This window comes from Rhamphochromis sp. 'chilingali', assembly GCF_963969265.1.
Source record: "Rhamphochromis sp. 'chilingali' genome assembly, chromosome: 14".
NCBI lineage: Eukaryota > Metazoa > Chordata > Actinopteri > Cichliformes > Cichlidae > Rhamphochromis > Rhamphochromis sp. 'chilingali'.
The window spans coordinates 10,035,665-10,324,022 of record NC_137941.1 but is presented as its reverse complement, the minus strand read 5'-3'; the positions used below and the strand labels follow the sequence as shown (position 1 = coordinate 10,324,022).

General features: G+C 38.8%; 4 protein-coding genes and 1 long non-coding RNA gene across 7 annotated transcripts; 3 read left to right on the top strand and 2 right to left on the bottom strand.

Annotated features, from left to right (window-relative positions):
- The first annotated feature begins 47,012 nt into the window (after nt 1-47,012).
- thsd7ba (thrombospondin, type I, domain containing 7Ba) lies at nt 47,013-231,613 on the top strand. Its single transcript, XM_080903581.1, has 28 exons — nt 47,013-49,605; nt 54,498-54,674; nt 106,853-107,711; nt 110,637-110,885; nt 111,859-112,028; nt 129,857-130,015; nt 138,816-139,016; nt 150,665-150,856; nt 152,549-152,780; nt 156,755-156,870; nt 158,693-158,825; nt 160,413-160,516; nt 166,729-166,920; nt 178,075-178,341; nt 178,861-179,039; nt 199,307-199,440; nt 200,573-200,732; nt 204,928-205,072; nt 206,197-206,312; nt 208,604-208,721; nt 210,206-210,351; nt 210,661-210,829; nt 214,562-214,735; nt 226,363-226,458; nt 227,597-227,679; nt 228,320-228,515; nt 228,813-228,900; nt 229,193-231,613. Exons 2-28 carry the CDS (start codon nt 54,515-54,517, stop codon nt 229,272-229,274), a joined length of 4,920 nt encoding a protein of 1,639 aa, XP_080759707.1. The 5' UTR covers nt 47,013-49,605; nt 54,498-54,514; the 3' UTR covers nt 229,275-231,613.
- LOC308410328 lies at nt 49,971-51,472 on the bottom strand. The gene is made up of 3 exons (XR_013974162.1): nt 51,044-51,472; nt 50,884-50,947; nt 49,971-50,583 (listed from the first exon to the last, which is right to left on the bottom strand). It is a non-coding gene; the product is annotated as an uncharacterized lncRNA (long non-coding RNA).
- LOC308410326 (uncharacterized protein) lies at nt 69,279-74,664 on the bottom strand. Its single transcript, XM_080903583.1, has 7 exons — nt 74,221-74,664; nt 73,691-73,912; nt 72,845-73,008; nt 71,681-71,858; nt 71,356-71,564; nt 70,596-70,806; nt 69,279-69,673 (listed from the first exon to the last, which is right to left on the bottom strand). The coding sequence occupies exons 1-7, from the start codon at nt 74,255-74,257 to the stop codon at nt 69,555-69,557; spliced, it is 1,140 nt and encodes a 379-aa protein (XP_080759709.1). The 5' UTR covers nt 74,258-74,664; the 3' UTR covers nt 69,279-69,554.
- A 5,104-nt stretch (nt 231,614-236,717) lies between the features above and the next one.
- LOC308409714 (histamine N-methyltransferase-like) lies at nt 236,718-246,467 on the top strand. Of its 3 annotated transcripts, none has more exons than XM_080902654.1 (8): nt 236,726-236,790; nt 238,711-238,814; nt 240,031-240,177; nt 242,139-242,191; nt 243,050-243,157; nt 244,603-244,733; nt 244,899-244,992; nt 245,956-246,467. In XM_080902654.1, the coding sequence occupies exons 3-8, from the start codon at nt 240,041-240,043 to the stop codon at nt 246,315-246,317; spliced, it is 885 nt and encodes a 294-aa protein (XP_080758780.1). In that variant the 5' UTR covers nt 236,726-236,790; nt 238,711-238,814; nt 240,031-240,040; the 3' UTR covers nt 246,318-246,467. The 3 variants fall into 3 exon arrangements, with proteins under 3 accessions (XP_080758782.1, XP_080758780.1, XP_080758781.1); XM_080902655.1 differs by lacking the exon at nt 236,726-236,790 and adding an exon at nt 236,854-238,448; XM_080902656.1 differs by lacking the exon at nt 238,711-238,814 and having other exon boundaries at nt 236,718-236,790.
- A 142-nt stretch (nt 246,468-246,609) lies between these two features.
- Nucleotides 246,610-260,890, top strand: LOC308409715 (histamine N-methyltransferase-like). The gene is made up of 7 exons (XM_080902657.1): nt 246,610-247,771; nt 247,866-248,008; nt 249,360-249,412; nt 250,715-250,822; nt 259,352-259,482; nt 259,885-259,978; nt 260,484-260,890. Exons 2-7 carry the CDS (start codon nt 247,875-247,877, stop codon nt 260,834-260,836), a joined length of 873 nt encoding a protein of 290 aa, XP_080758783.1. The 5' UTR covers nt 246,610-247,771; nt 247,866-247,874; the 3' UTR covers nt 260,837-260,890.
- The last annotated feature ends 27,468 nt before the right edge of the window (nt 260,891-288,358 follow it).

The following is a 288,358-nucleotide window of genomic DNA, read 5'->3' as shown; positions in this document are numbered from 1 at the left end:
GAGCAGGGTTGGCATCAGAGAAAGGCTTGTCTAAATGTAAATAGGAACTGCATTTCTGGGTGAGCTTACTCTCCTCCTGGTACTCTCAGCTATAATGGATAACACTGCCAAGCCTGCAATTACTCACTGTCTCTTGCCAGCACTGTTTCATTACACCTTTTAGAATGAGTCCCATAAAAATAAATTAACTAAGCTTAAATAAAATAAAGCTATCTACATTGATGTTCTGATGACATCTCTGAAACTCTGTAGCCGCTGCCTTGGCTCTCACATTGCCTGAGATTGCTATTTGTGCATGCACAATCTTTAATTTATAGATTAAAAACAGACATTTAAAAGAAAAAAACAATGCTAAAAAAGCTAATACTAATTCTAAGGCACATCAAAAAATACAAAAGACAGCATATATAAAATCACACAAATCCAGGCAAAAAGTAACCTTTTCATCTTTTAAGATTAAATATTTAAGCATAATTCTCACTTGTCACATTTAATGGTAACTTTATTATTATTTCATTAAGCCTCAGTAAGTCTCAGTGCCGGCATGAACAATTCTTTTTCTCCACAGCAGACATTGGAGCTTGTAAAGGAAAAGCACACCGATGGAGGTGAAAATGCTATATACCTTGTCATTCTGGGGTGATAGTAGTGGGCATATTGATTCACTGTCATGGCTTATTGGGACACTTAATGGAAGTGAGCCGTTGCTAATAAAATTTGTACATGTGCGTTTCCTGGTCTGCCATGAAAGAGGTTGATATCAGGACACTGAAATGAAACAGCTAAATTGAATTCTCTTATTTACATGTGTGCTTTCTCCTGTGATATATCTTCCATGAAAAACAGCTGCTGGTCTCAGGTATGTGTGTGTGTAACACACAAACTGCTGGATTGTCCTGGTGTGTAGTCATTATTTTTATGTTTAACCATAGATTTTCTCAAAATCACTAGCAGTTAAACACAGTTCTCCTAGCTTGCGGTGTCTAATTTTCCTCTGCTGATTTAAATTATTGGTACACTGCTCATTGCTTCACTGTATTCTTCACTGACTGTATCACCACTGAGTGATAAGAAGACCCTCTGTATTAAAGCCTGATTAACTGAACATCAAATTTAATGATGTAAACTGCAGCTGGGTTAGCTGTAAGCTAACATTAACCTCAGTTTCACCAGATCATTCCTAAATTGGGTGGTACTCCTAGTCTAAGATAGAACTTTATTAATCCCTCAGGTGGGTTCCTCTGGGAAATTCGGTAAAAAAGTCTATGTATGCTTACAAGCGGTACTCACAAAATACATAAAGCAATATGCAGGGAATACTAGCTGACATTAAAAAAAGTAGGGGAAGTTGGCTTTTGGTTACAGAAATGATTCAGAAATGGCCTATAAACTGAAGACAGTATTTATTACTGCTATCATTGATCTCATGTTTCCTCAGACACAGGAGATCCAGTCAAACTTAATGGTACAAACACTTTAATTTGAAATAATTTGAAATAATTTAAACAGCAAAAAATTCAGCCATTTTAAAATATAATAAACAAATATTCAGATACAATAGATTTCTATATACAAACTTAAAGCTTAAAAACCAAAGTCTAAGAGCATCATCTGCAGTATGTTCCCCTACTCCATACAGTGCTTTGAAAACTGTTCATTTACTGAGATCAAGTGCAAAAGTCAGTAAATATGTGAAACCGACACGACTCTGTAATGTGTTTTATAGTTATGTACTGCTGGTTGTAATCTGTGAATGATGTCATGAATGATTTTCAGGTTAGGATTTATCTTTTCACACAGAAGTGGCTGCCCTGTCAGTTGCAAAGCCAACAAACTGTGCACATAACATTTCTTCATGAATCCTTCATAGCAAGAGTTCATAACTGCAGTTTGTCAGAAACAGCAGTTTTGGTGCAGAACTGCTGTTGAACACGTTAAAATGAGAAACTCAGATGTTGGGAATTCTGATGTGAATAATCAGGTGTGTTTTCGATGCTGTGTAGGAATGTTTCTAGGACTATTTTGTGAGGTCCTGTAAAATCTGTTGCTTTGAATCCATTTCATTTCTCTTTTGTTTAGTTAACGGTAATTTTCATTCAGAAGTGGTCTGATCTGAGCTGAAACAGTTGGTGATTAGTAGCATAATGAAAAATTGGAATGGATGGACTGGATCATCTCACTGTCACACGATTGAGTGCTGAAAGTGAAAGTCAGTTTCTGATTTGATTGCTTTTTGTGCTGTAAAATGTTCAGAGATGAATGCTAAAAATCAGAGGGGTGAGGGATTTTTTAAATATGTTTATATCCCAACAGCTGTAAAACTAATTTAACACAGGCATGGACGTATAGACCATCCTCCAATCCTCCTTTTTATTCACAAGGTTTCAGTTGTAGTTCAATACTATTTTCTAAGTGTTACAGCATCAGAAGTCCCTTTACAGGATTTGCCTTTTTGATTTCTCACATCAAGCGAGCACAGAATTTCTAACAGCAGCTGCTTCACATCTCTCACAATAGACCACCATAACCAGCTGCTTCATATACCCACATATAAGTTTCTGTTTTGATTTCACTTTGTCTCTTATAGTTAATATTTGAAAATGGGTGCCATCAAGAGAGTGAGTAGAATCTGCATATATTAGCCAAAAATGCAAAAAAAATGTATCCGTTGCTTTAAGCAAATATAAAGATTTTATTTCTTACACATATTTATGGTGTACTACATTTAAAATAAATACATTTTCAAATTTGGTGTAATTATTTTTGCCATTAAGCTCCATGCACTCCTGTTCACTGAGGAATATCTCATGTGTGCTCTCTAGGTGAATTGCACCCAATTTCCACACAATGGCATTAATAGTAAGGGAACAGACTCTGCACAGTGTTTCAGATTTAACCTTTTAGTTGCACCTTTTTTTTCTTGTGTGTGTGTGTGTGTGTGTAGCTCAAAAAGGGCTATGCATTTAGCTCATGCTAAATAATAGCTTGATCTGAACCCCTTAACAATTTGACCACTATCATGACAACGAGAGAGATGTCTATTATGTTTATTTTGAGAAATGTTTAAGAGTTCTGTCAAAAGAAACGTCCAGGGTAAAAAAGGGGAAAACTATGAAAAAAGTACAGGATATTCTTCTGTTAAATACAAAAAAAATGTGTTTTAATGTTTAATAAACCAATTTCAACACAAGTTTGACTTTTGCTGTTTCTTGCTGTAAATACATTTTTCTATGTAATTTCTAGTATTTCGTAAACAGCATTTACATTTAATGTTCTTTTAAAATCTTCCATTTGAGTAAACTGATCACAGCTTTGAATATCTTTTCACTTCCTATCACTTAATAACATAATGGAAACTTAATAATCACTGAAGAAGCATAAAGAGAAATCATAAATCTGAAATAGTTTAATATATCTCAGTTTTCTACTTTGTTTAATGACTTAATGTCTTCTTGAACAGTGCACCTTCTAAAATACTTTAAAGTGTGTGAATTACAATCTCTGTTATGAATGCTGTTGATTAGATATGGATTTCTCATTATCTTTTTCTTTTAGCAAACTTTGTTTCCTATTTACAAAATGCTTGGTTTGATCACTCCAGTAATTATGTGATATATTATATTTTAAAAACTGATGATAAGATGGTTTATAATTAAGAAGGTATTTTATTCCTGGAGGACTCTGATAGCATTGAGTTCCAGTAGTACCTAATATGATAAGCAAATTTAACCACAGCCATTTTATGATAGAGATCTAGGAGCTTGCTAGTGGCTGACACTGACATTTGAGGTTAATTCTTCAAAGGCAAACAGACAGGCAACCCGATGGGAAGCCAGATTGGTACTTGGAAAGAACAGCTTAAATAAAATGCATAATCAGAATCAGAATCAGAATCAGAATACTTTATTGATCCCTGGGGGAAATTATTTAATCAGATAGCAAATCAGATAGCAAACCGCAGGCAGCCAGCCATAGTACTTCATGTGATTCTATGGATAGGAAAGAGCATCCAGAGGCTGAGATGCAGTGAGTCAGCTATCAGCCCCAGCAGCACCGGGTGATTTGAATTTACTGTCAGGATTAATGCCATCCCTAGATTTCGATTTGGTATGTGGCTCTTTCGTTTGTTAGCGACTAGACTGAAAGTGTCTGTGTAGCTAGGCAGAATACTGCTGGAGTTTTCTCCATGTATCTTTTTGTGATGGAAGAACCTCAAAAAAGGAATATGTTCAACTTGCACAAAAGCTTCTTACAGCCTTGTCACATGTGAAGCTCAAAGTGAAATTCTTAATGATAACAAATAAAGAGAGGATGACACTGGAAGACATCTCAGATTTTTTTAAGTCACTGCTTGAGGACGAATGCTTTCTCAGATGTTTCTTTCCACTTCATAAATTAGCAAACGTTTCCCCTTTTGGTCCTCTGAAGCAAAAAGGAATGACTGTCTCTCTTTGCTGTCAAATTAATTAGAACTGTCCTGTTTTTAATAATTCTGTTAGATTCTGTTGTGGGTCAGCTGTTAGCTGGCTCTTGTCACATGGAAGTTTCTTGTTTCTGAAGAGCGGGGTTAGTTGTTAGGGAGGGAAGGGGGAAAAAAAAATCCCAATTACCTTAGGTTATATTTCTCTTTGGTTACAGGATATGATGGTATAAATGATGTCAGGGCAGAATGACAGGAACTCAAAAGAGGTTATCTGTAGCACAGCCAATTACTCCACAGTGGGCCAGAGAGAAAAGCATGGGTCAAACAAAAGGAGTCCATCAAAAATGCAATTATAGAACGAAACTGCCAACAGATAAGGTTGTGTCCCAACAGGGAGGTAGTCCAACAGTTCCACTAAATACACTAGTGATATTTTAACAGATGTGCTCATTAATTAGAAATGATGAATGAAAACCCAATAAACAGAAAAAGCTTTGGGAATAAAAATACACTAAAGACAATTGCAGCATACAAAGTAGTGATATATATGCCAGCCATAATTTGACAGCTCCATTGTTAATATTTAATTACAGGGACCTTTTACATTCAGCGGCTGTAAAAAGTTGTACAGTATGTGGAAAAATAGGCTAACTGCTTATGGTGTCACTAATGTCATTAGAGTTTCTGAGCTTGGGTCTAAACATCATAGTAGACAAGGATGATCTTGGTTTGCAAAAAACAAACCAAAAAACAAAAAAATATTCAACATTATTATTTTCACTAACTAGTACAGAACACCAGATCTGCTAGAGACAATGGCAGTGACAAAAAGACAGGAGCCATAGCTGGAGATGTTATGGTTTTCATTGGGACTGGCCAGGTTGGACACGATTAGAAATGAGTGTATCATAGAGACAGCTCAGGTTGAGTGGTTTGGAAATAAAGCTAGAGAGGCAAGGCCGAAATGGGCACGTGCAGAGGATGGTTACTGGATTTATTGGGCAAAGGATGTTGAAGATGGAGCTGCCAGGCAGGAGAAAAAGAGGAAAATCACACAGAAGGTTCATGGATGTGGTGAAGGATCACATGCAGAGGTCAGCATGAAAGGAGAAGATGCAAATGACGGGGTGAGATGGAGGCATATGATATGCTATGGTGACCCATAAAGGGAGTAGCAGAAGAAGAAAAAAGGCGGCTAGCTAACTCCATATTTGGCAAGGTGTTACAGCATTAAAGTCAGTCCTACGCATGCCAGTGAGCGCTAACGAGATAAGCTGATGATTTCACTTTGAGTTTATTTTAGATTAAGCTGTAGAACTGATGGAAAATGAAAAATGGGTGATAATTGTTTGTAAATTTGACACTATTAGCAGAGATCACCCCATTACTGCCCTGGCTGATTATCAGACCAGATATTTGTTGTTTTCAGAATCCATACTTAATCCAATTGCTGCTTAAATAACAAATAACTCTGTTTTGCTGTAATGGCTCTTTTTGAACAGTTACTGCTTGCAGGCTCATAGACGAATGGAAAGAGTAAATTATTACTGAGATTATTTTGTTTTAAAGATCATCTGCGACATGTCTCAAGATTTGCAGTTGAATGGCTGCGATGTGCACCAGATCTCCTTCACAGTGTTAAAATTGTGATTTTATTTTGGGGAAGAGGGAACACTTGCAATGACAATCAGGGTGAGAAGGGCAGTGAATGAAGATGCTGGATGGGAAACACAATGGTGGAGGCTGCTTTCGTGTAATTCTCTCGATCAAATTCATGGTGCGCACTTCTATGTTAATGATGTGACTGAAGAAACAACCACCATTCCAAGTTTCAGTGTGGATCACTGGCCAGATTAAAATCTTTCAAAGTTTTGTTTTTTGTAGACTTTTTTTAATTGCAGTACATTTAATGTTGCACCGTGGATGTTAGAAAGTAAAAATGGCAATAAAAGCACAATCCCAGCATATATTGAGTGTGCAAAATATTGTAATAAACAGTACACTGCTGTTTTCACGTGTTATTTTACTTATCCAGCTGTTAAATAATTGCATATCTGGAAAGTTTTTCTTATGAAAATGCATTAAGTCATATTTTTTTATGCCAGCAAACCTTCCAAAAATTGCTTTGTGAATGTATGATGGTACTCATGATGGTACTCACAATTACTCATTTTATTCAGTAACACCACTTGAAAACTCTAATAATGTAATGTATTCATATTAAGAATTTCATATTTTTTTATAACTCCCACACATTTGAGAAAGTGGGATTGCTGTAACAAATTTAAAAAGTTAGAATAAATCAATAAACTTGAAGTAATGTTTATAACTCTGTGGTTTTCTGCTCAAGACCTGACCACCTTAATCATGCCACAATCTGGATAAATCGATTAAAACAATGAAAAAGCAAAACAAATTTGCATACCAGCATTTGAAACTTCCAAAAGTTAGTAACGCTTATTAAAAGTAAAAGCAGTGAATGAGTTATTTTTTTCTTACAAGCTAAAAGAGCTAAAGAGCCATTCTCTCCATAATGGCCAAAAAGCCAACATAGGTAAAAAGGGTAAGTCTTTACAATATATAGATCACAAAGCGCCACTTATAGTGTCTAAGTTTTTGAAAGCTATTGGAAAAGGCAAAGAGTATCCTGCAAAAAAAAAAAAGACACAGTTGAAAGGGGAAGCAATTTTGAATTGAAAGACAAAAACACTTTCTGCAACAATTGTGATAAATGACAATGCGTGTGTAGCGGGGGACCTCAGAGAATAAAGAAATGGGAAAGTGCCTAGGAGGAGGAAAAATAGGGCAAATGAAGTGGCAAAGACAATCTTTGCAAACTGCACGGAAAAAAGAATATCAGTCTGTGTCTTTGTGCATGTGTAGGTGTGTATGCGTGTCTATGTGTGTGTTGGAGTGGGTGGGTGTGCATACATCTGCGTATGCATATGCAGTGGGAAAGAAGGAGGGGGTGTGTTCACTTGGAGACAGCAGGGATGGCTTATTAGGAAATCATTCCTTTTAGCCAATGGTTTTTAAGAGGGAGGCAGATGTCATTTGGCTGAGAAGTACCACCTCCGAGAGCCAGCACATCCCCTTCAGTGTAACGCCGCGCTGTGTGAGAGCACCACTATCCCTGCTGTCTCCTCTCTGGCTATTTCTCCCGTTTGGTCCACAGACACTTTCTCGCCTTCTCCCTGATTCCTCCTGCTCCCTCTCTTTCTCTGCGCTCTGCTTGCCCCTCCTCTCTCCTTGCCTTTCCCCCCTTCTCTCTTCTCCTTCTTTCTCTGTGATTCTGAACCATAGACACAGATAGGATCTGTTACAGCATCAGCATCAGCAAGAGCTCAGGTAAGACCCTTTTTTCTTTTTGGTTTGTTTTTTCTTCGCTTTGCAATGAGGGTTCATAAAATTTAAAGCATAAAGCCTGGTTGCTTGCTTCCCGTAGTGGACAAATTGATTTCTCCACATTTCTAGTTTCTCCTTGCTCTGTTTGCCGTGATGAATTTGAAGTGGAGGTCTGATTATTTTAAGAGAGACAGTCTGAGCAAAGTTGAGGAACTCAAATGTCATTTTGTAAGCGCTTTTATTGCAAATAAGTTGTGACAATAACAACTTCAGGAATTTTACTTCAGGCAGAGGAGTGTACCTGATAGGTAGGACTGAATATACCCTTAGATAGAAAGGAAAACACGGATATTATGTATTAAACAAAGATGTGCAATGAGGCTGAAAGAATGAGAAATAAAGCCTGCAGCATGGGACAAAACAGAGAAGCAAAAGGGCTTTCGCTGGTCGAAGCTGGTGGCACAAAGTGAGTTAAGAGTTAGGGAAGCTCAAGTGTTCACAGATCGGCAGGTGCCCAGCGGACACAGTTTATCAGGACCTGTCATCCTTCCTGAACAAAGATATTTTTCTCTTTGGTATATTTATAGAGTGATCACATGTGACTTTGTGTACAGCAAAGAAAAACACGATAGTAAAGCTATTAGTGTTCTATGCAAGAACAGTTTTTCTCTTCTTCAGAGTGTGTCAGAACATCTGAGGCTATACAGTATGACTGACTAGATTTTTTTTTTATGTATTCTTTTAATCTTGGCTTAAGATGGTTACATTGAAAATCTATGTCTACTGAAATGAGCAAGTGAGAGAATCAGTAGGTTTTTCTACAACTGCGTGTTATAAGAGAAGGTTAGGTCATAGTGTTAACTATATAGTAATTGCTGGTCATGGATATAGCATTTGTGAAAACAGTTCCCTTTCAAAGTGTAATCTTTATAAATGCAAATGACTATATAAATTTGCATAAATTACAGAAGCAGACCGTGCTTTTTGCCTCCCTCATTTCGGAGATGTTAAAATGAGTTTAAGACTGCCCCATGAGCAACGCTTAGCCTTTGAAGTTTAAATAAACAATAGGACCATGCAATTGTACTTGTGCAATGCAACAGTGAAGCACATTAGTGTCACTTAAATCATGTCTCATGGTGGGTTTGTCTGCTTTGGAGCACCTTTGCAAGAGAGCCTTTGCTGTAATGATGAATGTTGAAAGGTGGTCTTTGCTGATAAGTAATCTTTCAAGTTCATCTTTAGCTAATATTTTCTCGAGGACCGATGCCCTGTTGGTCGTTTCTGTGGCGTAAGAATATTCATCATACTGATGAATTTAAATGAAATCTGAAAATAGCTCTGAGCAAAGTTGCGTCGGGTCTCATAAGTAATACAGCGGTGTGCTTATATTTCATTCATGACATAGTTTGCAGCGCTCTCTTGGACTGTGGAGAGAAATGAGAGAAATAGCTTTGTGATGTGAAAAGACACTGGTTGTTGAGGTGAGAGAACAACCAGATACACTGCAGTGGAAACACTAACAGCTGGAGCTGAAACTGCATTTTAATTTATGGACACACACACAGAAAACTTGCTCATTTTCACCAGACTTGCCATATTCCACAACAGTTCTGAGGCATTTATGCTGTTTGCTTGGCAATGCAACCCACACTGCACACAGCAACGAGGAAAGGCATGGTATAGGCTTTTTTGACATCTGTTAATGATACAAAATCAGTGACAGAACTACAAACCAAGAGATGTAAACGTCTTTTGTGCAGTATGTGCTGTATGTTGGCCATATAGGTTACCAAATGTGTTAATGTTTTCTAGAGCAAAAAGAAGCTGCCTCAGCTTGCCTGACACAGCCTCTTTCATTAACCCAGCATTCAGCTGGAGACCCAGAAAAATATCCGCGTTTTGAGGAAATGAGAGACAGAGAAATGGGGAAGCTGGTGCCTTTTCAGTCCGCTGAGGGTTCTGTGCTGACAGCTACACTCCGTCTTTTTTTCTGGTTGGTTGTGAGCTGCCCCAGGTGTGACAGGCAGCCGGAGTAATGGGGGACATTTGACAGATGCATATTTCCAGCCTTGAAAGCTTCATATAAAGAAGATAGACGGCATGGATTCAGGCTGAGCGTGGGACAAACTGTTGGGCTGTGAATCACCTCAATGAGTGCGCCGCCTCTCTGCTCGATTGATCCGTCACGTGACTCTCACAAGCCTTCCAAGTTACTAATTGTATCCCCACCTGATTATTGATTGAAATATGAGGGTGGTATATTGGACTCAAGGAGGCAGGCAGCGTGTTGTGCCCACTTATACTGGTGGAGGTGGCTGGATTACAGACAGAGGGACCCCACAGATTTGACTGGTTTGATTTCAAAAAAGAAATATTTGGAATGAAAAGTGTGACTTCTGTGTAGGTTGAGTGCGCATGTGTCTGCATGCACATGTGCATGGGGTTGAGGTATCACTTGTGTGCTGGATCCATTTTTGCAGCATCGCGGGATGCTACTAATAATGGTGGCTTTATGCAATAATTAATCTTTTACAAGGCTATAAGGGCACATAACTAGGAGTCAAGGTAGGAGGATTAGATTACAGTTTGTAAAGTAGATGGAAGCGTTTCTTGGCAATCAGACTTCATCTGGCAGTCAGTCAGCCCAGGGAAACGCTAACTGAGCAATGAATTCTCCAATTTAAGGTATATTTGTCTCCAGTGTGCCCCTATGTCATTTAAAGTCCCTGTATAATTTAAATTTACAGATTGGCCCATTTTTACTTGTTAAAGAACACATGTTAGGTGCTTTGAGCTAATATGCTCACAGGGATACTGACATGTTTGGCTATTAAAGTAGATGTCATGTTTGCCATGTTCACCATCTGGGTTTAACATTATAGCATACTAGCGTTTGTGCAACTCAAGCACAATAAACCTTCTTCTTATTACTATTCTGAATGTCTGTACATGGCAATCCATACAATAGTTGCTGTCTGACTGATCACCAGATTGAGATGAGCTGAAGGTACATTTCCACACATGCGTGGGTCTAGAAGATAGATGCACCCAACATAAAGTCACCCATTGGTTTTAGACTGCACATTTTCACCACTCAGCACCTTGTTAAGTTTTCAAAGACAGATATTGCTATATTGGGATAAGATGTAGTGATAAGCTATCAGCTTGATTTTGAAGCTGCATGGGTGGACATGAAGGTACAGACATCTAATAAGCACAACGTAAGAGGTTAAAATAGTAGAACTTCACTTAGCAAAACTTTGTGGATGGTCTGTACCACAGCAGGCAGTGATTTTGTCAGATAGGTCCATTAAAAAGCTCCAAAGGCCACCAAAGCGGAAAACGTGGTGGAAAGGTCTACCAGTGTCTCCCATTAGTGGACGTTGAGTGCATCAGATACCTGTAGCTACAGCAAACTGATTGGCAGGTTTCCCAAAACAAAGTGGCCATGCCCATAGCCCACAAAAGTACAGTGCAGTTATATTACAGTTATTATGAAGGAAGCTATCCAGAGAGATGCCCAGTTTTGTGGACCATGTAAGTCATATATGAAGCATGTAAAGTTTCTTAACCTTGTAAAGATGTCATTTTAACAAAGGAGTCTATGGCAATGGACTGTATTTAGGAGTCAGACTGAACTAGATTTCGATGGATACTGCACTTATTGGTATTTTACATTGGCTTCCTTTTTCAGTCTTGGGAGTTGACCTACAAAATCATGCACAGACCAGCCACAACATTATAACTACTGACCAGTGAAACAAATGATCTCATTATAATGCAATGTTCTCCATGTGTGCTGGTATTCATGTGGCTGACCACCCACTTAAGGATTGTTCCAGATCAATCACACTCCCACAGGATTGACATTGACCCAGCCTTCAAACTCCCTCGATCCCAATCTGATCAATTATCTGCAAGATGTAAGCCAGATCCACAGAGGCCCCATACTGCAACCAGGAACCAAAGGATATACAGCCAAAAGCCTGGTGCCACACACACCACAGGATATTGCAGACCCACTGTGTCCATGCTCTGATGGGTCAGAGCTGGCATAAGAAAGATGTGAAAAAGATAGCAGGTGGTTTTACCGTGGTCGATGATTGACGATTACACACAAACTAGAAAGATCACGTGTAATAAAATACAGCTAAAAATATAATTTAAGAAACGTTCTCCAAAGTTTTTGTGTCTCAGCCCCACATTCTGATCTGACAGGCTGTTGTTAAGTAACTGTATAGAGAAAAACAGCAGTCAGTGATTGCAACTTAACTGAGTACAACTTCTCCACTGTGTAGGTGTATGCTGTATTTGAAAATGCCTATGGTGTTTCAAATAATATAGCTAATCAAAGTGATATTTATGAACAAATTTGCATTAAAATATTTCTTTTGACTAAATCACAGTGATCACAGTTTCTCCGTCTGTATAGCAAGCACATGTGGCCACTTCCATTTGTATTAAATAATAAACATAAGTTCTCTTTTGAAGTCATGAACTGTGAGCAAGTGTTCTGGGCTGCAAGTAAAATGTTACACAACTGTTTTCTTTATGTGAAAGCATTGGCATTATAAAATGATAAAGGACAGATGGCTTAGTGCATACTTCTTTATCGCTAAGGGCTCTTCATATTACAGTTTATTCTGCCGTAATATGATGCAATGAGAGTGCTGAGCAAGTACAAAGTTATTTGTCAATTACACCTCCCTGTTAATAGGATTAGATGCATCTGAAAAGCTCTCAAAAGGGTTGTTTGCAGTGAATATGGTGTTCACAACTGTGACAGAGAGGCACGGCTCATGCTGAGGCTATGAGCAATAAATTGTGACAATGTTTTGGAGGAAAGTTGATTATTGGTTGTAAAGAGTACATCAGTCTGTATATGTGGGTTTTTTTGTACTATTTTAATTTAAATACTCAGACAAAAATGATGACGTAATTTCACGGTTGGTAAATTAGGAATACTTTCCCAGGATGGATACACTGTTGTGTGCTCAAATGATATATATGCATAATCACTTTAATCAGTCAGTTGATAGTCAAGGCATGCATTTAACTGGATAACCTCTCCGTTATTTTTCATTTTGGTTTATTAAAATTTGTGAACAACAAGACAAACATGTGCACATATGTTCCCAACATAATACTGGATGGTTGTATTGACCATTGTTAGGTTTTGTATTGTTGATTGTCATTTATGCTTAGAAATATCTACTTATATATGCTTAGAGTTTTATAAATGGGAAGAGGTCGTACCTTGTCTTATTGTTTTATGGTAGGATAAACGTATCTATATCTATATCTACACACACACACACACACACACACACACACACACAGGCAAGGTACTCTTTGTATGTAGACGTCGTATGTTAATGAACCTATGCATATTCATGTAACCTCAATAAAAGAGCAGTGTTATGGGGGAGCGGACGAGAGCAACTGGGGTCAAGCGAAGGAACAGCATTTGTCCGGTTCTCTCCCGTGCACGAGAAACATGAAGAACTTTGCCTACTTCGTGTCTTGCTTTGCTGTGTAATTATATTGTCTTCAACGTTCCAGCGAATAGGTTCAAGCTACAAACCTATCAACCATCTCAACAGATTGTTAGAGATTCTATAAAATAGTAGAAATTCCCTCAAAGAAATCTTTTTCTTAGAGAAGGCTGTCATCGGTGAAACCAAATTGGCCTTTTGAAAGTATGTCCATCAGTTTGTTTGTTTGAAGTGAAGAAAGTCCTGTTTTTTTCCTGATTGAAATGCAACTGTGATAAATATTTAAAAAAAAAATAGCAGACATGTTTTTGATTTTATTTTCCCCTCTTAATGCATTCACAAACCAAAGCAAAAAAGGCATCCCCTTGAATTTTTTAAAAGCTATTTACTATATATGACAGATTTGCATTAAGAAAATATAACGTATCTCCTTTGATGGTTTAATTTGAATACTTTGTGGAGAGGACTGCCAGGATGTGTTTTGACAATGTCTTCATCTCGAGAAATATCAAATCACGGAAGTTCAAAAGCAGTTTGTAACCAACAGGAACACTTCAGGGGTTTGGTATGCCTGCAAAATGTTTCTGGGCTGTAATATATTTCCCCCTTCACTCACTTTACTGCTTTACACCCTTTTCACATGAAAAGCGACACCCGCTACTATTCAATTAATTTTTAATGAGAAGCATGCGGGCAGTGAGGGACTTGTGTGCACGCACCGTGGAAGCATGGGATTTATCACAATTGTCAGAGATCACATTTTATGTTGCGGTCACGAGAAGGAGGAGAATTTAATTTTGGCCGGGTTGGACTGCCCCGGAGCTGTAATGTACATATTTAAATTTACAGGGATATAAACTAAAAGGCACATGTCAGTAAAGGGAGGCTCAGCGAGCTGTCTGTTCTGAGACGAGAAGAATGTACTCTTGTGACCGTGTCCTCTGGTAATGTTTTGTGTAAAGGCAGAGTACTATCAAAGCAGCTCTTATTGTGTCAACAGCTAGCAATATTGTAAATGTGTGTGTCAGTGAAAAATGGTGCAGCAATAAAGTAGAACTGTGATATCCTGATTGTACAAACTAAATATTGCGAACGGTTAGCTTGAGTGTTGATGCTAGCCAAAGTTAGCTATCTTTATCAAATTAGCTGGTGGCAGAATTGAGCATGATGTCTTTTATATATTGTTATGGACTGCTCTAGTAAAGTGAGTGGGGAATACATTGTTGTTGATTGAAAACATCCCTTCATGATGGTTTGATTACTCTGCTGTTCCCATGGTTACTTCATTGCGCACATGTACTGTATCGATACCCCAGATGGTGTGTTTGTTTCTCACATGCGGCAGGGTGTGGACCTCAGATTGGAGACTGCTTCCATCTGAAAGCAAAGAGTTACATAACTTTAAAAAACTCTTTCCTCCTAGGTATGTACTTACACCCTGCTGTCTTCAGGTGGTTTTAAAGGAATGCTTGTTTGCTGTGTGAGTTTAAATTCTTCTTTTTCTACATTATCACATGGGATTGTATATAAATATCATGCTATTTTAGGCGCATCTGGTGCTTCTTTAAACCTTTTCCTGCCATTTTACTTGGCATTCGAAATATTTTGGGTTAGGTCAGGTTGGGGTCGAGAATTTAATGCCATAACATGGCACATTAAAAGCAAAAACATTGTGATAACACAAGAAATGTCTTGCTGTTACAGTTATGTACCATTTTAAGGTACAAGTTTGGGGGAAAAAATCTTGCATGTCTCTCCTTTATGTTAGAGAGCTGCAATTTTCAGCTTTTTCAAAGCAATTGCTATTTTAGCATTTTTTTAAATGTCTATGGAGAGAATGGAAACCTATACTTAACAACTGAACCAAGTGGTGGTTCCATATTTCAGCTCCACAAAAAGAATATTCTCACATCTAGTGAAAACATGCTGTATGCACAGAGTATAAATTACAGTTACAGCTACTACATTCATCTGGGGTAACCTGCATTACGGCATAAACTGTTCGGGAAGAGTAATAGAGAAAGAAATGTGTTCATTTACTGCAGTTTATATAAGCAACTATTTGTCTGATTGCTATATTCATGAGCTCTTGTGATATTAAAATGTAGTTTTTTTACACTTCTGGCACAGTGGTTAGTACTGTCTCCTCAGAGGAAGACGATTTGAATTTGCTGCCGAGGACTTTCTGTGTGGAGTTTGTGTGTTCTTCCTGTGCCACCAAAGACATTTATGATGGATCAATTGGCAGTGAGTGTGAGTGATTGCCTGCTTCTCTGTGTGATGAACTAGTGACGCCTTTTGGGAAATGTCAGTTTAGATGGGGCATCGGCATAGGCTTCACAACCCTGCGACCTTAGTTAGATAAACTCCTAAGAAAATCCACAGATGGATTTTCATAAATAAGGAGCTTAACAAACTGCTTTGATAGTTATCCCTGGAAAATGGAGATATGAGTTTGGTTTCTGTCATGGTCCTGGGTCGTTGACCCAGCGTTTTGTTTTGTGATTATTTCCCTCTGTCTAGTTATTCTGTGTCCTTCCCCCTTGTGTCCGGTTCGGGTTCTAGATTTCCTGTTTTGTTCTGAAAGTCTGTGTCTGTTGTCATTGTGTTCAGCTTGTGTCCTCCAGTCATCATGTGTATTCAGATCAGCTGTTCTTCCCTCCTGTGTGCGATTACCTGATTACCTTGTGTGTGTATATTTAGTGGGTGTCGGTCTGTGTTTGTTGTCGGCTCGTCTGCGTTCATCCATGTATCACTGCGTTAATCTACATTCATCTGCGTTCTATGGTGTTCCTGTCTCTGCGTCTCTCTGCCCCGCACCCCTTTGTATGGTCCCAGGTTTGTCACTTAGTTTCTCCCAGTTTAGGTTTCCGTTTGTAATTACTCGTGCTTCATTGCCTGTTTTGCCACTACCACCCTGTAAATAAAACGTCACTCGTATCATCAGTTTGCTGCATTTTGGGTCCTACTTTTCCTCCACACCACACGGCTCCCTCCGCCAGCCGTGACAGTTTCATTTTAGGGTGAATTCTAGATTACTTAAAAACCTTGCAAGCATTTGGCTATGTATATGCAGGTTATCCTCAAAGATTACTTTTAAAATATGCACTCAGATACCTCAGTTTCAAAACTGTGGCTGCCAGAAACATGGTTTTTCTAGAGCCAGACGTGAGCACATTCTAGCGAAGGCAGAATGCTAAGTTACAACTAATGCTAGAGAGCCTAAAAGGTACATCTATAGTCTGTATATTAGACAGAAAACCAAATTGAACCAGGTTGTAAATATGCTTATTCCTGCTGCAAAGTTAGCCATTTTTACATGGAATTCTGTGGGGACAGACCTGCTTTTAGAGCCAGCGTGAGATGGCCACTCGTGACAACTAAAGTTTTTGGCACTTCCACATTGTCTTCATTTCTAACCCCTGAGAGGTTGCTGCTGTGTTTGCTTGTTGAGTAACTGGAGCTTCCAGTGAGTCATTTATCTTGCTACATTAGCTGACATACTGTAGATATGTATATAGACTTGCATCATGGTGTAACTTTTATGAGGTACAATACTATAAAAGGTGACTTTAAAAATTTTATTTTTCCCCCAAATGGTTTATTTTGTTGTTGCTCCTTTAATTTTCTATAAAAATTATGTGGTTGAATTAGGATCCCATTCACAAATAAACTACCAAAGTGTGGCTCTTGGAAACAATTGTTACCTCTTTTGACCTCAACTTAAAAAATGTACCCTTTTTCACCTAAGCTTAAAAACACCTGACTCCATTAAAATAAAGAAATCCTTCTTAGAGGAAACCATTTAGAAAATGCTACCCTTGACATGGTTAGTGGTGATGATTTCATGCTCCTATTCCTCTTCACATCAAACTGATAGAGGGTAGGATGGAAGCTATTATTTGGACAGAAGAATCATAATTCTCTGCAGGGCTGTTGTTAGTTCACATTGCTACCCAAAACACAAACACTTTTTTTTTTCCCAGAGTCTATTGAATTTGCTGACCCCCAACACCCCAACAGTTTTCAATTACATTAGCCCCCACACTGCAATCCACTTGGAATACAAATGCAGAAGCTTGAACAAGCCTTCTCTTAAGAGTCTTTGTCAAGTAGCCGGCTTATTTGTCTATAGTTCTTTCCATCTGGCCACACAGGTTATTCGTTGGCTGTTTTGTAGTTGTCAGGCAGCTGAAGGAGTCTGTCACAAAACCCAGTCAGCTCACTGGCCTTTAGCTTAGATCTCCTGCTTTTGTCACCCCAATTAACTTTGGATCACTTGCTATATTCACTAAATCTTCCTAGCGCGTAATAGAATTAGTGCAGCAATACAATTCGTTCTTAATGGTCAAATGTGTCTTTTTCTTGGCCTTCTGTACAGACATTCTGTCTCAATTGGCGTTTTTTTTCTTGGTTATTCTGCTGCCGTCTTTGAGGTGTCAGCGGTAATTACATTTAATGAGAAAGGAATGGAGTTGTTCACCTGAACAGAACGCACGACCTCTGATGAAAGAATGCCGTTTCTGCTTATGAAAATGTGCAGTCAGTCAGTTGCGATGCTACTCTGATATTCGGGGTTCGAATAGGTTTTGAACAGTCTTTTGTGCGATATGGATTCAGAAAGAGGCGATGGCACAACTAATGACTGGCAACTAAAGGGAGCGTGTACTTTAAGACTTAGTAATGTAGACTGAAGAGATGAGAGTGAGCTGCTTAAGATCAACGTTCTTTTGATTTGCTGAGGCTCTTTTAAATGCTGCTGTTGCATCTTGTCTAATTTACCATGATAAGAAGCTGTCTTCAAGCTGAAATTACTAATGAGATGGGAATATTTTTTAAAAAGTGTATTAAGAAAAATCCGGTGTTGCTCACTTGGTGTTACCACAGCCAAATATGATTTCCCTTGCAATGCATTTACTCTCTATCTCATCCAGTGACTTAGTATTTGCAGTGATCTGTGGTGTGAGTGGAAACATCATCTGACGTGAAACTGAAAGATAAAGAAGTCATCATATTTCTGAGTTTTTACATTTTAATTATTTAATGCTTATTATAAATGCTAATTATACTGATGTTACATTGACTACTGTGTACTTTATGTTTCACTCGAAAAAAAGTCAGAATTTCTTGTAATTTTTAAAGTGGTCTTGAGCAATATTTCTTTGGACTTTTTGAAAAGTTTTCAGTTTTTCTTTGGACACTGGCTACTTTTTCACTCACATTCAGTCGAGTGTTTGTACCTGATAATTTTCACAGAAATGTTTTTCTACTTTGTTAAGCCTACACATAATAGACAATCTAGCAAACAACCAATTTTAGATTTAGATTTAGGAGCTCAGCTTGGTGTGCAGTGTGTCTTTAAAAAAAATGAGGAAACTAGAGGAGAGGAGGAGAAAAAAATCTATCAAAGACCTGACACAGAAACATCTGGCCTTTCAGTCAATCCATCCACTTCATTAAATTGTCAAGAAGTCATGCTGAAGGGTAACAGTGAGGCCAAGATATGCCAAATCATAAATAGAAGAAAAGAAAATAAGCAGCAACAGGTCTCATGGAGTGATGAATCCAAATGTGAAAATATTTGTTCAAATGAATTTTTAGTTCAAATCACTGTCAGTATGTATGGAAGAGGTTATAAAAGTACAACAGTTATTATCTACAGCCATCCATTAGTATGGTCTGTTTTTGATTGTTTTTTTGTTTTTTTTAGTGGGGAGTTATTTTGTGTTACTGCTTCCTGTTTTATTTTGATAGTAGTTTGTCTAGTGTGCGTTGTATTTAGTTTTACTTTCCCGCCTTGTTCTAATTAGTTTCAGCTGTGTCTCGTCATCCTCCCGTGTCCACTTTCCTTGACAACCTCATGTGGGAGTATTTAAGGCAAACCTTTCCCTTTCCTTGTTTCAGAGAGTCTGTTAATCCTCCTTGTGTGTTACTGGCTTGTGTTTTGAATTCGTTTTTTTATCACTTTTTCCCAGTTCTTATTCTAAACTATGTATAAGGTCCTCAATATGTGTATTTACATGAGCAAGAGGAAGTAGTTCATTTGCTGTAGTTTAGAGGCAAACTGTGCATCTATGTATTTGTCATTATTGATAAATAAAGTAGGACAAGCTCTAAATTAACAGTAGAAAGGGAGCGTTTCCTCAGCATACAATAGAGTGGCTCATGGATGTGCGTGCTTTTTCTTAACACTATCATTGTAGCTTTGGCTACACAGGTAGTATTTATTTAGTACTGGAGCTGCAAATTGCCATTCCAAAAAAATATATTTTGCTTAATGTATAGCTGTACGTTAGTGCTTTATGCAAGCACAGATGTATATGGTTATATTGGTCAAATCCACATAGTCCATATAATCCTATTTCTTCATTTACTTAATTGCCATCCACATTGCTAGCACGGTGTCATTATGCATAAACAGACAAAAACACCCACACACAGATGTACATTCCATTAAACAACCCTCATTTTTGTCTGTCTTTGAATATTGCATTTTATATAACTTGAGTATAATGACAATGAGAACTCAACTTTTTAAAAAGTTTTGAAAAATCCATCGGTGATATTAAAAGATTTGTGCATTTTTCTTGGTCGCTTGAGTTTCTGGTCTTTCCATCTGGTTGTCTTCTGATGTAGTGTTGTCCTTATCTTCCTGGACTCCTTCTCTGTGTAGATACACTCTGTCTTCATTCATACTACATGTAATTAACGGTAGATAAGCTAACATTTTTAAAACATCTACTGATTCACTTATTGCTGTTTGGGTCTTGTGTTGACATGTGGACGAGATGCTGCGAGGATGCGTTTTTAGCGATCGTATTTCACCCTTTTGCCCTGACACCTGAGGTGCAAGAATCAGTGTTGCATTGTCACGATGCTGCATTGGCCCTTTGCTCTCCACGGCAGCTGCCTGCTTCAAAAGGCCGTCTGTTGATGTGCTCTGCTCTCTACAGGAGAAGCTCCTGTGATAGTTCATTATTTTATTACACTTCAACCTGCAGCAACAGGCTGTGAGACATGTTTCTCTCTCCTCATTTGTAGTGCTAGATACAGTTTCTCTGCTCTTTTGCATCTAATTAGGACAAGCTGTGTGCCTCCAAACAATGGGATAATGGCTGGCACTCACTGGCTGTGCTGGTGCTGAGTGCCTTCTGGCCAAGCACCAGAACCTTGGAGTGGAAATCTCTCCTTACACAAATGTGGCACAGTTACGAGTGCCAGGGTATGCTGGTGCTTATTGGTATCCACATCACATCCACGTCATGGACTCTGGAGGGGCTTTAGACTGCCTGGTGTTTTAATTGTTAAATATTTTACTCAGTTTATAGCTCATGAAGATTTGAGAAGAAAAATATTTGTTGTGGCACATTTGTCTCACAGAAACAAGGTCCTGGGTCCTGGTTTGCAGCTTTTGGTTGGCTGCAACCTTTTTGTGTGCACTTAGCACGTTTTCCCTGTACCTGGATGAGTTGTTTTCAGATTCCTTCCACAGTCCAAACATAGCTTGTTAGGCTAATTGGTGATTCTAAATTGGCTGTAGGTATAGATCTGAGAATGTATCCCTATCTGCCTGAGTTCACCCTGTGATGACCTTACTTCCTCTCCAGGGTGTACCCCGCCTTTCACCTAAGGGTCAACAACAGGTGACCCCCCTCCACCCCCTCCTTGACCCTGAACTAAAGAAAGAAAGTAAAGAAAATCAAAACATGATTAGTTTGTTGATATATATTTTCATATGAAACCGATTTTTTTTAAAAATCCTGTTGTTTCTAAAAGCCTGATTGACATTTGCCTTTTAGTATCACAAAATAATAAAAAATGTCGTCAATTCATATCATGCTGCTGTATAATTGCCTACAGTAATTTTGTTTAATCAAAGGCAATTTAGATTTTTAAGAGCTAGACTATTCATCAATGGGACCCTTTGTTGTGTTGATGAATGTTTAGCAATGAATTGCCTTCATGAAAGAGATTTTAAATTTAAAAAAAAAAGAGCTATGCCATTCTGTCATCTATCTACAATATGTCATCCTCAGCCTCAGTAAATAATACAACGGCGCAAGGATTAGACCACTTAAAGTTTCAAATTTGCCACCCTGTGGATTTTCTTCTCAAATAGCTTTTACTTTCCTGGAGCAAACCCTTTCTCGTGCTCATACATTGTTATTTTTTCATAGTTTTTCATTTTCCTATTGATGTTATTCTGAAATGGATTGAAAAAGACATTTAAAAATGAGAGATTAAATATGTCTGGATAATATGTCTGGATCATTCTTATTTATTATCTTAAATAAGGTATATGAGGCCATATATTATAAATTGTATAATTTGCAACCCAGCGTTTTCGAGTGCATTCTTTTCTTGTTCATAAATTATATCTTTTGTTATTTATAAACAAGCTATACGCCTCGCACCCCTTAAATGAAAAAGCAGGTTGTAATAGCATGTTAGGGTGCAGAAGCTGTAATGTTTGATGGTGTGGCAACATGTGAATTGCTTAGTGCCACTGAAAAGAGTTTTAGCTGAGAAAGGTGTTCTACAGAGGACTGGAGGCTTCTACACTGGTCTTTTGTTCTCCCCTGCTTAACATTGTTTTCCCAATGGCAGGTCTCCATACATTGCCTTGTCATGCACAAGTGTCTTCATTAGAGCAGCGTCAGTGCAGTTGTCTCTGTTGTGACAGCTCTAGTATCACAACAAACTGAAGAAAATACTGTCTTGGACTCTTAACCCTGTAAGACCCAACCCATCAAAAAATTCTGATTTATTTGGAACTGAGATGTTTTTTAACCCTTATAACATTTTTTTTTTTGCTATATCTTGTTGTGTACGATATATTTTTATTATACATTTATTATATTTTTTGTAACGCATTTGATACATGTTTTTGGCAACTTTTTTGTTAACAACAGTGTTAATTTCAGACAAAAAAAAGAGTTTTTTCCATAACATTTTGAAATTATAGCAAGTATTGATCATGCCGATGAGATAGAGGTCTCAGAAACTCATGTTTCAAATATCAACTCATGTAAACTCATGTATCATCTATCAAGGGCATTATAGGCTTAAATTCTCAGGGAAGAAGACCATTAGTTTAGCAACATAACGTAGTAACAACCATGTAAAGAGTCAGAGCGAAAAAGAAATCAGTAGTGATGCACTTGGCCAGTTGCTGACAACTCATCCTAGTCTTTACCTGCATTTGGAGAGATAATTGGAGGCATTTTGACCCCTGAGCATTGGTATTCTAATGTTAATACTCTCATAAATGCTCTGATCCATGAATGGCTAAACAACTAACTTCTCCTGTACTATAACTTAATCTTAATCTCGAATCTGTTTTTCTTAAAATGCTTTAATGCCAAGTAAAATCCTGCTTCGAGCAAAACTTGTGACTCAGCTGTAGGACTGTCTACCCATAAGGCACCACTCGCATCATGAGGTCAATCTGGAAAGCAAAACCTAATTTTAATCTTTCAATTATTACATTTCTCTGCATTATTTAGATAGAAATATTACTAAAAACTGGTATTTTTTTTTTTGTCATTGTTGAATTAATTAATCAATTGGGCTTTTAACGATCTAATTTATGCATATAAAGGTTACAATGTTAAATTGCTTGTTTTTAAAGGGAGGCTGTACATTAACTTTATACTTCGCAGAGAAAAGCTGCAATTAGGTTTGCAAATCCTAGCTTAATGGACAGATACAGAAAGAGCTATAGATGAAAGCGTACACTGCTGAACACATTGGAATGTATTTTGCAACAGAAAAATTAGTTTTACAAATGCTAAGAACATGCACTCTGTATTCTTATCAAACCCAGGAGGGCTCTTCAACATAAGGCTGGTAACCTTGATGAGTAATGCCTCCTCCAAGTCATGGTCACACTGCATGTTCTATAAGATATAACTGCTCTTTGCTCTCGTTAACAATAACCACATCTGCCATTTTTAGCAATGACACTGGAAAAGATCAAAAATATATACGTGATATATGTTGTGTGTGTTAACAAACCCAGTAATTCACAATCAAATATGAAGTAGATATCCTTGTAGGTACATATGCATGAAAATTCTGGTTTCTTGGATACAAACACTGAGCGTGAACTTATTAAGAAACCACATGTTTGTTCTTTCTTGGTAACATCATGTGCATCAACTTTAGTCATGGCAATTAAAACGTGTCATTGTAATAGCTCTCACAAAGATATACATAGTTTACTAACATTATGTAAAATATAATACAAGTTTGTCTATTCTGTCGTGTCAAGAAAAATATGTAAACGGTTATCAGCACATTGCTGGTGCTACAGTTGAATAATTATTTAGAGTAAATAATAACAGCTGAATAAGATTCCAGTGGGCACAACCTAAATAGAAGGAAAAATGCTTTATTGCTGCTGTTGACAACACTTGCAGCTTTTTGGTCAATGGCTCACACTGGACTTCAAGGTGTTGTTTCTAAAGCAAACCATATATTGGCAGATGATGTCATCACAGTCATGGCCTATTGGGAAATCTAAAAAAAAAAAAGTAAAATCTAAAAAACCCGTAACAGTCCCTTTGGAGACTGTCCAAAGTGCCAAATGATGCTGATGGAAAACCAAAGGTGCACTGATTGGCATACAAGTGCCACATGGCAGTTCTAGTTGATTTATTCATGATTCTATAAAAATAAGATATGTTCACATTAGCATACTACTTGACAGAGTCACGGCTTAATCCACAGTGCCAGTTCCAAGTTGTCAACTCCAAAAACAAGATGCAGCAACCCCTGCAGCCAGCTTACAGTCTGCCTTTACTTACCATCTATTTGACATTTTACATATAAAACTGTGCATTATTAAGTCGAAAATAAAAAAAATTAAAATGTGAATTTATAATCCATCAGCTTTCTTATCTTATCAGCTTATCCAACTTCACAAGAACCTGGAGCTCTACATAAGGCAAGAGACAGGGTGCACCTAGGGTTAACATAAAGAGACGATCACACAAAGTCTATTTAGAATCATCAGGTAACCTAGCAAGCATTTCTTTCAACTATGGTAAGAAGCTGGAGTACTCAGAGGAAACCTACGCAGGCACAGGGAGAACTTGCAAACTCAACACAGAAAGGCCCATGAGGTTTGAATCAGGATCAGTCTTGCTGTGAAGTGAGAGTACTAATGATTGTGTCACACCTCTTATCACATGTTATTTGACATGGAATTCATTTCATTTGTTTGTATTTCAAAGACCTTCACTCTGTGTGGAAATGAAAGCTTGCCTCACCATTGATAAAACAAGTTACATAAGATAAGTCAGTTCCTTGCATTTTATTACACAGAGAGAATTATTGTGTTTAAGCTCTTTCAAGTCCTCTTTTTGAAATTACAGCATTAGAAAGGAAGGGGCATAGCAAGAAATCATTAGAGTTCTTTGTGACACTGTCTGAGAGTATAAGCTGATTTAATCACTGTGCTGGGAATGCTGGGGAAAATTCAGGTGGTCATGTTGAAGCCACAGATGGTATGTGAATCTATATTAGTGTTCTCATTGACTTTACGTCGTGTTTTCTTTAACTGGCAGATGGAGCATCAGCATTTTAATCTCACGGATAAACTCTGCCATCACGGTCATTTATTACTTGTAATTAGTTGTATCATTTACAACCTCGGCATAAAAGCGGAATGTATCCGCTCTTCTACGTTGCTACATCTTAGAAATTACTAGAAAAGCAAGAAGGTTGTAATAATTACTGGCTTTAAATTCCAATCACTCACCACAAACTGACAGTCAGAAAGCATGGTGTGATAAACTGATTAAATAATGAGATTATATTGTTATGATTACGCATTAACTCCCCTGTTAAAAATAATCATTAGGGTATTAATTGTTAAGAGATTAACTTCACTGCACACTGATTAAAATAAGTCACCTACAGTGTTATATTTTTTTTCTCTTTTTTTTTTTTTTTTTTTTTTTTTACAAATGAAGACTTTTGGTCAATTACTTGACCTCTTATTGTAGTTTTTAAAAGAGTGCAGTTACACATGCATGCACATGCACAACTGTACTTTATTCAGTCCATTTCCTTTCACAATACCGTGAAATATGAACTGCAAAAAATCATGCAGCATATGAAAAAGATAATCTTCTTACCATAATGGTTGCAAAACAGCTTCTGAATATAACTTTTTTTCCCGTTTGGTGGACTAATGGAATTGTTCAAATTCTTACAACTAATTAATAAAGAGAATAATATTGGAAAAGTTCGAGAAATATTTAGTTTTATCTCCTGCCTTGCCTTGTAATTTTTCACCAGCATTGTTTGGCTTCTGCATCTGTGAATATCTTCCACCTGGAGCTTATCTCCAAAACTGAAGGTGGGCAAAAACCAGCCACTGACAGATTGGGCCTGTCAGCCCTCGAAACATTTGATTGGATTTGGTGGCCACTGTGAGGTCTCTGCTTTCACAAAGTGAACCTGTGCAGGGTTTTCCACAGAGACAGAATGTTCAATAAAGTCCTACTTTCAGCCTTCCCTTGCTCCCTCCTCCCTTATCTGGGAAGCACAACCAGATAAGTGCCTCACCCAACAAAGGCGATAGAGCACTCACACTGTGAATCCATATGTCATGCTGTGTCTTCCACCCCAGAGTTGATAGAGCATCAATTAGACCTCTAGTGTGGGGGGGTTAAATTTTCCTGTAATTGTTATCAATGTGTAATATAGTCCTGAGGGGTTCCTATCAAAGTACCATATTTAATTATGCTGCAATTACAGTGTCGCTGTATTGTCTTTGTTTCATCCCAACTACAATATTATAAACTATAGGTACCATTTTTTGCACAGCATGTCATCGATAAACTTTTCTAAACATTAACTACACATAGCTGCAAATGTATTCTATATATGCATGTATAAGAGGTGTAGTATTTAATAAACTCAATGTAAACTGAAAGGTTAACTTACTATTTAGATTGGGTCAGTGAATGGGACAGCAGGCATCTGCTTAGATCAGTCAAGGAAAACTTCAAACAGTTTAGGCCTTATTAAATAAATAATTTTGTTCCCTTTTAGTATTTCCTTCCCAAAAAAGCATCTCAAAGACGTCACTCACAAAGTGGTAAACAACTAATCCAGGCTAATCCAGGCGTATATCACAGAGTTATTCTCAGAGAGGCTCATGCTTAATGAATGTCAGCTGCTCTCGGTTTAATTGCATGTTTATTCAGCACTGTCATTTCCATAACATCACGCACCGATTTTTTTAAAATCTTTTATTTTTTGTTGCTTTGCTTGGTGCACAAAAGCTGCACACTTTTTTTTAGTCAGTACTATATTCCCGTGCAATGCAGAATATAAAATGTTAATGAAATGAAACTCTAACTAAGAGCATCAAGAAAAATCTTCTAATTTGTTTTGTAAAAAAATATGGAGGAAAACAAAAGTGTTTACATGGTACCAGGCAATGGAATCTGGGCCACAATAATGAACCAATATATTAATTCAGACAGGCCACTTTTTTAAAGTCTGCTCTAAAACGATTAATTTTGATGGAACAGTGGGGGAAAATTCAACTTTTGCACCTCTGAATTTATTGTTTGCCACTTTGACAAAACTTGTTTGTAGCCATTTCAGATTAAATGCAGCCACGGTTAAGAATGCATTGTTTTGTCTTGGTTTCTGGTTGCAGCATGATGTCTGCTGATCTTGTATTGTCATCGGTGCTATGCTGGAGACAGAAGGTAAGTTTTTATATAGCATCCTGCTGGAGATAAGGAAAACTGTAAATTGTATTGTTCTTATCATAGACTTGGTGAATAAAATTAATAGCTATTTTGCTTTCATTTTGTTTTATTTTATACTTCTATTTTATACATCTTTATCTACTCTGATAGTCTAATGTCTAGTGATTAGCTGCATTTAAATGCATGAATGTAACAGTTAATATTCTAAACTAGTACATGGCATTATGACTTTGTGCCTCTGACAGGCGTGGCCAGAGACATTGTGTTTTGGGGCTGTCAGTCCATACAACAGGTTTCCTTACATAAAACATTTATTGAAAAAACCCAACGCAACATTAATATCAAAAGGTTCGATGCCAGAATGGAAGAAAGAGCCTAAATAGTTCATCTGGGTCCGTTTTTGTAGCCTTGAAGACCAAGGAGAGCTGCATCAGCTGACCCTCCCTTGTAAGGCAATTATTGAAAACTTCCTTGGAGACAGTGGGAGGGGCCTGAGAGACTGCAAGATGAACTCATTAGATGATTTTGATGATTAAAATGCAAAAACACAACTAAAGAAATGTGGTGCACGCCAATTAAATCGTAATCTTCACTATGGTTATATATCCTGTGAGTCTGGAGAGCCCGTGCAGTCTATAACTTCACTGGTTGTCAGAGGCATACAACTGCAAGGCACTAATTATGGTTGTTGTTTGTAAACAATTTACAGTGTGTGTATTTCAGAAATGTTCCTGGGATATTGAGAGGAATGTTACTTGTCAAAATTTCAATTACCATCTAACTCACAGCAGGCACTGCCCTCCTCTACTCTGTCTCATATGTCTCTATGGCACATTGTTGTTATGAGGAATGCATTATTCAGTGCAGCAGTTGGTTACTGAGTGTTGATCCAAGACTCCATTTCCTGTTCTAGATTTGTTTATTCAAATGTGACAGTTGTGAAAAAGCTGTCTTAACACTCTGCATCTGAAGGTCTGAGTACATTACAAGATTAGACGATATAGAGATGTTCCTGTCTCTGTACTGTCAGCTCCTATAAGACAGATTAGTCACATACTGTTATGTTGTGAAAGCTTCATAGACCACAGTGACCTTTCCTTATTTCTTTAGCAATTACACAAACCACAGATATGTAATAACTACTTTTTATTTTAAATGAATATAGGCCTCGGTCTTTATTACCATATGTGTACATATATAAGTGAATGAGGCCAAAGAAATGAGCAGAAAATGAGAATACATTCAAATTTACAATCAGACAATTTGTCTAGCCTTGCTGGAATATATTGCATGTGTTAAATACATGTTTTTTAAAATGTAACATTTTAAAACATGTTCAAGGCCTAATTTTGTTCTTAGCATATGTTAGTGATTCATAATAATTACAATTCAATACAGAATCCTTCTTTGGAAGAAAAAAAAACAGCGGGCTGTTTGCAGACAGCAGGAATAGGCTATGTGCACATTTCTCTAAATAGAAAAATATGGTTGTCTTGAGGTGTATGGAGTAAGCAGTAAAGTTGGAGAAAACCATGACTGAGGTGGATGCTGCAAGGCACACTTCTCTAAAGTGCTGCAATAATTGATGCGCTGAATGTAAATCATCAGTCATCATTATTTGTCTTCTGAGACTGAACTGGGGCTTAGGTAAAAAAAAGAATTTGAATTGAAATAAAACAAACAACAACAACAAAAAACCAAAACAGAAACAGGATAATGGACCAGAAGATAAAACAGGCCACTCTCCTACATTTATATGTAGGAGAGTGGCCTGACATGTGGTGGAAAGGAATCAGTTCCAGCAAGGACTTTCAACAACATCTAATTTCTTAAACACAGTCCAATCGGTGTAACGTTTATATTTTGTTGAAGAAAAAAAAAAAAGGCGATGCAAACAAACTTTTTCCCAGCTATTTTAAACTGTAGGCCAGTGTGATGCTGGGATGGAGTGGCCACTAGCCATATATTCCACTGTCCAAGACATGCAAGAATGCGATCGAGATGCCCACTTATTGACTTGCCTACAACCAGCTGAAGTGAAGCATTTATATATATGTTTGTATATAATGGATTTTATCAAAAATGTCATTTTAACATTAGGCATTCAGCTGACTATCAGTTCAGTTCAAAGACACTGAACTAAGTCTCGATGAGCCTGAATTGCTGCCCCACCAGTTCCATCATTGGTTGTGTGTCATGTAGATCAGCGGTCCCCAACCTTTTTTGCGCCACGGACCGGTTTATGCCCGACAATATTTTCACGGACCGGCCTTTAAGGTGTTGCGGATAAATACAACAAAATAAAACTAGTACCGGTACCGAAAAAAAGAAGATTTATTCATATCACACGTGAAAAGACCCAGGATGACCGAGTTAAAGATAAAAACGATAACAAAATAACGCTGAAAACCGATAAAACCCCCAAAAACCATACATTTCACACCTGAGCCTCTACTCTCGCGGCCCGGTACCAAACGACTCACGGACCGGTACCGGTCCGAGGTCCGGGGGTTGGGGACCGCTGATGTAGATGGCAGACAAGTTGCTGCTCTGTTCCAGATGGTAAAGGAATGTCATGTGCTATTGCAATGTTGTGAAGGACACAGCATGCCAGAATGATCATGCACACCTTTTCAGGGCTGTAAAGTAACCCCAGCTGCGTCCAAACACCTCCAATGACCCTTGAGCTGCCTAAAGTGTGCTGCGTTATGGTGCAAGGAAGTGTTTGTAGCAGAATCTCTTGAGTAGTTATGGTTTTAGCAAATCAGGTCAGGCCAGGTTTATCAGATAAAAATATGGCAAAGAGAATCCAGTGTTTAGAATTAGTAAATTACATACTGCAAAAGGCCTTCTGTGTTTGGTTTCCACCTTCTCAAAGCCATTGTAGGTTCTCTCTGTGTGCTGTGGCCTGTCCATCAGTCCAAAGACACGATTGTTGGATTCATCTGTGATTCTAAATTGGCCGTAGGTAAAGATGTGAGCGTTTGCTTGTCAGTCTGTTTGTGTTAGCCCCGTGATAGACGGGGTTGACCTGTGCAGGCTGTACACTGTTTTATGACAGCTTGGCTCCAGGCCAGATTGCCCATGAACCTAAGGTGAATAAGTGCTTTAGAAAAAGTATTCATATATTTTATCAAGTAGGCAGATGGAGCACAAACACATGGGTGCAGTACATTTCTCCAATAATTTCTGGCACTCGAGCAATGTCATGGAATTCCCTCTTAATGTTGCTCATCACAAGGAAATTAAAAATGCTTGGACAATGTCCTGATGATGATTTTAAAACCTTTGGAATTGAACAGTTCAGGGAATACTACAAGATCTGTGCTTTCCCTCTGGAAAAAAGCTATTGGGTTAGCGTGGTCTGTCTGAAGACTTGAATGTTGTTTCAAGGAGTTGTGTAGCTGCTGCAAAACTTCTCTTGGCAGTCAGGGATTTCTGACAAGCCATTTGTTACACTTCAAAATTTGTTATGTTGGCCTCTGAAGATGGCCTCTCTCCTGAAGGCGTGGGCTGCAATATATTCCAGCAAGGCTAGATCTGCCTTCATAACACCTGCTTAGAGAGTTGGAATCATTTATACACCCTCTCTGCCTAGGCTATAAGTAACCAGTTGGTTACCAACTGCATATATTTAATTTTATGACACTACAAATTAGCAAGAGTTCCTAAGAGTAGACTCCTATATTAACATTAAATATTTTGATGGGAAGAAAACTGCAAATATATATTGGATATTTAATAGGATGCACTTGGGCAATTAATCCAAATAATTTAGTAAATTACGAGCTATTCTATGTATTCATTATTTGCTTTTCTTTTGTTACAGCTAGTATGTGACTAATTTATATGCATTAAAACTATAATAGATTACTTAGATATGGTTGGGTAAAATTGGATCCCGTGGCAGACGTCAGTCTAGGAAAATGAAAGGAATTTAACTTAATAAAGGAATTTAGAGATTTTCGCAGTTGCCATTTTGTGTTTAAAATGTATATTCAGAAACAAAAATGTTTTTCTTAGTTGACCAGACAGCTGTGAGCAACACAGACAAGATTTGCAAACCTAAAGTTTGATATCTGCATCTGTCTGTCCACTGAACAAGTTCTGCTGACTCTGCATCCAAAAGAAGTTGCTCATTAAGAGTCCCACCCCTCGTGAAAGATACTGGCTCTATGCTACACTACATCCTCAGCAATAGTAAAACTGCCAGCACAGAGTGGAGAGTTATTTCCAGAGCTAATGGGATCCAGACACTTTTATCTAGAGCTTTTATCAGTTGATTAACTAATGCATTGTTCTTCGTCAAGATGTAGCGAGTTGGTTCAGTCACCCTGGGATGAAGAGGTCAAGCCAAGGTGAGATCCAATCAGGCCAACAGCACTGTCCCAGGCTGGAGGGTCCTGGTGTAATTACACTCTCCAAGACGCCTGGTGAAGTTACAGATAAGGTGTGGGCATTGTTAGGGGACGTTGGGAAGCCTTGTCTACACAAACACATTGTTTCACATTTTTCATGTTAATTGCATTGTCAGGATTTGGTGTTGCTTTGCATCATAAGCTTAAAGTTTCAAGGTGACTTTTTGTGCTTTCAGATTGTGGTGTGGAAAGCCTAGGGTGATAAATCCAAGCCTCTTGTGATCATTGTTAAGGCACTTGTACGTGTATTTTAACTTTCTGAGGTCTAAGACATCACCATTGATGTCCAACAACCCAAGCCACTTTTTTTTGTTTGAAAAAGGGTAAATAGTTAATTTTTGTAAATGCTCTCTATTGGCATTCAGGATACAAAGAAAGAAAATAAACTTAGAGTTAAGCAATATTTATCTTTAACAGGAACATTTTTTCTTTTTTTCTTTTTCTTTTCAATTTCTTTGGTTGTCAAGTTGTTTTTATAGCTGTTATTGTTTTGGAAAACTTTTTTTTTCCATTTTGTCCTATGTTTGTTTTCACTGCTAAGTGTTCATCTTACGCTTTGATTTTGGTTTTATACAAAAAGAAGTTACGAAACAAAGTTCCTCTCTGAAAAATCGGTGTGTCAGTGTGCATATATATTTAACACAAGATAGAAATATGAAGTATGATATAGCTTGGGATGCTTCCAAGAACGCTTTCCACCATGTATGTTTTCAATGCACACCTGCAGATTGCTTCATTGTCTTGTACTAGTTCTAGAGCCTTGTATGGAAAAGACAACAGCAAGGTTTCTGTTTGTCCTGTGTCTCGTTGCAAATAAAACATCCATTAAAAAGAAGACAGTAATTGCACAAAAATAATTTCTGTTGGTCCGTTATGAAACAAGAGTGGTTTTTGATCAATTATTTAAAAAAGTAAACACGTTTTATTGAATGGTACCTCCTATTATTCTATCAACATGCTGTCTCTGCCTTTTATTTCCATTAAGTTGTATTGTGTGCGTCTGAGCCACTGGATGTTGAATTAGAACATTTTTGAATTTTGGTAACCCTTTTTTTGTGTGACTAAAAGTAGAGACTGGAGCAGTCAGCCCATTAAAAAGACAAAACCATAACCGGCCATTAAAACTATTATGAAAAATATAATTGAAAAGAATCTCTGAGGTCAACATGAACTTTGAATATCCATTAACCGAAAGCATATCACTAATCAAATTTCTGATGCGTGTGAAATTGAATTACACATATGCCGAAGATCAGCATTATTTCCGACGAGTGAGAGGCTCATAGTGTCCAGGTCATCCTTCTCACTCCCCCTGTCTCAAGGCCCAATACAGCAGGGTAAATTTGTATCCTCTTGTGCATTGGCGTGTCTGATTGGTAGATCAAGTTTTATGTCCCCCTGTCTGTGACTCTCATTGAATTACCGCCATGTGGGCTGAGCAGCTGTTCCTGCTGGTCGCAGCAGGCTGCTGTCGTTAATTGAAGCGTAATGGGCTCAACAGCAGGGAAGGTCAGACAGAGCGCTCTGCTGATGCACAGCCCCTGTCTGATCATATATACAGTATACCAAGAAACTTTTTAACTCCCCTCCTGTGTTACACCTCCGTCAACCAGACATGTGAGTCAACTGTTATCTTGATGCATAAGTAATATTAAAATTGCATTTTTTTTCTTTGCAAAAGCAGGTTTACCTTAAGCATGTTAACTTAATAATACTCAATGAAAAGAATATAGTGGACAGGATTTTCTTTTTGCTGTGATAACTTTTTGTTCAGCAAGCAGATCTGATTTAATTGCGGAACAATTTGGTCTGCAATTTAACATTTCTTTGTTTTCTCTCCTCATAGTCTGGTTTTCTTGCAGTTCGTGTAGAACTCTTTAACACAATACTACCTCAAGATACGTTCACACTGCAGGTCTTAATGCTCAATCCTGATTTTTTGATCAAGTCCGATTTTTTTGTCTGCTTGTTCACACTACAAATAAAATGCGACAGCAAACGCGCTCTAGTGTGAACGCTCAAAGCGGCCCGCATGCGCAAAAGAAGACGTCACACACACAACACGCTCTGTTTAGACCCAGAGCAAACAATATTGTTTGACTGATGGCCCTTAATATAAAGACTTCGGACTTTACGTTTCCCAATTTTTGCTTTAAGTTATTTGTAAATAACCTAAAAATTATCCTTATTGCTGTTTTAGAGGAGCGGTGCTTCAAAGGATAGCTGCAGATTTCTGTCAGAATCTGCAGATTATATAGTACAAATAAAATGTTCACGTTGTCTTCCCAACAGTTTCACTGATATCTACACTGGAAGGAAGCGTTCGCGACCCCGATAATTGGCATCTGTCTTGTGTCAGTGACGTAAAAGACGGATTTAATGCGACATGACCGTTCAAACAGCAGTCGATTTTTCTAAAACATCGGATATGTATTGGATTCAGTACCACATACGAAAGTGACCCAGCTCGGATTTGAAAATATCGGATTTGTGCTGTTCACACTGTCATAGCATGATCGGATATGGGTCGCATGGGGTCAAAAAATCGGATTTGATGCGCTTTTGCTTGCAGTGTGAACGTAGCCCAAGTTACATTAGTCACATTATATTTTTAGTCACCTGTTAATAACTGTTATATATTTATATAAATCTTTGCGTATACTAATCTTGATTTGCTTGATCTTTATGTTGGGTGTCCAATCTGAGAAGACAGTTTGTTCCAGCAATAGCATAGCCATTCATCTCAGTGCTCACACCTCAGAGCACCATGAATTATCCTCCGAGCTCTATTTATGTTTGAGGATTCAAAAAAGATTTCATGGATCACTGGCAGGAGATCAGAGAGGCAGTTTTATGAATCACAGAACCACAATCCTATTGAACACAGTGCAGTTATTGCAGGCATTGTTTGGCTACTTGAAACTGATTCTGTATTGTGCCGCTGACATTCTGAGCTTCTCCTTACAACAATAGTTGCTTTGATGAAAGATCCTACGAAATCTTGATTGTATTGCAAACCAGGATTTGTGACGTTGTGGGGCATCCTGGTTTAAGTTGAACTGGAGATGTAGATTTGGTGTGTTTATGGGTATGGATGAGTCCCATATCCCACTGTGCTGCTGGAAGTTGAGGTTGTCATTTTCAAGTCTGACGTGGGAATATTTTAATCCTTTTTTTTTCCTTTAGCCTGCTTCCTTAGTGAGATTCTTAGATGCTTGATCATGACCTAGTTTAAAAATGTATGTCAACTGAAGAAAACTATAAGCTGTGTTTCTGATTGACCTTATGTCTCTAGCTCAAGTTGAATCTTCTTGACTGAGACCAAGAAATGTTACATTTCGTCAGGTAAAAATCTTTCTGATTTGAGGTTATTTTGAAAACATTTCTCTGTTGCCAAAAGTTATAAGGCTATAGGGTAGAAAGAGCTAATTTTCCCTAAAGTAATCAGATAGTGGATGTGGTCAAGAGATATGTAACTGCACATTGCTTAATGCTTAAAATAATAATGACACATCTGAAAGGTTTTGACTAAACCTGATTAACTTTTTAAATGATTTTTGGCACATTCTATCATATTATACAAATCCACAAGGCTGTAATAACAAGTAGGGGGGAAAAGCTCAGCTAAATGATCTTCCCATTGTGTTTTAAACTCTCCGTTCCTGTTCAATTTGTACATCTGCTTTTACATTTTGTCAACAATATCTATCCATTTCATAGCTGGATAGTGTAGGGATATTCACAGTAATTACATGTACATGCAATTTCATGGCAGAAGCCAACTACAAATCAGTTTGAACTCCTCTGGGTTGTTCAGTAAAGTGGTGCAACATGCTTGGCCCTTTGTAGAGGAATGTATTTCCATTATTTGGCAAGAGATTCGGTGAATTTAAAGATGATGCAACTTAGCAATTCATAATATCTTTTACAAAGGTTACGCTCTTATTAACGCATTTTGACTTATTAAATTATTTAATCAGATAATGAATGCAAGCACAAACAGATACAAGCTTCCATCCTTCTTCCATCTTAACATCTTGTTAAACCATTGCAGACGTATTCATTAAATGAAATGAAAAAGTAAAGGTCATTTTGAAGTTGCCTTGCCAATCATAATACAATGATCTTTATAAAACAACTTGGGTATTTTCATTCTTCTGGTATAGTATCAAAGCAATGCTGTACTGATGTGTCATTTTTGCTTGTTGTTACACTGAAAATGCTTTATTTTGCTTAGTATTCTGTTTCTGTCCTTTCTCTCAAAATGGAGGGAAAAAACAACTGGCCTTTCTTAGAGTAGAATTGGTGTACCACTTCCTAAATCCTAATCCCGATCAGGTTGAGTGGAGTTTCTTTTGATTTCTTTTGATTGTGTGTGTGTGTGTATATATATATATAGCTGCTTCCACATAACCAAAACATAAAACCATGCATTGAAGGTAGTAATAAAGTATCGTACAGCTTTCAGCTATGTGGTTATGTTGTATACTTTCAACATTTGACATTTTTTCTAGTTAAAAAATAATCTAATTTATTATGCATCTTTAAAATAATGTTTTATACCAACACTTTCAAGACTGTGATTGCACAAATCTTACTTTGCAATACCACAATACCCTGAGTTCAGCATGGCACCATTTATGAAGATGTCACTTGTTCTTTTCTGCCCTTAAAATGCACACTAGTGCTGATGTAAGGCCTCCTTATTGTATGCTTGGCTCAACAAGCTGCTAGGTTTAGCAGTTTTATTCACTGTCATTTTCCCTAAGCTAGACCTAAGCCATCATTTCTCTGTGTCAAAGCACTTTTGAATTGAATTACAGAAATTCCTTATCCCTTACCCAGTTTTACACACAGAATAAAAGGCTGACAGCTGCCTGTCAAACCAAGTGCTTTGCACATTGTGACTAGTACAAGATTGAAGAGGTCTGGAATACAGAAAGCCACTTTTGAACTCTATCCATGTTTTTTTATTAGGTTTTTTTTTGTCATGAATCTTTCTGAAAAGATAAGACGCAACACTGCACTTCTAGCTCTGGTCTGTACATTGACTTATTTCAATATATTTTTCTAAGATGGAGAGAGGCAAAACTGTTCATATTAAAATAGCTGGATGTTGCATTATATAGGCCGCTACCTCTGCAAAATCATGGCAGTCCATTTCTTCTCACTCTGCGCTCAAACCTTTGCCCTCTCTACCTCTGCAAGAAAGCTTGGTCATATTTGCTCACAAGTTCTTCTCATCATTGCCAAGTCTGAAACTTTAGTACTAGGTTTAGTAACTTTACAGACCCCCAGTGGCTTCCTGGATCAACCTTAACCATGCATTCTGTAAAACATTGCACAACCCCACAAAACTCCAGCTGCTGGCACTCTTCTCTGCTCCTACTCTGCTTTTTGACCGGTAGCAGCACATTCAGCTGAACTGTGAATGACCTTTCTCTTTAGGCATCATTGTATATTCAAATATACTCAAAATCACAACACAACATCTTTAATTATTTGCGAACTGATTTTGTCAAATAATATCAGGTTAGGAAAAAAACAGTGACCACCTGGTAGGAAATTGACTGGATCTGATGGGCGAGAAATATATTAGACTGGAAACATCATATAAGGAAAAATGAGAACAGCTTTACGGGACTTCTTGGAAAATATATGTACATGAGCACAGAGAGTAAAAGAGGCGAACACAAGGCTGACACCAGCTGACACTAGGCAAAATGCAAGTATGATGCAATAGCGTCATGGACATGCTAGTGCCTGATGCCATTCAAGCATGCTTTTGCAGTTTTTTATTTAACTTCTAAAACATGGAGTGAGGGTCAAGGTTATTATCGTTAACGAAAACTAACAAAATAACGAAAACTAGAAGTGAAAAAACATTTTCGTTAATGGAAATAAAAATAAAAACAAAAAAAGGAAAACTAACTAAAACTGTAATGAGTGTTCACAAAACTAACTAAAATTAACTGAATTTATAGCAAAAATGTGTTTAGTTTTCATTGATGTGTGCGTGTCATACAATAGTCAAGGGTGAAAATGAAGTTTAGTTTCCAGATTTTTTTCTTGCCGTCTCATTATGCCAGCAGGTGGCAGTACGTTAGTCGAGTCGTCTGTGTCGCTGCTCCGTCCACGCGCAGAATCATGTCAGGAAAGTTTGGGAGAAAGCGCCAGAGTCCAATTTGGGATTACTTTGAATATGACTGTGTTTTGGATAAAGCAAGTGTCTTGTAGTGGAAAGAGACAAATTATGAGGGACATTTCTAAAGGGAAAAAAATCCCACAAACCTTAAAGTGCACTTGAAAAGCTCACACAAGAAGGCTAACCTACGTTGAGAAGGTAAGGGAGCACACTCAACCCTCATCCCCAGAAAACAGAAGCTAACCCCAGGCAAGGCAACGTGATGTATCCCGATGGCAGCTGGAATCGCAACATACGCAGAAGAGAATGACTGATATGATGAAAGTGGGATTTTGTTACACTTAATTATTGCAAACACAACTAAAACTATAACTGAAACTAATCAAAACTAAACTGAAACTAAGGATTTTCAAAAAAATAAAAACTAAACTAACAAACAATTGGTAAAAACTAATTAAAACTGATATAAAATTAAAAATCTGAAGTCAAAACTAAATAAAAATAAAAACTAATGAAAATTGCAAAACTATTAAAACCCTGGTGAGGGTGTGCATTTTTAAATAGGGAGGGAACTAGATGATAATGTCCCGCTTGGTTGTGATTTGAGTAATTTGGAACACATGCGCCTCACATGCCAAATAAGCCCAAGCTGAACTCAATTTAAGAAAGAAACAAACAAAACCCCTTTATAACTGTTAATTTGTGAAAATGTAAAGAGCCTCAGCTGTGGGAAAGTACAAATGATAACTGCACGAGGCCATTTGGAGATTACATCTTCTGTCACTTTTTGCAGCGCTTCTTCATCAGATCATGGAGTAAACATAACAGAAAAATCAGTCAGACTTTATCATGGTAGCTGTGTGTCAGACCTAATTAGATCACTGCGTTTTTAGCCTTAAAGCTATTTTGCTAATGACAATATCAAAAAACAGTGTCATGGTAACAGTCGATGAGGTCAGTTACAGAGCAGATGTAGTTTGTGGGTACACCGTGTTCGGTCAGGACAAGCTAAAATTTATTAATATACATAAATTTAAATCATATTACAGAAAGAGTGTTGTCTTTTGTGCGATATTATTTTGAGTGTTTCTAGAAATGTCATTATTCCTGAAAGACTATATTTTTCTACATTACAGCTCACATTTGGCATATTGTAAAAATAAAGTCTGGGAAAACTGTTAGACTGGAACAAAAGGCTGGAGTCGCTCTGCAGCTGCAGCGGCAAAGAAACTGCAGGAGGCCACAGCTCTATGTTGGTCATAAACTGAATACTGTCTTCAAAGTTGCGCAACTCCTTCATACACCAAAAAAAGCATGTGCACATTTGCCTTTGGGCACTTTCTTTAGCTCAGCATGCATATCTAAGACTTTTGCTAACCAAGCCAAATGACTTCCTGTAGCCTCTGCGCACACTTGAGAATGATAAGACTGAAGAAACATATGGTTCCTTTAGAAAGCTTGTGTATCCATAGTTTAAACTGTTTTTCTCTACGAGTAGTTAACTGTGGGATGTTTTTTGGAAACGTGTGACAAAAAAGGAAATTGTATTAGTTTGTACTAGAATTAATAGCAGTATAAATGCTTTATTAAAGCTTTTTTGTATGCACCATTGACTTAAAAAAATGAATAATTGTGTTCAGTTTGATAAGTGTGTTTGTGGCTGCAGACATGAAAGTTTATATTGTTTATGCGACTTCAATTCATCTGGCTTTAATTACTATTTATTTCCTTGGTTTAAGTGAGGGTATGATAAGTGTGGTCATCTTATTTGTTGTCTAGTTAATCAGCTACAATCGTGAAGAAGAACGTTTTCATGGATGATGCATGGACTGTATTTTCTACTGCTGCAAAATACTTAACTATATAAAGCATGATTTATAGCTGGGTTAGACTTAAAAGCTTGATGCAGTTCATCCAGGATGATGTAATGATGTTGCATTAAAAGAAACACTGATATTTCAACACAGTAGTAGAAGTGATATTATGTTATTATTTACTTTTATCTTTTATATAATTAAATTTTTACAAAGGTAATTTACTTTTGCTTGAATGCAATTTTCCAGCACATTTTGTGGACCAATTAGTCAATTGCATTTCGTGGTTGTTTGTATCAGTTGTATTAGAATTCCACAAGTCCTAATACCAGTTCTAATTCTAAAATTGATTTAATCACTTTTGAAAGTAGTGTTTTTTTCAATTACATTGATTTATTTAATCACGATCTTTTGCCCAGTGTTAACAAAGACACAAAATCTTATGTTTTCACAGACTGAATGATAAAAAACTGTTAAAAGTATGAGCAGTATCTAACTACCTTATAGGAAATCGCCTAAAAAAAAGTTGAAACAGCAAATGCGAATGTTATTTTTTCAACAGGTCATAGAGTGTGCATACATTCACAGTCACAGATATGCACAATCTGTGTTGTATGCATTGTTTTGTGCTTTCAAGTGCTGGAACAAAGTTTGGCCTGGTTTTCTGTTTCACTTTCACGTTGACGTTATCTTTGAAACTGTACACGGCGCTGTTCAAAATAGTCATAATAAAATTATTTATAAACATAATCCAGAACGAGATAGAATAGATGCATGAGATAACTGACACTAATCACAAACATAAACAATTTAAACATTTGTGTGCGAAAGTATATTTTAAAATGTGTAAATTGTAACGTCTATTGATTTTGAAGAATGCTTAAAGTCTTGAAGCAACAACTGCAAAAACATGATCACAATCACACTCCACTTACTCTTGCAAATGAGATTCGGCTATAGCGAACGCTAAAGTGTGCTTAGGGAGCACAGTAGCCAATCATGTACGAGGGAGAGTTATTCAATGTACACTTTGCAGCCATTACAATCATCTCTGATTATTGTGCATTCTTGTGCAAGTCTACAGCGGGTGAATACAACTCTATCGAACAGCCTCCCACTCGGCAAAGAGCTTCATTGTTATTGCCAAAACAAAGTAGGCACTTATTTCGTTTCATGCTATACCCAACATAAACACCCAAGGAGTGAGTGACAAATTGCCTCTCAAGTCTATGCTTATCAGCCTTGTGTGGCACTAACACTTGCGAGCGACATCAGTTATCCTAATGGTGAGCTGATAGCACTGGCTTTTTTCCAGTGGACATGGCTGCCTGTCAGATCTGAGTCAAACATTTGAAAATAATAGCTTTCTTTTGTTCAGCTACCTGACATTGTGCATGTGGCACCACATTTTACACATCTATTCCTTTCTAGGATTTCTCTGTATTACTTTGAATCTTTTCTTTGTTGGCCTGTAGATAAAAATCAGATGTGTAGGTGCTTAAGCTGAATTTTATGTAGCAATTAAAATTAAGAAATCAGCGAGGGGAAATGCAGCAGCTGTCTCATGGCCAGAGTTCTTCCCTTATATCCAGACTCACAAAGAAAACTGGATCAATATAAGGTTAAGGTTTAATCCCTGGAACACCCGCCAATCAATACAGGAAGTCAGCCATTTGAGTGCCTTTCTTCTGTGTGGAACCATAATTCCCAGTAAGAGACACTGGGCCAGCCTCCCCATCTTCTGCCCTCCTCTTTTCCATCCATGGCTGCGCTTTGATAATCCATACAGCTACAGGCTCAGCATGCTGTCTCTCAAGCAGTCTTTATCTATTGTCCTGAGCCCTTATCTCTTGGCACAGTACTCGTGCCACCTTAAAGCACAAAATGTCAACTTGTTCCCCCTCACATCCCTAAATGTGAACTTTGAGTTCTGACGCAGTTGAGCTTATAGACGACACTTCAAAAACTGTGAGTGTTTGAGTGGTTGTGTCTGCGTGCGTGGAACTGCGCTCATCTAACGACTTTATGTTGTTGAAGATTTACTTTACTTGTGTTTGATGGCAGAGAAATTTGAATATGTTGTGCTCTTGGGCAGGTGCTTTAATGTTTTTTAAAAAACATGAGAAATTAGCTCTGAACGTTTCTAAATGGCAAAACCCATATAATGTGTGTTTTTATTAAGTGTGAAATCATCGTCTTTGTTTCAGTCCCACCCGCAGTTTTGGAGTGATGCACATGACGGCATTAATAAACACAATAATTCATTGCATAAAAATGATCTCATTGTTTCAAATATGTAAATGGCACAGTGTGAGGAAAAAAACATAGTGGCGTGTGACTGGATTATTAGCGCTGTCGTCAGTGTTGATGGGTTTGGAAAGGTCAGTGAACAAAGTGAACATAATGTTCTGACATTTAGATCTGAGAGGGGGAAAGATAATAATAATGTTTTTGATGACTCAAAATACAAAAATTATCCCTTTATACAGGAGCTAAATCCTTGTCTTAGGCTCTGTTTAGGTACTGATACTAATTCCTATTTTTTGTAGTCTTACAGATCTTATTTTGAGCATTTGTAATCTATTTGTCCTTTGACTTGTTCCCAATGACTTATTATGACAGTCTTAAAAATCTTGACTCTGAAAATATCAAATTCAAAGATGAATTTAAAAGCTAAGTTCACCTGCAGTGGAGCAGCTTTCTTCTTTAGCTGATATTGGCCAATTGCAGGATGTACTGAGCATATGACAGAGTATTGTTTGATATATTCATAGACACTAAAACCAGCAAAGCTTGTTTTTTTTTTGTTTTTTTGTTAACTGTTACCACTGATTTAATTTTTGCAAAGAAAATCAAGTCCTGTGTCAAACTACAGGGCAGGGATAGCTCAGTAGGTAAAGTGGTCGCCCCATGATCGGAAGGTCGGCGGTTCGAATCCACTTAACGGCTACCCTGAGGTACCGTCCCTACACACTGCTCCCCGGGCGCCTGCTTAGTGGGCTGCCCACTGCTTCACTGAGTGAATGGGTCAAATGCAGAGAAAAACAAGTAATTTCCCCATGGGGATCAATAAAGTATCCATTATTATTAAACTAGAATGCTACATTTTCGGTTTCCTCTTTCACACAGCGTGCAACCTCTTCTTTCCTCAACACGCTGGAACATTTTGACATTTTTTTACACCACCCCAGATTACCACTTACAAAAAAGAACAGACTTCCCATCATCACCACTTATCACAAGAAGCAGGCTTTTAATTTCACCCATGGTTCCCCTCTTCTCCACATTTTTCCCCTCTGTATAATTGACTTTTTACAGGTTTCAACCATCTCTGGACATCTTCTGCAGGCTAGGCAGGTATCAGCTCCTCCTCTACCTTTACTACATATATACACTTGGACACACACAAACACACACTTGGACACACGCAGATAAATGCACACAGCTCTCAGTACATTAACAGTTATTTTCCAGGGTAACATTCGTGGCTTCAGGGTCCAGGTGTCGCTGCAGCTGCTGACCCATGTTATCAGCCAACCTCAGCAACCAGGCCTCCTCGAAATTAATCCTGACGCCGTCACGCTACTTCTCTTGCTCACACTGATGGCTCCCTTTCTGTGCGACAATCCCCTCCGGATCCTAAGCAGTCGGGACTCAGACACACTCACCTGCATACCCTAGTCCCACGAGATGTGCCTATCAATTGAAAAGGGGAGATGGAGTGACCAGGATTACAGCCACGGCTGAGATAATTATAAGCTTTTTTAATGAAGGGGCGGTGGAGGCTGGGAGGCCAGGTGGAACAGCTGCACAAAACAAATCCGATTATCCAGGAACCGTTTTTTCCTCTTTCAGCTTCAGCATCTATCGCTGCCTTTTGTAGAATATTTCCCTGATCTGCTTCAAACATTTCACACATTGGCTTTTAGAGTTTCTGTTTCTGCACCAAATCCTTATTTATTTGTGCATTTTTTTTGCCCTGTTTTGCACATACTGTCAGCACCTTTAACTTGATTGAGAATGACCTACCTGTAACATGAACCAAATCATAGTTGCCATGCATGAGCGATACCCTCTCAGTAAAGTGTAAATTAACCTTGACAAAAAAATCTCATGCAGCCTTATTCACTTAAAAAAAAAGAAGCAAGTGTTACTTGTGTTATTCAAGTGCGTCAGAAATCCACAGAGGAAGAATAACAAAAACGAGCCTTCCTCCAAAAATAAACGCATAAAGACAGACACGTATTTTATTTTTCTCCTTCCTAAAACAAGTGACACTGCTCATCTGAAAATGTAATTTACACAAGTGGAGGTATCAGTAGTCAGTATGAAAGTTATGTGTGACACTTTTTATGGCAATATCAGTTGTAGGAGAGGTGCGAAATGCAGAAAACGGGTTTAATTTATTTAGACATAAAAGTGCACAAAACCTGATGTAGTTTCACATGTAATGGTTTAAAACCACTTCAGGAGGCCATGTGGACTCCTGAAGTGGGAAAGTACAGTGACCAAGCTTGTAATTTAAAACATGTGTTGGTAGGAGTCTCTTCCAAGCGTCATTTGAATGAATAAGTCTTTAGGTTAGTCCAAGCAAAAAGCACTAAAATCCCAAACAAGAGGCAAACTACTTGAGGCAGCTTCTTGAAAACATCCATTAATATATCTCTTATAGAAAGACCCTTGATCAAGGCGAAAATGATTTGGAGAGATGAGCACAGATTCACCAGTGACAGGCTGCACCTGCAACAGACCCCAGGCGTCCTCACTCTTAGAAGCCTGCTTCATAAATGCAATTATTAGACAACTGTTCATAGTAACATGTGAAGAAACGACAGCTTGAGAAATCAGGTTTTTCACATGTTTATTTGTTACCCAATTAAATTAAATTAATATAGCACCAATTCACTGCAACAGTCACCTCAGTCCATCCACCAGGGTGGTATCACCGTTGTATATGAATGAAGTCAGCTGTAATTTGGTGCTTCCTCTTTTTTCTTCTCCCATGCGGTGTCCCCCTTCTGTCATCCTCACGGAAACCCTGAAGTAAAACCCTGACATGCTTCAAAAAGATACTAAAATAAAAAACAAACCTTCATACTGTACATACATACTTCACACCTGTACAATTAGTATTAACTTCTAGCTCTTGGTAAAACTTGCAAATTCCAAACAAACTTCACTGCAACTCTGTTCGCTCTTTTAAAATGCAACTATAAAAACTTATCAGTGTTGTAGATGTTATGAAGATCATCACGACGTAGAACAGGGAGGTCTTGCAGTACAATGGCGCACTTGTCTGTGAAATCTGGCTTGCAGAACTAAGCAATGAACAAATGGATTACAACATCATGAAACATTCAATAGCACAAAAAACTTCCAAAAACAGTAAAAGAGCCATCTTGTTTGAGCTAACAACTACTGCCTGGAGAAAGGAAAACTCATAGGTTTATTGTAATCAGCAGTAACGAACAAAACTGCTCATAAAATAATGTAAATTTTCAACAATTTAAAATAGCAATTTAAGTTTTACATGAGTTTATACTCACAATCTGCAGGATTTAGGCTCTTAACTTAAATGTTGTTATTGGGCCATTTCATCCACATCCTAATTTACTTACAATATTACAGAAATAGTTTCAGCCATGCAAGTTCAATATAATAATGGGAGAACAATCTGTGGAGTGAAGTCAGGCTCTTATAGAAACAGTCATGTTCTATACAAATTATACTTAAAATAATTGTCAGATATGATCCTAATCTCTTGACTCGTCTGTGGAGAATTTACATTACAATGCACCATGAATGCGCTTTAGGTGGCGAACTTCAAACAGGCCATTGGGTTTCTAGCTCTCCACATCTGTCCACAATACACAATTATATTTGAAGTTAACGAAGCAATCCCAGATTTGCTGCTCTTCTTCTCCTCCATCTGTTTGGCAGATTCAGCACAGTTTAATGCAGTTTCCTTTCTCCCCATGAAACAATGTCATTGTTTCCTTTGTTGTCACTCAATTTGTTTAACATTGCTCCACAACTCAATACAAGCTAGTATATTCTTCATTTCCAAACAAAGGTAAGTAATGTATGTAAGCCACGAAAGCTACTGGAATTAACAGTGTACAGTGAGGCAACTTAAGCTCTTTACAGTGTTTTTGAGGGAGACTTATCTTATTCTTATCAAAAATGTTCGCATCAGTAAAAGGGAAAAAGCTCATTATTTTGCAGCTTTGTTCTGGTTGTGCTAATTTGACATTGTCGAGGTCCTTTTTCATGTCTGCGATGAAATATTTATGGTGTGAAGAAAATATTCTGTAAGAATTATCTGGCTATCAACACAATGCTCTGTGGCTTTGTGTTAGGCATTACATCAATTGGAATAATTTTTTTTTCTAAAGGCCATTGATTCACTTTGAACAAGGAAATCTGTGAACAATTAAAAGGTGTATGAATATCTACCGGTGAAATTTAACAGGTTTTACATGCCTAAAACCACTTTGATGCCCAAAGGTGTCCTTTTACCTTCAGCAGTAGAATACATCAGACAGTTTTCCAAATGAATTTCTGTCAATTTTTTTTTGGATGAACATTAGAGGCACAGTAATTATTATTTTCTGTCAGAGGTTTGATTTTGATCAGTATAGCAGAGGAGTTTGTATGTTCAGACAGCTGTGGGCTACAGCTTTGCCTAGTTTAATTGTTCCTTTCATCAGATACAGAAATATAGAAACATTGATGAACTAAAATCTTCACATTAAGGCTCAATTTAAAAATAGATTTCACCAAACACCAAAACTCCCCCTAAAATACTTCCCCAAACAAAACAAGACTGGCAAAAAGATATCCTCTCTGTATGAGAGTATGTCTGATGTCCTATTACATGTGACATAACTCATTTGATTAAGAGATTCTCTGCAGCTTGTGCATATTTAAATATCACATGGAGCATTTTTTGTCTGATCACATTTACTTTGTCATTTATCTTCCAGGCATTCACTGAATTTCCAGCCCAGCTCAAAGTAATTTTTTTTAAATAACCATACAGAAACTGAGAAAAACAATCAACACATTGTGATAAAAAAAGACCCGAAAAATCAACGAATAGATCAGAATTAAGATGGGTGGTATTGTATAGCTCATCTTTATTTGGTGACACTTATGGGCGTGGCTTATTTATATATGTATTTTTTCTCCTGTTATCAGTACTGTGACCCCCGTTGGCTGGCTTAACTGGCCATACCACTGCATCTATAGCTCATGGAGGCAGGGAAAAAGAGCCATAGTAAGTTTGGTGCCACAGTGATAAACATGCAGCTGATTGAGTTCACAACCCTGGCTTCAGGAGCAGCTGCTTGGGCAATTCTGCCAGCACCTCAAACAGTCTGTTTGAGGTGCTGGCAGAATTGAGATACCTCTCTCTTTCAGATACTGCCACATACAACATCTTAACAGTCTGGGACTGAATTCATGTACGCATTGCATAATATACTGTCTGTTTTAGTGAAGTGATTAGTGACTCTGCAGTGCAGCTGTCTCTGATGTTTGTCTGCCAAGGTACCGAGCTGGGAACTGGTTTATGATATGGTGAAAAGCTTGGGTCTGTGGATGCTGCCAAGCCTGTTCATTAAATGCGGAGCTTCTTTTGAGATGCAGAATTTAATTTATTCAATGTTTGGATTAAAGTCTTATCTCTAAAATGTAACAGCAACTAGAAATCATTTAGCAGATGGCAATACACAAGGAATGGCCAAGTTCAGTGTATCAGCTGATGTTTTTGGAGCACACATTAGACATTTATTTTGTTTTATATATATCTGTCCTAAGTTTATATTGGCAAAATATCAAGGTCTTGACTTCCACCAGTGAGGCAGGTAGCTGAGGAGGGATTCCAGTTTTACAGTTTTTATAGTAATAGTACATTTACAGTATTAATAGTACTTATTAGCAGTTTTTGGAAAAGCTATGAAAGACGATAGAAATCATTACTTTTTCTTTCTATTCTCTTTTTTATTGAGTTTTTGTGAACCTCTGCAAACAACAAAACCACCAGAATACTGTACAAGGGATGGACATTTTAGACAACCTTAATGTCATTTACAGACCTCAATTTCAAGAAACACACTTGCACACATTGCAGAGCAAACATTCTGCCTTGTCAAGAGAGCTTTTAGCTGTGGGACTGGAGTATAGTGCCAAGCCAGGCGAGGTAAGCTCCTGAAGGGGGGTGAAAAGCATAAGGCAGGTTTAAGGTTGGAGGCAATTGTTGTCAGGAGAGAGGATGGCAAACACTTCTGCCTTTGAGCTTAACTTAAAGGTAGAAGATGTTAAGCAGAGAAAGCTGAAGAGACTGCACTGACCCAGTGTCAAATAGATGTGGTGGCTTAGGGTAATACATAATCTAGAGTTTGAACTACTACACTTATTTAAGCTAAAGCAGATACTAATTTATTTTAATCACCCAGTTTAATTACTCTTTGTAATTGCTAAATGTGAAATGAGGTAATCAGAATTCATTCATGTGTGATGTAAATGTGTATATTAAATTAGATGCCATTCTGTCAAAATGTTGATGAGATATTTCAATGAAACACTAAATTTTCACCCCACTGTGGTGCTAGATAAGGAGTCACCAAGATTAATCACCTGAGGACTCTGCATCAAGTTTGTGGGAGGTGTTTGAGCAGACTAATTGTTATTTTTCAGTCTGGACTAAAGTGGTGGAATCACTGGTTAACAGACTGGCAGTGACATCCCTTAAGCTGCATTGGCAAAAACAAAAGTGGTCGATTTAAAGCTCCCAGGATTGTACGAAGTGCCGTATTGTCCATCTTAAGGTTACTGCTGTGATTTAAAGCACACAAAAATACTTATTTCATTATCAACTAAAGGCAGAAATTCACAAGCGGTAAGAAAATGTCGCACATGCACCTTGACTCTAATAAACAACAGACTGAATAAAAAATGAATGAACTGTGTGTACATACTTGAAATTGAAATGTTTGCAATTGATTTTTCTCTGTCTACCAGGAGTACCTTTCTTCCACCCTATTTGTTGGCTTTTATTAAGTTAGTTGCCCGCTGGAGGAGGAGTGCAGCTGCAGAGACAAGCTCATTTGAGCCACAATGGAATGGCAGGGCAAAGCACTTAAAGGCCTTGGGAAATCAGGTCATTATGAGCCGTGGTTTTCAGGAGTATGACCAGAAAGGTCAATAAGAGAGCATGGAAGCACTGAGACAAAGTCAGAAGGCGTTAATAGGACTCAATTTCCATCTGGGTGAGCTCTCAGGAAGATCTTGGCTAGAGGGTTGACAGGTTGTCATTGAATATTATGGGAAGCAACTTCAACTCCTCAATTGTCATTGTCTTACATGCCCCCTGGAGACTGAGGGATAGACAAATAATCACTGCAAACCTTGCAGATTTATGCAAAATTTGTCGACAGCAAACTCACCTGCTGCTATAATGCACAACTTGCCCTTCGCCTTTTTAACAGCAGTACGTCTGAAAACTGGAAACATAATAATCCTTTTTTCTTATGCACAGAAACTTTCTCGGGGATCTTTGCACTGAGATGAAGAGTAGAGCGAATAAGAAAGAACAGATGAGTGGATTATAAATCACAGCAAAGTCCTACCTCTGGACCAGTATTTGCTGATCGTGTGTAAAAAAAGACATTGCATTCATGTCATGCATCTCTGTAGAGCTTCCCTGCATTTTCACACTGTTATTCATTACTTCTTGCCTTTTGCAGCTCACTAGCTATCAACTGTGTATCATGTGAAACATAAATAATAAAATGTCATTGCATGAGGCGTCAGATTTTTGCACTGTAGTTGAAAGATGTGAACATCATTGCCTCTTTTTTTCCTTGTCTGTTTTTGTCTTCCTCAGATTCCTTACAGTAGCTCGGGCTGCCTTGTGCCAACCAGAGTAGGAACATCAGTGGGTGAGTGCTTGACAGAGCCAGCACCGGGGAGTTAATACCAGTCACTGCTGGAGGTGTGACACAGTCCCAGCCCACAACACATTGATTCACACAGGATTAAGCCACTGCATGATGCTTCAGGTTGAAGGCCTGGTGCAGGTGATTTACTCTCCCCGTCAAACTTAACATCTTTGGACCATCCTCTGCCCTGTTCCTGCTTTCGGTGGGACTACTAAAAAAAAAGCATCTGCTACTGTAACAACCAGATCACCGAAAGGGATGACTGGCAGTCATCTTGCTCAGGTACATTTTACATCATGTGCATGGTGTCCAATTAAGAGTGCAGCTGTTTATGAATTTAGTTATCCAAATGTGCGTTTTCTTTATTTTAAGGGTGGAAAAAATATTTTTTTCAGAATTTATGATCAGATTGAGACTAATGCTCAACTGTCAAGATGCTGACTCCCAAGATTCCATCAAAATTGAACTGAATTCCACTCATTTTGAGCTATATATCTGTGCTCTTTTGTTTTACAGCTGCAATGAAAATACAAAAGAAGCTAAATGTAACACAGTAAGGGGAATTGTTGAAAAGAATATATCAATGGGCCAATAGGCTCGACTATAGGAGCACAGGGGTGTGTTCAAATGAGACACAGAGACAAGAATGTAACTCAAAAGAACCAGCCAACTTTAGTGACATAAACCATAAGGTTGACAAGCACAGGTTAAAGACACTTTACAATGGTAGAAAGGAAACTTACAAAAATTAAAAGAAAAGTAAAACACAAACTACTAAAGCAATGACTTGGCCAAGTGTTATTTTTGGTTTTCAATGTTCAGGTTTCAATGCTCGGGTGCACCCTAGTAACCTGACTCCTTAACTCTTATAGAACAGATTACACAAATCCAATGTACATTCAAATGAAAATCTCACACTCTTTTCACATGTGGAGAATGCTCTACACAACAGCTCATTATTTAAAGTCCCAAATAAACAATGTCCAAGGGGTAAAGTCCAAAAAATTCCCAGGGTGTGAAAGAGAATAGGGATGAGAGAATGTCAGTCAGTGGTCTTATGTATAACCAGCTGTGCGTGAAAGTGTGAGTGATACAGTCCTACCACACCGCAAGGTGCAGCAGATCATCAAGTGGAAAAGAAGCGAATCTCAGTCTCTCTAAGTCCAGGTGGGAAGGCTCGCCATCTATTTCACTGGAGGAATCCTATTTCACTGGAGGAATCCACCTCAGGAACAATTCAGCATACAAAAAAAACCTGACCTGTCAACAGACAGGGTCAGAAGAGCAATTCAAATATTAATTATGCTGTTCTAGCTATAATTCACAACTTAGGATTTTGTTTAAATCACATTCAACATAAATTTGCAATAAAAATACTCAAATTTGCAAAAATAAAACATTTCTCTTACACAAACTGCATTAAACCAAGTAAAGTCAGTGCATATGCATATATGTCACATAGTCGACAATTATTAATCAAACAATTGAGATTAATTCAGTTTCTCAACAATAAAATGTGAAACAGACGTGAACTAACTGAGACATACAACATGTGCTCACCGATCTCAGCGCATCACGGCCGAAGACAATGGCATAGTGTCTCTCGGTCGGAAAATGCAGGGCTCTAAATAACGTAATGTACAGGACATGTTGTTTTCTCTTTAATAACCGTAATACGACATGAAGGAAAAATAAACATAAGTTGCGCTTCAAGTGTTACCTTGCTTCTGGAAGCAGATTGAGATGAACTTCCAGGCAGTTGATAGCAACCAGAGCTAACAAAGGCTAACAGTTTACCTCCACGTGGTACTTTCTAAAGTCACCAGAAAAATGCAGCATTTGCCTGTTTACTCACTGCGGCTACTTCTAACATGAAAGTTAGCTGATAACCAGTGAACTTATGTGCAACACAGTTGGTTGCAACTTATATCTAATACTTTTTTCCAGCTCAAAAGCTTCAGTCTCTCTTTTCTCCTGCCAGCACGCGACTACCTCCACACATAGCAGCAAACACAGAGCACGTAGGTGGGACATACAGCGGCAGACTGCTCTCCCATTGGTCAAAACATACTGGGACCTGTGCATTTCGATTGGTTGGGCAGGCTGTCCATCTCTCCTCATATCAGTCCTTAAAGTGGTACCCTCATTGTATGTGGGTTACATAAACATTCTGGAAATGACAAACACGTTTTATATAATGAGCTGTCACCATCCATTCAGGCAGCATAATAGTGGCACTGTCTTTGTTACTGTTCTGAATAGACTAAAACTCCTGGTGTCAAAGGAATTAAAGAATCAAATGTAGTGCAATACTCTTTAAATACCAATCTATACAGAAACAGAAGAAACCGACTGCTAAAATAAGCCTCGGATCAAAGGAATACAAAAAAATGTGTTGTGCATTTGTGATTCTTTCAATGCTGTCATGGTCATTCCTGCCAAGGAAAACATCTGCAAAAATCAGCTCCTTTGGATGTAGATGGATTTCTGTTTTCATATTGCCAACCCCAATCAAAAACAATTACATGCGCTACAATGTGGAAAAAATACTCGCAGCTGTGTTAACCTGAATCCACTTGATGCAACACACAAAGAATGGCGCAGCGATATAGATGGGAGTTTAAGCTTAGAATCTGAAGCGGGAATGAGCTGGTTGGCTACATAATTATGTGGAAATCCAGAGAAGAGGGTGGCATCTCTGGTAAACAGACTGGGATCAAATGCCTTTGTTTTCACTCCAGACAGAACAGGGTGTTTGGCTTATTTAAAGAGAGGCTGGAGGATCGCATGGTGATTGTTCAGAGCCTTGGCATACCAAATTAGCTTTTGCCATTCATTTGGAAACATCTAATTGAACATTAATTATTGTGACCACCTGTGAAAGGGAGGGGTGTAGAGTGTTGCTCATCTGCTCCCTTATGCTAGCTGCAGGGTTTTTCTCGCTGAATTCAATGAGTGAGCCCCAAACAAGGACCACAGGAGACAGAGGAGCAGATTGCATTCCATCAGATCGTGGAGTATCTAATAAGACTCACACCAGCATCTGAGCCATGCTGCTGTTTGCCAGGTTTTCTACGGCCACTGAGAGCCTAGCATGATTCCTTTGACCCAGATATTTAGCAGCTTAAGAGCTTTTCTTTTTTTAAGATTTTCAGGATAGCCTGTATTACTCACCCATTCTGAGATGCGCTGGCTGGATGAGCACAATTGCTGCTGAATCTCGCAAAGATATCTTACAATAGAGTAATCTCGATTGTCTACCTTTTTGTACTTTGAAAAACAAAACTGGCATGCCTTGGGGTCATGCTTGTTTCCATTGCTTGTTTGTGTTCAAGACCATGTTTTCCAATCAGTTGTGACATGGTCTGTCAGCCCAAGAAGAGTGCTGCTTGTCCTGTGCATAGTCAAATAAGAGTGGCTGGAGGGTGCGTGTAATATAGGTGCAGTCAGGTATGGCTTCCAGAGCAGTGCAGCCCAAGAGAATGGCTAGTAATCAGCAACCAGAGGTATCTAATTGGCATATGGCTATGTGAGTGCCAGACTGGTCTGCTCACTCATCCAAGTAGAATACATCTTCTAGCCATCAAAAAATGTGAGACAAAGGCAGTTCTAATAAAAATTGTGAATACATTATCTTCAGAGTGGATGAGTTATTTAAAGGAGAAAGTGGAAGAGATGGAGAGGGAGACAGAGCGGGAGTGAAAAAGAGCACTCGCTGTTCTTTGCCTGACAGAACCCCATGAGGCAAATTGGTATTGAGAATAGATACAAACAATAGTTATGTGTTGAATTGCCAAACCCTTGGGCCTGAAGCCCTCCAACACACACAAAAAAGAGCAAACCATTTTGACTATAGAATAACACATCAAAGCCAGAGGAGAATTGGACAGTCCATCAAAAACTGTGCATCTGGCAGCCCACTTCTGGGCACCAAGCCATCTCCATCCAAGCATTTCTTTCTCATTAAACAAATTTTACCCCCACCAAAACATAGCTAAAGCAGCAAAGTCAAAATCTAATTTCCCTGAATGAAATCAAGCAAAAATAATTCAGCTGCCAGCGCTTTCACAGGCACGCCATGTGTAAATAATCTTAAATCTCAAATGGCTGCTGCCTCTCAGAAGTTAATCTACCATTAAATACTCTCTGTGATACTTACTATCGTATACTATCGGGACAAAATGTAGAAAAGCCTCTCTGTTGTATTGATGTGGAATGTCAAAAGAAAAATTAAAAACTTGTCCTGTACAGAATCAGTAGATTAGAAAATGCTTACCACAGTCGCACAGATTACATCTAATTCATGACAGATGTGACTTTGAAATAAAATAAACTCTCAGTGATGTTAGTATTGGATGTGTGGATCACCAGCTTAATACCTCGGCTTGCATAAACATAAAATGTTTTGCTATTCTTTATGTGCTGCAAATTCCCACGGTGCCTAAATCAGCTGTATTTGATATTAAGACCAATTTTTTGCTAAACCTATGCAGCAGAAATTGCTTTTGTCTCATGTTTTATGATTACAGAATGTCAAAAAACTGCAGGGGAGCTCAGTGGGACGATAAGTCAATAATAACAAATCTCTCAATACCCAAGTGCCACAGTGTAGCAAAAATTGCTTTTGGAAAATGAATCACTGCAGTCATGAACACCAGTCTTTCAAAGCATAAGGTGTTACAGATTTAATTTCATATTCATTAATTTTGCTGTTGGTGCAACACAATTAGAGGCCTAGTGAATCCAGGACTAATCCTTAACACTCCTAGGACACGAATCACAGTAGCAGGAGATAGGAATAAATGAGCTGCAATAAAAAGGTACTAATACCCTGTATTACTCCAAGCTTAGAGCCTCGCCTTCCATCAGTGCTTGTTTCCACACCTCCTTTGGGACGCTGAGATACTCTTGCCACTCTGTCTAATTATTTTTGATCTATGTAGGTGGAGAAGAAGCCATAGTATCCCACAACTATCAACTACAACAGCAAAGCTGTTTTACAAGTCAAATCTTATCCATCCGGCACTATGATCCATGTGTGAAAAAGTCTGATGGACTTGGAAAGTGACACCTAATATTACATTTCTGGGCTGGAGGATTCAGTGGGAAGGTGGCCAAGGTTTCTGATCATATTTATGAATGAGCTGATGATGAATTTCATTTTCCTCCCACAGGAGTAAGAGAGGAAGCAATGGGCTGGACTATGACTCTAAAAGATGACTTTGGGGTCATTGCCTGGACACGGCAAGCTGGGAGCTACCTAAGCCTCTTCCTCCTCTTGTCTCTCTTTTCCATATCTGTCCGTTTAGACAACGTGTATCCTAGAGACCACCATTTTTCATGGAAAGCAGGTAAAATATTTATTCTATCTTATTACAAGTGCATTAATAAAGGTCCTGTTTTGACTTATATTTAAATTAAGATATGCAATCCACCTGCTTGCATGTAAAACAACATAATTTTGTTCTTAATGGTAATTTAAAAAGTCAAATCTCTTTGAACCTGTTGAGGATCATGGCGATAAGATACGCAGCACGTGGAAGCACACATTTGCACACATGCATTTTCAGTGAAACCAGTTTTGTGGGGAAAATATTCCTTCTTTTTTTGACACACATTGGACTGCAGTTGGACATCATCAAGCCTTCAGGCTCAAGTGCCTGGGGTGAAGAGAATAATAATGCTTTTTTTTTTTTTTCTTGTAGAGTATTCACTCACAGCCCCAAAATGACAAGGACAGCTACAGTTGTTACAGCAGAGTGGCATGGTTATTAAGATATTGAGGCATATGAAATAGTCTTCCTGGCATGCTTAGTGAATTTATGGCCCCAGTTATATATAGTACACATTGTTGTAATGGAAAACATGCTGCGTATTGAGCTGTACAAATCCCTTATTCAAACACATTCACATGCACTCACACCTAAAATGTGTTTTACATCTCCTGTGTGTTATTTATGCATCCATTTGGTAATTTCCATGCAAATTATTAACATTTTTGTAAATTAATCACCTTTTGGAAACCTGTACTGTAAGCTGATGTCATTCTTTTTTAACAAGAATTTTGAGGCAAACTCAGAATTCATCCTTTGTTCGCTTCACCAATTCAATTGAAAATGCATTTGCAAAGCAGCTTGAGGAGGAAAATTTGGCCTTCCCACACAAAAGCCCCACTTGCTGTGCGATTAGCACTTTCATTTCTCACTCTGTGGTTGGGTAATGACACTGCCCAAGTGATAAAGAGATTGATTAATTTCACTTGAAAGAGCTTATGTTCAAAACGGATGTAACCGGAACACCAAGTGTGAGGATTTGACATCCTTTCAGAGCTAAGATGGCTTATAAGTTGTTTCTTAAATGGAAATGAAAATCAATTTACAAAGAAGAAAGGGAATCTCAAACTTAACATACCTCACCTCTGAATAAATCCTCCTAATGTCTGTTTGACTGCAGGAAAACTGTTTGTCTCAAACTGCTGTTATCACAATGCTTTGATTTGAACTGCGGAACGACACAAACTCGAGTCGCACAAACACAGATTGAACACTTAATGTATTCGCATTGTATTGTGCTGATGAATGTCATTGATGTGAGCCACATATTTGTCTTAATGTCGGCAGCGGCTCCAAGCTTAATGTCTTAACTCAGACTATTAGGTTCATGTTGGCAAATATTGACAGGAACCATTTGAATACTTAATTTAGCTGACAGGCAAATCTTTTTCTTTAGGAATTGTCATTGTAGCAAAGATCTGTTCTCAATTAGCACAGCCACCCTTTTGTATGTCTGGCGTGTCTATCTAGGCCAGCAGCATTGTGGGGTAAGTCTTTTGTGTGAGCCAGTTCCCAGAGCTGTGGCTAAGCTGCGAGTCTCAGGCTGAAACAGGGAGCTGGAGCTATTTAAGCTTGACCTTCATCAGTGTCTTGAAGAACAAAATAGAACAGTGAGACACTGCTGCTAATGGCATTATTATTTCACCCTTAAAATAAATTGCTAAAAGAAATTCCCTTTAACATCTATAGATAACTTTCCTGGCAGTCAGTGCCACATTTCCAGGGTCATAGTCCTGTTTGCATCAGAATGCAGATATCGTGAGTGGAGCATTTTAAGTAGGATTTATTTAAGCATCTGCTTTTAAACATGCCACTGTGCTCATCCGGTGTCAGCTTTAGTCTACTGCAGTAAGTAAGGGCTTCTTTTCCAAGTTTTCAGTTGTCATCACTGAGATTAACGTAACTGTTCCAAAGAGGGTCTAAGGTGTTGGGATTTAGCTCTCAAAATGTATTTGTCTTTTTTTTTTATAGTAAAGAAACAAGAAAACAGTCTTCCTGGGTACGTGTTAGCGTTCATCCCAAATGATTTCTATTATACATCAAAGCTTGTTTATTTTCTTTCTAAAAAACAAAAATAAAACGACACCCTCATTTAAGTTTTCATTTTCCTTCTTTGACTTGAGGACCAAGCTAGTTCAGGAAATTGATATGTCTTTAAATCCCAGAAGAAGAAGACAACATTGGTATTCTGGGGCGATCGTGGCTCAAGAGTTGGGAGTTCGCCTTGTAATTGGAAGGTTGCCGGTTCGAACCCCGGCTTGGACAGTCTCGGTCGTTGTGTCCTTGGGCGAGACACTTCACCCGTTGCCTACTGGTGGTGGTCAGAGGGCCCGGTGGCGCCAGTGTCCGGCAGCCTCGCCTCTGCCAGTGCGCCCCAGGGTGGCTGTGGCTACAATGTAGCTTGCCATCACCAGTGTGTGAATGTGTGTGTGAATGGGTGGATGACTGGTTGTGTAAAGCGCTTTGGGATCCTTAGGGACTAGAAAAGCGCTATACAAATACAGGCCATTTACCATTCTGATGTATTTTAACAGTACACTGGAGACTGCATTTTCTATTTTTTAACTAATATTATTTCCCTATTTACACCTCTTAGTTCTTCCTCCTTTTTTTATTACACAAAATATTATTTTATTATATTGTTGGCTGGAGTCTGCTGAAAAACTCCAGGATGTAATCTACTCTTCATCTAAATTATGTGGGAACCTTCAGCAGGAAGATTCAGCTGAAGGGCAATGATTTTCAAAAGATTGAGAAATCAATAAAGGTTTTCCTTAATGAGAGATATCTCAGCCGCTCCTGGATTATTTAAAGGACTTACGGGGCTGAAGCCCCAGGATCCAGTCTGTAAATCATCTTAAATTGGTTCAGCTTAAAAGCGTAAGAGTCCCTGCTGCTTTAAAAATGTGACTTAATTGAACTTGGGTAGAATAATTTTTTAAAAAACAATGTGAGCTAACGGAACTTGGAGAATCACGTTAAAGAAACCTAAGAGATTCAGTTGGCATTGTTTTCAAATGTCTGTTTTCTTCAAGCTCCCAAAAAACAAAGGATGATGGGTCAAAAGACTTTAAAAGAAGAAAAGTTCTAAAGTTGTGTAAGAATAACAAATCCAAACTCCTCCAAAAACAGCACAGATGTATTTAAAATTCAACTTGAAATCAACAGTACATAATCACCTTAGTTGATCCCACTTAATTCCCGTATAAATATAGGGACCCGATGGATTTGCTGACGAGCTATGGTTAAAACAATCATTACAGCGCTGCATATGTGAGATGTTTGACTGTAAGAAAAAATAAACTCTATATGTGCTTTGATACAGTCAGGCAACATTTACATTTCATTTCAGGGTCTGAGTGTATTTATTTGCAATTTCACCACACTGTTGCACCATCAAAGCTGAAATCAAACATCACTGCTGCACAGAGCTTCTGTTGTTTCTCAAAAATAAGCTCAAAGGAGGCAGTGTGCAAGGATCAAATCTTTGGGGATTCACTTTTAACCAAATGGCACTGAATAATTTACAGAGGTCTTTTTTTGATTTACCGTGGCAAAGAAAAACACACACACACACACACACACACACACACACACACACACACACACACACATTAGGCAAATGTATTTTGAAGCAGTTAACATCAGTTGATAAGATGTTGCAATTCAACAGTATCAGGTTACACTCAGTTGCAGTAGTTTTCTTTTGCAGACACAAACAAATCAACCTGTTAGTTATTACTTCTATAGTCAGTCCTATGGCGTGTAGGTGTCACGGCTGCCGAGGCGAGCCGTGTGGAGTTAGAAGAAGGACCCAAGATGCAGGCAGTGGATGAGATGTTGGTGAGTTTATTTACACAGTGGTGAGAAGGCAAAACAGGCAAGAGGGAAGACAAAACTAAAGACCTGAACTGGGAAAGCTAAATGACAAACCTGAGATGAAACAAAAAGGGAAGAGAGGCAGAGAGCCGAGCAGGACACCAAGGAACACAGACTGACGCGGAGTTACACAGACGAACCGGCAACAGGCAGGAGAACACACAGGGCTTAAATACACACACCAGTAATCAGGGGATGAGAGACAGGAGGGCAACACAGCTGGGAGGAATCTGGGCTGACGGGACAGGGGAAACGTAAACTGATCACACTCACATACGACACGGACCTTCACAATAAAACAGGGAATTCAGACACATGGAACCAGACAAGACATTGAACTAAACAGACAGATTCACAAACAGATGGGGAGACACCATAGACAGACAGATACAGACGCAGACTCAGAGGCAGATCGAAAATAACACAGAACTTAAACAATCATCATCTAGAAAATGATAACAAACTAAAAGCGCTGGGTCACCGACCCAGGACCATGACAGTAGGTAGTTAAATTGTTTTCCTTTTTTTTACTGGGCATCAAAAGTTGGCCTGATAAGGGGGACATTCAAGAGTGCATCATAAATATGCACAGTAATTATTATGCGCAGTACTAGCTAGAGATGTGCTCATTTGAAGTTTTGTAAGTAGCAACAGGGAATAACACAAACAGTAGATACTCTGGTGTGACCAGTAGCACTGATTCAAAAGGACCTTGACAAAGAAGATAAGTTGAAAATGACAAATTACGTGCTCAAAAGGAAAAAAGAAAAGCTTTTTGGAAATCAGAGAATCTATTCACAAGCACCCACTGTAACCTGATTACTCACAGAAGATGAATCCAAATAGTCCACAACCCATTTGGAGTGCATGATTTCAGCCATTCCACCTTGAACACACAGTTATTTATACTTCAAAATATCTAGATACATCTATGAAAGCCGTTATTGTATTTCATCTAGGTATGCTGCTAGGCTCCAGTATTCTGTGACGGTTTTGGGGTTTTAGCCTCGCTAAGTAGCTCAAAAAAGATGTTTTTCAAAAATGGGATCAAAACTGGAAATGTCACTCTCACATTAAACATTAATAAACACACAATAGCACAGACCAACCATCCTAAGAAAAGGCAGGATGCTGCTTTTAGCATAAGGCAATTTAACCCCCTTCAAATGAATATTAGAGAGACTGATAACAACATGAAAAAAACCTCACTTCTAAGCAATATTGATCTTTTTCTACCACACTAATTTGTTTTAGGGTGGAAAAAGCATTATAGGAGGCTGCTGAACTGAAAGCTCCAACAGGAGGTCGAGTGTAGTAGCCAACACCAGGCAATCTTATATGTTTGCAAACAACAAAGCAAAACCACTCACCCATTAGTGCATTATCCATGCTACATAAATATCATGTTGCGCTTATTACTCACAAATGATCAGCTTCACTACCAAAGCTGACAGGGATGTAATTAGATTTTATGTATTTCTAATCAGCATTAGAAATAATAATGGTCATTTGTTCCCTAAAACCTAAAATCGTGGCTCATCTGGAGGAGGTCAAGTCTCTTTTGCAAACACAGCTTCCTAATTCAATAAAACAGATCATTTCCCCGCGAGTCAAGTGATAACATGAGTTAGTAATGCTGTTAAATTACACTTGTTTTTTTCAGCTAAACAATAAGAGTTGAAGGACTGCTCTCAAACAAAATTACATGAAGTTGAAAATATATAATGCATACTTTTACCAACACCATGTTATACAAACTTTTATTTTACGTTGGCTCCTTTGTTGTTTAATACTGTTGTTAATTATGTCACAAATGACTCTGCACCTGACGAGCAGCCAATCCACAGTACACTGAACGCCTGTGGGTGGATGGCAGACCCATTAGCACTTTTAGGTTATGCCTGACTGGGTCCAATGTGTTAAAGCTACCAGACCTGGATCTAGAGTGACAACCTGGTAACCCTGTCCCAGGCCCATGCCACTTGATCGCTTGATCTCCATGTCGGCATAGAGGTCAATGAATCTTATTCTGTTTCTTCACCCAAGACCACTTAACCCCACCAGTGACAAACATAAACATACAACCCACTCCATCATGACAAGTTGTCAATTTCTGGAGAAGAGTTAAGTGGTTTGGGCATCTGAAGAGTATGCCTCCGTGATGCCCCCTAGGCAAGGTGTTTCAGGCGTGTGGTACTGGGAGAAGGCCCTGGGGCCGACCCAGGACACACTCTGGAGATTATATTTCTTGGCTGGCTTGGAAATGCCTCATTGACCTCCCAGATGAACAGGGAGGGCAGAGGGGTGATTTTCTGCTAAGAGAATTCTCTGCTGCCCCGATGAACCAAACCTGGATAAGTGTCAGAACATGGATGGATGGATGGATGGATGAGGTCACCCAGCACTCCCAGTACTGGCACCAAGCCTGGATAAATGGCCTGTGGCAAACCCTTGGAAAATAAGGGAGCAGTCTCACTTGCAGAAAACTGCTCGTCAATTAACTGACTTGAACAAAACAATCAAAAATGAACAAGTGGCAGAATTTACAATAAAAAAAAATATTGTCAACAACACTGTAAGTGACAGCTCAATTATTTATGAATCATGAATTCAAACCATGAAGAAGGAGATTTTTGTAGTGTAGTAACAAGTGCTGTAGAGCTCAAAAACAGCTCCCTGTAGAGACAGACCCTTATCAATACACAATTAGAAACAGATTGGTGTTTGAAGAGTGTTAACTCCTAAATTCATGTGCCGATCACGTTTCTTAATAAATAGACTAAATGACTGAAGTAAACTCTGAGCATAATTTTAAATCAAGAGATTTCATGTCGGAAGTCGTGTTTATGCACTTCCAAACTGAAAACCCAAAATGACAGTTATTGCAAGTTATATATTTTTATTATGTTGATGACAAACAGTTAAATTTGCTCCACTATATTTCAATACAAAGTCTCAAAGTGTACACGCAGATCTTTCTCCTTAATCCAGCCGACATCATTCCCATAAAAGCCAAATCAGTAAAATGGGCAAGAGGTAACTTTTAATTCAGTGAGTGAATTCAGAGACAATCCTGGTAGTCTAGTCTCTTTGTGATAAACTGAATGGATTCACTTCATTATATTTATTTATTATTTTATTAACCTTTATTTAACCAGGAAGATCCCACTGAGATTAAAAATCTCTTTTTCACGGGAGACCTGGCAAGATAGGCAGCAGCAAGTGTCTCACAGTTACAGAAATGGCTCAATTAAACAAAGGCAGCAACAACACACATGCAAAAAAATAAAAAATAAAATAAAACATAAAATAAAATTCAGTAAAATTCAATAAAGTTCAAATAAAAATAAAAAAATCACTTTGGCAGCATCAAACTGAGGAAAAACCATTTTCATCATCTTTCACCATGAATTTTAACAGGATTTAACAAAGCTACTTGTCCACACTCTGTTATTTAATGGCTTCCTCCTCGCTCGATGTATAATGCATTAGTTTGTGTCATAGCAGTAAATATGTGTGAATCAATGGTTTCTTTTGACTCATCAAGTTGTTTAAAAATAATTATTACGTGTTTTCATTTTAAGTAATATGGTATCTGTAGAGTGTTGTGATATAGAGACTAAGCACAGTCTGTTTACAAATCCACAGTTATTTCTCAGATCCAGCAGGGATAGGATTTTGTGCTTTTGTTTATGGATTACATACAGATATTCATTATTTACTCTCATTTTGTTTGTTCTAAACAATCTAAAGGGAAGATACAAATGTGTCAGAGATGGCAGGTTTCCTAAAAGTTTAATATGTTTTTAGAAAATACGCTCACAGAACTCATTTATTTTAATGCAATCATAACAAACACCACTGCCAGGTGATTTGTCCTGCGGGCTCTGGCGTTGTCAGCAGTTTGACAACAGCTGTGGATCCTTGTCACAGTGGGATTTCTTCTGCCGCAAATGAAGAGCTTTAAAAGTAAATAAGCTGTGATTCACACAGGGAAGAAAGCGGCTGGTGCTGCACAGCTCTGTGACAATGCAGTGATTTAACAAACTATTTTATTTTAAGTTTTAGATTACTCTTCTTTAGCGGCAAGCCACAGCGGTTATTTTTTGTTTTGTTTTGCTGCACAACAAGATCACACTGTTATTAAATGGGTCCCTCTCGAACTTAAAATTCCATCCATACAATTTTGCAGAAGAATAAAAATAGGGCGTTTGTGTTTAAATATTGTGTTGTCAGAAGTGTCTGTTATGCGCAAAATGTCCTTTGGTGGTGGTGCGTGATGTGCCTAGTTATGGCATTAGTTAGATGCAGCTGTCACTACCAATTTGTCATGTTCCCCCAAAAAGTAACATTGGTATGAAAAGATCTTTTTCTTTATCTTAACCAAACAGCAATTAAATTGCCTAATTTAGTAAACGCCTTTACCTTTCAAAGCCTAGCCAACAACCTTTTAGAGCCTAAACCTAACAAAGCAGATTTTAGGAGAACTTCAAAGAAAACTAGACAGAGATGTGGGGTGGGGGGCAAAAACAAATGCAACACAGAAACAGGCCTGAACTATGGGTTGTGGTAAATCAATTTCCTCTTATAAAACTATTTCAGTGAGAAAATGCAGGAAATAAGCTAAATCTTCTCAACCCTGATGAGAGGCAAAGTCATGCAGCACAGTCCTAGATAAAGACAATGTTAGCACCCCCAGAGATACTGACAGAGGTGGAGCAGAGTGAGCAAAACCAGGAGAAGTGAAAGAGGAATGCTCATTAGACGTACTAAAAGGTAGTGTGGCAGACAATAATGAATACAAAAAACATGGACTGTGGTCTGATGGCCTTGGAGAACAGAGACAAACCCATCATTAGCCAGACACTGAAACTGACAATGAGGAGATATTTACAGCATGGGGGAAATGGAAGTGACAACAAAATAGACCAGCACGAATAGCTCTTATGACATTGAGGAATGGAGGGAAAATATAATTTATGCATGAACTTAATTTCCTGTGGAAGGTACATAATCTGAGTGTTTTTCTCTGTTTGCCTTTGATAAAAACTCTTAAACTTTCAAAGTATTTCTCGTATTTTATTTGTGTGCTATTAATTATGCAGGTTGCCGGAACAATTCAGCAAATTGCTACAAGTATGTGCAGTGTGTTATTCCATTAAAAATTGAATTTCTTTTTTTCTGCTTTCACACATGTCCCTTGGGTTGTGTAAGCCTAGTACACAAAGTCAGCCTGATTAGGACAAAGGGGAATAAAATGTAGCATTGACTATTGATCTGAATACACCCATTTTTTTCTTCTTCTTCTTATTTTTTTTTTTGTTAAACCACTCATTGTATTTTAAACATTGCCTTGGGTGTGTCTTTGACAGAAAACGCCAAGAACAAAGTTGATAGGAAACAAATTATTTCCTTGAAGTATTTCAATTAGATCACCATAAAAAACTGATATTTATTAATGGCAAGCTGTATTATTTAAGCTATCAAACAACCTTGACAAAATCAGTTTTGTATGTTGATTGTTGATGTGAGATCTCATTTGAACTTGCGTCCTTCCTTTTGACTGGAATGGAACAGACTGAGGTTATCATAAAAGCCGGTGGCTAGTCTCATGAGAGCTACAAGGCAGTACAATCCAAGCAGTCAGATCCTTAATCCTATGAGAATATTCTCACAGAACAGTTAGCTTTCAGAGCAGCTCTCCTCTCTGAAGTCTCTTTCAAACGAAGCGAAGGCCTTTCAGATCACTCTTATACAAAATGTTCCAATTCTGAACAAATCTTCCCCAGTTTAAATTTTCCATAAGAGGATTGAAGGAGGAATTGGCAGTGACACACAGCCATAACTAGTTTGTAACAGGAGACAGAAGAAATTATAAAGAGCTCCTGTGGCTACTGGATATATCCAGCCTGGAGTGTCACTGTAGAAAAGATGGGAATCAAATTTGGAAGGTCATTACTGAATAGCTCTTGCGGCTTCAATTAATACTGATATTGAAATACATAAAAGGCATGTCTTGGTCTTCTGATTTTTGTCAGATGAAGCCCCATGTGTGCAAACTTCCTTAAGACACGACTCCCATATAAATGAAGGCAGTGTGAGGGCTGTTGAAACTTTGCTTCATTTTTGTCTCTATATAACTCTATATAATCATTGAATCATTCATAGAATATAATCATATATTCAAATTTGACTGATTGTAATCAGTTAGCCAGATTCCATTTAAACCATTATAACAGGCATGCACAAAATACAGTTCAATTTCCAGAGAGCTGAAATGAGTGTCTGTGAGATCATATGCCATGCAAATGAATGCTTTAGAAATAGTATGATGACCAATAAAATGAACTAAGAAGTAATAGATTACATAAGATACATCTCTACTACAGTAATGCAACAATGCAGAGCACCGCTTTCAGGATTTTCAGCTGTGCTCTTGCATCTCTGGAACATCACATATGGATTACACAACATATTTTCCAGCTCAGTCATTCATTGGTTCTTTTTTAGCAGGGTGTTATACAAATTTCACATAAATCACACATCATACAAACACAACTAGAAAAAGCTGGGATGCTGTGTAGAATGCAGATACAATTGGAATGCAATTATCTTCTTAGAAACACAGTAATCAGTATATTTGATGGGACCAACAAGTCTCAAAATAGTTGGGTCCTCATGCACTAGCTCACGCTCCTTCCCAACCAGAGAAGTGACATTCCAAGCCCCAGCTGCTAGTTTAAAGAGCCAGGAATCGGTCCACTAGGATCTCCGACCCTGGCCACCGCCCAGCGGCCGCTATGGTAACTCCTGCAGATGGTTGGCCTACAGTAGGGTGGGCCCATGTCCCTTCTTTGGGCTGTGCCCGGACGGGCCCCATGGACTAGGGCCTAGCCTTAGTCCATGGGGCCCTTTCCCCGGCAGTGTTCCCTAGATCTTTTACTCATGGCTTAATAGTCCAAGTGCTGAACTGACCTGCCTGCAGTCCATTAATTGTGTAATGCCACTTGATAGCTTGATGAAATGTACTTTCTGAAATGCATTTTAAGACATTTTTAGTACAGCATCCACTTTCCAAAGCATGTATACAGCCTTTCATCGTATACACTTTAAGGACTTTTTTTCCTTTTGAATTACCAGTTAATCTAACACAAATGTCTTTAAACAGTAGGGGAAAGCCATTGTACCCAGAAAAAAACATGCAGAAACTGGGAGAACATGCACACAGAAAGACCAGACGAGTCAACCTCACTAAACTTTCTTGCTGTTAGGTGAAATTACTAACTACTGCACTTCTGTGCCGCCCAAGGAGTTATTTTTGCTGATACTTGTGACTGAAATAAAAGCAGAGCTTAATTAGTCATTTAGAATGAAATTTGAGAATGCAGCTATACCCCAGAAGCATTAAGTCACAATAGTGAAATTTGGTTAGTCAACATCTTCAGATTCTTGAATGCAAATGAAGTAAACCTGCTGACAGGATGTTCTCCTGTTCTGCTGCTGCAAACTGGCTCAAGTGCAAAGATTTCAGTAAATCAGCAGTGAGGGGAGTCAGGCAGGAGCAAGCCCTTCTCTTTGATGTCTTACTGGAAGTTGGAAGTATTGAGTTTTGCGGCTGATGTTAGTGACCTTGTACTTTGTGTTTTATGCATGTCTGTGTAAAGGTTAGGCACAAAAAGAGACCATAAAAGTAATTTGTCACTGCATGGAATGATGGGACAAAGCATCTGATATCCTTGGTTGCACACTGCAAAATGAATTAAGCCTCAGTGTCACAGAGTATTATTACTCTATCATTCTGTTCCTCATTTTTTTTGTTGGGTTTCTTAATATGCTCTATAAATGCTCTCTAGTGAGGAAGCTTCATTGTAATTCCAGATTTTAAAAAAATAGAAGGCCATTTGCTTTAACAAAACATGACACGCCTGTTGTAATTACACTAGCTTTAATGAGATGAACTCTTTGCTCTGCAAAAAAATAGCTTGAAAGTCTCAACCAGACTGAGGCAGGATGAATACAGAGAGAAGCAGAATATAGCAGGGGAGCAAAAACCTAAATGCTTAAAAAAAAAACCTTTTGTGTTCGTCTTCCTCATAGTGCATTTTCCTTGACAAGCTGCTCTCCATACTAGAGTGCTGTATCTTTGTCAGCACAATTGTTTATACCCCCTACTGCAGACAGAGCTAGAAGTAAATAGGTTACCAACTGATAAGATTTCCCATTTCCCTGGCAAGTTACACTTATTTCTATCACTGTATCCCCAACTGTTTGATAATTAATGATGCGGTATTTGTTTCCTGAGCTGGAGGTTTCACTCCACAAAAATGATCCTTTCTGTATTATAAAGGAGGGGAACTCCTTTGTAATGCATTACGCATAGCAAGACGGAAAAAAAAGAAACTGCTAAAAATGTTCTTTGTGTTTAAAAAGCAGCCTCTACTGAGACCTGTTAAAATAGCCCCGTCTGTTTACTGTGTATTTGACCCGGTGGGGAACGCACTAGAGAGACAGCGAGGTAAAACCAAATGGATTTCATTCTTACCTGAGAAACACTCCCATATGAGTCATTTTCTGATTGCAGAGTGCTGTCTATCAGGGCCGCTTGTTTTATTTTACCCTTTGATCAACTGCTGTGCTGAAAAAGACAAGTAAAAACAGAAGGTAAACAAGAGGAGAGTGGAAAAGTGTGAAGGCAGGCTGAGAGCCAGGGGTTTGTAGACTGGCTATACTGCCAGCAATAGTAGCCAATGAAAATGACACAGTTTTAATTGTGGAACATGTCACGTTAAACAGAAAATGGAAAATCATGCTTACAGCTATAAGATGTGGATTCAGCTTCTAAAAACTTTACTCGCAGTATCTATATAGAGCACATCATGTAGATTGTACACACAAGCATGTATATCATAAAATAATGTAATTATATTATTATTAATAATAATACAAAAACAGAAAATAGTAAAAAGAAGAAGTAGTAAAAAGAAGAAAGTCTGAGACACTACAAACCATTGTTATACTCTTAAATGCAAGGCTTATTTTTTCTTTTATCTGTATCTTGTTTTTAATAATTGTGCTTTATGCAGTTGTTTAAATTTTTTTATTCTTTTCATACTTTCTACACTGAGGTGAGTTACTCTTGAGTGATTGAGAGTCCCACCTGTGACTTTCTACACCCACTGTTTCTGTTTCTACTTCTGTTTACATTTCCGTTTCTCTTTTTCACATCAATAATGTAAAATAATTTCCCTGAAGATTCCTACAATTAAACGCATCCAAAATCTTCTGAAGAACGATTCACGAGATAAATAAAACTACTGTGATGTAATGCGTGTTTGGGAAGGAATACAACTTCCAATCTTCCTGTAAAATGTAAAACGAAATGGTAGAAGTGAATGAACTAGGACCAAAATCCTTCCTCAATTCAGTTCAGTTCATTTCAGTCATAATGTCTCTGCTAATTTCTTTAAAAATCAATGATCTCACAAGTTTCAGACTCTTAAGTGTCAACAGTCAAGAAACTAATATTAGGGTTTTCTAGAAATATATGGAACATTATAAAAGCCACAACTTTTAAATGATTTTCCACTTACTTTTCTGCTGCATGTAATTTGTTTTCATTCAGCGTTATCATTTTGTTCATTCTCAATTGTCCTGTCCTGGGAAGAGCAGCTGAATAATTCTTTGTTGTTGAGAGCAGTGGGAGAGCTGGATCAACCTATTGGACTCAATGGTCACAACAACCCAATTTAATTAATTCTGTTAATTCTTGGCTTTCATTCTCTGCCGGATTTTTCTTTTTTGTACGAGTGACTTCTTAATCACATTGTAGACAGTTTTCAATTTTGTGTTGTACTTATGAGGTGAAAGAGGGCTTTTTCATAAATGAGAAAAAATTAAATCCAGGCGACATCACTGGTCTCACATTCTAAACATATATTAATTTTCAGGAAATTCAGGGCAGCGGTATGACCCATACGGAAAAGAAATATAAAAAAAGTATAAAACCCATATGTTAAAGAAATATAAAAAACTTAGAAAAGATTTGCATCAGCTTTAGTTTGCTCCATATATAGTGAATCATATAAGGCTTGTATGATTTACTCCTGAAAGTGGCCACTTTCGGGTTACTTTCATACATGATAATAAAGTGGATCACATAAGGATCATGTTAAAACTAAGTATGAGTTATATAAGGAAAGTACATGTCAAAGTATGTATTCCATAGATGTTCCATATAATATTTGCATAGTTTTTAGTACATAATTGTCATAAAGACATATGCTTTACATATATGAACAAAATCTGTTAGATAAATTTTTTTTATATGTAAAGTAAATGTAGTTTGCAGGGCAATAATCTCTTTTTTTTAAATGCTTTTTATACATATATTCTAAGAATATGTTAGATTACATATGTTTTCACTTTATGTTCCGGCAATACATTTTTATGGTAAACTATTCTTTTTTTTACATTTTTCTTCTAAGAATTCTTAAATCTCATCTCATAAAAAACCTATAAACTTAATTATTAATTTTATACAAATTAACATTACTAGAAAAAAAAAAATCTATCACATATGAAAAAGACAACAGTATCATTTGCCCCTGCTTGACCAACATCAGTTAAAAACTAGCAATGCAAAGACAAACTCGTAAGCCAACATAACTTTCTTTGACAGGTCGGCAGTCAATGTATTGTAATACTGAAGAAAACAAAAACAAAAAACATGAATACTGGGCAATCTTTAAATTCAATTAACTTTTATTATTCTGATATAACAGTCACATACTAATATTTCACAGAAATATTTAACCTAATCTAAGCTCTATTGTTTAAAGAGCATGCTAAGCTGCATACCTTTTGCTGCAAATTTGTGGAACTTTTACCTGCTAACATGAGTAAAACTTTGGAGGGCAAAAAACCTGCCCACTTAAAAAACAAAACAAACAATCTATCTTTAATAGATAAAACATGAATTGGCATTATAATAACATGCCAAATGAGACATCGAAAGTCAAGTTATGGGGATGCTGTGACAGAGACATTTTTATTTCTGGCCCGGAGTTCTGTGATCTTGGCATTGATTGTAGTACCAATGCTGGAAGGATGGGTCCCAGGCCACTTCTCAAGGGTTGCACCTATATATGTACAAAAATGCAGGGGGGGGGGGGGGGGGGGGGTGATGACAAGAACAGAATTAGTAGTGTAAAAGAACCCAATGATCTTAAACAATAGTGCAATGATCCTGCATTAATCAGTCTTAATATCTAATGGTGCCAGCTTTGAAATTTGCAGACGATGCATGGAGCGGTTCACTACATTGACTACATTTACATACAGCCAATATTCAGGTTATGGTCGAGTTAGGCTCACTATTCAGGGTTCTGAAACATTCGGAATAACTCATTCACATGCATGAGATGAGAGAGTCACAGAGAGCCAGACGGCACATACACAAAGTTCCTCTACTCAAAAGACCAGGATTCCGCGGGAATAGAACATGTGCAAAACACAAATCCATTTTCATTCTGATGGCGATATGCCGATAGAGGTTTTACATGACCCTTTTCTCACAAAAATATTTGGTAACTCCAAGATTTATATTTGGATTTTTGCCGGTATTTTAAAGCCATGTGTGACCGGGTTATTGCTAACATTCCAGTTTTGAATGGGTTATCGGCTGCATGTAAACGCAGTCACTGAAATACATCAAATGCAAGAACATCCAGAATGTAAAATACTTATCTACCATCATTTGTTACTTTGTAGTTGGACAAATAAAATGCACCATAAAGGAAATGAAAGGCCTACAGAGAAATCTAAGGCCTACAATAGTATGTCATGAAAAGACCATTCATTCATCTGGATATAACTCAAAAAAGATCAACTAGAATCCTCTATTTGGTGGAGGCCTTTCTTCATCAACAATAATATATGCATAAATGTTAAGAAGATATTCTTCATATGTGTGGCCCTTGTTTTTCATTGGTCCTTTGTTATCTTTAAATGCCAGAAGTGTGGACAACTGCGAAAACATGCCATAAAAAGCTAAAAACTTACTGTAGATGGCATCCAATTTATTTTTGTCGAGCGGTAAACGTGCATGTCCTCTGCCTCGTTTTCCCCCTCGAAGATTGCTCACTAGCAATATTTCCACAGGGAAGACTGCTGTGAGCAGATGCCTCACAAAGGTTGTAGATGGATTTGCATTAGTAGCATAGGCCCAGGCCAGTTTCTCTACCATGACTCCAGTCCCAGGATAAATCTCCACCTGTTCCAACAAAAAGACATTTTGATCAATATAAGAGACGTAAAGAACAACTACATACCTTTCCAGACTTAAAACTCTGTTTCTCGTCTAGTTTTGAAGGCAGTGACATTTATGTATATTCCCGGAGCCGTCGTTCACCTGCAATGTCCGGATGCTAAGCTACTGGATTGCAAAACTTTTTTCTGCATCACTTGTTACTCGCACAGGCATTCCCATGCAAAAGTGAAGCTTTTGTAGAAAAATTGTAGTTTGCCTCTGCTCCACCAGGGGCTGGCTCTAAAACAGAGTCAATCCCCATAGACTCCTTTGTTAAGAAGGGAAACTTCACAGCAGAAACACAGTCAATGAATTTAACACTTGAATTAGATCCATCATACTAATAAGTAGAGTACCAATTTAAAAGTTTTGACATATTTTCCCATTAAATCTAATAGGAAAGTCCGTCAAAACTTTTATTGGTATTGTGTTCAAGGTTGGATCAACTGTAAGTAGAAAGACAGTAGATCCAATTTATGCACTTCATCTATTTATTCTTTAAAATTCCATTACCTTTGATGACTGGGATTCCTTTGTTGATAGAATGACAGATGCTGGTGTTGAGAAGGATGAAGTAGATTTGGGAGGGGGCAGCAGCGAACCATCTGATGATGAACCGGGCGTGGACTGCGGAGAAATCTGGGGAAGCTCAAAACTGGATCTCTTAAGAGGTTCAGCCAAATTAATCACCTTTTTCATCGTCTTCATGAGTTCTGGCACATCTATATATAGTAAATGAATAAAAAAATGATTACCAGAATGGTTTATACATAGGCTAGAGTGACTTTTTCAAATATATTGGCTGTTTAATTGTTAAATTAGTGATAGGAAGTGATACCTTGGACAAGCAACTCCTTCAGTTTATCATTCTCTTGTTTCAGGTCTTGGATCTTCCGCTTTAGACCAATTACTGTCTTTTTTGGACTTTTTTCACCATAAGCGACTGAAGGTGGTGAATGACTGTACATTGCAAGGAATTCCTGTGCAGGGTCTTTCTTTGAAGGAGCCTTTGACTTCTGGACATGAAAAAAGATAGCGAGAAAGAAGAGGAATTTACATAAAATAGTCAAAGCTGCCATAAAAGTTATGAATCTAAAGTGTAAAGACAACAGATTCAATAGCTGTGCCACAAAGTGTAGGGTGCATACTTCAAAGAGCTGATTTCTTAGCCACCGAGAAAGAAGAGGAATTTACATAAAATAGTCAAAGCTGCCATAAAAGTTATGAATCTAAAGTGTAAAGACAACAGATTCAATAGCTGTGCCACAAAGTGTAGGGTGCATACTTCAAAGAGCTGATTTCTTAGCCACATACAGTACCAGTCAAAAGTTTGTACAATTTTACAATTAAATATAATGGGAAAGTGTGTCCAAACTTTTAACTGGTACTGCACATCACAGAACTGTAACTAGGCCTGTTCCAAAGATTGGGCTCATTTGAATACAGTTAAAAAAAAAAAAGTTTACCATAATTCAATTTAGGTGGCTACAAGTGATTTTTTCCTTTAACAAATCCTGACAATCATTGTATACAAATGACCTTTGTGTGCAGTAGAATAGGGGGACCACTGGTGGAGTTCCTTTTCTTAAATGTAAATACGTTTCAGTTTTAAAATTATATCTGATCTGAAAAAGGTAAAAATCAGTAAAATATATATATTTTTTTAGGGAAAGAGAAGTACTACAGTCATTGCTTGGTGACAGAAATGGTGTGTAACATAATAGAAAGATGGTGAGGATGTTCAGACATAACCAGGAAATGCTACTTGCAGGCTACACTGTCCCGTTTCATAAGGCTGTAGCCTGCATAGACTCCATCCAATGGTAGATGTACAATACAATAGTGTCAACTTTTTAAAGGAGCCATCACCTAAAATGTTTCATTTTCCACATGAAAACATGTATATAATGGTTTCCTAATGACTGACACTAGCCTAGAAGCCAATATTTAAAGATGGAGTGTTTAGATAACATGTAAAACACGGATACTAGTGAAATGTCACCTTGAGTTGCAATGGCTGCGACAGAATCAGAGTCTCATTTGGATCGGAGTCATCAGAATCATCCTGATAGTTTTCAGGATGGACAGATACCCTCTTGGTCAGGTCCTCTGGTTCATTTTCCTTCAGCAGTGCATTAATTTTCCGAGCTGCCTCAAAACGAGTAGCTAGAGCACAAAGGAGGAAACAAAAAGACATTACAACAATCCCCTCATTACTCCACAGGTGTTTTTTTTTTAAATCACCAGACTATGTCCTGTTTTCAGGTAACTGCAGTAATGAATGTTATTTTTTACTCCTGACTAAAAACACAACTGAACACTGGAATGGTTCTTCGACCTGTGTGAAAGAGAGAGCTAACAAAGAAAAGAGAACATTTGTATATGGGATAGAGAAAGAGAAGAAGAAGACAGCAGTAACAGTGTCTAGTTTTGTGTTGAGTTGTGATTCACATAGTGCATTTAGCAAAAAAACAAACAATTCCTATTTCACAGAATTTCCATACATGTGAAACATAAAATATACAACTATTCAACATCTAAAAGCAACCATCTCATTAGTCAGGGGTTAGGGTTAAAAGGAGTAGGAGCCACATTTAGGAGATTTACTGTGTTAATATGTAAACTTTTACTTAGAGCAGAGTAAAGACGAGTGATAAAATACAAAACTGTTGCGACTTTATGTAATGTATACTTAATGTATATTAAGTAAACATGTAGTACAGTCTTCAGCTCCCTGGAAAAACGAAGTAAGCACATGACTTTAAAGAGTGAATTCAGTTTTTCTTTAGAGAACTACTTTCAAGTAGAGAAGGACATTCTACATTTCAAATCATTAACAATTACTTACCAGAGACAAAAACAACAGTGCCCCTGTAATGTGGCCACCCTCCTCGCTGTTTCTTCCCATGGCGCCATTCAATACCTGCCGAGTAAGTGGAAATGGGATTCCCATGCTGGTCCATCTTGGAGTCATCATACCCCCGTATGTTAACAGTTTTTACTTCACTAAGCTTTCCATAGTCCTCCCCTTCACTCCACTGCACCACTGCAAACTTCCTCTCCTCGTGTTCTGTAGTAAATGACGGGGGGAGGAAAAAAAGAATTGCTTTTTCCTAGCTAGAATGCTACAGGCTATATGCTAATAAAGGCTTTTTCTTATCAAAAAATATTCTATTTGACATGGTTTCTATAGGCATACTTTTACCGTTTGAACCATTTTAATGACACCAAGTGCTATGTCGCATGCATAATTCTCTGAAGAGAGCATTTCCACGTTGGTCACTTGTTTCTATGTGACCCGTAAAACATCAAACCACTTTTAGCAAGCTATTAGCTTAAGCTAAGTCATTCAAATTCGAAAACATTTAGGCGACTTACCTCTGATATTAGTTTTATTCGTCTCCGTAGTCTCCATCTTTGCAAGACACACTTTATTAGACCGATTTCCCGCTTGTTGTTAAATTACGTAAGGAAGCCGTTACCTGATGAGGACCGTGTGAGGTCTCGCGGTGAAAGCTGGCCACCTGTACGCTGCAGCATGGCCGCCCTACTTTGCCTTTGATTGGTGTATCCTCATATTTGACCGTACACTTAACCAATCATGGCACTCACAGCTGAAAACAAATTTTTGAGTTCATGCTCTACGTCAGTATTTTCTCTATTTGGCGGTAGAATATGTTTTTCACAGATTATAGACTATACTGACATTCCAACTGAGTTTTGTAACTTAAGAGCCAGTGATGCCGAAAAGAAAACATTATAGATCTGACACAAGTGAAATAGACTGGATGCGGAAAAACGTTCCTTCACGTACTTTGACCAGATGGAAAAAACGGTATTGTAACATTCACAAGAACCAGACGGTTGGGTCTCAGTTTGTCCGTTTATTCGGCACATAAGCAAGCGGGTTGCTAACTCAGGGGAGAGCGCCCTCGTGCTACCTCTCTTCAGCCTGGCACCCACACAACACAGAACCCAGGTCCCCCCTCCCCTTCCTCCACACCACCCTCCCTACTTCCTGCAGCACAACCAAACATGAATCTTAAAAGAACAACAACAGTGTGCAAAGATAACCAACATGTACAATAACACTTAACCATCGTTACACTGCCCCCCCAGCAATAAGTTCCTCGTCCCCGAGGGAACGACACAGTCTCTGAGGCGGGGTGGTAGCCTACGTTCCCTCCTTGACCTCCTGAGCCCCTGAGGTGGGCGCGGAGCGTCGGGGCTTTGGGGTGAAGAGTCCGAGGGAGGGGAACGCAGCCCCGGTCGGGGGCCCCTCTGAGCAGGGTCATGGACGCTCTGTACACGTCCCTCTGGAAAGGAGGGGAGAGACTGCCCTCTGTAGGGGGCCATCCGGTCTCTGTGCAGCGCTACTATCCTCCCCCTAGGAGGCAACTGCACCCTGTAAACAACCTCCCCCACTCGCTCTAGGACGCTGCAAGGCCCCACCCAGCTGCTATCCAGTTTAGGACACCGTCCCTTCTTTCTCTTTGGGCTGTAGACCCACACCAGCTCCCCAGCACGGAAGTGCCTCCCCTTAGTGGTGATGTCATAATTCCTCTTTTGGCGCAGGCCTGCCTTCGCCAGCTGCTCCCGGGCGTAGGAATGTGCAGAATCCAGCCGGTCCTGCAGCTTCCTTGCGTAGTCCCGGCCTGGTGGTGCTTCTGGCGCGTCCGGGGGTTTCCCAAAAGCCAACTCTGCAGGAGTTCTCAGCTCTCTCCCTAACATGAGCAGGGCAGGCGTACATTGGGTGGAGTCCTGCACTGCCGACCTGTAGGCCATGAGGGTAAGGGGAAGATGGTAATCCCAGTCCCGTTGGTGTTCTGAGGTAAGGATGGCTAGCTGCTGGGCCAGCGTCCTGTTAAACCTTTCCACCAGCCCATCGCTTTGGGGGTGAAGTGGGGTGGTGCGGGTTTTCTTAGTCCCAAGGCGTTCACACATGGCAGCAAATACCTTGGACTCAAAGTTACGCCCCTGGTCACTGTGGAGGGTCTCTGCTGTTCCAAAGCGGCTGAACATCCCCTCCACTAATACATCAGCGACCGTCTCAGCCTCCTGATCTGGGATGGCGTATGCTTCCGGCCACTTGGTAAAATAGTCCATGGCCACAAGAACATAGCGGTTTCCTCTGTCTGTGCGAGGAAATGGGCCCATGACGTCCACAGCTACTCGCTCCATTGGAGCCCCTGCTGGTTGCTGCTGAAGCTGAGCCCGGGACTGGTCCTGTGGCCCTTTGTGTGAGGAACATGCATCACAGCTCCGGCAAAAGTCCTCCACATCCCTCCGCTGTTGACCCCAGTAATAGCCCTGGCGGAGGCGGCGGAGAGTCTTAGAGACCCCAAAGTGGCCGGAGCCAGTGCTCCCATGGCAGGCTTCCAGCACCGCTGACCTCAGCGACCTTGGCACCACAACCTGCCACCTCTCCTCCCCCGTGGCAGGATCCTTCCAGGCACGCTCCAACACCCCCTCCTTCAGCCTGAGAGCTGCAAACTTGGCCCATAGCCCCCTGGTACAGATGGAAAACCCAGTGACCTCATCCCAAAGGGGTTGCTCCCCCTTCTCCAGCCACTGCAGGACCGGCAGCAGGTCTGTGTCTTGTTCCTGCCGTGCCCTCCACTCCGCTGCATCCACCACCAGAAGAGCCCTGCAGGCGAGCTGTGCTGCTCCGTCTATTGTCGTGAGTTCCCGCTCTATTTCCTCTCGCTTCTCACAGTAACGGCAGCCAGCTGCAGCACATGGGCGGCGAGAGAGGGCGTCTGCGTTAGAATGGTGCGTCCCTGCTCTGTGCTCCACAGTGAAATTGAAGGCTTGGAGCTCCTCCAGCCAGCGAGCCACCCGTCCCTCTGGCTCCCTGAAAGACATCAGCCACTGAAGGGCAGCATGATCAGTTCTGATAACAAATGCTGTGCCACACAGGTAGTACTTAAAGTGTCTCACCCCCGCCACCACAGCCAACAGCTCTCGTCGTGTGACACAGTAGCGCCGCTCGCTCCTGTTCAGGACCCGGCTGAAGTACGCCACCACCTTCTCCCCTTCCGGTCCAACCTGCGACAACACCGCTCCCAGCCCCACATTACTTGCGTCAGTGTCCAGGACAAAAGGCAGGGCGGGGTCAGGGGGGGCAAGGACTGGGGACTCTGTCAGCGATCTGCGGAGGGTGTCGAACGCCTGCTGACAGTCCTGGGTCCAGATGAAGTCACGGTCCTTCTGCAGCAGGTGGAAGAGTGGTGCGGCTATGGAGGAAAAGCCCTTCACAAACCTCCTGTAATAAGACGCCAGTCCTAGGAAGCTTTTGAGCTGTTTCTGGTCTGCTGGTGTGGGCCACTCGGTAATGGTGTGAATTTTTTCCTCCAAAGTGCTGATGCCCTCACGACCCAGCTTGTGGCCCAGAAACTCCACCTCCCTCCTCATGAAGTGGCACTTGTCGGGATGCAGCTTCAGGCCTGCAGCCGCCACCCTCTCCAACACTTGTCTCAGGGCATCCAGGGCAGCATCAAAGGAGCTCCCGTGCACTAGAAGATCATCCAGGTAAACCAGACACCGTTGCCGTGGGACGCCAGCCAGCACACTGTCCATGAGCCTCTCGAAGGTCGCAGGAGCGTTGCAAAGGCCAAAACTCAGGACTTTGAACTGCCATAGTCCCCTGTTAGTGCAGAAGGCTGTCTTCGGTCTGGACTCCGGGGACAGTGGCACCTGCCAGTAGCCACTCCGCAGGTCCAGGGTGGAAAACCAGGAGGACCCGGCTACTAAGTCGAGGGACTCATCAATCCTGGGAAGGGGGTAAGAGTCTTTCTTCGTCACTTTGTTGAGTGGTCTGTAGTCCACACAGAAACGCATCCTAGGACTTTTTTTCTTAGGCACCATCACCACCGCGGAGGCCCACGGGCTATCAGATGGTTCTATGATGCCCGCCTTCATCATTTCACACAGCTCCCTGTCTGCAGCCTCCTGATGAGCCAGGGGCAGGCGGCGGGGGCGCACTTTAATAGGCTGGGCATCCCCGGTCTCAATGACGTGCTCTACCAAGTGTGTCAAGCCAACATCACTTTCTTTCAGGGCAAAAATGTCACTAAACTCTTTTAGTACCTGCCATAGACTCTCTTGCTGCTGTGGAGTCAGCCCCTCACAGTTCTTTGACCAGATACTCCTCACTGCTGAGAGCCTCTCCTCCTCCTCCTCCTCCGCTCGCTGTTCTGCTGGCGGGTCTGCAGGGGTCTCTGCGGTGGAGGTGGACGCCGCGGCAGATGCTGTGCAGACCGGGGGAGGAATAAGCGGCACCTTCTTCCCATCAGGGAGTACGAGGAGGCCTTTGCCTAAGTCCAGGACACCACCAATGGCTCGTAAAAAATCCAGCCCAAGGATGCAGGCGTCCTGCACGTCAGCCACCCAGGCAGCATAAGACACACCGAGGTCCCCCACCTTGAACTGGAACACTCCCTTCCCTCTCATTGGGGCCAGATCACCGGTCACAGTCTTAAGTTGCACGTTAGTCGGTTGTACAGCAGCTCCGGTTGGGACAATATCGGGTCGGACCAGCGTTGCATTGGATCCCGTGTCTAGCAGGGCCGTACAGGACACCCCCGCAATCGTCACTGGAACATGGCAAAAGCCGCCAACCTGGGTCCAGCCCACAGTGATGGCCGCACCGGGTGGAGGTGGCGGTGGTGTGGGGATGTCGTTCTCCCAGGCCCGTGTACTCCCGCCTACACGGGCCCGTGGGCGTTTCCCTGAACCGCTGCAAGCTTGGGGCACTGCCTGATGAGGTGTCCGACTTGTCCACATCCCCAGCAGCTCTGAGGTCGGCGGTGTGGGCCAGCCCGAGGGGAAGGCGACTGCAGCGAAGCTGTCTGCACCAAACTGCACAGGCCCGCTGGCGTCTCCATCTGTTCCACAGGTGCTGACACAGCCCTCACCACGTGTGCGTCGTCAGCGCCCCCAGAGGATCCTGCAAGCATCTCCCTCTCCAACGCTAGCTCCAGGGCTGCACTGAGTGTGGCCGGCCGAGCAAGCTGAGTATGCATGCGGAGCTCTTTAGGGCTCAGGGCCTGCAGGAACTGGTCCCGAGCTAACTCCGCCTGCACTGATGGTGGCATGCTGTCATACGCCCTCCGGCAAAGGCACTCGACTTCATGGGCCAAAATGCGGAGGGGCTCACCTGGCAATCTGCGTCTGTTGTGGAACTCCGACCTCAGCAGCACTGGTTGGTTATACTGCCCGAAGCGCCTCTGAAGTGCTCCGACCAGAGCATTATAATCTCCCCTCTGCTCCTCGGTCAGCAGCAGCAGGCATGCAGCTGCATCCTCACACAGGCACAAAGCCAATTGGAGAGCTTTATGTTCCTCAGACCAGCCAGCTGCAACAGCTAACAGCTCGAACTGTGCGATAAACACTTCCCATGGCGACTTGCCGCTGAACTTAGGCGTTTTTATATTCGCTGCAGCTTGCTGGGCGCCGCCATGTTTGTTTACATCACGTGACGGCGCGCCAAGCGAGGTCGACTCCTTCCCGCCAGAATCGCGGCCGCTGTGCGAACAGTTCCCGAGCCTAGTCAAACCTGGAGAAAATCCAGCCTCGGCAGACAGCCGCAGCGCCGTTTCCCTCACTCCATGGGCGGGCGAGCGCGGACGAACCTCCCTCTCCTCCGTCTCCTTCTTAATCCTGCCCGGCAACATCCTCGTCTCGTAACGGCAAGCGTCGCCGGCAACAGGGTCTCGGGCGTTCTGGGGTTCTTTTTTCTTTCTTCACTTCTGACACCAATGTAACATTCACAAGAACCAGACGGTTGGGTCTCAGTTTGTCCGTTTATTCGGCACATAAGCAAGCGGGTTGCTAACTCAGGGGAGAGCGCCCTCGTGCTACCTCTCTTCAGCCTGGCACCCACACAACACAGAACCCAGGTCCCCCCTCCCCTTCCTCCACACCACCCTCCCTACTTCCTGCAGCACAACCAAACATGAATCTTAAAAGAACAACAACAGTGTGCAAAGATAATCAACATGTACAATAACACTTAACCATCGTTACAGTATGTGCACCTTTGCCAATAAGTTAATACAGTTGTCAGTTTCTGTCATTGTTATGAAAGCTACAAGAATTTATTAATTTTTTTAGAAAAATCGACAGAGCTTTGACTGACATCGGACAGCACAACACACAACAACAAGTAAGTGAATGTATATCGTTAATGTCTTATCAGCTACCATAGTAGCACTTGATACAAAGTGTTTGGGTTTTAATACTTTGGTTAAGTGGAACATTCCAGTTCTAATTTGACACCCATAACTTGGCTTATATTTTTGTGTTGTGTGTACTAAGTAGGTTAACAAACTAATAATTCCATACACTTACATAGATATTTATTTTCAATGATAAGTTATGCAACATAATTTATTGTGTTTGCCAAATGACTGATAAATTCTGTTTAGGTTAGTTATGATAAGAAAATGCAAAGTATTTGAGAATCTAGACTATATTCATAATGTTTCTGCATTGAAAGTAATCTGAAGTGCTACTTAAGTAATTGTGAGATGATAAATATAATTAAAAAAAATGTAGTTTTTTACTTAGAAGACAACCTCTTTCATTGTGTTTATTTAAAGGTCAATAAAAACATTAAGAATAATAACAATCACAATAATAACAACATGGAAATTTCATCCCGACTGTTTTCAGCGGAGCTGTGAAAAATGTATCTTAAACAAGTTGTTCATTTGTATCATTTCAAGGACAATGGTGAAGATGACAGCCAGAGAGAAGGAACTTTCACAGTTCCAATGGTAAATAAAAATACATTATTATAGTCTCTCTCTCCCTCTCTTTCTCTCTCTCTTTCTCTCTCCTTTTAAAAGCAACATACAGAAAAAAGGCCACAATAAAGCATTACTTTCATTCTTATGTCTCTTCTACGCTACTCCATCACATTGTAAAAGTGAAAAGTACAGCTCACCATTAAGCTGTTTAAATATGTCAGTGACAGACTCACTACTTGTTCTGGAATATATCATTCGGATATTTAATTCATATATATATTCAATACTTGGGTTGTATTCCTCACAGGAAAGTGAAGATGCTGCCCAAAGAGATGAGCAGATACCAGAACCACAAACGGTTTCACTGGTAAGAAACAAATGCAAGATGTGCTCCACTTCCAGTGACAGACTCACTACTTGTTCTGGAATATATCATTCGGATATTTAATTCATATATATATTCAATACTTGGGTTGTATTCCTCACAGGAAAGTGAAGATGCTGCCCAAAGAGATGAGCAGATACCAGAACCACAAACGGTGTCACTGGTAAGAAACAAATGCAAGATGTGTTCCCTTTCTATGGCTCTCTTTTCTTTAAAGAGTAGTTAATTTGAATACTTCCCAGGGAAACAATGAAGATGCCACCCAAAGACAGGAGGAAAGAATAGAAATGGTCACAATGGTGCAGGTAAGACTTGCGGTTAATTGCATTTTTAACTATGACAAACGTCGCTATGACTGCTGTTTATGTTGTAAATGCAGTTTTGCAAAAAAAAAAAAACAAGGCTACATATGAAAATAAGTGAAACCTGCTCAAATATAACACAATTCTTTTTCAACCATTCAGGAGAACGCCCCTGAAGCAGGAGTTGATGTGAACTGCTCCAGTGGACTAACAGAAATTCAAAGCATCATGTCAATCCTCTCCTTTGCTTTGAGACACAACACTACAGGTGTATTAATGGAGGACTTGCTGAAACTGCTCAAGTTACATTCTGCTGGGACTACTGTAGTTCCATCAAGCAGGTATTTTCTGGAGAAACCCTTCGCTGATATTACAAAACAGTTTAAACGACATCATTACTGTAGAGTTTGTACTAAGTACATTGGGTCTTCACAATCTTTGGAGGAAACACTTAATTGTGTGTCATGTTCTTCATTCACAACAGTGAAAGCCAGTTTAGAGGAAGGTAACTTTTTTATTAGTATACCATTAAAAGATCAGCTAAAAGACATTCTTGAGAACCACAATGTGCATGATCTATGTTTCAGAGGTGATCCCAGTGGTAGCCGTGTAATAAAGGACATATGTGATGGCCGCTTGTATCAGACCTTAAAGTCTACCAGTAAAGATGATTTTCTGTCCCTCACTTTTAATTGTGATGGTGTACCAGTTTTTCAGTCTTCCAAATTTAGTATTTGGCCAATATTGTGTTGCATTAATGAGATACCACCGGAGAGTAGAGACAAACATGTACTTCTATGTGCTTTATGGTTTGGATCCAAAAAGCCAGACATGTCCTGCTTCTTTAAACCATTTGTCGAGGAGTGTACAAATCTTTCTCAAGTTGGTTTTGAGTGGCAAGATCCTAACAATCAGGCACGGAGACACATGAAAGTACACACATTGTGCTGTGTGTGTGATGCTGTAGCAAGACCATTGTTACAAAATTTCAAGCAATTTAATGGTGAATATGGCTGTGGAGTTTGCCTTCATCCTGGGATGCAAACAAGGAAAGGGAATGGAAAAACAAGGGTTTACGCATGTCCTGATGAAAAGCCAAGTGACAGAAATCATAAAACCACAGTAGAAATAGGACAAATAGTTGAAAGACAAGGGAAGACTATTTTGGGGATAAAGGGCTCATCTCCTCTTGCAGATTTGCCATTGTTTGATCTTATCAATGGAATGGTCCCTGACTACATGCACTGTGTACTGCTTGGTGTGTGCAGATACATGGCATCTTTATGGATGGATTCTAAAAACACTTCTGAGCCATGGTACATAGGTGTACAAATAGCAAGCATAGACAAACACCTCTTGTCTATTAAACCTCCAGGTATCGTCGCTCGAGTTCCAAGATCTTTAATTGAACGCAAATTCTGGAAAGCTCATGAGTGGCAGCATTGGCTTTTGTACTATAGCTTGCCAGTTCTGAAAGGCATACTTCCACAGAAGTATCACTGTCATTGGGCATTACTGGTAGAAGGGATAAGCATTCTCTTGGGGTCCGAATTAAATACTGAACTGATAAGCCACGCACACGACGCATTAGTGTACTTTGTTGGAGGTGTACAATCTCTGTATGGAAAACAGCACATGACATTCAATGTTCATTCATTGTTGCATTTGAGTAAAAGTGTTGTGCAATGGGGTCCTTTATGGGCTCACTCAGCCTTTATGTTTGAAAGTTTCAATGGGTACCTCTTGAAACAAATAAAAAGTAGTCAAGCTGTACCACAACAAATATGCAAACGAGTGGCAGTCTCCCGTGCCTTTCCTCGTTTAGCTAAGCAGTTCTTAACAAATGCAGCTGCAGAAGTTAAACAGTTCTGCAATGAAATGAGACAAGGAACCCAGCATGTCAAGAAGCATGTAAAGTTTACTCAGGTGACTGCCCTTGGTTCACCAAATGTAAGACAAATATCTCTGAGAGATCAAGCTGCTCTCCACCCAGTTAGAGAGGTTCCCACAAACTCTGTGGTGAGTTACTACAAGAGAATTTCTGTGAATGGAGACATTGTTCACGGTTACACGTACAGCAAAACAAAACAAAGAAACAATTATGTGGTGCTTTTAAAAAATGGAAGTATTTTTGCAGTCTCACACTTTGTTGAAATGGATAGTCATTGTTTATATGCTATAGGAAAATATGGTAATTGCACAGTGCAAAAGTTAGCCAGAGGTTCTCTTATCAGAACTCAGCTGAGCTATATGTCAACTGTTCACTTTCCCACAGGCTTTTACAAAGCCATAAATGCTACTCAGATAGTTAGGCCATGTATGTACATACAGTGTCCAGACTCTACCTCAATTGTATGTCAGCTACTGAATACGTACTATTGTAAATAATTTAATCTTAAATCTTATTGTAAATGATTCAATCCAAATGTGAAGGTGGAGCTACTGATTATGGTGTTGATTATGGGAGAGATTCAAAGGCTTTCAATTGTGTCAAATGTCATTCTAATTAAGAGTGAAATGTGCAGCTAACAAGGTCTAAAGCCATAGCGGTTCATAAAGGTGGCTCATTCACGCTGTCATTTCTGAACATATTTCTTATTGAAATATGGGTTTCTGACTTGGGGGAAAAAAATAATTCTGTCAAAACATTTTGCAATGCATGTTCACAACATTTATGTATTTCAATGTAATTCCATTAAGCTAGTGGTGTGGTGTTTAAATGGTCCTTAAAGCACTGTCATAATGAATCTGGGTCATGTAAAAAGACAGAAATATATTATATATAAAATGTATTTTATCTACATCTTTGTGTAATCTGCTGATTCTGTGCAAAATTAAAAATATTTCTACAATATGAATATTGTCTAATATCTTTTCCATCTATATAGAATACATTTGAGATGTATTTTGAATATTTACTGTGTTGATTTAATCATTTGTCAAACTTATTGTAAAAGTTTGTTCTTTAAATGTCAATGCAATAATGGGAAAAAACATTATTTGAAAGTCAGGAATAGGATGCCTAGTTTTGCAAAAATGCTAAACAAAGAAATAAATAAACTTTACACAAATGAATGAAAAGCATTTTTATCAATCCCAGAGGGAAATTCTAATGTGGGGTTTTATTTAATCACATGTTCAAAGCAAACTTCTCGTAAATTTGTGGCTTTCCCCCACATCTTTTTGTCATTCAATGTTAATTGTTAGTTGTTTCCTGTTTGTGATAACACAAGTAAATCTTTTGTTCTCTATGAAAAACTTACAATAGTTTAGTTTCACTCATGATTGTCTAACTCATAAAAGTATGATATTACATTTTTCTTCTTAGGATAATATATGTCGGGTTAATGTCATATATTTTTTAAAGAAGTATCCAAAACATGCAAGTTTCATTTATATAATTTTTTAAGGGATCTTATATGTATTTTCACTCTTGTATATTTTTCATACAAGTGTCACACAAGACAGATAAAAACCTTACAAGATTTATATACATCTTTTCCATATGGGGATTGCGGTGTTTTCATGATCTTTCTAAACTATACACTGCATTGATGTACATATGTGGTTAATGTGACCAACTCTGGCTGCTGAATCATATTAACTTTGTCCTGCATTCATGATAGGTGCTAGAAATCTGTGTTGGGTAGGTGGAACCTGGCAATCTAACCGCAGTCAACAAAACAAAACAGAAATTTTCTCTGGTAAAAACAAATTGTTTGTCCACATGTATTCATCCACACCTTCATCCAGTCACACATTCACTCACATGCAGTCACACCATATATTGCTAATAATGGAGCAAGTGATCAGATTCTCCACCCTCAGCAAAATGAGCCCAGTCATTTTTTATTTTCCATAGGAAAATATTTCTTTATGCTTTTGGACTGGATTGACTTGCATAAAATCCTTTTTACAGGGACTATGAATAGTCCCTACAGGTAGCTTTCTCCTCAGCCAATTGTAATCTGGAAAGCCCCCTTATATTTGCTCTTCCCGAGAATTTTCAGCGCCGTTATTCACTGTTGCAGGCCTGCTTAAAACAGAAATGAAAACAATAGAGCTGATTGTTAGCTCACAAAACACAAAACAAAATCACCTGACAGGTTTTTTTAAGTGCACTGTTACAAAATAATGGGCCCCTCCCAGACATGTCCATGTTTCCAAAAACTCCCTCTATTAAAAACAAAAACAACAACAACAACCTAACTGACAGAATCAACCCCTCACCACAACAACCTCAACAACCTTAAACACACAAAAGTTTTGCCACCACATAATTTCACCTCCTCAATACACCGAAAGTCTCATTAAAACCACACAATTTGCACACAAAAATCACCCCCTTATGCTCTGTAACATACTTACATTCAGCATAAGACCCCCTTACAACAACATATCACTAAACTATAAATTTCCTACCCAAATCTGCACTTCTCTTGTCTGCCATGCTTCCTCTTCTGAAAGTCACTTCCTCAGTCACACATACACTCCAGCTAATTTGCATACTGAGTCATATCTCAAGAAGTTGCTGTAACAAGAGAAACATATGTTTAAACATTATCTCCTTATTAAATCATTTTATTTCTTTCTACAGTGATTACTACTTGATCACTCAGTACGAGAGAGCACTCCTAAGTCACTCTTTTAAAACTACTTTAATCACTTTTATTTTCATAACTCCCTTTGTCATATAGCTTCTTTGAGTTATTCCTCAGCTTCAAACTCAAGTGTATTTCATTAACCATTCACACCATTCTACCACTCATACAAGTAGCAAACTGATCTTCATTGCGTATCTTTGTGTTCTAAGCCAGGTTTAATCAGTATCTATACAAATAATCATCATGAGCTTGTCTTGTCTTTATAAGGTTAATGCATTTTTTGTTTGTGTATGTTGCTTTTGCAGTGTGTCAGACTCCTTCATAATTCTCCACTTAAGCCGTCAGCTTCTTTCCCAAATTTACTAACCCTCATTTTGATATCCCCTTAAATAACAGCATTCCTTGTCCTCAGCCAGAAGTTAGGGCTCCACTTGCCACTCTCCCCCTCTGCCTCAGCCCAGCGGCTTTACCCGTGAGGTCCCGTCTTCTTCACTTCATCTCACCAGTGAGTCTGAGCTCACAGGGACTGAGTGAGGCCGAGTAATCGTGACTGTGCCTGCCTTAGGTTGTCCCAGGGTTTCGAGGTGGGATCTTACCCGTCATGGGCTATCCAGCCTTCCATACTCGCCTGATACGGGGCCCAAGTGGGCAGGGGAGGGAACACACTGGCTCTGGAAATTAAAGGAGTGTAAGCTGCTTCCTTCATTGCATCTTATATTAAACTATCTCACTTCTGATTCCTTCCTAGAATAATTTCACATATGGCACTTTGTGTATGTGTGTTTTCTATTCATTAATGTAATTGTCAGTTATTTTCTCTCTTCAATTTTACTTTTTTATCTGTTTGTTTGTAACGTTCTACTTTAGTTCTACTAAACCTTGATGTAAAAACAATACTCCCTTATTTCACGCACACACTCTGCATTTTGCCTACGCACACACTTCTCTCTCAGACTTCCTCTGTTCACACACCGCCTTGCACTCACTCTACTATCAACTTTCATAGTGTCATTATTATTTAGTATTTTATACACATCACACAGAATCATTCAAATCGAGTACTCACAGCATTCACATCACAACCTTCAACTTTCACTTTCAATCCTACAAGATGCAGAGATGGACATCTCCTTCACCTAACATAAACTAAATTACCATATCAACATACAATTACTGAAATTCAAACTCAAATACACCGTCTGTTTTAATAAAGTAAAAGAGTAAACAGGTGTACCAAGTGTATGTACTTATGTGTTTTTAAACTGAAAGAAAAAGAAACTCAAACTCTTATAACATCACTCATGCATCTCTTAAATTAAAAACACTTTCAAACTTTAAAACATCCTACTTGACATCACCAAACAAATACCTCTCACCTTTATTCATCATTCAAAACCTTCTAGTCACCGCATTCACACACTTAAACTGTGACTAGAGTTGAGGAATATAACTCAAAACACACTTTCCTAAGAGTATTTTAGACATGCTTGTCATAATCAAAAAGAGCAAGTCAAAAACAAAAAACAATTGAAACCCCTATTAATTCTCACCGCACACACAAGAAATTGAAAAAATAAACCACACCAGCAACTAATGCTGGAGAAAAGTTACTACTGAAAGTAATGTGTTAGTCTTAAGTATATACAGGGCACTCAATATATTTATATATCTACATTCAAACTCAGTCAATTACTATACATCCACTACGGCAACTCAAAACTTTATTTATAACCCTCTAATGAACATGAATGGCATTTGAAACACACACTCAACAATGTTTGCAGCAGTATATGTAAAACCAACTGTGGTTTAAACAGTTCACTACTTACTCATTTGCATTTTCACTCACACACACACCGTCTAAAAATAGCTCCAGCATTGCCTCAGACTCCTTTCACACAGAGATCTCTTATTTTATATTACAAAGACATCTTATATTTACAACCACTGTCAGATCTGTCAGCTTTAGCGCCTACACAATTTCGACAAATTTAAAATAACCGCCCAGCGGATAAACTCCCTGAGTTTTTTGCGACCAATTAACCAGTATCAGACTTTAACTGTTTCTGGCCTCATCTCTAAAATCCCTAACTCAATTTAAAAGCGTCAACCAACCCAAACTTTGCCTGAAGCTCTATTTTTGGCATTACACAGCCAAGGCTTACCCCGAAGTTTTAAGTTAAAGTTACACGCCCGAAGTCCAACTTCTTCTGACCAAAAAAGCGCAGACTACCGTTCCAAACGGTAAGGAGACTCTAACTCCTAGTTATTCTGGAGTGCCCCAAGCTCCACAGTGACCAACTGACTATCCCTCTTCGAGGACAATGCCTAAGCGTCCTTGGCATTGGCAAGCGTTACCTCTGAGCACTGCGCTTCCTAGCAGACTCGAACTGCCGTTCTAGAATAATTTATAATACTTTGAAACAACAATCAACACCCAAAACAAGTGTATAACTGAGGCAGATCTACCCTGATGGACAATGGGGACTCTAACCCACAAAATGACCAACCAAGGTCTGACCTAATGACCAACCGGGACTTTAACCCACAAAATGACCAAATTTCCTACCAAACTACTTGAGACTCTAACTCAATTTCTTTGGGACTTCAACCCAGTATTTAACTACTTGAGACTCTAACTCAATTTCTTTGGGACTTCAACCCAGTATTTAAACTTTTCCTGGCAGACTCTAACTGCTCTCGCAGACTTTAACTGCTTTCATTTCTTCTTAGCAGAACTCTAACTGCTTCAACTCATGAGATTTTTCATCAAAATCAAAACAGACATCCACCAGTAACTTCAGTGAGTAGACTTAAATTTTATCATATCCAATTTGGCACACTTTGGAAATAATTCAACAGGTAGTGCCTTACCTTTTGGATAAGCCGGCTTATGCCCACTCACTTCGACCACTGGAATTCATGTCTGCCCGTCAGACCACCTAAGACCAAATTTCTCCATCTACACCTCCAATTCTCCCTCCTCAACCACCGGACGAAGCCCCCAAATGTTAAGGTTCAAAATTGAGGAGGGAGAGTACAAACCACCCATGGTCCAGAAGCTCTTGGTCCAACAATGATTTTTAATGAATACACACGTGTGGGAAGACAACTCTGTACGCAGACAGCAATTGAGCTTCGACTTAATCAAAGCATGAACAGATATTTTATAGCATCAGGGTTTGATTTACTGACGCCCCTTCATGCGTCACAGATACATTTTATACATAGATCAGATCAACACCACAATGACTTTTAACCCAGAAGATCATCTTCTATTTTCATGGCTGGTACTTTCCGTTCTTGTCTTAAAGTGAATTGTTCCTCTTTCTTGCCGAGACATGACTAATCTCTCCTCTAAATAAATCTAACTCATGTGTGTGTGTCACGACCTCACATGCTCTTTCTCAATTCACCTGTTGCACTTCTGACCTTTCACCAGACCAGAGGCTCACTGAGACTATATGTATGTCTTCTACTAAATAAATGTTTTAACCAAGAACCTCTACTTAAAAGCTTAATATAAAATGATCTGATATATAAGTGTTTTGTAAGCATGTATTGCAATTCCTTCTATGGCTCCAAATCACTTGCACAATAGATTGTCCGGACATCGCGCCGAACAAAGCTTCCAACCCCCAATTAATTGACCGAGCTCCAACTCTTTAATAAGCACAGATATGCATTGTGTATAAAATAGTCATAACTGCACCTGAAATACAAGGTCAACATAATAACTGTATGCATAACATCTTAAGGCCTTCTTAAAGCTATCTGTTACATTGTTAAAGCCTCGTCTTAGCCTGCTGCTCAAAATAACTTCCTGCTTCTGCAAACTCTCTGCAAGCCTGTTTCCTGTCAGCCTGTGACTTTTAGCCTTTCTGAAAGACACACACTGTTCAACCCCTGAATGCAATATAAACTCCAGATTATATTATTAATGCAATGGTAATAATGATGATTATTTAACAATAGCAGTAAAATAATTTCCCTGCTCCACACAGGAAACTAAGAGAATACAGCTGTTTAGTATGTGTGTAATGATGAAAATGGATGTATTTTTCCAAAGCACGGGGTTAGTTAGGCAAAAGTAAAAGTAGTATAGTGCCTGTGTGTAATATGACCCTGTATTTCAGGTATACACTAGACAAACTAATATCATGCATGGTTTCATGCTCTTGACAGTGTTTATGTTACATAAAACACAACCCCAAATACTGTTAAACGTATTGAAGGACTGTTGCACTGTCTCTAGTCAAGTTCTTCAATTTATGCTAATATTTAAAAGCTAATTTTCTAGCTGCCTCTTTGTGTTTTCTGGGCTCTGATTAGTTTCACAGGTATCCATGAGCTGGACAATTAAAGGCCTAGAACATAACTGTCTGGGCTCAAATTTATATTATATAAGTATATAAAATGTTCATTTTTAAAAGCAATAAGGCAATCAGTTCAGTAGGGTTGGTGCTTGTAATCCTTTCATTGTTGACACTTCACCCAACCCACTGAATTAATGGGAGGGACAGAAGAAATGCATCAGAAAAGGCTGATATGGTAAATGGCCTGTATTTGTATAGAGCTTTACTAGTCCCTAAGGACAAAAAGACCCCAAAGAGCTTTACACATCCAGTCATCCACCCATTCACACACTGGTGATGGCAAGCTACATTGTAGCCACAGCCACCCTGGGGCTGTGTTACATATTTACAGTGTTTTTGGTCACTAAATTATGTAAGAAAGAATTCAATGCACTGACAGAGGCTAGGCTGCCAGACACTGGCGCCACCGGGCCCTCTGACCACCACCACTAGGCAACGGGTGAAGTGTCTTGCCCAAGGACACAACGACCGAGACTGTCGGACCTTCCGATTACAAGGCGAACTCCCAACTCTTGAGCCATGATCGCCCCACGTTATGGGTTATATTGAAAGAGCAGGGTGATGTGTGTGTATCATATATATATATATATATATACATAACTTTTGTATTTTAAAAACAAGGCCAGGTATCATGTTACATATTTACAGTGTTTTTGGTCACTAAATTATGTAAGAAAGAATTCAACTGCCTGGGCAAAACTGGCCTATATTTAGTGAGCAACGATCAGGGCTATATGAGGGCAAGAACAAAGATACAATGTTATATTCTATCTACTTCTCAGAGGGGAGCATGAATGTTTTAACCATATTTCACAGTAGTGATATTTAAGAGAAACTGAAAGTAAATTTAAAAAAGAGATCAGTGCTAAATTAAAAACGAGGTAATTGACAGCGTCATCAGTCCACTCCAGCTGAAGATGAAAGTATTTCTAACTGGTTTTGAGATGTTTTAATATGAGATCAAATAGTCATACACCCCATGAACCGCACAGATCTTATGCCTCAAAACGAGCCACTGTGACAGTGTTATTGGTAATCGATTACCTTTGAATGTGCCTACTATATATTTGAATGTTTGTAAAAGAAAATTTAACCAATAATTTGTAACATTTACCATGTTGTTGATCTTTGAAGTCTCAAAATCTCTCTAGGGTAGTATGTACAACTGGTTTTATAATTATTCATCTCAACAAAATTGATCCACCTCAGGATTACATCTCCTCAGCCTCCACCTCAGAGTTGTGTTAAAAAATCTTATTGGATTTCATAAACCTGAAGTTGTAATGTTGAACTTGTGTAGAAGTCAAGTGGGAGCACAGTTCACAGAGATTTAAATGAGGCCCTTACAAAGTTTCATTTCAATAAGATGTAACTAGGGGAGAGAACACTAGTGTAATGATAAACAGACAGTGGTGGGAAAAGGGTGCTGGTGGGTTTTGCTGTAGGGATGCTTGGGGGGCTTCCCTTGATCAGGGATCATGCTCTCTCTCAAACTGGCTTTTTGGCAGCATGAGGCCCGAGCCACTGAATGGCAGAAGCAGCTCAATGACAAAGTTAGATTATTCAAAGATGTTCCTCATCACAAATGAACTTCTAGTTTGAGCGGAAACTGTAAAGTTGTTAAAGTTATGTGTAGTTCTGCTTTTTCAGCTGAGTTTGCATACAGCCATCCTTAGGAGAGTTTAAAACAAATACATAAAACGTTTGAAACTGTGGATCTCACAATATGTTTGTATATTTATATAAAAAAAAAACACCCAGCACGCCCCTGCGGGCGGTTTATCCTTCAAGCTCGGATCCTCTACCAGAGGCCTGGGAGCTTGAGGGTCCTGCGCAGTATCTTAGCTGTTCCCAGGACTGCGCTCTTCTGGACAGAGATCTCCGATGTTGTTCCCGGGATCTGCTGGAGCCACTCGCCTATCTTGGGAGTCACCGCACCTAGTGCTCCGATTACCACGGGGACCACCGTTACCTTCATATATATATATATATATATATATATATATAAAATCATATATATGATGATCCCTGGCAAATTTAACAATAGAAGGTCAGTCCAATTACATTTTGGATCAGAGCATGAGCATAATTGCATTTACTTCAGGTTATTCTCTTATTAGGAGAGACAAAAAGAACTGCACAGTGTTCGTGATTAGAACAAGTCCATTAGACATATATCTGGCGGCAATAAAATCATCCTCGTCATTAGTGGACCACAGGTGCTACAGGAAGTGCCACTCTCACATGCTGAACTCATTATAGAAATGAAAATAGACTATGGCCTGCACACACTATTGAATTTCAGCTAAGATTTGTTTTAAACATCAGATGAAATAAAGCAGCAGACACAGACGAGACTCAATAAAGTCAAGAGTGAATACATTGCTTTATTTGTCGTGAACTAGAACACAAGTAATGCTTCAGTTTATCAAAGTTGGAAATGTTCTCCTCTATAGCTGTGAAAGTACAAACAGTAACACTATTTTGATATTAGCTCTGGAGAAATGGCTCCAGAAGCCACTGTTGTGATCTTTAAACAAAAATGAGTACATCTTCTTTGGCAGATTTTATAAAGTCATGTGTGGGGTTTTGTTTTTAATGGAAAGTGCCAAAAAGGACACTTAAGTTAAGGTTTTGCAGGAGAAACTTATTGCACATAATTAATATAAGTTTGACATGCTATGCATCATTTTCTACCCCAGACGCCCAGCACTTAATCATGAGGAAAGAAGCCAGTTGAACTCTTAATTAGTATTTGTGGAGTGATGTTTGATCTGTTATATACCTTCACTATGAAAGCAACAGGATTGACTCTCTCTTTGTGCGTATTAGATAATAGCTGCAAATCTTATCCCAGTTAACAGCTGATAGTTAACCAAAAATGTATTTTCTAATGTATTAATGATCCACTTTTAATATGAGTGTAGACAACAAGGATGAAGAAACCAGTAACACTCTAACAGTGATTTGGTCATTTTCAGTTGTGCACTTATTCGTGTTTTTTTGTTTTTTAGTGTGTCGCCCACAAAAAACATCTTGACTGTGTTTTTTGCAATAGTAACTACTCATCTTTCCTATTGTGTAATGGATGAGCTTAGTAATTATATTAGGGAAAAATTGAAAATGGTTATGACCGGGCATGTTCCTTCCAGGGTAACCCATCATCAAAGAAGCTGTTACCTTCAAAACGGAAACGCATATATTTTAATTATTGAGCTGTCTTTGAATGTGTGTGACTTATTATGATTATGATGACTGCAGGTGGAGGACAGGTGGGATCTGCGGAAGGTTTCAATGGATAAGCCTTTAAAAAACTAATCTGCATGAGAAAATTGGTCAGGGGATTATTTCTTAATAGAAGTAGAAATATCCTTGATTAATGTTCAGTGAGCTGTAAAATGCCAGTAAGAAAGAATCTCTTTCTGACTCGTTTAAATGAGTTTTAGCTTTGCAGCTGGAAGGTGTTTGTTTCTATGATCTGAAGAACTGGCACCACACTGACTCAAAGGTTTGCATCCTGGAACTGTTTACACTCTCCACTAAGAATAAGGCTGGATGTTAAGTTGAAAATTTTGATTGGTAATGGTACCATACATTCTAAGTGCAACAACCGAAACAGTGCATTTCTTGTGCTAAATAACATATGTATGTTTATACATGACACCGACATCGGTTATATGGAAAGGCTTTTAGATTATTTCTGTTTTAAAGCACGGCACTGCTTAGTTTTCATGATTAAAACACGACCATCAGGCAAAGAAATCTGGTGGCAGTCAGATCATCCTTATGCTACAACGAGGGACTGTGTGCTGATATAATGAGCTGAACTCATTATTGAAACAGAAGTGAACTACAGCCTTAACATTAGCGTAACAAGGTCACTCTCTCACTATATATATACACTATATATTTGTGTGCATTTGTGTGGATGTAAATTTAACTGTGAATACAGGCAAGTCAACTTTTTTAGAAGAGAAAAGGGTTATAATAATAAAAGGAATGTCTAGCAAGAAAATGAATGTTAAAGGGAAACCCAAGCAGTGGCCATTATTAGAATCCTTTTAGCCTAGAACCTGTTGATAATTTGACTACACACTTACAAAAATTCATTTCTTCTTTTATTGAACCAAAGCACATTTTGTTTTCATCTGGAGACTGTTTACCACTAAATACTTAGCAGATGATCCGAAATTGTCCAAAATTAGGAGATGATCACAGTACTTATCAGTTTATACTGTTTAGTCTAAGCAGCTGTATTTCATTCTTGCCTGTAATGAAGTATGAAGTAAACTTTAGCATTAATTTTATTCATAGCATTGTTTTGATCTTGATTTTTTTTTTGATCAAATCAACATTGTATTGATAGAGTATTGGCAGAATAGTTTGAAAATTAACTTGTGTTGTTTATAATTTGGAAATCAGATTTATTTATTTTGGTAGAAAAAGCCATTTGGCACGGTGGTGAATACTCAGTTCACACTAAGAGCTGTGAATGCCAATGGCTGTGGAAGTTTTAATTGTTGCTTTAAATGAGAGTTGGGTGTAGTTATGGGCCACAAAATCCATGCCACACACTCATACCAGTTGAGTTGCACCAGGTTTTATGATATTTAAAATCTATGCATTACACCCACATCTCCCTCCAAGATGTTCGCTTACATAACTGCCCTTCTTATTTTATATGCATTCAAAAATGGAGATGGCAATGACACAAGTGTTGAATATATCTTTTACACAGTCAGCGCACACTTAACAGTTTTTTGTTTTTTTGTTTGTTTTTGTTTTCACACAGTGTGGGGGGAGAAAAAGAAAAAAGAAGCAGCCCTGTTTCCAGTGAGAGCTACAGCAATCTGTGAAGGACTCAAAATATAGTGTTGCATTACAGTACTGCGGATGAAAGAATGTGTTTGATAGCTAAGCCAAGCCTTTTTAACATTTTGACTTTTTTTTTCTGAGCTGCTGACTGACTGCTCTTTTGTGATTCAGTCAACAATTTTGTCAGGATCACTTGAAGCTACGGTTGCTCTGTGGAGCAAGTGGACTTGCCAGAATAAGCACTGCTATAAGTCCAAGGATTTCCATTTTCATTTTTCAGCTCTCCTTCTTATTATTTCACACAGCACACAGGCATCTTGTTTTTAACCTTTACAATCATCTACATAATCTTTGTAACAGCATGCATTTTACTTACCACAATTGCTCTTTTTGCTGTGTTCTGTGTCTGAAATAACAATATTTGTTAGGCTCTGCTTCCAGTCTATAGTGTGTGAATGTATCATATATACATGCGGACGAAGGATGTGGACTTCTGCTGCTAGTAATATATTGTTTTCACCACAGCTTAGGTGTGCTTAGTTTTTGACAATGTCAGGAGACTCAAGTCTAAGCATCATCGGAAGTTGCCCTTTTAAACTTCAGGACAAAATCTAAAGTTTCACTACAGGAAATCCACTGTTAGGTTTAGATGAGGAAGCTGCCTTGGTAGAGCATGCAGTAGGCAGGACGCAGGATGCTCAGTGCCTTGGTGTTGATATTTTAGACTATTACTTGTGCTTTTCTTATATAGTAATCAGACATCACTGCTGGAAGGCTGAAAGCTGTTAAAAGTCCAATCTCAGTGCACTGAATATTCACATTCTCACATCCATTGGTGATGTCTTGAAAAGTTCAGGACTGTGTGAAAATATGTATAGAATAAGCTGAGTTCCAAAGCTGTTTAGTCCCTTTTGGTTGCAGTAATGTAAAAGCTGGCCTCTTGGATATGTCCGTGCTGAATGTTTTCCCAGTGCAGCTCTGACAAAATACCACAAGTTCAAAAGGTATTTGGTGAAGAAGAAAAAAATATTCCTATCCAATAATACCTCTATAGCAAAAATCACTAAAGCTCTTACAGCTAAGTGTTTGTCCAATATTTCACAGCAATCTATACAGCAGACTCAACCAAAACACTTCAGCCTACTTGTGGTATTCACTGAAAAAAAACAGAGGATAACAAAGCAAAATGAGAATCAATGGAAACAATTACCGTCCGCACAAAATTCTATGACAGTTAATCCAATTACGTGTGGACATATTTCAGTCGAGACCAAAATGATAGGTATCACAGAGTAACAGACTTACTTTACCATCCCAACAGTGCTTCGCCTCTACCAGTTTTTGCCTTGTTTGCAAGATGCAGTCACAGTGTTGTTCTTGTTATCAGAGAGAGATTAAGGCACTAGCAGCCATCAGAACTGTCAAACTATCCATTAGTCTTTCGCCCATTCCTGTGAGCGGGTCCAGGAAAGAAATATGAAGTGTCTGCATATCTCTAATAGACATGCTGATAACAACTACCTTGCACAGTGGTTGATGGTTTTGTTGGGAAGTCCAATAAAGAAAACCCAGAAACTCTTAGGTTTTGTGTTTTGGGTAAAGTGACTGTATGGTTCCAACAGCAAATGTGAGCTTTGTGAGAGTAGTGAAAGCACACTGTATTTTTAACTTTATTTTACTTTCACTATGAGGTGTGATTTAAAAAAAATAATCCAGTCACACTGAAATTGGTAAGGTTTAGATGAGCAGTGTTAGGGAGGTTGGCAAATTATAATTTTCTCCAGTAATTATTTATTTAGCCTCCCACAGATAGTCATAAAACAAGGGAGTATCTGATTAATAACTGAGGGACAAAGGGGATGCAAATGACAGATGGAGGATAGGTGAAGTGTTTAGCCTCCACAGGTTACACTCTGCAGGCTACCTGACTCGGGTAATCTGCACTTCTGTCTGTGGAAATTTTGGGTCCTTACAGAATTGGTCCATTCACTATTTTTCCTCTACTAAAGGAACAAACAAAGTACTCCAAAATAATTTTGTAAAGTAAAATGACTCTAGAACACTGTCGAGAAGGAAGCTCTCGAAAACAACAGCAAATTCATGAGTTCCTATTACGTTTAGTGCCAGTCAGTATTTTTAGAAAGGGATGGAAGGGGTGGTGGTGGTGTGGAGGATTCTTGTCTTTCTGAATTAAATGTTGCAGACATTTTTTCCTTTTATAGCAGTCACTTTTCTTTAGTTCAAGTGCAAAAATAAAATAAAGAGAAGCTAATAATAATGTGAGTCAGGAACATTTGCTCCCTTTTATCTATTCAAGGCTCATATTTTGAGACACAAAGAAAAGCAATGGCAATTACTGTGAATATAGGTTCCTGAACCGGCCTGCTTTGACTGAAAAACAGATACACTTATATAATTCCATATATTCTTGAATGCACTTAATGGTATTGAAAAGTTTGCAGTTGTGATCAGCTAGACCTAGTATATGTAATTTTTTTAAACCTTTTCTGTACTTTCAGTCCACTTTAATTAGGAAATTTAGAAATACAGTCATGTTATGCTATGCTGGTCTTTGCATACAGGTTTTCTAGATTTATTGATGACTCTTGAAGGAAAAAAATGTCCATCCCGGTTTTCCCTCCAAGGCACGAGCGATAAGCAGAGTTCTGTCCTTTCCTTATAAGATTCCTAATTATTCAAAGTAACACTCAGGTATGCCATTCAGCGTGTTAGTACGAGCTCGGGAGCAGCTTGGGAGAACAAGAAAACAGAGACTGCTTTAGGTTGCCTTCCCAATCGACTCAAAGGTTTATTTAGTACATAACAGCTTATATAGAGGAAAAAAAGGTTCGTGTGTCAGCAAGTTCTCAGTTCAAACCGGTACAGACCAAATAAGGAAACGTCTTCCTGCCTTGTGAGCAGAGAAGTATCCTTTGTGTAGTTTCTCTCTTCAGCTACAATTTATGATCATCCCAGCAAAATACACTCCTAGACATAGAATACAGAGTTCTTTCATTAGTGAATTCTGAAACAAACCACCTGGCCTTTAACGAGCCTTTTTCTAAGAGATAAAGAAAAAGGGAGGATGGGAGTAAGGAAGTGGTCTCGTCTCTGTGGTGTTTTCGACCTTGGGGTACCAGCCTGTGAGTCTTACACATTAATTCTTGGGTCACAGAGAAAGAGAAAAACAACTAGTAAATGGGCCTTATTGAGTAACAGTTTTCCTGTATAAAACAATATCCTGTAAATGCTACCATGGTATCAAAATATCACAACAACTCTGACCACTTTTGCACATGGATCACATGGATATGTTGCTCAAGAACACTTTGACATGCTCACTGAAGGAACTGGGGATCTAATTGAATAGTGGACAACTCAATCTATCTTGTGAGTCACAGCCTGCCCAAGGTGGTATACTTGACAGTTCAAGGAAAATGTTCTTTTTTAAGCATATATATTTTTTAAATGAAATATTCTTATGTGTAAAAGCGTGTCCTTGCTGTCAGCAGCTCGTATTGTCACTTGTAGTAGAAATAACTTGTTACAGGACTTTTGCATAACTGGCCACCAGTTTCCAACATTGGCTTACTGAAAATTTTGACCATTCTGCCATGTAAAATCTCGTCAGTTGCAATATGTTTCAGGAGTTTCTTGAATATACTACCTATTATAAACAGGTTCATTTTAAATCCCACCTCACTGGGATTTGATATAGGATTCAGGTCTTGGCTTAGACATGGCCATATTGCTTTATTTCTTAGTTTTGTTCCTCTTTTGGTAGATTTGCCAGTGTGCATAGGATCATTATCCTGCTGAAACTTTAACTTCAACCCTTTGAGAGACAGCCTTACATAGCTTTAAAACACTAATTGATACGATATAGAATAAATAGTCTTGTCAGTGACCACTAAGTACCGAGTCTTAAGGGTCCCAGCAAACAAAACAAAACCAAAAACAAAACCCCAAATGGTTGCTTTTTCATCGGAAGACTGTAGTTTTTAGTTTGGCTGTGGGTTTTGTATAGCTAAAGGGTTTTTATTGGCACCCATTCCATGGAGGTTTGATTTTTCACACCAAGAGTGACCTTCAGATTCTTGAATGAACTTTTAGAGCTCTTGTGTTCAACTCTTGGGAGATATTTGCTGGGGCTATGAGATCCGATCTATAGCATGTGCAGCAAGATTGATAAAACATAGTCATAAGGAAATAGTGTTATTTTGCAGGTGCCGATATTCACTGCCACTCATACTTGTTTGCGAATTCGAAAAGACCTTCCATATATAACTAAAATAGAATAGAATAGAATAGAATAGCCCTTTATTGTCATTGTGCATGTACAACAAAGTGTACAAATTAGCTACTGTGCATGTGACAGTGTCTGCTCTACAATTACTGCACGACTCAGCTCTACCTTCAAAGCTGAATTCAGCCTGTGCAAAACAGTCTGACATGACAGTTTTCAAAATATTTGAACATAAAGTTTGCAAATCTTGTCTTTTTGCCCCAGACAAGTGTTAAATACACCTACTTGCTTTAGAATTCTTTGGTTGGTCAATCTTTTCTGTCATCAAAGTAAATCGGTGAGAGTTGTCAGAACATCCAAAGATACACGGCCTAATATGTGCAAGTAAAATTCAGCCTATGAGTCACACACTCATGTCCATGGTGGCTGCTTTGTTCACTTGGCTGCTTATTTCTACTTGAGTGTGTTATTGAATTTGCAAGTGATGACTTCATATTTTGCAACTGGTAGTGAACCTAAAATAATATGTTTTAATAATGGCTAAATTCCACTTCACAAAGGTCCTGCACTAACATTGGTTTACTCCTAAAGCTTATAGGAATACTTAAGGGAGCCGAGCGCTAGTAGTTTCACCTATGCTTGCCCTGCTACAAAGCAAATCTGTCATCAAAAAGGTCTGTTACTATATAAAACTGTTATGGTGAATGTGTTCACAAGAGTTCCCTATTTGTACATCTAGCCACATGAAGGAATATTAGTGTTGATTTGAAGTGACTGTGGCAACCCGTAAGCCCACAGCTCACTCTGCTCTTACCTCTGTTTTGCTTTCCATCAACTCTTGTAACTTTGTCTGATTGCTATTTGGTACATGGCAGGTAGTGTGCAGTGGGCATCAAAGCTTTTCCCTGAAAAGGAAGCTGTCTGCTGCAAATGGAAAAAGGTTGAGTTGATAAGATTGGTTGATAAAAGTGGTGAGACTGAAGCAAACAGTAAAGCTGCAACTATAAAAAGAATAAAGCCAGTGGTTAAAAACGCTGTATAGCTAACGAAAGCTACTACATGTTACAAGAATCGGTTGAAAATATTCTAGTACGAATAATGTTTTACCAAATTAATTAGCTTTTATTTTGTTGACAATTACCTGGCAATTTAGTCGTCTAAACCTCAACTTAAACCAATGATTTGGAGTGCATTCTCCTCAGACAAAATCGCAGAGAAGCACTTCAGGAATTGCTGCTTGCTTCTCAGTCTAAGAGCACCTCAAGGAAAGCCACTCGGGTACATCATTAATCAGCTCTCAAATTAAGTTACAGCAGATGTTTTTAGCCATGAAGGCAACCTTGTCATGGCCCCCTTCAACCAATTAAGATTAGTATTTATTCATAGTCTTAAATCTAGTTTATCCCCAGTTTCCCCTGCTGGTATTCCAGTTTTATCTAATGGATTTTCTTTTGATGTTGGGCAGAGAATTAAATCTTGTACGATATACACAAATTCCCCCAGGGACTGCATCATAACAGTTGCCATGGGTGCAATTTTAAATTTGTCAGCGATACAATTGTCACTTTATCTCTGTTCTTTCATGCCCTGGTCACCTGCATTATCTAAACACCAGGGTCTTTCCTCAGGTTGCTGTCTGTAGATACGGCCATTAGTTCTGCTCCTGTGCTTAAGAGAGAAATCCCAGGTCAGCGGAAGGCAGTGAGACAGAGGAGTGAATGACATCCTATCCAATTACTTGTCACCTCTACATAGGCTGGCACAGGGACTTGAGAAGACCACATGAGACAAGCAATTACACGGAAAAAGATTCTGATCACTGCAGAGGCATAGCACACCTCACATCCCCCACTGTTGTTTTCACATTTTAAAGTGATGCTGACTAAAGTACTGTGGCATTTATAAGTGTAAACACATTGATTTCAGCAAGAGCACCCCTCTGGGGATCTCACAAACAATCAAAGTGGGATCTATGTATATAAATGAGAGCTTAGAGGAAATACAATATCCGCTTGGTAGATGAACTACCATGTCTCTCAAGGCTAGTTAATAGAATGACCAAGCATTGATTCTGTGGGGAGAAGAAGTTCTTTCTGAGTCTAAACATTGGCGTAAAATGAAAATATCTGGGAAATAGAAATATAATATATCAGAAGGAGCATAGCTTTGTTATGATGGTTATTATTTCTCAGGGGTGAACCATACTTTGCTGTTTGCCTGCCATGCATTTTGGAAAATCTCCTCACTTCACTGTGTGATAACTCTGAAGAAGTCATGATTGATCATCCACTTAGAAATCTTCATCATCAAGATTTATCGGAGCTTGGATTTAAAAAAAAAAAACATAAATCAGAACAGAGGACAGTGGTTTCCTACTTTAGGGTTTTTATTGTATCTTTTTTCAGTGTCATGCAGGGATGTTTGATTTTCCTCTTTGCTAAACATTATATTTTATTTTAAAAGCACATTCTTTGGTCAAAAACTGGATAGTCTTACAGTGTTTATTTATTTATTTACTTTTATGGATTGGCCCAAGTGGGCATTACATCACTCAGTGGGCACAACATGTGTTAGTGTTGTCTAGTGTTTATACTGTTGGCCATTTAAAAAGTGATTAGCTATTCAAGTAGGTCTGGCATGGATGCTGTGGGCCTGAATACTAAATTATAACAAAAGCTTAGTGGGGCATTGTGTATAGTACTGCAGCCCCAAGGAACATAATTCATAAGTTTGGGATGTTAAAGCTACATTTGATGCTTTTTCCCTGCAGATAATCCAAGCACATTAAGTATCTCATTGTCAATCCAAAACAAAAGTGCTATAATACATTCACTTATTGAGCATTTATGGAAATATATGATTTATATTCAAGCGCGAAGGTCAAACATCTCTCAGAAGTGGCTCATTTTTTATCATCACACAAAGTTTTTATTTTTAGCTCGGGGTCATCAGTGTTATTGTCACTTAATTTGCCTGATGATGATATTTTGCACATATTTTTCTCCGGATGTCCTTCTAACCTGCTACATAAACACTGCGCATTCGTGTTTGTGTAGCATGTAAGGAGAAATGAGCTGATTCAGGCCTTCGGGAGATGGATCGAGTGGCTGATGATAATTTGATGAATTTCTGCATATATTAATGTTGTAAGTGAATATGAACCACAGTGCTCATAAATTACAACTGATGGAAGTGTGTCACTGGGGATAGCTTTGCGCATAATTAGGCTCGGTATTTAATTAAAAGTGTTGTGACAAAGGACGCATGTGTACAAACAGTGAAGCTTAACTGAGGGAGATAAGTTGAAGATGGATGGCAAGTAAATTCACTACATCCTTGTGAGGAAATGTACGAAAAGCTGCAGCATGATAAGAGAATGACCGATAATCAAATATTACCAACAGTGAAATAGTTTAATTAAGAAGCTTGCCCAAAACAAGTTTTATATACTATTATTTACACAAATGTTTGAAAAAGTACAGAAGATAGACTATATAATCAGTCATAGGCCAACAAAAATACCCTTAGACTTAGATTTTAAAGGCAGTATACCAAGGAAAAAATACCACCATGTCTTTACAGAATAGTGTTTGGTTGTCTAAAATAATATAAATAATAAAAATATATGCATTTGGGGTGCCAGTTTAGCTCAGTGGGCTGAGCAGGCGACCATAGCAGGTGGCCGCCCCGGGTTCGAGTCTGACCCACAGCCTTTTGCTGCATGTCTCCCCCTCTCTTTCCCTCTGCTTTCCTGTCAGTCTTCACTGCATCTATCTAATCAAGCTGAAAAAAGCCAATAATATTTCTAAATTTTATATACATATATATATATATATATATATATATATATATATATATATATATATATAGGTAGGTAGATAGATATTAGATAGATTGATAGATAGATCCATATACATATATGCATTTCTGTAGGTTATACATTAACAAACCTAAAATAGCCGAAAGAAGTTCATACAGCAAGTACACCAGCCTGTGATCCTACAGGGTGTTTTTTTCCCCACTGACCTGAATCAGTGATGCTTTTACCAAATGTAATTAAATGGACAAGAGAGCCAAGCATTTCAACAGTAGCGAGTGCGGTTGCTGTTTAGGAGACAGTTTATTGCTCTTTTCTTTGCTGCTTCTTTCCCTCATCTGTCTGGTTTCGGGGCAGAGTGGAAATTGCTTTTGTTGTGTTACTTGCTATTATCGTACAGCTTTAGCATCATTTGTCTAACTTAAGGGTTGAACTGAACGCTGCTGAGGAAGATAATACGTGTTCAGTCACACTACACTGGCTAAGTTTAATTTCTGCATTTTCCCATAATGTAGTGATGTCTGCTCATCTGCTTTTGCTTCATTCAATTTCAGTTTTCAAACTGAATGGTAAATATAGCAGGAGCTCAATGGGTGCCGGGGCCCCCAGAGGTGCGAGCAAGGCGACTAAGTGCGACGGGAATGAAGGAGCTGTGGGCAACTGGTTCCTCCTGAGGGGCTGACAGATGCTGATGCTGACAGATCGAGAGAGTGATTATTCAGAGCTTAGAAGATGAACTAGTGCTTGTGTTAGCTGGCTCCCCTTGCAGCAGAATCACTCCCAATCACACCTCCATAAATCACACCCTGGCACAGTTTGAAAACAGCACTACTGAGCAAAGGTGGTCATGCCGATGAAAGGGTGTTTATCATGAAAGAGTGCCACTAGTGACCACAAAGGCTGTATGCATACTTGGAAGAAACATGGGTGCTTGCGACCCTGAACATCTGTAACCTTAATTTTGACTAACTATTCAAATTGTATTTCTGTAACTTCTGAACTCTTGGCAGCTTTGACTGAAGTGTAAAGGTCCCAAAGTGTAAGTAGTGAGTAAAGTAGTGCTGTAACAGAAACAACCACAGCCCCTCTCCAATAAACCTCTGCTTAATCCCAAATCATTATGGTATCTCCAATGAGGTATAAAAAGGCAAATAAACAAGCCAAACTGCACGTCTAATGAAGCACAGACGGTGCAAACTTTTTTCACTTTGAAATATGCAGAAAACATTCAAATTACATTTAACAACCTCTGTGTTTACTGAACCAGACACAAACGGTAAGGTAATTGCACCTCTTTACATGAAAATGTATATACAACTCCATATGTTTATTTCCATCTAAAATGCTGCACTTAGCTTTTTTTGAGTTTTTAGCCAAATCAGGAATTCATTTATTCATCCTTGCAGTGTTAAAATCTCACTGTAAATTAAAGTTGCATAATATGTTAAGTTTAAATGCTCTGTATGACTTGCAGTGGCCGATACGTGATGTGGTTCTGGGAGTGGGTCTGTTGGAAGATTAAAACACTCTGTCATTCTTTTTTTTAATCAAATTCTGAAGCAATTACTGGGTCTGTCTTTGTTTCTCAATATGCCCCCATGCGTTTTTTTCACTGTTTAACGGCAAAGAGAAAGAAACTTTATTTTGAAGAGTTCTGTGCAAACATAAGTGAGCAAATAGCCAAAGAGAGCCAATAGGACACTCAAGTCCAACATACCAATGAAATAAAACATCTCATTTGTTTTCTTGTTTATTTTTGTGTTTATGTTTTGATTTTTTTGAAAACAAGTGAAAAGAAATGCCCTTTCTTGTGTTTGATTTTTTATCTTAACAAAAAGAACAAAAATAAAGTGTTAGAAGAAACAAGCAAACAACAAAAAGAAACATGGTATCACAATCAACTGTATTTCTACCTTTAGAGCTTCAGCAGCAGCAGCATTTTCAGTTTGATACGTTGTACCTTTGATGCAAACATGATCTATGATCTTTGATCAGAATAATATATTAGTGACAGTCTCATTAGCATCACAGTGCCAGGACAAAGAAACTCAACATTGTGCTTCAATGAACTGTGAATAAAAATGTGTACTTTAGACTATTCCTACATTAAGCAAACAAACAAAGGAGCCTTAAAATGCTAGCTATAGGCCAGGAAGCAAAGTGTTAACAACAGATTTCTCTGGCATGAAAAGACATAAAACAGTTTGAACAGGTTGTCATTCGAAAGCAATTTGGGAAGCAGTAGGATCTCATTATTACATCAATTTAATTCCAATTAGAAGAAATGAATCAAATTATCTTTTTCATAGCATGTGGCAAAATAACTAAGAACGTGACTGACGAAGATAATCACATCATATCAGGAAATTGATTTATGTCTACTTCTTTTAATGATGAGGACAAAGAGGTTAAAAATGTATTTAAGATTTGTTGGCCTTGGTATTCAAAACTTAACATTTTATAAAAACCGACAATCGGCTACTGTTTTTGTTGAGACATAATCTATATATTTGTTACATTTAAATACAAATGTCACTGCATTGTTTGTAACTAAAACCCCAGATGAAGAAAATAACCCCAGCATCTGATACAACTCTTTTTGGTAATATTCATCAATATATTTGTCACATATTTAACTACAAATATGATTGGCTCATTAATTTAAAAAAAAAGTCCTATTTGAATAAAATGATGAGGGTCTGATGCAGCCCTTAGCTAATTAACAAGAAACTGAAAAAGTCCCGACACAGGTTAGACACCCTAGTCCTCTGGATTAATGTCTTAGTTTTGAGCCACTCCCCTAACACACCCATTTCTTTCTAACTTTTTGGGTTATAGTTACCTGATGTGAACCAAAGAATTTCTGTGTTCACAACAACAAGGGTCATCAAATATTAATTATATTTATTTGTGTGCCTCTGAATTTACACCCATTATTTGCCACCATCCCTTAATGTGAGTAAAGAGTTCATTGCCATTTCACATAGTTCTTTGAAAGCAGGTGACTCAGATCTTCTGAGACAAAAATATCTGACTGGGTGTTTGTGAGCTGACCCTTTTGAGTGATCAATATTACATTTCCTTAATTATTAAGCAGAAATTTCTTTCCTAAATGTTGCTAGCACTGGTTAATTGATTGACATATTAAGACAATTCAACCTTATGGTTTGTTAAACAAGTTCAAAAGCATCTAATTTATCATTTTTGTTTGAAAGATCTCTTAAAATCACCATTGTACACCATTTCACCTTTGCAGACATTACATTTAAGCATTTGCATGCTTTTACTGTTAAAGGAGAGGCTTTGTTGTAATGAAGTAATAATACAAATTATAATAATGATAATAACGGCCCGCATAATTCAAGTTAATAGCATATCTTATCATAATACCCAAGTGAACTCCTAACCATACTATACATGACCAAAAATACTGATCAGTTTGAGCTCAAGAACCTAAAAATGAATTTAATCCCTTGTGACAAAGAAACTGATCTTGTATTTTCTTTATATTGATGTCCGCCACTGGTTTGATTACTTTGTGTTCCTTTGTTCCTTTTTTCCTCAGTTCATGAATAAAGCAATCATGGAGGTTAAGTGAATGGCCTTGAATTTTGCTTGATTGCAAGCTGCCAGATTGCTGCAATTTAATTTTTCCCCTAAAGCTTCAGTTTTTAATGAAAATGCCCTCTCTGTGTGTTTTTTCTTTGCTGCAGGCCAGTGGGGTCAGTGTACCGGTGAGGAGTGTGGCTCTGGTGGGGTTCAGACAAGGACAATATGGTGCATCCACATGGAGGGCTGGACCACCCATCACTCCCACTGCCATCACATGGAGAAACCAGAAAGCCAGAGACAGTGTTTTAAAGTCTGCGACTGGCACCAGGACCTCTTCGAGTGGGAGGCGTCAGAGTGGGGGAGCTGTGTTCTTGTTCCTTTCTTTTCCAATGAGCTCAAGTTGAGGGCAACTGAGTGCATTACAGCACAGCATGGGATCCAGAGGCGCAAAGTCTACTGCGTACGCACCTCAAATCGGACCACAGTCAGTTCGAGGATATGTGAATTCTTTTCCCAAAAACCACCTGTGGAGCAGGCATGCCTTGTCCCCTGCCCCCAGGACTGTGTGGTTTCAGACTTCAACTCTTGGTCAAGTTGCAGCAAAACCTGCGGTGCTGGCCTGCAGCATCGGACTCGACATGTTCTGGCCACATCAATGTATGGAGGGGCAAACTGCCCCAACCTAACTGAGACCAGGACTTGTTCCAGCCATGTTGACTGCCCGGCTGGGGAGGACGAGTACCAGTACAGCCTTAAAGTAGGGGCCTGGAGTGAGTGCCGAATGCCCCATCACAAGGATGCGCTATTAAGTGGAAGGACCACAGTGGACTTCAGTACTATGTCCAACGAGAACAACACAGCCACGCTGCACACACTAGCTTCTCACCAGCATTTCCATCACACCCACCACCACCTTGCTCATGCGCACATTAAGTACCCCGCGTCGTGGGAACTAGAAGTGGGATACCAGACACGACATGTTCGCTGTACAAGAAGTGATGGCAAAAATGCTATGCTGAGGTAAGCAACATGCTTCAAACCATAAAGAATAGGAAAATCATCTTAATATGGTAATGTGGATTGAAGTTGAGACATATTGATGCATTTTTCACAAAAATTAGGAATACTTGTGCCTTTTTCATTCATTATGCCCCCAAAGTGGCCACCCTACCACTTCACAACTCTTCAATGCAAAATTCCATCAGTTGCACGATCGTTTAAACTTTTCTTGGTAGATTTCTTACTGTACTTTAAATCTTCAGGTCCCCGGCACTGTGCTGCATTAGAATCTATAACATTTTCTTTGCCATCCTTCACAGTTGGTTGAAAAATGCTCTTTTTGAAAGCTGTCTTTGGTCTGCGCCAAACACATCTACTTTAACCACCGTCAAAAAGTTGTATGCTGGATTTGTCTTTCCAGAGTACATTATTTAACCCCCCACTGCAAAAAAAAAAAACCCCTTCTCTCCCCCTATGGTTCATTGGCAAAATACTTTCTCCTGACACATCCCCCATGCTTTTCAAATTTCTGAAATATTTATCAGATAGTATACGCTTACAGTTTGACAAAGACAGTTTGTTCATCCTAGAATAAAATGCAGGTTTTACAAGAAACTGTTTTTCAGATGCACTGCTCTAAGGCTGACATTGCTGGGGCAATCAATCCTGGAAGAATCGGCAGTTCTTTGAAATCAACAATACATGTAAAAAAGTTTGCTTTTCGTTTCTTTTCCCCACTGGGATCCACAAACCCATTTTTCCCTCTGTCAGACCACATACCTCAATGGTATAGAAAGACTGATGCCACCTGTTACCCCCTAAGGACATTCTAATAATTTGCACCAAATAGAACCCCCGATTCTAATTTTCTGGATTTCAAGGTGTGATAAATGTTGTGGTGCACCTGATTTGTTCTCATATGAAAACAGCAGTGCTGTATAATATTTATTTCTTCTTGTGTGTTTTTTTTTTTTTTTTGTACTGTATCCAAGCGGAAATGTTTGCAGGTTTAATAATGAAAGGAAATACCTGTAGTTTGTTTCTCTTTCATCAGTTTACTTTTCCTCTGATAAAGCGTGTGGAGAGTTTTAAAAATTATAGGAGCTGAATGTTGTTGTCTGTCAGGCAAAATAATCCTAATGGACATTTTTTTTAATAAAAGAGAGGCGTAATCAATGCTCACCACCTCTCATGAGATGTATTCAGTGAAATAAAATGGTTTTTATTGATGGTGGTTATTTATTCAATTATTACTAGATTATATGAGGGCTGATGTTTGACCAGCATTTCAGCAAGGAAGGGAGGCATTATTGTGTTAAATGTCAAGTGTTGCCCCCTTCCACTCTCTGCTGTTAGAGCTAACCTTGGTATTTGGATTTGATAAGAATGGATTTTTCTGCACGTACTCGCACACAAAGCAAAAAGCAGAGCACACACAAATGCACACCTACACATGCTGTGTCTCACACACACACAAACACAAATACACAGTAACAAACAACATTCTGTCTTGTGTTTTTTTGCTTTGTTTTGTTTTTCTCATACAGAAAGAAAATCATTGCATGTATATTACATTGATTAAATGCCACCATACCATTTTCTTGGTGTAAAGTGTCACTATTAGCTGGCTGTTAAAATCCATTTCTGACTGCCATCATTGTTTCAGGGACCACATTTCAATCATGTTGTTTCAATTAAGCCTTTTTATTGCTCCATATTGCTTTTTTATTTATAATAAGGCATACTACATTGAAGTTGTACAGCATTTAATTGTCATATCAATTTTCTTGTGATTGCTCTTGCTTGTTGCCATTTTGGACAGAGTAGTTTAAAAGTCGTTTATCTTGCCACACATCTCTTTTCATTGACATGTTTTTTTTTGTGTGTGTGTGTGTGTGGTTTGAAAAAAGGATTTTATTTTGCATTGCTTGATTAGCACTTATTTTATCTAAGGAGGTGTGGCGCTTTTGAAATAGATTTCCCACGTGTATTGTGCTTCATTTTTCTCAACTTACAGCCTCATTACAAGGAGAAAGTCTAAAAATTATCTTGTATCTCAATAACCTGACTAATTCAACTTCCAAGATTAGCCAACAAAAACTGTAATTGGATGAGAAAACACGTGCTTTTCGTTTGGGATTAGCCTATTAAATGGCCATAGTCTGGTTATCGTAGCTAAGGATATGGCTGATTTAGGCTTACCACCACCACCCAGATGGCTCACTGGGTTATGACTTCATTTATGGGGTCATTATACAGTGGTGAAATAGATCACACATGAGCTTTTGCTGATAGAGCTTTTTTCTGATAGAGCGACAAAAGTCAATTCTTGGCAGTCCCAGATTTACTACTGGTACAAGTTGACTGTACTTTTCCCCAGGAGATCAGTGTTTGTGCCATGTGATATTGTTGTTGTTTTTTTAAACTCTCATTTCCATTTATTTCCATGTCACTCTTTTAGTTTTTGTCACACAAAAGACTATCATGCAGAGGACGTATGGGTCAGTTACATGGTTTGGCACTATAGTGGGTTGAACAGCAGCAGCAGCAGCAGCAGCAGCAGCAGTTTAATGGGATAATAGCATTAAAATCATGACTAATGACTTGTGCTTGTGCTTGGTTAACATCTCTGAGTGAGCATATCAGCTCTTTGTGGCACTTGTGTAAAAGATTGACTTTGTCTTGAGATCTGTGTTAACAGGATGTACTTTAAATTCTTGAGTGGAAGAAGTAAAGGTCATTTATTCAACAACAAATCAACATAACCACTTGCTCATAGGGTCTCATACCTCTCCATCGGCAAATCCAATTAAATTCCAACAACATCTATTTATAGCTTGCTTTGTGTACAACTGCACTCTCAAACTTTAAAGGGGTCACAAAGATATCATGTTATGAAATTAAATTTCCTTGACGTGACAGTAATTTACTCTCCTCAATCTGCAGCCTCTGTACGAAGGACAAATCCCCACTGACCTTCCAAACATGCGTGATCCCCAAAGACTGTCAGACATCCGATTGGTCATCGTGGAGCCCCTGCTCTAAGACCTGCCGGTCCACCGACCTATCCCCTGGCTACCGCCTCCGGTCACGGATCATGACTCAGATCACAGTTGGCGGGGGGAAGCGATGTCCTGCCCTTGAGGAAAAAGAAGCTTGCAATATCATAGGCGATTTACTTCCAAACTGCCCCAGGTAATTTTTTATTTATTTTTTAAATAGAGATCATCTTTATTGCTTCTTAAGGCCACAATCTTCAAATGAACGTTCTTTTCATTTGCAGTTTCACCAATGCACGATAAACTTGAGGACCAAATGAGGGTTTTTAATTTGGCTTCTTGGAACAAATTCACCTTAATAATTATGAGAGAAAGCCTAGAGGTTAAAATATTTATGACTTTACTATTGAATTGATTTGTGCACACTGTTTTTTTTAGCATCATTTTAATTATCTTGTGGCAGCCACAATAATCTTGTGTACTGTAGGGAGCCCCATAGACATGACATGATAAAAAGAGGCCTTGACAGAATGCCATTGTATTGGGGCATTTGGGTTACGATAGGATTTAGCTAATATAACATGCACACAACAAAGTAGTCAATGGAGAATTACTTTCCCTGCTGGTAGATTTTGTTTTATTTGCTGAATCTACACTGAGTGCCTGAGAGCAGAGGATTTACATGATTAGGGAAAACTCATTACGGAAATTAAGCATTTGATAGATTACTACAGGCTGTTGTTCTGGTAAACTCCTCAAATATTATTGCTTTCTGCATCACTGCATTTTTCATAGATGAAACCAAACATTTGTTTAGAAGTTTTGAAATCAAAATAATCACCCCCCACCCCCACACCCCCTTCTTCTGACATACTGTGAGAGATGCTTTTGCCAGAGACTGCTCTCACTAATTTGTCTTTTGCTTTGTGTGACTCTTTGAAAGCAACTGGCACGGCTTTGTGTATACTGAGGCTTTATCCTTCTTAAGTACGATCATTTATCAATTTATTTCTTAATGGATTACAACTTTGTTTTTGAAAATACATAAACAAGTGTTGACTTTTTGTAATACATATCAAACAGTGGCTCCATCACTGATTCAATTTATCAGCTTTTAACTCATTAACATTGCAAATATAACTAATTAGCATCCTTGCATGCTCTGTTAGGTATGTGTGGAGGACCACTGACTGGGGCGAATGTCGGATTCTACCCTTACTGAGCCAGCAGAACCGGAGACTGGCAAACATCAGCCTTTTATGTGGAGGGGGCATCCAGACCAGGAAGACCTACTGTGTTCAAGTCCCTGATGCCTCAGCACCACATCACAGAAAGGAGGGTAAGGGGAAAAATGCCTTTATTTCAGTTGACCTTGGGCTTGCTGGAAAAACACAGTGACTCAAGAGATGCACCATAAATAATTTTCCATAGTTTGTTTGTGGTTTACATTATTAAGGTGAATGCAATGAGCAGAAAAATACAAACCTAATTCCCACAATATTTGGATGCTGTTTTAAATGTAAATTAAAAAATGTAAATAAAACCTTTAAACAATAGTCTGTAAATATCTGGGAGCCAAGAAAACCTGTTGCTGGTGTTAAGGTTCAAAATTGAGGAGGGAGAGTACAAACCACCCATGGTCCAGAAGCTCTTGGTCAAACAATGATTTTAATGAACACACGTGTGGGAAGATACTCTGTACGCCGACAGCAAGTGATCTCCGACTTAATCAAAGCATAAACAGATATTTTATAGCATCAGGGTTTGGTTTACTGACGCCCCTTCATGCGTCACAGATACATTTTATACATAGATCAGATCAACACCACAATGACTTTTAACCCAGAAGATCATCTTCTATTTTCATGGCTGGTACTTTCCGTTCTTGTCTTAAAGTGAATTGTTCCTCTTTCTTGCCGAGACACGACTAATCTCTCCTCTAAATAAATCTAACTCATGTGTGTGTGTGTGTTGACCCCACATGCTCTTTCTCAATTCACCTGTTGCACTTCTGACCTTTCACCAGACCAGAGGCTCACTGAGACTATATGTATGTCTTCTACTAAATAAATGTTTTAACCAAGAACCTCTACTTAAACCTTAATATGAAATGACCTGATATATAAGTGTTTTGTAAGCATGTATTGCAATTCCTTCTATGGCTCCAAGTCACTTGCACAATAGATTGTCCGGACATCGCGCCGAACAAAGCTTCCGACCCCCAATTAATTGACCGAGCTCCAACTCTTTAATAAGCACAGATATGCATTGTGTATAAAATAGTCATAACTGCACCTGAAATACAAGGTCAACATAAGATGTTATGCATACAGTTATTAAGGCCTTCTTAAAGCTATCTGTTACATTGTTAAAGCCTCGTCTTAGCCTGCTGCTCAAAATAACTTTCACTTCTGCAAAACTCTCCAAGCCTGTTTCCTCTCAGCCTGTGACTTTTAGCCTTTCTGAAAGACACACACTGTTCAACCCCTGAATGCAATATAAACTCCAGATTATATTATTAATGCAATGGTAATGATGACAATTATTTAACAATAGCAGTAAAATAATTTCCCTGCTCCACACTCCCTCTCTCGACCTCTGGAACACCAGAGGTCGCAATACATTGTGTCCTCGCTCAGACCCTCTCTAGCCGTCCTCTGGCTCAACCAGCTCCCATTCGAGAACACTCCATGTGTAAGCTTAGGTTTTCTCGGTCCCTCTCTGGTGGTTCAGCAGGCCTCGAGATCTCCAGGATCCTCGCCCCTCCTGTGGTCGCCGAGATCGATCTTCTGCAAAGGAAACAAAACACCTTTTCCTGCAACTCCCTAACTTATCCTTTTTGGGACTCTGTAATCAAAAGCCTGATCCTAATTATGTTCTTAACTTATTGACTTATATTTATATATATTCTTCAACGTTACTCATCCCTTTAAAACTCTTTAAGCCCTGCTTTCACGTCCGGTTGCTCGCTCTATTTTTCCCTTATCTGATCATCAACATCCTGTGCACAAATTGTCGCTGCTGCAAATTCCTCTACTCTAAAAGATCCAAAAGAAAACAACCACTTTAATCAATTAAGTTTAAGCATATAAGCAATTACTCCTGTATACATTTCATCATAGCTAAATGCTGCCTTGAAACAACTCCTATGTGTTAACTTCATTTTAACCTCACATTTCCTATGTTATAACCCGTTTTGGTATAGCCTTTTTATTTCATTTTGCTCCTTTTAATGTAACAATACCTTCTAATTCTAATTTATCAGACTTAACCAAAATATATGCTTTCCTTCCTCTTTGGTCCTTCTTTAAGTTCAGTTAAAAGCTAAATGAATTTGAGGCCTTTTGCCTGGAATCAATACTGTCATGTGTGTTTCTTAACTCTGTGTCTGTAAGCGTGTGCAATCCTTCAATAACTTCAATAACTCATATCAAAAAATGCAATATGTATAAAAATCATTTCTATTTATAAGCTCTCCCCTTTATCCTAAAAATACCTCCTATGTAATATCTGTATGTGTAAGCCTACATTATAACCACTACTTCTAAAGATCAAAAAAGAAATCAAACCTGTTCTACTCCTTCAACCCTCACTAATTTTCCCTCTAAGATTTATTCACAGCTTTGAACCCTGGTATTGTATCTTCTAAACAGGATTCAGTTCTTTAATCCTTTAACCTTAACATAAAAATAACAGTTTCAGTTTTACCATATCCAAATGATCAAAAACCCCAAAAGTCCTAAAATGATCCTAAATTATTAAACAATTAAATTAATAAACCCTAAACCCCCCTTTATCTTGATACATTTCATGTGTCAAGATACTATACAAAACTTAAAAATGCTCAGTTTTCCCCACTCATGTTCCAATCTATATCATAAAAATAAACTTAAAACAGAACAATTATCAGTCATGTGTTTCTACAATTAATGGTAACTGAGTTATATCAAAAAATATTTCCCCTTTAGCATTTGGCATTCTCCCAACAATATACTATAATCCCATAATCTAACCCCACTTAATAAAACAGAACAGAAATTTTCTCTGGTAAAAACAAATTGTTTGTCCACATTTATTCATCCTCACATTCACTCCATATTTTTGCTAATAGTGGAGCTTCCCGCGTCAGATTCTCCACCCTCAGCAAAATGAGCTCAGTCATTTTTATTTTCCATAGGAAAATATTTCTTTATGCTTTTGGACTGGATTGACTCGCATAAAATCCTTTTTACAGGGACTTACGACCTGAATAGTCCCCAGGTAGCTTTCTCCTCAGCCAATTGTAATCTGGAAAGCCCCCTTATATTTGCTCTTCCCGAGAATTTTCAGCGCCGTTATTCACTGTTGCAGGCCTGCTTAAAACAGAAATGAAAAATAGAGCTGATTATTAGCTCATGAGAACACAAAACAAAATCACCTGACAGGTTTTCTTTAAGTGCACTGTTACAAAATAATGGGCCCAATTTTAGACATGTCGATGTTTCCTAAAACTCCCTCTATTAAAAACAAAAACAACAACCCAAACCTAATTGACAGAATCAACCCATCACCACAACAACCTCAACAACCTTAAACACACAAAAGTTTTGCCACCACATAATTTCACCTCCTCAATACACCGAAAGTCTCATTAAAACCACACAATTTGCACACAAAAATCACCCCCTTATGCTCTGTAACATACTTCAATTCAGCATAAAACATAACCCCCCTTACAACAACATATCACTAAACTATAAATTTCCTACCCAAATCTGTACTTCTCTTCTCTGCTATGCTTCCTCTTCTGAAAGTCACTTCCTCAGTCACACACACACACAGGAAGTTCCTTCGTCACCACTCACTCCAACTAATTTGCATACTGAGTCATCTCTCAATGAGTTGCTGTAACAACAGAAACATATGTATAAACATTACCACCTCATTAAATCATTTTATTTCTTTCTACAGTGATCACTGGTTTTGATCACTCAGTACGAGAGAGCACTCCTAAGTCACTCTTTTAAAACTACTTTAATCACTTTTTGTTTACATAACTCACTCCCTTTGTCATATGGCTTCTTCTATTCCTCAATTACAAACTCAAATGTATTTTATTAAACATTCACACCATTGTATCATTCATACAAAATAGCAAGCTGTTCTTCATTGCATATGTTTGTGTTCTTGGCCAGGTTTAATCAGTGTCTATGCATTAAACTCCATGAGCTTGTCTTGTCTTTATAAGGTTAATGCATTTTCTGTTTGTGTGTCTGAATTTGCATATGTTGCTTTTGCAGTGTGTCAGACTCCTGCACAATTCTCCACTCAAGCCATCAGTTGTCTTTCCCAAATTTGCTAACCCAAATTTTAAGTTCCCACCTTATTAACAGCATTCCTGCTCCTCAGCCAGAAGTTAGGGCCCACTTGTCAGGTTTATGGAGACATGGCGCTGTGAACAATTCAACCAGAAACTTGCCTTGGCATGTCCAGTCAAGTTAACCTACAGGTTTCTTCCGACCGCTGCATGGGGAGAATTGATCCAGGTCTGTTTAGCCCCTAAAGAAACACAACTGAGACATTTTCATTATTATCATAAGTACTTAAACTACCCGTTTCCCTCTCTCTGGTCAGAAATCCCAACTTATGTCATGTATATACGTGTAAGCAGGTCTTCATTGCTTTTCCTATGTATTTTGTTAATGTTCAGTGAGTGTAAGCTGCTTTCTTCATTGCCTCTATATGTTATAGTCAGGTTTAATTCATGCATCTTTTCCCTGATTTCTTAATTCAAAACTATCTCACTTCTGATTCTTTCCAGAAATAATTTCACATGTAACACTTTGTCTATGTATGTGTGTTTTCTATTGTTGGTTACCTCTTTGTTTGTGACGGTGGACATCTCTAAACCATCATGAGTTGAAGCTTCACTTTCAGTCCAATTACACCCTGTATTCTCACAGTCGAACTCGTCCTGCTTCACCTTTCACTGGTCCCTGACCTCTTCTCTCAGTGTCCTTTTGATTAAGTCCCAGCCTGGCAAAATATCACATTCAGTGCCTTTACACAGCCGTGTGGCACTGTTCTTACCAGCCTTCAGTCCACCGTGCATGTTTCATCACGTAGTTTCTTCTTTTCTGTTGATCCTTTCACTCGTCTCTTTCAAGATTACTCCAAGCATGGCAAATCTGACAATCAGTGTCCAGTGCTTTACCACCGTTCATTATCCCACTGTTCAACTGCCCAGCCTGTAATTTACAGTACATGTTTCCACCTCGTGGTTCCTTACATGCTGCTGCTGGTGTCGTCAGTGTGGTTTCAGTTGCACTGTCTTTTGCCTGCTATTAATTCTTCTCAAGTCCACGATGTTCTGTTGGTCTTCATCAGGAGATTAACTGTCCTTTGAGCTTCTTCTCAGGATGGGGACAAGTGTAAGGTCAAGCTGTAAGATTTTAAGCCAAAATCTGGCCTGTTTTCTCCCAATTATGCTACTCTAGTGGTTTTGGCGCCGTACTCAAAATTCCGGGTTGAGAGAAGTCCACCTTTATTTATCTGTAATCTGTGTTGACACACTAAAACATACAATTAATATCCTTTTCATTTCTTTTCTCAAAACCTCCATACTTAATCTGCCTAGAGTTTAGCTCATCTGTTTCTCTCTCTGGGTGCTCACTCGTCACCTTATATGGGCATGCAAACTTCCTGTCACCCACACCATTTCCTGTTACACACACACAGCACGCAGCTGCTCAGAGCAGCTCAAGCTGCTTTTCTGTTTCTGCAGGCTAATCAAACTTATTTTGTATTTACAATCTACAAACCCTCTGTAATTCTACTAACTTTTGATCTAAAATGTAGCATCATTCACACAATGATTTCATAATCCTCTCACACACACACCTTTTAAATAAACTAAACTCTTATAACATCACTCATGCATCTCTTAAATTAAAAACACTTTCAAACTTTAAAACATCCTACTTTAGATCACCAAAGAAATACCTCTCACACCTTTATTCATCATTCAAAACCTTCTAGTCACCGCATTCACACACTTAAAGTGTGACCAGAGTTGAGGAATATAACTCAAAACACACTTTCCTAAGAGTATTTTAGACATGCTTGTCATAATCAAAAAGAGCAAGTCAAAAACAAAAAACAAACGAAAAATTGAAACCTCCATTAATTCTCACCGCACACACAAGAAATTGAAAAAATAAACCACACCAGCAACTAATGCTGGAGAAAAGTTACTACTGCAAGTAATGTGTTAGTCTTAAGTATGTACAGTGCACTCAATATATTTATATATCTACATTCAAACTCAGTCAATTACTATACATCCACTACGGCAACTCAAAACTTTATTTATAACCCTCTAATGAACATAAATGGCATTTGAAACACACACTCAACAATGTTTGCAGCAGTATATGTAAAACCAACTGTGGTTTAAACAGTTCACTACTTACTCATTTGCATTTTCACTCACACACACACCGTCTAAAAATAGCTCCAGCATTGCCTCAGACTCCTTTCACACAGAGATCTCTTATTTTATATTACAAAGACATCTTATATTTACAACCACTGTCAGATCTGTCAGCTTTAGCGCCTACACAATTTCGACAAATTTAAAATAACCGCCCAGCGGATAAACTCCCTGAGTTTTTTGCGACCAATTCACCAGTATCTGTCCAACAGTTTCTGGCCTCATCTCTAAAGTCCCTAACACAATTTAAAAGCGTCAACCAACCCAAACTTTGCCTGAAGCTCTATTTTTGGCGTTTCACAGCCAAGGCTTACCCCGAAGTGTTAGGTTAAAGTTACACGCCCGAAGTCCAACTTCTCCTGTCCAAAAAAGCGCAGGTACCGTTCCAAACGGTAAGGAGACTCTAACTCCTAGCTTAATTCCAGGATGCCCTGTACCCCACAGTTAAGCCAAACTGAACTAACCCTGTTCGCCGACAGGTCAATGTCGCGCGTCCACGACAAGGAGGGAGCATAACCTCCGGGCTCTGCGCTTCCTAGCAGACTCGAACTGCCGTTCTAGAATAATTTATAATACTTTGAAACAACAATCAACACCCAACACAAGTGTATGACTGAGGCAGATGCAACCTAGTGGTCAATTTGACCGCTCAGGTCCACTCTTATGACCAAATTTGGACTCTATCCAACAAAATAACCAATTCCCTACCAAACTACTTGAGACTCGAACTCAATTTCTTTGGGACTTCAACCCAGTATTTAAACTTTTCTTATCAGACTCTTAACTGCTTTCATTTCTTCTTAGCAGAACTCTAACTGCTTCAACTCATGAGATTTTTCATCAAAATCAAAACAGACATCCACCAGTAACTTCAGTGAGTAGACTTAAATTTTATCATGTCCAATTTGGCACACTTTGGAAATAATTCAACAGGTAGTGCCTTACCTTTTGGATAAGCCGGCTTATGCCCACTCACTTCGACCACTGGAATTCATGTCTGCCCGTCAGACCACCTAAGACCAAATTTCTCCATCTACACCTCCAATTCTCCCTCCTCAACCACCGGACGAAGCCCCCAAATGTTAAGGTTCAAAATTGAGGAGGGAGAGTACAAACCACCCATGGTCCAGAAGCTCTTGGTCAAACAATGATTTTAATGAACACACGTGTGGGAAGATACTCTGTACGCCGACAGCAAGTGATCTCCGACTTAATCAAAGCATAAACAGATATTTTATAGCATCAGGGTTTGATTTACTGACGCCCCTTCATGCGTCACAGATACATTTTATACATAGATCAGATCAACACCACAATGACTTTTAACCCAGAAGATCATCTTCTATTTTCATGGCTGGTACTTTCCGTTCTTGTCTTAAAGTGAATTGTTCCTCTTTCTTGCCGAGACATGACTAATCTCTCCTCTAAATAAATCTAACTCATGTGTGTGTGTTGACCCCACATGCTCTTTCTCAATTCACCTGTTGCACTTCTGACCTTTTACCAGACCAGAGGCTCACTGAGACTATATGTATGTCTTCTACTAAATAAATGTTTTAACCAAGAACCTCTACTTAAACCTTAATATGAAATGACCTGATATATAAGTGTTTTGTAAGCATGTATTGCAATTCCTTCTATGGCTCCAAGTCACTTGCACAATAGATTGTCCGGACATCGCGCCGAACAAAGCTTCCGACCCCCAATTAATTGACCGAGCTCCAACTCTTTAATAAGCACAGATATGCATTGTGTATAAAATAGTCATAACTGCACCTGAAATACAAGGTCAACATAATAACTGTATGCATAACATCTTAAGGCCTTCTTAAAGCTATCTGTTACATTGTTAAAGCCTCGTCTTAGCCTGCTGCTCAAAATAACTTTCACTTCTGCAAAACTCTCCAAGCCTGTTTCCTGTCAGCCTGTGACTTTTAGCCTTTCTGAAAGACACCCACTGTTCAACCCCTGAATGCAATATAAACTCCAGATTATATTATTAATGCAATGGTAATGATGACAATTATTTAACAATAGCAGTAAAATAATTTCCCTGCTCCACACTGGACTTTAAGAAGAGGAGTGTTGCCCTTTTCTTGCCTGATAAAAGATTCTAGGTGCTCAACAGTCCTGGGTGTTTGCTGTCATATTTTGCACTCCATCATACATCAAGTGTTTTCAGTTGGGGGAAGGTGTGTACTGCAGGCACCAGGAGTCTTCTGCTACAAAGCTATGCTTTTCCAGCAGCTACAACACATGGTTTAGCATCGTCTTGCTGAAATATGCAAGGGTCATCCTTGAAAAAAGGAGCGTATGTAGCTGTAAAACCAGCGTATGCCTTTAAGCATTGATGTGAAAGGTACGGGGGTCGTCTGAATGTATCAAGGTGCACTGATGGACCCCCATACTATCAAAGATGCAGGCTTTTTCAGTGAGCACTGATAACAAGCTCGTCGCTGCCTCTCCTCTTTAGTTCAGAGGGCACGATATCCATATTTTACAGAAAGCACTTCAAATTTCAATTCTGACCACAGAAGAGTTTTGCACTTTCCCTCAGTCCATTTTAAATGAGCTTTGGCCCAGACAGCATGGTGGCATTTATGAATCATGTTCACATATGGCTTCTTCTTTGCATGATAGAGCTTTAGCCTGCATTTGTGGATGGCACGCTGAACTGCACTCACAGACAATGATTTCTGAAGTGTTCTTGAGCCCATGCAGTGATTTCCATGATGCAATTATGACTGGTTTTAATACAGCGAGGCCTGAGAGCCATAGGATCATGGGCAACCAGTGTGGATCTACAGCCTTCTCTCTTGATTTCTCCAGATTCTCTGAATGTTTTGATGATATTATGTACTGTAAATGATGGGATATCCACAATTTGATGTCTTAAATTGTTCCAAAATTTACACACACAGTTTTTTTGCACATTGTTGAAGCTCTATCATCTCTACCTCTGAAAAGCTTTGTCTCTCTAAGATGTTCTTTTTATATTCAGTCATGGTACTGACCGGTTGCTAATTAAACTAACTAGTTGCAAAATGTTCCTCCAGCTGTTTCTTTTTAGTACCACTTACCTTTCCAGCCTTTTAAGAGACATGTTGTTGCCATCAAATCCAAAATAGTTTTAGGTACGAAACAAAAAATGATAAACATTCTTCATTGCTGTAACTGATATGTGTTCTAAGTACAACTAGAAAGAGTCTTTTACCAAGGTACAATACAATATAAGATCTCAAATTCAAATTTTATTTGTCACACACACACAACCATACACAGTATGACATGGGGGTGAAATGCTTGTAGCTGTACAATGCCGGACCATTAAATGACAGAAGAAAAGTTTTACAATATTTACAATTTACAGTTTACTACAAAAATTTACAAATTAACTTAGGAATTTACAGTAAAGAATGTGCAAATAGCAGAAGAGATTATAAAGATAAGGATTATAAATTATAGGAATTATAGGAAATGTGTGGTGACGTGTGTGAGAGTCCAGTCCTACACCTGGTTCAGGCCCCGAATAGCCTGGGGGAAGAAGCTCCTCCTCATTCTCTCTGTTTTGGCCTTAAGGGAGCGGAAGCGCTTCCCAGACCTCAACAGTGAGAAGAGTCCATTGTTGGGATGGGAGAGGTCCATCATAATCTTCCTAGCTTTGGACTTGCACCGCTTGGTGTAGATGGACAGCAGGTCAGGGAGCTCTGATTGAATGATGCGTTCTGCCGAGCGCACCACCCTTTGCAGATCTCATCTGTCCTGCTTGGTGCTGTTCCCAAACCAGGTGCAGATGTTTGCCGTCAGGACGCTCTCGATGGTGCAGGAGTAGAAGTTCTTGAGCACCTTCAGTGGCAGATGGAAGTCTCTAAGTCTTCTGAGGAAGAAGAGACGCTGACGGGCTTTCTTAACCAGGGAGTTGATGTGGCAGGACCATGACAGGTCCTGAGTGATGCGGACACCCAGGTATCGGAAACTGTCCACTCTCTCCACTGGCGTGCCACTGATGATGAGGGGTTTGTAATTCCTCGCCTGCTTTGTAGTGAAGTCCACGATCAGCTCCTTAGTCTTGCTGATGTTTAGGAGGAGGTTATTCTCCTGGCACCAGGTCTCCAGGTTCCTAATCTCCTCCAGGTAGGCCGTCTCGATGTTGTCGGAGATCAGGCCCACAACAACAGTGTCGTCAGCAAACTTGACAATGGAGGTGGCGTCGGATGTGGCTACACAGTCATAAGTGTACAGTGAGTACAGCAGGGGGCTTAAAACACAGCCCTGAGGCACTCCAGTGCTGAGTGAGATGGAGGGGGAGACTTGTTTTCCCACCCTCACTGATTGGGGTCTGTCTGTGAGGAAGTTGAGGATCCACTGACACAGTGATGAGCTGAGTCCTAGATCCGTCAACTTGGTGAAAAGCTTAGAGGGAATTATTGTGTTGAATGCTGAACTGTAGTCCACGAACAGCATCCTAACATAATTCCCTCTGCCAGTGTCCAGGTGACTCAGGGATGTGTGGAGCAGGTGAGATATGGCATCGTCTGTGGAACGATTAGTCCGGTAAGCAAACTGAAGTGAGTCGATAGTGGCAGGAAGTGAAGAGGTGATGTGATCTCTCATCAGTCTTTCAAAACACTTCATCACAATTGAAGTCAGTGCTACTGGACGGTAGTCATTGTGGCAAGCGGGGCTGTTGTTTCTTTGGAACAGGGACAATAATGGACTGTTTGAAGCACGCACGTGGGAACCACAGCTTGGGCCAGGGAGAGGTTGAAGATGTCCGTGAACACCGGTGCTAGTTGATCAGCGCAGGCTCTAAGGTCCCGGCCAGGGATTGCATCTGGTCCTGCTGCCTTCCTGGTGTTCACCCTCCTGAAGGTGTTCCTCACGGCATGCTCTGTGATGACGAATGCATTTTCTTCACTGGTGCACTCTGAGCGCGCGCAGCCGTTTGTTGTTTTAATTGCTGCTGCGGCGTCGAAGCGAGCATAAAACGTGTTCAGCTCATCAGCCAGTGAAGCATCTGCATTCATCATTGAAGAAGCTGGTCGTTTATAGTCCGTTATAGTCCGCAGTCCTTTCCACAAGCTCCTAGAGTCGCACTGTCGTAGCTGTGACTCTAGTTTTTCCCTGTAGCTCCGCTTTGCCTTTCGGACCGCGCTGCGCACGTTGTAGGACGCAGCCTTGTATAGGTCCATATTACCGGAGACAAGCCCTTCATTGTAGGCAGCGGTGCGTGATCTCAGAGCGTTGCGGATGTTTTTATCCACCCACGGCTTCTGGTTGGGAAACGTTCGGATGATAGTTCTTTCTGCTGTGTCGTCCGCTAGTTTCCCGATAAATCCCACAACCGCTTCCGTAAACATGTTGATGTCATCAGAGCTGCGCCGAAACATGTCCCAGTCTGCGTCATCCAGTGCGTCATCCAGTGCGTCCTGCAGCGCGGCCACCGATTGGTCCGTCCAGCGAGCGACCTCCCTCCTGATTGGTGGTTGCTGCTTTAGCCTTTGTTTGTAAGCAGGCATGAGGAAGATGGCGGAATGGTCCGATTTTCGAAATGCCGGCAGGGGCTGAGCCTTATAACAGTTCTTGAACGGGGTGTAGCAGTGGTCTAATGTCCTCGTGCCCCGGGTGGGGCAGTTGATGTGCTGGTGAAGGTTGTGAAATGTCCGTTTGAGATTCACTCTGTTAAAATCTCCCATAACAATGAGTGCGGCATCTTGGTGAAGTGTTTGTTGATGTGTGAGAGCCTCATGTAGCTCACATAAGGCAGTGTCCGAGTCCGCGTGAGGCGGAATGTAAACAATGACCGCAGTGAATTCCCGAGGGAGATAGAAAGGGCGACACTTAACGATCAAAAGCTCCAGATTGGGCGAGCAAGAGCGTATGAGTGGGGAGATGTTTGTGCTGTCGCACCATCTGTTGTTCACCATCAAACACACTCCACCACCTCTTTTCTTCCCCGACTCCATTGTCCTGTCCATGCGGTAAACCGAAAAGAACCCCGTCGGCTGCACGGCGTGGTCTGGTATCGCTGGGTTCAGCCAAGTTCAGCCAAGATCTGGACCAACAGTGGGGCGCTGTTCTGCATGTGAAATTGTTATTTGTCTAAAGAGCTTGGAAAGAAAAGTGTCTGGACCTCTTTACCTCTTTAAGTTGCTTGAAGACGTTTCACTTCTTATCCGAGAAGCTTCTTTAGTTATTCAGACACCAACTAGGGAGGATCAGAAAGACAAATGCAACAACATTGTCTTCCCCCATGTTGCCGGTTTATCAGAAAAACTCAGGAGAGTCTTCTTCAAGCATGACATCCCAGTGTACTTCAGACACAGCCACACACTCAGACAAAACTGGTTCATCCCAAACTCCTAAACACAAACGTAGCAACGTAGTGTATGCTGTACAGTGTAGCGAGGAATGCTCAAACCTCTACATTGGAGAGACAAAACAGCCACTTCGTAAACGTATTACACGACATAGAAGAGCCACCTCGATGGGACAAGACTCGGCTGTTCATCAAGGACAAAGGTCACTGTTGAGGATGCCAATGTTCACATTTTGGACAGAGAAGATGGATGGTTTGAAAGAGGAGTGAAAGAAGCCATTTACGTCCATTGTGAGCGACCATTGTTGAACAGAGGCGGTGGCTTACGACACCAACTGTCTGCCATCTATAACCCAGTTTTGAGATCCCTTCCCAGATGCCTCAATGCCCACTCACATCCTGGGCCTGTTGACCTCAGGAAACCACATCATAGGGTGGGGCCAGGTTTCACAGCAGGTTCCCCCGAAACTTTTGATTGTGACCTACACCCATTTTCACACCTTGGCTCATGTGATTAGGTAGAGGATCAACAGGACCCCTGTGACCCCCTTGGGGGACACTCCCCTAGGACTTAAATCTGGGACTCTCCCCCATTTGACGTTAGAGCTGAAAGAGCTTCTCAGATGAGAGGTGGAACGTCTTCAAGCAACTCAAAGAAGTCCAGACACTTTTCTTTCCAAGCTCTTTAGACTACCATGACCTGGATGACTGAGAACCTTCACAGAGAAATTGCTAATTGTACCTCTGAAAGTGTGAAAGTGCAGTTTTTTTCATGAACATACAAGCATTGGGCCTCTTTGGTCAGAAAATAATGCAGATTCATTATCAAACTAAGAGACAGCAAATATAAAATGGCACTTAAACCAGGAAAGCTACTAAAGATGCTAATGAAATTAACTCTCACACATCTCACAAATGTTGCTTTTGTTCAGTAAAAAGGTTTTTGAATTTCTGCTTTAAAAAATAAATAAATAAATGAATAATTAAATGAGACTGTTCAAATGAAAAAAAAAGTGCTTGCAGAACAGTTTTTGACTGATATTCCTTACTCACAAGCCACTGTATAAGACTGCGGGAAATATTCCTCTTCAGTAAGCAAATCAGTGTGTCTATGGTCATTCCCCACTGTACTGTGGAAATTTACAAGACTAAAAATCTACTTTTAGTCAGGCTAAGGTAAAAAAAAAAAAAAAAAAATACACCTGTAACGATGCTAAATGAACTGAGCTCTTTTTTCCGCTACAATCCTTATTTTACCCTGTACAGTACATTGGATTGTATATTACAGATATGATATTGTCTATTATAGTAAACTGTACCTGGGCAAGTCACTTTAGAAGAATAAGTTTGTGATTCAGTTTTATTGAGCTTTATCTATTCTTTTAAGTTAAGTATAAGTTAAACAAACAAGGTCAAAAATATCATATTTATACTGAAATCACACCAAAGCCTTACAATAAAAAGGAATCTTTAGCAGTGAGAGAAGAAACTGGTGAGGCAAGCCAGATTTTCTCAGGCACATCATCCCTAAACGGGCGAGGCCTCACAGCTAACACTCACTGAGGTGAGAACAGTTAACAGGTTTTTGCCTGAGGATCTGAGGCTGCGCACCGGTTGGTACAGGAACAGCAATTTCAGCATGCATTCTGAATGCAGGCCGTGAAGACCTTTTAAAAGTGATAAGTAAAATCTTAAAATCGATCCTTAAAGTGATGGGCAGCCAGTGTAGAGTCTTTAAGATTAGTGTAATATAATTTTTTCTTGGTTGTTGTAAGAAGTCTGGTTGCTACATTTTGCACAGTCTGAATTTTTCTATGCTTTCTGATTGATACGAGTTTAAAAGACCGTTACAAAAATCCAAAACCATGAATGACACTGAGCGTCACTAAAGCCCATGAACGGATAAAAGGACTGAGGGAGGACTTCATGGTTGGATGCAGATTGTCTGTACCAGTGATAAGAATTCCTCTTTTATTTGAATTTAATTAACAAAAAATGTGACCAGCAATTTCTAATATAAGAATGTCTGCGTGTTATCAACATAGCAGTGGAATGAAATATTCTTTCTCTGTATAATAATCTGTATAATGTGGTCAGGAGGTAGAATGCATACATACCAGTTATTACCAAGCAAACTTTTTCTTTAACAGAAATCTAGTTCCTTTTTCAGAAAACAAGTAAAACAATTTGAGACCTAAAAGTGTGAGAGACAGGAGGAAAGTGTGTTTTCATGGTTTTTTTCAAATATGGCATACAAGCTGAAGTAAATGTGAAATATTACTTTAATTCAACTGCTGAGAAGAACTTATCATCCCTCCCACTGTGAACTGTGGCTGCAATATCAGGAAATGTATAACTATTAAAGCCCTGTAATAAAATGTAGACAGACTGCATAAATATCTGAGGTTAGTCAAGGTACAGACTTGAAGAAAATAAGGAACTGCTGTTAGTCAAATAATAAGAACTACTTTTTTATATATAGTTTGTGCGTGCGTTTAATGTATCTTGTTTATTGCCGGAGCTATATTGAAGTTCAGTTGAAGGTAGAGACTGAAAATAATGTAAAGTCTAGCTTTAAAATATGACCCAAAAACGGATAATCTAGTCAGATTCATTATTTTGGTTCAGGCAGTTGGGGCAACAATTGCATCTGTTTAAAGACTTCTTTGTTGTTTTGTCACACATCCTTAAAAAAAATGTCGTTACGTGTTGTAGTAATTTTGCAAAGAGATATACTGCCAAATAATGCTAGACAACAGTGATGATTATTTATTTGTTGGTTAAACCGATTTCAATTTGGTCTCCAATGCAATGGCCCTGGGGGTTCTCCCCTGAACTTAATCAGCTTAGCTGACTGGGATTCCTTTATTATTGCAGAACATGTTTATTTGCAGCTCACAACAACGGGGAAGGGAATTGTCTCTGTGTTTTCATTGTTCTACATTTGGCATATTGCCCATGTTTAAGTTGATGCAAAAAAAAAAAAAAAGATAAGCAAAGGAACAAAAATCTCTATCAACACTTCAGAAACCCAGTCTAACCCTCCTAAGTGTGTTCAGAACATGCGGCACACACAATATGGCAAGTTGTGGCAGCAGGAAGACATAGACCGTTACTGAATATTTATGAACAGAAAGGCGATACTTTCTAATTAACAAAATTAAAGTTAGGCTTATAAATCACTTTAAGAATAGACTAACATGCATACTAAGTATTTAATTTATCTTTTTAATTAAACACAGTTGGTAGTTTTTAATGGCTGCCAACTGTAAGATTCTCTTTTTGCAAATCGCATCTTCACCTCCCCTTAAAACACAACAGTTTATTAAATAATAACAAGTTAACTTTGCCTCCATCCATATTTTCATATAGTTCTGACCCAAGTCCTGAGCTGTGTGATGGAGGTGTTGCCTTTGGAAGGAAGTGTTCAGAGAAATGCTTGTATATTTGTGAATGTGCTAAGTATAGAGTACGAATGAAAGCAACTCTTTGAACCACTGGATGTGAGAGACAACATCAATACTTCAAGTTCAGTGTTTACCTTGATGTGACTCGTACAGTTTTACATGATAAACAGATGTGGCTGCAAGGCATGTGGAGAATATAAAGAGCTCAATCAGGTTTTATTAGATGCCTACAACTGTAACACAATTGGCAAACATGAAAACAATTTAGGGAGCAAAGCAGAAAGATCTATACTGCACTTTATCAACGTGTTTAGGCAAGCATCTCATTTTACAAAGGAGATCAAATACCATGTAAATTACTTTTGGTAAAAAGACAAAATGCACAGTGGACATTTAGTGAATATCTCTATGGGCTCTCATTTAAATGGAAATTTGCCTCTCAGTAATGTGCTGAGGTGATTCAAAATGGAATATTAGATTGAATAAATCCCCATGTTGTGGACAGGCAAAAAATAGTCACTTACTCTGCGAGAAAGACTAATGTCAGAGCCCATTACAGGTGGCTGAGCCGACTGTGATCTTCAAATAATGTCAGCTGTGCTTAGCAGTGAATTGGTCGTACCGTGTCTTGACTTAATATCTCCCTGTTGAGCTGCTGTTTATTCCCTTAGCTGGTCGTTGCCCTCTCAGCTGAGTCCCATGCAAAATGTTTTAAAGCTATATTGTTGCACAACACAAAACATCACAGTTTTTAGAAAAAAAAAAAAAGGAATTAAAATTCTGCCTTTCATAAGTTTTTTTTTTTTGTTTCTTTGGGGGTTTTTTTTTAGTCTGTTTTATTTTGTTTTTCATTTTGACAGTTTAGTTGGTTTGTCATGGGAACTACTCTCATTAGACTGAGGTTTGATTCTGTGTGTAACAATAACTTTTCTGCTGTTTGTTTTTAGACTTTTTGTCCTTGTTATGGGGCCAATTAGTTTTTCATATATTACTGTCAGACATAGTTTCATATTGTATTTTTATTTTTGTTTTACACTTACCATAATTCTAATTTCACTAAAATTATTCTGTTAGAGTTACAAAATTACCACATTTTGGGTAGACCTTTTCACATCCTTCACCATATATTTTCCCGTTATGCAAGGTTACTGGTTCCTGCCTCTACAATTGGTCCCTCTAAAACTCTAGGTATCTCCTGATTTTACCATTTTCAAAGTCAAAGTCAAAGTCAACTTTATTTGTCAATTCTGCCACATGTACAGGACATACGGAGAATATAAATTTCGTTACTCTCAAACCCTAGATGAAATAGCAAATGAACATTTAAATAAGAGAGTGATTAAAAAATGCAAATAAAATAATTAAAAAGTAAAAATTTAAATAAATAAATACAATACAAATTAACAAGAAAGCTATGCAATATACAATATACAATATTCAGGTAGAGAGAGAAGCCGCTGCGTGTGCACGCGCCGCCATGTTGGCAAAAAAAAATCTTTATTGCAAAGTACATTTATGCAGTAGACCAACCCAGCTGTTACAGATTTTCCTGTGAGACTGAACTGGCCTTCCACTTTACCTCTTAAGTTAGAAATGAGCATTTTTCTCTACTCGTAACCTATTTCTCACCAGCTGTAGTGAGAAAGTTTAAGTTGTAGACTTTACTTTAAGTAATACATATCTTGCCAATCAAAACTAACTGCTCTGATAACACATATGCTCATTCAATCACTTTCATATCAACTAGCACGTACAGTATGTTTGTTTGGCTTTCATTCCAAAACATATTACTTGCATGCATGCGCACACACACACACACACACACACACACACACACACACACACACACACACACACACACACACACACACACACACACACACACACACACACACACTCTCTACAACTGCCTGTATGTGTTTTGACTTGTGGTCGGTTTATCCTTCCCTGTGCTTCTTTTGTTTGTTCAGTGTCCAGGCCTGTAAATGCTAGGCTGTGTGATGGTGAAGAGCCTCCTTTGGCTGTCCAGCACTGCTCCATTCCCTGCCAGCATTACTGCTTACTCACCGGGTGGTCACTCTGGGGTGCATGTCTATATGACAGCTGCGAAGAACCACATGGGAAGAAAGGTATGCTGAAAAATTTATATAAAAATGAACAAGCTTTCGCTTTTGAAATATTTGGATCATTGCATTTTCCATGTATACATGTGTGTACCTGTCACAAGCGTTATATCGCAGCTCAAACTGGATGGAGTGAGGCAACATACAAACAGATATTCTTGGTTTCTGTGAAGATATTTATTGTCAAACAAAAAAAAGAAAGAATGAGAACAAGAAGATGAAATAAATTGCAGAAATGAGACAAACTGCATGAGCTTGTGAGTGATGCCAAATCAAAGAAAGGAACAAAACCAAGCGTAGGCTAACATCGTTTACAGAATGACTTACTACAAAAGAAGATAGAAATCAAATGTAACTAACTCTTTGTCCAAAACAAACTACAGAGCATCAACATCCTTGCAGCAAATGTGGCTAAACTGAAAAACAAGTAAGGCATGTGCACTGTTAGTGGAGCGTGTGTGGATATGTGTCTAAACCGGACCCAGCCGCAGGCAGTAACGGTTACTTCAAACACAGAGTTAAGTCTACCTGGTACTTGTGTTCAAAGTTACAGGCTGTATCTGCAAAATATGTCCTCTAAGTGTCTGCTTGTAGTATTCACAGGCTAAATAAGGGTCTCAAACAAAAGGTACAGAACATGGAGACATCAACATCCGTGCTGAGCTTAAATAAGACATCAACTAATTGGTAAGCTTGATTGTAAGAAGTTCTTCTTACGACCCGGCAGCAAAGCCAGGTGGAAAGCAGTGTGACTGGAATTGTCACAGGACCATTCACAACAGAATCTACGTTTGACCAAATACGCTGTCGAGTTAAGCACATGGAGGCGACGGGGCTCGTGACCATGACACAAAGCTTGCTTTAAAAAAAAAATAACGGGATGCTATTACTAAAAAAAGAAGAAAAAGATTACTGTGTAATGTTTATAATTGCTGCAATTAAGTAATTTTACTTCAAAGTCTAAGATGTACAGGATATGCTTGCTGGCCAAAAATATCATGACTATGTGACTCAAGTAGATGGGAGACACATCTTAACACGATGTCTCAAGATGCATCTTCCACCCATCTTCAAGGTGCTTTATTCTTCCAGCTGCCTTCAAAAGTAAAGCACTGTATTCTCCGAATTACTCTGACCGATAATATGGATCGATAATAAAAGGATAGTCACCAAACAGTATAAGAGATATTACATATATTTAAGTCTATTATATTTAAAATTAATCAATTAACTTTGATGTGGAAGTTTAAATCATAACTATTAAATAAAAGAAAATAAACAGTGCTAACTCTATTACAGGGATGTACCACATGTAGAGTTAGTTGTGTACTTGTATATAGACATGACTTCTAATTAACCTGAAAGCTGTTACATACATATGCATTTGCTTTTTTTAGCAGTGTGACATGCCTTGTGCTTAGATTGTCTCAAGACTGCTTACGCAGTGCTTCAGCAATCCTGAAGAGAAAGAAGTATTGTTCCTGACAGAGGTTAAGTGAGAAAGTGTCAGTGAAAAAGACCAATGTTGTCAGAGCAGTATAGAGAGCAGTATACGTTTGGATCTTAAATTGTTTGTTGATAAGCAGTTGTCTGGGAAGAAATGGGCTTTGGAAGAAGGTGCCACATGCTTAAACCACGGCAGACGAGAGACAGAAGCACCTAGATTTCAGCTCTCAGGCCCCAGGAGGCTGAAAGGAGTATCAGCAGATAAGATGCTTCCTGTCTGCGTGTGTGTTTGCTCATGTGAAGTGTGTGTGACAGTGTGTCTGTGTGCAAGAGAGCAGATGTACTGAAGTATTCAACACACTCTTGCTGCCGATGTTCTTGTCTTTTTGCACAGGTGAAAGTGTGTCATATCTGACTGCTTTGGAAAGGCTGTGCGTCGTGAATGTGTGTGTGTGTGCGCAGTGTGCGTGTTTCAGTCAGTGTGCCAGTAGTGTCGGAGCTGTTAGTGTGTTAGTACTTTGCTAAAAGGGCAGCATGACCTCGTCCCTGCCGTGAGTAAATGCGCATGAAAGCGCCCCAGGGAGTGAGTGAAGTGTGCATTGTTCAGGTCAGTGCCCACACTCTCCAACACTGGATCTCAACGGGATGAGCCGACTCCTCTCACAGACAGTGTCATTAATATATTTCAAGGAGTGGAAAACACAGCATCTGCTTTTTTGCACAGGGTCTCTTGTGGCACACTGTCTTTTGATGGTATTCATAAAGACTACGAGTGCACAGCAGAAAGCGTATGAACCAATACACAACCACTTGCTGAAGCAGTGCTGGCAATGGTGCAATAAACACTTGAGTAGTACAGTATTGTTATTATCGGTGTCTTTGACTGTAAGGTTGGGGGGCGGGTTCATTCCACTGCAGGGCAACCTGCCACTGCATGTGGCAAATAAAATTTGAACTTGCACCCTCTGAGCTGCAAAGAATTGGTAGCACACTGCCTTTGTGTCTCACAATATTAAAACAACTTTTGATCCAAACTGAAAGGCTTGTGAGATCCCAAATTTCAGGTGGAGGAGCCAAGCTGGTGCTTCCGCTGCTTTGCTTTCCAGAAAATTACGAATTTAAATGATCTAAAAGCACTTTTAGTGCCTTTTCCATAAGGCACTAAAAGCTTTATGGAAAAATGAATTGAACATGGGAGATTATTGGACAGAGTTCTGGTAATGTCTCTGCAAGAAATCACAGAGCTGTGGGGAGGTGTATTTCTGAACAAATATGTGCTAAAAATCACCGGTTGGCCCTTGTTTCCTTGAAATAAACCTGGTATGACCAAGAAACCTTTCAATTATTAATATCCGTGGGGGCATGCCCAGCCAAATTGTTTTTTGTGGTTTGGATGTGAGTAACAGTAAGTGCTCCAGGCAATACTGCAATCGATCCACAGTCTCTTTGCTCTTCGAGAGCACACTTGGGCAGCATCGCTCGGATCTGGCCGCTGAACTGGTGCCTCACACCAATAGATGGTCGGGGATGTAATTTGCAGAGTGGGCATCCAGGGGTTTGACAGGTCCACCTGTGGAGGGAAAGAATGTGAGACCTTTCAGCCATGTGTAAATTGAGTATTGCTCAAAAAGAAAAGCCGCCCCTGCTCAAGTGTCGTCTACATTTACTGGAGAAAGTGCCACAGCTAAAAAATATTATTTTTATCCTTCAACTTTTTATCCACAAATGCATCATCAGGAAACTGGAAGAGCTCGGTAGTCAATAGAAACCATGGATTATAAATGTGGATCACAATGTATTCGATAGGTAAAGACCTGATTATAAAGAAATGTATATTTTAAGAATAACCCATCTGTGACATAATCAACATTTTAGAACCAAATCAGCCCTAATAGGCAACAAGAATGTAATTTGATGGGTGATTGGGTAACTGGCTGGATAATAATGAGTGTGTCAAAATGTTGATCATTCTGCAATTTGCTAGTTACTGTGTAAACCATCTTTAGAGCAGTGTTGTTCATGTCACATGAATCAAGCTGCACCCTCTTTAATGTATCTCTAGTCACTGCCTTTTCACTGCTGTTGTGTCACTTTTGCACCTAGCTCTCGCTTAGATGTTATTTCAATCGATATACATTTGTTTTCTGACAGACAGTGATCATGCTGCTTTTGTTTATTTATTTGTTTATTTATAAGGAACCCCATTAGCTTCCACAACAGTGGTTGCTAGTGTTCCTGGTGCCCAAACCATCAAATACCATTGAATAAAATGTTACACAATGAATTGGATGCAAAATATCCACATAATTTGGCTCTTACATCCACAATAAGGTTTTACAATTCTGAAAATATAATATTCATATCATCTATTTGTTTATGTTCCTTACTGAAAAACAGGGAAAGGATGGCAACCAAAAATACGACATCTTTCCCGATCTTGCTAAAATAAAAGTTCTGTAAATGTGACATTTTAGACCAGCTTTTGCTTGATTATAGGGAAAATTATAAAATAAATATTATTATAGGGAAAAGTATTAATTAGCAGTTAAAGTATATATAAGAGAATTACTAACTAACTAAAATAAACTTGAATTGCATAAAAATTACTTGTAAATGTGCAAAGGATGGATCCTTCTATGTAGCTAGCTAGCTATTGGACTATCTATTGTTCTTTCTTTTACGTTTTGATTTTGTCAGGACAACTTAGTTTTTGGATTATAATTTAAAGAAGCATATGACCAGTTGTTTTCATGGGTTCTTTCCGGGTTCTCCGGCTTCCTCCCACAGTCCAAAGACATGCAGTTAGTAGGGTTAGGTCAATTGGTAACTCTAAATTGCCCATAGGTGTGAATGTGAGTGCAAATGGTTGTCTGTCTCTATGTGTAAGCCCTGCGACAGACTGGTGACCTCTCCAGGATGTACCCTGCCTCTTGCACTAAGACAGCTATCCCAGCTACCCTGATAAGGATAAGTGGAAGAGAATGCATGGATGGAAATTCTATTTTTTTTATCCCGTTTGGATCCTTAGCCATCAGAATTGTTGTCTTAAGGCCAAGAAAGATGCCAAGCGGATTTATTTTACCAAGTGGATCATCATGGCCTTGCCATATTGGTCCATTTGATTGACCTTTATTATAATTATGTATTTATTTTATTTTCGGTTGCTACAAACGGGACAAACATGACTGGGGAATAGGACAGGGAGAAAGAATGAAAGAAAGAGAGGGAGAGAAAGAAAAACAGAGGGGAGAAGAGACGGTGAGAAAGGGGGAAGAAAGAAAGAAAAGCAAACAAAACACCTGGATCACCTGTATGGAGAAAAAAAAAACAGAAGAGAAAACAAACAAAAAAAGAGCAACATAATAAATACAGCACCATCACAATAAACTAGCTAGCAGTAGATAACAGTAGATGCTAAATATTAAACGCTATTGTGCAGCACACAAGATAGACAGCGCACAATGTGCTTTGAGGCAGCAGCCAAGAAAGCTGTAGTCCGCGTCTGTGAACACCCGTGTGTACACCTGTGTTCACACCTGTGTGGATCAGCATGCTTGTATTCCAAAGGTTTCTCCATGTAACGATCTGCTAGGGAGTGTGGGGAGCCATAGCCCCGTCCCCCAGGGCATGAATCAGGTATGGATGGAAATTCTAAACCACGAGTCAAACATTTGGACTGGATTCTTATGGCACCAAACATTATAGATGTTTTTCATCAAGCTTGTCCTAAATGATCTTAACGTAGCACGTGCTGTACATTGAAGTTCAGATATTAAAATAAAATCTCACTTCTAGTATGTTGAAGGATTGTATTGAATCAAACAAAAAAGGGAAATCAATGAAGAAATATCTACTGGGAATGTTTCTTTATGAAAAGGTCTCTGTGTTAGAGTAAATGAGAAGAGGGGCAGAAGCAGAATGTCAGTGTGTCTATATCTGTGGCACAGAGACAGGTGGGGCCAAGCAAGGGAAATACCAAAGATCATCATGTATTTCAGTTTGGACTTCTTTGTTCTGAAGTGAGGTGTGATCCAGTCTTTAAAATAACATTAAATATTTTCCTTTGGAAAAAGATGTTTTTTCTTTGCTTTATTCAGTCTCTCTTGATCCAAAGGTTCAACTTGTGGTCACAAGTCTATGTGGTTAAATTGCTAACATTGCCACAGCATGGTGTTGTTCTGGGTTTTGAAAGGTTTAGTTGTTTGTTGGACAGCCTCAGTGCTGGTGGGTTTGAAATTAGGTGAGAGGGTGTTGTTACATTGTGTTGTCTTTGAGGGTGTGAGGTAATACATGTTGAACAATATTTATTATTCCTTTTAGTTTTATTTATGTTGAAACTATAGAAGGTACTTGAGTTCAAATGCTAATATCATGGCAGGGATACAGCTTTCACCTTCTGTTATGTCATCGAATGAAAGCCTTGTTGGTTTGGAAAGTGTTATCCTTTTCAATGGCATGAAGAACATTTTACAATCTTTGTGTGTACAGTGGGGCAAAAAAGTATTTAGTCAGCCACCGATTGTGCAAGTTCCCCCACCTAAAATGATGACAGAGGTCAGTAATTTGCACCAGAGGTACACTTCAACTGTGAGAGACAGAATGTGAAAAAAAAAAAAAAAAATCCATGAATCCACATGGTAGGATTTGTAAAGAATTTATTCGTAAATCAGGGTGGAAAATAAGTATTTGGTCAATAACAAAAATACAACTCAATACTTTGTAACATAACCTTTGTTGGCAATAACAGAGGTCAAACGTTTACTATAGGTCTTTACCAGGTTTGCACACACAGTAGCTGGTATTTTGGCCCATTCCTCCATGCAGATCTTCTCGAGAGCAGTGATGTTTTGGGGCTGTCGCCGAGCAACACGGACTTTCAACTCCCGCCACAGATTTTCTATGGGGTTGAGGTCTGGAGACTGGCTAGGCCACTCCAGGACTTTCAAATGCTTCTTACGGAGCCACTCCTTCGTTGCCCGGGCGGTGTGTTTTGGATCATTGTCATGTTGGAAGACCCAGCCTCGTTTCATCTTCAAAGTTCTCACTGATGGAAGGAGGTTTTGGCTCAAAATCTCACGATACATGGCCCCATTCATTCTGTCCTTAACACGGATCAGTCGTCCTGTCCCCTTGGCAGAAAAACAGCCCCATAGCATGATGTTTCCACCCCCATGCTTCACAGTAGGTATGGTGTTCTTGGGATGCAACTCAGTATTCTTCTTCCTCCAAACACGACGAGTTGAGTTTATACCAAAAAGTTCTACTTTGGTTTCATCTGACCACATGACATTCTCCCAATCCTCTGCTGTATCATCCATGTGCTCTCTGGCAAACTTCAGACGGGCCTGGACATGCACTGGCTTCAGCAGCGGAACACGTCTGGCACTGCGGGATTTGATTCCCTGCCGTTGTAGTGTGTTACTGATGGTGACCTTTGTTACTTTGGTCCCTGCTCTCTGCAGGTCATTCACCAGGTCCCCCCGTGTGGTTCTGGGATCTTTGCTCACCGTTCTCATGATCATTTTGACCCTCTCATGATCTTGCGTGGAGCCCCAGATCGAGGGAGATTATCAGTGGTCTTGTATGTCTTCCATTTTCTGATGATTGCTCCCACAGTTGATTTTTTCACACCAAGCTGCTTGCCTATTGCAGATTCACTCTTCCCAGTCTGGTGCAGGTCTACAATACTTTTCCTGGTGTCCTTCGAAAGCTCTTTGGTCTTGGCCATGGCGGAGTTTGGAGTCTGACTGTTTGAGGCTGTGGACAGGTGTCTTTTATACAGATGATGAGTTCAAACAGGTGCCATTCATACAGGTAACGAGTGGGGGACAGAAAAGCTTCTTACAGAAGACGTTACAGGTCTGTGAGAGCCAGAGATTTTCCTTGTTTGAGGTGACCAAATACTTATTTTCCACCCTAATTTACGAATAAATTCTTTACAAAGCCTACCATGTGGATTCATGGATTTTTTTTTCACATTCTGTCTCTCACAGTTGAAGTGTACCTCTGGTGCAAATTACTGACCTCTGTCATCATTTTAAGTGGGGGAACTTGCACAATCGGTGGCTGACTAAATACTTTTTTGCCCCACTGTATTTGAATTTTTTCTGGGCTCTGCCAGTCATTTCCTATAACTTTATATTCACCACAAAACTCCTTAATCAGGATTTTACTATTAAAAGCTCTGCAGAGATCCTAACAACTAGGCAATCTAATAATCTAACCGGTCAGTAAGTAGTCTAATAATACTAGCTTGGAAACATTATGTCATCATGCGACATCACAGTATCTTGCTCCATTTGGCTTCAGCACCACTGTGGAGTCAGTACAAGTCAAGAAGAAGACTTCAATTTAATGAAGCAAGAGCAATAAAGAGCAGATTACAAAGGTGCTTAAACGACAATATCCCTCTATATTCACAGATAAAAAGCAAAAAAGAGATCATAACTATTTACAGGCTCAGATTGGATTTGCAGCCAAAAAAGCCAGGCTCAAAAATTATAGCAAGCAAATTCGATCATACTTTGTGATTGCCGTTTACCAGGTCAGAGTGAACCAGAGAATTGATCTAGCGATGTAAAACACTCATTTAAACATGGAATTTTCACTCATAGAAACTCCAAATTTAAATGTGTTTAATGACATTCTCAAAATAAAAATAATCCTGAGATGGCGATAGGGCAGTAAGATTTGCTTGTCTAGAATCAACAGTAAAACTGGTACATTTTCTCCTTCTTTATTATTTACATTTAATTTGTATTATTTTCTTAAGACAATTATAGCTTTTGTTCTTTTCAGGAATTTTATGTGGTATCTATTGTTGGCATATTATCTACTGTAAACGAATGCCTGCAGCCCCCAACCAAGTTTGTTGCAGCAAATACGAGTAACAGCACAAAAACAAAGTAGTGTACTGGTGTGAATGGGGTCAGCAGCAAAACATAGTTTGGCCACTGAAAAGAATGCCCACCTAATATTAAAACAAAGAAAGAAATCAATATTTGTTTTAGTGTATATCATCTTTGTGATATTTGCCCCCTTTACTCTGCTGTCAGACAGTCCTTTCCAGTGGGGAATGAAAGCCATAATGGTAATAATAGTACTCTCTTCAAATCTACCAGACTGACAAAAATGCTTATTTTACCTTGCAGAACAATGGTGTTTCTGGTATTCTGTTGCCATGACTTAGCAATTTGCTTGTTCTTGTGATTAGTTCAGCTTTCCATCAGCAAGAAACATCTGATAAGAAGAATAGCAATGTACATATATAGACTTTAAGTCTATGAATACTATAGTAACTATATTATCAGGGTTTCTCGGATAACTTCTTCTGTACTTTCTCATCACCTGTTTCCATCAGGTTTCAGACAGAGGAGGAGAGAAGTGCTGTGGGAGTCTAGTGGCACTCTGGGGACATGCCCTCATCTGACGGAGTTCATTCCTTGTGACGATCCTGCCTGCTACCTGTGGCAGGTCCAACAAGAGGGAAGATGTATTCCCACCAAAAACTCCTGCGGTCCTGGAGCTGCGATCCAGAATGTGACCTGTGTCAACGCTAAAGGTAATGTTTCACATATTCTTCATAGATAAACCGTTCCTGTCACATATTAAATGCATTTCATTGTGACTGAAAATCGGTCATTTAATTCAGTTTCGCCTTATTCCAAGTAGAAAACCTTACTAAAATGAATACTTTACTTTTTGAATAATCACCTTCTACTGTCTTTACATTTTTTTTAACTCAACTATCTTCTAGAGCATCCCATGCCTGAGGCATTTTAAAAGGCAAGGACATTAGTGACTAGAGTCTTGAATTGCTGAATCCTCAACAGAGACTTCATTCTTGTCCAAGATAACTCTGAAACGAGGCAAAATAACAAAGGAGTGCCTAAAGGGAGAGCAATGACAGCTCAGCTAGGCATTTACCTGTTCTATCTAGAGAAAGGCAGCTCAAAAGTTAAACAAGGATCCAGCCAGCAATACTCACGAAAGCAGTGGCTATAAAAATGTAACAGAAGTTCAAAGCTGTTTGAACTCTCAGTCACATCCTGGATGAGCCCCCAAATTATTACATATCTGAGGAGAGGTGGGGGATGTGGGGAGTAGCAATAAAATGTCCAGGTGAAAGTCAAAAGCTGCAATAAAATTAATCTATATTTTATGAAAAGGTTCAGCTTTGAAATGATTTTTAGATGAGAAGACTATGCTGCTTTATCAGTCAAGCATTACCAAATCATTCGTTAGCCAGTAAAGAAAAGGCAAATAGTCTAAAGAAAAAAGCACTTCTGTTAACAGAAGGCACTGACTACTTTCTAGTAACTCAGCACTACCAAAGCACAAAGCATGCATGCCACTAAAGCTCACCACACTAGCTGGCCCACACTGAGAGATTAGCTCTTCCCCAGCTTTTATAGCGCAGGGTGGTTAATTGCTGAGTGAAATCAGCTGTGCGCTCACTCCACAGGAGAACGGGGCACCACCAAATTGAGGTTAGAAAGAAACACTACGAACACAGTAGGCCTGCAATAGCCTTGACTGTATCGATACAAGGTGGGGGAGATCCTGGTTTTGAGCAAAGCTAGTTAGTGGCTTCAGCTTTACTTCATATTTACTTCCTGTTGCTGGCAAGAAAAAGAATTTGCATATTTATGGCAAAATGCGGATTTAACAGTTTCTGACCATAATAAATTAATTCCTTTTATGGTTTTTATTATTATTGATTGCTATTTAGTTATAGTATGTATTCATTTATTTTTTACCTTTAACTATAAATCCACTTAATGTACTAAATATTACAATATCACTAAATGTAATATTGCTTATATATAGCTATCACTAGAAATTCATCCAAATTCACGGTAAAGCCATTAGTGCTATGGTCTTGACATGCAATCTTATCAGTTATGCAGAAACTATCAAGTATAATGTGATCCGTTGTGATCAGCCATATCCTCATGTTGGGTGATGGGGACATCAGCATTAACGGAGCATGCATTATTCATTAGGGATCATCATCGTTTGTGGGCTCAGAAAACATTGGCCTGATTAAAAGTCAGAATTGTAGCTTCCTACCAAGCATTAATTGATCATCTCCATAGATTATAAATCTAATTGCACCCTTTTTTGCCTGTGTTTTATTATTCTGTCAAAATGGATCATGTGTGTGTTTATCAGGAAGGCAGTGGAAGGTCCAGATAAATTAGCCAACAGGAGAGTCTAATGAGTTTTGACAGGACAGCTAAGAGTGGGAGCTTTGCCAGGTTTTAGGAAAAGGGCTCATGAAATTATCTGTGGTGGATTTCTATGGAAATTATAAAAAGTTGGTGGCTGCTCCTTAATTGGCTTATCGGACTTAAGATTCTAGCATTTTGAGTTATTTTCACACATAGTGACAGCCTTGTGACTGCTGAGTTCTTAAGTGAGCCCCTTTGTTTAAAAACTCTCACAGTTGCAACTGCATGGAAGAAAACCAGTTAATGTCATAAGAATATTACACTTTGTTTCTTGCAGTTAAATGCAAAAAAAGGTCCTGATACTAACTAATTTGGCTTTTCATATTAGAATAAAACAAATGCATAATAGAAAATAAGTGTTAGAGGAATCAGGTATAAAGGATTTGTAATGAATAGACATGAATGAAAAAGTACAATATAATGAAAAATATAATTTTGATAGAAGTATGTGACACTGAAAGGAATCTATATTTACATTATTCAAATCTGCTTTCATGTGTTTATGAGACCACATAATAATCACACCAAGTAATGTTGGTACATTGTTTTTATTATTTGAATGAGTGATGTAAAATAGATGATTATAGATGGAACAAGTTTTGTTGCTTTGATTTTTTTTTTTCATTATTTATTTTGTGCAAGCATCTCCCCCCTTTCCACAATCACATCCTGGTTTGTCTCTAGAGAGAAAATGTTCTTCATTTCTGTACTGGTAAAATTTAGCAGACCTTGAAGAAAGTAACTGCTAATTGCCAGTCTGGCTGCACACTCAGATTCATCAGATTCAAGCTCTGCGTCTAAGCTATTACACAAGTAATAATGATGGACATTTTGTCTGCTGGAAAAGGCATAAAGGCAGCTTCTCTGAAAAATGAAGTGCCAATTAAAGATTCCTATAGTCTCAAAGACTGTCGACTAACTGTATTTATTAGTTAATAATGTCAGAGTTAATTTAAATCTTCCTCTAGTCAACGCTTGGCCAACTCCAGGCCTTGAGGGCCGTTGTCCTGCAGGTTTTAGATCTCACCCTGGGTCAGCACACCTGAATCAAATGATTAGTAGGGGTGGGTTTTCATTATCGATTTATTGATTAAAATCGATTCTCACTTGGATAACGTGATATTGATTCATTAAAATCCTGAATCAATTTTTTTAATATAAATTTATTTTGCCCAAAATGCCAGAATCTCAGGTTTAACCTCACAAAATTTCAACAACCACCAAACAGCTAAAACAGTAAATGAGAGCGGGAACACGGATTCTGCACAAAGACGTAAACACAAAGTGTAGACCCGCCGACAAATCAGAATCAGTGAGATGTCGCCTTTCTCACCCGACGGCACGGACACGAGCTGAAAGCCGACAGCTCGCTGATTCTGATGTTTCGGTGGGTCCGCACTTTGTGTTTGCGCCATTTTTGCCCTGATTCTGAAGCTGCAGCCTTTATCTCTCTCCAATCAATATTGACCGAACCAGCAGCAAAAGAAGCAGCAAACTACGCTTCACATAAACATCGTCATGAATTCCCCTACATGCACAGCTCCCTCTCTCTCTCTCTCTGTACTTCAAGATCAGTTTCCCTTCTAACAATCTTTTTTCTGCATTATTCGCTTGCTTGTTACGCACAAGTCTACCGTTCTTACAGCCTGTCGGACGCTGTTTTTTTCCCCTTTTACTTACTTCCGAAAAGAAAGCCTCATTTCTGCCGTTCAATACTGAACTAAACTTTTTTAAATTATGCAAAATAGCAAAATGCTCAGCCGTGTCTCTAATAAAACCTCTGTAACTTTGCTCTGCTTCACATCAGCAGCATCAGGTAATGTTCATATGTTCATTAATGGGTTTGTTTCGTTTTTGATCTACTGCAGAATATTTTTATAAAATCCCAGGCCAGGAAAATCACCTTCATGTTTTTCTGTGTTTTATCCTCTACTTTGACACAAAGGCATCTGCTGTGACGCTCACACCTTTGATTATGTCTCCCAAGTGTCAAATTTCTTTTTCTAGATATAAAAATATAGAAATGTACTGATGCATGATCTGAATTATAATATGTCTGACTGTCTGAGGCAAAATTTCCCCAATTCAAATTGAATTGAATTGATTCAAATTGAATCGAATCAAATCGAATCGATTCGGAACCTTGTGAATCGGAATCGAATCGATTCTTGAAATGAGTGACGATACCCAGCCCTAATGATTAGTTCATTACCAGGCTTCTGGAGAACTTCAAGACATGTCGAGGAGGTGATTTAGCCATTTGAATCAGCTGGATCAAGGACACATCTAAAACCTGCAGGCCTTCGATGTCTGGGTTTGGATACCACTGATCTAGGTGAACATTAAAAAAAATAAATAAATAAATACTCAAGAATATTAGAAATCATAATAGTGGTTATCAGCTTTAATCAGGCCTTCTGCTTCAGGTTTTGTTCTCATTTGACTCATATTTCTTTCAGTGTATGTGACAAGAGGGCAGACCATACAAAAGGTTCACTTAAATCAGCCTTGGCTAACGCCAGGCCTCGAGGGCTGGTGTCCTGCAGGTTTTAGATATCACTCTGGGTGAACACACCTGAATCCGATGATTAGTTCATTAGCAGGTCTCTGGAGAACTTCAGGACATGTTGAGGAGGTGATTTAATCATTTAAATCAGCTGTGTTGCATCAAGGACACATCTAAAACCTGCAGGACACCGGACCCCTACGCCTAGGTTTGGACGCCACTGATGTAGTCGAAGCTTCCGCTGTTATTGCCAACAAATTTATTATATGAAACAAAAAATAAACCTTACACAGCTGTGGTCAGAAGTTTACACACACTCGTCATGTCATGGTAGTTTTGGACTACACACGTGTCGTCTTTTTTAGCAGGGTCTTCTTTCTTGACTGGTACCCTCCCAGTTCATGGCTATGTAAAACTCACTTCACTGTGGACAGTGAGGCTGCTGTACAGTTGTTTGAACTGATGATGTTGGAGTCTCTGGACTTTCCAATTGTTCTAAGTATTGGTCAGTCCAATGAGTGTTATCAAACAAATCCTTTTTATGCTGGCACTCTGTTTTCAGGCGGAGAAACTACCAGTTGTAGTCAATCACGCCAGCTAATGAGAAATTAATAGGCCTTGGCCTTGTCAAGATAAACAACAGTGTAGCACTACTTATTGCAAATGTCAGCTGTGTATATGCATACGTTTGACACTGTGCTGATTATAGAATAGCCAAAAGAAATTAAAGCTTGCGCACCCAATTCTTGTTTTTTTTAAAAAAACATTAAAAAATTGTGAAAATCTTGTAATTATCATGACTTTTCTGATTGCAACTGTATATAAAAGCAGTTAAAGCTCTTTACCAACTCTTCTTGCATCGATTTTCTCTCAGACTAAATGGTAAAACAATGAAAGACAAAACACAAAGAACATAAATAAAACTCATTCAATTTTTAATGGTTATAGATCAAGCAGTATATTTACATATATGTACAAAGAAACCTTGTTCATGCACATTTGCACATATGTATACATTGAGTATAATTCAGCCAATTAGGCATTCCTGGCTATTAGACGTCACATGTGCATGCAATCAATCAGTTAATGAGTCCACTCGAATCGTCAATGACATCATCCAAAACCCAAATAACATTTAAAATCACCACCTGATTTGAAAACCGAACCATCTATATATATATTCCAAAATTATCACTTAAACTAAGAAAATTATGACAATTATAAAATAAAAGTTTACAAAAATATTCATACTTTGGACAAATCAGTGTTGTATAACATTTTACCATATACAGTATACAAATCCCAAATCAAAACAAATGCACTCATTAAACTGTTCATCATTCAATCCTTTGGGTGACAATATCTGCAAAGTGAATATCCAAAATGCCTCTCTTCTCTTCAATAATAAATCAATATGAGTATGAAACCATAGAAAAAAGCACTTCAATTTTTTGTCATCAGATTGTGTTTGCCGTGTTTTTAAAAAATCTACAAATAAACTGCTGTCAACTCCAGTAACATTACATGAGCAATTAAAAAGTTTCAAATGAAGTCTTTCTTACATTTGACCCAAGTTTCACTTTGGAGAAGAGGATAAATCTTGTGAATAGGGTGGCTGGGTTTATTTCTGTTCAGCTAAATAATAAGTTGAATATTATGAAATTCAGTGATGTGCCAGATACCCCTGAGATTTGTAAAAAGAAAAAAAAAATTCTCCCTGATTGAGTGAGCTTTTTGTTCCCGTTTCCCAGCATAAAGAAAATCTGCATTCCAAGTCTGAGGATGCATGAAATTGTGTGAGGAAAGTCTAAGCCTATAGAGAGCATACAAACTGCACTTTTCTGACTAAGTTAATCTGATGGAGATTAAAATGATTATCTAGGCTTGCTCAAGCAATCAAAGGAAAAAAAAAATCCTATATCACCTAAATCGTGTCTTTGCCATGGAATATATTCTATTATGGCAATAATTTTAGGGCAGCAGAAATCATTTTGGTATGACTGAAGTAGAATTAAGTGATACAAGGGTGGTCAAGGACACTTTTGGGACTCAACCAGACAGATGCCCAGAGGGATAACCATGTGGTGAAAATAATAAAGCGCTGTTGTTTACTGATGAATCATTTTGGTGCATCACATACTAAGATCATGTATCTAGATATGTTTTATTAATGCGCTTTATCGGATATCTTGTATTTCCCAATTCACTTGAGGTTAAGCAGATAAGAAACAGAGCTGAAAAACCCCCACAGAAAATGTTAGTGGCTGTATAAGTGTTAAGTTCTATTTGAAGTAGCCATGTAATACCGTTATTTTCACAATCAGTATCATATGTAGAAAGTATGTTTTGGTGCTAAATTATACACCACATGTTAACTGTATGCCTTAATATTTCTGTGGCAGGTAGGCAGACAGACAGATATTCCCAGTATAGGCTGAAAAATTATGCAAACTCCTAGGTTAATTATATTAACAAAAGCTAATTGGAACCAGGGGAATCCAATCAGTGACGCTAGATTAGAAGTGTAGGTTAGGGATACTTTGACTTCTAAAAATATTTAAGAGTTTGACTTTAGTGTTCACGAGATTTTGCTAATAACCCATGCATATAAAATGATTCTGTGTAAGCAAGGATCACTGTTTTTAAATAAAGCTAAAAAAAAAAAATGAGAGTCTGAGACTAACTGTATTTATTTGTGGGACCAGCTACTAAAAGTGTTGAAATGCTATGTTTGTTTGCACATAGCTTATTCCCATTGTGTTTGTTTATGCTTATTTGTGACCTGTCAGTGGAAGCAACCAGTCACACTGGTTTAACACTATTTAATCAAAAATTGTTAATTCTTCATTTTTTCTTTTAAATAGTGCCAAATGTACATGTGAGTGTATTCATTTATTGTGTTCTACATTTACTATTTTGTGTTTGGCTACAGTTACTACTGTATTTATGTGTTATTTACTGAAAACTACTTCAGCAAAGAGATGTGATAGCTTCACCCTCTAGCTTTTTGGCACAGTAAACTTGTTCTGACAGCTCCCACTAATTGCACGGTGACCAGAGTAGTCGGTCCAATTTCTCGATGTAACCATAGACCACAGTGTAATGCAGTGCACCTGTGACTGGCAGTTGACATGACCCACATACAGCAGATCTTTGCTGCGTATACTTAAACCTACAGATGAACTGACATTTCTGACCTAATAACTGAGCACAGTGGTCAGCATCATTCTGACTCTGCTTGCTCAAGTGGTCAGCAATATTCAGGAGCTATGTTTAGGAGAAGTGCTGAAAGTGACTAACTTTTGCTGAAATGCTGAAGCTACACGTTTAACAGGCAGGTAAAGCACAGAAAATAATTAGTGACCCAGGGTAGTTTGTTGGATGCTCACAGCTATTTTATCCAATGCACCTTGTTTCTTTTGCCTCCCCCCAGCTCTACTTTAAAAGCTTCCTCCACAGATTGGATATGATTATTAACTTTTAAGCAAAGGCGAGGACTTTTTTCAGTATCTCCTAGAATAATAACAATGAAGAAATTAATTGGTGGGTGGGCGAGCAGAATAGAAATCATGTGGAAATTGCATGCAGGAGCCAGTGATATTATATCTGAGTAAGAGCCCCAATTCCTGTATTAATAATGCAAAAGGACCCCTAGGGCAACCATCTATTTGCAGAGCACCCCCACACACACAAGTAGTCTCATACATACACACTCACACATAGATACAAATACATTAGTTGTGACTTTGGATTCATGTTATCATGTCATTTCTCTTTAGGCAGTGTTTTCAGGCAAGGTTTTGTGAGTCTTTTGTTACTTTGTTTGCTAATACATGCATTAAACCCTTTTGATTTTCAAGCAGAAAGATTGTTGAATTACTGATTTTCCATTGTTTATAAAAGCACAGTAAGTAATTCCACCTTTGGCAATAATGCATCTGTTTTAATCAGTTTTTAATAAGCCTGGAGCCAGTGTCATGCTTTTATATTCTTTTTGTTGCATTAGTTTGATTTAAAACCTAAAGTTGGGAATGTAAATGCGTCAAAGCGCCCTTGTCAGTGGCCTTTCTGCAAAAGTTTTGCCCTTGTAAAAATTAGTAGACTTAAGTGACCTCTTGGTATTGCAAACACCTTGATTGCACAGACTTGTCTACTGATAGATTCATACTCTTGTCCATGCTGTTTAACAGAAATTCAACTTCCAAACTATATAAGACTTTGTCCATGCTTAGAATAGGCAGATATGATCCTTCTCTACTTGTAAAGCAGTGTAAATTGTATGTAAATTATGTCACTGCCCATAAAGGTAATAGTGGGTGGAAAAACAAACTGTTGTTCTTCTGCTCTTTCTCTAAAAGTAGTAAAAGCAAAAGAACAAACAAAGAATATTTATTTACTTTACTTTAAGCTAAAACTTTTTGCTTTGCATTTTCCATTTAAAGCTCTTTTTTTTTAAGTACCGCCGTATATCATTGCCCATTTTTGCATTTCTAGTGTGTATTGCTCTAAATGTGGGTCAGTGAGGTTGATTCACTGAAATCTATAGTGCATGCCCTGCTCTATTTTATGCTGTCTTTGCATTTAGCATGCATACCTGAAATAATCACCTGGGTAGGAGTCACTGCGAACCAAAACAGTGACAATGGATTCCCACACAGCTTACTGTCAGTTCAAAGCAATCGCGTTAAAGATCATTGTAATTTGTGCTGCAGCCTCCAAAGCTTCTCTGAGTTGTTTAAATATATATACCATCGTGAAACCTATGTTCTCGTTACTTAAAATTTTAATTTTAGTTGAAAATATAATTTTAGTGAACATTACAGTAATAACCATCCACCATCTTTCCACTTGTCCAGTATTATAAATATACGTCTCGCTCTACAAATGTTTATGCACATTTTTTTTGGAAAAGTTTGCATCTTATGCCCACTTTGATCTGTGCTAATGAAAGTCGTAATGTATCCCACACTGTAGCCTTTGGGTCATCGTTACATTCAGCTGATTTTTCTTTAACTCCTGCTGTATGCACATTAGCTGCTTTGATGGTTGGAGATCTCTTATGCTTTGACTTTATGGCCACAAAGTTTCCAAACTCCCCGAGGGTGGGTCTTTTACATTTTTCTTATGAGGCAACATCTAAGTTTGCATTCTCTATGTTTACTGCCCTCCTCTGAATCAAGGTTGTTTGCTTGATTCAGATGAAAAAAAAGAGACAAATTGATGACAGATCTGCCCTGGGGTTGTTATTGTTAAACTATATTCCGTGATCTAGTGGCAGGGTTCAACCAAGTTAATGATTCTTCTCTCTGTGAGTGTATATCAGAAAACAATGCTTCAGCAGCTGCTGGCATTGTTTTGACAACAGGATGACATTCCTGTTTCTGAAATTGATCTGTCTCTCTAGGACAGAGACCTTGGAGAAATCTATGGCAAACTCTTTTAAAGCTCCAAAAGGAAATACAACCATATGTCTGGTTATCTATATAGTAGTAGCTTATGTGCATAGTGTTTAACAAGAAAGCTATTGTTGTATTATGTTTAATCTACAGGTACCTTTCAAGGTGCTTAAGGACGCTTTAAAAGATGCAGTAAAAGTTCTTCTCGATGGCTATTGTGCAATTTTCATTTGATAAATGACATTCTCAAAACTACTTGTTCAGTCTCCATGTTATCTGGTGACATCTGCATGTCATTGATATTGTCATGCAGACGATGTTGGAGCCACTTGTCATGATGGATCAAGCAGGTTTTCTTGTTTTTATTTTTCATTCTTTGATCTTATTGAAAACGAGTGAGAACTGATATGCAAGGTCATGTCTTTTTCACTTTTATTCCCAACTCACCTTTTATGTTTCTTTTTCTTTCTTTGTTTGCTTACTATTTTTGTGACTGTATCTTTGATACTATTCCCATAACTATGATGTTGCAATACAGGAAAGACTGCACATGCAACAGTGTGTGGCAAATAACAATGCAATCAACAGTCCTTTCTCTATATTTCTCTCTATATAAGTCTATATAAGAATCCTATATTTTTTTTTTATTATTATTATTAGTCCTTTATTTATCCAGGTAAATAACTCTCGTTGAGATTAAAAATCTCATTTCCAAGAGAGACCTGGCAGATATTTGGTAGATATCTTGAACTGAGGCATTGTATATGAGTCAAAAAAGTGGAGCCTTTTGCATTTTGTCTGCCAAACCTTGCAAGAGTATGCAAGAGTATACATAGGCAGAGTACACCATTATACTGACAACATGGCAGTCTAGTGACCAGTATTTTGACCATCTTGTTTGCAAAGAATGACTCAAGCCAATGACAGTTTCAGAGAGTTGAATGTTTACTTTTGCAGGTAATTCATTTTGTGGCTTAATAAAATTGCACTTACTGTACTGCACACCTTAATGATGGTCCAAGACGTATTAAAGCAACCTAGATAAACTGTAAAAAAAATGGAGTAAAGATATAACAAAGTAGAAAGAAATTGCTCTTTGTTTCCTGTGGCTGTTTCATTCGTAAAAGAAGAGTTAACTAGCAGCTGCGATACATATTTCATAACACGAAGATGAAGGCTGAAGGCTGAAGGATAGCTTTTAAAACTAGCTCAGAATACCAATGGAGTGACCTTACAATTTCTTTTGATGAAATTAAATTTGTGTTTGACAGAACACTTAGGAGGGATGCCCGCTTACTTGCTTTTACTATCTGTAACATGGTCTTGGCAAACTTTATCAATAGCACAAAAAAAGAATTTTAGGGATTAATTTTGAAGAATGAAAAAAGTCTAAGTGCTCCAAATTGCAATAAACACATCATCCTCCCCTATACATGCATTGCCATGTGTTCACATTCAGAGCTGATGTAGACATGACTTGAATTTGTCACAGAGTGAATGTAATGGTATCAACATGTGTCAATTGTGTCAGCTAGATCCAGCAGGATCCACTTATTATCTTGTCCAGTGTCACAAGTGCACGTCTGGGTGTTCTTCAGAGATAATTCAGGCCTAACAAAAATGGTAAAACTGAGACGAGCACAGAATATAAAGTAGCTGACCAAATAACACATTATGTGTTGTACTTCATGTGAATTGCATTTATACTTTCATTCAGCATGATGAAAGATCTGGTATCCTCTGGAGGGGGCTGATGTATTAGGAGCGCAGTATGTTGTGGGTTCATTTACCTCTGCATTTAATGTGAGCAAGACCAGGCTTTAAGGTTTTAATCTGATCAACCCAGAGTCATAGGGCCTTGGGTTATACCACTTTCTGCTTCTAATATACATTTGTTATTTGATGTATACTTCAGCTGGGATTTCATTCTAGCGCCAGTGTGTTTTGGTTTAGTTTGCACAAGGTTATTTCCCTATCTGATAGCTGTTAGATCAAGATGAGATACTAAGTGTAGCGAGTGTCAATTGGATTATTTGAGCCTTTAGGCTGATTTCAGTTATCTTGCCTTTTTCAGGAGAAGATGTGCCCGATGCCTACTGTGTGGAAGGCCCTCCACTTGCAGAAGAAGCCTGCGAGGTGCCCTGTTCTGCAGACTGTGTGGTTGGCCCCTGGTCCTCCTGGTCCACCTGCTCACACAGCTGTGCCAGTAAGACGGCAGAGGGTAGACAGAGCCGCACTCGCACTGTTTTAGCCATCCCACAAAAAGGTAATCCAAAATTCCCTTTGATCTCTTTGACTCTTTCTCATCTAATACTAATAAAGAACTTCTTTGCTTTGTTTACTGGAGTTATTTTTAACTTGGTTTTACTTTTAATGAAGCTAGATTTTTAAAGCTGATATTAATATATGGCAAATAGGTAGAAAAGGTTTAGATTATAACTGTCGTTAACATGTCATCTCATCTGAAATACTGCAGAAAAAAGGGCAGAAGTAACAAGAAGATGTATTATATTGTATTATTACTGTAGTTGTTGATAATAATGTATACCTTTCGGTATCTATGAGGTTCAGTACTACACTGACTGGATGACAGAAAGCATGAAAACACTGATCTTTGGAGATTTTAAGAAGTAGCTTGTAATTACAGATATAAAAGAAAAAATCCAGTAACATTTTCATTAGCAGGGAGCTCAGTGTCTTTGGGATATAGTGCTATTGTTAGAGGGACTCAAACTGAGGAATGCCACGGCTAACACAAGACTAGACTCGGCAAATAAGAAGAGTAAATATTGATTGAGCTCGAACCTTCATCTGGGTTTTTTTTGTGTGCGAGTCTCATTTAGTCGTTTTTCATCTCACAAACATTTGAAGTTTGAGTTGACCATTCATTATCAGAGACTCTTTTCTTCCCAACAGTGCTTTTCTTACTTTGTGTTGTGTTTTCAAGTCAGTCAGCAAAGCCTTGGCAGCCAGCTAGCAGCCATTAATCCCTGTAACTAAATGCATATCTGCAACAACAGCTGATGAAAGAATTTCACAGATTAAGCCAGGTTCCAAACTATGTTGCTTATTACAATGTTACTGGCTATCAGCTTGCTGACAGAGCTGATGTGTGTGTGGGTATGTATACATGGGTATTAATGCTGCATTTGTGTTTATAAGGATACATTTTTGTAACAGCGTCTGACAGAATACTGTAGAAGCCCTGAGAAATACAAATTGGACTGGAAGGTGTAAGTATATACAATATTTGGTTGTGGTTCAGCTCATCCTTACTTTTCTATAAGTCACAGCACACTACTGTTCCCTCTCCAGATATCATATTTATCATATTTCATCAACTGAGCTGTCCATGTTTTACCTCCATTTCAACCAGAGAGTCTCTGCCCTGATTACTGTAGGCCCAAAACAAAAGTAAATTACCACTGTGAACACCACTGTAAACAATCCTTTAGCCAGAAAGCAATGATGCATACATAGAACTCAGGTATTTTACATAAACTGTAAATGAAGAAATGATTACTTTGGAGGTTTTATATGTATATATACACATACACTAACCAGGACACAGAGCATAAACATTGTTGTGCTTTGGCAGTCAATGAATTACCAAAGGAAGACTTTCACAGTGGCCTTGCTGTGACTGAGTTTGTAATTTGAACTTCTAGAAGTTGAAACTTGAAAAGTGCTTGCTCAGCTAACCCAAAAAACAAATATTTGCTACAGTATGTTAATAAACAGCTCATGGTAGAGTGATAATATTGGCACTTTTTTTCCTTCCATTGATCAAATACATCTTGTACTTTAAGAGAATCCATTAGATTTGTTTTGGTCAAATCACATGTACTCTGCACAATAATGAAACTGTGTTGGAGTGATTTAGTGCAGCTTTTTCTGAATGCCATGTTGTACATTCTGTGTATTTCACAATTTTCTACTCTTATGTGTTGATATGCAGATGGAAAAGCTTGTCCAGCGGGTCCAGCTCTGGAGCAATGGAGAGTCTGCAATGACCATCCTTGTGTGGTATTTCACTGGGAAGCTTCAGCATGGGGTCCATGTATTGAGGATACCTCTATGGCTCTCAATGGAACCAGCCTCCAGAATGGGACCATAACCTGTGCTGTCGGGGTTCAGATCCGCAAAGTCATCTGTGTGAAGATGAATGCTGGTCCAGTCGTAAATAAAAGGTGGAGTCTATGCAAAGTATTTGATATATGGACTTTTTTGAATTTTATGTACTCTGATTCAGTATTTTTCTTTGTAATGTCACTTTTTTATATAGAATTATATATCCAGTCATTTGAAAAAGTAAGTACAGTGATGTGAAAATGCAAAAAAAAAAAAAGGAAATCAGGAAGGGGGCAAACACTTTTTCACGCCATTGCACATCAAATAGACGTTTTTTACCCTTTTTTAAAAAAAATTTTGTTTAATTTTAATTAGCAAACACTTAACTCACTTATACATAGTGTCTATATTCTCCATAAACAGATGTCTTTATATAGATTTTCATAGGACAGCTACAAAATTTGGTTTCTCTTGTAGTCTGAGTTCCATTGGCCCGTCACATTTGAGCACTTGAGTTATATGTAGTTCTTAGTGTAGAGCAAAAGAGTTACTGTATTTCTTAATATGCAATCTTGAAACTAGCAGAAATTGCCTGTTTATTATGTCTGCATTTATGAATATTGAAAACAGGAAGTCAACTCTTTAATGGAAAAAATATATAAAAAATATATATATAATAATTTTTATATTATTATATATTTATATTATATTTTATTTTATATTTTTTTCTATATTATATAATGTCAATGCCGTTCGTTGTCTTGCTTCCATGTTGTATCAAATCCTAACACAGCATTTCAATCGGATTTAAATCTGGACTTTGACTGGGCTTTTTTATCCTTTGTGTATTTGTTATTATGCTTAGGATCATAATCCTTTTGAAAGATGTACTTCTAAGTTCAGCTTAAGCTTGTAGTGCGGTGACCTCAGATTATCCTTAAGCACTCGTATAAGGTGCAGAATGCATAGTTGAATCAATGGCTGCAAAATACACAGTCCCTGAGGCCGTGAAGCCAACTTAAACTGTAACATTTCTATCCCTATGTTTCACATTGGGTATAAGGTTCTCCTCCTGAGAAGCTGTTTTTTGGTCTTTGCCAAATAATAGGGTGCTGATGAGTAATTAACTGTGTCATCAACATATTGATGGATATTCACGAGACTTGTTATGAGTCACAATTTGACCTCCGTGCATTTGCTCTTGAACAAATGAGGTGAATATGTGGTCTCAGCCCCCCACCTGATGTTTATGGTAATTAAAATTAAAACTTGAAGGGCAGTCATTAAGGCCACTAGCCATGCTACCCCTCTCCACTAAGTTACATGAGATATTTTTCAAATTATACAACGTATATTCTTCAGTTCTGGGAGATGACTTATTTTGTCAGTATGAAAATTGCACTTCTGTATCAGAGTATCTTTTTACTGTGCTGCTCTGCTTATTTTTAGCAGCTGAAAATAGGCCCTGAGAGAAATGAATGCTAAATTATAGGTGAGGAGAAAAGGAGCTTTGTAAAATCAAGGGGAAGATGGGATGTTTCTCTTACAAAAAAAATCACTTAAGAACACAGTCTCCATTTTCCAAAACCGCCTTACTTGTAGATATCTAGCGTATGCTTTTAGTTACTAACAGATGACCCAGAGGACTTGCTTCACTGTATAATAAAAACCTCAGAGTTTTGTGTATTGAGGTCTGGTTTTATCCTTTTTCCTTCTGTGTGTTTAGTGTTTCTTTTCATTTGTTTTTGTGAACCAGAGATTCATTTTGCTTCTGCTCCACCATTATCTACTCCTCTTTCAGCAATACAATATCAAACTCTGCTAAGGGCTTTTGTGCTGTCACTATAATGATGTTATAGTGATCTTCACAGCAGGAAGACAGATTTATAAATAATTCACAAAGATTGCTCTTCTTTAGCTTGATGTGCTATTGACAGGGCTGTAAAATAGAGTATGTAGAGGCTTTTTTTTTCTAATGCTTGTCCTATCTGCCGCCACAGTAAGAGTCAGTTTTTTAGTGTATTTATGCACCAAAGTCGGGTCTTTCTGCCATCTTTCCAAATTATGCTGTGACTGTCTGACTCTATCGAAAAACGCAGATTTGACATAAATTATATTTATACCCAAGACACATTCTGTACGTTCTAACAGATTATGTTCTGGATTAAAAAAGCAAGGAAAACTGAGTAGGTAGGCGAGCTGCAATTCTGCGTTAACCCCTGTTTATCTCAAACTCTGATTTCTGAATTGTTAAGCTTTGAGTTGGAAAATGTTTCAGAATACAGCTGTTGCTGCTCTGTTTGAAGGGTCACTTCAGTCAGCAAACATCTTAGCATTTCATGCTGAGCAGTAATCTCAGCAGTGAGCAGTGGCTCAACAAAAAGATTCGTTGTTTTTTTTTTTTGTTGGTATCAATACAGAGCCCCCAGAAAAACAGTGTAAATAATAAAACTGACAGTGATGAAACTTCATACAGTACACACACATACTATTAATATTATTAATAATGATGAATAATGAATAATGATGCTGAACACTGTGGCCTTGACAGTGAATCTAACTCCCTCATTTTGGGAAAACCACACAATATACCCCAGCTGCTCTGTTGCGTTGTCATGCCCTCTGGCATACATCACTGCAAAGGGAGAGAGAGAGAAGAGTAGGGATAAAGCTGGGGAATGATGGGTTTTATGTATCTTTCCCCCTTATGCTTTGGCATACTTTGATCTCGTTGCTGTGCGTGCTGGATTTTTGCAGTCAGTAGGATGTGGCGCCATGCTGGGTCTCTAGTGAGACCTGGATCTGGTTGTTGGGCAAAGGAAGTCACTGGCTCTGAAACAAAATGTGAAATTTCATGTGTGTTTGTGCATTGAGGACAGGAGTTGGCTGCTGGTTGATGAAGACATCAAAGCTTATGAATTACTTGATTTTACATAGCTGCATTAATCCGCACCAATTCAAGGTTGCACGACACACAAAACACAACACAGCCAGAGGGCTGTTACAGATATGTTACACAAGAGATGTGCCAGCATGAATTAAGACAAGGAAATTGTTAAAAGTCGGTCAGATGCTCATTAAAACCTGGTAATGATGTGTTTGGTGTAGCAGGAATGATCTATTGGTAAACAGTTTGCATATCCTTGTTTCTCAGGTTAATTAGCAGCCGTGTTTGATTGATTTTTTCCCCTGGAGCACTCTTTCGCTTGTCTTGTTGGTAACAAAAAATGGCCCTGGCTGCTCTGTATATGTAAAATAAATCCACTCACTGGGACATTTAAATTGATCATAAATTTGTTTCCACTATTTATAGATACATTGCCATTGCTGATATTTTGTTGAGATTTTTAGTTCAAAAAATATTGCCTACATACTGCCACTAGGGGCGACCGTGGCTCAGGGGGTTGGGAAGCGTATCTGTAACCGGAAGGTCGCCGGTTCGATCCCTGGGCTCTCTGTCCTGGTCGTTGTGTCCTTGGGCAAGACACTTTACCCTACTGCCTACTGGTGTTGGCCAGAGGGGCCGATGGCGCGATATGGCAGCCTCGCTTCTGTCAGTCTGCCCCAGGGCAGCTGTGGCTACAACCGTAGCTTGCCTCCACCAGTGTATGAATGCGAGAGTGAATGAATAGTGGTATTGTAAAGCGCTTTGGGTGCCTTGAAAAGTGCTATATAAATACAATCCATTATTACTAGTTGATGCCACTGTGGGCTACAAATCTAGCATAAAGAAATATTGATTAGTCTAGTTTTAGTAAAACTGGGATTTAAAAGTGAAAATGCACTGTGAAGCATGCAGGCACTTTGTAGGCTTGAATTTTTTTTTTTTTTAATGAGTAATATTTGTAGACTGGGAGGCAACTGAATGTGTGAGAACACTGTAAATTTCTATATTTGTGTAGCGTTTGCTTGAGCATGCAGGCAGAGGCACATGTAATCAATCATGTTTTCTGTAGGGAGATGTGTGATGTCAAGGACAGGGCATTTGTTTTACTGCGCTATCCTCTTACTAGTGAGACCCAGGACGTTTATCATTCATCACCTGGGGGCTGAAGAGAATTTAAGACCACTGTTTGTTTGTTTGTATGTTTAGATGTTCAGATTCTTCCCGTCCGGAAACCGTCCGTCCTTGTTTGCTACCCTGCCAGAGAGACTGCATTGTGACGCCTTTCAGTGAATGGACAACTTGCCCATCAACCTGCCTTCCAGGTAGCTCACTGACAGGATTTTCTAGAAATTTATTTTACAATTGCCTCTCTAATAGCTTAAGTCTTTTTAAAATTAATCAGTATCCAGAGTAAAATCTTTTAAAATTGGTAAATTATCAATATATTGGGATTGAATATATAAATACCTTGTTTCAGGAGCACAAATAACCTATTCAAATAAAAACACATTTCATACTTTCACAATAGATAGATAGATTATAGATTCGATTATAAGTAATCAGTTGATTACTTATAATCTATCTAGAAACTGATTTTAATTTGACATCAGTGTATTCCCAAAAGGTTGATTCTGTTCATCTGGACGTAACGTTTTCTGTGGGAGAAACGTTTCATCATTCATCAAAGTGACTTCTTCAGTCTCAGCTGACTGAAGGTTTCCCCAACCTTTTACACAATAACTGAACCTAGCCCACTGAATGAGCAATGGGCTGTGAGGTCAGCTCCTTGATCATTAATATGCAAATTGTCACCACCATTGATCAACAACTACTGATCAAAGACTATTGATCAATGACCATGAGTACAATTCACAGAGAGTTGGGGAATGGCTGCAATCACCGCATTGTAAAATGGCGAAAGATGTACCCTTAGGCCCCTCCTCGATTCAGAGATGGTCTTTCCCTTTTCACGTAAATAGCCTCCTTGAATCCCTGCTGAAACCAGCATTCCTCCCTGTCCAGGATGTGTACATCCTCATCATTGAAATAGTGACCACTGGCCTGTAGATGTAAATAGACTGCGGAGCCTGATGACGTTGTTTGGTTTGGTCTGAAAACGCTACGTCCAGATGAACAGAATCATTCTTTTGGGATTTACTTACCTGGATGATTGAGCATGCATCAAGACACATCAGTAGATTGTATAAGGTAAACTTCAAGAAGGTATACATCACTGTATATGTTATTCCTTTAAGCCTGACCTATAAAATAATTGCCAGAAAATTCAAAATTAATATACATTTTCATACATGGGTTTTACTTTGTATCATAGTTGCTACATACAGAATTTTTATTTATTTTTTCATTCTTGCAATGAATAGCTTGAAAATGTAATGTACGATGCGATATATTCAGATTTTTCATTGAAAAAACTGATGGCGTAAAAATCTCAAGAACTCAAATATGATGCACTTGGCTTCACATGCTTACAATGATGGCAAGAGGCTTCTTAGAAAAATGTACAGTGCAATACACGCAAAGTGTTGTCAAGAATTACATTTAATTGTAAACAACAGTTTTAACTGTCCATTACATTAACCTAGCACATAGAGAGAAAAGAATGGATATTTAATGGGTTTCAATATGTGTACTGTAATGTCTCGGAAATCAAAAAGTATGTAATTGTTTTTAGAAGAATTGAGCAGGCATCTCATCTGTGTAAATATGCTGTAGTCCATTGGGTCTGTTGATGATGTAATCTCTTTCTTAATTGCACCATTTTCAATGTTTAGTAATTAGTGCTGTGTAATGAGCCTTGGAGCCTGAGCCAAATGAAGCCATTACAGTGTGGTGTGTCCGAAAACAGACTGCAGTGAAGTGGACGACATCGCTGCTACAAGGGCATGCTAATCAGCATCGGAACAATTTCGAGACCACTTGTTTTTTTCCCCTCTTTGAGATATTAGAGCACAGTGGTGATATTGATGCATCATTTATTTTGCGACCAAGACATTTGTCAGGCACTTGTCTCGGTATCATTTTACATCCTATTCCTCCTTGGAAATGTTCACTTAAATTCAGCTGTGCAAATAATCTGTCATTGAACGCAGCCTTTTTGTGAAGATTATCTTTCATGTTTAACAGAAAATGCAACCGCCGCCACACAGTCTCGATACAGGACCATCATTCAGAGGGCTGCTAATGGAGGTCAAGAGTGTCCCGACACACTTTACGAAGAGAGAGAGTGTGAATCACTTCGTGTATGTCCAGTGTATAGGTAAAAGCACTATTTATAATGAACTGCTTTCTGTTTTTAATCCAAGGACAAGTTAACTCAGCTTATCTGCCATATAAGAGCACACGGTAAGAAGTGAGTGAGCTATTTTTGAAATCATGACTAGGGTGCATTATTAGAGTTAAATGATGAAGTTTAAATGGCACAAGATGGAAGAATAAACAGGTAAGTAAATACAAATTCTGGTTTATATTCAGATGTTACGATACATGTTTAAAAACACATATAAATATAAAATTGCAATTTTGAATGATAATATGATACTAACACAGGTTGATAAAAAAAAAAAATTTCAGCTGCATGGGATAGTTTTGGTAAATATTATGTTTTTTACGGTGCGGAATGCAAAAATGATCTCCATTTCCCTTCATCATGTACAGTTATTTGCAAAATATGTGGAGTTTAAATTTAAAAAAGCAATGAAATGCATAATTTTTTTGAGATTCTTTACCTTTCGCTATGAACAAAATAAACCTGTTGGGACACGATCATCTGAGCTCCTTACACCGCCAAACTACCATTTCGGTTGCAGACCTGTGTAATTACCTGGGAATGAGCTTCAGCTATGTAACATAGCCACAAGCTTTAACATCAGAAACTTGATATTTGACATTCACTAAAGGAGTATGACTGGTAAAATATGTGTTCATCTTCATTTGCTCTGCTTGATATGCTATATTCCTTAAAAAATCTAACTATTCATCTGTGTTTTGAGTACAAGGCCAACCTGTTTTCGTCATAAATTCTCAAACTACTACCATGTCCCAAGCTTAGAAAAAAAAATAAAAAAAAATACTGTTTATAGAATCGCAGGACAAATACCTTAAAAAACAAATGACATTACAAATGTAAAACACCTTTAGAGAAACATTTACAGCTGCTGGCTTCATGGTCTTACTTTTAAGTAATAGTCTCATTTGGAGATACTTCCCAACAATGGCTGGATGTCACAGCTCAGTGTGATGCTTTCAGATTTGTTGCCAGTTTGGTTTCCTCCAAAATCTGCTCAGATTTAAACTCCTTCAAACACCTATATCTTCATTTCTTCAGCATACTGCTCCGTCTCAAACACCACTAGCAATAGATATGCTGGAAAGTTGTTGGCAGTTGGCCTGGTGAGGTACATGCACTTCACAGTAACCATTCATGTGCAAGAATGAGCATTTAACCATAACACACAGTTAAGCGTTTAACTGAGTTTTTCTAGTATTTAATGTGAATTCATGTACCTAATTTTAGTATTCATACATAACCCCCCCCCCCCCCCAAAAAAAAAAAAAAACCAACACCAAGAATTCAAGCAGAAGTGTTTTCAATAAAATACCAATAGAGCAATGTGACCTTCACAAACTGGACAAATTCAATGCCATAATATTTTTATTTTCATTGTAAAATCAAGAATGGCACTCACTTCCATTTTTCCACATTCAGTGCTGCCTGTGGTCCAGTTCACGGCTACAAACTCGCACTTCTGAGAAGAATATAATGACACCTTTAGCATTTCTGTACTTAAAACTGTAACAAGCCGCTGCCAGCCTAAAGTTCTTCTTCCTTCGCGTTTCGGTCTAGGTGGAGGACGCACAAATGGAGCAGCTGTTCTCTAGTTCCTGAATCTGTGAGACGTGGGCTGTCGGGACCAGGAGAAACGTGTGGAAAAGGTTTAGAAACAAGAGGCAAGTTGTAGCCCTAAATCAGTGCATTCTCTTCACTTTATATTTCCCAGCTGCTACCATTTCACCTATTTTCAGCGTTGCTCTTCCATCTATATACCATCTTTACTTAATGAGACCTAATAGTCCTTTCTGAACTGCTCCTCTAACAAGCAAATGGCAGAAACGTTAAGGAAGACAGCAATTTGTTCAGTGAATATCATTAGATGAACCTTTCTGTGCTTTCTTGACAATTTCATCATGTCACTAGTCTCTTATTAACGTACGTAGCAAGTCCAGCCATCACGGGCTACTTAGTATTTGCTTTAATAGAAATGAAAAGCCAGAGCTAGCACCATGAAGACCCTACATGCACTCATATGTTCTGACTCACAACTTCAAAGTAGACTCACAACTGAGTGCATTTTATGTTGGATAAAGTTTTGAAGGTTTCATAGCTTTCTCTGCTTTTCTAAAGTCAGACCGAAAAGAACCTATATTGATGCAGTGCATCAGGTTTTTTCTTCACCTTTTTGCTCACCTTTAAACTAAAAAAGATGGACATTAAAACGAGGAAACTATTGTGTAGTTTATTTGTCCTTGTCATTATGTCATCCTCTAGTTTACACTGATTTTGCTGAATGCATTCCTATTCTGTTTGCTGTTTTTCTTTTATTTGCAGCCAATCAAATCTTTTAGAACATTATATTTTGTAATATCTGCAAAATATCGCATGCAAGGCAGAAAATCTCAAAGTCACAGACTAATAATAATTTTTTTTAAAAGATGTCCTTCGTTGTTTCTATACTCGAGCTATGGCTCTATTGCCAATTACTTTGCTCCAGTTATGCCACAATTTGACATTTATGTGCCCTCTCATTGACTTGGTTAAGCCTAAGCTGAGTGAACGTAGCCTCTGAAATCTTTGTTGTTTAAATCCTACATTTAATTTCAGTGTTTTTACCAATTGCAAATTTCACTCTCACACTACAGTTTTTGAAATGTCACAGGTATTTAACTTGGCTATCAACTAATCATATTCAAATAGGAAGCTCTAAAGGTCAATGAGGCTTGCTCTTAACCTAGGAACACTGCAAACACTTTTCCCATCTTCATCGAAAAGTCATAGAAAGTCACTTGAGAAATGTCAGTTGTAATTATACTGCTACGTAGAAATCAGCGATGCCGAGAGCAGAAATGCTATAAAGTTCTCAAGGCAGTAAAATAATGCTCTGAAAACTTCTCTTGAGCCATATAAGTACATTAGAACAGCCGGTTTCGGGAATGCATCAGGAAGCTGCTTGCCTTTAAATGAGTGCAAAATGATTCAATTAACACCTATGGCTTTTTAATAATTTGAGGCTGTAGCAGTCATTTCCACAGATCCTCTGAGAAGCATAAGGATGTTCATCAAGGATATGACACAGGAATCTACACAGTCCAAAAATCACACAACAAGCTAAGAAGTGAATTTTTCAGCCCTCGGGCTGTATTTAGTAAGATTTGTGGCAGGCGGTTTTCCTATGGAGAGCAGAATTACTCCTACAACATTATTAACATTATACAGACTCAGATTTTGGTTGCAATAATATGAAGAATAGGGGAAATATTAGTTTTTAATTAAAGCCTTTTTGGGGTGTAAAAATATACACGTTTTTATTAACTTATTTATTAATTAGAGGTTTAAAACCTTTGAAGGTCCATTCAACTTGAATTGTTCATATACATTTTTTCAACATAATCCATGACTATAGCTAGAAGGTTGAGATGAATTGGTAAGGCATGACCCTAATACAGTATTCAACTTTGAATTATTTCCCCCAGACTTGCTATTAATTATAGTTGCTCACATCCTGTTGTAAGGGTGTGAGAGATGAGATGATAGCTACTTCAAATGCTTCTCTTCATTGAAAAATTGAATATGAAAAGTTGCAACATTAGTATGTCAGACCTTGATCCTCCTTCAGTGCAAAATCTAGGCTGGTTTTTAGCTGCTTGTCTTTGGCTTTCTTCTGCAGCTTGAAGTGAATCATGTTTCCGAATACACTGTATGGACAAAGGTATCAAAGTCATCTTTGAATTGAGCTGTTTTCAGATGCAGTGCCACACGTGCTTAAGATCAGCTGCCTAGCCACTCAGTCTGCTTTTACAAGCATTTGTAAAGGAATGGATTGAACTAAAGATCTCACTGAGCTCATTTGAGCATGGAATTGTAATAGGATGGAACCACAAGTCAGTTTGTGAAATTCCTTCACTCCTAGATATTCCATGATCAACTGTAAGTGGTATGATCACAATGCGGAAGCATTTAGGAACCATAGCAACTCAATATGCTTCTCAGTACTGAGTGCTGAGATGCGTAGCGCATATGTGCACTGCATGCTAAGATGAATTGTGCATATCAGGCTGCATCTTTGCATGATGGTAGTTAAGCAGATTACATATAAGAGTAACTGTCGTTTTTTAACCTGTTTACCAGGTTGGTCAACAACTATGAATGTAATCCTATCTTCTTGACAACATATGTACTGTTTAAATGATCAGCATAAAATATTAACATTGCATTGTGCTTCTACCAACTAGCAATGCACTATGAAATTTGTCCTCTGTTCTCTGGTCACGAACAGTCCATAGTGTTTTTTTCTAATCTGACACGTCAGCTTTCATATCTGTGATAGTGAGCAGCAGATCACAGCACAGTAAGGCATAGATTTTTTTAAATCACCAGAATTCAACTCTGCTTCTTATTGTGTTACCCATTAACATGTTTCCTTTTAACTTTATATCTGTACATCAATGAAATATATTTGCTTTAAGGTAGATGTAAGTGTATTAAACAGTCAATTATGCACTTAACCTTGGGTTTATCTCATATTTCTTTGACTTAATTTCTAACACTGAAAAGTAAAAACAGACACACAATCTATGTAGAAACCACTATTACTTTCCTTGAGGTAAGCAGCATTTTAGTTGCAGTTGCCTCTACTGGGAGAAAGAAATGTTTTAATACAAATACCGTGCAGCCTCTGGAAACTGACTAGTGATGATAAATGTCACTATGAATAGTTTAAAGACGGTAGAAGAACAACTTAAAGAGCAACCAGGGCTTTTCTGCCTAGTCAAAACCAGTCAAAATGTTGTGAACCTCAGGCTCAGAGCTTTACTATGAGATTAAAATAATAGTCAGAATTTGCAACATATTGGCTCTGTAAACCTCAAATCCAATCACAAATATTTCCTTGCCTTGGGTAAATACTTCCATGTCCGTGTGAATCTGGCCTCATGCCAGATTCAAGGCATGTTGCATGAATGCTAATGTCTCATAATGTGCAGAACGAGGAGAGGTTTGTGTTATACAACTAACCCGCTGAGGTGCTCGCAGATAAGAGGCATTACTAAATGAAAGATCTGACAAGATGAATTAGAACCTTTCCAAATAAAATAAAAACACTAAACGAAAGAGAACACTTGACTGCAGATTACCTGTGTGAATTTGTAGCTGATAACCACTAGAGTGATCTGTTTGTCAGTGCATATTGCACTACATACTGTGTCTAAATTCAGCCAAATTTTGTATCATAACCAGCTGGATATGTTATATTCCTCCCTGAATAGAACTGGAACCGTTGTGAGTAATTATTCAGTAGAAAGTGAGTCATGCTGATGATCTTTTGCTCCAGGAAAGATGTGACTTAATGGCTATGATGAATCCAGTCCACATTACTCTTCACAATGCATTATACTGAAGAACATTATACAAGCAGTATGACTGAATTAAAATGAAGATGTTTGATGGTGGATGTGTGGGCTGGATATATAATGCATTAAAAACTTTGTATTAAGTAAAGATGTAAAACATAAAATCTTCTGGATTGGACTGAATAAAAGAGAAAGAAATGTGATGTTTTTAAAGAATCTCTTTTACCTTCAAGCTCTTTGGGATTTTAAAAAGGCAGAATATGACAAGCCTCTTGAAAGCATACCTTCTATAAATGGCACTCCAACATACCTTTCTAAGTATCTATATAATCAGAGATGATCCTTGTCATTTGCTGGGATGCCTTGACAAAAAGTAACCACTTGTAAGGGGAGATGATGAGATGATGCGGGTGTAGGCAACCAGAGCCTGAAAGAAACATGGATAGACTAGATGGCCCCAAGTCAAAACAAGATGACAACGAGATAGTATTCTTAATAAGAAGCTTCTCGGGATCACATAGTTGGGTTTTCAGTGAGACTAGCTAAAAGACAAGACATAAAAAAAATGTATTTTTCAATATATTCTCACGTCTTAAGTGTTTGATGGCTTACAGAATTAACCTATAGACAAACATGCAGGCTTTTGTATAGCTATGCATTTGACCATTACGTAAATGCACTATAACAACAGCTACCATCCTCCTTGTGCTGCCTGTGCAGAAGCTTTGTATGTAAATGACCATCCCACGCCTTTTCAGCAGACATGTAGAAACCAAACAGTTTTTGTCAGAGGGCAAAATTTAAAAGTCAAATACAAATCAATACAATGGATTAAAGGCATGTTTGTAGATCAGTGAATCCTCAAAGACTCGGAGGTCTTGCGGGAGGAGAAGTTCCCCTCACTGGCAACAATAATTTATTTAAATCCCAGAGTGACAGTGCAAAGTATTTGAACATTATAATGCCCTGTGCAGTTTGTTTGTTTATCTACGAGGATTCCTTTTTCAAGGCGTCAAAGTCCATTCAACCTTTCCTTCACAGTTAACAGAACCTGGCGAAGCTAAAAATGTTCCTCTGCCTTCCATCAGCCAGCAAACTCGAGCCAATATGTCCACAGGCATTGTTTTGTTTTTTTAACTTCATTTTCTTTGTGTGTTTTTTTTTTTTAAATTTATTTAAAACTCTACACATAGTACTATTTTTATGCAGCTACTTTGTGTGCAGTGTCTGAAAAATGTGTTTCATGAATCTGGGAGGGACAAATCATTCCTTTTATCAACCAGTAGATGTGTTGATTATTGTAATTCAGATGTTTTATTTACTTTGTTTTATTGTTTTGTTTTTAAATCTGGGTAGTGTTTCAATTATTATGCTATTTGATTTGCAAAAGCACTTATCACACAATCTATTTCTTTTACGTTATTTAAATGTCATGCATGCATTTCTAACAAATGGATGTGCTTTCTTCCATAATATGTTCCCTTTGTAGATTAGATAATTAGGTGTATAACTAACTGTCTATAAAATATCAATATTCCTGCAACATTTGTCTAAACATATTTATTGATACACCATTTAACTCATGCTAACGTGCTAACTTGGCCTTTACCCAAAGGAATGGAAACTATTATTTTTGGTAAGCCATTAACCTGCCTGCAGGTTAGGATTGGGCATTTTCAGTGAAAAGTACTTGATTTATTACTATGTGATCCTGATATGCTAAAGCATTGCTAATATTAAACCTGTTAAGCATCAAAATGTTAACGTTACTGTTAATTGAGCATGTTGAAACATGTTTGTTTAAAGTAAAATACAGTCTCACAGTACAGCTTTTAAAAACTCATTCTGATCTATCCCTTATATTGATTGTTCCTTTTGCTCTTGACCTTTGATGATGCCAGCTGTTGCATTTTCTGAAAAAGACCCCTCTTACATCTTCCATTTATTTGCATTCATTTATTTATGTCTAAAGGAAAGTAACAGGCTAGACTGTGAAATGTTTCTTCTATTCAACTGAGCGCTAGACCCACTATCAGTAAAAGAAAAAATAACACATCTGCTTTTGTTATGCAGCTAATGTAATAATTCATGGCACACCCTGGCACATATTGCTGAATTGTAATGTCTCTATCCCTGTTTGATCAGGCTCCAATAATTTCTTTTTAAAACATGTAGATCATTCTGTCAAAGCTATTAACCTTTTATGTTAAGCTTTTATTATGAATGTCCTGTTTTTATACAATAAATCATAGTTATCTAAAGAAGTCTGATAATGGTGTTGAGCTTGAAGGTTGAATTACCATTTCACTTGATGCTAACATGAAAGCTGCACCAGAATATTCTAACTATGGCTACACTGTGGAGGCATTTTCTTTCTTCAGTCCAAGCAACCTCACATAAAACTGTGAACCTTTTCTCAGGCATAGTAGGAATTTTCGAAGACTATTTTACAGTAGCGACAACTGAATTTTGGCTTGATGAAGAATGGCTTGTCATTTGTGCAATGTATAACTGAAATGGCATTCTTGTAATTGCAGGAGTCAGTTGTGTTGGGCAGAGCGGAGAGTCTGCCAATATGACAGAGTGCCTGCAATGGGCTGGTCCCTTGCCCCCTCAGATCAGAGAGTGTCGGGTGGCTTGCAAGGATGACTGCACTCTAACTGCATGGTCCAAGTTCTCTGAATGTGCTGGATGTGGCAGCTCTCGAATACGAAAGCGCTCACTTGCAGGTAAAGACTCGTTATTCACGGATTGTGAGACACGCAATTTCAAGGCAACTGTTTAATCTTTGCTGGTAGAACAATTGGATTGTGTTCTCAGGTGAAGCATTCTCACATTGTTGTTTTATATTTTTATTGATATGACTGGTAGTCAATTTGGAAATAAATAAAAGCAGAGAGGATAAAAGCTTTTGTAATGTCTGAGCGTGTGGCAGTTTTCTTAAGTCAGAATATACCAGTTCAGACCTAATGCATATTAGTGAAAGATTAAAAAAAAACTTGTTGTTTCACTTTTACATTAAATTACAAAATTAATGAACATTTTTATGTCCTTCTGCATTTACTTCAAACTAATGAGTCTTGTTTATTTATTCATATTCTATTACTGCAGATGGTAAAAAAAAATTCTTTTGTAAAATTTGAGTAGAACACTGCCAACTTTTGACCAACTTCTACAGCTTTTTATTGTTTTGTTTGTATTTTAACTAATTGTTAATTACAAAGTTATAGTTTAAAAGAGTAGAACAACTTTGAAAGCTTGTGTGGCAAATTTTCTGCCTTTAATATAAGTATGAATGATGTCCTGAAGTCTTTATTTGCTACAGGTGTGTTGTTTGTGCTTAAAATCTCATTAGAACATTGACAGCAATCAAAATATATGTAGCTTGCCAGCGTACACCTACACGCACACTATACTGCCAAAAACATTCCAAAAAACTCATCCATTCAAATTCAGATGTCCCAATCACTTCCATGGCCACAGGTGTATAACATCTAAGCATCTAGGCACACAGACTGTTTCTACAAACATTTGCAACAGCTGACATTTGCTCTCAGGAGCTCAGTGAATTCCAGTGTGGTACCATGACAGGATGCCACCTGTGGAACTGGAAAGTCCAGTTGTGCAATTTTCTCACTACTAATTATTCCACCATCCATTATTACTGTTATTATAACAAAGTGGAAGTGAATGGGAATGACAGCAACTCTGTGATTTTACTTGGTGTATCACTTCATAACTGAGTGGGGTTAAGAGATACTGGTGTGTAGAGATGTCGCAAACTTTCTGCACAATGAGTCACTACAGACCTCCAAACTTCATGTGGCCATCATATTACCTCAAGAAACAGTCTGTAAAAAGCTTCATGTAATGACTTTCCATGGCAGAGCAGCTGCATCCAAGACTTACATCACCAAACACAATGCAAAGTGTCAGATAGTGTAAAGCACGCCGACACTGGAATATAGAGCAGTAGACATGTGTTCTCTGGAGTGACAAATGCTTCTCCATCTGGCAATCCGATGGATGAGTCTGAGCTTGGTAGTTGCCAGGAGAACGGTACTTGTCTGACTTTATTGTGCCAGTTGCGAAGTTTGGTGGACGGGGTTGTTGGGCTGACCTTTTAGCTTCAATGAAAGGAACTATTAATGCTTCAGCATATCAAGACATTTTGGACAATTTTATGCTCCCAACTTTATGTGAGCAGTTTGGGGATGGCCTCTTCCTGTTCCAACATTGCTGTGCGCCAGTGCACAAAGCAAGGTCTGTAAAGACATGGATGAATGAGTTTGGTGTGGAAGAATCTGACTGGCCTGCACAGAATCCTGACTTCAGCATCTTTGAGATGTGGCCCTAAGAGACTGTCACCCAGGTTTTCTCATCCAACATCAGGGCTCACAAATGCACTTCTGGATGAATGGTCAAAAATTCCCATAAACACACTCCTAAACCTTGTGGAAAGCCTTCCGAGAAGAGTTGAAGCTGTTCTAGCTGCAAAGGCTGGGCCGACATGAAATTAAACCCCATGGATTAATTTGATGTCAATTGTGTTAAGGCTGACTAGTGAGTACTTTTGGCAGTACAGTGTATTACTCAGTGATACTAAAATTTACTAAACAAATATAGCATTTTAAATGTATTTATGAAGAAATGTACAATACTGTAAAAACTCAAATGTGTTTTTCCAGCACTTTGTTACAGTGTGACTTCACACAGTTCCTGTAGTTTAATATCACGTCTAAATTTGATCCTCACAGCTTGTAGTCTCTTATTTTAGTACAGATGGCAAAATCTGAATTACATGCTGTGGTTTCAGACCAGGCAGGATACTATTTGTCTACATTAATATTTTATCTGTTGCTGGAGGGGTTGCAGTAAACATGTCCTGTCTCCTTCTATATTGCTCTTATAATCCACCACATGAAATCAAGCTTAGCTCATGGGGAAGTGTGTTAGCATAATTGTCTGTTCATAGCAGTCAGAACATGTGAATATTTCAATTCACTTGTGTCTTTATCACTTTTTATCACCAAATTTATCTGGACATTTGATTGGAAATGATCCTACTTTCTTTACCAAGTGTAAGGATAAAGAAGTTTGTAAACTACAGCATACAGTCATTGCAGCCGGTGTTATCCTTTTTAACGTTGGTATTAGATTGGTCAGTCATCCAATAGTCAAGGTGTCTGTATGCCTATAGGTACCAGGGCAGAAGAATTTGGATGGTTTTCAGTTGTTGGGTCTGTCTGTTTGTGCGTCTCATCATGGCAAAATCTGATCTTTGAGACAGCTACTCTAGTGGGAAGAATTTTATGTCTGTTTGTCTGGATGACAGTGAAATAATTTTCTCAGAATGATTTCAGCATTTGAAGATATTTGACAGGATACAGGTGGATAAAGGACATTAAAACCAAGGTCGAATTTGGAAATGAGTACTAAGCAACCAGTGCTTTCAGTGTTCTCAGTGTTCTCTGTTCCCATCTAGTCAACTTTTTAAATTTTTAATGTATTTTTACTATTGTATTTTGAAGTACCTTTATCTGGTGAAGCATATACCAGCCTCATATACCAGTGGCAAGCACTATACTTGCCTGTAAACTGAACAGAGGGATTGCACATGTAGAGCTCTGCACAAAGACTCAGTGAGTGGCAGGAGAGAGGGAGAAACCGGAAAATGTATTTTATGTACTTTACGCCATGAAGCACCAAACGGTTAACCACATATTGGTATCTATGATCTAGATCACCGTAAACTATATTTAGTGGACTTAAGTAGACAAATATCATCAGAGAACTAAAATTCGTAACATGTACCTTATCTTTATCCCTACATTTCTTTCTAGGTTTGCTTTTACAAGGTTTTAATATTGCATATTATTAAAAGTAAACTAATAAAATGCATTAGCTACCTTAACAACTGCAACATTTGTATTTAAACAAACAAACAAACATAGACAATCATGTTTGGGCGGCTTCAACTTGGGCCTGCCAGGACACTAGGCTTGTAATACACTGATGGAGATCCAAGTGACAAAAGGCAATGTAAAAACTAACCTCTAATCATTACAGGTTAAACAGGGTGGAAAACTTGCAAAAGTAAATATACATTCAATAGCCACTTTATTGATTTCTAATGTAAATATGCATTTAGGCACATTGACATTGTCAAAACGACCTGCTGAAGTTTAAACATCACATTGGGGAATAAAGGTTATTGAAGTGACTTTGAATGTCGCATAGTTGCTGTTGCCACACGGGGTATTCTGACTATTTCAAAAACTGATGATCTACTGGCATTTTACCACACAACCATCTCTGGATTGCAAAAAAGGAGATCATATCCAGTGAGTGGCAGTTCCCTTGCTATTGCAGAGATCAGAGGAGAATGGCCAGACTGCTTTGGACTGACAGAAAGACAACAGTAAGCAGAAAATCATCTTTTAATGCACAACCTTCAAGCCTTGAAGGTGATGCACTACAGAAACAGAAGACGACACCAGGTCCCTTTCCTGTCAGCTGCAATAGTAAAATAAGACTACAATCTCATGGTATACTGTAGCTGACAAGTTTGCACAGTAGAAGATTGGCCGCATGTTGCCTGGTCTAATGAGTTCTGCTGCAACATTTTTATAGGTAGCATCAGAATTTGGCATAAGCAACATGAAAGTATGGGTCCATTCTGGCTTGTATAAACAGTTCAGGCTGGTGGTGTAATGTGTAAAGGTCTGGGGTATATTTTCCCAACACCCTTTGGGCCTCAGGTAACAACTGAGCATCATTCAAAAGCCATAGCCTACCTTGGTATTGTTGCTGACCATGTCCATCCCTTTAAGACCACTGTGTATCCATCCCTTAAAGACCGATGCCTCCTCTATAGGGATAACACTCCATGTCACAAAGCTCAAATCATCTCAAAGTGATTTTTTTCTAACATGGCAGTGAGTTTCCTGTACTCCACTGGCCTCCACATTCTCAAGATATCGATCTGACAGAGCATGTTTGGGATGTAATGGAATGGGAGATTCCCATCAGGGATGTGCAGCTGACAAATCTAAAGCAACTGTGTGACACTGTCATTATGGACCAAAATCTCTGAGTAACATCTCCAGCATCTCGTTGAATCTGTGCCACATAGAACTAAGGTAGGTGTGAAGTCACAATGGGAGATCAAACCAGTAGTAGCAAGATCTATCTATGAATGAAGTGGCTGGTGGGTATAATTCTCTATTTAGAATAAAAGCTGTTTGTAAAGCTCTGTATACATTATTTTTCATATTTTAGTTCGTACCATTCCACTTATGTTCACAAACAGGCTGTGCTTGAAAGGAGAAAGGCATAAAACGAACAGCCATACCCACTGTTTACTGTTCTGTCAGCTTCTGAACACTTACCCTGCCCTCTGTCTTATATACTAAAGGACACAAACATGTTGTTTTAAGTAGCAGATTTAATTTATTACACCTCTGACTTTATATATCACATGCTTCAAAAATAGCAATCCATTTCAATTAGATGGGAGTGTATATGACACTCCACATTGAGGCAGCATCGGCTCAGTTGTTAGAACTGTTACTTTAAAAACTGTCCATAGGGAGGCTGATGCCTCTCTGTGAGGAATTTGCATGTTCACCCAGTATAGGTTTCTTGCAGGTGCTGTAATTCCCAAACGTCTAAACACATGCTGAATAGGTGTGAATGTCTGTTTCTATCACTATGATGGTATACGATCCACCAGTATACTGCATACTGAACACCACCATTATCTTTTGCTGAGTGTTTTTGGGACATCTCACATTATCATTTTACTCATTTCCATTTGGCTGCCTGGTTGTGAATAGATGTGCATCAGATTTGTTTAGTGTTTATCGTTAGCAGCATTGGTTTACCGCGTGTTGTTGAAAACATTCTGAACATATCATCTTTAACTCATGTGTCTATGAATAAATAACACCTTAATAGTAAATGCTGAAGGTCTGTTTCATACATCAGTAAAATACTGAAAAATTGAACCCGTTATAAAAAATAACTCTAGGGAATGATAATATTCTAGTTTTAAATACACCAATGTCTTAATAATATAAATGTTAATAGGGAAAATAATTATTGTTATGCCGCTGTAAACTGAATCAGTCAGAATTTAACTTGGGTGAAAAAAATCTTTTAGAAAATCATCATTTTTTTAAGCACTTTCCTTTTAAGTGCTCAGTAGTAGCTGGTGCTATATTTTCCAGGAGAATGAGTGGTGAATGAGTATTCAAACATTACCTTCTGTGAATTATTTCCCCCACTTATCCGAGAGCAGTGTTTGTGCAAGTATCCTGAAGACCTTAAATGGTAAATGGCCTGTATTTATATAGCGCTTTACTAGTCCCTAAGGACCCCAAAGCGCTTTACATATCCAGTCATCCACCCATTCACGCACACATTCACACACTGGTGATGGCAAGCTACATTGTAGCCACAGCCACCCTGGGGCGCACTGACAGAGGCGAGGCTGCCGGACACTGGCGCCACCGGGCCCTCTGACCACCACCAGTAGGCAACGGGTGAAGTGTCTTGCCCAAGGACACAACGACCGAGACTGTCCAAGCCGGGGCTCGAACCGGCAACCTTCCGATTACAAGGTGAACTCCCAACTCTTGAGCCACGATCGCCCTTAACTGCATTTCAATGATTTAGCCGGCATTGTTAGTGTGCATTTCACAACCGCTCTGACTCTGAGCCTTCTAAGTAGCTCCTGTGTATCATTTTAGACAGGCGTTTATTGAAATATGCTCGCTCCGATGGTCAATGGCTATCTAGAAGCTGATTTCATTCCATAATTTTTCATTTGTATTTTTTCTTCTTTGTGAGTTTTTATGATTTTAATGTTAAGAAGTAGTTTCTTTGCAAAGCTGACCTGATTTTTTATGTTTAATGGGTAAAATTTTTGATTGCTAAGTGATGGGTTTGAAAAGTCTTTAAAAGTCCACTCAAACTGCGAAGAAGTGTGTTGGTAAAATGTTTTAATGAAGTGGGCTGGAATTCAAAAGGACAAAATTTGTAGGATTTATTACACACTCTGGGGTAACATAACAAAAGTTTTAATATTATGCCGCTAGAGAGCCAGACAACAAACTGAACAGTCAGACTTTTTCATTCATGACAACTGTTACTCAGCCACTGTAGGACTGATGACATGAATAATTCACTTTAAGTGTTGCAACTTGAGGAAGTTAATATTATATGTAAGAATATAAAGTCTATCAGTCAAGCTATATAGCAGCTTTAACACATATTGAATTTTTTGTAATTCATTGTAATGCACTCTTATTGTATTGTACAAACACTTTATTTCTTAGGTTTGCTTTGAAAAAATATCAAGAATAAAGAGTCAGAGCATTTTAGTCAAAATCAGTGTGAAAAAATATAATATATTCTCAGTGTTTATGGTGACATTTAAAAAACAAACGTACGTAAGCCATGAATCAATTCAACCTTTTGAAATATACATAAACCAATCAGTAAATATTAAGAAAATACTTTATCTCACAAGCCAAATTCATGTATTTTTTAAAGACAGGTGCAGATGAAATAGGGGGGCATGGCTCAGCCTCAACAATGGAACAGCCATCATTCTTTAACAGTTGGGTGTCAGAACATACAAAGATATGCATTCACATCCAAATGCTTGGCAGTGTTGTTCGATAATTCTGCATAATATTATGGCTTTAAAGAAGCATCAGGTTATGACACATTATATATGGAAGATTTAGAGGAAAAATCTCTATACAAAATACATAATATTAAAATAAGCTAGATATTGCACTCTTTGTGTTGCCTGCAGATCTTTAACTAGTAATTTGCCTGCAAAGTCAAGTTGCCAGTGAAGTGATATTGCACTGGCACTTTTCAATCAACCACCAGCAGTGGCATAGATTGAACAGATTGTTGGTGAATTGCACTGTGACGGCAGTGGGTTCACACTCGATAAGGAATGTTTGCAATCAAATCATGTTACGAAACAGATGGACTGCTCACTGACTGGGCACACGGGGAGCTAAAGACACCCAGGATCCACAAAATAAACAGAGGTGCACAGGCATAGCAGGATTAGTACAACCACAGTGCAACTCTTTTACCAGGTTGTGAGTGTTTGTGAGCTCTCCATTTGGCTCGGGTCAAGGAGTTCTGTTATAGTGCTTTCATTTTACAGTGCACGAGGTGTTTACTTTAATTGTAACAATAACGTAGCAATTTGCTTATTCTTGGGGGAATGCAATTCATTAAAGTGTTGAATGGTTCTATTCATGTGGGACTAACAGGATTTATTTTAACCAAACAACAAGAAAATAACCACCTCAAAAGCAGTACTGCATAAACCTACAAATAATACAATGCCATCTGTTCTTTGTACAGCAGGTTACATTGAATTTTCTTCCTTTTAAAGCAAGACTTTTAAATTAGGTTTCTTTTTTCCATGACTCTGAATTGAATGAGTGAAAGAAAATTGATGTATAAATATATATTGAAAAAAAACTCATCATGTTAATCACTAAAAAGTCTCCTGATAGTTTTTGAGGAATCCTTTTTTGCTTGGAGGTGCTATTACAGTACATTTGTGTGTAATAGACAACAGCACATAAGGTAAACATGTCATACTACACCAGGAAACTGAAGTAATCTCAGTACACTTTGTAGGTTATTAGACTTAAGTGGCTATTAGAAAAAAGTACAGAGGGTCTCTGCTTTCTGAATCCACACTTAGAGGCAGCTCTTCGGGGCAGGCTCTAATTTTAAAAACTAGCAGTCTCAAGTAAATTTGCACTTTGACAGAGATTTATTCTCTTCAGATAGTCTTTAAGGTACAGTGGAGCCTGTTCATCTTTATATATATAACCAGAATTCTTTGGGGTCAATGTCTGTATCTCTTCAAGTCTATGAGGCTTTACTGTAAAGCATTAAAATCACCTGGAAAGGAAAGCAGTGATAGACATTACACACCTTAGCAACATGTCTTCAGATATCATCATACTGTCACAGCACACACATTGTTTTGCTAAATACGCTGTCAATGTTGCTATAGTAATGTATCTGTCTCTACATAATACAAACACTCAGTTGCTTGAGTGGCAGCCAATTTGTTCTTTTATTAGTTTGTTCCTTTATTCTGTATTTCTGTGGAGCACTTTATAATGCTGGTTTTGTGCTATACAGAAATCATTGTTATTATTGTTATTATTACTTTAACGTGGAGGTAAACATGATTGCAATATAGTGTTTTTTCAATTTCAGCATAGTCAGTTTAACAGTGCATTTAATCTGGCAGAAGGGATTCACATTTGCAGATCTGATGTATTATTAAACAGAGTTTGGAGATTCTCTGGTAAAAAAAACAGCAACCCCTAAACATATTAATTTTACACACAGTATACCCCAAACCTAAGGGACACACAAAATGATATTAATATTAATGTAATAAGCAACACACAAAACAATGTCAGGGACTCATTATGACCTAAATTGCATTTTTATTTTCATTTTGAATGGCAAGAAGATGAAATATAAAGATATGTAACCGTTTTGTCTTCCATTTGCTTGAATTGTCCCTTTATAGTCTTTGAGGTGTGTGGGTGGGGGGCAGTGGGCTTGTCAACTTAAATTTTTCTCTAGTACTGACGAGTACATGAAGAGGTGACAACAGAGGGGACTGTTTAATCTATTTCTTTATTTTAACTGATGCATCACTGAAAGCAGGATATTTATAGGTGTTATGTTATCATATGACACAGCAGACAATCTATCATAAGGTAGACTTCTGAGGGGCTGGGCAGCTTGACAGGTTGTATCTGTTGCCAGTCCAGATATTGAAAGTGGCATTTCCAGCCACTGTATTACTATTGTTGTTTTAAATAACATTAAATAACATTAAATAACTGTGAAAATACTCATGCTCAATCCACTGTATATCGCTTAACCCATGTACTAATACCCAGTGATAAAGACGGATGATAGTGTAAAATGTTTTCAGTTAAATCCTCTTTCATTTCTTAGACTCATTTTGGTGCCACAATCTCTATTAAAAGAAGCCGTACCAGAACTTGGCAACCCATAAGATGCGCTGTGTTCTGTGGATTGTAAGTAAGCATGCTGTAAAAAAGGAAAAAATAAATAAATAATTAAATTGTTGGAGTACAATTAAAAAAAGCTTGCCAAAAGGCAAATTTATAAAAATGATTATGTGATATAAAACAAGAAGAGACAGGCTGAAGGAAGGTAGGCATTCCAAACACAATTACAGCACTTAATCGCAATGTAACAGCTGAGCAGAACATTACAGATAAATGATATAACTAATGTGTCTGTGCAGCTTTGTCCACCCATTTCTCCACTATTGTCAACCCTTTGAATCAAAGACTCTGCACTTTTGATCATTATTAATAATAAACAGCAACCACTAAGTGCTGGTGAGAAATCATGGTTGTAAAAGAATGAGAGGGAATAAATGCCCATTACCAGAACACATTCAAGAGATTTTTAAATGACAGATCTTTCTGTGTTCCCTGCTCGGTGGGAGAACACTGCAATGCTGCAGCACTTTTTATCCTTCCTGCTCCTCACGGTAGCACACAGTGCACGAATGTGCTATATTCAACGATGGTGCATTTACATACAAATGAGCTGCAACAGGTTATAAATATAGAAATTATGTTTTAGCTGAATGGAACAATAATCTTATTTGTATTGTCCATTTTAATATTGTCTAAGTAGTATGGTAAAGCAATTCTAGTCAAGTCTAACCTTCGCTGTAGCTGTAGAGTCATAACACAGACACTAAGCATGCACCATTTCCCCAAGGGGTTTAAAATAAATGGAGAAATTAAGCAATAATACATTTGCGAACAGCACCAATTATACAATGAGGTTTTTTGGGCGTCACACGACAAAGGGAACAAATAAGTGTTTTTTGTTGGTTATGATTTTATTTGTTTTTTGTTTTTTTACTGCCTCAGGGTTTTTTTTACTGCCTCGGCTGTGTTTCTTCTAAAGGAACTCAACAAACATAGACTAGAATCGCAAAAGATGACCTACTGAGTAAATTGGTTTACATCCAGCCTCGCAGCAGTTTGTGGTATATAATGGGAAAAGCCTGCCATTTGACTGCAGTATTTTGTGGTGGAATCACTCGTAAGAGGAAAGAAATGTAGTATTATACAAATATATTTCAATAAATACTACATAATAGCGTTTGATAACTATACAATAAAACACAGCTACTGTCACTCCATGTTAACACCTTATGCTCTATTATTGTATGATGGCAGATTTAACAGTTGGTTACATTGTCTTAGTTCATCTTTAGAGAATATACTGTATTTCTGCACATAACTATGATTTGGGCTTAAATGTGAGTGAGAATAATGAAACTTTAAGCCAGCTTCTAAAGCAATTCACTGCCTTGCGGAGTCAGCAGTGAAAGGGAGGCAATGATTCCCACAAGAAATGAAACAGTGATCTTATTAGCTAAGGCTCAAATACAAGTCTCTTAAGAGTAGAGATGGTGGATTTAAGAGAGCAAGCGAACTTGCAATGTGCCTGTAAATGTCTCACAGTTATAATGGTGCAAATTAGCAATTTACACTCAGCTAATAGCTACACTGGTTATTTAGTTTTCTCACCTGCTGACTTTGTAAATTTATTAACATAAATACATTCTGTTACATTTAATGAACACTTTTTAATTACTGTAACTGCTGTTTATGTTAAACAATACACCTTATTATACATTCATCTCTCAAGACTCTTATCTAATGTGGAAAAAAGCTGTCCTCGTGTCCTATTACAAAACATGTTCTGCCCATCCAGTTCAGTAATTTTGCATTGTTTGTCCATCTTCTGCTTAGGTCGTAGCAAAAAAAAGGAAACCTGCTTGAATAAGGAGTTGCACCCGCTGGAGGAGACAGAGACATGTCCTTGTGATGAGTTTTTGTCCCAGCCCTGTGGGAACTGGTCTGCTTGCATACTCCCTGATCCTTCGGTCTTGGGATCATCACAGGGCTGGATGAGCCATCGAGAGGTGAAGGATTGTGGCCAAGGTCTGCGCTACAGGGCTGTTGCCTGCATTAACCAGCAGGAGAACCTGGTTAGCCCTTCACTCTGTACAGAGTCAGGTAGGACTAATTGAGATATGCCTACAAATTACACATTTTAGCTAAAAATAATGAGTATCCTTCATAAACATACAACATTGTATTAGATACATGCAACATAGATTATATCTCTAATTTATTTCACTATATATAGTAAATTGATGATGAAATTTGATGAGAGTATGAGCAATTTAACTTTTAATGTGAAAGAAAAATGTCAGTGACTAAAACACAACTGTAAGTCTTTGTCCTATATGGTCGTTTCCTTGTGTCGTGAAGCCTTGCTGTGTAAGTCTAGCTAAAAACCAAACGCAGAGAACAACAATTTTTTTAACACACTGTAAAAAGCTTATACAGCATAGGAATTAAATGCTCATTAGTCAGTTTATTAGCCCTCGGTCTCACGGTGGGTAAGTCCAGGGTCTGGGGTAACACTCACCAGTAGCGTGACTGTCTGACATAATTAATGTGATCTGCACTGCAGCTGCAGACCAAGTCTGAATCATCCCTGCCCATTCTGTCTGCCAATTTAAATTCCAGGCTACATTGTGGAGGTTTGCCACATCCCTTGCCCCATAGACTGCAAGCTCAGTGACTGGTCAGCTTGGTCCCCCTGCAGTGCATCCTGTGGCAGCGGGTTAAAGATCAGGTCTAAGTGGCTGAGAGAGAAAGCTTTCAATGGAGGACGACCATGTCCCAAACTGGATTTAAAGAACCAGGTAAGGCTAGCACCAGTGTAGTATATAGAATCCAATACAAGAGGAAAAAGCAAATATTGAAAGGTAACTGTTTGTTATGAATCTGTCCTCAAAGTGGAATTCGTATTCACTTGTTGCTTGATCTTTATTAATATTTATTAATAACAGTTAAAAATTTCAGGGAGAAATTTACACAAGGAGACACAGTAAAACCACACAGAAATGCACTCATCAGCTCTTTTGCTGCTTATTTAAGTTCCTTTTTCTCAGACTTGGTCATTTTCAGGGATAATACAGTTTTCAATTCTGTTTTATTTATGTAGGTCCAAATCATAACAACAGTCATCTCAGGCACTTTATAAGGTAAAAACACTACAATAATAGAGAAAAACACCAACAATTAAACAACCCCCTTTGAGCAAGCACGTGGCAACAGTGGGAAGGAAAACCTCTTTTTTAACAGGAAGAAACTTCCGACACAACTAGGCTCAGGGAGGAGCAGCCATCTACTTGACTGGTTGGAGGTGATGGGAAGAAGACAGAAGAAAAGACAGACTGTGAAAGAGAGCCAGAGATTAATAATAACAAATAATGGAAGTCACGTGTACTTCTGCAGTACATGCAACACAGAATTATGCTAAATGTGGAAACAAATACCGTCTTAGTGCTAATAGTGTTCTCCTTGCTGTACGCAGGCACACACTATCTTATAATAATAATAATAATGGATACTTTATTGATCCCCATGGGGAAATTACTTGTTTTTCTCTGCATTTGACCCATTCACTCAGTGAAGCAGTGGGCAGCCCACTAAGCAGGCGCCCGGGGAGCAGTGTGTAGGGACGGTACCTTGCTCAGGGGTACCTCAGGGTAGCCGTTAAGTGGATTCGAACCGCCGACCTTCCGATCATGGGGCGACCACTTTACCTACTGAGCTATCCCTGCCCCATACAGGAAACATTTGTACGGTGCATGCTGCAGTTTCCATGTGAGTGTTTGACACATCTCATTTAGGCTTTTAGGATACCTTTGATGAATTCTGCTCACATTTCAATGACAAGGTTTATTACCCTTTAGGCAGAGGGACTCAGGGGTGATCAGTTCATTGTCTGGTGTTTTGAGTCGCCAAATCAATGGCCTTGCAAGACATGCCCTTTCCTTGACATAAAAATGGAAGAAAATTAAGTAACAAAAAAAGAAAGAATAGAGAGGAGGGAAGTGGACAGATGGGAGCTTTTGATATTCCATAGTCAGGTTTTTTTGCACAGCCCTGAATATTTTGTGACAGCACATCTCTCGTGGGGTCACGGTTTAAAGAGGGGAAGTGTTTTATGAATGCTGCCTCTATGCTTGAATGGGCTTGAAAGGACACTTTAGTTTGTAGAGGTGAGTATGGAGATGAGGCATGGCTGTGTGAAAAATATTCTAATGTGTTCTAGTGGAGATTTGTGTACAGATGGTTAAGTGCCCACTAACAATGTCTATATGGCCCCTGTTGTAATGCCCTGTAATAACCCTCAACACTTAAATTGGAGCTCACTGTTGCCCATGTCCTCATGGATTTATCCAGACTGTGGAGTGGGGCTCATTGTTAACATTGCTAAATTGGACATTTAAAGTGAAGTACATCTGTCCAAAGTGTGGGTGGAGAGATACTCTAACCTTTGTGCTAGTTCTGTAGGCATAGAGCTGCGAGGGTGCTTCCTCCTGTTATGTCAAATGAGGAAACTTCTAAATGGTCTCAACAAGATGTCAAAGAAAGATTTATCCTCTGGTTTATCCTTGCTTTGTCCTAAAGTAACTATTGTCCATTGCTCTCTATTTTTACATTTGTAAAAATGTAGTTAATGTCTGTTAGGAGTATTTCACGACAACGAAAATTCTCAATCCTAATTGGTCTCTCCTCTTTCACAAACACTTGCTCTCCTGTCGCTGACTCTGAACTGTGAATCGCTGTAGCCAAACTCTAGCCTCACACCTACCAGCAGATGTTTCCCCTTGAGCCCCAGCCAGAAGTGATTGGCTCGACAGTTATAAAATTTACAGCATGCCACAAATCATCTTCTTGTCACACGGCTGAGTGAGCGCAAAAGATAGGGGGAGAGATAGAGAAAGGAAGAGCCAGAGCAAGAAGGAAAACGAAAGCGAGAGAGAGAGAGCCACCATGGAAATAATGAGCAATAATGGCTACAATGTCAAAAAGGCTGTGCAGAAGCTGCTCTGTAAAGTAAACTCAAAAGTGTGCTGTTAATGAGCAAGCCCATATGTATGTATATATTTTCTTTTTTTTTTTGTACTGATAAATGAATGACCATGAACAAGTTAATCATGATGAATAATGCATGCATCACTCTCACTGAAAAAAGTCCCCAAGCTGTGGTGTACAAGTGGGAAATGAGTAAGTAAAGAATTAACTTCATGTTGAAGAATACTAAAAACTCAGCACTCTTGTTTGCACTTTGATAAACGCCACCCCTAAACAGCAGTTGTTCAGTCACAACTAGCCAATGTTTTTGATTTTATCCATGTATGGATCCAGCTGTAACACTGACTGTATATAAATCATAGCAAAACTATGTTTAGATTAATTAGAGATAGACCAAAATGTGAACATTCATGGGCGCATATCCATCTTTCTATCATTAGTATTAGTAGCTGAGTATAATTTCAGTTACAGGTTACCAAAAAAAGCGAGTATATCTGTGTAAAACTCATTAACTGAAATAATGCAAGTTAGTCCTCATCCAGCACAATGGGACACATTCCATCTCCCAAATCGACCCACCCATCCCAAAGTGAGTTGTGGTGGGTCATTTGCTCGGACAGTCCCAGTGGATAAGACCTAGGCCACTCCTGTCAGCTAGCAGCTATCAACAGGATATTGAGTCTACAATTCACCACTGATAAGAAGATCTTCTAAAAGAAAACTGGAAAGATCTTGTCTGGTCTAATGAGTCTTAATTTTTGCTGCAGCATTTGGACGGTAAAACAGGGATCCACCTCAGACTGCTGGTGGTGGTGTAATGATGTGGGGGATATTTTCTTGACAAACCATAGGCTATGGATCATGTCTTTGTGTTCACTGTATTCAATTGACCTCCGGAGTCACCAGATGTCAATCCAATAGAGTGTCTCTGGGATGTGGTGGAATATTCAAATTCAAATTCAAATTTTATTTGTCACATACACAGTCATACACAGTATGATATGCAGTGAAATGCTTACACAATTGCTCGTGACCTACAGAAACAGAAAAAAAGGCTATGAATAAGATAGGAAATAAATATGAAAATTAAAAAGGGTCAATTTAACTAGGAAGGAATAAAATAAAATATAAAAATTGAAGTTAAAAATGAAACAACTGTACAACAACAAATTAGAATGAAGGGTAAATTTAACTGGGAAAGAATAAGATAAAATATATAAATTAAAGTTGAAAATAAAATAACTGTACAACAAAATACACAATACACAAATACACAGTATAGAAATATATAAGGATGTATGAAGAAATATAAATATAAATATATATTTATAGCTCCTCCTCAGTCTCTCTGTGTTGGTCTTCAGGGAGCGGAATCGCTTTCCTGACCTCAGCAGAGAGAACAGTCTGTTGTTGGGATGGCTGAGGTCCTTCACGATCTTCCTGGCCTTGGTCCAGCATCGCCTGCTGTAGATTGAGTGCAGGTCAGGGAGCTCGGAGCGGATGGTGCGCTCAGCTGATCGCACAACCCTCTGTAGAGCTCGTCTGTCCTGCATGGTGCTGTTCCTGAACCAGGTTAAGATGTTTCCCGTCAGGATGCTCTCTATGGTGCACGAGTAAAAGTTCCTGAGCACCTTGGAGGGCAGTTGGAAGTCTCTCAAGCGTCTGAGGTGGTAAAGATGCTGTCGGGCCTTTTTCACCACAGTGTTGATGTGACAGGACCAAGACGGGTCCTGCGTGATGTGAACGCCGAGGTATTTGAAGCTGTCCACTCTCTCCACTGGGCACTCGTTGATGACGGGGGTCTGGTAGTTCCTCTCCTGCTTAGTGCTGAAGTCCACTATCAACTCCTTTGTCTTACTGACGTTTAGAAGGAGGTTGTTCTCTGGCACCAGTTCTCCAGATTCCTAATCTCCTTCAGGTAGGCCGTCTCGTTGTTATCAGAGATCAGGCCCACCACGACGGTGTCGTCAGCAAACTTAATGATGATGGTGGAGCTGGTAGTGGCTACACCAGGAGAACAGGAGAATCACATCATAAATGTGAAACCAGCAAATCTGTAGCAACTGCAAGATGCTGTCAATATCTGCCAAAATTTAACTACCTTGCCAAATCTATGCCAAAAGGCCTCCAACCAAATATCATGTATACTGTAATGAAGTACATATCTAAAATCTTTTGTTGACGTTATTGTTTTAAACCATAGCCAACCTTCATTTTTGATAACAGTTATCATGAACCGGTGTTTTAGAAATGACCACAAACAAGAAAAAATTCGTTTTTACATTGTCAACATAGCTTGTGTAACTTTTTGCCATGCAAAATATGGTATTATATAAATGTGTGTATATATATATATATATATATATATATATATATATATATATATATATATATATATATATATATAATGTCTCCTTGAAATACACTATGTGTTTGTGACTTTTCTCAAAGAATGTGGAGTTATAAATACAGAACTGACAGTATTTTTTTTTAAACATTGCATCAGGAAACACATGACTGCTGTCAAGGGTGCCTGGCCATAGACTGAAGTGAAGTCACCACTGGCAATACATGGCTGTCTTTCTCATTTTCTTGAAATAAGTTCCATCTTGAAGCCTCGACATATTGTCAGCTATGAAAATAGGAGAAACAAGAGGGGGAGCTTTAAATTAGGAGAGATTTTAAAGTCGCATACATATGATGTTTATTGGTTCATTTTCATTACAGTTAGTATGGGTTCCCCATCATGATAAGTGTCTCATATATACCCTTATTTTTAATTGTGGAGTACAGGTATATACAGTGGTGTGAAAAAGTGTTTGCCCCCTTCCTGATTTCTTATTTCTTTGTATGTTTGTCACAATTAAATCTTTCAGATCATCAAACAAATTTAAATATTAGACAAAGATAAAACAGGTAAACACAAAATGCAGATTCTAAATGGTGTTTATTAAGGGGAAAGAAAATCCTGACCTACATGGCCCTATGTGAAAATGTGATCACCCCCACGTTGTTAAATCATGAATTAACAGTGATTGACCACATTTTTATAAACCTGACATCAGTTTCACTGCCACACCAAGGACTGATTACTTACTGCCAGACCTGCTGAATGAAGAAGTCAGTTAAATAGAAGTTATCTGAAAAACTGATGCGGGTTAAAAAATCTCAAAAAGCAACACAACATGCCACAATCCAAAGAAACAGCTGAGAAACAAAGTCATTGACATCTATCAGTCTGGAAAGGGTTAAAAAAAAGCCATTCCTAGGGGATTGGGACTCCAATGAACAATGGTGAGAGCCATTATCCACACATGGAGAAACCAGGAAAAGTGATGAACTTTCATAGGAGTGGCCAGCCTACTAAAATTACCCCAAAAGTGCATCAATGACTTATTTAGAAGGTCACAGAAGAACAGAACAACATCTAAAGAACTGCAGACCTCACTTGTCTCAGTTAGGGTCAGTGTTCATGACTCCAACATAAGAAAGAGACTGGGCAAGGGACTGCCCCATTACATCTGGTGTTATGAGTAACACAACATTTCAGAAAAGGAACATCATACAAACACTAAAATATGGTGGTGGTAGTGTGATGGTCCGGGGCTGTTTTGCTGCCTCAGAATCTGGAAGACTTGCTGTGGTACATGGAAACATGAATTCTGCTTTCTACCCAAACATCCTGAAGGAGAATGTCCGCCCATCTGTTTGTGACCTCAAGCTGAAGGGCACATGGGTTCTGCAGTAGGACCAAAACACACCAGTGAGTCTATCTCTGAATGGCTTAGAAGAAACAAAATGGAGACTTTGGAGTGACCTAAGCTGAATCCGATCGAGAACCTTCCAATATGGCTGAATTACAACAATTCTGCAAAGATGAGTGGAACAAATTGTTCCACAGTGCTGTAAAAGTCTCATTGAGAGTTATTGCAAATGCTTGCTGCTGTTAAGGGTGGCCCGACCAGTTATTAGGTTTAGGGAGCAATCCCTTTTTTTACACGTGGCCACTAATATGCAAACTGTCATGACCATTGATCAACAACCACTGATCAAAGCTCATTGATCACTGACAATTGATCAATGGCCATGAGTACCATTCCAAACAGTTGGGGAATGGCTGCAATCACAGCATTGTAATATGGCAAAAGATGAAAGAGTGGGCACTGGCCTCTAGGTGTAAATAGACTGGGGGCTTAGCAATTCGAAACAACAACATTGCAGATGTGGAAGCAGAGCAGCTGCAGATGAAAGTTTCAGCCTGTCTCAGCAATGCAGTTTCTGTGGCTGTGATCAGTTCTACTAGCGGGATTTTTCTCTGTGTCACAGCAACCCTTTTGCAAGGATGTTTTTCTTTGCTTGGATGAATTGTCTGTCAGACAAATCTTTTACCCACTTGTCCACATCCTCGGTGCGGCATCCTTCTCTCGTCTGGACGCTTAGAATTTCCGTATTTTGCTGGTGTTTCCAACGCACAACAAGTGGGTCAAACTTCCTTTGTTGCCTGGTCTTAGACTTTCATGCTGTGCTAGACGAGCCTTCTTAGTGAAGTCAAACACCTTTTGAAGAGTATTCTCATCTGGAAACATTGTAAGTCTCTGTCAGATCCGCGCCTCTTTTGATTTTAGCACATCAATGGTAAAAAAAAATGTTGTCTCACCTGTTCATTGAGCAGCTGACTCTGTGCCTTCTGCAGGAAGGCACCACTGAAGATCTTGTCAGTGATGCTAGTTTCAGTCATTGTACAAAAGAATTGTTTATAAGGTTGGGGAAACCTGCATTCAACTGAGACTGCAGAAGTCATTTGGATGAGTGACGAAATGTTTCTCTCACTGAAAACTGAAAACCAGATGAACAGAATCAACTTTTGGGGATCTTTTTCTAATATTTTAATTAGTTTGGTGATCTGAAACATTTAAGTGTGACAATCATACAAAAAAAGTAAGAAATCAGGAAGGGGGCAAACACTTTTTCACACCACTGTATATCCCACATTTTTAAACATAATTATAAATTCACCCAAAAACCTTTCTAATGAAATCATGAACCCCTTCTCATTGATGTAAGAGTACCACTATTTGTAGCATACTGCTAAACACAAGATGCCCTGAGAGATAGCCACTGAGAGCTCACAGATGTCAAAGCTGAGCTCCAAGGCAAACACAAATTGGATCTATAATTACTAGAGATATCTGAATTTCATCAAAACTCCAACTGTTTACCACCAAATGCTGAGACATCACGTACTATATTCACTTTCCATATAACACATGTCTTCATTCTGTTAAGGCCTTGGGGTCTACACTGCATGCACTATGTGTGCTAAGCGGTTTGTCTGTGGATGCTGTTTTAAGAATTTTTTGGTGAACAACAAGCAAGATGTAAAATTAATAAAATTGCCTTCCATTTCTCAAATGATGATGCTTCATCTATCCCGTCTATAAGAATGAATAATTATATTTAATTTATACGTTTTTACAAACAGTGTTGTTTTTGTAGTGAATTGGAAACAGTTCAATAGTTGTCAGCGGTTCAATCTTGGGCTTATTCTGTCACCAGACTGCACCGATGCATCAATCCATGTGGGTGACTGTGTCTATTAGAGAGAAAGCCTTGTATGTATGCAGCAGGTGCTGTATGAATGTCAGTGTGAAGGATAGGGGAATAGGGCTTGTTGCATGCATCAAACATCACAGTTGTTTTAAAGTCTCAAAAGAAATTCCTCAATTATTTTAAAAATCTATGCCACTTTTTTAAAAGGTAAGACAGAATTTTAATTATAAGTATATGTAAATGATATGTAGATGTAAATGATTAAGATTTTACCCACCATATCCTATATACAATACAACAGTCAACAGTTATTTCCCAGACTCTGTTTTGTTTTGACAGAGTCAAAATAAGGTATGTTGTGCTTTCTTGGCCATTGCTTGATCTCTTGGCTCTGTTCACATGGGTGTTTATGTATTTGTCGGTAAGCTACGGGGCTGCTGATCCTACTGGGTAACAGTGTCTTGCTTTAGAGAAAAGAAAATGAAAATGGTGACACACGGTTTTAAATAGGCCTTAATTTACTGACAATTTGTTTTTTATCTCAACCACACATTTACTGATGAGAAATGTCATGGTGTCTGCTGGTATTGCTGCCAAGCTAAGCTCTAATGGTGCTGCTGTTTATGATACCCAAGCTCACTGTTTTTTCAGTAACACATGTAAATGTTTGATGCTGTTGGCTGTTGCAGGATTAAATTTCTACTAGTCTTGTCAGCACTTGTTTTTGATATTTATCTAGTCTTCCCTCATGGCTTAGCTCTTGTTGATAAATCTTTAGTACATTTGGTGTAATTGGCTTCAAGTATTTTAGTTTATCAGATTTTCTCTACAGATTTAAAATCTTATTTTGAAAGGATAATTAACTCTGTTCACTTAGTAAATGATTAAAAGATGTGTCTGTTGTTCATGCATTATACAATTCGACCTAAACCACGGTCCCGTTAAAGTTGTGAGGATTAGCTAATCACACTTCATGAACATGTGACCGTTATTACTGGCTCTATGCCAAAACTGAAGTTATAAACAAGTTTAAAAAATAATTGAGTCTGCATATGTTTGCTGGGAAATTGGAGTTCTGGGAGTTTTACCTACCTTAGAGCCTGCATTGTGTGCTGTTCTCCTGCTAGCCAGATTAAATAAAATACTGTTCAACCTACACATCGAATCTAACATTCTTACCAACACACATTGTCTGCTGAAGCTAGCTAAATATGTTGACAGTTGCTTTTAGAAACTGTTGGGTTGTTTGGCTGTGTTTTGTTTTTTGAGTCGTTACCCATTTTCATTGTAAAGAACCTTCAATTCACTGAATCTGAATGAACAGCCTCGTACACATAAGAATTCATCCTGCTACTTCTTTATGCAGTCACATTATCAAGAATACTACTGGTCCAGTTCCACTAGCAGACACACATGCTTATACTGTCTCCACTATGTTTGCCAGATGATGGAATATATTTCAGCTCATAAGGTGTTCCTTCTCTTCTGAAAACATTCTCATTCCTATCATTCTGGTACAAGTTTATCTTGTTTTGATCTGTCCAAAGAGTTTTCAAAGATTGTTTTTGTTTTCCAGGACTTTTCAATGTTTTCTGGGGTTGCAGAAAATTTCTGAAAAAGCCTGGCTTCCTATTCTTTAGTGTAACCAGTGGTCTGCATTTTGCCATCGCATCCACATTGCAGACTTTTATAATAATATACCTACTTCCTCTGGAGTGTTCTTAGTTATAAACAAGACTTGGAAACAATACATTTTAGCATTCCATGTTTCTGGAGTCCTTTTGATGTTGTTAAGCTAGCCAGTGCATTCCCTGTTTTAAGAATGCACCAGATTATCGATTTGCCCACACCTAAACCTGGTCATTTCAGTTCATTGTCAAGATACTTTTGAGCCTTTGAAAATGAGGGCCTACGTATAAAAATGGCTGTAATTCCTTCAACTTAACTGCAGTGGTGTGCTGAGGCAAAATATAAAAAAAATTATATTTCTTAGCACAAATTTTATGGACCTAATTGTAGGATTCTGCCCAAGGAATAAAACCAACACGTGGTCTTTAGCTATAGATATATACACATCTAGTTGAATACAATTAATATGAATTCCATCTACCCATCCATCGTTTATTTTTTTTGATAAATTATGTTTTAAAATTAATAATAATATATTACTGTTATTTATCTTACAGTTATGGAGTAACCAATAGAAAAATGCAAGCTTTTTAACGTGAGGCAGTTGTTGCATACTGATGCGTGAAGGGAGCAGAACCCACGGGGGTTACTACACTGACAGACAGTTGCTTTCATATATCCCAGAGATGAGAGAGCCACATCATGTTCATATGACGTTGGGAATGCACAACTCTGCGAGCAGTGTTGGATATACATCTTCCACAAGCAGCCAAAACTTGCCCGTAATGCCTTTAGCCATTTTAGCTGGGTTTGTCAGGTCAGATTCAGTCATCTCAGAATGTCATTTTTTTTCCTGAAAAATTCTCAAGCTAGAAAGCCTTTCATGTTACTGTGACAGCCAGCAGCTGTGAGTCATCATGTCCTTTGCTTCAGGATAACCGCATAACGAAAAATGTTTTTAATATGACGAATAGGAAATGTTATATATCTTATAGTCTAACATATTTTTGTTTTATTTTATAAAACAAGTCTGTCTTCATTTGCACATCAAATAAGGTTGCACAACAAATATAATGAGCAAAACAGTTTACACAGCATGTAAGATGTAGTGGTACAATGTACTGAGCAGAAGGCAAATTGAAGCCATAAGCAAATATTTAATTATTTTTGTGCAGACTGTGTGCATATGCTCATCCAGGGCACGGAACTTTGAAAACAAAGGTTATACCTGCTTTTGGCAGTAATATGTCACCACTTTGTACTGTTGTGAAAAGTACCATGAATCAATATTGATATGATAAATCTTGCAGGAACCTTGGCTTGTACTGAAGACACACAAGTGGGCCGTTGTACTTCCCCAGAGTAAATAGGGGTGCAGTGGTGACAGACACTGTATCAGCCATTATATGCAATATTTTCTACGTACTGTGTCGACCTATAAGTGCTTTTGAGAGCTCTTTGTATGCCAGATTGTATGACCTACCGTAACAGAGGCACCCCTGTCTTGTTGTTTCGAAAATCTTCAATAATGACTGTTCACAGTGCAGCAAAAATAAAGCCCTAAGTACACAATTATTGCGACATTATTCAGTAATATAAGCTGCTTTGCTTACCTTATTCAAGTGCAAATTTGAGATTTGGCAAGTACAGCATCGGCTATGCTTACCGTAAAAGCACTTGATTGTTTGTACTTTCAGGCATTTTACTTTTCGGGCTCTGTGAATAAATTGATAGCTGCTGCTTTGATGTTACTAGCTGTTCTGCTTTGTCGTAAATGTTCTTAGGGACTCTCTTCATCGCCGTGACAGGTGTTATGTTATAGTTATGAGTGTGTCATGTTGGTAATTTCCATACTTCTGTAAATAATTTGTTGAGAGTGTTTATATTATTGTGGCATATACTATGTGCATCTATCCTTGCCAGTATGGTGGTGTTACTCATTTTCATCTTATCACTGCATGAAGTTTATTTAGAATATTATTATATTATATCATTCACACACAGCGATTCTCTTGCACCAAAGATTTAATATAGACTATGAAATGAAAATAGAACATGCTTGAGTTGAGCATTTACAGAAAGCTATTGTCTTTTTTTTTTTAATTCTATGTATGATGAACCGAGGCACACTGCATGATGACATTGTAGTGACCCATCAGTCGCAAATTATTCTGGCCTAAAGCATACCCTGCTGTATTGTCCTTTTGATTACAGCTGACAAAATGAATGCCCTGTATTGAATAAAATTTCAAACTAGTCGTTGAGATCATAGGCAAATCAAGAATGTTTTTAAAAGGTTAAAGAGAACCAAAGTTTCACAGTGTGACTCTAAAACCTCTAAAACCTACATTCATTTTTATATGCAGTGTATGGGTACACCCCGTTCTGTTGGAATCATTAGTGTATACAGTTAATTTTCCTCAGTCAAGTCTCGTTCATCCTTCTGTTGAAAATCAAACACAGCCCATAGCAACTCAAGGGAATGGATGGATCCCAAACTGCAGGATTAATGTTAGATATCTTGTGCTTACCTGGCTGCAGCCAGATGGTGAACTCATCATTGGCTTCATTAGAAAGACAGACTTTTGTAGTCATATTCTGATGGAGCTTCTGATGACCATTGAGGTGTAATTAACTAAGGGCATTGCTTGGGTAAATGATATTCTCCCCCTGTAAGCCAGACCCTGCGTATTTGTTAAGAAAGTTTGAAGTGCTGCCATTATTCTCAAACAGGCTACATTTTAAAGCCCTTCGAAAGTCTCTAGCCAACCAGATGATCAAAAGCAAATTGAAAGTTGGGACACTGTGTGAAATGTAAATTAAAATAAAAATACAATGACTTGCAAATCTCATAAACCCCTATATCAATTCTTTAACTGATACAATTCATGAAAAATCTGAAGAAAAAAAATCATTTTTAATTTGATTGCAGCAACACATCTCAAAAAAGTTGGGACGGCCAATAAAAGGCTGGGAAAGTAAGTGGAACTAAAGAGGAAGTAGTTAGTAGTAAATAGTTAGGTTCATTTGCAACAGGTCAATAAAGGTTCACTGTGCCACAAATGCAGGTGAAAGTGCTATCATACAAAGGAGCATTATGTGAGCATGATAGAGAAATGTTGCTGTCGTCCATGGCCTAAGCGCCTTAAAAATGGACTGAGGAAAAGTTAAATGTTGTTGTCACACAAATTAAAATTTGAAATTCTTTTTGTAAAACATGGATGGACACTATGTCCTTCGGACTACCCTCCTGAGACCGAGCCTATTCATTTATGTCTGCTGTAATGGACATTTCTTTTTGGTCTATATCTTTTGAATTATTTGAGTTTCCCCACTAAGTCCTGATGTGCTAAATAGTCCCCTATTTAACACATCACGACTGTGGCCTTTCCAATGATATTTCATGTGTTTGGGTGACCTTGTTTGGCTCCAAAAAGAAATCACAAAAAAAGTTAATCTGAAAGATACTTTTTTCCTGAGTTCTCAGGAAGTTATTGGTAAGTGGGCCCAACCAGCTTGTTATCAATGCTGGGTTCAAAAGCCAGTTTGGGGTGCACAAGTGCCTGAGGAGCTCATACCCAGAACATCCGGACAAGCACCATCAATGCTGTACGCATCTTTTTTTAGAAGACCTTGCGAGACAATGCCAGACATCATACTGCATCTTTTTTTCCCCAAGTGGTACATTTTGTTTGAACTATTGGTATGTTAAAATGTTCTATTGAATCTATAAGATATGTAGACCATTGCATTATGTTTTTGTTTTTTTTAATTTTACACAATATTTACACACCTTTTCAGAAATGGGGTTATAAAAAAGGTTAGCTGTACCAATTAAATAACCTAACAACTGTTAGTATCCAGCGACAACCAGGCAAAGGCTGTGAAGTGACGGTGCTAAGCACTGCACTTCCAGGTGTTTCTTTTACTTTAGCTTCACAGGGTGTTGCTGTCACATTGTCACACCTCCAGTGTGTTTCTTTGAGCTTCCTAAAGCCATTTTGCACTAATAAACATTTCAAAACTGTGAGGAATATGCCCAGTAGTGAGATAAATTATTTTCTTGCACTGTTATTTGATGTAGTATTTTTGTGACTAATGGGTGAAAGTGGAAGAAGAAAAGTTCACATAGAAGGAAATTACAATATTTATGGGAAATACTGCAGAAAGGTCATGTTTTTCAGAAGCCAGCCACTACCCTCACACATCCTGGAATCATCCATGGCATTTCAGCTGCGTACACAACAACGGAGCATGGGAATTATGTAGCAAGTTTTTTGTGTTATAAGCAATGGAAATGCAGCAGTGAACAAGAAGCTCATGGTAGAACCGCTGTCATGTCCAAAGCAAGTTATAGAGAAAAGATAATAATAAATAATGAATTGTTTTCTTTTTGTAGTTCCTTTGTTAGTTAATGGAATGAAACCTCAAAACCACTGACCAACCTCTTTTTAAAAATTTGTATGCCACGACCGCCAGACAAAACAGGGATGGGTCTTTGTTCTGACATCAGCTGGCCAGACCACAAATCCTGAAAGAATGGCCATTGCTCCCACATGGGATCTCTGAGACTGGTGCTTATGCACATCTGTTTTGGTTACTGTCTGCAAATTATTTGTCAAATTTCCCATATACATACACATATTCTCATATTACGTGAATTTTTAGACATATTCCTAGTTTTGTATATATGCAGAAGTTATAGATAAGGTTAAACACCACAGTCAGTGTGAACTTGTCCTTTTTAGCTCAATGTATGGCTTCAGAAGTGTTTACAGTTGGACTCTTTTATTTGAAACAGAATTTCTTCACATACACTAGTGATATAAATTGCAAAAGACAAGGGCGGATGCTGAGGCTCTTGTATGTGGAAAAAGATATTTGACCACATCTATTATTATGGTGCAAGGTTAAGTACTTGCAAAATGTCTCTGCTAATGTATTCCTGTCTTGGTGAGCTAGGTTCTTGTAATAGATTACAAAATAAATGAGAAAAGGAGATTATTTCAAAGCATGATTGCCAATCAATTTGTGTAATTACAGAAAGTCACGGCGTTGCCCTGCAGTAGAGCCAACACAGCAGTGGGTCCAAAGGGGATGTTAGACAGACTGTAAATCTTGTAAAGGCTTTGGTTCATGAAAGTGTTTGATAGTAAGAAAACTAATTGGAAGACAGTTATGAGAGAGAGAGAGAGAGAGAGAGAGAGAGAGAGAGGGTGAGGATAATAAGAACCAACTCAATGGTCAATGACCAACTGTTAAAATTAAGTGCAGCTACGGTCAGGTCTCTGTCGGCCATGTGCTTTTGTGATGCTCGCAACATAAAACAACTACAGTGGTTTAAACAATGCTTAAACAATGCTCTTCTATTGTGGCTACTATACATGGCTATACAGTATAGCGTGTTGAAAGAGTACATTCACAGAATGGCTGTGACTCAGTATAAATTTGGAATTCAGTTTATTAATCTATCTATTAATTTATTAAAGTGTTATAAGTCTGTCTGGTGTAAAACCAGTATAAACAGCATAGTGTCAATGTTAGGGGATCAACATCAGCCACCATAGCTTGTGAAAGTACTGACATCTTGTTGAATTCAGTTGTGTAAATCCACGAAGAGCAGCAGGTCTGCAGATCACATAAGAAAACCTACTGAAGCTCACTTGCTGAATCCCCCGGTATCTCCTGACTCATTTTACTGTTTAGGTGTTGAGTTAATGTAGACAACAGAAACTAGTTATTTATTTAAATAGCACAAGGTTCTGTTGCCTTTGCACAAAAATAGTTAGTAGAATCATACTTCAAAGAGTAACTTTTTACTTTCTTTGAGTACATTTAACAGCCTGTACTTTTCTCCTTTAACTTGAGTAAAAAACTTGCTTCAGCACTGCAACTATTACTGCAATATTTTTTAACCAGGTATCTACTTAAGTACAAGAAGTCTGTACTTTTGCCACCTCTGGTTCTGTTCTTTTCCTATCCCAGCTTCATCTTCTGTCATCTTAAATCAGTTTGTTTGTATTTTCATTCAGCAGTGTTGTATTTCTCTTCTGAAAAATCCCAAATTGACGTCTTCAAAAGCAAGGCTCTATTATACTGTATTTTGGCACATTTTAAGTTATCATCTCATGAGTGTATTTTAGAGGTCATCATCACCCCAGAATAGATCCTACTGTGTTTCTCAGTGGTGCCATTGTTTTTTAGCTCATCCATGGGCCTACTGACAATAATTGCAGAGTCTATTTGAAGTTGGAGGCACACAGTGACACTATGAAAGAGGTTTATAGAATAGATTGCTCAGCATCAAGGCTTCGTGTTCCATTTTCTCTCTGTTTACAATAAAATGCCATCCCTGCAGAAGGGCCTGCTGGTGCTTCAAGTCCTTTTGTGTTGGTCTTTTATCTATCTGATTGTGTATAGGTGTGTTGTCTTTTTATGTGCACTTGCGCATCACTGGGTAAACTTCTAGAGTACAGTAGGTATGTGTGTATTTGTTTTTTGGGCAGGAGCCATGTACAAATTAGCATCTAGCGAAGCCATGGAGTTTTATTTCCATGTCTTGCAAGTAGATTGTTTTTTCCTCTGTAAATATGGGACTTTATATTCACTGCTAAATATTTTTATTTATTCTGATGCAATTCAAGTGGGAAAAAGGCATAAATGAAAGAATGATTCAAAATGACAAGGAAAAACTTGCTGCATTGGCATTAATGGGGATTTATCAGCACAAGAATATACAGTCAAAAGAAATTAAACCTTTTTTAATTCCAAGGTTTTACGTATGGTGATATGATAATCGGGGGGAAAAAGAGCCCTTCTGAGCCTTAAGAGCTTCTAAAACACCTCAGGTATAAAATAACACACAACAGTTTCCATCTTTTCTTTACTTATTTACCAAAAGAAAAACAATCTAAGTGCACCCTATGATGCAGTAGCTTTTAGAAGAACCTTTAGCAGCAATAGCATGTAGTCATTTTCTGTGATTTTGTCAATTTCTCACATTTTGGCCCATTCTTCTTTATACCTTTCTTTCAGTTCATTGAGGCTTGTGGGCTTTCATTTTTGCATAGCTCAAGGTTCCACAACAGCATTTCTATGAAGTTGAGGTCTGGACTTTGACTGAGCTACTGCAAGACCTTGATTAATTTGTTTTTCAGTCATTCTGTTGTGGATTTGGTGGTATGCTTGGGATCATTGTCCTGTTACATAACCCAGCCAAGACTTAGCTGTCATACAGATAAGCTCTCATTTGACTGTAGAATAGAATACTTTGGTATAAGAGGAGATCATGGTTGGGTCAATGAACGCAACGTGCTCAGGTTCTGTGGCTGCAAAACATGACCAAATGTCACGCCTTCACCACTGTGCTTGACGGCTAGTATGGGGTGTTTTATGTTGCGATGCTGTGTGCATAATGGCTAAAGACATTATTCCAGAAGTCTTGTGGTTTGTTCTGATGCAACTTTGCAAAGCTAAGCCTTGTTCTTTTTAGAGAAAAGAGGATTTCTCATGACAACACTCACAAACAAGCCCTACTTTTTCAGTCTTTTTATAATTGTACTGTCATGGACATTTAATGCTGACTGAGGCCTCTACAGTCTGAGATGTAGCGCTTTGGTTTTTTGCGGTTCCTCTCAACATTTCACAGTCTGACCTTTCGGTGAATTTGAGATTCCTGGAAAGATTGTGGCATTGTGTTATGGCACATCTGAATGCCCCAGGGCAGCAAATTGCCACAATTTCTGCTTTTATGGCACATAGCCTGACTTGAAGTGGACTTGGTGGGACATCCACTCCTAGGAAGTCTGGCAGCTGTCTTGAATGTTTTCTACTTGTGAGTTGTCTTTGCCACTGTGGGAGGATGGAGAAATTGTTTAAATGTCCTTACAACAGTTCTCAAATTGATGGGCAGCAGCAAATGCTTCTTTAAGATTATTGCTGATGTCTTTCCTCCTCGGCACGGTGTTAACACACACCTGAATGCTTCAGACCAGCAAAGTGCTAAATGTCCGCTTATATAGACGTGTTTGCGTGGGCTGATTGTCAAGTAATCAAGTGCATTTGATTAACAACATCTGACTACTTCTTACCTTCTTCCAATGGAAGCAGTAAGGGTGTACATCGTTTTTCAGACATTGCATTTTAGTTTTTGTTTAATAAGTAATGACACTGCGTAATATGACATATGTTGCTCTTCATTTAAGGTTGCTTTTACCAAATTTTAAGACCTTGTCTGATCAACCAACTTCTGTTATTTGTTTTTAATATTTAAAGCCATATAACTGAAAGAAGGTACAATATATAATCTTTGTACCATGACTGTGCAGTGGTACATTTGCCATCTCAAGAATCATTTGGCTTAAAAAAGCATTACAAGTCTAGTTAATATTCATTTTGAATGAATATACTATATGTTTAAATCTAAAGCTGTGTATTTTATTCGAATGTTTTAATTAAACTCATTCAGAATTACCCAAACAGAAACTTGTCAGTGAGATAACACTTTATATTCAGTAACCTTGTTTAGATACAGAGCACACAGCCTCTCTGAGCATATGCTTATTCACGCGGACTTCCCGCTCACCATCTCCAGACAAATTAATTCCTTGGAGTTGCCTTCAGCTGCAGGTCTGGCCAGAGCACAGCTGTTACAACCAACTGCAGCATTTTAAAAACTCTCTCAGCATTTTTAGTCATTCAGTTTGGCAAACTATCCGGGACGCCTAGATTCACTGTAGATGATAAAGTACCTAATCATCCTTTACCCTCATTAATGAAACACCGAGGAGAATGCAGTTTTTCAAATTTACGCAGAACTATACATTTCTGTCACTGCAGGCAAAATCTATACTAATGATCATATCATTGTTCTTCTCTCCCCTGCCCCAACTTCTGGCTTGTCATGCACTGCTAATATGGACATCCACGCAGGCTCAGGTCAGTGCTATTCATTCTGTACGTATACTCTGCTTTAGCTAATGAAGACAGAATGCATGCCGGATCTGTCCAAGTCACATATACTTCTGACCTTTCTAGCCCTTCGGCCGAGAGAAAGAACAATAGTTTGATTGGTGCGAGTGCAACACGAACAGAAGTAATTTATCCGAAGTGCATTTAGAGGATACATCATCTGCTTTTTAACTGGAGAAATTCACACTGCCAAGATGTCAGGGCTTCATTATATCGTGAACAGTTTTTTAAAGTGTTCTAAAAAGAAATTGAGTCAGATGATATTATTGTATTGTTAATCTTTAAAAAAAATGATTTTAGGAGTCTTTTAAAAGGAATAAAAGAGCCGCCTGTTTGTCTTTCGTCTGTAATGAAGTGTGTGTGACAAAAGTTGTACTCGAAAGGTGGAGTGGTTTGCATTGGAACCACATATCAGGAGTGATTGGTTTGAATCCCACGGTCGTCTGGGGCCTGTGTGTGTGGAGTTTACATGTTCTTTCTGTTCCTCTGTGGGTTTCCTATTGGTACTATAGCATCTTCCCACAGTCCAAAGACATACATGTAAAGTTATTGACTGACTCTAAATTAGCCATTGGTGTGAAATCATGTGGGGGGGGGAATTACAGAACAGAGTGCTGTATGAATGTATATGAATGAGCAATACGCTCTAAAAAGGCGAGGCTGTTCCTATTCTTTGTTGCGCTGCACCTGCTTTAAACTGCAATTTACTCCCTGTGTGAACCTGAACTGAGACGCTCCAGCCCGGGTTGAAAAGTTTGGGATCAGTGATGAATAAATAGTGTAGCAATTGAGGAAAATGGCTTAAAAATCACTCTTTGGGTGATAAAAATTAGCCCTTCAGCTGGTGCTGTGTTTCTGCAGTAGTAGCGGAGCATGTGTGAGAAGAACAGTTGCCAGTTTACCAAGCTAGGGGCATCTGCAGGGACAGATGGGAGATGATGACGTGTGTAATAGGCATCTGTGTGGCCCACAGGGGAGGGAATACTCGAGAATCATTCCCTGTCTCTATCTCAGCACACACACACTCGTGAGCGCACACACCACGGTGACACCCATTACAGCTTGTCATAGCTTTCTCCACAAATTGTCCTCAAGAGTGCACCTTTAACTGTGGCAGACAGTTACATAGATTGAGAGTAAACATGTGTTTACAGGAGCATTGTGCTGGCTGCTCCCTTGGTTCAACAGACATGCCAGATTCAGTGGCTGAGTGGAGAAAAGTGAATAGCCTCAAAAGCGAGCCAATTACATCATCAGCTGAAGGGCCCGTTGCCATGCTCATTGTCGTTTTACGCACCCCATGCTGTTCTCTCCATTTCACGCGCAGGTTTATTTTAGTGTGGAAAAAAGACTTTTCATCTATAGCTGTATATAAAACGTCTTTCAGCACCTCTCTGTAGTACAGCCTTCATTTTCTCTAGCTACTCTGACTGTCCTCACAATTTGTATTATTTTGTCAACTTTTAATTATGTTTAAGCCTCATTTATGCTCTAAAATATAAAGAACATCGACTGGCATAAAACTCAGGCGCAGACTTCAAAACATCTCAAGAATACACAAGTGCTTGATGGTAAAAATAAACAAAACATGAAGGTAAATGCTACCACATGTAAGAAATTAAGCCTGAAAGCTCAAAGCGGTGTGTTTTTCTATCTTTACCAAAGGAAAACCCAGGTGAGATACTGTTTCTGCTACAGAGACACCTCATTAGGTGTGAAAACTAAAAGTATTCCTACATTTTTGCTATAATTGTAACAACCAACTCTTCCTTTTGTAGCATGCTTGTGTGTGGAGGGCAGGTGGGGTCACTGTGTGTATGAGTTAATTTGTATGCATGTCTAGTTTTTCAGGTCACATGCTTAGTTGCTTTCCTTCTATTGTTTATTATACGTGTCCTTTTCCTCCTGTGTATGTGTGTGTATGTACATACAGGTGTATGAGGCTCTGCCATGCTACAGTGAATGCAGCCAATACGAGTGGAGGGCCGAGCCATGGTCCATTTGTACCATCAACACTGTGGACGACCTGCCTGCCTGTGGGGAGGGAGTCCAAAGCCGCAAGATCAGGTCAGTGAGTAGGTTAGGTTTAGAAGACTGCTTGCCTAGCGTTGCAACAATGGAAAGAGAAGACTGCCAACGATCCTAAATCTGGCACTCTCACTGGCCCCAGCACTCGCAATGCCAAGGGAAAATAAACAGTCAAAAACAATCCACAGCTTCCTAATGAGTGTCGATAGATTTTTGTGCACTGCCTTTTAGTGCTACTTTAAAAAGCCACAGAGAAAAAGAGTGAAGTATTGACATTGCTGTTGGATTAAGCATCGTCAGAGAGAATAGACACTGATTTGGGCAATTGTGTTATTGTGTCCAAAGAAACTGATCTGGACTTGTTCAGTGTGAGTAACAGAAACTAATTTGCGCTAATCAACCACTCAAAAAGAAGAGTTTTTACAATACCTTATGTACATTCTCTTCTTCTGAGAATAGTCAGCAAAATTTTGTTTGTACTTTGTATGTAAGTGTTCTAAATTCCCTTACCTATAATTATTGAATGTTTAAGGTTTGTACATTTATCATATTAGATAAATGTACAATAATGATGTAAAAATATCAGTACTTACTGTAAAATGAATGACCAGGGTAACAGGAATGATCTATTACATGATTAACTGTTACTCCTTTAAAGAATGAAAAAAGACTACTAATAATAGATAATGATGAGCTATTAGAGTTCATTATTGAATAAATTACTTAAAAGTTAGATTATCACTACTTCTATGCGAGTAAAACGAGGTAACAGTCACTGGTTCATCAGTTATCATGAATTCACCCACTTCTGAGAGATACAAATAATGACCTCACACTAGTAAAGACTTGTTTAAGCAGGAGATCCGACTGAAGCCAACCATCCAGCTGGGAATCTTTTCTCTCTGCTGCAGCACAACAATTCCATATCATCTTGACAAACAATATGTTACTCTTCCTGAAATGTAATTAAGCCGTTTTAACGAGGAAAAATCTGTAGTTATATTTCGAGTGAAAACAAACTACCTTGAGAATTTTACCTGACCCAAAAAACATATAAACATGTAATCTAGTGTGAGTCATAAACTCAGAAATGGGTTTTAAAACTCAAAAAAAAGTTGTGCTTCTGGGGCCCTAGAGACTTATTACACAGCTGCATCTGCTGCGCTCATAGGTGTGTAAAGAAAGGAACAACGGGGAATGGGGAAGACAGCACTGTGGAGGATAGTCTGTGTGATCAAGAGGAAATGCCACCGAGAGCCCAGGTCTGCTATCTGGCATGCCCCAATGACTGTGTCATGGCGCCCTGGGGACCTTGGAGCAACTGCCCTGTGGTAAGAAACAGAATTTAGTGGCCGTTTCTGCTGTTATTTGACAAATTGTCAGGGAGTAAGTTGCTTGATTTGTTGTTTTCATCTCAACTGTATCCATAATAACAAATATATATATATATATATGAAGCATTTACAGTATAAGCTGCAGGTAAAAATGGACAAATACCCAGCTGATCAAACAACGTATTTCATTATTGCCTTTTATTATTTCTAAAAAGTAAGGGCAAAAAACATGTATGTGCATTAAGTTCTGCATTTAACTATCAACTATCTGCTGTTAACAGGCTCACAAATGCTTAGATGAGCTTTATGGCCTTCCATAAAATTATTTGTGTCATTAGAAACCAGGTGTTTTTGTAACATGTCACATTACATGTGTTTATCTAACTTCAGTATAGCTTAATATATATAAATATATATTCATATTCACAGTGAAGCACTGTTCTGTACTTGTTCTGTAATATTTTCTGCATAGTTTAAGGTAAAGTGGATAAATTGAACTTTATTAATACGCCTCTGTTCTATAATGAAGGTTAGCCCTCAGGCTGCAACTACGTAACATATGTCCCCGAGTGTTTGTAGCCACAGGCTATTGGTCATATGGCCTCTTAGCTGTGTTATAGGTTTCCTGTCAAACGCAACAGTTCATTGGACTGGAACATTAGAGTCAGAAGAGGTGAAACGAGCTAATTAGTCTGAGTCTACTCTACACATTGATTCATTCAGTGTTTCAGTCTACAGTATTTAGTAGCACTTTAGCATTAAAGGACTGCAGTAATGCTGTAGGTGAAATAATAATGCAAAACACATCAAACTGAGAGCTAATTAAACAGTCCTGTTTTTACAGCTAGGAAAGCTCTGCACATGATGTAGGTGTTTGTTTTTGCATCTGTTGTTTAATCAAATACTGACTCAACTGAAATTTAGCCACTTGAAAGAATATTTCTGGTACGTAATACATAAATATACTGATGCAGAGAAAAAATAGGATAAAATAAAAATGTTAACATACAGTAAGCTTAACATTTTATCTACACAATTGATCTAAATCATTTTAAATCAAATATGTGAGCCTTACATTATCCTGTCCTACATAAAAGTAGTAATAAAGTAAAGAATTGATGAAGCAAGTCTACTCATACACACCGGGGTATGCAGCTGATTTACAGTCTCTGCTGTCAACCTTAAACTGCCACTGCGCTGCAGTTTGGTCAAATATTTTTGTGCTTCTTGAAGTTAATCTCTAAAATTCAACAACTTGAGATGATGATGAAAATAACGCTTGACACTGATTCTGCATCCTCATGCTGTGAAAGGAAAACCTCCTCTGTAAGTGATAATGTTAGATCAAACAGAGATATTTTATGTAAAGTATGCCCATCCACTGTAATTAGCAGAAGCTTTGTACCCTTAGGTTATTTCTGCTCTCTCAGCTGGAATGAAGGTATTGTGCTGCATGTACAGGTATGTGACGAGATGTGTGGGGTACAAAGGCAGCATAGTGATAAACGATAGCATACTAGGTAATAACAGTTTGATGCTTCCCTTTTCTCAGCCTTGTTTTAGTTTAAGTTAGATTAAACGAATACTTTTATGGAACTGTAACTCAAAGTTTATTTTAAAAAGACATAAATTGCAGAGCAGTGGAAATAAGCCCAGATTGGTTTTACTATTATGACCAAGTTGCTACATCATTTTCTCTGCATGGTTTTTAGTAGATTTTGATTACACTTCTTTGAAGGTTTTTAAGGCTCTTTTGAAACTAGGGTTTTATTTCAGCATTACTGGCCAAAGTGGAAATTTTGCTTCTCCAAGGCAATGTTTTGTGCGTCATAAATTATTGGGGGTAAAAAAACAGGGAAACACCTGCCATGAAGCTCCTGGCACACAGTTTCTGTGCTGATGTTAATGCCAGAGCAGGTGTGCTAGTGACTTGTAAGCACTATATGCCTCATTATTGAACCCTACTCTCACATAGATGTGATCATGGAATATCTACTCTAGAAGGGAAGAAATTTCACAGACTATCGAGTGGTTGCTGGTCCTAGTTGGGCTGTGCTTTAGCTTATTTCACTTATTTTCCCACACTGTCATCTGTACGGTTCAAAAAGAATGGTCCAAAAGAAGAGAAAATAACTAGTGAGCAGCAGTTCACAGGGCCAAAATAATTCATAACTCTTAAAGAAGAGCATCTCTGAACATACACCATGTTGAAACTTGACGTACAGTGGCTACAGCAACAGAAGACCACACTGAGTGCCCAGTAAAATGAGTCTAAAATTTGCACAGGCTCATCACATTTAGATAGTAACGTCTGATCTGATGATTCTTGATTTCTGCTGTTATGGTCAGAATTTCGCTTAAACGACATAAAAGCGGGGCCCCAACCTGCTTCCTGTTTAGTTTAGGCTCAGTTTAGGCTCATAGTGGTGGTGTAATGGCATGGGGGATATTTTCTGGGCAAACTGACAGATTTACATCAACATTATGATGCAATCAAGTCAATATAGATCAGACTGTCTGAGGAATGTTTCCAGGATCTTGTTGTGCCATTAAGACTTAAGGCAAAAAGAGGTTCAACCTGGTACTAGTAAGGTGCACCTAATGAAGTGGACAGTCAGTGTATTTTATAGTAAATGAGTTGCTGTAATAAGAAGGAGAAATCTTAATCTCTGAGTCTCTGTATGAAGCATACAAATGTAAGCACGTGGCTTTGTGATCGTGAGCCTGAACACATTAAAGCTACAATGACTGCAGCTGATTCATGAGATTCACACACCACCACCTTCTCATTAGGAGGTTGCAGTGACTGACGTGTGTGTTGTGGTGCATCAGGTGCAGAGATACAAATGCATCTCAATGCAAAGACCTTTATTAGAAGAATATTTGAACCAAAGACCAAGCTGACAGTTCACATTTAATCCTCTGTTAATGGATTTCGCTTCCTCTGTATTGTGACTCCAATGATTTGCCAACGCTCCTTATTTAGTAAATGTTGTACTCTTGCAGTTTTTTCAATAATTGTCTTCATTTGCCTTTAACTGTGTGGTGTAGAGGTTGATTATTTAACAGTGTGGTATAAAAGTCGATGAGTTCTCCTAGCTTACTGACTTTGCAAGATTATTTAGATGCCCAGTCTCTATATGTATTATTTATAACAGGGTGAAGGGAGCAGCTGCCATATAGCAAATGTGTTTCATGTGTCAATTACTGCTGACGAGTGTTGCTGTTCAGTCGAGTTGGATGTTGGGTAAGAAAAACATTTATATTTATACTGATAAAAAAACAGAGAAAACAGAGAATGATACAGAAATCAGGATTTGATATCAAATTTTTTACCTGTATTAGCATCTGCATCAGTTTTTTAGAGGTTTTCATTATCTGTAAACCACAACACAAATGAAGGGTTATTTAAGTAAATTTCCGGGTATTTTGTTTTGTTTTGTTTTCCATTTGCAAAATAGTTTCTATTATTTATAAGACTGATGTTTTCACAGCAATTAACCATAATCATGTCAATAGAAATGATCTATTGAAGAGGAACAATTGCAGCTTTCATTCTCATAAACCTTTTATTAGGTAGCTTATGCCCAAGGTTAACACATTGTGCTGAAAATCAGGCCGCTAAACGCTCTGTGCTGTGTAATTTGATAACACTCATGTCAAGAGAAAACGAGGGTTTCACCTTGAGCTGGCTCATTCAGGTTGCTTTTCTTTCATTAAATGTGTTTATCATAGCATGTTATGAACAAAAATATGTTCTTTTTATGAGAATAAATTATTGGATTATTTGCTACTGATTATAATAATAAAAAAAAAACAAGTTTGTCCTTGAGAATAACTGCAAAAAGTAAGCACTTTGGATTCATTAGGGAGATGTACAGCTGTCGGCTGATATTGAATGGTATTACGTTAAATTTTGAAATCTACTGGAAATCTACATAAAATTAGTGCCATAAAGGTCACTTCTAATGACAAGAAGTATTTATCATTAGTTTCTGCATGCTGTTGGGGCACAAATAAATTTGAAATATTTTGAAATTAACAATGTATTTCATAACTTCTAGCTATTAGTATGTTTAACTTGGTAGATCATAACACTAAAGACAGCGGATGCTGTAGGATGCTTTGTTTCTGCCTGATCATCCCATCACTCTTTTTTCTTTTTGTTGCTTTTTTTGTTGTTATTCTGCAGCAATGTGACCAAGATACATCAAGAAACAGAAGCAGACATATCCTGCGCCCCGCAGCTTCAGATAACTCACCCTGTCCAGAGATGGTCCAGTCAGAGTCCTGTGTTCTTAATAGTACATGTTTCACCTACCAGTACAGAGTCTCAGGTAGGACAATCTGCACGTCATTTCTGATCTAATTCACGTTACATGATTACAACCTGTTGTTAGCCCCATAAACAAGATGGGTGCGTACCTAAAACCAGCAAAAGGTCAAGTTTACTTGCTATAAGAATGCATCCATTATCGTGGTATACTGCAAGGGACAAGATTAAGTCATTTTTAGTTATTTTGTAACACAGTGATACACAACAAAGTCCCTTTATCCAACAACTATAATGCCAGTATTACAGCTAAATAATATATTAATAAAAAATGTTATTATTTATTATAAAACTGCTTTAAAAATAACGTTTTTATAACAATGAAAAAAACCATTTATAAAAGTGTTTTATTAAGGAGATCGCAAGATGCTTCATCAGGGATGAAAAAAAGAGCAATAAAACACATTTCTCAACATATGCATAAAGCCAGAAGACAGTTTTGAGCTTTATAGGCACACACATGCCTGTATGCAAGAAGTTATCAGTAAGACTCCCCAGAATGGATTCCAGGATTGAAATAAAGTGAATTAATTATTAATTATTTCATTTAATTATTCATTAATAGTGAATAATTAATACAACTATTAATTGTTAATTATTCCCAGTGTAGCCAGAATCTTTTGCCTTTACCTAAATTGCCAGAGCTGGCTTTGCAGTGCATATGCTGTCTACCAGCAAATCCTTTGGTTTCAGTACACCAGACTGCCATCATACCCCATCCTCATCATCACTGAATATGGTTACACTGGTTCCCAGTTCTGTGCACCTCATTACCACTACTTCTGAAATAAACGTTAGCTCAGCTTTGAGTTAGAGACGCTCATCCCCATGAGAGACTACTGAGTACAATATTTGTTACTGCTTCATTTGGTCTGGTTGTTTGGGTGATTGGGATAGTTGTTCTGAGTGAATCTTTTTTATTATTGTGGTCTTGTGGTTGTGCAATGGTCTCAGGTCTCTCTTGACAAAGAAATCTTGATTTCATGGAGTTTCCTAAACAAAGAAACAGCCGAGTGTGAGCTTGTTGGGATTTGTGCAGAATGTTGCTGTTGTTGTAGACCAGTAGCGTTGACATAAAAGACGGTTTGACAGTGAGACTAATGAAGATATGTTGCTGTGTGCGTCTAGACTGGAGTACATGCCAGCTGAGTGAAAATGCCATCTGCGGTCAGGGATCACGTTTTCGTCTCCTGGACTGTATTCGCAGCGATGGCAAGGTTACGGAGGTGCAGAAGTGTGAGCAGGTAATCGCTGTGTAGACAATTAAAGATGTATAATGTAAAAATGAAAAGTTTCATCACACATACAGTGGGGCAAAAAAGTATTTAGTCAGCCACCGATTGTGCAAGTTCCCACACTTAAAATGATGACAGAGGTCAGTAATTTGCACCAGAGATACACTTCAACTGTGAGAGACAGAATGTGAAAAAAAAATCCATGAATCCACATGGTAGGATTTGTAAAGAATTTATTCGTGAATCAGGGTGGAAAATAAGTATTTGGTCAATAACAAAAATACAACTCAATACTTTGTAACATAACCTTTGTTGGCAATAACAGAGGTCAAACGTTTACTATAGGTCTTTACCAGGTTTGCACACACAGTAGCTGGTATTTTGGCCCATTCCTCCATGCAGATCTTCTCGAGAGCAGTGATGTTTTGGGGCTGTCGCCGAGCAACACGGACTTTCAACTCCCGCCACAGATTTTCTATGGGGTTGAGGTCTGGAGACTGGCTAGGCCACTCCAGGACTTTCAAATGCTTCTTACGGAGCCACTCCTTTGTTGCCCGGGCGGTGTGTTTTGGATCATTGTCATGTTGGAAGACCCAGCCTCCTTTCATCTTCAAAGTTCTCACTGATGGAAGGAGGTTTTGGCTCAAAATCTCACGATACATGGCCCCATTCATTCTGTCCTTAACACGGATCAGTCGTCCTGTCCCCTTGGCAGAAAAACAGCCCCATAGCATGATGTTTCCACCCCCATGCTTCACAGTAGGTATGGTGTTCTTGGGATGCAACTCAGTATTCTTCTTCTTCCAAACACGACGAGTTGAGTTTATACCAAAAAGTTCTACTTTGGTTTCATCTGACCACATGACATTCTCCCAATCCTCTGCTGTATCATCAATGTGCTCTCTGGCAAACTTCAGACGGGCCTGGACATGCACTGGCTTCAGCAGCGGAACACGTCTGGCACTGCGGGATTTGATTCCCTGCCGTTGTAGTGTGTTACTGATGGTGACCTTTGTTACTTTGGTCCCAGCTCCCTGCAGGTCATTCACCAGGTCCCCCCGTGTGGTTCTGGGATCTTTGCTCACCGTTCTCATGATCATTTTGACCCCACGGGATGAGATCTTGCGTGGAGCCCCAGATCGAGGGAGATTATCAGTGGTCTTGTATGTCTTCCATTTTCTGATGATTGCTCCCACAGTTGATTTTTTCACACCAAGCTGCTTGCCTATTGTAGATTCACTCTTCCCAGTCTGGTGCAGGTCTACAATACTTTTCCTGGTGTCCTTCGAAAGCTCTTTGGTCTTGGCCATGGCGGAGTTTGGAGTCTGACTGTTTGAGGCTGTGGACAGGTGTCTTTTATACAGATGATGAGTTCAAACAGGTGCCATTCATACAGGTAACGAGTGGGGGACAGAAAAGCTTCTTACAGAAGACGTTACAGGTCTGTGAGAGCCAGAGATTTTCCTTGTTTGAGGTGACCAAATACTTATTTTCCACCCTAATTTACGAATAAATTCTTTACAAATCCTACCATGTGAATTCATGGATTTTTTTTTCACATTCTGTCTCTCACAGTTGAAGTGTACCTCTGGTGCAAATTACTGACCTCTGTCATCATTTTAAGTGGGGGAACTTGCACAATCGGTGGCTGACTAAATACTTTTTTGCCCCACTGTATATACATATTTTGGGTGCAAGTCAAATTCCAAAGCCATACAAGTTTTAAAAAATGCACAAAATTAACTTATAGTTTGCAAAATCTGAAATATTGACAGCTATTGCAGTGCAGCAGCTTTGCTTCTGTTCTCATTACTTATTTATTATTGAAAGCTCAGTTGCCCAATTTGATTAAGTGAAAATGTTGTATCTGATTTCATACCAACTTTGCCACTAAGCCAAACAGAACTTAATGTTATTGACTTTATTTGTGCAAAGACAAATGGCGCTCTTACGTTACTGTAATTGAATAACAGTAGACGTAAAAAGATTTCTCATTTTTGTGAAGCAAATGTTTGGGTAATCTCTGGCACATCCAGAATCATATTGCACTATCCACTTAATGCAATTTTAATGGGATGAATGTAGCAATGATGTTGTCTCTGTGTTAAATATAATGTACATTAACAGCTCAATAGCATCTGAAGGTTTTTTGTTAGGGTTTTATTTTCAGCTGCTGCTTTTCCACTGTCTGAAATGAACTGTAGCATATTTAAAATATGGAAATGTGTGCGCTCCCCCTTTTCTTGTTAGTGGAAATAATTAGCTAGCCCTCCTCTCAGATCTGTTCTTGTTTTCTACAGTTTGGTTTGATCAACAAGTGGATTCTAACAGAGAGCTGCGTAGTCAACTGTCCTGTCAGCTGTGTGCTCTCTGAGTGGTCGCCGTGGGCAGAATGCTCGCACAGCTGTGGGAGTCAAGGTAAAAACATCATGAGCTAAAAACCTTAACTTAAATTCATGGGAACAACAACCTGATAAACAGACACACGGTGGACTACATATGCAGCGCCTCATTATTCCATCTACTCAGGCATGCACCAAGATGTTGAATAGTGCATGAATACATTTAAATGCATTAAAATATTTACGCGTATGTGTAATCCAATGCCTTATTATGCAGGGGAACTCTGCATAATTAAGACTGGAAACTTCCTTTGTGACATTATGTTTTAACAATAGATGCGTCCATAAGTGTGAGCTCCATAGCTCACACTTGTGGACGCCATAAATGATTCAGTGTTCCTAAATAAAATATATAGCTATACCACTCCGTGAGTGCAAACATGCAGCTGATAATCCCCAACCAGTGACACACTTAGTATCACTTTGTGCAAGTCATGTTGTAACCTCATGCAATATACAAAAGTAAATGATTAAACCGAAATGCATACATTGTTGCTTCAGCTTCCCAAAGTCAATCTCCCAAAGAGAATGCATGTTATTCTGCTAATTAGAGAGAGTCGGCACTGTCTTCTTCTTATGTTTATTAATTTTAATTTGTCACTCGCTAACTTTCTACTTGCAGTTAACCCCTTATCCCAATGAGCTCACACTAGCCCAGGCTTTCATCTGGGAATATAAACTCGAAATCCTTTCTTTCACAGCTCAGTCACTATTGCTGTGACTCTTTCTGCTACTATCACTTCATTCTCACACATTGTGAAACGCATTTCTCTGCCTCGATGAGGGATTTGTGTCGTATTTGTGTCGTATCTGTGTCAGACGACGCAAGGATCTTGTTTTGTCAGGATGCCATGGGAGCGTTAATGTTTTTGGTTTGATTTTTGAGATGGCAGAGCCGGATGTCCTTTTTGCTGCGTCTTCCTGCGGCTCTCGGAGCTCGGCATCTCTCCTGGCATTACATACACAGGCGCGCGCACGCACAACTTCTGCCAACTGGATGGCTCATGGAGGCTTACAGGACCCAGGCACAAGCTGCTTTTTTCCCTGCTGGCATTTAGCAAACTTTTCCTTTCACACATTATTAATGGCTCACTTGAATGAAGCACTTTTGTTGGAAACTGCAAAATCTGAGCATAAAGTGGCACAGTGACACAGATGTATAGTGCTGTTACACTAATTCCTCTTTGTCGTGAGGAAAATATTTTGTGAGCTAAAGAGCAGGCACAGCCTATTTTCACTACTAAATGAATCATCATCTCTCATTTCAGCCACTCATTGTATTAACAGTTGTTTTATGGAGTCTTATGTTTGTGTAGTGATCCATTTTTGTCTCTCTCAAAGCAATTGAGAGTATGAGCTGAACTAAGAGGATCAATCCCACTGTGTTGTTACTGTGTTTTAGCAATTAATGGAAAAAAGGAAATAAAAGGCAGGCATCCAATGCAAATGCACTCTGCTCGATTTATTGTCACATTTGCATGTTTGCCTTGTGTTGTGTAGGTCAGTCTGTGCGCAGTCGGAGAATCCTTCAGGATGCTCAAGAGGAGGGTCGCCCCTGTCCCAACCAGCTCATCCAGACCAAACCATGCCCCATAAGGCCTTGCTACATGTGGGTGCTGAGTGACTGGTCCCCATGCACAGTAGCGGTATGACAGGTTTTTCTGCCTATATGTTGATGTTCTTTGCACTGTACTGCCTAACAGCTTTTTGTGTTTCCTGTGGTCTGCAGACTTTCAGCATCACATTTATCTAATATGTGTAGTTCAAGAATATGCTGCAGTAGCTGTTGCTTCTGTCATAGTTTTAAAGGAGTATCTCACATTCAGCTTTCCAATTTGGACTTGTCGCCAGCCTGCTGCAGTGCTTCAACAGAAAACGATATACAAATAGGTTAAAATAAAATTAAGAAAACCTTTGCAAATGTTTATTAATGTTGATTTATTGTGTCTCTGCAGGGCGCAGCATGTGGTGAGGGGCTTCGGAGAAGAAATCTATCATGCATTGTCCACTGGGGAAACTGGCACGAGTCTCCTCGTCAGCCAGTGAAGGAGGAACTTTGTGGAGACGTACTTAGGCAACGTATCCAACAAGAGATGGAGCAGCCCTGTTTTGTCCCCTGCCCTGGTAAAGCTGCATTCAAACATAGTGGATATACTGGATTTGATAGTTTTACACGAATATGTCAAAATTACATGACTGAGTGATTTTTTTTAATTACTGTAGTCCTTTTATATTCACCAAACAACTACATAATCATTGAATCCATCTAACAACACAGTCAATAATCTTGTTTTTAACAGAAATTCATTTGCTAGGATCTGCCAATAAATTGTCCCTTTTTCCAATTGGCTGACATTTTCAGCCACTAAATAATTGCAGAATCAATAAAAGTCATAGCTTTACTAATGACCCTTGTAGCTCTACATTATCTAGTTTCGTCCTGTACAGTAGCAGTACAGGGCCTGAGCTCAGTAACTATGAAAGAGACATATTTTATAATCAATAACCTGAGAACACTTTATTTCTTTGCACTGCATTATGTAACAATACATGACTCCGTAAGGCATGAAAAACCATCATCTGCTAATTGAAGCATTTAGCAGATCACATAGCTGAGAACAATCCCAGAGCTTATCACAGCAGTTTAATGCCTATGGGAATTCTGCGCACAGAAAGCTTGTTCAAATGTGAATGTAATAATTTTCCAATAAAAAAAACAATTATTAGGAGAATGAAAGTGCATTTTCAATACATTTAGTGTTTACTGCAAACACAGTGTATGTAAAATATAAGGAAAAAAAACGTTTTATCCTATTTCCATAACAGTTTGTACACTGAGTCGCTTTGAGTTTAACACAAGCTTCAAATGATGTTGACACATGGGCGACAAAAACCTGAAGAAGTTGTGTGGTTCTAAAAAACTAACCCATCTAATTTAATCATTTAAAACTATTTTTCCGATGTAAATGGATTTAGGGGGATTTTATTACTTAGCACATCTAAAATCAAGAAAAAGAAAAAACATCTGTATGTACAAGGATTATAAAAAATTATATTTTATGGTACTAGCACTGAATAAAAAAAAATCTGTACCAGTTGTAATTCTATAGCATGTAATTCAACAGGTTTGAAATACATACTATAGTGCACATATGCATGGGTCATTTGCACACCTTTGAAGGCCCCTTTGCTCAGGGGCGTAATTTCCAGGGGGCTTAGGGGGGTTATGCCCCCCCCCAATAATCAGATCCAACCAATAGAACCCCCCCCCCCCCAATAAAATTATGAACTACCTTGCATAAATAGCCTGTTGATTTTCTTTACTCATTTCAGTTAACAGCAAAATAGTTAACATAGTTATACAAAATAGCATGTATAATCACCCCCCCAATGTTCAGCACAAAGTTACGCCCATGTTATTGCTGAATGGTATATACCGATTTCTGAACAACATCTAGCCAACATAATTTTAAGAAAAGCATTGCTTATTTTAGAAAGACTATGCCAAACCCCATTCTACCTCTATAATAGTACCTTAGTATGGCTCTGTAAACCTGTTGTTTATTGAAAAATCAGCATTGTCTCTGACAAAGAAGTCTGCAAACTGTTGAGAACCTGAAATTTATCATTCATCAAGTAAGTATGAGGGGAAAAAAACCTTGTGAAAAGTACAGTAACTGGTCTCCCCCGTTGCTGGCATGAATTCATCATGAGCATATATTTTTCATCTTTTTTCAAATATAACTGCTTTGTGTCTTTATATCATTTCTGACATTATTGTGATGAAATAATTCTGTATCTTGGACTAATGCTAGCCATAGCTTGTGAACCTGTTCAACTGTATCGAGTTATTTTTTTTAAAGTTATGATTTCTGTCCAATCAAAGAGAAGTTTGTCAGCTGACATTTCAGTCTTAGACAAATCCCATTACTGGACTGCATTACTTTAAAAATGAATATACCTCTGCTTATACCATGTGTATCTACACTAAAGTGTGAGGTGATGTTTTGGAGACTCCAGACTGCATTGTTCAGTACAGTAAATGTCACTGTGTCAGTGTGCTGTTTGCAGTGCACATCACACCACATGTTGGTCACTGTGATGGATAACGATAGCAGAGCACCAGTGTTGGTAGAGTAACTGTCTGTAGCTGTAATGTAGCAAAAAGAAAAACATAAAAATAAGAAGCGATGGTGAATCTTGGCACTGCTATGTGCTCTACCTCAGCAGCCTAAAATGCAAAAACTTGTTTTAAACGAAATCAATTTATGCAAATTTTCTGGTAGACTTTTTCGAAATTAAGGCATGTTGCAGCTTTTCAACCTTGTTGTCTGTAGTAAATTAACACTGCATGTATTAATTCAAACGGAAAATGTAAACAACATAATAGTAGACTTCTTGCACGACATGCTGTTAGTTTGTTATTTTGGTGAGGATATTGGGAACCCCTACAATGAACCTTTGTCATGATTTTTTATTGGGTCTGTGCATAGAAATTGATTAAGCTCATTGTTGTAAAAATCACTATAGCAACAGACAGACAGTGTATCATTGTTAACTGACATTCAACTCGTGTTTTTTTTATTTAGGCCACAGTGTGAATGTAGAATTTGCCTTAACCAAGAGAGTTACTGGCCAGCTGACAGTTTTGACCTGCTTCACTTGTCACTGTCTGCTTTTCCACCCTGCGAGTCTATAATGAAGCATTACTGTCTTTAGGCATATGCTAGCTGAACAAACTCTATAGAATATATTTGATTTTCTCTCTGTTTTTTCTTTTTAAAGAGAGAGTCATTATGGTAAAATCACCACCCCTCAAAAAATGACCTCCTTATGCATGGCTACTTCCATGTATGGCTTTTGTTAATTTGTGCTTTGAAGAGAGCGAGCAGTGCTTGCTTTTGTTCATATGCCTCTCACTCTCCTCTGATCCTCTCCTTGATTCATCACTCAAACCGCCTTTGCTCTGAGTCTTGGCTCGGGATCAGGAGTGTTTGATGGCAAGAGCAGATGTGTGTGTATGTGTTCATGTAAGTGTTGATGTGATGGTGGCAGACGCAGAGTAGGGGCCAGAGGAGGAGTTGTTGACATGCTTGTGATGGGTGTGTGTGTGTGTGTGTGTGTGTGTGTGTGTGTGTGTGTGTGTGTGTGTGTGTGTGTGTGTGTGTGTGTGTGTGTGTGTGTGTGTTTGCTGTATACTGTAGCTATTGCTACAGCATGTTTCCAGGGTTCTAGCAGCATGAGTGAAGAGCTGATAGACTGTATCCATATAAAGATGAAAGATAATGAGATGTTCCAATCCACAGACAGTTACTAATGGGTGTTCAGGGCAAAGAATCGGAGGGTTGTTCTGGCTGAGTAGCTGAGGCTGTGGGTGATATTATCACTACAATGTGACCCTATCAAGAAATACAAGAGATATTTGTGTTTGACATTCAAAAACCAAACAGACTTTATCCTTTAAAAAAAATATTCCAAACTAAACCAAATGAATTTTCCATCTCATTTGAGACACATTTCAGTATTGGGTTTTACCTTTACAGTCCAGCTTGGAGTTATAGCTTGTATTGTATAATTTATAACTCTGGTTGGTCTATTACTTCTGAATACCCACTGGGCTGTCTGAGTAATTTGTTTGTGCATTTGTTACATTATCAGCCGCAGATGTGTGCTGAAGTTGTTTTCGATCTCTTTTTAATGTTCCAGGAGCTAGCAGGGGAGCCAATAAAACGATCCCTGAAATAGTGTTGGCAAGCTGAATATAAACCACCCGCAAGTATCTGAAAGGAGAGTCTGACAGTGTTATTGACCAAGTTGTGCTATCACTGATGTTTTACTGTCTTTTTTTCCCCTCAGGAGACTGCCATTTGACTGAGTGGTCGTCTTGGAGCTCGTGCCAGTTGACCTGCCTGGAGGGGCGGAGCTTTGAAACCACCGGTCGCCAAGCGCGCTCCAGAGCCGTGATTATTCAAGACATGGAGAATCAGGACAGCTGCCCTCATCAAGTCTTTGAGACCCAGCCCTGTAAAGGTACTCGGGATGCCATGCATTTTCCATGCAAAGTCATACCAGCATCAGGTCGCCAGTGTCAGGCAAAAGACGACTTTCTTCTTTCTTCCTGACAGTGACTGTTGACCAAAATGCACAATAATTGATCAGTTAAATGCACCAAATACTAGCAGTTTGGTAACAACTATTTTGTAAAGGATTGAGCTAAGAACATTCAGAACAGCTGCCATATATCACCAATGCTTCCCTCTCCACAGCAGCTCATGTGTGCATTAATGGGTCATTTAAATGGACAAATTCCTTGTTACTTCTGCATCAGAACAACTGATCACAGAGTCTCTCAAACAGCTGATGAATTTACACTGGTCAGTGAAAATTAATTAATTAATACTGCAGAAATATGTTCTTTCCACTACAAATACTGTTAAAAAATAATATTGTGCTATAGTGTCGTATAAAACTCCAACTCCAGATTTTGAAGTTTGCTCTCAAATCCTTTTTTCCTCCTTTTCTCAGGGGTGACCTAAATATTTGTGGCTAAATTCTCAGGTTTGTGCTGCAGTTCAGCTGAGTGCCTGGTGTTGGTTTGATGTGTTGGAAAGGTGTTGTGCCTCCAGCCTCCTCCGTTTAATGAGCATGTTGCAATCTCTCTTGTCAGGACTTAACAGACAAAGTCAGCATTTTCTCTAGCAATTACAGAGCTCATGATCGCCACTCCTAAAAATAAAGTAAATATTCTCATAGAGCTGGGCGATATGAGATTTTTTCATATCACGATATGTTTTTTTCATTTCAGGCGATAACGATATCTATCACGATATAAGCCAAATAACTATATTTGTAAGATTTAAATGTGCCGTTGCTCACAAGTAAAATGTGAAATAATCAGCAGCTTGTTTTTAAATATTTATTTCCCATAATAAGTTCAACAGGGTAGATGTACTTCAGGAACATGAGACTTTTTCAGATAAATAAAGGCAAATATTGCAAACTACACAAAAGGCAGCCGCTAAAGCGTTTAAGTTTCAAAATAGAACAAACGAAACAGACTAAATTGTCAGTTCCACTTAGAAACAAAATATTAATTCTAAAAATAAATCTTAGTTTGTTTTACAGAAGAATAGACAAAACTGACTAACTTTTGTCAATATCAAATAAACTGAGAACTAAAAGGAAATTCTCAATCTCTCCTTGTTGTATAGCTTAGCTTTTCAAACAGTTTTAACAGTTACTTTAGTCTGACAAAAGCCGAATGACGAATTAGCGCTTCCAGTCAGAGACTGAGGCTACGTCCACACGTACACGGGTATTTTTGAAAACGGAGATTTTCGGTTTTTGTTTTAAAAAATAATCCCGTTCACACATAAAGGCAGAAATGAAGGAAAACGCTGCTATGAACATGCCAAAGCAGCAGGTGGCGCTAGATTCCTAACCGTGCAGAAATGTTGGCCAATCAGAAGTCTAGAAGCCTCGGTGGGAAAAAGTAAACAAAGCTGGGGCATAGAAGCAGAACCGAGTCGTATGTGTGGAGGGACAGTAACTGTGTGTATATGTAAGCATTTAAACACTGCAGAGAGTAGAATTAACAGTAACAGTATTGTAGAAATTCATTTCACCGAAACAATAACGTGGCGCACAGTGTGACGCATGCACCAGTTTATTGTATTTCCAGACTTGCTTTCGGCACAATTTACAGTGCAGCTACTCTGTTTTTTGTCAGACTTGAAATAGCCGAAATACCTTCACACTACGGAACTTCTATGGCTCTTCCGTTCGACAATCTCTTCGGCATTGGAACCATCATCTGTTTTCTCTTCGGTCACGCTCGGTTGATTTTTCTAGTCGGCACACTCATTTCCTCCATTATGCGCTGGCTGCTTCCCAAACAAACACACGTGCGGCTTGGCACTTGTGCTGTACGTAACAAGTCACGCGACGTGACGCTGCGGCTGTGATTGGTTCGGCTCTGCGCTACTGAATTTGGATTGGCTGACCTTTTTTTTTTTTTTTTTTTTTTTTTTTTAATTTTTTTTTTTAGAGGACAAGAGCGGCGAGGTCTATCGCGATAGCTTAATTTCTCTATCGAGTAAAAGTTATATCGCGATACATATCGTTATCGTTCTATCGCCCAGCTCTATATTCTCAATTAGCATTAGCAAGGTAATAAAGACTGTCCGCCCTGAGAAAATAAGTCATTTGTGCCAGCTTCTGTTACATCCTATTGTTTTATTGTTTTAAAAGTTAGACCTCTAGCAGCTGTGCAAATAAGTGGATGTTTACATTAATATCATAACTTTTAGACCTGGGAAGTCAGATTTTGTAGGGAGTGACGCAACTCTCAAGCTAAGGGCGTTCCCCTGGTAAAGTCAGAAAAGCAAACAACAACCGGATTTGTTTTGCTTTAGCAAGGTGGAGCCAGTCATGCAACACTAGCAACACAGTGCAGGGCTTTTAAAAAAAAAAATATTTAACACCATTGAGATTCTATTCTATCTTCATAGATAGAATCTGATCAATTCTCTGCATATGGCTTATTTAGTAAGTAGCAAAGTATCAAACAGTTGCAGTTCAGATTAAAATGTTTTACGGTTTTACTGATCTTTGTGCTCATAGCAGCAATCCTGGATCTTTGAGTCTGGGTTGCTGGGGCTCCTCTGACTTTCCAAGTTGAAAATCTCCCTTGAAATAGCTTTCCTGTTTAAAATCTTACCTGGTAACTCAGTTAAACTGATAACTCAGATTCAAATGGAAGGCACTAATAGAGAGGAGCCATCCTTAATAGTGCCATCTACGCCCAGACCTCTGGATGTGAACACAAGAGCCCCACCCACCTTCTGTCTGTGAGCGGCAGCCAATCACAAGAAGGTTGGCTTCCCGCTTTTGAACCATAAACTCTACAAAGTTACTCTAGAATACTGCAAGTAAATAAATATGGAGCTGGAAATGAGCATATACTGTAGGCTCCTTTTAATTAATGGTCTCCTAGTGAAAACTTGTGTGTGTTTGTGCTTCTACCACCACCCTACCTCCCAGTATGTTGCGCTATGTCTGTGTTGCTTTAACAGCTGGTGTCTATGGTCCTTAAATAGGCATTAAAAATCAGTTATTGCAGGTTTTAAACTGTAACCGAGAAGCTGAAAAACATGCCCCCGAACCTTTGAACCACTCAAGCTGTTTCTCTTTCACTGGCTTTCAAGTTGACCTTTATTGTCTTCATAAATCTACAGATAAATAAATAAATGTAAGAGAAGATTAACACCATGGTGACATGGAAGGTCATCATTTACTGTGAGAAAAACTGCTTTTTTTCCTTCTGCACACAGTGAATCTGTTACAATTTTCAACACTCAGTATTAAAAACAAAAGCTTCTTATCCCTGAAATGGATCAGTGACATGAATATTGCCTTCTGTTAAACATTCAGTAAACTTTATGTCTTCTCATAAAAGACAGACAGATTTTTATATGATTCTGTATGTGTGACAGAACTCTTATAGGCCTTTCTGTTCAAGGTAAAAGGCTAAAAGGTGATACTACAAATGGTTTCTAAATGGGTATCTGTGCTGTAGATGGCAGTCTGGTGATTGTAATTGCAAAGTTCTCATTGAGACTGTGTCATGGGAGGTTAGCACTTCAAAATTACAAATTGCAACAAAAAGGCTGTGATTAAACAGTCAGCATTTGAACCATAGAAGGGTCATAAATGTTATTCCACTTATCCAATATTTGATGAAACATGGAGGTCAATGCATTTGACTGATTATTGATTCACAAATTGGAGATATGTGTGTTTCACAAGAGACCTTTGTGACTTAGCTCTGAGTTTGAGTTAATGTATATTTATATATAATATATGTGTACATATATATAAAAAAAACCTGGACAAAGCTGGACTGAATGATAGCACAGAGGCACTAATCATGGCAGCACACGAACAAGCCCAAAGCACAAGATCCATAAAAGCCGGGCACACCAGGTGCAGGCTGCGTGAAGATGCCTGTGAGATAATCCTGCTCAGAGCAGCAGGGTGCAATAGAATAGAATAGAATGTCCCTTTATTGTCATTGTACATGTAAAATGAATTTGTGGGTGCTCCACACCAGCTGTCCCAAAATAAAATATAATTAGCAGACAGCAGGAATTAAATAGCAAACAGGAGAAATATAAACGATCAAGGTGCATATAGACAAAAGAAGAGAAATATATACGAAAACAACAGAAAGGCACACATTAGAGAACACGATGCTAACAGGCAGGGCATACATGGAATGCTATAACCAAGTGTCTGGCATAGTATTAAGGAACATCTGTGCCAAGTATGACCTGGAAGTCCTGAGGTGAAAATGGGATACGCCCCCTAGGGTGGTTGAGAATGAACAAGCTAGGATCAAGTTTCCAGGCCTGGTAGAGGATAGAAGACCGAAGGATAAAGACTCCCCACATCACCGATTTTATATATATTTGTGTATATATATATATATATATATATATATATATATATATATATATATATATATATATATATATATATATATATATATATATATATATATATATATATATTTGTGTATATATACACACACATATATATTAGGGGTGCAACGATACACAAAATTCACGGTTCGGTTCGATACTTTGGTGTCACGGTTCGATATTTTTTCGATACAAAAAAAATGTTCATGCCTTTTTAATTTGTCATTTATTAAAATTATAAATATATATTTTAACTCAAAAGTACAGTTTTTAAATTTAACCCTAACCCTTGTGCGTGTTTTTTATTTTGACAGCGAATGCGCACCTGCGGACCACTTATGTGCAGCCCTGGTTATTTAGCTTGTCATATTGCAGCCACAGAAATTCTTTTGTCCATGAAACCATAAAGCTGCACTTTCTTTTTGCCTTATAGTCTGATTTGTCATAACTTCTCCGTTTTGTGGTAAGCTTTTCTTTGGCTGTCACTTCTTCACCCTGACCTGTCTTATTTGGCTCAGCAGAACTAAAATATATATCTGTCTGTGAAGGTTCTCAGTCATCCAGGTCATCGTAGTCAAATATAAATCCTGCTGCTTTTACACACGGACTCACATAAGCTCAGCGATTCTCTGCGCGATCAACCTCTCACATGTTTAAGCTTGCTGCGGGAGATTTCACTTGTCATGTTTGCATAGTAAGCTAACGATTAATAAGACGATGTCAGAGGAATTGGTGCACAAATTATCATCACTCACAGATCAGTGCTGTCGCTCTCTATACACAGTTCGCACGATTGCAAAGTGAAAGCAAAAAAACAAGCGCAAATTCAAACGTGATTTCAATATGTCACATTGTTAACTTGTTATTTTCTGTTTTATCGCGAGAGTACGGTTGCCCGCGAAGTGTTGTTGTTGTGGTCCGTATGTAAAATGGCGGAACGAATAAAAGCGCTGTGAATGAGAGTACAACGTCGTGTCTTTTGAGTTAACATTGGTAGCAGAGGATGGTTTCCAATTACAAAGTACCACCAAAGCTTGATGAAGCCAGGCCATACGAATGCTGGAAGAATGAAGTCAATATCTGGAGACGGGTTACGGAGCTGGATAAAAAGAAACAGGCACTCGCGGTGGCGCTGGGCCTCGAGGGAAGAGCCAGAGAAACGGCCATGGAGATACCCGCGGAAGATTTAGACAAAGATGACGGTATGGAAATACTACTTGCAAAACTTGACGCGGTGTTTCAGAGAGAAGAGAAAGACCGCGCTTATGAAGCCTACTCGTGTTTTGACTCCATTGCAAAGAACCACAGCGTGTCCATGGCAGACTACATTATAGACTTTGAACAGCGTTATAACCGGATGAAAAAGTACAACATGACGCTGCCTGACGCTGTGCTAGCATTTAAGCTTCTAGATACAGCTTGTCTTGATGAGAAAAGTCGACAGCTTGCACTGACAGCGTGCACGGACTTAACGTTTGCGTCTATGAAGTCTGCACTGAAACGGATTTTCGGAGGGAAAGTAACCGGAGTTTTCAGCGGAATTCAACTGAACCAAGAAGCAGTTTTCCTTACGGAACAAAAAGGTCCCAAATACAAACGAAACAACGGTACTTCGTCGCGGAGTGGACAGCGACAACCACTACAAGGTACCAACCCACTTGACAAGTTTGGCAAGCGAACAAGATGTGCTATTTGTCAGAGCACTTACCACTGGGCGAAAGACTGTCCTCATCGTAATGGTGACCAAGTAAAGCTAACTGAAGATGGGAAAGTGGAGGAGTGTAACATTACTTTGTACACTAAAGCCTCAATGACAGACTCTGAAATCTTCCTGACTGAGGCACTGGGGTCAGCCATTATTGATACTGCATGTACACGTACAGTTTGTGGTCAGAAGTGGCTAGATAGTTACATGCGTGACCTCAGCCAAGGCCAAGTAAACAAGCTGTTGCAATCAGAAACCCCCAGCTCCAGACCATTTCGCTTTGGGGATGGTATTGTAGTGTATTCCAGCAGAAAAGTGAAACTTCCAGCAAAAATTGGACAAACAAAATGTGACATTGAAAGTGAAGTAGTTCCTGTTGACATTCCACTACTACTGAGCAAAACATCTCTCAAGAAAGCAGGGACTGTTCTAGACATGGAGAATGACAGTGTTGTCATGTTCAAGCAGCCTGTTCCCCTAGAGCTCACTAGTTCGGGACACTATTGTGTGGACATTAGAGATGAAAATACTACAGAAAGCTGCAATGAAAATGAAGTTCTCATGGTAACTGCTGAAATGTCTACAAAAGAGAAACAGAAAGTCCTTGTGAAACTTCATAAGCAGTTTGGTCATGCATCTGCAGAGAGGATATTGAGGCTCATCCAAAGCTCTGGCAATACAGATAAACAATGTGCAGTTATTCTACAAGAGATAGTTCGTGACTGTGACATTTGTCAGAAATATTGCAAAACCAAGCCGAGACCTGCTGTTGGTCTACCCCTGGCTTCTGAGTATAATGAGACAGTAGCGATGGATCTACATGAGCTGGAGCCCAATGTGTGGTACCTTCACATCATCGACCACTTCACACGCTTCAGTGCTGGCAGCATCGTAAAGACAAAGAAAGCTGCAGAGATCGTCAACTCCTTCATTCACACCTGGATAAGCATTCACGGTGCCCCCAGACGGCTCTACACAGACAACGGCGGAGAGTTCAACAACACAGACATTCGGGACATGGCTGAAAACTTCAACATTGAGGTAAAAACAACGGCGGGGTATAGTCCCTGGAGCAACGGACTACTGGAGAGACATAACATGACACTTACAGAAATCCTCCTGAAGGTAAAAAAGGAACGAGGATGTGACTGGCACACTGCGCTAGACTGGGCCCTTATGGCCAAAAACAGTATGCTTAATGTACATGGTTATAGTCCACATCAACTTGTGTTTGGCCAAAACCCCAACCTTCCTTCTGTGTTGATGGATAAGCCACCTGCCTTAGAGGGCACAACTGTAAGTGCAAGAGTAGCTGAACATATCTCAGCATTACATGCTTCCAGAAAAGCATTTACTGAGGCAGAGTGTTCAGAAAGGATCAGGAGAGCACTACGCAAACAACTTAGGCCTACAGATGACAAATATGAGGCAGGAGATAAAGTATACTACAAACGAGTCGACTGTACAGAGTGGAAGGGTCCAGGTGTAGTTATTGGGCAGGATGGAACTGTTGTATTTGTAAGACATGGGGGGACTCTTGTAAGAGTACACCAGTCAAGATTGACTAAAGTGGATTCACGGACTGGAGATAAACAAATATCACACAGTACTACTGATGATGACAACAAAGACGCAGTTGAAAATGATGACACTGACACACCCGATGGGGAACAGAGTATTAGTGAGGAAGAAGACATCACTATTGACAGAGAAACTAACACTACAGAAAACATGTCTGTCACACACACTACAGAAAACATGTCTGTCACACAAACTGCAAATGAGCCCTCTACACCCACTGATCATGTCTCTGCAAATGTAAAGTTAAGATCAGGACAGCTGATTGCTTTTACCAACAGAGACAACGGTGTTCAACACACAGCCAGAGTGCTAGGCAGAGCGGGAAAAGCAAAAGGGCAATACAAAAACTGGTACAATGTGCAATATCTTGAGCATGATGGTAGTGAAGGTGAAAAGAAAGCTGTAGACATGTCACTTGTTGATGGTCTTTGCACTGAAGCTGAAAACAGAGATGCAGATGTACTCATAACAAAAGATATTTCCTTTGATTCTGCTAAGCAGCAGGAGATTGAGAGCTGGCAAAGTAATGGTGTGTTTGATGAAGTGAAAGACCTGGGTCAAAAATGTGTGTCTACTAGATGGGTCTGTACACTCAAAGAAACTACTAATGGTGTTGTCCCAAAGGCTCGACTTGTGGCACGGGGGTTTGAAGAGGTAAACACTAAAGAACTACAGAAAGACTCTCCAACATGTGCGTCTGAGTCCCTCAGACTGGTGCTAGCTGTGATATGTCAAAACAAGTGGAGAGTAAATTCAATGGACATTAAATCTGCCTTCTTGCAGGGAATGCAACTGTCAAGAGACATCTATCTTCGTCCCCCACCTGAAGCTGGCAAGGACAATGTTCTATGGAAACTGAAAAAGTGTGTTTATGGACTTGCAGATGCTTCACTTTATTGGTACAATAAGGTCAAAGACATTATGCTCAAAACTGGTGGTAAAATATCACAGGTTGATCCTGCAGTGTTCTATTGGCAGAATGAACAATCTGAGGTTACAGGAGTGCTTGCATGTCACATTGATGATTTCCTTTGGGCTGGTTCAAGTCACTTTGCAACTCATATCATTCCTGTACTGAAATCTACCTTCCTTGTGGGCTGTGAAGAACATGACAGCTTTTCTTATGTTGGTATGGACATTTTTACAGTTAATGATGTAATAGAGGTGCATCAACAACTTTACATTGACAACCTACAACCGGTTCAGCTACAAGCAGCACGGGCTGTACAGAGGGAGGCTCCCTTAAGTGAAACAGAACGTGAGCAACTCAGGTCAAAAATAGGACAGATTTTGTGGGTTGCCAAACAAACAAGGCCTGATGTTATGTTTGACACATGTAGCCTTGGATCTAATATCAAAGATGCAACTGTACAGTCTATTCATGAAGTGAACAAAGTTATCCGTAAACTTAAGGCAGAGAAAGTGACTCTTAAGTTTCAGCACTTGGGTAACAGTGAGGATCTGGCATTGGTTGTTTTCAGTGATGCTTCATTTGGCAACCTTCCTGATGGCGGTACTCAAGGAGGGGCATTAATCGTCCTTATGGGTAAAGGAGGAAAGTTTTGTCCTCTCTTCTGGCAGTCTAAAAAAATCAGGCGCGTGGTCAGAAGTACACTGGCAGGAGAAACTCTTGCCATGTCAGATGGAATAGACAGTGCTGTCTTCCTGGCAACACTTTTTTCTGAGCTTACAACTGGTAACACTGGTCTAAACGCTCTTCCTTTGATCTGTGTAACTGATAATCATTCCTTGTTTGATGCACTCAAGTCTACTAAGCAGGTTACAGAGAAGAGACTGAGGCTAGAAATGAGCAGCATTAAAGAGCTCATACAAGCCAAGAAAATCAGACAGGTTTGTTGGTCAGATTCAAAATCTCAACTTGCTGATTGTCTGACGAAAAAGGGAGTTTCACCTTTAACCCTTCTAAAGGCGCTAGATGAAGGACTCTGGATACTGTAATCCTTTGTCTACAAAGTTGTCTTTGCATTCAAATGTACCATTGTTTATTGTGTGCAATGATAGTATGCTTTAAGTAAAGCAAAGCACTTTTGAAATGTTTTTTTTGTTTATATAAATATATACATATATGTATACAAATGTTTACAGGGGTGTGTATACAAATGTTTACTGGGGTGTGTTTATACTCTTATTTTATTTTTTTAAGAAAGAGGGAGATTGTTAACTTGTTATTTTCTGTTTTATCGCGAGAGTACGGTTGCCCGCGAAGTGTTGTTGTTGTGGTCCGTATGTAAAATGGCGGAACGAATAAAAGCGCTGTGAATGAGAGTACAACGTCGTGTCTTTTGAGTTAACAACATATTGACAGTGGCTCACCGATGCCAATGACATAATTACCCAGCTACATTTCTGAAAGAATGCAAAAGCATTGACATATATTTTTCCTACAATAGCCCGACGGGCAGGGAAGAGATAGATTTTGGTAGCCCGACTGAAAAAATCGCTAGCCCCAGGACGTCAGGCTAGCGATATTGCAAGCCCTGTATCTGATTGAGGAATCATGCATCTTTGGAAAAGAGAGTTTATTACAGAGAAATGTCTCTTTCCAAAATAAAAGCTATACTATCCGCTTCTTCTGGGTTATATTCTCAGCAGCATAAGGAGAATCATGTGCTAACAGCTGTCTAAATGACTCGGCTAAAGTTAGTAGCATGCTTGTTGTTTTTGTCTTTGCACTAGGATGATGTCGGCGTAAATGTGCAGTCATATTCGTTGTGTTCCCACTAGTGCTTTCAGGTTAATCTCGTTGAAATGACCTTAACACCACAACATGGCAAATCTCCGTTAACGAGCTACCGCCGATCGCCCCGTGCATGGGGCTAGACGGCCAACACGTTAACGAGCTAACTGCGCTAACACACTAGTTCCCACCCATGTAATTGAGCATTGCATGGCACATTCAACATACTGTTTTACTTTAGTCCATGACTCGCTTACCTTCAGGGTCATACGTCACATGAAAACCAAAATAATTCCAAACGCCAGATCTGAATGAGGGTGGGGGAGGTGCCCTGCGCTCTTCCTTCTGACGATGCTGTCTGTGTGGAGCGCTCAGTGGATCTGCGCTCGACAGTGCAGCCTAGGCGGAGTAGTCGAACGCAGATTCACTGAGCGCTCCACACAGACAGCATCGTCAGAAGGAAAGTTGATAAAATAAATTACAAATGTTGTATTGTTCAATACATACGCGTACCGAACCGAAAGCACTGTATCGAACGGTTCAATATCGATACGAATATCGTTGCACCCCTAATATATATATATATATATATATATATATATATATATATATATATATATATATATATATATATATATATATATATATATATATATATACACACATTGTCTACAAATTATTTTGCCTCTTGATTGTTTTTCTATTAATTAGTTGTTTTTGAAACCATAACAGGGTAACTGTGGGCTACAGCGAATATATAAATTGTCCTAACCTTGTTCTTTATTTCCTTTCCTTTAGTGTTTTTAATCGTTTGTCCCATATTTTAGCACTGCACATTTTCTTTAATACATGACGCTCAAGTGCCTTTCACTGTTTCTCTCTTTAAATCAATTTTTCCCTGTAGCTTCCTCTGGGAAAATATGAGCTTTCCTGCAAAAAAACAAACAAAAAATGGCATTTTTCAGACATTTCCAACCAATTTTGAGATCATTTTCACCACCTTTGTCTCACAGCACACTGCATCAGTTACAAAGGTGCATTTTCTTCCCATACTAAAACCGTAATATGTCTTACCATAATGAAGTTGCAGAAAGGAGTGGTAGTTAACGTCAATCTTGGCCTGACGACAGGTCTGCTTGGCCAACACAAACTGCTAATGAGCGTCGTCTCTGCCTCTCTGCTGTTGCAACAGGAGGAAAATGCCACAGTTACCAGTGGAGGACAGGAGGATGGAGCAACAACGAGAGAACAGTATGGTGTCAGCGCTCAGACGGCGTCAATGTTACAGGTGAACAGTCGTTGGGTCTTCTGGCCACCTTAGATGGGTCAAACAGAATTGCTCCTGGGAAAACGCAGACATGTTCTTGTATAAATATAAATCATATTAATGCAGGCTGCAGCTAAAAGTGCCCCAGTTCTGTTTTTGTTCCCCCATGCTGAACTGAATCATTTTTTCAATTCAGTCTGGATCACACGGATATGTGCTACAATATCAGATAATTTGATCGCTCAAAAAGAAATTTGTAAGCGTTGCCATGACAGTAAGTGAATCTGCTTTCATTCATCTAAGAAAGCTATTACACTGGTAATATTAGCAGAGGTGGCTTTAGCAGGTGGTTCAGAAATAAATTTAGATCACGATTTTCTTGTTGGTTCACGAGATAATTGGAAACGAGACGTTGGAAAAGATCTGAGAAGGCTCGATACAAAATCGGATACGATGTCTTTTTGCCTTTGTTAATCATTTGAGTTTATGATAATATACTGTCCATGGGTTACATCCTGTAACAATTATGATTAGCTATTTTACCCCCTCTCAAAAACATCTGATAGTACTTCACAGTCTTCCATTGGAACACATGTTTCTTTCACATGCGTATAAATACACACTCAGAGAAAAAGCATGGCTTTAGTATAGAGTTCTAGTTGAATTTAACACCTTATTTGATCTACCTAGTCTCAGTGGAGCCTCCATTGATTTCTGCCTCTTAACATAAGTAATCAATAAGCCAGACTCTGAGCTGCAAGGCTTTCAATCCATATAAATATAAACGTGCATTTGTATTTGTGGGAAGTAAAGCAGGCGTAGAGAACGAGAACAAAGGTAATGGTATTGGGGGAATGAAAGCTTTAGGCGAGCTTGATGTGCTGTAAATAGTGGTTGAATGTGATCTTATCACTGCTAGGAAGTGTTTTTGGCAAATATGAGCCCAGAAGGAATAACCTCCCTCTGCAAAGAAGGCAACAACCTCAGGCATTACTCTTTGATATTTTGACATGCAATTTTCCATGTTGGAATTAAAATGTTCACAGACTGATGGGGGGCTCTGATAGGCAACTAAGCCCATTAATCTGATGTGACAGTACATTAATTTAGCAATCAATAGGTAAAGGAACAGAAATAAGAACACACTGTCTTTCTCCAGGGGGATGTTTCCCACAAAAAAGGCCCACCACGCTAAGACACTGTCATCCTCCGTGCACAAAACCGTTCTCACACTGCACGCCGGTAAGACCATTGCACTTTGATCAGCCAGCTGTGATCTCTGTAATTCTCACTGTTTTTTTGTTTTTTTTGCCGTTTTATTTTTATTTTTTTGCTGCCCCCACGTTTTCGGTGGGGAGTTAAATGGATTTTGACAGATGACATTTTTAATTTGGCAGAACAGGCCATTAAAGAATAATCAGATTAATACCAATGAACGTGGGCTCCATGTCAGTTAGAGACTACACCTATGAGGTGGGGGGACTGCACACAAGCAGCATGAAAATGACAAATAATAGATTTAGCTTGAAGTTTTACTGCCCCTTAGAGTACCCCCGTGTTACTGCACCCACAAATGCAACGCTGTGAAATCACGTGTTGCATTTGTTTCAGGGTGCCTGTTTTTAGCCTGACGGGGCGCATTCTTATCCGTTTCCAGATCCGGGAAGCGGTGTAATCTACCCCCCGACGAGAACAATTTAGTGCTGGAAAAAGTAAACCTGTGTTTAGAGTGAGAAATATTTTGTTGAGTAAAACAGAACGGTCCAAATATGTGGCAGCCCATTTGTCAGCAGTGCTTTGCAGTAATTGGAAAGCAACAACTGCAGTCATCGTCAGCTCGCTGTAAATGATGTTCTTCTGGGCTTCTTTCCCCCTCATGCAGAGTGGAGTGTGTGGGTGTGAGAAGGGTTACACTGAGGTGATGACCACTCACGGTTTCTTGGACTACTGCACCAGAACTCCGGGGTTGGACAACAATAAGAAAGCAGATGTGAAAACTAACTCTGGCAGATTAAAACCTGGGCCGTCTAAGGCCAAAGACCGCTACAACGAGTGGACCCTACGACCTGTTGGCCCAGGTACTGAAATGGAAATCATGTGTGCAGACCAACCAGTACTGCTACGACCTTTGAACCTAACTTTGTTGCTCACCGGGACGGGGGAGGAATTTAGGTCCATGTTTTTACACGAATTCATTATATATTACAAGAAAGACAATGTTCAATAGACTTTAAATGCCTAAAACTGTAGTCAGGACTAGCCCTACTTATTTATTCTGAGCAGTGAGGAAAAAGTTCTAAAAGATATTCATAAAATAGATGTAGACTTACATATATTTAAAACTTTCTATTAAAAACTGCTTTCTGATTGCACAGATGGAAGAGTAAAGCTGTGGGTTTATGCCGTGACTGCTGTTGGATTCATCTTAATACTCTTCATTATAGCGTTATCGTTCCTGGTCTGGTATGTACCGTTTTCTACTCGGTGTTCAGTCTCAGAAACAAAAGATTCATTGTGGTTTGTGCGCATTCTGTATGAGAATGGAGAACATCAAGAAGGAAAGCAAGTGTCTTTCCTTGGACAGAACCCTGCCAAGTATGAGTTATAGTCTACTCTATACTTTGTCTGCTGTGTTGCTGTTATCAGATAATGGAATTCTTTGTAAGGACTGAAATCAAGTTGGGCTGCCTTGTGCTACTAAGCCACATGAACTCTTAGCTTTTCTTTCTTGTCTGTCCTTTTTTTTTTTTTTCAGTAAGCCATCCAAAACCACTAAGACGTCTCCCCCACCGCAGAAGCCCTTGACCCTGGCCTATGATGGTGACATGGATATGTAACCAGGCTGCTATACCTCACAAGGACACGCTCGGCATCAGACAGCCTGCTGCCTGTGTTCAGATTGTTAGGAAGCACATCCGTCACTTACTGTTTGCTCGGTTTTTGCAATGTCTCAAATAGATCAGCGAATAGCAACGATCACACATGATTTGCTGCTGAAGGGTAACAAATCTCGCTAGAGCCACTCGCTTCCTCAAAGAAGAGGAACCAGAGCTGATCAAAGTGAAAAAATGAGACAAGGACCTCTAGTTTCTTTTCTTTTTTTAATGCTTGCAACATGAACACACAGTTGAAGCACTATTTAAAACCTGCGAAAGAAGATGAATGCACAGCTGTTGCTCTTGGAGGGGGGTTTTTTTGTTTTCTTTTTTGTGTGTGTCAAGTATCCGAGGGACATCCTGGTTGACTCGTCAGCAGTCGCTCGTGATATTCAAAGACCCACAGAGGTGGGAGTATTTGACTTTGTCTCATCAGTGGTGGATCTTTGTGAAAGGAAACGTCTCAAGCTTTTTGAGTAAACTAAAACAGCCTTTTTTTGAATTTTCGACAATAAACACGATGGTCTATGCACTACGTTAGTGCTGATTCCGTTTTCCTTTCCGATGACTTTTCTAGTGTTTTAATTGTAATGCAAGTTTTTGCTGTCAGATTGTGTTTTGTTGATGATGCCATATGTTGTGTATATGTGAAAACCAAATGCAGGCTTGCCTTGAGTTTAACGATACAATGATGCAGTAATTTCTCCTCCCTTATTCTCCCTGGATTCTCGACCACTGAGGACAAAAATGAGTAAGTAAGTCAGAGCGGAGTAATTTGTACAAAACCAAAAAACGTCCGAGTATTTTGGTGACGAGTGCGGTATCGCACATAATGCAAATTACAGTATGTAATACCAGTATGATAAAGACCATACCTCATATGCAGTGCTTAAAGGTTATTAGACCACCTGCCATTAAAAGAATAATACGAATAAATAAGTATTTATTAGGCAAATATAAAAAGAATTCATATTTTTAGATTAAAAAAATCAGAAATTAATGAAGCATAATATTCAACCACTAAAACTAATTTCTCTGTTCAGGAACACAAGGAAATAACTGTAATTTGACATTTTTATCAAAAAAATAACAAGCAGTTTGGGGTCTTTTTTATTGTTTTTTTTAACTAAATGTGAAAATTCGTGGATATCAATGATAATTATTTGTCAGCATATAACAAGTTTGCGCATACAGGTCGATTTAACTGTTACAGAAACATAAAATATTATTCTGGTAATTACCGTTACTGTGTAATTAAGCCAGTTGTGGTATGAACCTTTCTATGGGTTGTGGTCTAATAAATGTGTTAAGCACTTTTTCACTAAATGCAAAGCAAGAAAGGACTAAGCATCAAAACATACCGGAGCATAGAGAGGACGAATTATCCACTGGATTACACACAGTGCTTTAACAGAGCAGATGCGCTTTATTTATTTAAAAATTGTCATATTTTAGTGCTTTATTTTACATCCAAATACAAGGTCTTTTTTTGTTGTTGTTGTTTTTGTACCATGAGTACAGGGCTGAAGACATAAAAGATAGCAAATACCAAATATTTATGAGCACATAATTTAATAATCCGGCAGCTTCTTATTTATTTTCTTATTCTAGTCTTATTTTCTAGCCCTGTCTTTTTAAAAAAATATATTTCCACTCATAGCATCTTGGTAGATTCGAGACTTTTCACCTTCCTTTTGTGCAATATTCACACAGCCCAGTGGAGAATGAAGTTCCTGGTATTGGCTAATTTTGGCTCTGATCGGAGTTTATGCTGTTTCTCGTTCTGCCAAGACTAACTGGAGATTTGGTCTTGTGTTGTCCGATCTCCTCCTGAATGTATTTTATCGGGAACTCTTTAATCTTAACGGTTGTGCAAATACGGTTGTTACGTGACTGTATTCCAACAGCTGATTGTATGTAGGCATGCTAGATCCATTTTGGCAGAACGTTCTCCAAGTGGCCTTTGCAAAGATTCTGTTTTACAATTTACCGAACATTTCAGAATCGTTTAATTTAGACAGTGTTTCTAATATTTGGCCGATAAAGTGACACAAAGGAACATGTGGAAAATGATGACAAGGATAACGAATAAAAGTAAAGTGAAACCCCTTTCTGAAAACATGACATACTAATTATTTACTGTATTTAAAAGAAAAAAACAGCCTGATTTGATGAGACGTCTCTCTGGTTATGTCCCAGAAAACTAAAAGTATGTTCACCCATTGTTTACAGCATCATGCTGCTTGTGTTTTTATTGTGTGTACATGGAGAGCTGGACAAAAATGCAAATAAATTGTGAAACCATGTGAAATCAATGCACTGCTTTCTTTCCTCTTTGGTGCACCTTTTTAAATATTTTTTTGAGGGATGCTTTTGTTCTCCTGTGATCTCCATCGGCTCCTTGACTATCGAGTCCTAATAAATTCTAATTACTGATACAGGCTCAGAGGCAAAGCCTAGAATATATAAGCTGCTGATAAGATTCATCTTGCCCTCCAGTCAGATTCCCAGTCTGATAGTCCCGCAGGATGCATGCAGGTTGCGAAGGAAACAGTGTTTAAATCTTTTGTCTCATCTAATTCATTTATTTAAGACTGTCACTTTTGTTTAAGAGAAGGTTGAATTCAAATGCTTGTGTCACGGCCATCTGATCTGTGGCAAAGATGTGGGCCGATCTTGTCATGTTCTATTCATCTCATTTTAGTAGCTTTCAAGACATATTTGCACATTTCAGTGGATGCTTGTGAGCGGAATGAAAATGGTTAGTTTAATTAATTTTATTTATCTATCATATGAAAGCTGGCTGATTCTAATAAAATGCTGTATCCTGCAGTTTGTCAGGGCAGAGCAGAGCTTAATGAATGTTTAGCATCATCAGTGCTTAATGCTTTAAAATAATGGCCATTATAATGCTTATTATCATTTATTACTAATGTATTATGTGTGAATCTGCAGCCCAGAGGAGTGAAGCAGTTCTTAGAGATATCTAGTTTCTGATATGTTCAGCCTCTCTAAAATAAGTCTGTTAATGTTTTTTCCAGGGGAAAAAAAAGTCTTTTTAGGATTTTATGAATGTATTAGGAATCGTCGGCCAGCAGACATTGAAACAAGAAGCCAGTTTCATTCAGATCGTGTTCATTACAGGTCTCTTGACCACCAGTATTCTCCATGCCTTTAGGATAATCCCATCAAGGTTTATATCAGGATCAGGATTTAATTGCATGAGACTCCTCTACAGTCAGTTTTAATCACCAGTGCTGCTGAAGCTGATAAATTATGACATTTCTTGAAGACTTAATACAAGGGCAGCTATCTTTGACTTCACTAAGTTATTTAGTTTGTAAGTTTAGGGGTTGGGGATGTTGGAGCTAGTCCAAAACTACTACTGCCTGATTCAGCTGTTTCACTGAAACTAACAATTAATCACTTACATTGTATAGATTTGTCTCGAGTGTGTTTTCAACCATGCTTTAATGTAGTGGCAGCAGAAAGTTAATGTTTTCACTTAACCCATGAAGATGTACCACTCCGTGTCCATCTACCTGCTACACTATGCTTTAGAACAAGAGTTATCAACATCACCTATGAACATTATCTGGATGCTCATTGTAAAGTTGCAACTGTGTAATAAACCAACTGTTTATTAATTAGTAAACATCCAGCCATCTATCTGTTTTCTTCCACATATCCAACGCAGGGTCAGTGTTAGGCTGGATCTCAGCTGTTGTGCCTCCCAAATAATTATTAACTGAAGGTAAATTGACAACTGATTAACCATTTATTATTATTATCATTATTATTTAATAATAGGGGTATTAAAGTGTACCCCTATGTTGTAGTGTGGTGTTTAATGTCAAAGCAAATGATTCAGTGAACAACCAAGTAAAAAGTTTCTCTACATTCCCCTAACTCAAAAGTGCATTTTATCCAGTACTTATAACTAAGTGAATGGCAAACTAAAGATTTCTTCTTTTTAGAGCCAATATATAAATCCTTGCACGGTAACACATTCAAGTGAAATGGTGAACACAAAAATGTCAGTGTTGTCATTGCGAACATGTTATTACTGACATTGCTATTTAGCTCAAAGGACCATTAAAAGCTAGATTGAAGAGATGAGCGGCTGACACTCTTTTTAACTATGACCTGGCATCGCGTGCTTCCGATAGTGTGGTGGTTAACACGTTCACTTGGCGAGTGAAAGGTTGAGTCCTGCCAGAGAAACAAATTCCCTTTGGGGTTGGAAGGGCATCCAGCTTTCAGCGTAAAACCCTGCCAGATCAAAAATGTGGAGCTACCTGCTGTGGTAACCCCCTTGTTGCAAGGGAGCAGCTGAAGGAAGCTTTTATCACAGAGCACAAAATGCACAATAGTGTGTGTCTTGCTGGGCCTTCTAGGGATAGAAAGACAGAGAAAGTGAGACAGACTAATAAATATTTGGTGCTGAATTTGACAGTTAGGCAGGCTGGGTATCTAATTAATCAAGAAGGAGAAGAGAAGGACTTCATGCCAGTCCACCCACTAATCTTCTGACTTCCATTTTTGGTGATTACATGAGCCAGCACACTGAGATCTTAGAGGGTGCAAAGGTGGAACACGGAGAACTGTGAGGTCAAAAAGATGAGCTGGTGCAAGCTTATGTAATTAATAAAAATCCTGGTTTCCACATGGAGTCTCTGAAATAAGGACAAATTGTTGTTATAAGGTCAGTGCTTTTCATTTTCGTCTGACAGCATTATTTAGTTCAAGATGAAATTTTAATCTTCCACAATGTTTTAAAAAAAATTAAAAAAGGATGCAAGACTTTCTTTTATGATGAACTGGAAAAATTATGAAGTACTGATTTAAATTCACCTCAGTCAGTGTTTAGAGGTAAATGATGTCAAGTAAACCCAGTGAAATGCAATGATTTCTTGGTACATTTGCAAACTGAGACACACAAACCAAAAAAGTGATTAGGCTATGTGTGTCGGTAGGTGAAGGCACGATGCTCTCTGAGGAGCCAAGGTTGTAAAATATCACTGCTAAAATGAAACGATTACGTCATAAATGTCGCACTTTCTATCCTAGATCTCATTCATCTCACTACTGCAGCAGCACAGAAAGAAAAATCAACAAACTGACAATAAACACGCTTCTAATCTCATGCACAGTTATTATACTTGTGCTGAAGATGTGCCAATTATCCAACCTGAATTCATAAACAAGCCTTTTAAACTTCTACTAATTGATCACAACTAATACAAGACGATAAAAGAACCGAGGATATTAGCTGTGTTAGCGAGTGCACTTACACAACGCTCGCTTACACAATGCCTATCCTTGTGTTGTGTAAGTGACACAATGATGTAAGTGACTCAACTGACACAATAAAGAAGGGCTTCTTTATTATTTTCTAATAAAAGGATTTCTTTTATTAGAAATCAAGTCAGTGCTTCTATCTTTCTTGACAAGTTGTTGATCTTAGCCTTGTTTAACTCATTTGTCTTGTTTTCCTATTTAAACACTCTTCATTTGAAGCCAGAGATGAAAAGGCATTTTTGTTGTCTTGTGAATGAGCTACAGTTTACAGGTGCTTTTTAAGGCCTAAAATAAAGATTTTTCCAAAGACTATGTGGCAGGTGAAGTACTGCTTTCATCATCCATTTAATAATGACAGTAATAATATGGTCTGCAAATGTTGGGATGGGTTGGGAGGATCCTAGCAACAGAACCTGCTGGGAAATACTGTTCCACCATTTTTTTCATTTTTATTTTATTTTTTTACATTTCACAAAAACTTTAATAAGAAATAATCAGACTGATCGAATCATCCAACAGAGTCAAATTACTCTGATAAATTGTAGACTTTCTGCAACACAATGTGCAATAAACTACACCACAAAAGCATGTTCTTCTTTGTCATATCAATCTGTTCTTGAGCATATTCCCAATCAGCTTCATCAATATCTGCATAACTATAAATCTGTCCAAGGCCAAATATTTTTCATCAGTTTCATTTCAAAGTATATTCTTTCCCAGCTATAGTGTGAGTCTCATGACCAGGAGTTCAAGTGAGATTATACATGTGGGGAAAATGATATATGGCTGATTTCCAAACCCCAGCTTGTACAAAAGGTAGAATTCAGTGAGTGAATCTAAAGAGCACCATCACCTTAAAGATAAATTGATGTAACCTAGTAACAGTACTCTAGATGTAACCAGCAAACCACAAGGCATCACTGTAAACTTTTAACTAATCAGTATAACCCACACTAAACAGCCTGATGTTTCATCCAACCTATTCATGTAACACAAAACCAGCCCATTCATCCAGTCTCTTCTGCTTATCCCTATCCCAGCTACCATAGGGTGATAGGCAGGGTACATAACAGAAAGTAGAAAGAAACTTCAATTTGTGTTGCAAGACAAACACATAATTTAGCATAATTCAGCATATAGCTCCAATATCTAAATTTCTTATTCCTGAGCTGTTATCTCCATGGCATCACTGGAAGCAACGACAGGCTGCAGCACACAAAAAATTAAAGTCATTCAACAGTGATATGCTTAGCCTGCCTATCAGATTTAATTACTCTTTAACTAGAAGTGCCAGAAAACTGTTCTGATTGTTCCGAACCGCTTTAACCCCTCACTACACCTTCTCAGACAAGGGGTCACACTGACCAAAGAATGATCTTGTTCAGCTCACTTTAGCTCATTCAGTTATGCAGTTGTTATTAATTGCCTAGATAGTGCGATTGCAGACATTTGTTTTTCATTGCATAACATGCTGATGCCCCCCCCCCCAAAAAAACCCCCCCACAAAAAAACAAATGTGAGTCCTTGCAATGAAATGAATATTGTTCTAGTTGTATGTCTGACCACCGGACCTATATTTATTAGCTATAGACCACTAAGACCAGCAGCCCTCCCCTCCTCCCCTGTACGCTCTTTTAAAGCACATCAAAAGGGATCTGTGGCATAACAACAGTCTAATTTGAGTTCTAGTCCTGATTCCGGTGTCTGGCAATTCTTAATCACAAACAAGACTTGACATTTACTTAATTCCCTTTCCTTCAAATTAAATAATATATCCTCATTTTCATGCTAAACGGAACCCCCTTTAAAGAGACTTTTACATCATGTCCTACATAACAACTCAGACAAAACTTACTAAAATATTTGTTTAAAAAAAACACAATTATTGACACGGAAGTGCATGGTTATACAACTGTCATGAAATTAGAATAAATGTAAAATTTCTCTTGTGGTTTAAAAAAAAGCATTTTAGTGTCCAAGTTTCATACCAAACACATTAAACACTATTTTTTCTTGAATGTAAAATAACGACACGGTATTTCTTTTATAACGTAATCTGACAAACAGCACTGTCGCCCTGTGTCCTTTGCACTTCGCTCTGCATAAAGCCAAGCGGAGACGCTGGTGGGAGGGTTTATTCCAGCCGGGCAGACATCCGGACATCAGTTCTGCACATGTAAGTGAAAACTGCCGTGTTTTAGCTCAATCTTCCTGCTGTTTAACAAATCATAAACAAATATGGCAAAGCTGGCTCTGCGACACATGTTCAGCGAGCAACAGCTGGCTTTCAATTGTTTTAGCAGCTGCCTACGCGTCGATGGACGCAGCAGACTCCCGTGTTTGTGTGGCGTAGTTGTGTTTCCGCCGCTAAGACGCCGACAGCCAAAAGCCGCCGACGATGTACCCGTCCTCACTTCTCTTGCACTTTCTTATGGTGTGCATTTTGTCTATTTCCACGACACAGTTACTCACTTCCCACTGTGACTTCGTAAGTGAGGGCTCACTTGACCGCAGTGCTGCTGATCAGACTGTCCTTCTAACATCACCCGTTTACGTGGTTTAATTTGAAACCGATGGCCAAGCGTTATATTGTGAACGTTGTTTTAATTCACCCATGAAAAGGAAGGTTTCCTGGTTATTCCTGGAACTTAGGCTACGTTCACACTGCAGGTCTTAATGCTCAATTCCGATTTTTTGATCAAATCCGATTTTTTTGTCTCCTCGTTCACACTACAAATAAAATGCGACAGCAAACGCGCTCTAGTGTGAACGCTCAAAGCGGCCCGCATGCGCAAAAGAAGATGTCACACACAACGCGCTCTGTTTAGACCAAGAACAAACAGTATTGTTTGACTGATGGCCGTTAATATAAAGACTTCGGACTTTACGTTTCCCAATTTTTGCTTTAAGTTATTTTGTTATTTACATAATAATGTAAATAACCTAATAATGATCCTTATTGCTGTTTAAGAGAGGAGCGGTGCTTCAAAGGATAGCTGCAGATTTCTGTCAGAATCTGCAGATTATACAGTACAAATAAAATGTTTACGTTGTCTTCCCAACAGTTTCACTGACATCTACACTGGATGGCTAGGAAGCGTTCGCGATGTCTTCTCGGGCGCTGATAATTGGCTTCAGTCTTGTGTCGGTGACGTAAAAGGCGGATTTAATGCGACTTGACCGTTCAAACAGCAGTCGCTTTCTAAAACATCGGATATGTATCGGATTCAGTACCACATACGAAAGTGACCCAGATCGGATTTGAAAATATCGGATTTGCGCCGTTCACACTGTCATAGCATGATCGGATATGGGTCGCATAGGGTCAAAAAAATCGGATTTGATGCGCTTTCGCCTGCAGTGTGAACGTAGCCTTAGTAATATGCTTTGGAAACTTGTCATTGGCAACAGGTGCACGTTTGAACATGCCTCAGGTGACGCAGAGGTAATCCCAGCCCACATTTATCTGGATTTGCGGATCAGTCATTGAATATTTGGTCCTTTAGAAGAGCAAGAAGTCACTGAAGAAATACTGACTTTTCATCTGAAACGTGGCTGTGGTCGAGAGTCAAATCTGAATGTTAATTTAATGTTGGATCAGCATTAAGATATCAGTGAAGCCAAACAGCGTGTCGACACTGGAATAGGACTGATTCATAGGGGTTTTTGTAGTTGACCAGTGAGGCTGAAAAGTCAACAATTTATAGTTGGTCGAAATTAAAGATGGTTTCACCTCTGCCACATTATTATGTTGAAAAGTCAGCGATTAATGTTGCTGATCCTGTGGTAGACAACATTTGAGAACCCCAGAGATGTCTCCTGTAAGTGCATCAGGTAAGCATTCAGTTATTTGTCTAATGTTTGTGTAAAATGTATTTTTTTTACCAGTTATGTGTTATGTTCATTGTTACTGTGACAAAGATTTGTGACCGTCACAGTGACCAGATACTGAAGTCAGCCTGTTACTGTACCTGGTAGAATAATGCTAGCTAGGGTGAATTAGGAGAAAGTTAAGCCCAAATCAGAACAAAGTGTGTTCCTTTCATATTTTTATTCATTTTTTATAAATATTTTGCTTTGGTGTTTTCTTTTCCAGATGGTCTAACTCATCAGTTGGTCAATGTGGCAGTGTGAAGTCTGCTTTACCCAGGCAGTTCACAGCTACGGTCAAGACGGTGTGAAGGGAGTCTGGATGAAAATGTAGGAGTAAATTGACAAACAAAATTTTAAACCAACCCTGATGATAATAAAGTAAATAAACTGCTTTAACTGATGTGAAGTTGTCTGTTATTTGCATGTTAGAGCCTAATGTTAAATTGTACAGTTAAATATATTTATCCTTTATCTATAGCCAAGATAAATGTTATAATTGTGCTAATATTTTGAAGTATTCTTTGTAGTGTGCTGTATTAAATATTAGCTGAAATACCACTATGGTCCTGTGGACCTTTGGTAGTGATGTTATTGCTGTTCTAATATTGATCAGTGGTGCAAAAGGGAGTAGGACTCAACAGCAGTGTTCAACATTGATTCAGTTACATGTAAGTTGACAACAGACTGTTGTTAAAACATGATTTCGGCTATTGTTGGCTGTCTGTTTCAATACTTGTGTTGTTTCAGGGTTGATTAAAGACCCTTGACCAGTTATTGATCAAACAGTGTAGGTAGACTGGATTAACTATTGCTATGTTAGCTGAGCTCAGTGTAAATGTCAGCATCTGCTGCATTTAAGAAAGTAGATAAATGGACATATGAAAGTGATTTATGATTTCAAATGTTATTGCTAAACCTAAGTACTAGAAACATGTCATGGTCTGGTATTTTTAGGACGGTCTCTCAAAAAATGTATAAATTAGAAAATTCACATTTATAGTAGGTGGCTTGTCATATATTTAGGTTTTTCTTTTCTTTGTCTTAGTTCCTGGATTGGTCATTGGTTTCAGATTTACATAAGTGTCTGATCACAAGCCAATAGTGGGCACCCAACATCAAACAGCTCTCACTGCTGGAAAGTGGGATGTGTTGGGAAAATAAAAGAAACATATCCGTCGGAGAGCAGTGGCTCAGAATCTGTGCTCTCACTTTTAAGCCATTTCTCTAAATACACAGGCTGCTCTGTAATGACTGCTAAGATCTGGTAGTCATGGATGCATGCTCAGCTTTAGTATTCCTATAGATAAGTACAATGGGAGCTGAAGTGAAGAATAAATACAGGAAAGCTTTTGGAGATGTTGACTTAGGTGAAGTTCAATGTAAGAAAACTTATTTTTCAGGGATAAAAAGCAAAAATGATCCAGATGTGTCATTGTTAACAGTGTTTGAGTAACACGTCGTGGCAGGTCATTGTTTTTATATGACAGCAAGCATGTTAATGCTCACTTGAAATAATACTTTTTTTTTTTTTTTTTTTTGGCAGATTGTGAGCCATGGCATCTTCCCTCAAGAGTTTGGTTAATGATGATGACCGATACCAGAAATCCTTCCAGATTTTTTTGGAGCGCTCGTCTGAACACCAGTGTATGCGGGACTTCATCCACAATAAACTGCCAGATATACTGGCCAGGTAATCTACCACACACAGCTTTGAGCAACTCTGCACGACCATACCATTCAACATGGCATGCATTATACTACAGCTGAATCTGAGAATCAAAGCAGTATTTAAAGCTAAGCAATCATTTACTGTCAAAACTCTGAAACTTTGGTGCAAGCCTTAAAAACCTGATACAGTAAGGTTTAACTGTATTAAACATATGATTTAAAAATGAAGCTGATAAACTAGAGTACCATAAGTCAGGAGGCGTTAATAACCTTTAACCTCAGCTCCTTTTAATATGGTAATTTGAGATGTAGATTGGGTAAAATAATTGAATAAAAAGTTAACTCATGTCTGGTGTTGTGGTGGTTAGCATCATCTCCTGACAGCAAGAAAGTCCTGGGTTCAAATCCACCAGCCGGTTGTGTAGATTGTGTATATTCTTCCTGTATCCTCATGGGTGCTCTCTGGGTGATCTGGATTTAGTCCAAAACTGCAATCCCAAATTGGATAAGTGAAAGAAAATGGACCGATAGATGGAAAACCCTTAAGAACAGCTAATTAACTTTGACACTTGATATGTCTGTATAGGTTCTCAGTCATCTAGGTCATGGTAGACTTCATCTAAGCCACGGTAGTCTGGACTTCTTTAAGTTTCTTTTGAAGAAAATTGCTTTCTTTCCAAGCTCCTTAGACTAGATGCATGGTAGTGTCAACATTAGTCAGGGTTAAAAGTAAGTGGGAATTGGGTGGCAACCATTTATTGTAATCTTATTAGATGTGAGTCAATTGAAAAAAATACAATCAGGCATTATAAAGTATATATTTTGTTGTGTGTCATTTCTTATTTTACTTAACTATGCAAAGTCTATGAAGTCATTTTGAAACCTTTCAAATATCATTAAGAATAAGCCACAACATTAAAACCAAACTACAATATTGTTGAAGTATCCCGTGTGTCAAAGACTCATCTCTACACACATCTCTGTGCATGGATCTCTATGATTGCCCTATGAGCATTTACAATTAATTAGCAATTACAGCTAATCTGTGGAGCCTTCTTGGACTGGATTCTTCTGTTGCACCTTATGGATTATGCAAATAGGGAGTTTGAAGGCCGGGCAACCACTTTAGGGTGTCTGTCATGTTCTGTATGGCATTCCTGACCAGTTGAGCAATGTTTAGATCAGTGATATAGGTTTAAAAAACATACACATAAATGCCTGGACCCTAGATAATTACAGTTTAACGAGATGATCAATATTATTCATTTCACCCGTGGTTAGTTTTAATGTTGGGCCACTTGTGATGATAAGCATCAGCCACTCATACCTTCAGACCGATTTGGAATATGTCGAGAGGTGACAAAATACAGTGTGAAAAGGAAGATCTGGAGCACACAGACCATTTAGTGACTAAGCTGTGTCAATCAGTCAACATGTGCTCTGCTTAATACTGCTGAAAGCAGTCAGAATTGCTGAGTGATTAGGACTGCACTACAGCCCAAAGCGGAATATGTAAGTACCGTTTCACTCACAGAATCAAATAACTGCCTACACAAGTGTACATGCTAGATTAACCAGCCAAACAATATGTGATTGTAAAAGACAATGACTGATTGCTGTGGAAATTCCATCTCTTCCTGTGTTATTTTCTGTTGATGTAGGAGGCAATTGACATGCAGCAGAAAAACAGACCCTCTCCTCTTCTGTGCAGGTCTAAAAAGCAGATCAGAGAGGAATCTGGAAAGATGTGACTCATGAGTAAATTAAAAAGGTGTTATTAAAAATCATACAGTGAGTGACAGAACATGCCACAGCAATAATCAAAGCCTGGGTATCTGTAGATTCTTCAGTCGCTACTTCAGAACATCTCACATGCCCAAGTGTCAGGGAGAACTGACAGTTACAAGCCCAAAAATGTGACCCACATGTCACAGGTTGGAGGATGTGAACCTTTCTGAAGTGTTTTATCTGCTCTCTCCTCAGCATTGGAGATGGAAAGTCACATCTGAATGTCATTGGAGTTGGAAGTGGAGCTGGTAAGAAAATTCTGTTACCACTGGTCTAAATGTGACGCGTTAAAAAGCAGCGCGACCTGCGCAGCATCGAAAGTGACAAGACATTGCGTAAGCCATCTGTTACTGCTGTTGCTGCAGTTTTTTCATTTATGGTTGCAACAGGAAAAAAACAACAAAACTTTGCCCTTATTATCACTGCCAGCAGTTGGTAGACATCTGTCCAGTTTGTGAGATTAATCTTCAACCCAGGCCAGATAGCATGACCTCGCTGTTCTATAACTTTACTGCACATTGTTTTCAGTGCCCGTGATACAGCAAGGTTAATATTTTTCCTGAGCAAACCCAGTACATGCCCCCAGAGAGCTGTTACCCTTTGGTTATGTCTCCGCCAATCCTTTTAATTTACTGAGCTGTCATGTCAGAATCATATTGGAGCATTACGGATTCTCTTTTCGGCTGCAAAATACATTAGAATGACTGGAAACTCCCCTGAAAGATATTATTCAATCTAAAAGATTTAACATGTGTCCACATGAGCTCCTTTGTACATGGCAACCTGTCACCTTCAGTTAGAATTAGAGCCAAATCCCTGGTTACGTGATACTGAAACGGTATCGCTGTGATAACTATCTCTCATGGTGTTGAATTACATTTTTTTTCACTTCTGTAATTACTGCAACAGAAAATGTATGATTTTCTGCAAAACTGAAACATGCTGTTAGATGCTTCCTGCACCATTTCAACTGATGTTGATCTGTTTGGCTAAAAGTGGAAATTTTATTTTCAATTATTTTTAGCAGTTCGGGAACTGTGGGAAAGTGGGTCAAATTTGTGTTTGCGACTTTGTCTTCCAAATAAAAAGTGTGCCTGTGCCTTTAGGTGAGATTGACCTAGAGATGCTCTCTGAGCTCCATAAGAAGCACCCAGGGGTGACGGTGGATAACGAGGTGGTGGAGCCTAGCCGCCAGCAGCTATATAACTACAAAGGTACAGTCTTTACAGGCACACACTTCTCTCACACAACACAAAATGAATCATTGTATTCTCAGCTGTCCAAAATGGGGTTCAGTATTTATTTACAAGCAAAACAGGATATTATTATATTTTTATTGGTGAAAAACAGCATCTTAAGAATTCACCGGTTCATATATTAGCAGGAAGTAGTCATTTAACCACCAGTGGCGTTGTAGAGTTTAGCCTTAATGTCTGTAAGAATGGACCCGACTAAAGCATCTGTGAGTAAAACACTGAATCGTTACGAGTTTCAAGTCTGCTGCTGTCTGACCAGGATCCTTGCATACATTAAAGCTACAACCAATTATTCACCCAAAACTCCTATAGACACGATATCTGATTAAAAATAATGCATAAAGCAGGGACTCCCCCGTTCCTCATTGTTGATTTTTGTTGCTGGTTCTTTCCATTGTTCAACTTACAATCTAATGAGAGACACCTTTGCTGTTTAAAAATGTTTTAAAGCATGTTGAAATCTTTTGTTATTTGTGGAACTGATCATAATTGTCCCCTTAGATTTGCAGTTCAAAGAAAACAAAAGGTGTTTAAGTTTCCCCAAGATAGCAGACACATGCTGCGTTTTTACAAATGATGCAACATGAAGTGTAAGCCTCTACAAGAAGGGATGGGTGAGCTTATCATCTTATAGACTGGATGGTCTAATTTGCCGAATGATCTGCTTTGCAGAGGATTTCCAGACTTTCTTATTGACTATGAATTTGGTGAAAGTGTGATTGGTAATTGGTTTTGAAACAATTAGGACTATTCTCCTGGAGGTGTACTTCATGGCCTTTACCCCTCAGATGACTGGGTGTGTAAGAAATAGCAATATGATATGTAAGAAAAAAACCTCTTTGAATGATTGAAAGGTTCATTCTAAGGGGATTGTAATGTCGACATAGAGAAATAAAGTAAAATGTATGACATTTAAACTTTGCTCCGAGACATATTGATAGAGTAAATGAACCTCCTATTTTCTGTTGGAGAAGCAGCATTCCACCCACAAAAGACCTACCAGCCTACGACTGCAGATGCAATTAGCTCATGTAAATGAATCCATGAACTTACGATAAGTTGAATACCTGTCATGCTGGAAGTCAGTGGTGGATGCACGAACAGCAAAGAGTTTCAAACACACTGTAACATTTTAATTTCAATGCGTTGTGATCATTCTCAAAGGTCTCTGTGTGGTTGTGCCAAGTGGTCTCCATTGTTTTTAATGAAGTGTGATGCAAAACAAGTGCGTTGTTTTTAGAGGGGGGGGGTGCAAATTACAGAAATGCTCTCATCATTGTAACAAGTGTCAGCTCCGTTGTGGCCTGAAAAAAAAAATCAGCCACTCTAAGCTGTAAAATTTCATGCCAGCTTTATTTCGGTGTTAACTTGTAATAAATAACTAAGTAATTATCTGTCTGCAGTTTTAGTGTCACAGAAACCAGATTTAGATTACATCAAGTTCAACTGGAACACGATGACTGCCTCTGAGTTTGAGGAGCACTGGAAAGCCGAAAAGGCCACCAAGAAGGTGGACTTCATTCACATGATACAGGTCGGTGTCGATGAGCATACCCTGTGTTTTTTACACAGCTGGGTTACATTCATTTCTGGCAAATGGCAGCAGTAAATCCAATTAGAACAACTGCCTGGCACAGCGTTATAATTAGGCATTCTGTGAATGCAGTTAGTAGCTCATTATCTGTGGTGAAATCGACAGATGCTATACTACGTGAAGGATCCTGAAGCAACTGTCAGATTCTTCCAGGGTCTTCTTGGTAAAAATGGGAAGCTTCTCATAATTCTAGTGTCTGGTAAGTGGATATTTTCTTTCTCTCATGTGGGCGATTTAATTATGGTGCAAATAGCTAACGAACATACTGCTTATACATGCAATACATTTGGAGATGAAAGGTTTAAAACAGCATCTTACAGAAACAACCAAACCTTTTCCAGCATTCAGTTGATATATAGTACACGCACATAACTTCAGAATATAGAGCAGCAGTTATACTGCTGTTTTAACTTATTTATTTTCACTTAATTCAGTAAAAATTTTCAAATTTATTGCTGCGAAAACCAAGAGTGGCCAAAACTCAATTTACTAAGACACCTGCTCTCAGACATCTCATGCTGCCATGCTGCCCAAAACCAGTCTCAACCCAAATGAGATTCTTCACAGCCAGTCCTTCATTTAAAAAAAATAAAAAAGCCTTGATATTAGTCTGACCTTTTTCCCCATGTCAGCACTAATGAGTCCATAAATATTGCAGACAACAAAAGAGACAGTTTGCTAGCACACACCGATCTCCTCGACATCTTCAGTGTATGCTGAGGTTCGTGTCATCTGCTTTGCTCCTGGTATGTGAATCCGTGAATGTGTAGATGCATAAAAATGCAACTTTTAACTTCAAGACAAAAACCTTAAACAGGGAAAATAAACAAGGCTCTGAGTGTAATCCTGAAGGAGCTAAAGCTTTTTCTTATTTCTTACTTCCCTCTGAGTCTTTCCTCTGAATTTATTAAATACCTGAGCTGCGATGTAGCAACGTGATCCATGTAAGCATCTCCATGGTGAAAAAATTGCTCTGATGCATATGAGGATGAATTCTCCCCGCATTGTACCACCAGCAAGTCATTATTCATTTATACTTATTCAGTCAAGTATGATTCAGTTTCTGGCCAATTCTAGACAGAAATTAGGATGGTGACCGTGCTAAACACCTGCTTGTCAAATTGTCATTGTTGTAATATAGCCTCTTTTTCATCTGTTCCAGGCAAGAGTGGTTGGGGGAAGCTGTGGCGGACCTACAGAGCACAGCTGTGTCAACCCGACATAAGTCAGTGTGTGACCACTGGAGACATCAAAAGCTTCCTGGACTCCAAGGGAGTGCGTTACCAGAGCTATGAGCTGCCATCTCAGATGGATATCACTGAGTGTTTCACTGAAGGGGATGAGAAGGGAGAGCTGCTTCTTGATTTTCTCACTGAGGTGCTGGATTTCAGTAACACAGCTTCACCTGAGCTCAGAGCTGGTGTCCTGGAGATGCTTCGGCACCCAGACTGTAGTGTAGAGTCCAACGGTAAAGTTATCTTCAACAACAACCTTGAAGCAATATCACTAGACCAGCTCTCCTAAACATGTCCTGTCAGTATAGTAAATGTAGGTGGATCACATTGTTTGATTTATTTTGCACTTGATGTATATAATAAGCTGGGTAGAGGATATCTACACACCTGCTTCCATTTATATATTTTGTCTACTTACTAATAAAATAATGACTCCATAGACTGCTGTTGTTAGAGCATTTCTTAACAGTTCTGTAAAATCAAAGGTTATGCTTGTATATAAGTGAATTGGTTATAACTACTGTTTGTTATGAGTCTCACAAATAAGTCGTAAACTGCTTCGGACATTAGCTTTAGATTTCACCGTCGTATCATTTTTAATGAGCTGTATTTGGCAGGCTTCGGTGCTCCACTGCCAACCCCATTATGTTGTTTTCATTGGAACATGTATTAATCAAAATCTAAAAGTAAACAGAACATTAAGCAGTTCAGTTTTCCATAAAGGCTGATCTATTTTAGATAAGCTGAAAGGTTGTAAGCTGTTTGTTATACAGAAAAACTTGAAGATGATATTTATTTTAATGTGAGAAGTAGATGAATTAAAGTCGCTGCTTATACTGGACGTGTATAAAGCTGAAGTAAGTTACTTATACAACTGATTCTAAGATGAAGCTGTCACAATAGCATTTTGAAATTAAGATGGTTTATACATTAAAAATAAATTGTTTTCCTAGATGAGTAGATTCATCGTAATCATGGCGTTGTGACTGATTTGGGGATTGTTTACAATAACTGTTACAACCTTTTGCAGCTTAAATATATTTATGCTCCAGAATGTCTTTTCAGCTCAACAGCTTGTGCTGTTAATATTTATAAAATGGTAAAGATGATGTATGCTGTGGCAGCAGATGTTCTGCAGACACTACGATATAGCTGAACTTTTGGCACCATCTTGAGGACAACTTTACTTACTGATCTGCAAACACAACCATGTAACCATGACATGTAATGTATGAAATCATCTAAAGCAGTGTCTGTGAAGGTTCTCAGTCATCCAGGTCACCGTAGTCTAAAGAGCTTAGAAAGAAAAGCATCTGGACTTCTTTAAGTTGCTTCAAGATGCTGCAACCCTCATTCAAGAAGCTTCTTCAGTTCTAAATCTAGGACCAGAATCTTAGACCATCTAAAGTGGTGCATGCTTTGCATATGTTTGGTTAGTGTTAAGGGCAGGTGAGGCCAATTGAACAGGTTGAGGAAAGCCCACTATTTCTGTTCTACAGAGAAAATGTTGAAGCCCAGCCCATTTGTGGAAGAGAAGAGAAACACCACAACTTAAAAGAAGGGGGAGAGCAGTTGGGTCTCTGCCCTCATTCGCCACAACCAGTCCAACAGTTCAGGACGCCCACTATTTGTGCTTTAGAGAGACTACTTTGAAGCCAGCCCACTTTGTGGGAGGGAATGTAAAGTGTGCAACTCAAAAGAAGGGGAAGAACTCGATTTCCACAGAGGCTACAGCTATTTAAGGTATTTTTTTTTTTATTCTTATGATGTAACTATATAATTAAAGTGTGGTGAGCAACTTGATTATGTTGTTGTTTTTGATTTCTGTGCATTGCAGGAATCAGTCATGGCTGCAGAAGCACAGCACACTTGTTATGAGGGTGACAATGTCCACATTTTCCAGTTCTATCTGGAACACTCAGGAGAGCACAAGGCCATTGTGCAGTGTGTTAACAATCTCCTAGCAAGAGAATTTAAAAGGTACAGCAGGAAATGAAATGCTTGAAGTAATAACCCATATTCCAAGCTAAGAGTAGGGGACAGACTGCTCATGCAGCACTACAGTAATGACTGTACTCAAGGGTTGGAATGTGAAAACTTTGACGTAAGTTGCATCTGTGTCCTCCACTTGTCAACAGTAGATGCTTTATACCGCCTGAAGTTCCACCACAGTATGGTCTCTGCTAGTTTATGGAAAGTCGTTTGAGCATTTATCCATTTAGTTAGCCAGGCTTAAATTGTTGCCTTCCTTATGTTACGTGCTGTTTTAGGGAATGGGGTAATTTAGCCCACCAGGGTCTGTGCAGATAACTTCAAAATGTCTTTTTAAAGGCAGAAGAAATTGCCTACAATTTCATGCAAGCTGCAGTGCACGCACACAATCTGAATTTTCATTCAAAAACTCAATTTCTTTCAGATTGTCCCTACTATGTCAAAACAACCCATTTGGTGCTAAATTGGATCAGCCTGATGGATGATGCTATGCTGTGATTGATTACATTTTTATCCGTATTTGTCACACAGCTATTTAAAACAGACGGGAAGACTAGAAGAAGGGTTTCTTGTCTCTTTCACTGCCGCACAGCCCTCTTATAAAAAGTTTCTTTTCACCATGATCTCCTGAATATCCACAATTTGTCTATTGAAATAATGTTAACTTGTGCTCAGCAAGACTGGTCATTTTTTTAATAAACCCCCTGAAAGAATTCAACAGTACACTTGCAGTTTATCCTTTACACTTGTCTTTATTCACTTGATAGCACAAACATCTACTGTTTACTTAATTAAATGTACCTCACCAACTTATTTATTAAATGAAAAATGCTTTGAGATATTCTGTAGTCTGATAGTTTGCAATAGATTAAATTCCATATTGTAAGTAGAGGTGAAATGCTTAATAACAAAAGATTTTCAGCTTTTACATTTTCATATTTTCCTTTTAGATTTTGTGATCGTTTAGAGGTTTGGGCTGATCGTTTTGAAAAGCAGCTGTCATAATGCTCTTGCTTTGAGCTCTGTAATTAGTTTTTTCACAAAAGAAAACATCCATGCTTTCAAACAGTCACTTCTTAGATGCTCTTTTTAGACCACCATTCAGGAGTGAAGCTGTTTTAAAAATTAAGCAAGCAGCTGAGCTGTGTACAACCCACTGAGCTGCCAACCCATCTATTCAATGATCCAGCCTAGCACCAGCCATAATAAATTAGACAGCTATAACACAGAGGCTCCATAGTGCAATTTTGTAAGACCGTAATTTTCCAGCATACATCTTGTGACACACATACTGTACACTTTCTTTAACGGTTTATTAACGTTCTTATTTTTGATGCAGGATTGGAGAGGGTAAAAGCAGCCTGAGCGTTCTTGGTGTTGGAAGTGGTGGAGGTATGTGATCAAATATAACAATAAGTGTAATATTAATTGTAGTAGCATTACTGACCATTGTATATGTGTGCTGTGGTAGTTCTGGCTTATTTTGTCATGTGGCAGTGTGAAGTGGGCAGGAACACTGCCCAAAATGCAGGCTCACAAACAGGACTGAACTCAAAACTCTTTAAGCTTTATTACTGGAAATACAGAGGACATGAAACCAAACTGGGGAAAACTAGGAAACTAACAAACAGCCAGAGTATGAGGGAGATGCAGACATAAATGCACACAAGGGGAAATGAGGGAACAGAACACAGGTGGGAACACAGCTGAAAGTAATCTAACTAATGAGACAAGGAAGCAAAACTGAACATAACGCACACAGCACAGGAGGCTAACAAAGGAATTATGAGAAACCCACACTGAGACACAGACTGACTAAACGCAGGCAACAGGGGGAGCGAGAGAACTTAACATGCATAACCAGACATGATGGACTACACAAGGAGGCACAAATAACTTACACAGGAGACGTTGGAGAAGACACAGAAGCAAGACTGAGAGACTGGCCATGAGAGGGATCTAAATGATTAAACAAGGGCTAGGAACTAGAACTTAACAAAATTCAGAGGCACTCTAAACTGAATATCAGCATCTTAATATTCTGCAAAAACAAAATAACAAACTCAAAAACGGGTCAAAGACTCAAGACCATCACATATTTACTTGTTTTAAACCAGTGGTTCTCTGTGGCAGTCCCCACAGATTAAAGTGGAGCAGCTGAACGAACAGGGTTTTTTGAAGAAAAGAGTTTTCTGATGTTGTCATGCTGACCTTTATTTCACTAAAATGTAATCCTGGATACTTTTTTTTTTTTTTTTGGTTTCTGAAGTGAGACATGCCAGAAAGTTTGAGAATCGCTGTTAAAAAGCTCCAATTAAACTGATTACCATGCCCTTCAAAGGCGTGCAACAAAGAGAATTCATAATAACAGTGTCTGTGGGGGCATTAATACATTAAAGTCACTGTCAAAGCTATTGCAGATTGCACTTGGCTCCACATATGATCAATATAGGTCATAGATCACTGCGGTTATTGCACAATGACATCAAACAACAAACTGTTAATGATTCTGTTGATCAGAATGATAAGAAGTATTACACACATCTGCGTTATATATATTTTTGACTTTTCTAAATAAATTTCAGGTTTTTTTAAAAGTGTTCTATACTATATGTTTTGGAGCATTTTCATTTTAAAGCGTTATGTGTTCAAAATCTTCTTACTTCCTGATTTTTTTTTTTTTTTTTTCCCCAGGTGAGGTGGATGCTCAGATCCTCACACTGCTGCAGTCTGTATTCCCTGCTGTTCCTATTACTGCTGACATTGTGGAGGGCAGCTCTGAACTCTCAGACAACTTCAAAGGTATTAACCATTCACATTCACACCACATGTTGAAATATTTTTACTCTATTTTCAGATGGGTTTCCTCTTCAGGCTCTTCTTTACCTTTCTGAAAAGCTGATGTATTAGTGCCAGTAGTGAAAGTACTAACATTATCAGCTGACATTTAGAGCTTTCTCAAAATGCCAAAAGAAGTAGTTACTTTGTGTGTTGTTAAAATTCATCATGCACTCATTTGTGTTGCAGTACCTGAAAATTGTGTAAAACGTGCATACATCGTCATCTGAAATCATTTGTTTCACTTGTATTGTATTGTATTGTATTGTATTGTATCTTTATTTGTTTCAGACATATAAAACAAAAAACAATATATACACACTACATATATTTTCATTTACAGATACGAATATATATGTAGATATACACACACACACGTATGTGTTCAGATAAACAAAAAATATATAATGAAATAAAACAAAATCGTCTGACATAATGTAACAATGTTTGGTCTGAAAAGGAGTAGGAAGAAGTATGAACATACTTATTAATTCCTACCCCTGCTCAACATCTTATTGATCCCACATAATTCACCTAATTCCCATCATCACATACTCCACACGATACACGAGGAGAACCTATATAAACTTGGCTACCGTGATTGATATAATTTGGATATAATTTGATATTTTTATACATACAATGGGTGATCATCTTTATCGGTATCATATTCTTCCAAAATCAGTTTTCGAAGTATTTTCATGAACTTACTAATTCCTGAGCATTGCTGTAGATCTATAGTAAAACTATTCCACAGTTTTACCCCATAAATAGTGACACAAAAGGTTTTAACCGTGCTTTAAGAATCCTTAGATTCAATTTCCCCCTCAATTCATAGTCTCCTTCTCTGTCATAGAACATCCTCTGTATATTTCCTGGTAACATATTGTATCTGGCCTTGTACATAATTTTTGCAGTTTTATATTTTATAAGATCCATAAACTTCAGTATTTTTAATTTCAAAAACATGATGTTAGTATGGTCTCTAAATCCTGCTTTATTAATCATCCTGATTGCTTTTTTTTTAATTTTACATATTGGTTGAAGTGCAGTTTTATATGTGTTTCCCCAAATTTCCACACAGTATTCCAAATATGGCAATATAAGTGAACAATAAAGTACCCGGAGTGATTTGGAAGGCAAAAAATATTTAACTTTACTCAGTACGGAGATGCTTCTTGACAGTTTGGCTTGTATATGCTTTATGTGAGGTTTCCAGCAGATTTTGTTATCTATTATCACACCCAGAAATTTTGTATCCGAAACTTGCTCTATTTCAACATTGTTTACTAATAATTTTGCTCCTGCATCTTTTTTACAATTTCCGAATAACATAAATGTAGTTTTTTCCAAATTTAATGATAGCTTATTTCTATCAAACCATGTTTTCAGTTTAATCATTTCTTGTGTGACAATTTCCAAAAGCTGCTGTAAGTTCTCTCCAGCACAAAAAATATTTGTATCATCTGCAAATAGAATAAACTGTAGTATATCTGATGTTCTGCATATATCATTGATATAGAAGATAAACAGCTTTGGTCCCAATACTGACCCCTGCGGAACTCCACAAACAATGTCCATACACTCTGATTGATATTCCCCAATTTTCACAAATTGCTGCCTGTCTCTCAAATAACTCTTTACCCACCACTCCTCTAATGCCGTAGTACTCCAGTTTATCAAGTAATATGTCATGATTAATTGTGTCAAAAGCTTTTTTTAGGTCAATGAATACACTAACTATACATTGTCTTTTATCTATATTGTTGGTGATATTTTCGATCAGTTCCATTAATGCCAATGATGTTGATCTATTTGATCTGAAACCATACTGACTATCCGTTATTATTTTGTGTTTATCTATAAATTTGTCAAGTCTATTACTAAAGACTTTTTCCAGTATTTTTGAAAATTGAGAAAGTAGAGAGACAGGCCTATAATTTGTGAATTGGTGTCTGTCACCATTTTTAAACAGTGGTGTTACTTTAGCTGTTTTCATTTGTTTTGGGAATGTACCAGTTTGTAAGGACAAATTGCAAATGTGTGTTAAGGGTTTGGAAATGCCCTCTATCACTCTCTTAACGATTTCCATATCAATGTCGTCAGAGTCTGTAGAGTTTTTTGTTTGTGATTTCCCAACAATATCAATGATTTCCATTTCTTCCACCACCGTTAAGAACATTGAATGAGGATTGCGGTCAATGAGTCTAGTTTCTTTCTCTACAGAATCTGTTATATCAGGAATTGTTTCAGCCAAGTCTGGCCCAACACTTACAAAGAATTTATTGAACTCATTTATCACATCTCTCATATTAGTAATATTTCTATCATTATTTGCGAAATACGAAGGATAGTCTGCCTGCCCCGAGCCCTTTTTGATGATGGTATTTAATGTTTTCCAGATCCCTTTAATATTATTTTTATTCATAATCAGTAATTTTTCATAGTATTCCTTTTTACATGACCTTAAAATACTCGTTAATTTATTTTTATATTTCTTGTATTTATTTTCAGCTTCTGTGCTTCTGTTCATTATAAATTCTCTGTATAAGGTATTTTTCTTCTTACATGCATTTTGCAATCCTTTTGTAATCCATGGGCACTCTGCATATTTTTGTTTTTTACTATATTTCTTTACTGGGCAATGACTATTATATAACAGTTTAAATTTTCCTAAAAAAATCTCATAAGCTTTATCAATATTTTTTTCCTTATACAGCATCTCCCATTCTTGCTTGAGTAAATCACTTTTGAATGCGTTTATTGACTCTTCTGTTCTCACTCGTTTGTATTTTATTGTGTTTTGCTGTTTAACCTTCCTGTAATTGCTGTTATACACTATAAAAACAGGTAGATGATCACTGATGTCATTAATTAGGAGACCACTTATGGTTCTATTTTCTATTTCATTAGTAAATATATTGTCTATTAGGGTTGCCGACTGTGCTGTAATCCTGCTGGGCTTAGTGATCACTGGAAAAAGTCCCAAGCTATACATTGTATTAATAAATTCCTCTGTCGCTCTCTGCTTGTTTGGATTTAGTAGATCTATGTTAAAATCCCCACAAATGAACATGACTTTTTGATTTGTCCTAATGAATGTTTTATCTACCCACTCCTTAAAAATTTCAATATTAGAACCTGGTGTTCTATATATACAGCTTACAATGACATTTTTCTCTTTTCCCATACTAATTTCTATTGTTACACACTCTAATATATTATCTACCGCCACCGTCATTTTTTCTACCATCTTGTATTTTAAATTTTTATCCACAAACAAGGCCACACCACCGCCATTCTTATTCTTTCTATTTGTAAGATTTAATTCATATCCATCTATTACAAAGTCCTCTCCTTTCTGTTTATTAATCCATGTTTCAGATACTGCAATCACACTGAATGGATGTGTAAATTTGCTTAAATATTCCCTTATTTTGTGAAAATTTGCATATAAACTTCTACTATTAAAGTGGATTATAGATATTTTGCCGTCGACCTTGACAGTTTTGTTGAATTGTTCTTCAGTATGATAGTAGCAGGTATTTTTGATGTTAAAAAAGTTCAGTTCTGGATCAATGTCCTGCTCTGTGAAGTGTGTTTTGTATTCCGTGTTTACTGGTGAATTTATCTCCTGATTAGCAATCCTTTGTGGTAGCAATGTATAATTCCCAGATAATGAATTAATTGATTGTTTCATCCTTGAATACGTTACGCTTTAGCTTCCGTTGTTGTCTTCTATTACCTGCTTTGATGACTGTAGATTGTTTGTCCCGCTCCTTGCCTTTGTAGTCAAGTGACCTGTTAATATTTTTCCAGATCCTGGATGCATTTGATGACCAGCACCTTGGCTTCCTCCGGTGTACCGTTGAGCTTTATAAATATTTTACAGTTTGCAGTCCAGGTGTTCTGAATTTTACCCAGTTTCTTTAGGTATCGTGCTTTCTTCGCTATGTCAGCATTGGATTTGGTTAGATGGTCATTCATGTAGACGTTCGATCCTTTTAGTTTCCTCCCCTGCTTCAGCAGTGCATTCTTGTGTTTCCTGTTTACAAATCTTATGATGATAGCTGGTTTATCACTAGCATTTCTCCTGGGCAAGGGGTGGCATGCCTCGATGTTATTACAGTCCAGGTCGATCCCTTTCGACTGCAAGAAACCAGCTACTTGTTGCTCCGCAGAGCTCCCATCCAGATCTCCTTGCTCCTCTTTACTGCCAGCAGTCACAGCCCGAGCATATGACCGGCGTTTTATGTACAGCCCTGTGATGATCACGTCGTTCATTCTGGTATATTGCTCCAGGTCCGCGACCCTGCTCTCCAGATAGACGATCCGTTTCTCCTTCTCTGCATTCTGGTTACGTAGCGACCTTATTTCCTCGACTAAGTCTAGGATATATTTCTGTTGTAGCTTGATAGCCGATGTTTCCTCAGTTAGAAAGTCCAATGACTTTTTGATGTCCTCAATTTCATCGGCGTTCGGTGTTCTCTTAGGCCCCATTGAGCTTGTTGTCTTGCTCGCTCCGTTCACCGTCTTGTCACTGTTGATTTACTTGTTGGTGCCTTGCTAGAGGATCCTGGGCCCAGTGGCTGCTGGAGGATCCTGGGCCTGGTGGAGCAGTAGGATCCTGGGCCTAGTGGCTGCTGGAAGAGCCTGGGCCTGGTGGCTGCTGGAGGATCCTGGGCCTGGTGGCTGCTGGAAGAGCCTGGGCCTGGTGGAGCAGTAGGATCCTGGGCCTAGTGGCTGCTGGAAGAGCCTGGGCCTGGTGGCTGCTGGAGGATCCTGGGCCCAGTGGCTGCTGGAGGATCCTGGGCCTGGTGGAGCAGTAGGATCCTGGGCCTGGTGGCTGCTGGAAGAGCCTGGGCCTGGTGGCTGCTGGAGGATCCTGGGCCTGGTGGCTGCTGGAAGAGCCTGGGCCTGGTGGCTGCTGGAAGAGCCTGGGCCTGGTGGCTGCTGCAGGAGGATCCTGGGCCTGGTGGCTGCTGCAGGAGCCTGTGCCTGGTGGCTGCTGGAAGAGCCTGGGCCTGGTGGCTGCTCTGTTGTTATGCATTAGTGATGGGATTTCCGGCTCTTTTTAGAGAACCGGCTCTTTCGGTTCGGCTCACTAAAAAGAGCCGGCTCTTTCGGCTCCGAACCGGCTCTTCAGGTTGTTTTGTTGCTTTATTTTATTTATGGGGCAGGGATAGCTCAGTAGGTAAAGTGGTCGCCCCATGATCGGAAGGTCGGCGGTTCGAATCCACTTAACGGCTACCCTGAGGTACCCCTGAGCAAGGTACCGTCCCTACACACTGCTCCCCGGGCGCCTGCTTAGTGGGCTGCCCACTGCTTCACTGAGTGAATGGGTCAAATGCAGAGAAAAACAAGTAATTTCCCCATGGGGATCAATAAAGTATCCATTATTATTATTATTATTATTATTAGTATTTCATTTATTATTAACAATAATATAAAATTATGCACAAAAGGAATTACTAACGTAAAAAAAAAAAGTGGTTTATTTATATATGTTTATATATAGATATATGCGGTGGCCCCTAGAGACAAAACACGTACAAACTCCAAAACACATTTCTAGCATGAACTGAACTTCCAAAGCAGAGCTACTAGATCACTTAAATCACACAATTGAAAGCATATGTGTATTGTTTGTGTATTTATACACAGGCACTCATATATATTCAAATAATTTAAAAAAGAAGTTCATTTACCTGTTATTACCACACACCAAATCCAGTCGTTGGTACTTGCTGGCTTGTGTAGCCACAAGATAACAAAGGCTCAACACTGTGCCCAGCATCCTGGAGCACTTCTGTTGTCTTTTGTACGTGTTTTGAGTTTTTATGTGCTTCTGAGTTTTTATATGCTTCTGAGTTTTTACGTGCTTCGGAGTTTGTACGTGTTTTTACGTGCTTTGGAGTTTTTACGTGTTTTGGAGTTTGTACGTGTTTTTGAGTTTGTACATGCTTCAGAGTTTGTACGTGATTTGAAGTTTGTATGTGCTTTGTCTCTAGGGGCCACCGTAAATATACTTTTATTTATTCACTCCACATAAAATGTAATAAACAAATCATATAATACAAAAATCAACTATTCACATTTCAACTTTTAACTATTTAAATTTTAAGCTTTTTCCTTTTACAAATTTAAAGTGAAAAGAACACAAAACACTGCAAACCACAACACAATTAAATATAAATTATAATATGAAAACAAACAGAAGATGCACATTCTCTGTCATATGGACCTGCATGAATAAACTTTCTGAATCCTTTATCATCTGCAACCGAAAATAGTTGTGGATGATTACTATATCTTTCTAATGTTGTTGTCCCTGCCTCTCTTTCTCTCTCTCTGGCTCTGTTCCTGTGCTACTGAGTGTAACTACCGCCCCTCCCCCCCTCTGCCCAGCGTAAAGCACAAGGCTCGCGTGCAGAGTGAAGCGGAAAAAAAGTGCGAGAGAGAGAGGGTGAGAGAAAGAAAAAAAAAAAACCCACGTGACGGCTCGCGATAAGGAGCCGGCTCGCGTCGTTCACGTCAAAGAGCCGGCTCTAAGAGCCATTTCGTTCGCGAACGACCCATCACTATTATGCATAGGAACAAACCCCAAACTACTGATACGTCTGCTGATGTTACTTTCATGTGAATGCATCAGCTGTTTTTTGGTTCTTTGTTTTGTGGTCTTCTCATGTACACCAACGAAGAAGACTACAATCGCATCTCCCCATATTTATTTTTACTTTTCTTTATATGTTCTTAAAGTAGTTCATTCTCTTAAATGATGTCTGCCAGCGTTTTATCTCAGTGTAATCAGTGTTTTGATGTATCGCATATACAGTGGGGCAAAAAAGTATTTAGTCAGCCACCGATTGTGCAAGTTCCCCCACTTAAAATGATGACAGAGGTCAGTAATTTGCACCAGAGGTACACTTCAACTGTGAGAGACAGAATGTGAAAAAAAAATCCATGAATTCACATGGTAGGATTTGTAAAGAATTTATTCGTAAATCAGGGTAGAAAATAAGTATTTGGTCACCTCAAACAAGGAAAATCTCTGGCTCTCACAGACCTGTAACGTCTTCTGTAAGAAGCTTTTCTGTCCCCCACTCGTTACCTGTATGAATGGCACCTGTTTGAACTCATCATCTGTATAAAAGACACCTGTCCACAGCCTCAAACAGTCAGACTCCAAACTCCGCCATGGCCAAGACCAAAGAGCTTTCGAAGGACACCAGGAAAAGTATTGTAGACCTGCACCAGACTGGGAAGAGTGAATCTACAATAGGCAAGCAGCTTGGTGTGAAAAAATCAACTGTGGGAGCAATCATCAGAAAATGGAAGACATACAAGACCACTGATAATCTCCCTCGATCTGGGGCTCCACGCAAGATCTCATCCCGTGGGGTCAAAATGATCATGAGAACGGTGAGCAAAGATCCCAGAACCACACGGGGGGACCTGGTGAATGACCTGCAGAGAGCTGGGACCAAAGTAACAAAGGTCACCATCAGTAACACACTACAACGGCAGGGAATCAAATCCCGCAGTGCCAGACGTGTTCCGCTGCTGAAGCCAGTGCATGTCCAGGCCCGTCTGAAGTTTGCCAGAGAGCACATTGATGATACAGCAGAGGATTGGGAGAATGTCCTGTGGTCAGATGAAACCAAAGTAGAACCTTTTGGTATAAACTCAACTCGTCGTGTTTGGAGGACGAAGAATACTGAGTTGCATCCCAAGAGCACCATACCTACTGTGAAGCATGGGGGTGGAAACATCATGCTATGGGGCTGTTTTTCTGCCAAGGGGACAGGACGACTGATCCGTGTTAAGGACAGAATGAATGGGGCCATGTATCGTGAGATTTTGAGCCAAAACCTCCTTCCATCAGTGAGAACTTTGAAGATGAAAGGAGGCTGGGTCTTCCAACATGACAGTGATCCAAAACACACCGCCCGGGCAACAAAGGAGTGGCTCCGTAAGAAGCATTTGAAAGTCCTGGAGTGGCCTAGCCAGTCTCCAGACCTCAACCCCATAGAAAATCTGTGGCGGGAGTTGAAAGTCCGTGTTGCTCGGCGACAGCCCCAAAACATCACTGCTCTCGAGAAGATCTGCATGGAGGAATGGGCCAAAATACCAGCTACTGTGTGTGCAAACCTGGTAAAGACCTACAGTAAACGTTTGACCTCTGTTATTGCCAACAAAGGTTATGTTACAAAGTATTGAGTTGTATTTTTGTTATTGACCAAATACTTATTTTCTACCCTGATTTACGAATAAATTCTTTACAAATCCTACCATGTGGATTCATGGATTTTTTTTTCACATTCTGTCTCTCACAGTTGAAGTGTACCTCTGGTGCAAATTACTGACCTCTGTCATCATTTTAGGTGGGGGAACTTGCACAATCGGTGGCTGACTAAATACTTTTTTGCCCCACTGTACATAAGCATAGATCTCAATGTTATTGATGGCTATTTGGTTTTGTTCATCTTAAAGCTTTGGTAGCAAAGACTGCCAGTCTTCAGAAGATCCCATTTGGCTGGAACATCATGAGCAGCGAGGACTATGTAAAGCAAGTGAAAACGAAGGGCGAGATGAAGAAATTTGATTTCATACACATGATTCAGGTATTACGAGTTTTCCTTCTGCAGATTCATGGCAAAAGAATAGCGGGAATTCTAGAATTTGCTTTGTCACTCTATGGTGTCTTGTCTTCTCGCCTAAGGTGGGATTGTGGTGAGCTAAAATCTACTGCAAACTATAAAGTATAAGTATTGTAAAGTGTAATATCCTTGTCTGACTCTGTTAACAATGAGATATATTTGGGTCCTCACTAAATCCTGCACTGCTGCTTGAATTCAGTGGGGACCGCAGTGGGAGTAGAGTGTATTCTGACAGATAAATGTGTAATTAGTGTGATAAATTGTCAAGCAACCTCTGACGAAATGTCCTAGCAGATTTATTGTAAATGATAACACTTAATTCATTCAAGCTTTAGAAAGTTCTCCCCATAATGTTCCCCCGTACAGATGATCTATTATGTGGAAAACCTTTGTGAAACTATCAGCTTTTACCACAGCCTTCTAAAAGCTAACGGCAGACTTATGATCATCGTCGAAGCAGGTAAGCCGAACTTGATTTTAATTATCCTTAATTAATTAGTCCGCAGTATAACAGTTTAAAGGTGTCAAATTCAGATTGTGTGAATGTAAATAAAGTATACTATACATTTTTGAGAACATATTTGTTTTATGCTCCTGTTTTTACCAGAGATGAGCCTTGTTTCAAACATATTTTTCTCTTTGCGCTGGAACAATGGTGCCCTCTTGGGGTTATATTTTGTATATAAAATCCATATCTGAGCATTTTTGTTTTGTATTTAATGCATTTGAAGGGGAAACTTAAAAACAGCTACTTTAGGTTTAAATTTAAGTTGAATTAAAGTTTATATTCCATTAATAATATTGAGTTATTATATTTATAATGAAGTTCTGTTAGGTTTGCACATAGCTGGCCTTCAAGGAGCTACTTTTTACTTTTATATTTTGAGTAAATCCTCTTGACTACTTTTGTTTGAAGTATTTTTTTATTCAGAAATGTATGTGATTTTCAATATCACACTATCCAGCCAACAGTGGATGGGACACCTTGTGGAAGACTTACAGCAAGGAGCTGTGTGTAGGTGTCATTAAAGAGTACCGTTCATCAGCAGAGGTCATTGCCTGTCTGAAGAGCCTGGGTCTGAAATACGATGAGCATTCAGCTCCCAACGCCTTCGACATTACCGAGTGCTTCAATCCAGGCAGCTGCCATGGAGAACGCCTGCTGAGTTTCATGACAGGAAGCGACAAATTCCACGAGTCCTTCACCCCAGAAATCAGAGCGGGCATGTTAGATCTTCTAAGGAGAAAGTGCAGCGCAGAGAAGGATGGCAAAGTGTTGTTCAACAGCGATCTGAGCTGCATTCTTGTTCATGCTTAAATATATGCTGTGGAGAAGTGTCCATCTATTCCGCTGGATCTTTATTCTGTAAGTTTGTCAGAAAGAATGAATAAAATCAATATAGTTCAGTTTATCTCGAGTGAGTAAAAGTTGTGGCTGTACAAGAAGACACATACGTTTAGCTACTAAGTCGCTTTGATCAAACGTTGGCCTTTTTCGAATCTGTAAGCAAGTTTAGTATCGGTATGACCTTTTAAGATAAAGTCTCTATAATCTATATCTTTACAGTTAGAACAGCTCTAATGTGTGGAAAATGTCAGCTCTTGTGATAGAGCCACAGAAAATAATCACCCGGCTTTACAAAGTTTTCCAGTTATTGCTCTATATTTACAATTTTTTTTTTCAGCCATCAAGGTTGTTTTGTTCTCAGTTGAATCTTAAACCTAAAGAAACATTGGATGCCAGTGTTGTTTCACATATGCAGCATCTGTAGCCTAATTAGGCAGCTATTCCGTAATATTTTTTTTTAAATCAGTGTTAATATGACATTATGGTTTGCAGCAGATTTAACCTTTTTCATTTTTATCTTACAGTATAAAAAAATAACAAAGCACTTTATTTATTAGCAAAATGAAGACAACTTTTGGTATAGTCTTAGTTGACACAATGTATTTTCAAATGGGATTAAAAAAAATTCCAAAAGATACTAAATACAAAAAAAGAATATTTATTTTATAACATTAATTATCACTGATAGATCATACATATTGAGTTATGCTGAGCTGGCAGGTCTTTGCTGAACTCTGATTAAGGATGTGACTAGCTGATCAATATTTATCATTGTGCACAATCTGATATCCATGAGGTGTCACATGATTAGCTAGTTCAAACATGAGTTCAAAGAGGGTATCTTTTTTTATTATTATTTAAATAAACTGCTGTTCACAATAAAGCCTGCAGATGGTGCTGCAACTCTCAAAATGCAGGTGAACCTGCATTATGCTATGTTGTACTAACTCCACTTGGTGGCATGCTATCCCTACATTCAGTAAGGCCATGACAGCAAACGGTGGAAACTTTTATTAGCCATATCAGTGTGCTTAATATTAAGCATTTAATTCCCGAGCTACCAGTGGTTATTTGACTGTTACATTTTCAGCCCCCACTCGCCCAGTTATTTCATTTCTACACTGGCATTATGCCATCTGCTGTGGCCACATACGCACAAAATCCAGTGGAACGGCTGAGGTCTTGTCTCAAGCTATCTGGCAAATGTATTCTGGCTGTTCATTTACCTCATTAGCTTTAATAGATCAGTAATTGAAATTCATCAGAAATTCTTGTCAGTGCACTCCCCCCTGATGTCAATGGGCTTTCAGCACCTGCTCAGGCTCCATTACTGTGGGTCCTCGCTGGGCCCTCTCATACCACAGAGTGACAGAGCATTAGTCACAGAGATAATCAACCTCAATACACTGCTTGCCACTAATGTTCTTCAAGAACTATTTACTTCATGTGGCAGTTGGTGTCTTATCAGGGTAGAAGTTCTCCACTAGATAAATGTGATGAAATTTTTATAGATCACCTTGTTGTCCAGGTGATTGATTATACTCAGAAGTGCCGAACAGCTGGGTATTGTCATATTATTAGCTGGATATTGTTTTTATTTACTTCCTGCCACCTGCTTATTAGCTGATGCCATAATGACAAGCCACGTCTTTGAAGGGTGCGTGATGCAGATTTCTATTTGCTTATGAAACTCACGGGCTTTTTATTATGCAGACGATGCAGAGAAAGCTGTGGGTTCCATAACTACTTTCTTCCCATATTGGCCATGCAGCACGCTGGTCAGATGTCAGATGCTGCAGTAAAATTTTAACATGATTGAGGAAGCCTCTAGGTGAAAGTCTTTCTCAGAAAAGTGATCTCTCCGGTATGGCCATCTGGCGGGCAATCAGAGCTGAACTTCTAAGTTGTGTCTTCAATCTTTAGGGGCAATGAGGAAACAGGCCATGTGTTCAAAGTGTGACTACTGGTATGCCTTAAATTATGTGCTGTACCCACTAGTAGGGCTGTTTTTAAAATTATTTTCTTGGCTCAGCAAACGTCTTTGGCACGTGTTGTTAGGCAGAGAATATGCTTCATTCACAGCTGCTTTAATTCTCCTGTAATTAATGAATTTAATATATCACTGCTAAAAAGTATCACATGTAAAATTTAAAAGCTAAACCAGAGTAAAACAGAAAAACGATTTTAAAAAACAGCATTGTTTTTGCTCACTAGGAGATACCATCGTCACACCTACTGCACCTAACGCGTATAAAGAAATTACCTTGTTATTTTGTTGACCATAACTTCACACCATTTGTTTTCACGTGTAATAGGTGCTGATAGTGCACATACAGAAGCAGTGTTAACCCATAAATATAGCAACTGTGGAGGTCAAGTAATGTGCATTGTTTTCCATATGCGTACCTTTATTCTGCTGTAAAATGGTTTCCAACAGTCTTGCTGATGCTAGTGTATCCTAGAATACTAAAGCTGGTAGGGATAAACCTAATCCCAGCCACTAAATGCACATTTATGATACCAGTGCTTGCATTTATTTGTAAAGGCAAATAAAAACGAAAGCAGCGATGACATTTTTGGTATTTCTCTAATCTGAATTCACACGGTTTGGCCAAATTGACTCTTCAGATGTCTATCTTCTTTAATAATATAGCCTCTACTCTGGTTTACTCTGTATGGAGAGCCACTGCTGGCCCAGAAGCATCTTCTATCAGCCATTATGTCAGTGTGTAGCCCTCTTTGAGAAAAGAGCAGGACATAAACCGGCCCTAAAATACATCACACACACTTTAATGGGCAGAGGCTGCGGCTGGGCCTTGAAATATAGCTCTGATACCGGTCCTGTAAATGGCCGTCCTCTGCAGCATATTTCATTCTAGAGAATTAGTCCTGTTTAGCAGCCGTTGTTATATAGCAGCTGTCCTCCATAGGTCTGAGTACAGCAGAATATGGCTATTTGATTGATGATTCCCGGGACTTTTCTTAGTTTGGAATTTTATCTAACGTCAATTAGCAGTCGATAGAAAACAAGGTGGAAATTCCTGCTGAAAAATTTCTCTTCTCTTCAAGTCGGTGCAAATTCTGCTGCGCAGAAGTGATCTTATAGAATCAAAGGCTTAAATCAATCCAAGGCGATTAACTACAAATCAGAAAGGGTGGAATGGGGTGACTCTACTCTAATCAAGTTTACCTTTGTCTGTCTCATTAATCTAGCGATTCAAGGCCTTATAGCCTGATATACAGGACCGTTCCTGTGGGTGTGAATATGGAGAATTGCCACAGATAAGATATGGCACCATATTTATTCCAGAAGTGCCATTAGTGGGACAGATAAAGCAGGACAAACACGCCACTAATTGACCGCTTCTGTTCATATTTTTGATCAATTACAGATAACACACATTTGATGATTTCATAAATCATACTAGTTTAGACTTTCTTTTTTCTAGCACAGTCGTTTAACTTGTGTCGAGAGGAAAAAAGTTGAAATGAAAAACGGGCCACTTTAGAAGAATTCTATATGTGTCTGACAAACAGTGATAACAATTTTGTGAAACAACTTGATATTTCTCTAAGCCATGCTCTTTTAAGTCAATATTTGCTGGTTTGATGGAAAAAAAGAAAAAACAGACACTGTCACTTACTCGCTTTGTCAACTGGGAGAGTTCCTGAGGGCAAGCTCCTCTTTAATTACACTCTGTGACGTTTACCCCCACTAAATGCCCCTCACAAGGTTCAGGGTTTGGGGCTGTGCTTGTCATTGTGTGGGAAGTGGAAGAAGAGTTTTTTTTAAAAAGGAAACCTAATGCAGAATAAGAGATTTTCTCTTGAAGTTGTTGCTCAAATAGGGTTTGTTTGATATGCAAGCTGTGCTTTTATTAACTACTAGGTTTCTCTGACATGATTAGAGCAGAACTATTTTTTTATTTATCTTAAAAAAAACATTTGCATACTTTTAATGTTCATAATACTATAACTATGGATTGTGCACACTCATATGTTTAACTTTAATATATCCCGGGCTCTATAGCCACACTGGTGATGTGGGTCAGTCTGCCTGAAAGAGCTGTTCACCCTGCAAGAATTTAATTAGTCTGGGATTCAATGGAAAATAAATAAGTAATGTTTAGAGGTTTAGCGATGCTGTTGCAAAGGATAAGAAAGGAAATCTGCAGGAAACACTGAGAAATCATTGAGTCATGGCTTGGAAAATGCCAAATTAAAGATACTGAATGTTGCCATCCTAACTATCAGTGACTTCAGTGTATCGACAGAGGCCTTTCAACACCCTTATCGTTTGAACCCTGTAGATGATATCAGCTATGTTTTATTACTGTTATTACTGAAGATGATGTCTTTCTCTCTCTCCCTCTTTTGCAGCTGTATTAGTGAAGAGATACAGGACTTGGAGTAAAAACTGATCATGAAACAGAGCAATCCTGCCAGAAGTTAATACCAGTAGCAGGGATATTTGTACTTAATCCCTGTCAAGAGAAAAAGAAAATAAGACCTTACATTTCCCCGCAGATCTGCTATGGCTTTATTATTCCTCATTGCATTAATCAACTTGTATCTCGTCTTTTGCTTTTATTAAATGCCGTTTCTGGCTCACATCCATTCATCGGACCTTAAATATCCTCCATCTCTTGGGTCTGAGCTTGATTGTGCATAGGAAATGAAGTTGGAAACTTTGGAGCTCTATTTAAAGCGGGAGTCCCTGATGCGACCCCTCCCTGCCTTAATAACTTATGAACAGGATCCTCTGGTCCTTATTTGGCCTCATAGTGTTTCTGACAAAATCAGTTATAAAGAAATGTGAAACTGTTGTTTCTTTGTATCCATAAACAGGTGTTTATAGCCCCGGTAAGAACCTGAACACAATAAAGATGGTCGCTGATCTTGATATATTGTAGTGCAGGTGTTCTGGGGTATATTTGTCATCTGATGTTTGTTTCTTTAAGAGAGGAAATGATTAAATTGTATAGAAAAATGTGATTAGATTTTTTCTGAATTACACATAAGCAGAGAACCAACTGGAGAATATATGCACAAGTTCAGTGTTGTTACAAAAACATGAAGAGATTTAGATTTAAAACATTTCTGACTTTGGTATATTAAACATTCAAACACTTAGCATTAGGGAACAGAGAAAAATCATTAACGGATGTCACTTTACTTAAGTGCATTTGCTGCAATAGTACTTTGATATTTTTGTGCCAAATTTGTATCTATTTTTAATTTTTTTTTCACTCAGTCCTTACAAGATTCGATCCTACTTGCAAATCAATAGAGGTATTGATGGGTGTCAGATAAAAACCATTACGGCAACCAGCTCTAATTCTTCAGCTGAATTGATTTCATTTTAAATGATCCATGTACATCCAGTGGAGCACACCACCACTGTGAGTGTGTTTTACCTTGACTTCATGCGAGAGAGACGTTATTCATCACCAAGAGAATGTCCCTTCTTCACACCCCAATAAAAAGCAGAGGAATGAAGCTTCTGTGGGTGCTGTCAACCCAACACTGCTTTATAAAGGATGACACAATTATATTTTACCAGCTCACCAAAAATGCTGACAAGCCCTGGTTCAATAAAACACAATTCTGCACCTAGAGAAGCATGCTGGTTTCTGTGCTATGGAGTCATAGCTCATGAACTACAGAATGTCATAACACTGAAATGCTCATCGAAGACATCAAACACATTTATTACAATTAAACCAGAGGAAGTGGGCATGGCAATGTTAGGAACCCAAAGTAATATAGTGTGTACAGATCTAGTTTAAGGGTTTCAGTGTTGCAATGCTCCGGACTCTTTGCATGACGGTCTCTTTTGCTGGGAAAAAGCTGCTCTGCTCATAGACAAACTTGAACCCCACATTTTCTTTCTCAGAAATAAACAGATGACATTTGCCTGTGAGCAAACAGAAGTTAATGCTGCATTACCGTCTATCAGTCAACTTGGAAAACACTTGTCTAAAGTATGATGGAGGATGTGTCGACAACATTAAAAGACGACTGCTTCCTAAACCTGAAATCTTGCAAATTCAAAGACAGCCGGCACGATGCTCCAGACAGCCGACCGTCAACGCCCTGCTGTTTGACGCTTACTAGCGGCAGGATATTGCTGCTTCTTAGCGGACTGCGTGTTTTTTCCTTGGAGAGAGACACATCTGGCTCTGGATAATCTCTCCTTAGTCTTCTCTGTGTAATGCATGCAAAGCTGTGCTCCATGTAATTCCCCAACTGCTCTTTTTTTCTCTTCCTTGACAAGTGTAAAAAGGCCAGTAGTATAAAGTATATCGCATACAGTGTTAGTAACCTGGTCTTACTTTTAGCCATGTTGCTATATATCCACACAGATATATAAGTGCAAGTAAAGACTGGTAAGAAGTTTTATCCATTTGCATGTATCTTTTTGGGGTTTTTTTTTTTTTCATTCCAATTTCTGTTGCTTAAAAGGAAAAGCCCAATAAAAACAAATTTGCTCAGGAGAGAAGACTACAATACTCAATGACAAAGTGAAGGCGGCTCAAGATGTGGTGGTATTATTATTCTTGACACAAGTAATATATAAACATGCCATAATTATGCTTTGTAACAGGAAATCAGGACAAATTGAAATTGAACATCATGCAATGTTAATGTTAATGAAATGTGCGGTGCGTAGTTGGATGCCTCGAGCCTGGAATATTATACGTACTTGCACCCTCACTTGTTTATTTATTAACAGAGGAATTGTCTGCTTCACTTGCTATCACTGAGGCTTGACAGCTGCACAGTCCAGGTGATGCATGAGCCAATATGTGGACTGGAGAGGGTTCAACGTCGCACATCAATATGAAAATCAGTTTCTGGCAGAAATAGCCCAAGGCAGTACATCCAGCACCAAAAAGTGACTAATCTTAGGGTCATAAACCCTGCACAAGACGCCCAGGGTCTTTTTTAGAGAGACAGAATTCAGAAATGCTATCATTTTCCATTCCACAAGCCAAGGACCTCATTCCTTGCATTAGCAGATTTCTTTTAATAGTGTGTGAAATGGCAGGGTTGCCAGAACTAAGCAAGAGCAAATAAAAGAGAGAGAGGGGGGGGATAGTGAAAGGTGACCTTAGTCTCTGGAGCGCCAGATTAAAACTTCAAATGCTCAGCCAGTGGCTCTCCTAAAGAAGCAAAAAGACCATAGGCACAATGTTACAGTAGATGGAGGTGGCTGCCAAATATCATCTTCTTACAGAAAGGGATTATGTATTTCACAAGGCAGTGGTGGTCCCATTGGTGGGAATATTAGTTCGTGTATTGTTCTCCAGATCTGCATATATTTCTGTTTATTTTTTTTTTCTTTTCATGACTTTCAGAACTTCTTAGCAGTAGTCTGGTTTTAAAAAGGAGACTTATTGTATGTGCAATTTTTTTACTTTTTCATTTTTGGATACAGTAAATTTACATACATGTGTATTTGGCTCAGTGTACTGTAAATAAAAAATACCATTAAGTTATAGGTAGTGCAACACATGTTTTAATGGTAGGCCTACTAACAATAGAAGTCTGATATAAGGATAATATAGAAATTAAAATCACAAGGGACTGTTTTTTACTGCTACTTACTGTATTTGTGTACCAAGATGATCCTTCACAATGTCACAATGTAAAGTGTACATTTCTGGAAAATGGATTTCTCATATGCTGATCAGCCAGCCCCCAAATTGTTTTCAACTTACTGCCACCCCTTTGAATGACTGGGCATCACATTACGTAGGTGATCAGGCAGAATTCTCGATTCACTCCAGTGGCTCGATAATAACTCTGCTCACTTAATTACTCAGTTTCCCTGACAAAAAAAAAAGAATGAAGTAATTTTACTCATGAGGAGAGTGAAACAAAAGCTTTCCAAATCCTTGAATGGATTTCTATCTCAAAGCTCATGGTGGAGACATTTTGAACTGTAGCATCAGCGGGTGCTTTAATTACTGTTCAATGACTTTACTCTGAGTCCTTGACCTAGTTTAGATTCCTTATCAGAAACAGCCATGCTCTGAGAAAAGATTACTTTTTAAACTTTATAAAGAGGGCAGACAGAAAACAAGCTAATGCTATTGCACAAATACATGGAAAGGGACACAGCCCAGAGCAATTTGGAAAGCAATAGCCCATTCCAAGATGTGGCATCGGGCTGGCATCCACACAGCTCTTAAATTCCTTTCTCGAGCCAGATGGCTATGGAATTACACATTTTTTAATCTAAAGCATGAACGTCTGGAGGCTTGGGGAAATCTTCTTGGGATGGCCATTTTGGATTTATTTGCAGAGGAGGCAGTCTCTTGCCCTGGGGGCAACATTTGATGGTTAATATAAAGTTTGACACTGAATGTCCTGAGTCCACTTGGTGTTACTCTGACAGATAACTTAAACTTTCACAGCATGCTGCGAAGAGAGTCCAGTAATGAACAATGTCTTCTTTTTTGGTTTGTTTTTGATTGGTCTGAATAGTCTATAAAGCATTTATAATTATGATAAGCACCTTAAATCCTAATAACAGTCGTGTGATATTTTGGCATCTTTAAACACTGTTTCCAGCTTATTTGTTAGCTTAATTTTAGGTTAGCATAAAGGAAAAAAAAAACTAGCCAGTGTAGCATTGAAAAAACGACAACACAAATAAGTAATTTTTTTTATATCACAGAAGAAATAAACATGAGTGAGAAATAGGAATTTGACCTATTAATATTGTGACCTCAGGCGGTCCAGGTTGTGGATTTTGGTTGAAGCTACAGTGTCTTGAGGCTGGAAGGGAATAATCTTAGGATGCCCATTTTGGATTTATTTGCAAAGGAGGAAATCTCTTGGCCTGGGGACAACATTTGACTGTTAACTTCAAGTTTAAAATTGAATTTCCAGGTTATACTCTAAGAGTTAAGTCAAACTTTAATGGTACACTGTATTCGGATGATTTCAGAAAATAAACACCATCTTTTGTTAGTCTGATCAGTCTGTGGATGATATGAACATTAGCCTTACACCTGTAAACCAATAGTTGGATATTTAAGTAAACCAATACAGTTGCCGTTGATCATGTAATTAAAATGATGCAGTGCTTTTCTATGATGTTATAGGTACACAAATGCAAAAAATAAAAATAAAAAATGGGTCAATTTAGCCCATTGTTAAGCTGTCGCTAGGCAACAGGGTGAACCTATAATGTATAATTCAGCTTTTGTGGCTACAAATCTGCCTTGAAATTAAAATGACAGGATTTTTTTTTTCAAATGACAGGTCATTTTAGCCCATTGCTAGGTGGTTGCCAGGCAACCAGGGAGTGTATAATGTCTGAGTAAAATTTTGTGAATGTTACCGTAACTAGATGTTACAGTGAGGGAATAAATGCTTAAAGAGGGTCACTCTAGCGCAATGCTCGCTTGTTGCTAGGCAGCATCGTAACATCATGATATGTCAAATTAGATAACCTTCAAAGGCCTAATATGTACCTGTGTCACAAGTTTGAATGCTTGACACAAAGGAATCGGAATACTTTATTAATCCGTCAGGAAATTATGTGGTTACAGTTGTTCCGAGACAATAACAGTAACAAACTGAACTAAATTAAATAATACAATATATTACAAAAAGTTTGCAAAATAAGAAGTCAATAAGAAATTGCTCTTACATAAACAAATAGCTCAGTTATAAATATCCAGAATATTACAGAGGTGAAATATATGTGATATATATACATTTTGACATTGTGACCTTCTACTTTTGGCCACAAAAGTACTGAACAAACTAAACTACATACATGAAGAATATTGATACTCTGATACTGATGGGCATGAGAATGGAATCTGTTTTCTCTTCCAGTTCACAGAAAGTGCAGAAAGCAAATTGTACTTGTCAAAAGTACGACAACACAATCCCCTTTTTTTCTCAAGATTTCTTTGGGAAGAGTACACAGATTTTAGTGTATTGTGGTATAGTCAAAATGGGAACAATACATTATTCAACTGTAGTTAACTCTCCATAGTTTCATGTCTTAAGTCCACACACAGTACCCGCCCTTTCTCCACAGGCAAGAAAAACAACAGAACTGAACTCTCCGCTAATCACAGGCGTGCTGTCTTACAAAATTGTATGTGATAGGTGACTAGACTCAGTGTGAAAGTTTATAATGTATTCAGTTTCATTCAGTGCTACTGCCTCAGTAATACAATATAGATAGACAGATTTTCTGCTTTTTCGTATGGATTTGATTATTAAAAGCATCATTTTGATTAAAGAGCTTGCACACATGTTAATTTATAGCATCTGTGGCATAAACCTTTCACTGGGTAATACATTTGCTAATCAGTGTGTGTGTGCATGTATCGGTTGTGACATACAGCTTGGAAAATCATCAGAAATTGAAAAAGCATTTCTTATTTTCCTAATACCAAAGAATATAAGAACAGTTGACAGGTACTCAGCGGTCTTTTTTCATGCTGAATACAACACTGAGCAATCCACTTAAAGGTTAATTAGAAAAATTATCTGTTGAGCTGAAAACAAATGGTACCATGGAGTCCCCCTGCTGGCAGACGAGTTAATCTATGGCAGGTCTCCTCGCTTCTCCACCTGCGATCTGTCTCCGTCACTCTGCTGACAGTCCCTGTGAGCCACTGAGAGGATACGCTCCATCGCACCACTGTGACTAGCCTGCTAATGAATACAGAGGAGCCCAGGACGTCCAGACGCCCACAAAACGGCTGGGAAGACTCCTCTGGCTGCCACGATCATTCTCTGGCCGGATGTGGGCTCAAATGAAGCGGAACAAGGCTGCTAGACAGAGAGTGCAGAGAGAAATGCCACTCAACCAAGACAGTGATTGCTCTGATGTTTGAGATTCATTCAATGAACCCCAATATGTCCCTGAGGGGGAGAGAACAGGCTGCAGTTTATGGGAAATCTGAAAGATTGTGCTGCAAGAAAGGTAATATAGAGAATAGCTCAAGAAACAACTTTCTGTGATTGGTATGATGCTCGTGACTAAGTTTAATACCGATCCAAATGAATGCAGTTTATTAAACATTAAAGGTTCATACTCGCAGCGGGTATTAAGGTGGAAAAACATTTTGTTTGGTAGCTGAATTCATTCAGCGATGCACCTTTTAAAATTGTCTCAGGCAACCACATGAGACACACTGTATGCCCTTGAGGAGGCTTGCATAATCTAATCTAGCTAGAAAACATTGAGAGACATGGAAAAACTACATGGTCATGATCTCATTCAAGACACAACAATAAGAGCCGCATATACTAACATGAGTGATGTGTACAAACTGTAATAAGCCTGTTTGATGACAAGTACGAACAGGTCATGGTGCAGTGACACGGCTTAATTCATTGTCCCTGCTGACATTCACAGCGAGTCATTAAAGGTTTGTCCTTTCATTAGCAGACATCAGCCTTCAAATATCAGCATCAAAACAGGAAGAGGAGGGAAAAGTCCAGCATGTTTATAACCAAGCACAACATCATTTAGTTGTCACTTACTTCACAGCCTCTGTGAAAGTGTTTTTTCACTTTAAAACACCGAGATCACTTGTCATTTTCCCACAATTCAAACTGTGATGTAGTCTCCCCAAGCATGGCGGCACAGCATTTAGCTGTTTGAGCATGCAAGCTTCCCACAGGACTTCCTTCTGTGTCATGTTTTCATGATCCACACCCATAGAAAAGAAAATGTTTATTTCTCCCATCACTGTGCCCTGTGACCAGGTCGCAAGCTTTCAGCTGGAGTTGGTCCCCCACTGCTGACTTTGATTGTTTCCCTATTTAGACATGAACTCCTTTCCATTAATCTGAGGGCATCTGAACATGTTCGCTTCAAGTCTGAACAACCCTTGGTCACTTTTCCATAAAAGTTGTAATAGCGTTCTTACTAGGACACCCCAGTAACATTTATTAATCACTTTCTCAGCATAGTGTCTGGACTGCATGCAGAAGCACTTACAGGCAGGCATCACAAGACTACAATGAACTGATGTAGAATTTTATTATGTTTAATAGGCAATTCAATACACCCTGAACGGCGCACTCGCTTGTCCATCATGTTGCAGCCGGAAAACTGGCCTCATGCATTATGTGACTTGAAGACAAATCTCAGCTACATGGCAAAGAGTGCTGCATATTTCAGCCCTCTTCGTCACCGTTTTAGCTATGTCTTTTTCATGAAGCCAGCCAGCGATGGTGCATTCCATGTCTGAATAGCGTTAGTTATGGGGTACTCCCTTTACGCCCTTCTAATTTACACCCTCTGCTTCATTCCTGCTATACAGAAATTGTGTGAACCTTTAGGAAATGGATTCAAAGCGAGTCTGATCTCTGACAGGCAGTCATTCACCGAGTTGCACATTAACCACGTACACAGATAGGTTTTTAGTTTTAGAGCAGACATTTTAGCTGATCACTAGAATGCCAGCCGCTTAGCATACTTATTTTGATGAAAGTTGGTGGTTACTTTATTAAACATATTTAACCTCCTTGAGACCTGAACTCTTCCACAGCATGCATTTTTAATTTCTCTTTGATATTTGGGCATATTGGTGCGCGATGAATGTAAAAATTAAGAATTACCAGATTTTTGTTTTTACCTTATTTTTGTTTTTAAGAAAATAAGAGCTGCATATGAGGATATTCATTTAAAATTTTGATAGAACAGTGGCAGTATAATGTCCTCATGAGTGGATATCAGGCCCTTGTAGAGCAAAATTGAGTAATTTGGTCTAAATAACCCAAAATGTGATGTCCACATATGTAGACAGCAGGTCCTAGGAGGTTAAGGTGGCATGTAAGAAGGTTTAAAAAAGGAACTGGCTTTGCAAAGAACCTCTCACTATCGAGCATATTTAAATATATTTAATGCATGGAACAGCTAACCTCCAGATTAAGACTACAAAAAGCAAAATATGATGCTTTCGACTATTTTGTTTCTTTTATTCTATTGGAAAATGTTTTTGCTTTGTGTTTGTGCGCGCGCGTGCATGTGTGTGTGTATACCATGGTTGGTATCTTTGTGAGGACCAAAACTTGGAATACTATACTTGTGGGGGCCAACAGTACTTTATGGGGACAAAAGACCCATCCCCACAAGTTTGACGGCGTATTAGAGAGTTAAAATGTGGTTTTAATGTCAGGGTTACAATTAAGATGGTTAGTTTCAGGCTAAGGGTTAGTGTTAGGCATTTATTTTTGAAGGTTAGGGTCAGCATTAGGTCACTAAGATATAAAAACAAGTGTGTGTGCGTGAGTGTTTGCTTTGTTCTGTCTAGATTTGCTATGCCAATACTGAGTGCTGTAAATTTGGAGCAGCCGTGTTTTGTTTCGTATGTGTTTGGAAAAATCATAATAAAAATGTACTCAAATGTTTCAATTCAAAATTGGTTAACATATCTTATCATCAACGCAAGTGGCATGTGATTCTGCTTGCACGGTAACAGTCAATTAAATGACTCAGAGCAAACCACGTGGAGCTTTTTCCTGATGGTGGTAAAGGTACACTGCTGCTTGTCGCAGCACAAACACACAATTTGCACAAATACTCATACATACAGCCAATATTTGCTTTTTATTAAGCATAAGATGACAGGCAATCAGTCTTACTTGCCTCTTGCATGATGGATATGGCACAGACTTTCTTGATCTCACAAGAATTTATTCAGTGCTGAAGTGAACCTAATTTATTCTGGTCAGCTTTCATAAGGAGAGTTTGCAGAGCTTTGATAAGTCTTTGTAAGGTTCATTTCCCCCCCTTACTATGTTTAGCATCATACGCTCAGATGCATTGTTTCAGACTATATTTTTCCATAAAGATGAATTCCTATTACTAATGATTTATCTAAGTGTTTATCATGAAATTGGCAATACAATAGAATACAGTGATATTGGCCTTCTACATAAATGTCATGGTCCGTGGTCCTGTGTCTGTGGAATGCGTGATGCTCGGGTAGCCACACCCCCGGGCTGGGCCATCACCAGCACACCTGCTCTCCATCCCGGTGATTACACGGAGATCCACTTAATCCGGCGCTGACGGATGCTCCACGCCAGTCCGTAGTCATCCCCACAGTGGTAACCAGACTTCCACGAAAAGTGTGCATTCTCTTCTGCTTGGAACTTTGTTTAACCTGCCTACTTCTGTCCAGGTTTCTACTCGGCGTCTGCTACCTGCCTGTCCTCCGGCTCAACTGGATCTCGCGGTGCTCACCTGGCCCACTCGCCATTCCACGGACTTCCTGCCCCCACGGACTTCCTGCCCCCACGGACTGCCACACTTCCCTCCCGAGCTCCCACGGTTCCCCTACTCTAACTCAGTCCTGATATGTTCTCCCCGCTTCCTGGCTCCCTAGTAATCATCTCCCCTTTCTATTGCAGCCCCCCGCCGTCCCGATCCCGGCTTCCTCGTGTCATTGTTTCCCCGGATTTTTAGTTTCTGTTTTGCTCTCTACTTTCCCCGGGTCGCCTTTCGTTGTTTTAATAAAGTGTCTTTTTGTTAGCTCGGAGTCTGCGCCTGGATCCTTTCGTGCCCGCGCACCACGGCGCATGACAATAAAACACTCAAAATTATGAGTATTAACAACTTCTGAGTACTTTAAAAAACTACAACCCGTTTCAAGTAAAGCAAGTAAATAACCCCAAAAAGCGGAAACGAGGGGAAGAAGAAATGCTAAAATCCCATAAAGCTTAATGTTCTACTCTGTTGTGCCTTTTTTGATCAGAGCTACAATTCAGCTCATACAAATCACAGCTTACACACTTTCAACAGTGCATGTCTAAGTACGTGTGTGCATCTGCAGGGTTGGAGTTGCAAACTATTCCCGGAAGACCATAATCGTTGTCCTATGAGTGATAACAACCACTTCATTTAGTTCTACATTCCCTATGATAGGCCTCATTCACTGGGATCCTCAAATGACATTATATTATCAGGAACACGGGCATCTCTTGGGAGTGACAGCATGGGGGTGTGAAATCATGTCCCCTTTCATCAAAAGAGTTATGATCAGTCAAGTTGGGCTCATAACAAATAGCAGGCTTTGCGCTTTTATCAGCAATGCCATGACCCTCGACGCTGTGACCTCATCATTAATATGGGAAGGCCACATGATAGATCAAAGCATGGTTCAGTGGAGCATCCCTGGGCCAGAGCCGGCCTTGAATCGTACATCACGCCATCCCTGTGGGGACTTTACGAGGGTCCGGGGAGAAAGGACGATCTCGAGGCTGTCATATTTGTTTTACTTCTTTTGATAATGGCTCCCTTTTAAAAGATGACACGAAGGAATTTCTCATTAAAATGTTGCTGTGATTTTAACTGTGATGACATCCTCTAATGCAGATAAAACAGGATTGTCACAGAGTGGTTCTGACAATCTGTTTCGTGCTTGTGTTGGTTCAGTTTGGGTCAGGCTTTAGTCTGTTATTAGAATACTATAAGAAACGACTCTTGGAAGTCGCAGCAGAAATACAAATAAGAGGCAAAAGTGAGCTGATGCAGCTAAATGGTTTCCAAGGACCTTGTTCAGAGCATGAATAAGACATTTCAACACTGCTCAGCTGTTGGCTGTGTGAACGCAAACATTAGTGTAAAATGTTAATTTTCATTTGCCAGTATAGATATGCAAAATACATTTAGGAAAGATCAAAGAAACAAAAGGGATGATGCAACCAATTAAAAACCGTAGATTTATTATATATTTGGCAGTTGACACTATGAAAGAATTTGTTTTCACATTCAAAGACCACCTTTGCAAAAAAAAGAAAATTATACACTTTAAAGACCCCTAGGTTACCTGAGCACAAGGTGTCTTTGTTTTTGTTTGGCCATGCTGTGTTTTGTCCTGCAGGAGCTGACTGGAGGGTAATTGGCTGGTTGAGATACATTTTGGCCCAGTGTGCTAACTGATAAATGCTCCATCCTCCCTGCGGTCTGTCTCAGAATCGGACTAGCTGTGCTACGGCACGCTCCTTGGGTTTTTTCTTTCACTTCCCACATATACCGCAACCTATTCCTACATGCTTTACACTACCGACTTGCTGATAAATGCAAGTTATTGTAGGTTAATCGTGTTTTCATACATACCGTCCAGTTTTCTCAATCGCCACCTGGTATTGTTTCCTCATTCCTTGTCACAGTCTACGAGGCAGGCTGTGACAAAATATAAACACCTTTCATACCTGCTAATTGTACGTGCGCACGTGTGTGTGTGCGTGCGTGTGTGTGTGTGTGTGTGTGAGAGAGAGAGAGAGAGAGAGACAGAGAGAGAGAGATAACGTCGTAAACAGATGCACTCAAAGGCTTAGACTGATAATATAAAAAAGGCACTTGTGTGTGCCGGGATAAGGTTTCCTAGAAAATGCTACCTATTTAATATCAGTAAATAATTTAATGTGAAACAGTTGTGCAGGCAGATTAATGAGTGACCCACAGTCAGAGGGGCTAAAAGAAGGTTAACTATAGTCTCTTATTTTATACTAATGTGAAAGGTACATACTAATTTAAGTCAAGCTTTCAATCATTTAGAAACTATTCCTTGTTATTATGGAGTCTCCTCTGACAGACAGTTATCCTGAGTGAACAAAGTCTCATTTATGAGGCTGTTTAACTTTGTTGGTACCATATTGTTTGCTATGGTCCAATAAGCACAGCTAAAAATATATATATATATACAGTGAAATGCCTAATGGAGTTTCCATGACAATGTACTTTTCCTCAAACTACCTTTGAAATCTATTGCAGAAGTCATCCAGGACTTCCTCTCATTGACCAGCAGGACTTAATGTTTTGTTAAAGTCCAGTGAGCCATATCCCTCAGGTTGCTTTTCACCTACAATCATGGGGACAGTTTCTTTCAGCTCAGAGAGACATAGCTCAACTCCTACAGGTAGCAGCTGACATGACTATTAGTCTTTCTTCTGGTACTTGCAGGTGTCAGACTCGCCAGTGCTCACTTGTCAGTGCTGCTCTGTGTGCTGTCTGAGGTGATTCATCTTCTTGCCAGCATCATTAACTTCCTTGTGAAAGGACTGGCAGAAGGAGACTCAAAGCAGGGCTCCAAAGAGTTTATGTGCCTTGTCAGGAGCTACGTTCCCTCCTTTGTAATCAGATTGAAACTTCTTTCCCTTCTATATAGTTTTTTCGTAATTATTCTTTTTAATTGTTTTTCTTCGTTTTCGCTTTCTCAGATTGGAAGACAGCGTCCTGAAAGTCCTTCATTCAAATGTATAAATGCAATATTTGGATGACTGAAATTCTCAGAAATGAATTATCTCATCTTGACACCATTCAATAAAAGAGCAAATGCTTGAGTTGTGATTACAAAGTTAAAGAACAAAGAGAAAAATGTGGTCATATTATTAATGCAGGCACATTTATCATGAGCCAAAACAAACAAATGGACAATGGCATAAAAGCACCCTCGGCACTATTCTATTTTGTTATTTTCCCATTAAACTAATGAGTTTCTGTTGTTTGCCATTAATTGCTTCATTTCATTTCTTCTGCAGATATTTATTTCTGCAATAGCATATATTCACTGACTGTTTGCTTTATTTAGGCTCCTAAATGAAACAAGTTAATTAGTGATCGAAATACAAAGACCTGTCAAATTAACCCTTTTTTTCCAGTACATTACACTTCTGAATTAAACCAAAATGAATTCTTACAAGGTTGGCGCAAGATATCACTATATAGGTCACAGTTGAAAAAATGACATGTCTGGGCTTGATGAGGCTCTCAAAACGAATGTTTAAAGATGTCATCGTGTGCTCCTGTGAATGAGAGCAATGGCCTGCAGCATCAATAATATATTCAAAGCATATCTCCTGCTTTATTAAATGTAGCAGAACACTCAGGAGTTTATGAGAATTACTGAACCTGAATAAAAATGATATTACTCATGTAGAAATGGTATCGATGGGTGCACAGTTTATTTCTATTGCTTGTTTTTTCTGCTTCTAAAAACATCTCTTAAACATTTTTCTTTAAGTTAACAGCAAATTAGACGGTTAGCTCTCCCAGAGTGTTTTCTTCTGGAAGAAAATAAGCAGAAGATCACCCCGTGACCTTTTCTCCCAAACAAACCTCTTTTTCAGCTGCTCGATAACAAGTTATTATCCAATATGGATTCTAAAAGCTGGTGAAAAGTGGCAGAGGGTCTGTACAGGGGAATTATTAAGCTGGAGTATGGACTCTTAAGGAGTGCTATAGAGTGTCCTTCAACCTCCAAGTGTTTTATTGTGAAACCACACAGCTTCAAATTCAGCTTAGGTCTCGTCTTCTGTGCTTATTATTAAAAAAAAAGGGAAATATTTCGCAGAAATAAATACACTTGGCTTTAATGGAGCTGTCACCCCTAATAGCTGTAAGTACATTCTGTGTATAAAGGTATTACACAGTACCGTGTGCCTGGTGCAGAGGATGATGGGGTAATGTCCCCTATAAGCACTGCAGAGCAGCAACACTCCCAAGATGATTCGCACTCTTTTTTCAATAATGCAGCTTATAGAGAATGCACAAGCCATTTGTTTGGGATCATTGTTTGCTCTATATGTGTTGCAGACAATTGAGCCAGCAAACCTCCTCCTCAGATTTACAGTGTTTGTTAATAGGGTTATAGAAAGGGAGCAAAGGGAGAGAGAGACGGGGAGCGTGCTAATAGGAAAAACACCAAATACATCTCTTGTGTCTCCACTTGATTAGTTTAACAGCTCCTTTGATCTTTTGCTGTGATTGAAGTGTTTAAGTGGAACATGGGGGGCAATGGCAGAGCCAGAGAGCAGGCGCCAAGTAATGCGCCACCAAATGCCTATGAGGCACAACATCTTAATGTCAGGGGGAAATTAAAACACTTTTCCATTACCAAGGCCCTTGAATCTTAATTCATTTGTCCACACACAATATAAAGTAGGTGACAAGGTCAGTAAATACTCATTGAATAAGATGTGAATGTTGACCTTTGAGCGCAGGTAGAAATGAGAATAATTTCAATATATATATATGAGAGGGAGAGTTCACCTGCAGTTTAAAAGCAAATGGACTAACCCTGTGCACTGAGCAGCAGGGTCCACATTGATCGCTGCAACATTCAGCAACTTTGCACGAGTGACTTTTTAACTTTTGAAATTACAACCTCAGATTTTATAAATTGTGCAAATATCAGTGACATCACACTTGGGTTTATCAATCTGGAGGCTCACATTTAATGCTAAATTATTAGGCCTTTTTCAGTTAAATGCATTTTAAACCAACGCTGTGTCTAAGTATGGCCCACTGTATGTTTACAGGCTCACCATGGACATCTCTAAAATGAATTGCATGGACGGTTAATTTAAACAGTATCATTTATCTTCTGGTCAGTACCTTGCTACTGTATTTTGAAGGCACGAGTCCCTGCGTTTCTGTTCTATGGCTTGCATTTGTTTTCTATGTTAAGTGGCTGTGGTCCTTCAGACACTTTACTAGTTATTCTGCTTTGCAATATGGTGTATGCCAAGGCCAGCCAGCTGGGTTGACATAGTAATCTTTCAGTTTGGCTTGTAATACCATAGATGATGCTAACAAAATATGTGTTTTTTATTGCTAGCTTTTTCCTTTTTTTAATGGTCCTTGTAGTGGTTATTTTCTCAAAGTTAAACCAATCACTGAGTGTCAGCCAGCAGTTTTTCAGAACCAACTCAGAAGCATCTGGAGTAAGTACTCTTTTCACCCCGGAAACAGCCCTGAAAGAAGTCCTTCAGGGGTGCTTCCTATGATGGGAACATAAGCACAGGTGCAGGCAGTCTTAAAACAGATAGCTCCTGCAGTGGACAGTAGACAGGATTTTTTTTATGCCCTTCACATGTTGGAATGCTTATTAACTAAATGTGTGTAAGTTTTGTCTGTTAAAATAAAAATATTCCTGACAAACATTTGGCTCTAGTAGTAAGTCCTACTATTATAGGAAGAAAATAATATGTAAATATGATTAGATATATTGTTGTATGTGTCGCTGCTTATACACTGGGAGAGTTAAACAGAGGTTTTTGCTGATTAGTGTGCTCCACTTTTAAAGCTGCAAAGGAAAGGGATTTTAGGATGACAACGAACCAGTAATTGTAATGCTGTCACAGAAAACTGTTTTGGCTGGGGTTAGTGGAGTGTAAACTGCCCCTAAATCCAATCCAAAGAGCACACCACAGCTGCTAACAGCACTCTAACTCTAAGGGCCCACTTTGGAAAAGTGGGGAAATATTATGCTCTGACGTTCAAGGCTGCGCTCCAATATTTTTACATAACAATATTGCAGTGGCTATGTCAAACCAGTGAAATACCAGAACAAGTATTGCTGAGGACAGCTTATTTAATGAATTCAATCAAAACCAGTTATGTCATTACATATTTGTCTAGCAGCCAGCGATCAGCCATCATCTCCTATAAAACCCTGTCACCGTCTGGAGCTTTAAAAGTCATAAGCTTGAGGTATCTCCGGGACACACTTCACAACACAAACAATTTGGTACCTGTAATGTTATGTCAATACCACTGGACACAAGACAGATGTTGTTATTATTTTGTCATTTCAACTTTTTTGCACCAGTTGGAGAATGTCAGAGATCCCGCTGCCCTGCGCCACAATGTCAACTAATGACCGGACATTCAGAAAAGAGCAGCAAATTTGTTACCACTGACAGAAAGCAGTGATGGATTTGAGAGTGAACATCCACAGCTCGCCGCAGACAGTCTTAAAGGTGTAGTGACACTGTGAGCACAAAGCATTACTGCTGATATAAACGCAAGAAGAAAACTGGAAATGAAATGAATTTTTATTCATGTTAAACTTTACCTAATCGTAATAAAAATATTATACTGCACTGTTTACTGATATTTCCTCAGTCTATTGTGGTTCAATTAAAGGGGTAAAAGCAAAAGTTACTCTTTTATTATTTTGTAATGTTGTGAAACTTTGTCCTTGTCCTGTTGACTCACAGATAGTACGAAGACAGCAAACATTGTATTCCCTGAATGAATGGATGCAGTTTGATTTTGTCTCCTGGCTACTTACTGCATGGCTTTCAGCTTTTGCTCCTAAGCAGACCTCATACTGTACAGTTTCAAAGTTTCCAATCACATAATTAATAATGCTTCTCTTATTATTATCTGTCGTAGGTTATATTAGACAAATGTCCTCATAATATTATTAAGAGGAATTATGTTTCTTATAGTGCGTGATTCACACAGAGCATTAAAAGAAACTATTATTTATTGGCTTAAAATATATATATGAACTTTAGCGGTGCAAGAATTTATAAATAATGATAAAACTTAAAAAAAAGTAAAATGAGTAAAATAAAAAGTGGCTACATTTGTTGTTCTTTTAGTTTAATGCTAACCTCAATCTAAAGCATTTGGTAAAACAGACCTCATGTAGTAAAGTGATATTTGTCTCAAAGGAGCTTTTTAGGATTAAAGCAAATACACATCCATTAAACTCTGGAATAGTGTGAGAACCATGGTTAAAATTGCACTTTCACGCTCGAGTACAGATGCATAATATTAGATGCCAGGATGTTGTATATGAACCGAGAACATGTTAGATTTTATGGGGAGCAGACTCAGTTGTAATTCATTGTAACTGTTTGAATATTAATGTGTTCTCCCTTTTGTGTTGGTTTGACATTGATACTGAAGATAGAGGCATATATGGAGCATGCTACAGACTTTGCCATTTACATTTGACATACCTCATGTTTTTTATCTGAAGAAACTCACATCACTTAATACAAAAATACAAGAAGAGGAAAATACATATTAATGATACGTGGTCTTAGGTTCATAATACATCTATAAAAGTACTTTTGGTGAACATACTTGGGCCCCTCTCTTGGACATCTAGATGAAATCATCTCAGCTCCATACTGTATATGGCATAACAGTGCCAACCTCTGACTTTTGAGGTTTTTGTTGTTGTTGTTTTTCACATTTTGAAGTTCTCATTAAGCACATTGTCTGCATTAGCGCAAGCATCAACTCAGGAGAGATAATCCACTGATTCTTGTTAGAAGTCCAATCACTCCAATTACATGTGCTCCAAAGTGACTTTTCCCAGTCATCCGGCCAGGGATTTCTTTAGCCATCAATTAGAAACGTCGCTTCTAATCTGAGCCGGCTTCCCAGACACTGGTCATTTCCCATTAGAGTCATTTTCCCCAGGATCCCATGGAGCGATAGACATCTCCGCAGCTCAATAGAGGAGACGTGGAGGAGACCATAATTAAAGAGGTGGCATTTACTCTCAGTCAGGCCCTCTCAGAGATCTGAATCTGCAATTACCTTCCAGAAAATAGCATTGTCAGGACAGGACCCACGTTAATAATGGCCCCCATCTCTGGGGCAGGGTACAGAATGCAATCATTTCCACTGAAGCCGCGCTTTGATTGTTTATCGCTTTACCCAGGGTTATCAGCCACTCTACTGTAGCGAATGTACACAGAAGGAAATAATCCTGTGGGCCACAAGAAGGGCTATTCAAGTATTTTGCTGAGTGGTGACAGGACTCATAAAGGGTAACTTTACCACCATACTCATAAAGGTTGTACTATCATGGATAGTATTCGCCATCCAGCTGTCTCGCTAAGTCTCACTATCTGTGAACATGCATCACCCCCTCTATTTTCACCCACACTTTCTGTCTCATTCACACATGCTGCAAGTGCATAGGCTCCCTCTACCAGTCCGTGCCTGACTTTCCAGATACTTTGTCAAGTGCATAAGGACCATTTGCACAGAAGGCAATTAAAAGCTTTACTGGTTTCTGCAGGCAGAAGGGTAGTTTGGGGGCCCCAGTCTACACATGAGCCAGCACCTTATTAGAGGGGGCTGGCTTTGTGCAGCAAAATGGCTCCAGTAATTTATACCAAATAGACTGCAGGTAGGGTATGAGAGCCAAGAGGAACGCATCTGCATTAATCAATATGAAATTATCCTGGACGTAATTTGTGGAGGGCAGCCATGCACCTGCCTAGAAATGTGATTGGGGAAGCCTGCAGACAAATAAGTGACTAAACACTGCTGAAAATCTTGTGGCTAGAACAAGAAAAGAGATCCAAATTTCAGTCCAATTGTCTGTCAATTCCCAAGAAAAGAGAAAACTGAAGAGTAAAACTAATGAATGTATAACCCGTTTGAAAACAATGGGTTTTTGAAGAATGCTGGATGCTTCCGACAGTAAGTCTTAAAGCTTTATAAGAGTTTAATAACACCTGTAGAATATTTGATGTAAACCTCCAAGCTCACTAAATGTGACTTCTAGATGATGAGCATCCCCGAACAAATGCAAATACAGGGGAGATGATTGTCAAGGGTTGTAAGGAAATAAATCTATTAGCATGGTTCCAGAGATAAGCGCGTCCTTAAAATGACCATATGCAAAGGTAGTGATAATGAGGATGTCCAGCGGATTTTCACATTTGCATATCTTCTAATCAATCCACTTCCCATCTGCTGCTTCGTGTAAAGGCCAAGATCACTGTGTCAAGATTTTTGATTCAATCTTTTGTTTACTCGATTTCTGTTTTTTAAGTAAGTCAGGCAGCTAACTTAGTGCGCCTGCACCTTTCTTTGTCCTTAACGTACTTGTGGTTTTTTCTGATATGCTTCTCCATGACAGTTTCCCAATGTCATTAGTGTCAGTAAATAGAGGAAAAGCTGAGAACAATCTGGAGCTGGTCTAGCCCGTCTTTGGCAGCTGGTGACCTTCCTGGTCTGTATGCTCCATGACTCTCCAGCCTCGTTTTTTTTTTTTTTTTTTTTTCAGTTTGCAGACAGCCCGACTCTCTTTATCACTCTCCAGGATCAGCAATTGCTCACCGACAGTCTCTCAGTAATGCATCCATGCTGGGTATCTCTTCAGAGCACAGCTATGTGCTTTGCAAATGCAACATACAAGGAGTGAATACAAGTGAGAGAAAGCTGGGGGAGGGGTGGGGCAGAGATGGTTGGAGGGAGTTTGTAGCATTTCAAGTACCAGCCTGAAGAGGAGTATTTTAAGCTTTACAGGAAGGCAAGATTTTAAAAAATTGCCTTCTTTTAATTGTTATCAGAGAAGCATATCAGCATATTTCCCTGATATGCTGTTTCCTGTGGACTGTACAGTATTAGGTTTGCAGGCATCCTAGATTGCTGCACCACCATGATGCTAGCATTTTAGTAACAATGATAGATGATCAAAAAAATTCAGGTCCTTTCACTAAAATTAAAAGCTCAGAAGCAAAGAAGAATTAAAGATAATCTCCTAGACAGTTGTGCATAAGCTCTTATACTGGACATGATAATACAAACTACAGTATAACCTCGAGAAACAAGATCTATATTTTCATATAACAACACAACAGGATGTGTTGAATTTCACTATTTTTCATTGACTCGAATAAGGCTTACCAATTATGCAGAGTGAAATACTGAAAACGTTTAGAGCCCTTCCTGTGATGCATGGTTCATAAGCATAGTACCACAGGCTTAATTGGTTGAATTCCTCTCTTGGCAGACAAGGAACTGTACCCCCAAGCATAGATAAAAGGCTTCTAAACTCTCTTTTGTGGAGCGAAGAGATGAAAGGGCAAAGAAGACAGGAGCTTGTCAGAAAGAAGCCGGTTCCAGCAGCCTGTTAGTGTGCAGGTGTAGCAGACCAGAAGAGCGACAGGTTATCATCAGCTCCCTGCTTGAGGAATGAGACGCCTCGTCATCAAATCATGATGTCTTATTTCCCCCTCGACTCTCGCACCCAGTCATCTTCACTTCTGACATGACAGACGGCAGTGTTGTTTACAAATATGAGATGCTCACTGTACAGAGGTGCCTGCTCAAATTTAACTGCCTCATTTTGTCACGGTTACTGTAGCTCCAAATCTGAAGTGGAAAAAAAGAAAAATTTCCCTATGAAAGCCTATGACCTTTTCCTTATGTTGCTTAGTAGTTAGAAAATAAATGATAGATACTAAACTCTAAATAAACTTTTTCACATGATGTTTTCCACATTCGGGGATATTAAAATAGTTTGCATTGCTTGAGATGCTTAAATAAAAGGTTGCTTTACGTTTACATGATCCTAAAATACTATGGACTGTACAGCCAAGGCAAGCTAGGATCAACATTTACAAAGAAGAGAGAGAGAAGGAGAAGAAAAGTATAAAATGCTCTCAGCTGACCTAACCCATTACCTGCTTCCGCCTATCTAAGGAGAAATTCTGCTGTTTTTAGTCTTTTAGTCTTACCTCTTTTCTTCCTTTTTTTTCATCCCACTTAAAATTGGGTAACTTGAGGCCACCAACAGTGTTCCTCTGATATTGTAAAACTGAGGCTGAGGCTGAACATTATTGTCATTCCATTTAAAACGAGTACACTACGCTGCCAAAATGTGTTCCAATTCTCATGATCAATTTCTGGGACTCCTTCATATGTTTTTATCTTGCTATATTAAGACATATTGAATATAAACCTTATCTGCACATTATTTTTTATTACATTATGTTATCTAAAGGATTTAAAATGTTAATTGAGAATTTTTTTATTATTTTTATTTTCAAATGTTACCATTTAGATCTGTTAGTTAACCATCGTTCCACTTTCCTACCAAAGCTACCGCCTTTTGAGTGTTTCTGGAGCTAAAGTGTGGCAAAACTAAGCTTTCAATTTGCACTACTTCATCCATGCCCTGTATAAGAATGGCTAATCAGATGAAATTGTGTTCCTCTATTTGAGAAGCGCTCGCACACGCGCACATGCACAAACAAGCAAACACGCTCAACTAGTGCTATACAAAATCAGCTTGTCAAGTTGGACGTTAGATTTTTTTCTCCCTAATCAAGTGTAAAGATGAAAGAATGTGGCTGAAAAGTGTTAATATCACATCTAATAACTGTAATACTTTTTCATGAATGTCTTAGTTCATTTGATAATCAAACTAGAATAAAAAAGATGCATTTTGGTTAAATTAGTGCCTCATTTCCATATCAAGCGGGGCTATTAATAACATGGAGCCAGTGTGCAATTTCTCTCAGTGCTCCATGGGAAATGAGCTATGAAGAATAGCAATAATTGTCAATGGACATCTTTGCAACAAAGCATCTGCTTCATGCAACATAATCAGCCCTGTCAAAATTCTGAAAGGCCTCAAACACTGAGACAGAAAACATGGAAAGCACTTAATTAAGAAGAACGAAAATGGAAACAAGTGTAATTTAATCTTGTTTGGAGTTTCATTACACTCACACTCTTGCACTCCCCTCACAGTTAATTTTCTGCCAACTCTGGTGTTAGACTCCAGTGTTATAACGCTACAGATACTTGGCTCATCAAAATTTTTGTAAATGGGGTTTTGAATCTACTAAAAAAAAAATCATTTTCTTTTATGAATAATTCTTTGCTGAAAAATAAATCCTACTATCTCTCAACTAAACAACTCAGGTATCAAATGTTACCAACCTAATAAAACCAAAAACAGGTTTTCAGAGCTATTAGTAATGCTTTAATAATCATAATTAAGTAACTGTAAATAGTTAATTAAACTTTAGTTAACTGTTACTTCATTGCTAACAAATATTGAGATGGCCAGATGTAACGTTTTCTAATCATTGTGGATAATATCATTTGTGGTGCAGTGTTACAAGTTTCTGTAATATAAAATGATAAGTGTATTGTATAATTTCAATTCATAGCTTACAGCCGATAAGAACTGTACCATGCTGTATGCATACTTCATATTGTATCTACACTATTATTTTTTTCATGATTAATGATCCTATCTACACTTCCAGAGTGGCATATATCGCCAGTTTGTCAAATATGCTGGAGTCTCAGAATTTCATACAAACTGACCAAAACCTGCCACAAAAAGAAAGAAAGAAAGAAAGAAAGAAAGAAAGAAAGAAAGAAAGAAAGAAAGAAAGAAAGAAACCCTTATCACTGTCTCCAGATTTGAATTTAATCACCACCTGCCTACTGAACTTAAAGGTATTAAAAACATCAGATGCAACCTTACAATAACCATGCAGATAATGTTCATAAATCCTTGTTTTATTATAAACCACTTATTAGTATCAAATTAGTTCATTCTTCATTCTTTTACAGTAATCAAATGCTGCAACAGAGGTCTGTGAACCCTTGCCAGAAATTCTGCTTTAATTACTTATTAAATGTAGTCTAGTCTTCATCTTGTTGACAGTTATAGACAAATACAGTCTAACACACACAAAGCATGCTTGTACTTTCATACTTCTGTTGAGCACACTCAGTAATCATTTGCATTCCAGGCTGGAAATAGTAAGCGAACTTGCGTGCTAATGAATTCTTCGGATGTTACTGTACTTAGTCGGGTGTGATCTTAAAGAATGTTGGATGTCAAATTTTCACTATAGAGATCCCGTCCTACAGTTTGAGGAATTTAAGGATTGTTACTTTTCTTCCTACGAGTGGTTGCCCTTTAA

Bases quoted from the DNA above. Each gene is read 5' to 3' on its own strand.
- thsd7ba (XM_080903581.1), top strand. From the start codon at position 54,515: ATGGGCTGGACTATGACTCTAAAAGATGACTTTGGGGTCATTGCCTGG. The intron at 160,517-166,728 runs GCAAGTTGTAGC...TTGTAATTGCAG, and splicing joins AAAAGGTTTAGAAACAAGAG to GAGTCAGTTGTGTTGGGCAG. The intron at 208,722-210,205 runs GTAAAAACATCA...TGTGTTGTGTAG, and splicing joins GCACAGCTGTGGGAGTCAAG to GTCAGTCTGTGCGCAGTCGG.
- LOC308410326 (XM_080903583.1), bottom strand. From the start codon at position 74,257: ATGGAGACTACGGAGACGAATAAAACTAATATCAGAG. The intron at 71,565-71,680 runs GTATCACTTCCT...TACTATATATAG, and splicing joins GAAGGAGTTGCTTGTCCAAG to ATGTGCCAGAACTCATGAAG. The intron at 69,674-70,595 runs GTAAGTTTTTAG...GTACATATATAG, and splicing joins TAAATTGGATGCCATCTACA to GTGCAACCCTTGAGAAGTGG.
- LOC308409714 (XM_080902656.1), top strand. From the start codon at position 240,041: ATGGCATCTTCCCTCAAGAGTTTGGTTAATGATGATGACCGATACCAG. The intron at 242,192-243,049 runs GTAAGAAAATTC...CTGTGCCTTTAG, and splicing joins TGGAGTTGGAAGTGGAGCTG to GTGAGATTGACCTAGAGATG. The intron at 243,158-244,602 runs GTACAGTCTTTA...ATCTGTCTGCAG, and splicing joins GCAGCTATATAACTACAAAG to TTTTAGTGTCACAGAAACCA.
- LOC308409715 (XM_080902657.1), top strand. From the start codon at position 247,875: ATGGCTGCAGAAGCACAGCACACTTGTTATGAGGGTGACAATGTCCAC. The intron at 250,823-259,351 runs GTATTAACCATT...TTCATCTTAAAG, and splicing joins ACTCTCAGACAACTTCAAAG to CTTTGGTAGCAAAGACTGCC. The intron at 259,483-259,884 runs GTATTACGAGTT...TCCCCCGTACAG, and splicing joins ATTTCATACACATGATTCAG to ATGATCTATTATGTGGAAAA.